The 261,245-nt window shown below is 42.0% G+C and overlaps 1 protein-coding gene and 1 pseudogene across 1 annotated transcript; one reads left to right on the top strand and one right to left on the bottom strand.

The window, feature by feature from the left end:
- Positions 1-28,649: 28,649 nt before the first annotated feature.
- Positions 28,650-216,433, top strand: LOC124802498 (5-oxoprolinase). Its single transcript, XM_047263316.1, has 20 exons — positions 28,650-28,873; positions 74,517-74,708; positions 79,363-79,607; positions 89,246-89,494; positions 91,778-91,979; positions 99,793-100,053; positions 102,507-102,638; positions 109,397-109,598; positions 110,592-110,814; positions 112,778-112,916; positions 116,807-117,084; positions 133,447-133,594; positions 133,728-133,840; positions 146,056-146,329; positions 146,566-146,810; positions 159,075-159,186; positions 163,421-163,645; positions 169,120-169,363; positions 180,878-180,975; positions 216,193-216,433. The coding sequence occupies exons 1-20, from the start codon at positions 28,706-28,708 to the stop codon at positions 216,343-216,345; spliced, it is 3,903 nt and encodes a 1,300-aa protein (XP_047119272.1). The 5' UTR covers positions 28,650-28,705; the 3' UTR covers positions 216,346-216,433.
- A 41,609-nt stretch (positions 216,434-258,042) lies between these two features.
- Positions 258,043-258,160, bottom strand: LOC124803999 (annotated as a pseudogene).
- Between the last annotated feature and the right edge of the window lie 3,085 nt (positions 258,161-261,245).

Here is a 261,245-nt window from a genome sequence, read left to right as displayed (position 1 = left end):
AGTTGGACGACATGCTCGTCTTTTCTTGTTCACCACCGAGCGAGGTGGCGCAGTGGTTAGCATATTGGACTCACATTCAGGAGGGCAACGGTTCAAACCTACGTCCAGGCATCCTGATTTAGGTTTTATGTGATTTCCCTAAATCGCTTCAGGCAAATGCCGGGATGGTTCCTTCAAAAGGGCAGTCCGATTTCCTTCCCCATCCTTCCCTAATCCGATGGGACTGATGACGTCGCTGTTTGGTCCCCTCCCCCAAACTATCCAGTCCTGTTCACCACAAGAACCTGAAAAACACCTATAACAGGTTTTTCACACCCTGGTTCGATTGGCCATGGTACTGAATAACGAGAAATGTCAATTGCAACAACAGAATGTAACATTTTTGAGTTATTCTGTATCGCCAGAAGATCAAATCAATAGAAGAGAGGACAGAATTAATTCATCTGATGCCTAAGCCTACAACTTACAAGGAACTAATGAGATTTATAAGCGTGGCTAACTTCAATTGGCGTCTTATTCCACGGGCTGCAGAAATGCATGCGCCTTCAACCAGCGTCCTAACAAAAACGAATCCTTAGGGGAGACGACCTGCAACATGGTTTTAGGAAATGTTATGAGTTTTTGAATTTATCAAATGGTCCTTACAGATCACTCACCTGTTGCCTATGGTCCATCTGTCTATCACTGCTGACGTCAGACATACTGCCACTGACATAGTTTTACAACAAACAGTGGATGGCATCCAACAGCCCCTTTCTTCCCAGAACTGAAGCTGTGAGGACTGGTTGTGAGTCACGCTTGGGTAGCTCAGTTGGTACAGTGCTTGCCCACGAAAGGCGAAGGTCTCGAGTTCGAGTCTCGGTCCAGCACACAGTTTTAATCTGCCAAGGAGTTTCACATCAGTCTACACTCTGCTGCAGAGTAAAAATTTCACTCTGGAAACATTCCCCAGGCTGTGGCTAAGCTATGTCACCGCAATAGCCTTTCTTCCAGGAGTGCTAGTTCTGCAAGGTTCACAGAAGAGCTTCTATGAAGTTTGGAAGGTAGGAGACGAGGTACTGGCAGAAGTAAAGCTGTGAGTACCGGGCGTGAGTCGTGCTTCGGTAGCTCAGTTGGAAGAGCACTTGCCCGCGAAAGGCAAAGGTCCCGAGTTCGAGTCTCGGTCGGGCACACAGTTTTAATCTGCCAGGAAGTTTCATAAGCTTCTCTTTGTTTTCCCAGCTATGGGAATCAACTTTTAGTCATTTTAAAGAAATATATTCATGTCTAAGTTAAAGAAATTTCATATTTTATTTGTGACTGGTAACAGCTAAACAGTGTTCTCGTGCTGTAGGCCAAATAAATAAAAAAGAAAAATTCTTCCAGCCTACCACTACACTGTAATATCATTGGAAGAACATATAAACACACTGAAATTAAATGCAACTGCAAAAAGGAAGACTATCACTTATTGTATTACATACTCAAAAATCTGACAATGTTGCAGTGTGCAGTACATTGGCAAAAAGTTTATAAGGTTCTCCTTTCAGAAATTTGATAACAAGTCCATGTTTATGGAGTATCTGAGACAATTTCCTCTGACATGATCATTTTGCAGTTTCCAAATCTTCTTAGTCACAATAAAAAACCTTCCTAGAACTGTTAAATACATTTGGATGTAACATATCATAAGATTGGACAATTATGTACTGTCTTACGTAACATACACAATGATTTTCATTGACTTCTTCTTTATTTTTCACTTGTTGTATCTATAATTGTGTAAAAGTCAGTCTCTATTGACTATCTTGTAACAGAGAAACAGTAAGGACTCATAATTTTTAAGAACAATTCTCATGGAAAAACAGAGGTCTGGGTAAAAGTACTTCAAAAATCGATTGAAAACAGTCTCAGTCACAACAAAACATTCATTCACAATGGCTATTAGTTTTGGTCAGAATGTGACCATCTCCAGACCATTTGTACCATGATGGGAGATGGTGGTGATGAACAGAGCAGGTATTATAACTCAATGAACATTAACTGCAATTAACATTTGTCAAGTCATAACAACTGTTCCATTAACTGCCACCGCTTACCATCATGGTAGAAATAGTCTGAAGATGGACACATTCTGACCAAACTGGTAATCACTGCAAACGGCCGGCCGAAGTGGCCGTGCGGTTAAAGGCGCTGCAGTCTGGAACCGCAAGACCGCTACGGTCGCAGGTTCGAATCCTGCCTCGAGCATGGATGTTTGTGATGTCCTTAGATTTGTTAGGTTTAACTAGTTCTAAGTTCTAGGGGACTAATGACCTCAGCAGTCGAGTCCCATAGTGCTCAGAGCCAGTCATTGCAAACAAATGTTTTATTGCTGTTTTTAATCCATTTCTAAAGTAATAACTTGTGCTTCAGCTGTGAATGGTTTCTTGAAGTGATTCTTCTATACTATTTTTCTCCTCTTTTTTGTAGAGAACAACCTTCTCTGAGGCTGTTTACTTCATTGCCTTCTTGATGCAGAAATACAGAGACCAGTCCATCGATGATCTGCGTTACAGTTAACAGCAGGTAATGTGGCTTTCAGACCTGCTTATTAGTGTTTTAAAACTTATAGTTTCCTTGGAGTAGATGTGTCAATCATATCAGGTAATTTTATTACATTTTCTCCTTCTTCTGCTTTGAATCTGAAGGCTCAATATTTTCCCTGCTAAGTTCAATCAATACGCTTTCTTTCTCACTTAATAATTTCCCTTATCTATACATGTGCAATGCAGCTTTGAAGATGTTGTCATTAACAGCATGAAAGTTATTGATGTTCATTGAACTATATAGCTGCCTTATTTTGTGGAGATTGACCAAACGAATATGCTTAATGTGCGTCCACATGGTGCTATTTTTGTGTTCAACTATGGATGTACACTTACGTTTCTAACAGTGTAAGCATAAAATCTTATCTGAGCATGCATAATTTCTTCAAACTGTAGGTTGTGCATCATAGTGCATTGCTTCCCGGGTTCAGAATGAACATAGACCCACATTTCTCAATCTTTTTTTTTCCTTTGGGACACACCAAGTACATTTCAAACTTCCACAATAACCCTACATGTAATTTTTTTCCTAAATGTAAAAACCAAACATATAAAGTACATACAATTTTTTTAATATGGACCAAGAGTGTGACACAAATGTTACAAATTGATTACATAACATGAATATAAACATAAGGCATGCAATTAAAGAAACTTATTACTCTTAACAGCAAAAACATAAAGCACATAGAATACATATTTTGTTCTTATGGGACTATTAAGAGACATAAATCTCAAAAAATTAAGTATGTAAGACTCTTGAATAAAAACATATGGACATAAAAGGAACTTACAATTCATAAGCAAGAACATAAAAAATAAACATTAACATAATAAATATAAGAAGATTTAAAACTGGTGAGATACTTCTCCCTGGCAGTTTTTGCAAAGCAGATCTGTGTGTGGACAAACTCTTGACAGGCACACCCTCATTTTGCTGTCCATATCAAGGAGGCAAGACACACAGTCACATTTTATGTTCTTCAATGTAGATAATCCAGACATGCTCCAGTAGAACAATGAGTAGGGCACTGAAAGAGACACTGATTTATTCACGATATCAAAATATTCACTTCTGACTGAGATCCAAATAACTTTGGGAGCTTTTACTTTCAATTTTTGACCTCAGTATTGTATAAGCTGATATTTCAATAAGTTGCCTGTTTCTGGAGCTGTTTAATTCTGCTTTGGATACATTTTCCTCATCAGGTGCAACCAACCACTCCCAGTTAGTAGTAGAGGTGGAGGGAAAGCATTTGGATATCCCTTCTTGCAACTCAAGACAGGCTCCTTACATGGGTTCCTTTATCCTATTTTTTTCTTTTCCTTTTTCATTCAGCTCTCCTGATGTTGCTGCTACACCTGGAAAAGCAGTTAGACAGTTCTCTCCCTAAGACAGAGATTCAAAGGATGAGTTTTTTCCCAACATGCGCTATTTTCTCTCTTGATGATATAATCATATCATGCCATTCACAAATACCTGAATTTTAAGCATTAAGTTCTGCAAATTGCTGCAGATTTCAATGCTGGCCCATCAGCAAGTGTCAATGTGCGAACCATTCAACTAAACATCATCGATATGGGCTTTTGGAGCCGAAGAACCACTTGTGTACCTTGATGACTGCATGACACAATGCTTTATACCTTAACTGAGCCCATCAACGCCAACATTGGACTGTTGATGACTGGAAACATTGTATCAAGTGGATGGACGTGTAGGAGTATGGAAACAACCTCATGAATCCATGGACCCAGTATGTCAGCAGGGGACTGTTACAGCTGTTGGAAGCTCTCTAATGGTGTGGAGCATGTGTAGTTGGAGTGATATGAGACCCCTGATACGTCGAGAAATGACTCTGACAGGTGACACACATGTAAGCATCCTGTCTGATCACCTGCATCTGTTAAAGGTCGTTGTGAATTCTGATGGACTTTGGCAATTCCAGCAGGACAATGCAACACCCCACATGTCCGTAATTGCTACAGAATGGCTCCAGGAACATTATTCTGAGTTTAAACATTTCTGCTGGCCGCCAAACTCCCCAGGCATAAACATTATTGAGCATATCTGGGATGCCTTGCAACGTCCTGTTCAGAAGAGATCTCCACCCCCCCACCCCCCCTCATACTCTTACGGATTTATGGACAGCCTTGTAGGATTCATGGTGTCTGTTCCCTCCAACACTACTTCAGACATTAGAGTTGAGTCCATGCCCCATCATGTTGTGGCACTTCTGCGTGCTCGCAGAGGGCCTACACGATATTAGGCAGGTGTACAAGTTTCTTTAACTCTTCAGTGTATGTGCTCTGGAAGGCAATGTCATACAAAAAACAGTTGGCTGGGTGGCAGATGCACAGAACCAGTTCCTCGGCTGTCATGAAATCATAGGAGCAATGGTAATAACAACATGTTTTATTCACCACGATTCACACAGCTGCCGTGGACAGCTCTGTGGGGGTGTTGTTGACCCCATGATGCAGTGCCAACCCTTACTAACTTATGGCAGCATGTGACCATGGCAGTACTATATGCGCTCAGCAAAGCACAACAGTGCAGTAGCCTCACATGGTAACCATAACCTACTCACACTGCGTCAGTTGCTGGTGTAATGTGCCCACCCCAGCACTGGATGAGCTGGCTGGCAGTAACGGACATGGCACTTAGGTGCAGGCTGTGAACCAGAAACACCTCAAAAATTCCCAGGAGTCACTCGATGTCAGCTTGCAGGAGGCCCCACCCTGACTCCGCCAGTTCAGACCTTGGCAGCATCCGTTCTAGGAGCATTTCGCAGTCCAGCAGCTAGTCGAGGCAGCAGCTGGTGTGGGGGCATTCTCGGTGTAGGCAGCAGTTGATGACAGACACTGTATCTGTACTGGCTTGCCCCAGTCCTATTCTGACAAGGCATCGTTTCCAGTCACATAGAAAGGTCCAGGCAATGTGCCATGAAATAACACAATGATCCACTGCACCAGGCCAGTCGCATTCATCATGTCATCTCAGCAGCACTGTGGCCCTGCCAGCAGAATTTTTGAGGACAATATGCTGGCCCGCCTGGCTACAGGCTGCAGGACCTTCTAAGGAGAGGTGCCAGTGGCACATATGAAACTAAGAAACACTACTAACAAGTTCAAAATTCAAAATGAGAGTTTAGAATGACAACCAAATAATTTATTTTACACAGATTACAGGCACTGTCATATCCTCCAGAATTTATTCTTGCAATAACACACTTCTCCAACATTAGAATTTATTGTTGCAATAACACACTTATCCAACATTAGAATTTATTGTTGCAATAACACACTTCTCCAACATAGGCTGGCAATTCACAGAGCTTCTACATCGCACTTGCACAGCTATTTCTTCTTCCAAAGTTATTGGGGGTACCATCCCACCTTGAAGAGAAGTGTCATCCCATGGCCTGGTTCTCCATATGCACAGAGGATAATTAATCCACACAATAGTTGTACTCTGTCAGATAATCATCTATTTTATTGTTCTTTCACTCATGAGCATCACTCACTGGTGGGGTATACATAGGTATACACATTGCTCTCTCAAAGTAATATGTGTCAACACACTTTCTATTCATTCACGTACAGAGCATGGGGAAAATATTTGAAAGATATAACCGTTATTTGACTAGATTTCAGCCTTAGGCCATTTTCAAGTGTTGTTAAGTACAAAAAATCACTAGACTTGAGTAGAATACTAGTCACAGGTTTTAACCTGTGATTCGTCATCTGTTTTATTCCACAAACATATCTAGTGAATAAGTCATGCTAACTGCCAGTAAATTAGCCTATTACACAAATGTTCTCACATTTAATTTTGACAAAATTGGTTTGTGTAAATGAAGATAAATATTTTGACAGTGACTTGTGTTCTACTCAAGTCTAATGATTTTTGACAGTTATAACACTTGAAAATATCCTTAAAGCAGAAATCTAGATTGTGGAATACAACCTGTTGTTAGGTCAAATGGCGGTTACACATTTCAAAAAGTTTTTTTATGACTGTGGCTCCACAGCAAAGTAAAATCATTCACGGGAATTCTGTAACTAGTCTAATCTTGTTTTCATGGTTGGTTGGTTTGTGGGGGTTGAAGGGACCAGACAACAAAGGCCATCAGTCCCTTTTTTCACAACCATGAAACACCCACAAGGAATAAAAACACGCAACGGAGATGACAAGAGATGACACAGAACAAGAAAGACACAAACAAATACTTCACCAAAGAAATTAAAAGCACACAGTATGTTACAGTGGTTGGCCGACCATAAAAAAAAAAAAGCCAACCACCTAGACATACACTAAAAATCCCAATCTAAAACAGTAGGCCAAGGGCCAGACACAACGCACGAAAGAGACAAACCCTCAGATCGAGTGATAAAAGGCCCCAGCTTGAATAAAACTCAAAACTAGGCCTGCCATTGCAGAGTCATCTGTTAAAAGTGCAGGGAGCGTATCAGGCAGCACAAACATCTGCCAGAGCACAGTTAAAAGCGGACAGTCCAACAAAATGTGGAGCACTGTCAACGCTTAACTACAGCGACAGAGAGGTGGGTCCTCACGGTGCAATAAATAACCATGCGTCAGCCAGGTGTGGCCAATGCATAGCCGGCACAGTACAATGGAGTCCTTGTGAGAGGCCCGCAAGGAGGAGCGCCACACACTGGTAGTCTCCTTGACGAACCCAAGTTTGTTGGGTGAAGGCAGGCTGCGCCATTCATCACTCCAGGTACCAATGACCTTCTGCTGCGCAACTGACTGGCGATCACACTCCGAAAGGCCAATCTCCAGGGCCGGTGCACCAACTGTATGTTTGGCCAGTATGTCAACACGTCCATTACCCAGGATTCCAACACAACCCGGGGTCCACACAAAGACCACGGAGCGGCCACAACGGGCAAGAGTATGCAGGGACACCTGGATAGCCACCGCCAAACGAGAGCAAGGAAAACACCGGCCAATAGCTCGTGAACCGCTCAGGAAGTCACTACAGGTAATGAAGGACTCACCTGAGCAGGAGCACATACTCTAGGGTGCAAGAGATGGCGGCGAGCTCTGCAGCGAAAACACTGCAGCCACCCAGTAACGAACATTGTTCAGACTGCTCCCCAAAGTAAAAACATACCCAGCTTGACCAGCAACCATCAAACCGTCGGTACAGACTACGGCAGACCATGGACACACGGCAAGGATGGAAAGAAAGCGTCGGCGGAGGGCCTCGGCCAGGCTCCCATAATTGAAATGGGACTGAATCAATGCCTGATACAGTGATAGAAAGGTAGATCGATCGGCACCCCATCTGGTGTGACTCAAGCAATGAAGAACATTAAGATGGTGCCAGCACGTTCATTTAACAGGGTGTATATGGGGACAAGGAAAAAAAATTTCTGGATTTGTCCCGGATATCCCATTTAAAAAATATGCTTTTTCCCGGGCGAAAATACACATTTTCTGTACTAAGTGACAGAAGGTTTTCCGTAGATTTTCCCTCGGAACTGGAAAAATTATCAATCCTTTGAATGGTTAACATTTTATACAATCGCGTAGAACTTCCCGAAAAAAAAAAGAAAAGACGGGGCAGAGAAGTTTTGGAGAGACTTTTAATAAAAAAGGAGAGAAGTTTTGGAAAGACCTTTGATTTGCAGCAACATATTTTCGTATTACGAAAGTATAAATTCGAATTGCACCAAACACAGGGCGTTAGTTTCCGGAGCGTTGAAACCGAGGTTGTGATGTCCTTTTGTAAGTGAGTCATATCTCAAGCCACGAGATCTTGCCAGCCGAAGACAGCAGCTATACAGAGCATAGGGCACGTGTTATAGTCAGCCAATAGCAAGATCTCTGGTTACATAGCGCGAACACGCAACAGGAAAAGTTAACGGTTTACATTAATGTACACAGTACCGTATATCTACAAGAAAAGCTAAGCTTTCACACATAATATTGGTCTCTAAGATTAACACGCTACAACAGACGCTAAGCTTTCACATGTAATATTGATCTTTCTTTGCATGTGTTATACTTTAAGATACATCAAACAAAAGTGCCAGTAAATTGAAAATTATGACATACATGTCTCGGCTCAAAATTCTTGTAAGTGGCTGGTCCTCAAACTGTTCAGTTTTGAACGCTCTGTGATTTAGATATCCATCCCACTTTCTCACACGTAACATAATTCATCTTGCGTAAAAAGAAATTTACTTTGAAAGTAACGCTTTTCTAACCGCCGTTCGCAATACTATCCGCAGTCTCTTAGCATTAGGTTCGATTTACCAGTTGCCAGAGAGCACCAGAAAACAGGCATTATTGCACGTGAGCAGCTGCAGTGGTGTAGGAAGCCCACATGTTCGTGTCTATAAAGCACTAACAGAGCTTACACTATACCATAAAAGAAACAGGGCATCAGAGGATACTCCAAAGAGCATCGGAATTTCGTAAACCATACTAAAATGCATAATTCGGCTTGAAGTGCAAACTGGCTTTTTCCAGATTCACAATAAAGTAGGTCCCATCTGATATTAAGCTTTTCAGTGTGGTTTTTGGGATGTAAATTTTCTTGGAGTACCAGTACTCTACAATCTCATTTTTGGTTCTTTATTATGGCATAATACTATATATGGCAGAAGATGATAACATGCACTTGAAATTCAGCGAACAGTTGGAACTAGCCAATACTGTAGAATGAAACACTTCGTTTCAAATAAAATGATTGCCTCAGCGGAAAGATTAATAAAGCCAAATTTCTTTAGGAAACTTGCAAAAATAACTTCACTGTTCTGCAAGGCGATTAATGCTTGACTGCTCCTGATTTAGAAATAAAATAATATCAGAAAACTGAAATTAATAATATATTTTTATCCTCCGTAATTATGTGAATGTATTTTAATTCACTTGATATCTCCTGGCCACAGAAATCCATTTTGTTTTCATTTGACGTGGGAGCTGTACACTAAGAGAAGCAGCGAAATCACTTAAAGTAAACACGGGTCACGAGGAGGTTAACCCCTTCCACACTACAACTCAGATAACTCTGTGCAAGCGTGAACTGGCAGCTAGGGCGCGCAGGAAAAATTTTTCTCGTTTGCAACTGGCTGCTTGCTGTTACTACCGATACAGCTAACAGCCAAACTTCAAGTAGCGGGAGAAGGTACTGCTTATACGCGAGTCAAATGCGCATGCGCAACAGACCGCTGGCAATTGGTCAAACGAACCTAATGTGAACAGTTGTGACGTCATGGTCATAGCAAGCATTTTATTGTTACGAAGAATTACATACAGTCTGCGCCCTACGGCCTTTGTCATATTTTTGCTATTTGCAGACGCTTGTGAGTGCACAATGTTTTGTTGCTGTAAATTGCACATTTCTTTTGCCACTAAAGTTTTATTTTTTTCCCTCTCGTTTATATTTTATTGCTGCAGTATCATTGTCCAGTAGCAGGATACAATAACATTCTTTGCTAGAGAATCAATTCTGCAGTCAAATTACAAAAATTTAACTGAAAGGTAAAACAATGAAAAATTCCCGAATTTCCGAAAAATTCCTGGGTTTTTCCCGGTTTTCTCCCGGATGAAAAAATTCCCGGGTTTTTCCCGGATTTCACGGTTGTCCCGGGTCATATACACCCTGTTTAAGCTACTGAATATGAGGGAGCCAAGCCAACTGGGTATCAAAAAGCAAGCCCAAAAACCGATGTGTCTCCACTGCGGCAATAGGTTCGCCATCAAGATAAAGCCACGGCTCAGGGTGAACAGTACGACGCAGGCAGAAATTCATGACACAAGTCTTGGTGGCCGAGAATTGGAAGCTGTGTGTGATGGCCCAAGACTGCACCCTGCAGATAGCGTCCTTTAGTTGCCATTCAGCAACCGCAATGCCAGTGGAGCTATAGTACAGCAAAAGTCATCAGCATACAAAGAAGCCGATACAGCCGTTCCCAGAGCTACAGCTAGCCCACTCATAGCAACTAAAAACAGGCATACACTCAAGACAGAGCCTTGCGGGACCCCACTCTAATGGACTCAAGAGGAACTATGGGAGGAATCAAATTGCATGCAGAGGGAATGAAGCAAGAGTCAATTTTGAATACAACTAGGGAGTGGGCCCCTAAGACCCCACCCATGAAGCGTGGTGAGGATGTGATGTCGTCATGTTGTATTGTATGCCTTCCACATGTCAAAAAAGACAGTAAACAGGTGCTAACGGCACACAAATGCATATGGATGGCAGACTCCAGGCAGACTGGATTATCGGTGGCAGAGCGGTCCTTACAGAACCCACCCTGAGATGGAGCCAGAAGGCCCAAAGACTCAAGTAACCAACTCAGCCTCTGGCTCACCATGCATTCGAGCAACTTGCAGATGAGGCTAAGGGGGCCATAGCTGTCCACGTCTAGTGGGTTCCTGCCAGGCTTCTACACTGGTATGATAATGCTATCCCACCATTGAGACGAGAACTCACACTCAACCCAAACACATTTGAAAAGTTCAAGGAGGTGTTACTGGCAGTCCATCAAGAGGTGTTTGAGCACTTGATGTGGATGTGATCCAGCCCGGGAGCCGTATCAGGGCATGTGGCTAGGGCAATTTGAAATTCTCACTCACTAATTGGAGCATTGTACGATTCGGATTGACATGTATGGAATGAAAGGCTCCGACATTCCAACTGCTCTTTCAGGGAGTCCAGCAGGTAATTCGTAGAAGCGGAACTCTGAGCAAAATGCTCTGCTAAGAGTTCTGCAATTGTGTCTGATTCAGTACAGACTGCTCCATTCAGAGAAAGCCCAGGGACGCTGATGGAGGTCTGATATCCATAGAGCTGCCTAATCTTGGTACAAACCTGCAATGGAGAAGTACGGATGCCAATGGTGGAGACATACCTTTCCCAGCACTCCTGCTTCCGATGGCAAATAAGGCAGTGGGGCCGGCCGAAGTGGCCGTGCGGTTAAAGGCGCTGTAGTCTGGAACCGCAAGACCGCTACGGTCGCAGGTTCGAATCCTGCCTCGGGCATGGATGTTTGTGATGTTCTTAGGTTAGTTAGGTTTAACTAGTTCTAAGTTCTAGGGGACTAATGACCTCAGCAGTTGAGTCCCATAGTGCTCAGAGCCATTTGAACCATTTTGAAGGCAGTGGGCTCGGGCATGGAGCCATTAAAAGGCAATGAGGTGTTCCATCGATGGGGGCTGCTTATGACGCTGGAGGGCACACCTGCAATCTCTAATCGCCTCAGCAATCTCGGGTGACCACCAAGGCACAGTCCTCAGCCAAGGAGACCCAGAGGAACAGGAAATTGCAGATTCTGTGGCAGAAACAATGCTGGTCATGATCATGTGAACCACCACATCAATGGCGTCATGAGAAAGAGGCTCAATAGTGGCAATGGGGGTGAACGAGTCTCAGTCAGCCTTATTCAGAGCCCATCAGGGGAGGTGCCCAGAAGATTGACACTGTGGCAGTGACAGAAAGATCGAAAAGTGGTCACTACCACACAAGTTGTCATGCACACTCCATTGGCCATATGGTAGAAGGCTAGGGCTGCAGACCGAAAGGTCGATGGCTGAGTACGTGCCATGCACCATTCTGAAATGTGTGGAGGCACCATTATTTAATAGGGAAAGGTCAAGCTGTGCCAACTCTTGCCCAACGACAGTGCCTCGGCCTGTTGCCACCAAGCCACCCCACAAAGGGTTATGGGCGTTAAGGTCGCCCCATAACAGAAAAGATGGTGGCAGTTGGGCTATCAGCACAGCCAATATATGCTGTGGGACATCTCCATCCAATGGAAGATAGAAACTGCAGACAGTAACAGCCTGAGGCACCCAAACAGCGACAGCCTCTAAAGGTGTTTGAAGAGGTACACACTCGCTGTAAAAAAGAGTTAAGGATGTAGATGCAGACTTCATCAGATATCCTTGCATAAGCTGCCCAATTCTTATAATAACCACGATAGCCATGGAGGGCGTGAAATCGCATCGCCGGAAACCAAGTTTCCTGGAGAGCAATGCCGAAGAAAGAGTGAAGGCTGAGAAGTTGTCAGAGCTCAGCAAGATGGTGGAAAAAACTGCTGCAATTCCACTGTAGAATGACATTTTTCGTGGCCGAAAAAGGCATGTGAGCCATGTGTGGCTCACGTTCCCGCTATCATGTATTTTACACCCCATTTTTAATGTACTTCCACCTCACTACATTAATTTAAATTACTACTGTCACTGAGTTGCTGCTTTGCCTGATCATGAGCGGCAATAGCAGCACATATCGATATATCCCCTCTCCTAGTATCTTTGCTCGACTGCTATTACTTCCCTGTCATTGTATGTCATAAGGAGTTCGGGTTGCAAGTTTAGGGCTGCCAGTCAGTTGGAATGCATCTGGAGCACAGTCCGGACCTGCCACTCGGGGAATTGCAATGCGGCACTAATGCAGTCGGGTTGGAGCTGTGAGGTCTGAGTCGACATGGCTCGCCCGACCATTGCCGCCACGTATCACTTGAGCCAGGCCACGGTATTGGTGGATCGACGGTCAGTCGTCCTAACAGACAATGCATTTCGGCTCGCCAATTGTTCACGAGCCAGCTCTGTGTGTGTGCGCATTGACTCCTGATTTGTCTTCGTGCGTTCTTAGTTACTGTTGGGTATCATTCAGGGCTTCGTGCGAGTGTTTGTAGTTGGCGTTATTTCCACTGCTGACTATTTTAGATGTTGTCAGCATTCTGAGGGGAGTCATTCGGTTGGTGCGGACCAGGCAGGATATGTCTGCGCGGTGCAGTCGTCTGTGTCCACTGGCGGTCCCTGCGCAGTGTCAGAGCGTGTGTGGAGCTGTCCAATTGCTACGAGCTTTGTGGCTCACCGACCCAGGATGTCTAGGTTGAGTGGTGTTTTAAGTGCCCAAGCCACATCCATTCATGTTGTGTGGTTCGTTTCGGTGGTTTTCTGTTGGGGAGGTTTTCCTGTGAACAACACCGAGTGTTTGTATTGCTGAAATTTAGCCTCCACGAGATGGAATTACCTGTATTGGTTGACTACAATTCAAGTGCACCAACGGAATTTTCTGCCTTGTGGCCGTTAGTGTTCCAGTTACCTGCCCTGGCCACTAACGTAATTTCAGGCAGTGTCCTTTCTCACCTGTTGTCACTGTCCAACACAGTGTGTAGTTTTGACAGCTTAATACATATACACATTTGATTCTGGATAATTACATCCGTAACATTTTGTGTTTGAGTTCTCGTGTACCAATTGGTCACAAGCAAGTCGTTTTGTCGGTCGGACTGTGGCTGTACCTTGGTTGGGTTCCGACAGATCAAGTGTACTTGGGCTCACCAACTGTCTCACCTAAATGAATGAGGGCAGACCGATCCCTGGAGGCTTCCGAGTGCCGTTGTCTTTACTGTCTTTCTCACCGGTGTTTAATTGTCTATTTATAATCTATCATAGCCAATGATTTAAAAAATTCTTGGTTTTACTGGTTTTATGTAAATTAAAGGTTTTCACCCGCATATAAGTAAGTTTGAATACTGGCAAGTGGATATTTGCTATAAGATTATTGATTATTGCTGTTGTGTTATCCTTTCTTTTAGTGTGGTTTCAGCTACTTAAAACTTAAGGCTTATGGTTATATTTTTTAAAATTTTGGAAAATTAATTGTGGGCCTTCAGCCGCTTGGAACCTTATTCTTAAAATTACCCCTTAAGCAAAAACAGTGCGGCCTTCTGCCTTTGAAAGGTTATGGTAATTTATTTTAAAATCTTGAAAATTTTATTGTGTGCCTACAGCCGTTTGTATTGCATCTTGTTTAAGTTTGTCTATCCACCCCCATTGGTATGTTGATAGAGACCCTAACAAACAAACAAACACACACACACACACACACACACACACACACACACACACACACACACACACACACACACACACACACAAAAAAATTCAACCTTTCGCAACCCACAGTTGCTTCATCGGGAAGAGGGAAGCAGAGGGAAAGACGAAAGGATGTGGGTTTTAAGGGAGAGGGTAAGGAGTCATTCCAATCCCGGGAGCGGAAAGACTTACCTTAGGGGAAAAAAGGGACAGGTATACACTCGCACACACACACATATATATCCATCCGCACATAAACAGACACAAGCAGACTGATGAAGCAACCGTGGGTTGCGAAAGCTTGAATTTTTTGTGTGTGTTTGTTAGGGTCTCTATCAACATACCAATGCTTTCGTTTGGTAAGTTACATCATCTTTGTTTTTAGATGTATTTTTCCCACGTGGAATGTTTCCCTCTATTATTTTATTTGTAATTGTAGCTGCGTGTCTTTCAGTCACTTGAAATTTACCTTGTTGATTTTTAAGATTTCTTGTTTGGAGGCCTTCAGCCATGAACGATTTGGAGCTTGAAACTCGTAATTGTAAAAGTTCGGCTATGTGCTGCTTTGGTTGTAAATGTGTTATTAAATTACAATAAATACCAATTTTAAGGTGAAACTGACCCCAACCTTATTTGGCCCTTTCCACAATCCTAATCACCTGTTCTTCCCAGTGGGTTTAGCAGGCATTTCAGTGTGAAGAAACTGAGGAGGCAGATTATGCCGATGGGTCACCTGCTGCCACTGATTGAGTACCTGTGCAATCGACATCCATTGTGTCTGAGGGTCCAGCGAGATCTGGGTCCTCAGCGGATGCTAGAATCTCCACCTCTTCCTCAGATGCAGACCTTGTAGGTAGCAATGGGGTGGGTGCCACAGCAAGTTCCTTGGTCTTAGAGGTCTTCTTCTTGGACTTTTCTCACTGCTCCTTGGGTTTCACTGGCTGGGAGGGCCTCACTGATTGTGTCTGGGTCTGAGGAGGAACGTGAAGCCCCACGACCAGCTGATTGTGGGCACTTCAGCCACTGGCAGGCATCACTTTTCCCACTGGTGGAAACCTGGGAAAGGAGGGACCCAAGGGACCCCTTCCGAGTGAGAGGAGCCGAAGAAGCTGGACACTTCTTCGGCTTAGAAGTGGGGATGGACGTCCCCAATGGGTGGGGAGAGGGGGGTGTTGATCCCAAAGTAGATGGTGCAGGAGCAACAGGGAGGGTGGTGGCCCCCCATGGTCAAGGGGGCAGATGTAGTTGTATGGCTCGGAGAGCCGACTGGAATTCGCTGAACTGATGGGGCTATCACTGTTGTCGTAGTGGCAGCATAAGAGGAAGTCATTCGCACAGGATGGAGTCGTTCATATTTCCTCTTAGCCTCAGTGTAGGTCAGTCGGTCCAAGGTCTTATATTCCATGATTTTCCACTCTTTCTGTAAAATCCTGCAGTCTGGCGAGTAAGGTGAATGAGGCTCTCCGCAGTTGACAGATGGGAGGTGGGGCACATGGGTATTGGGATGTGATGTGCGTCTGCAATCTTGACATGTGAGGCTGGAAGTACAGCAGGAAGACATATGGCCGAACTTCCAGCACTTAAAGCACTGCATCGGGGGGGATATAGGGCTTGACGTCACAGCGGTACACCATCACCTAGACCTTCTCAAGCAATGTATCACCCTCAAAGGCCAAGATGAAGACACCGGCGGCAAACTGATTATCCCTCAGACCCCAATGAACACGACAGACGAAATGAACACCTTGCCGCTCCAAATTGGCGCGCAGCTCATCATCAGACTGCAAAAGGTCCCTGTGGAATATAATGCCCTGGACCATATTTAAGCTCTTATGGGGCGTGATGGTAACAGAAACATCCCCCAACCTGTCACAAGTGAGTAATGTCTGTGACTGGGCAGAGGATGCTGTTTTTCTCAAAACTGACGCAAAGCGCGTTTGGAACAAGCCCTCCACCTTCCCAAACGTGTCCTCTAAATGCTCTACAAAGAACTGAGGCTGCATCGTCATGAAAGACTCCCCATCAGCTCTTGTACAAACTAGGAACCAGGACAAATAAGTATCGCTGCCATCATTAGCCTTTTGCTCCTCCCATGGTGTGGTCAGGAAGGGAAACAATTTCGGGTTATAATTCTGGGCACTGAAGAGAGCTCTCGAATGCTTAGAGACCACTGGCAGCTGGCCACCAGCAAGAGAAGATGTGCCACACTTCATTGCGTGTCATCCGCCCTGATGCCACCCACTCCGACCAAGGGCCCTCCTCAAGTGCATGCTGGAAACTGCACTCAGGAATGTATCCTTTCCCAAGAGATGGAGAATGAGCGGGACTGCAATGCGGCAATGAGAAAGGACACAATGCACCATGCAAGACAACCTTCTCCACTTGAAATATAGAGGTCAAACCCGAGAGGGGACCATCACAGAAAAGCCAAAACATTGGAGACTCCTTTTAGTCACCTCTTACGATGGGCAGGAATACTGCAGGCCAATTCTAACCCCCGAACCCGCAGGGGGGAATCTTGTTTTCATGATCCCCACAAAAACTATATGTAGGGAATTATTGTATATTGCTAGATTCATCACTTAAAGCGCGTTCCTGAAAAACTATAAGTATGCATTCTCAGGATAGATAGTGTTCATCACCAAGCATCTGGCAGTACAGATTTATCAGCATCTCTTTGACACTCTCACATGGACTAAACAAACCTTTAACAGTTCATGCTGTTCAATATCCACTATTCATCATATCTGGTAGGGTCCCACACACTTTAAAAATATTCTAGGAAGGCTCACATAAAGGTTTTGTACGTAATCTTCTTTGTAGATTGATTGTGTTTCTGTAGTATTCTAGCAATGAACCAAAGTCTGCCACTTACTTTACCAACTACTCAGACTATTCTATGCATTTCATATCTTTACATATTGTTACACTCTTGTATCTGTACAAGTCTACCAATGCCAATTTTTTACTCTAAGTCACAGAACACAATGTTTCTTTGCTTTGGGCTGGTGCATTGGGACGTACTCTCTGCCATGCACTTATCGTGCATCTTTCTTCAGACAGTATTTCATTATACATAACTGCATCATCTGTAAAAGAGCCTGGCGTTGATATTACTATTATCTGCAAGCCATTAAAACTACAATGAACATCAAATGGTCCCAGCACACTTCCCTGTGAACTGGTGTACACATTATGACTCTCCATGTAAGATATCATCCTGAATCCTCCCCACCAAGAAATTCTCAATGCAGTCACAATTTTCACTTGATACCACATACGATTTTACTTTTGATAAGTCTAGGTGTGGTACTGAGTCAAATGCTTTTCATAACATAACAGTAAAGGTCCTGATCACTTTTATCCGTGACTTACAGGATGTCACGTGAGAAAGGTGTGAGTTTGGTTTCACATGATCGACATTTACAAAATCCATGCTTGTTAGCATGGAGGACCTCATTTCGTTTGACATACCTCATATGTTGGAGATAAGAATGTGTTCAAAGATACTACAGTTAATGGTGGTCAAGGATAGTGGAGGATAGTTCTGTGGATTTAATTGTCCTTTCTTTCTGTTACTGGGCCTGCTTTTTTCTGAGGAATCTACAGTATATTGTAGGTAAGAGAGGGGCTAAATCAACTGCACACTTGGTAGAGAGTCTCACAGGGATTCCATCAGGACCTGGACCTTTGTTCAGTTTTAGGGATTTCAGCTGTTTATTAACAGCACTGACTAAACCCCTATCATTCACCTTTGCAGTGCATCTTTGAAATGCAAGAATTAAACTGGGGCAATATTCCTGGGCTTTACCTTGTAAACATTTGTGATAGGCTATAGAATGATTCTACTGCCTCCAATGTTCATCTCACATAAGGATCTCTCAGAGACATTTGCAAGTTATAGTGTGTGTCATTTATGTTGGCGGCCGAGTTTAGGTTCGTTCTGCGCATCTGACATCACAAAACACAGTCAGCCAATGACCAGAGAACGACGTTGCCAGATCTCGACTGCAGTGCAGAGCACGGATGAGTGTCTTCAGTTTTAGAAACGTTCAGTCAAAAATAAAGTAATAGAACAAAAGCAATGTCTTAATAGCAGACTTTCTTTTATAGAAAGTTTGGAAAAAGCATTCTTTATACCAATTGCTTCATATTCTATTAATTAATTAAACCAAACAAGCAATAAGACTCCTAATTCAGGCGATAGCAAGGAAAGGTGTTTGTATCAATCTCACGAACTGCTTTTTCGCAATAAACAACAGCGGTAATTGTTTATTTCCTATTGTACTTCAAGTAATTCATAATCATACCAGTGTTTGTCAGTATTTTCCGTGACGTGTTAAAGCCTCATGGAATTATGTTGTCAGACCAGCTGCGTTAGTGTAACGGTTAAGGTGTTGGGCTGCTAAGCGAAAGGTTAAGAGTTCAAACTTTGTGCAGTGCTTAATATTTCTTTATTTAAAAATAATATTGAAGTGCCTTACTTCACGAATTTTATTCGTTTGAATGCAATTTTTTGAATTTTCTAGTGCTTTGTCTCTTCATTAACCCTGCTGCAGACACGTGCTCCCCGCATTCCCCTCTGTGCGCGATTTTGTCATCACTGCACTGCTTGCCTGTGCAGACACATGGTGTCGTTGTGTTCCCACTGCTTTGACACACTTATCATTCGATTTCACAAAAACTATTTGGCCCAAAAATTTGATTTTTTTCACATCTTCTTGGCTGATACCTTCCCCCCATAAATTACATAATTTTTTTTTTATGTTCAACGCAGTTATTGTGCAGCATTAAATGCAGTAATCCATTGCACGAAATTTTGAAGAGTTTGCAGAGGTAAAAGTCCATAGCGTATACTTTCCGTATGGTCGATTTTAGTTGTCACAATGTTGAGAATGAAATGTGGACAAGATACCTAAATTTCATACAAAATGTACTGTACAACAATATAATTTAAGTACCACATATGTGTCGTATGTAATATTGAGAAATATTCTGTCTTTCGCTACTGTAATAAAAGTTTTATTTACACCGGGCGAATTTGGCTTTATTTTAAAGCACTTCAATCAATGAAAGGTATGGCAGATACACAATGGTACTCATGTTCTCTTTCTTGTTTTTGTTCCACAGTCGCAGTTTTACCAATGGTATTGAAATATATTCCTCTTCTGCAACTGTAATAAGCGACTTATTTAGACCAGATGCGTTTCTCTCTTTTGAAGCATCATCAGTGGAAAGTATTTTGTCTCCTCCATGGCCAAGTCAACTTTCGTAGTTTTGTGCTGCGGTAACACAATATTCAACGTTTGTGTCGACTGATCATTGTTTTAGCAAATAAATGCTGTTTGTGTGTGCCACACACAAAAATTATATTTGACATAGCTCAGAGCACTTCACTGATAGACGGTATATTCAAGTCCTAATGTTTTTGTAAGCCCACAGTTTTGTTTAATTTATTTTGTCTACTTCCTTTTGATTGAATGAAGTGCTTTAAAATAAAGCCAAACGTGCCCCGTGTAAATAAAACTTTTGTTACAGTCGCGAAAGAGGGAATATTTCTCGATATTACATACGACACCTATGTGGTACATAAATTAAATGAGATATTGTTATACAGTAACTTTTATATGAAATTTAGGTATCTTATCCACATTTGATTCTCAACACTGTGGCAACTAAAATAGACCATACGGAAAGTATACTCTATGGACTTTTACCTCTGCAAACTCTTCAAAATTTCGTGCAACGGTTTATTATATTTAATGCTGCATAATAACTGCGTTGAACAACGATACAAAATTAAGTCATTTGGGGGGGAAGGTATCAGTCAAGAAGATGTGTAAAAATCTAGTTTTTGGGCCAAATAGTTTTTGTGGAATCGAATGATAAGAGTGTCAAAGCAGTCGGAACACCACGTGTCTGCACAGGCGAGCAATGCAGTGACAAAATTGCGCACAGTGCGGAATGCAGGGAGCACGTCTTTGTAGCAGCGAAAGGGATAATGCGGCCGTGGTGGCTTTACTTCATGAACTGCGCGCTCCCCCCGAAGCGTAAGCTTGCGAACTATTCTATACTATGGTGCTGCTTCTCTTGGCGCGTGCATCGTGCGCAACTGGCAATGCAGCAATCTCCCGCGTCTGGGCGGGCATGCGCGAGCCGCCAAGATAAAAGAATTGAACTATAGTAACGTTACACACTACCCTCCATCATGTACAATACAGTGGCTTCTGGAGTATGTACGTGGATGTAGATATGCAGTAGGCAGTCATAGAGGCTGAAAATATTTTAACAGTAACAGATCTGAATACTTTCCATACAATAAAATACTTTCCATACAAAAAAATATATATGCAATTGTAACTGTTGTGTTCCTTACAAATATTGTTATAATAAGTCTGCTCACATCGGATCTTTTTTGAAACTATATATATCTATACTGCAACAACTGTCTGTTGCAATAAATAATATGTAGTAGTTTTAAATGTTGATAACTATTTAAGTTTTTATCATTTTAATAGTTAAAGAGTTTTTTGATTACATAATTTGTTTCTTGTCTGCCATAGCCCATTTAATTTCTCTTTTGTATATGCAGAATGTAGATAGCCGTACCATAGTTGCAATTACAATGGACGGGTAGCTGTTGAGAGGTCAGACAAACGTGGTTAATGAAGAGGGGGAACAGCATTTCAGCAATTAGTTGCAGGGGCAACAGACTGGATGATTGACTGATCTGGCCTTGTAACATCAATCAAAACAGCTTTGCTGTGCTGGTACTGAGAAAGGCTGAAAGCAAAGGGAAACTACAGCCATAATTTTCCCCGAGGGCATGCAGCTCTACTGTATCGTTAAATGATGATGGCATCCTCTTAGGTAAAATATTCTAGAAGTAAAACAGTCCCCCCATTTGGGTCTCCGAGTGGGGACTACCCAGGAGGGCATCATTGTCAGGAGAAGCAAAACTGGCATTCTATGGTTCGGAGCATGGAATGTCAGATTTAATGCAATGAAGAAATGCTACAGGTGCAGTCAGTGCCAAAATGCTGAAGCTGCAAAGGAAATGATATTCTGTCTCAAATTTTTATATTTGTCAAATTCTGGTATTAAAACCTAGAGCTTCAGCTTCTTATCAGCAATCATCACAACTGCATGACACATCACTCCCAAAATAATTACTATGTTCTTGAGATGATAATCTTCAAACTCAACTCTCCACTTAATTTATTTTCTGTCCTGTGGCTCTTTGCAAATTCCAAATATGTCAGTTTTCTGGACAATGATTTCAGTTAGTCCAACAGCTACAACAGTGAAACAAATCTGCACCTACTTATATACTTAGCAAACCAGTGTACAGTGCACAACAGGGGGTTCTTAACACACTATTACACGTCACTGTTTGTTCCCATTTCAGTCACACCCAAGTGTGGAAAGAATGACTGCATAAATCCCCAGATATGCTGAGCATAAATGCCCAGATTTGCTGAAATTGGTCGAGTCCTGTCTTTATGGTCACCAAGGGAGCAATACGTAGCAACCTGAAGTATATTCCTTGATTCTTCACTTAATACTGCCTCTCCAAGCTTGTAACTACAGTTTCTTCACAAAAAATCTACCAATTACAGTTTTTTCGCTTTCGTGGCACTCTTTGTATGCATTCAATACACCCCACTAGTTATAGAGATGCCACACAATAGAGCACTATTCTAACATAAGACACACAAGCAATTTTTAAAAGGTCTCCTTTATAGAATGATTATATTTTCCCAGTATCCTGCCACTGACCTAAATCCGGCCATTTCCTAAGTAAAGGAAATGAGCCAATGTACTCGTGCCATTTCATATCATCCTCTCCCTTCAACTTCTCAGTGTTTTCCATACTTTCCTTCTCTCACCAACTCTGTGGAGAACATCCTCATTCCTTACCATATTGGTCTACCTAATTTGCAACATTATTCTGCAGTACCACATCTCAAATGCTTTGATTCTCTTCTGTTGCAGTTTTCCTACTATTCATGATTCACAACCATACAATGCTGTGATCCAAATGTATATACTCAAAAATTTCTTCCTCAGCTCACCCAAGCATTTGTGTGAAGTGACTGATTCCAGTTGTGACATTGGTGTAGCCATAGAATACTAGATTTTTGTGTTTCGTGAAATGCACAGATTTACATTTCTGTACATGTAAATAAAGTTGCCAATCTTTACATCATTCTGAAATCACATGAAGATCTGACTGAATATATCTGGACATTTTAGACAATTCTTTTCTATAGGTAACTGAATTATATGTGAAAAATCTAAGGTTACTATACATATATTCTGCCATATCATTAACATACAAAAGTGATAGCAAACATCTGAAAGCTCTACCCTAGGGCATGTTTACAGTTACTTCAACTAATGTCAATGACTTTCCATCCAACCTCACAGACTACATCCTGCCAACAAAGAAAACCACAACTTGGTCACCAACTGCGTTTCACACTCCATACAATTATATTCTGGTTAATAAAAATTGGCATGGTAATGAGTCAAATGCTTATCCAAAGTCATGGAATATTAGCTACATCTGCTTGCCTTAATCCATCGTTTTCAATATGGCAAGTCTTTATAGCGCAAGAAGAATTTTGCACAATTGCTAATATTAGAATCTATGCTGGTTGGCTTGGACGAGCTCACACTGTTTGACATACATAATTATTTTTAAGCTCAGGATATATTCTAACATTCTTGAAAGGATGGGCATGAATGAAACTTGACTGTAGTTTTGTGGTCCATTATTCTTCTTGTAGAAGAGAGTGACCTGTGTATTTTTCTATTGGGCACTTTTTCTTTTCTTTTGAGTATTACTCTGAACAGCTCTTTCATTGCTGTATGTCAGTAACAGACTTAGAAACATAAAACAGCAATCCAGACGGTTTCCACTTATCTCACAGGAAACTACTTTTGTTCCATAAGGTAACTAGAGATTGTACCAATATGAAATACTAATAACTGGGAAGTCAATATATTTTGTGATTCAGTCTTTATTCCATCTTGGAAAGTACTGATCAAGAGCATGTAGAGTTATGTCCATATTGCAGTGTAAAAAGACCTTTATCAAAATATCTTTTATAAAAGACATTTTACAACATTTTTGGTCTGTGTACCTCTTTTATAAGATTATTGTCCTACCTATCATAAAAGATTTGTCGAAGAAATTCAACAGCGTACTATAGGACATCTTTATGTCCAACTTTACTTTGGACTGCCCTACTAGCATTCTCAGTAAGAAAGAAAGAAATAACAGCAGCTATTCACAATACATTTCAAAATTCAATTATTTTTCATGAAACTGATAAGAGTTCCATAATACATTGTTTGTCTGACCATGATGATCAAATAGCAGCAATAAAGCATCACCAGTCAAGTTTAGCTAAGAAATGAATAATTCAGTTCCAAAAAATGTTTACTCAGTTACAATATTCAGAGTGAATGTACTGGGTGATGAATGGGAAGAAGTTTACTAAGGATGCATAGTAGATGAGGGGACTGGCTGCAATCAAGACTTAAAGACACATTACAAGCAATAATATGATTTCTTCACTGTATCATCAGAAATGCAAAAACCACGCACTTTACACAAAACTACATTTCAAGAACAAATTGCGGGCATATTTGGAACTTTATTATGTAAGACACAAATAAATTAAGAAATGCAACATTTTCATCTCTCTTATGGTGACAGTAACCAAGACAAATGATACATTCCAATTACTGCTCAATAAAATAAATGAATTCTTCCTCCCAGAACTGAATTGTCACAAGCAAATGCATTAAATTTACTTAAACAGGTATTGAATACTCCGCCAGCAGACAGCGATTTTTCCATACCTAGCTGTTGTTTAAGATGACACAAACAAAATAAACAAAAATTTCAAATAAATGAAAAGCAGTGGGCTAATCCTTCTCCCTGCAGCGCCTTTACAAGAAAAATGTTATCTTGTGCTGAACTTATGTCATCCACTTAAATTACCTTTGCAATCAGTCTGTGTGTCATGACGTATGTGCTGAAAGACCGAAATATGCAGTAATGATATTTGAAAAAGTCCATGATACCAGAATGAGAGATCAATGAGCACGTACAGCATCCTGATGGACAAGAAATTTAGGTGGCACCAATATATGGATAAGTTACAAAAAAAAAATCAGTTCTGCACACTTCCCACGCAGAAATTTCTTGCACTCTGTAGACCTGCAGATAGTTTTGCTAGGGCTCTTAGCAAAATTTTATTTGTTTGTATTAGTGATGTAATAAAAGTTTCAACTTGCATCTAGTAAGCCATGCTGATGACAACTCCATCTCATTTCACGATAAAGACTTTCAGGAATTACAGTCAGCTGCAACTAAATGTGTAACAGAAGTAACCATATTTTCTGCACCAAGGCCTAAACACAAACACCTGTGAATATCAGCTGCTAACATTTAAAACTGGCTCTCTCGAGTTCGAAATACACAAAACATATGATATTACATCAGTAGAAACAAATAACATCAATTTCTTGTTGTCCATCTGGAAAAAAAAATTCTTCAGTGGGTAAACCACATTAATTTTTTATGCAAGGCAATCAGCAGTAGTTTGAATCTTGTAAGCCAAAAATAATTCCAAGTTAAACATTAAAACTCGTTTACAATGAAACACTATCAATTTCTGAATTATGGTATTGAACTGTGGGGCAGACTTGCTTCTGAATAGAAAACTGACATTACAGAAGAGAGCGATTACGTTAATGCATGAGAGTCCAGAGAGTCCTCTCATGGAACCTTTGCCCAACATAAATATTTAACAATATATTCCATCCATGCAAGATGTAATTAACTATATTTGTACAAACATATTTTTCTGAGTAGTACAAACAAAGTAAATAAGTGCAGTAATACATGTAATTATAAAATTTGGAGGAATAGAGAGAGATTTGATTTTACTTTGCTGTGGCACAAAATATAAAGTCTAATGAGTTACAAATAAGTCACTTCAAAATTCTGAAACATACATTTCATATTTTTTATTCTCAATTACATACAGTCACTGTATGCGGCGTAAAAACACATTATTTTGCTACGCGCCATCAGTTACTGAGTGTGTCTTCGTGGCATTGTGTATTTAGTGCAAATATCTCTTAATCTTCTCATTTGCTGATTCATCTACAACGAGATATGTATATACTGCATTGATTTTATTGTAACACTATCAACAGTCCATACCAAAAAAGTTAAATTTGGAAGAAAACCCATTACTGGAAATTACATTCCAGAATCAAAATATTATTATTAAGTCCAGTATGGATTAATGAGGTTTTCTTTTCTTTAGTGTTTAGGGATTTACAACTTATTGCTTGATATCTACCAGCAATCTTTCAGTCTCTTTCTTCAGAATATAAATGTAGGTTCTGATCTGTACACTTGAATGGACAATTTATATGGAACAGGCTTCTGCAAGATATTATTTATCATCTATAGGCTACATAATATTTAGTGAACCCTTCTGTAGACTAAATGCTATTTGATGCTAGGTCCATTGTCCCAAAAAGATTATGCCACAGGGAAGCATCTAATTTATTTATTTACGTGTTTGTATGTGGCCATCAGGCTGATGACTTGCAAAAGTCATAGATAGCTTGAGTAGTGAAGAGATATAAGTAATACCTACATGTAGTACTGGCACATATATTCATCTTGATATTCTAAATATGTTACATGTTGCAACAAAGCACCTGCAGCTTAGAATTCACTGAGTCAACACGGAAACAATTATTAACTAGAAAAGCTTTTAACTCCCTGTGGAACAGCTTAACTTCACAAGTATGTGGCAGCTTGTCGAGTCATATCTGACCATTAATACAAGAACTGTTGTCAGCCTTTCTTTTTCCACATTTTGTCTTCTTCTGTAGTTACCCTTGCTTCTGTTACCATAATTACATGTGAATGGTGGGCTCCATGTGGTTCCCAAGTTGTGCAGCGACTGTAAACCATAAAATTACCAAATAAGCAGCAACCTGTTGCAAAATCATGTTTTATTTATTCACTTTTGCAAATCAATTTAAGCTAATTAACAGCCATCATCGGTGCTACAAATATAAGAATAAAAATAATTAATAACGGTGACCAAATGAATAAATGAACATAAAGCAATGTAAACCCAATTAAATGAATATAGATGTATTAAACCATTTAAAATGCACATACAAATTTACCTTTCAACGAATATGTGCCCTGAGGAGTAAAACTGTCTTAAGCAGAGGTCAGACATAAAGTGATACATCAAGAATTTAGTAAGACAACGAGGAAACCATAAGGGGGTGCTGCAAAGCAAACCCGCCCTCTATGCAAAAAGATACAGCTAAAATAAAAATGAGAAGAAGAAATGACATACAAATGGAGGTAAAATATAATGATATAATACTAAAATATTTACATAAAATATTCATTTTATGGTTTACGGTCACTGCACAACTTGGGAACCACATGGAGCCCACCATTCACATGTAATTATGGTAACAGAAGCAAGGGTAACTACGGAAGAAGATAAAATTTAGAAAACGAAAGGCTGACAACAGTCCTTATATTAATGGTCAGACATGATTCAACAAGTTGCCATATACTTCTGAAGTTAAGCTGTTCCAGAGGGAGTTAAAAGCTTTTCTAGTTAATAAGTGTTTCCGTGTTCACTCAGTGAATTCTAAGCTGCAGGTGCTTTGTTGCAACATGTAACATACTTAGAATATCAAGATGAATATATGTACCAGTACTACATGTAGGTATTACTTATATCTCTTCACTACTCAAGCTATCTATGACTTTTGCAAGTCATCAGCCTAGTGGCCACATACAAACATGTACATAAATAAATAAGATGCTTTCCTGTGGCATAATCTTTTTGGGGCATTGGACCTAGCATCAAATAGCATTTAGTCTACAGAAGGGTTCAACAAATATTATGTAGCATGTAGATGATAAATGATATCTTGCAGAAGCCTCTTTCCAGCAGGGAGTCTTACACATGTCAACAGGCCTACACTTACTCTCTATTGCAATTTGTGGTTAATAGTCAGAATGAATTTTGGATTAAGTGTTAAATTCATAACCACACTACTGGAAGTACAAATGACTTCTAAATAAATTGTCCATTCAAGTGTACAGTTCAGAACTTACACTTATATTCTGAAGAAAAAGACTGACAGATTGCTGGGAGATATCAAGCAGTAAGTTGTAAATCCCTGAACACTAAAGAAAAGAAAACCTCATTAATCCATACTGGACTTACTAACGCGTTTGGTATAGACTATTGGTAGTGTTACAGTAAAATTAATGAAGTATATACATATCTCGTTGTAGATGAATTAGCAAATGAGAAGATTAAGAGATATTTGCACTAAATACACAAATGCCACGAAGACACACTCAGTAACTGATAGCGCGTAGCAAAATAACGTGTTTTTACGCCGCGTACGCTGACTGTCTGTAATTGAGAATAAAAAATATGAAATCTGTGCTTCAGAATTTTGAAGCGACTTACTTGTAACTCATTAGACTTTATATTTTGTGTCACAGCAATGTAAAATCAGATCTCTCTCTCTCTATTCCTGCAAACGCGCTGTAACCGAAAGACTCCAATAAAAACTGAATTATTACCCGCCATGGGTAACAGCAGCGATTTGTTGTGGATGACACTCTCTCAAGTAAAGCTGCGGAGAAAATTCTGCACTTAATTTCATCACTCTAGGTTTCGATTTCCAATACAAGTACGCAAACACTAAAGAAGAACCCTGTTGTTTGAAGCAACACCACAGTCTGGTACGATGCTAAAACGGTCAAAACAATTCAGCTTGCAGCGTTAGAACTAACGAATGACGGCAGTGACGCAGCAATAAAACTTTTGCTCCCATCCAGGCAGTGCTGAAGAAGGAATTCCGCTTGCGTCTTGGCTGAGTGCATGAAGTCACTGTCTAACCTTGACAGTGCTAGCTAGCGTTATCTGAATGTAATTCTCACTCACGACTGCGCAAAGAGGGCACGTGTGCTACGCGATTACTCAGCTTCTTCTTCTCGCGTTGTCATAACACTCTAGACTACTGGCAGTAACGAGTGATGCTCATTGGCTGGACCCCTACCTCCCACCGCAGCAACCTACCAGCAGCATGACACAAACCCCCACTATATAACAGCTGGCAAACAGCTGAGAAACAAGTTAGTCGCGGAAGCGCACTCTGTTCCCAGAAGCCTGCAGAAGACGCTATGGTTGTAAACAACAAGTTTAGATTCGCGATTGACAGAGGCGGCACATTCACAGACATCTATGCAAAATGTCCAGGCGGAAAGATTCGCGTTATGAAACTTTTATCTGTGGATCCTGCCAACTATCCTGATGCTCCTAGAGAAGGTATAAGAAGAATCTTGGAAGAGGTGAGTGAGGACTCATGAATGTTTGTTCTTGATTTCGACTGTATTGTATAACAGATACAATCAGTAGTGTTAGTGCTTTAATTATTCATAATACCCTCACAATAAACTTTGTTGAGAAGATCCGTTATATATGTGGTGTTAAGTTTGTTGTGTTTATATTTGCCTCCCGAGTGCGCCTATTTTATTCTTACTATTTACCTCAAGTGTAATTATTAGGTTCAGCTTCATACATATTAGGTCCGCAGCTGCTATGAAATGTTTAGGTGACTACTACATGCAGCTCTCATTTATTTTTCCTTGGTTGTACTATTGCACTGTTTTCGTCTCACCAGAGCATTTCCAAGTACATGTGCAAACTTGTTGTCATACGAGTATCATTACAACACAACGTCACAGTTTTAAAATTACATGTTTATCCACATACCATCGCACTCAACTTCCACGTTATGACCGCACAGTTATTACGGCATTTAGTGGCAGGCTAGGGCTAGAAAGCACGGGTGAGTTTTGTCATCGTGACTATAAAGCTGCAGTCACTGGCACGTCATCATCAAATAATAATATTTATGATGTTAATCGTTTGTATAACCATTTGTATAATAATGTGTGCACTAACAGTGCCTTATACAACACAAACTGTTTACAGGCAAATAAATCAATTTAAAAGTGAAGTGCGCTCTCGAAGGATGATTCACTAAACACATTTCGAAATTCAAGCGTCATTGGTCGATATGGATTTTGATGAGACGGTCATTATTGCGATTCATGATAAGCAAAAGAAAATATCATAAAAAAGAGCAGTGGGTACACCCCCTTTGGAGTGACAGGCTAATAAGTGAAAAGTTCTGCACAATATTTAATAAACTTCGACAAGATCCAAAAAAGTTTTTCAATATTTTCGAATAAATGTTGAAAGTTCTGATGAATTACTTATTATTTTACCCCCATTAACATACAAAAATACGATCATAAGATTGTCTGCCCCAGCTGAAGTTGTCCTGAGCACTTGAAAATAACTGTTTCACCGACTTCTTCTCATCCTTTAGCTTTCATATTTATGTCCGAGTAATCTAAGTTGTTGTTGAAAAGTGCTTGTATTTTTTTCCGTTTCTTCTTTAAGAATGCCATTGTCATAAATAGTCTTCACGGCTTTGCCACTGGATGACGATGTGTTGAACCACCTGAAGATGTCGGACAGATGCTCCGAGGTAATATTGTAGAATTTGCACGTCATCCGGCAGCAAACCCGTGAAGACTATTTATAACATATCCGCCGGGAAATCTTGAAGAGTCACAACAATGCCATTGTCGATATTAGCTCCGTGCACATTCACATTGTGCGAAGACGTTTATGCCATGTAGGTGTGTCACTTTGTGCTTTGGAAAGCAAATGGGAAGCTGAGAATGTGCGGAGAGATCGTTTTGTCATCTTTGCTCGCGCGGCAATCAAAATCTATCGGCGCAGTGACAGTTCTATCACGGGCTTGTTCGCGGGCCGGCACGCGTGTCATCCGGCTTTGACGTCTAAGCCTCTTCCAGTAGCAGTTAGACGCTCGTCGTACTTATAGCAGTGCGCCTGCGAAGTAACATTTTTCGACCCTCACGGGTACCGACGTTACAGCGGCGAGATCAGTACGCCTGCTTATCACAAACCTTCTTATATGTGTGCTATGTACACAACAGCTCCATTGTTTCCTTTCAGGGAATTATTACGCATACTAGCTTGGCGACAACAATACATTGTTTCATAGCTGTAAATCTATTTTATCGGTTGCTTTTCTCAAACGTAATGTATACTATGCATCTGTATCACGAAACTGCTAGAACGGTGCACGGTGCTATTGTCAGATTGCCTGTGTAACGGCAAGGGATAACAAAAATTGGGTATGAATTTCACAAACGCTGTAGAAAGAGAACTACTGCATAGAATGACGTCAAATTTGAAAAGCATAACTGGCGCAAGGGGAAAGGTTATGAACAAAACAGCAACCAGTAGATGGTGCTGCAAGCGTCGTAACTTAAATGGGGTCGGCTTCAAATGATAGATGAATGGCAATAAGACGGCTATAGTTTGAGATGCACTTTACACCATCCCTACCGTTCAATGTGCATGACTGTATAAGTTCGGCAGTCAACAGCTGTGGTCCTGTTAGGTAAGCCCATCCACAGCGACAACGTCGTGCAACATCGGATGGGAAAAATTGGTTTTTGGTTGTTATGAAATAAAAAAAAAACGCATAAAAAGCAAAATGATATCGGTTTCGGATTGTCTCGATATTGGCGCAAGGCATGTTCAGTATGCTGTCAACCGTCATCTGCCACAAGTTGAAACTGCAAAACTGCACGTTCTGCAATCGGAGTGTCTTCTCAGGGGCCACGTTCAGAATCTGTCTGCAGTTCAGTTCAGTTACGTTCGTATCTGGAGAACTGAACACAACGTCTTTCAGAAGTCGCGCGAATTCAAATCTGGTGATCTGGACGGCAAGGCTGTAAGGAAATGACTTCTGACAATTCTAGCATTTCCGAAATGCATCTGCAGCAGCCACTTCACTGGCGGAGGAGCGCCATCTTGCAAAAATATGATCCTCCCCACACATCCACGCTGTTGAAGGGTCGGAATGACGTTGGTGCGCAAAACACTCTTAATAGCGTTTACCTGCCTTTCCAGAATGAAATGGCACCGGTTGATGTGCGTGCTGGTTTTCCGTCGCCCGTATTATGCAATTCCGTGTTTTGCCAAGTCCATGGAGATGGAAACGGGTTCCGTCTGTCCACAGAACGTTCCATTGCCATTCATTGCCCACTTCCATTTGAGCAAAAAATTCCAGAGCGAACATTTGGCGTACTGGCAGGCCAGCAGGAAGCAACTCCTGAACATGGGCGATGGGACCGATGACCTCGCTGTTTGGTCGCCTCCTAATGCAGGACGTTTCGTAGAATTTTATGCGCCGTGCTCGCAGGTGTGTCCAACGTTCGGCTAGTACTCCGTGCACTGCATGTTTGCGCACCACCGCTCGACCCCGCCTACAGTGCTGTGTCCACATCTTCGACAGGCGCCACATCGCACTTCAAAAGAAACTGTCTTTTCGAATTTTGTAATCATTTGCTCGACATCCTTAGCAGACACCGGACGAATGCCTTTTTGCATACACCTGAGTGTTCGGAACATGCAGGGCTATTGGGGTAAAGGCAACGTTATTGCAAAAGCGCGCGATCCTTCGTGGAGGCAGTAGGTCGGATGTCTCGGATGAAAACTAAGGAACAGACGTGTGCTGCGCGTTTGTTGGTGTGCTTATTCTGACTCTTACAGCACCGTATGTTGTTCACCTTTTCGTTATGGTTCTCTTTTTATAGCGTTTTGAAACTGGAGCTTTAATTATGGACACCAGTACTTATCCACCGAAATTAGAAATTCAAAATGCTGTCATAATACTCATTAAGAGGTTTCAAGAACAAGGCAAGTATTAAAGTTAGAAACTGTGTATACACCTTGGATGTAGAGTTAACTCACGGCGCGGAGATGATGCAGATTTTATTCATACAGTATTTGAGAAAGAGAGCACTGTTTACATACACTTTCAAACGTTTTCTAAACTTTTTCGCTATGATACCCTCCATTAAATAATGAAAGGAAAAATGTTTATCGCTTACAACGTTTTTGGTGTTCGTGCATTTAAACTATTGAATCAGGCATGACGTTATTTCTTTAGCGCGAACTCTATTCCCAGTACATGTTGAAGACAGCATCCACATGTACCACTGAATTTACTTGTCAAAGTGTATCATTGTGCGACACTGTGTCTATGGGATATGGCGTCATAAACATTGAGATGCGTGACAAGCTGGCATTTGCTTAAATGGAGCGCAAATTAACCAGATCACAACTCATCCATGAAATAAGAGCATTTTAGCCACCACCAACACACTTTAAACATAATTTCAGACTTCTAATAAACTTTCTTCAGCTTATATGCTTAACGTCCAATATTTAACACATTTGCTCATTTGTTAAGTAATCAGAAAACTGAAGCTGTTTTATACTTGGGAGTTAGATTATTTAATGGATCGGGCGTTTACTGGTTAAAACCGTAGTCTAGAAACCCTGAAGAAGTTTTCCGTGGTTTCCCTCAATCCCTTAAGGGGATACGGAATCACCTATCCCCGCAATGTTAATATATGCCTACTATAGGGAACATTTTCTCACAAACTACTGGAGACAGAGAGGTAAAAATTTTACTGTATGTGCATTCATATGTTACAACAATACTGAAACAACAGTTTATTGTCAAAGTATTTTCTTACAGAGATATTGTACATTTATTTTTAAGTAAATTTTTTCCATCGCTTTTTACTAGACTATCGCCCCTAAGTCTTTTGTAAATCAAGTAATTAAAAAATCGTTGTTTCAGTATGTAATAGGGACCTATGTCACTACGTCATAAAAATTTCAGACTTCTAGGTTGACCAGTACCTGAGATAATGTTCCTAGATGAAGTAAAAAGTAAACTTACGGGAAACGGAGAAAGAAGATTAAAACATTCCTGATCCGTAGCTAATACCCCCTTCACAGTCTTCATAATCATCTTCAAGTCTTCTTTTGGCACCCCTCTGCACCTGTCTTGCTTTTTTCACTAATGTCTTGATTATATTATCAGCATGCCTTAGTCTGTGCTGATCTAAAAAGAACATAGCACGTACCGTACGGGAACCAACACACATACCCAACTTTTGAAGGACCTGGCATTTAGTTATATTTCCAAGATTGAAGGTTGCCACAGCATCATACACACCAAAATGTAGTGTATTAATTCCGACAAACACTGTTTTTGGGAGACGATGCCATATCACACTATTCAAGCACTCGTTGGGGTTCTGCGTTTTTCCGTGAAGACATTTCATCAAAAGACTTCTGTCAGCCAGATCTCTGAAAATGGGCTTTATTTCTGCCATGATGGCTGATGGTAGACTGTGGTGGTGAATGTATTTCTCTCCTGTTGTTAGTCCCCTATTGTATTTACACCAGCTGTTTTCACCTTTGGGGCACAAACCATGTTGTGGATGCTCATCCGTGGATGCGGTGTGGAAATATAAAGCCCATATAGCTCTCCTCATTTCTTCAAGATTGCCTGTATTTTGCCTGATTGCAAGGCCATAGCGGTTCTGAATGTGGTCTATTATGGAATCAGTCAATCTTCCTCTGCCATCCAAGGTTTTCCCATCATCTAGTTTTTTCCCTTTCATAACTGATTTTAACCTTCTCAGCCTGGCACCCATTCTCTTCTGCACATGTCCTATACATTCAAGTTTGCTTATATTTACACTGTTCCCATATGGTTTGCTTTCCAAAACTTCTTTGAATGCTTTAGAGTCACCATCTCCCAGATATTTGACATAGCGAACATTATACCACTGTGAAGAGCGATGAAAAATTTTCTTCACCCCAGCAACCTCCATGCCACCACTACTACCATAATAATTAGCAATACAGTCATCACTGTGTTCATTTTTCAGCCTGCCTGTGCACCTACAGTATTTAGACATTATTGCAACATCAATAACCTTGCCAGTATCAACACTAGTTGCTGTTACAACACCATTGTTGGAGGTGTGGCCCCTTTTCTGCCACGTGCCATCAAACGCCACTGTGAGGTCACGACTGCCGTCATTTTCTTCCACTGCTTCTTCCACAGCAACCTGCATTGACTTCTGTGCTACATCTTCAACTGCAGATCCTAGTACATAATTGTAAGCTTCAAACTTTGAAGGTGCACTTGGAAGATTTAGAACACCACATAGCATATCACCAGCTGCTTTGCCCTTACCAATTGCTCGCAATCCATAAACTAACCTAATATTTACACTATAAAGTTCAGTTTTCTTGTATCCATTATTTACAGTTACTGAAACCGAACTTGGAAACTTACAGCTGTATTTACAAACACTGCATATTAAATTAAACTGGGCAGCCAGGCCAACATGGGATTCTACTTTCAGAGAAACGTTTCCATGACATTTTTTGCAGCACAAACTGTTTTCAAGAGCTTCACACAATATATTCGTATCAATGAGTTCAAAAACTTCATTCCCTCTATCAAGTAAATTATATTTCTCTTCCAAATCTCTTAGTTTTTTATGAGAAGCACTGTTTTCATTTGGTGTAAGTTCGTTCGGCAAATCAGTAATAAGTGGATTCACATTTTCCAACAGTGATGATGATGAACTGCTTTGCTTTGCTAATGAATCATTATTTCTTTTCTTTTGCCAGTTCACACGCTTTTTAAATACTTTTGCTTTAGCTCTAGGCATTTTCACTGCGAAAAATGAAGCACTAAATACGAAATAACTCAACAACAACTACTTTCTTATATCACACTGTTTACAAAACAGTCCCGCCACAAAGTCAAAGAGTAACTTGAGGAAACCAGAGAGAAACATTTTCGGGCAACTAGTGTATAAATAGTCGCTGGAAACCGGGATATTTGAATTCATGTCACTTTAAAGGTACTGCCAAAAAGTTCATGGTCAGCCACGAGAGACGTGTATAACTAAAGCGCAATACCCGATCTCACAAATATATAAAAATAAAATAGTTATAATTGTAGTAGAGCTATGTATGATACGTCATTTTAAAGAGGAAACATGGCAGAATATAATACGCCAATAAAAAAAAATTCGATTTTTTAACCCAAAATCCGATTCCGTATCCCCTTAAAGCCAATTTCGTGATATTTGGTTCCAAAAACTAAAGGAACGGGTGGTCACCTACCCCTTCCTTGAGGAATCTGTATTACTGAAAATAACCTACAGGCGTGTGGAAGCACGTTAAAAAAGAGCAGTAGCTCTTACAAATAAAACCTGTACTCTGTGTTAACAGTAAACATAACCATTTGTACGACACTGGCTAAACTGACGTACATACTGCAATTAGTAGGAAGCCGCTGCTCCCCCCTCCCCCCAAACAAAGGAAAACTGTTGCTTTTTCAGTTATAATAAATGCTAAGCAGCTGATACTCATTTCCTATTGCTATATTAATACCCACATGATCACACCGATGCTGCTCAAAGAACTAATTACTCGTATGTTGCAAGGAGAGAGAGGTGAAATTTACGAGGGTAATCCCAAAAGTATGGTCTCGTATTTTTTTAAAAGTACAGAACTCTGTGTGGCAGTTGGTCACACTGTTACAAGGAATGCTTCACACGCTGTGTGTAAACACGCGCACGCCGCGCTGAGGCGCTGTCTTGGCATGGCAGCCATTGAGAATGGAGCTCCCGTTGGATGTTACCGCCAAGCGCGAATTGCGCGCAGTTACTCGGTTTTTGAGCGCAAAGCGCACTGCTGCGCCGATTGAAATCCATCACCAATTGACGAAAGTGTAAGCGCGAATTGCGCGCAGTTATTCGGTTTTTGAGCGCAAAGCGCACTGCTGCGCCGATTGAAATCCATCACCAATTGACGAAAGTGTATGGCGTGTCGTGCATGGATGTCAAAAATCCTTCTTCGCCAAAGCCGCGGAAATTCAAACAAACACAGTCTGCAAGTAAGGTCATGACAACCGTTTTTTGGGATCGGAAAGGGTTATTGTTGGTGGACTTTATGCCCACGATTAACGCTGAGACTCTGAAAAAATTCAAACGGGCAATTCGGAACCGGAGAAGAGGAATGTTGAGCAACGGTGTTCACACTCTCCGTGACAACGCTCGCCTACACATCGCTCGGCAAACCGTTGCCCTCCTGCAACAGTTTCAGTGAAACATAATCACCCACCCACACACCCTATAGTCCTGACTTGGCGCCCAGTGACTATCACCTTTCCGTAGGTTAAAAGAACAAATGGCTGGAAAGCGATTCAGCTCAGACGACGAGGTGAAAGAAGAAGTTCATAACTTTCTGAACAGCATAGCGGCGAGCTGGTATGACATGGGCATACAAAAACTGCCACAGCGTCTACAAAAATGCATAGACAGAAATGTTGATTATGTCGAAAAATAGCTAAATGTTCAAGCTGTAAACTGATGTAAACCATTGTAGAAATAAACAGGTCTATGTATGCAATTTTTATGGATCGTCTAAAACTGCCTTAAGTTATATTGGTGTGACTAGATGCCATGCCTCATAATAACCAAATAAGAGTGTAGTACTTCCAATGGACCACCATTTAGGATCTCTACCGCCGGCCGATAGATCCCATATGTCACTATGTGTACCAGAGCCGAGGGCCGTTTCTACTATTAAGGGACACTAGGCGACCGCCTAAGATGGCAAAGGACGGAAAATTTCATATCGAGCAACGAAAAAATTGAGCAAATGAGGAGGAAAAAATGAAAAAGAGGAAAAAATTAAAACACCAAATTGTTTTCAAAAGCATGTGCAACAGTTACATGACAAATCCTTACTTATTTTATGAAAGTGAACAGATTGCCTCTACCTGCTTCATAACTACACCAACCGCAGCTGAGTACGAAACGGAAACGAACGTAACCTTGATTCATCTCGGACGAGCGCTGGACCCGGCCAAGTGTGCTGGCCTGCCGAATATTAGCAAAGCATTCATGATCTGTATCATGATTTAAAAAACCCCTCCCATCACAAATTTTCATGTTTTATTAAATACACAATTAATTTCGGACGCTGTGGGTCCATCACCAGGTGTAAATCGTCTGAATAAATCATTTATTTTTGCTGTTGATAGAGGTGAGGTGCATGTTACTCTCATGAAAAGGTTTGCTGTTAGCATATGAATTTCGTTATGTCAAATGCGGAAAACATGTACCAAAGAGTGGGAGAATAAACAGTGTATACTTACCACACAATCCAAAAGAGCGTTTTCAACTTTAACACCATCATACAATGGTTTCTCTATCCTGTTCATGCAAATCACTTCACTCAAGAGGCACATTTGTACACACATTTTTGTAAACATTGTGTAGATGTTGTTAGACTTTGGTGTGACCAAAGATGAATTTATTCGTAGTACCAGAAATCTAATTATTAAACGATTAACATATGTAGGGAATAACTTTAGAATGGGTCTTTAGTATTACTGAAATAACTGTGGCTTACGAAATCTGTTTGTTCATTCAACATAGATTCTGGTTTTTTGATTTTGTGGAGGTATACCTCTAGCTGTTCTGACACATTAAGGGTCTTACCATTGGTTTCATTATGTAGTGCTACCAAATTGTTTTCCAGACTGTTGATGACATGATTTGTTTCCAAAAAATGTTGTGCAATGACTGACTTTTCGAAGTGGTTGAGCCTATAAAGCATTTACGTGTTCTGGGAAACGCGTTTTGAAGTTTCAGACTGTTTTCCCTACACAGTGGTCAGGACAACTGGGGCATGATACTTTCTACACTCCACTGCTGTTGAATTTTTGTATATTTAATTTAATGTTATGGACCATTAAATAAAGTCACGTTTGCAGCTGCAAAATGTGGATACAATTAAATCGTATCATGGTTGTCAACCTGAGCGATACTTTTCATGTGAAATAAATACAAAATAAGAATCAAGTACTATCATTCAGAGTACTACTTCTGACAAATTTTAAATCTTACTGTTAGTGGGCAGCATACAAAAACAAAGCTACATTTTGATTTGATACTGAAATTTCGTTGTGATTCTAAACAACAACAAAAAAACGCCAAAAATTTACTGTGCAGAAGAAGAAATGTTGCAAGTCCATTAACTTCGCTAGCAGAAACAGTTTAATATGGCCATACAAATGAAGAATTTAATTAGTAAATGTACTTAAAAAGTTTCATTCAACTTTTTTGTTTAGGGTTTAACGACCATAGTGACCAACTCAGTGGACTATAAGCAGTCGCCCGTCCCTAGTTTCGGGCCTCGTACTCCAGAGAAGAATAAGAGCCAATGCCTTCAGACAAACACAACGTCCATGCCTCATCGGGATTCGAACCCAGACCCTTCTCGGACGAATGATCAGAAGCCAATCGCTTAAACCACTGTGCCACCAGGGCAGCTAAAGACACCATCGGGGCAGCTAAAGACAGTAGTAGAGCTCTGAAACAGAAAAAGCGAACAAGGCATCATTTATTTGTTTACTTATTTAGTTAATAGCGAGAAAGTGGATGCTGAAAAAGATGAGATTTATTCCTCATTCTAAAAGTATTTCAGATAAAACAGAAACAAAATAACAGCATGATTATCCGGATGACCTAGTTTGACTCTTCGACATGTCTGCCATTAGTAGAGCACAATTTGTATATTCAAGAAAAAGTTCGTTCGCACCAGAAAATAATTCCACGCCTGTTATAGTTCATTTTCTTGCAATTAAATAAAATAAGTAATTTATGCCAAATTTGGCAACACTGATGTTTTCAGTTGAATTCTAGTTTAACTGTTCAGCGCATTCTTCCTATTTTAATTATTTTGGGAAATATCAACAATTGAGGACAAAAAAAAATAAGAAGGTGAGGACATTTGTTGCCGTCAATCGGTTTTAAAGAAACTGAGGACAAAGCACGGAAATTGAGCACTGTCCCCGGGAAATGAGTACGTCTGGTCACCTTAGTTTGATGATGGAAAGTATAACAGGAGATTTGCATTGCTGTGCCGTTGGATGGTGGTGGTGGAGGGAGAGGGGATATCGGGGAGTCCGAAGGTAGTTAAGAAAGAGTTTTCGCCTAAGGCGGCAAGACTGCTAGCAACGGCCATGCCGGAGTCACTGCTGGCACTGCTAGTTGCCTCCGACTAATTTCAACAGTCATGAGGTGATAACACACGAGAGAGAGAGAGAGAGAGAGAGAGAGAGAGAGAGAGACTGACTTACATGGCGAGATGACGCAGCAGCAGGCTCGGCCTCGGTCTCGTCTCGTCCTTGACTACGCCACAAAGTGACGCCGGGAGGGGGCCGGACGCCTGTCTAGCGGTATGACTGGCAAAGTGGGAAGCTGCAAGTCTGCTTGCCCGCCCGCCCAGCCGCTATCCCTTCCCGTCGTGATGTGTGCAGACTGTTGGGTGGGTGGGGGAAGGGGGGGGGGGGGAGCGGAGGAGAACGATGAGTGCAGCGAATCTTGAGTGTGTTTGCCTGCGCGGACTATAACAGCCACAGCGGTATACTTCGTTCATCGCAAGAATAAATCTGATGTGAACAAACGCGAACGCTATGGTTGGTCAGAAGCCTTAGCGCACGTACACCGGTGTTGTTAGACTTTTGGAAGTACGTCCTACTATGTATTCGATATCGTATTACTAAGTTACTTTAAATTAAACTTTAAGATATTCTGATGTATTATCAACCATCAACGTTTTTCTTGATCACTCTTTAGCTATGTCGTTTTTATCTCAAACATCGCGTACAGTTATAGTGTCTATACTGTTGTCAGTTGTGCTCTGATTGTTGTGCTGTTAATACGCAGTATGAAAATGGCTTCTGTCCTAAGACAGAAGCATCCTGCTTTCACCTCAATAACAGAGAAGCCGACAGAGCTCTGGAAGTATACTTATGACGAGATACGCCTCAACACCGGCAAGGAGCCAAGGTACCTAGGGGTCATGTTACACAGAACCTTGTCATTTAAATCACACATTACAAAAACAGCTGCCAAGGTGAGAACAAGAAACAACCTCATCCATAAACTCTGGGGATCAACGGCAACAACTCTTATGAGGACGTCTGCGCTGAGCTTGGTATATCTGCTGCGGAAATGGCTAAACATTAGCCACGTGAACAAAATAGATGTTGAACTTCACAGAACCATGCGCATTATTTCAGGAACCGTTTGGTCTACACCTAACATATGGCTACCTGTCCTGAGTCATAGACCACTTCCAAAAATGCGACGAGAATCAGCCTTGGTCAGCGAACACAACAAGATTGAAGCAAACCCTGAACCACCGGTACACATCGATATTCCTGATCTCAGTATCAAGATGCTTGGTTCATGACATCCTCCACTTGCTCTCCACAGCCTCACTGGAGCTAACCTCAACTCTTGGAGAAACTGCAAAATGCCCCATCAGTTTGCCACCTAATACATTGTATTACTAAGGCAGTTTCTGGGTTTGATCAGCCCTGCAGGATCTAGTCAACTCTGAACCGACTAAGAACTGGGCATGGAGGATGTGCTGACTCATTTTTCAAGTGAAGACTGCTGTCTTCGCCAGCATGTGACTGCGGCGTGCCTAAGTACACCATGCAACACGTCAGAGAAGAATGCAGTTAAAAAAAAGGCTCTGAGTACTATGAGACTTAACTTCTGAGGTCATCAGTCCCCTAGAACTTAGAACTACTTAAACCTAATTAACCTAAGGACATCACACATATCTATGCCCGAGGCAGGATTCGAACCTGCGATCGTAGCGGTCTCGCGGTTCCAGACTGAAGCGCCCAGAACCGCTCGGCCACACCGGCCGGCCCCGAGGCACGATTCGAACCTGCGACCGAACCCAGACTGTAGCGCCTAGAACCGCTCGGCCACCCCGGCGGGCCAAGAATGCAGTGCCAGAGCGTTCAGTGCGGATTTTGAAGAATTCCTCATGTTGTTGTTGTTGTTGTCTTCAGTCCTGAGACTGGTTTGATGCTGCTCTCCATGCTACTCTATCCTGTGCAAGCTTTTTCATCTCCCAGTACCTACTGCAACCTACATCCTTCTGAATCTGCTTAGTGTATTCATCTCTTGGTCTCCCTCTACGACTTTTACCCTCCACGCTGCCCTCCAATACTAAATTGGTGATCCCTTGATGCCTCAGAACATGTCCTACCAACCGATCCCTTCTTCTGGTCAAGTTGTGCCACAAACTTCTCTCCTCCCCAGTCCTATTCAGTACCTCCTCATTAGTTATGTGATCTACCCATCTAATCTTCAGCATTCTTCTGTAGCACCACATTTCGAAAGCTTCTATTCTCTTCTTGTCCAAACTATTTATCGTCCATGTTTCAATTCCTCATGGCATCCTAAAAATCCATTGAATATATACAAGGACTAGGTGTTTGTCTGTGAATATATGTAATGTTATGTAATGTAGGATAACGTGATCCAATACTGAAATGTACTTAAATGCAATACGCTAAATAAATAAATATGAAAATGGCTGAGGCTGCTTCCTGCTCCGTAGTGAAACACCCCCGTGGAGCGCGATTAATAAGAGCCGAGAAATAGGTTGTTTTTAATGTTTTTCATAAATTTACAGGAAAAATCGGCTATGAAGTTTTTCGAGGGACTGTATTTTATAGAGTTGAGATAAAAATGCACGCTCGATGTATAGCGGAATCGGCAGTAGTAGGCCTGATGCGACCAAGCCGTTCATTTCGGTATTCAACTTTTATTTGAACACATCAGACTTCTTCCAACCCCGCCAACGAAAATCCAATGGCGTAATGGCTGGCGATCTTGTTGGTGAGTTAGTTGCACTACCATGACCAGTCTAGTGATTAGGGTAAGAGCAGTTCAGATGTTCCCTCACACGTATGATATGAGTGGAGGGGCTCTGCCATACTGGAAGTACATCGCTGTCCATGTGGTCAAAGGAACGTCCTCAAGGTGTGCAACAAACGAATTTCCCAATACTGTCCCGTTATCTGCTCTTCTAAAATGACTGTGCTTACGAACACATCGCCGTTCACGCCGCAGCAAACTATAATCGAAAAACGAACATGGAAATACAGGGGATAGGCCAAGTAATGTGAACAGTCGTAGTAATGGGACGGTTGTGTTTGATGGTCAACAACGCAGGTAAGGCAGGTGTCGCGCTGGACTGTGCGTGATCAGTACGGACTAGACACCAGTGCAGGTTGTTTACGAGTATTGCACATTTCGTATTTGCGATCAGAGGCCGAGGTCGAAGTGCAACGAAAGACCTAACAGAGTTCCAAAGAGGGCAGATTGTGGGGGCCCGATTTGCTGGAGTATCAGTAACCAAGACAGCCAACTTATTGAATATTTCAATAGCGACTGTTTCAACAGTCATGACAGCCTACACAAAACATGGAGAGACACCATCGTTTAAGCGTAATAGCGGGCGCAAATCAAAATTAAATGACACAGATCGTCGTACGCTAACACGAATTGTGTCAAAACAACACAAAACTACGGTGGCTAAAGTGACCAGTATCTGTTGACACTGTCTGCAGAGAACTCCATAAAGTGAATTTTCATGGACGAGCTGCTGTACCGAAACCATTAGTGACGACAACCAACGCAAAGATGTGTAAAACATGGTGTCAGAAGCATAAACCCTGACGGCTGATCAGTGGAAAGACGTCATATGGTCCGACGAGTCAACGTTTCGGTTATTTCCAACATCGGGCCGGGTTTACGCCTGAAGAACGCCAAAAGAGGACTACAGTCCTGATTGCTTGATTCCAGCGGTGGAAGTGTGATAGTGTGGGCAGCCATATCATGATATTCTGCTGGTCCCATCATTACTCTCGAAGGCCGTGTTACAGCCCACGATTATATGAACATTTTAGTTGATCAGGTGCACCCCATGATTCAAATGTTGTTTCCCAGCAGCGATGACATATTTCACGGCGTAATACACACATCTACACAGACAGCCAGGTCAGTACAATCGTGGGATGAGGAGCATGCAACTGAACTGCAGCGTCTTCCCTGGCAAGCACAACATTACGAACCCTTGTGGGCGGTATTGGAATGTCACTATAGGAGTTAGAAGGGTGGCATTACATTCCACTGGAGACTATTCAATCATTATATGCCAGGATTCTAAGAAGAATCACACCAGTATTTCGTGCAAATGGGGGCCCATCCCCTTATTAATCATTCCCAAGTAAGTACAGGTATTCACATTCTTGCCTATCCCCTGTATGTTTCCACTGTAGCGTGTGGATTTTAGTGCGACTGTACATGATTGTTACGTCCATTGCCGATTCTGTTCTGCGTAAACGCTGCTTCATTATTGTATTAATGGAACAAATGTCGATCGTCTTTTAATCAGCGATAAAATTCAATTTTACAAAGGTTTCATAAATTATTTTCCGACGAATCTTCCATAATACATTAAGGTATTAATGTTTATACGAGATAAAATAGAGAAACAAAATATGTTAATTAGAGAGGCAGTTGGTGTCGACGGGAGATTAGGAGTAACTTTGAGATTTCTGGTGACAAGCAGCTCTGTCGAATGCTCGAAGAAAGTCGTTTAGTATCTGCATGCAAATACATGCAGTAAAATTGTATGGAAAGCTGTGAAGCTGTTATATCTGCCTGGCCAGAATGTATTCAGTCAACACAAAACATTTCTTTGATGATTTGTATGGTTATAATTTGGTGAAATTGACATGCATTTCTCGCACTTCTTACTAGTTTTTGCAGATGTGCAGGGTGACAATTATTGACCTACATGAAATAAAGTCGTCATAGCTTCGGAACGGTTTGCGTTAGGACGTTCAAGCTGCACGGTTGGCCGCGTAGCATGTTGGGGATTAGTATGCGTCAATAAGAAAAGTTGGCGCTTTTGGGGGACTGAGAATCCGCATTTCGCGATCGAGAAATCTCTTCACCCTTAACTGGTGACTGCGTGGTGTGCAACGTCCAGTCACGGAATAATCGGTGCGATATTCCTTGGTGGCACGGTGACTACCAAACAGTAAGTGAAGGTTTTGGAAGATGATTTCATCCTCATTAACTAAAGTGACACTGATTTCTAAAGATGTATTCGAAGAGCACATTGGGGATCGCATTCTGGCTCTGGGGTGTGTGTATTGAACCGGAGACCTAGAAACGACGGAGAGACGTCTTCCCGCCATAGCCCTCAGTGGTTTACAATCCCACAACAGACCACAGCAGTCCACCCACCCCACCGCCGCCCCACGTCGAACCCAGGGTTATTGTGCCGAGCGGATTCGTGAAGGGGGCCGGCATGCCTTCCCGCTTCGCGGCTAGCCGGGCGGGCTGACTCTGGGGTACACGGAGGCCACTGGCATGGGCCGCGATTGGTCGCCATATTCTCCTAATCTGAACATACGCGACTCTTTATTTTTTTAAGAAAAGTTGTATAGCAATAACACCAAAGCCATTCCTAGGATGAAAACAGTCATTCAGCATCAAGGCGTTCAATAAATTCGAAAGTAAAGTGCTATGTACTGACTTGGCAGAGAATCCTAAGAAATTTTGGTCTTATGTCAAAGCGGTAGGTGGATCAAAACAAAATGTCCAGACACTCTGTGACCAAAATGGTACTGAAACAGAGGATGACAGACTAAAGGCCGAAATACTAAATGTCTTTTACCAAAGCTGTTTCACAGAGGAAGACTGCACTGTAGTTCCTTCTCTAGATTGTCGCTCAGATGACAGAATGGTAGATATCGAAATAGACGACAGAGGGATAGAGAAACAATTAAAATCGCTCAAAAGAGGAAAGGCCGCTGGACCTCATGGGATACTAGTTCGATTTTACACAGAGTACGCGAAGGAACTTGTCCCCCTTATTGCAGCGGTGTACCGTAGGTCTCTAGAAGAGCGTAGCGTTCCAAAGGATTGGAAAAGGGCGCAGGTCATCCCCGTTTTCAAGAAGGGGCGTCGAACAGATGTGCAGAACTATATACCTATATCTCTAACGTCTATCAGTTGTAGAATTTTGGACCACGTATTATGCTCGAGTATAATGACTTTCTGGAGACTAGAAATCTTCTCTGTAGAAATCAGTGTGGATTTCGAAAAAGACGATTGTGTGAAACCCAGCTCGCGCTATTCGTCCACGAGGCTCAGAGGGCATAGACACGGGTTCACAGGTAGATGCCGTGTTTCTTGACTTCCGCAAGGCGTTCGATACAGTTCCCCACAGTCGTTTAATGAACAAAGTAAGAGCATATGAACTATCAGACCAATTGTGTGATTGGATTGAAGAGTTCCTAGACAACAGAACGCAGCATGTCATTCTCAATGGAGAGAAGTCTTCCGAAGTAAGAGTGATTTCAGGTGGGCCGCAGGGGAGTGTCGTAGGACCGTTGCTATTCACAATATACATAAATGACCTTGTGGATGACACCGTAAGTTCACTGAGGCTTTTTGCGGATGATGCTGTGGTGTATCGAGAGGTTGTAACAATGGAAAATTGTACTGAAATGCAGGAGGATCTGCAGCGAATTGACGCATGGTGCAGGGAATGGCAATTGAATCTCAATGTAGACAAGTGTAATGTGCTGCGAATACATAGAAAGATAGATCCCTTATCATTTAACTACAAAATAGCAGGTCAGCAACTGGAAGCAGTTAATTCCACAAATTATCTGGGAGTACGCATTAGGGGTGATTTAAAATGGAATGATCATATAAAGTTGATCGTCGGTAAAGCAGATGCCAGACTGAGATTCATTGGAAGAATCCTAAGGAAATGCAATCCGAAAACAAAGGAAGTAGGTTACAGTGCGCTTGTTCGCCTGCTGCTTGAATACTGCTCAGCAGTGTGGGATCCGTACCAGATAGGGTTGATAGACGAGATAAAGAAGATCCAACGGAGAGCAGCGCGCTTCGTTACAGGATCATTTAGTAATCGCGAAAGCGTTACGGAGATGATAGATGAACTCCAGTGGAAGACTCTGCAGGAGAGACGCTCAGTAGCTCGGTACGGGCTTTTGTTAAAGTTTTGTGAACATACCTTCACCGAAGAGTCAAGCAGTATATTGCTCCCTCCTACGTATCTCTCACGAAGAGACCATGAGGATAAAATCAGAGAGATTAGAGTCCACACAGAGGCATACCGACAATCCTTCTTTCCAGGAACAATATGAGACTGGAATAGAAGGGAGAACCGATAGAGGTACTCAAGGTACCCTCCGCCACACACCGTCAGGTGGCTTGCGGAGTATGGATGTAGATGTTCGGACACTTCAGCGGGTCATGCACAATTTCGCTATTCGTCTGCGCCACATCATCATCAATGATGGCAGGCATATCGAACATGTCATAACCTTAATCCGAATATCTGTACATGCTGAATAAAGTGTTTACACTCCGTAGTTTGTAACTAATTTGCTTTTTGTTTCATATAGTTCAATAATAGTCACCCTGTCACCCTGAATAAAGTGTTTACACTCCGTAGTTTGTAACTAATTTGCTTTTTGTTTCATATAGTTCAATAATAGTCACCCTGTATGAGGAATTTTTCGAAGTGGAAGCAGTTTTTCCAAACTGCTATGTAATTCACCAACCTATACTAATTTTCAAATTAATAAAATAAGCAGTGTCATAGAGAATCCTCCGTTGACCATCCTAAAATGGTACATACCATGATTACCCTAGCATTGCACTATTAAAATTGTTTTGTGTTAAAATGAGGTATGATACGCACAAAGGCGAATTGAAAACGTAAACTATGGACAGTAACGCCATGTGGCTGATTCATGAAGCTCTGTCAACACCTGAATGTAGAATATTGTCAGACTGTCAATACTTGGCTTCACATGTTCAGTATGTATTGACAGTATCGAGAATATTTTTAAGGCGGTCAATACTGCTCGTCAGTGTTTCTAGTATTGACAATACGTCAATATGCACCATCAGAAGGTCAATATATTTCCGATACGACAATATTATTGAACGTGTGAGGGGTCCCTTTACAGTAAAACGTCAAAGAGATTGTTTGGCTAAGACATATACGAGCACACCACTAGCCTAAAAACAAATGTAAGTTAACTGTGTTCTGTCTCGGAAATCGTTCGGAATAGGACTTATTTCCATATGAGATTTCTGCTTCAAATGAGCTCTCCTGCCGAACAGCTGAAAAATGGCTTCGAAGTTCAGAAATGGCTCTAAACCTAACTAACCTAAGGACATCACACACATCCATGCCCGAGGCAGGATTCGAACCTGCGACCGTTGCGTGATTTCTCGATTAGTGTTCCCAGATGTCTCGATTTTCACGAGATGTCCGAAATTTTTAGAGATGTCCTGACACCCCTCCCCCCCCCCCCCCCTCCTTCCAGTAAACCTTATGGGGATGCCAGGTGTCCCGACTGGTGTGCGGACGTTTGCCACGATTTTACCTGCTCCGAAGGGTTGGGTCCCTTGTCTCCCCCTCCTTCTCCTCGTCCTCCTCACCCGCCGCCCGACCAGCAGTAAAGGTGCTTACTGAGCCTTTCCCCTGGCTTACTTAACATAGGACCAGTATCTCTACGGATTTTCCGCCACATTTCTAGAGAGTGTTTCGTTGTGGGAACTATTAAATACATCTCGCATTGAAATCCGCATCAAATTTCGAGCCTCAGTAGTAAAACTTCGCCAATCTTGGAGATTTTGCGCTCGTCTAAATTATACGTCCCTTTTTCGGTGCTACTGCAGCAGCCTTCTGTCGTGTTTTGTGTACCATGGGGAATCAGTTCCGTCTGTTATTAATTTATTTGGTATGAATCTCTCGAGTGCTGTTGATACTATTTCTTTGAAATTAGCCACATATGGTCTTCACTTACATAGTTTGAAAGGATTGGAGATCGTCTCTTAGAAAGTAGTCAACCGAATTTTCAGTTGCTTTTATAAATAGATGTATTTCGCGTTTAGTTTTGGTGAAGTTCTCTTTACGGAATTGAGCCTCGCTACGACTGTGTGTTCACTAATCCCTGTATCCGTTGTGAGGTCAAGTGTGTTTCCTTAACCATTTACAATTCTAATGACCTCGTGAACTAATTGTTCAAAATAATTTTTAAAAAAGCATTTAGAACAATTACGGAAGTTGCTTTCTATCTACAATAGGGTCTGAAAATGTATTTTGTCAACATACGGAAGGTAGATTGAAGTCACTGCCAACTATAATTGTATGAGTAGGGTACCTATTTGCGATGAGACTCCAGTTTTCTTTGAAATGTTTAGCAACTGTTTCATCTGAGACCGGGGGTCGGTAAAAGGAGCCAGTTATTAATTTATTCCGGTTGTCTAATATAACCTCTGCCCATACTAAGTCACAGGAACTACCTCCTTCAATGTCGCTTGTGAGCTGGAACACACATTACATTATTTTTCCTTAAGTTGTGCTTCTTGTTTCTGTTGTTGTGGAGATCATTACAATTACGTCTTTTCCCTCCAAAACCTAGGATGCTTTCTCTGTGACCCTGTAAATACCAGAGCTAGACAATGTAGAACAACAACGTACGTTACAAGCATAGCATTCTGTATTACTTCATTTCCTTAATTCTAACATTTTAAAACTGTACGTCGAATTTAGATGACGTGTCAATCATAGATGTTCTTATCTCTGTTTATGAACGTACTTTCAGTCATGTTTTGAACATTGTCCCGCTACATTTATTAACTAATGTTTCGCCGCAAGGGATATCGGATTTTAGAGAGTAAATTAATATGGAGTATGTCGTTCTTCTTTTCGAACATTCACATACACATTTCTTCTTTCCTTATTGTCTTTTGGGCATGCAGTTGCAGTAATTAAAGTAGACACAAATGCATTGATCAAAAAGAAATAATTAGCGTACATTCGCATTCTCTTTACAGCGTTCCTTTCTTGTTGCTCCCATGGTGTTGGACTGTTTCTATCGCAATCAGTAAGCGCGAAAGGAAGCTACCGTACAAACAGAGGGATCTATATTTATACTTGGGAAAACTAATTACATACTGACATAATCGTCTGAATTGCTTTCGTTTCCCAAAAGTTATAAATATTTCGATTTCGGAAAAGAAGCTCTGTATTTCGCCAAGATGTCGAAGAAGGTCCCTTGCGTGCTGGTTGTATCGAGTAAGATGTGGAGATGGCGGTTTGAAAGCGGACAGAAGTAGTACGTCGAAGGATGTCCCTTACCTGAGGGATCGCTACCTGGCGAAGGGGCAAGTGTGGCAAATGTCCGGCATTCGTCCCGACTTCGACTGTTGTATTATTACCCCCACGCCGCTGTTTTTTAACTTCTCCCTCCTCTTGCCCTTCGACTGGCAACGACTTCTCTTGTACACTTCTGTGCAAAAAGAAGGACGAAAGCAACTTTCTCACTATGTGTTACTGCCACGTAATATAGCTCGATGAAACTTGGGCTGCACGTAGAAAGAGCTGCTAGAGTTAGTAAAGAAGGTAGCGAATAGGAGAAATACGCGGTGAGACGAACATAAATTACACTTTTATTCGAAGACAATAACTACACTGAAGTCCTCTGGATTCATTATCGTCCCCTGGACACTAGAAAGCGGAACGTTGTTCCTAATAGTGTGTGATCGCCACGAACGGCAATGGCCGCTTTGCAACGGGTGGTAGCGAATTCTTGTGATGGAGCGTCCATCCCTGCACCAGCGCGTTGGATAACTGCTGGATGCTCGGTCGTTGCTGCACATGCACGTGCGGCCAATACCGTCCCCCTAAGACTGCAGTGGGTCCGATATCGGTGGATTCCCCCGACGACCGACATCGGCCAGAGATGCTAGATCTTTCGAAATCATTACGCCACTACATGCGCGGCCACACTATAGCCGATCTTATCGCCCGAACGTACTGACCTAAGACGAGATTCGATGAAATTCAAATCAAATCGACCGACGTTCTTGCACACAAAATACGGAGCGTGATAAACTGATAAGTTTAGTCCAAGGAAGAGTGAGTTTGTGGCATCCTGAGGATGAAAATGTGGTATCGATAGCAACGATGCCACGGCGTAGGTCCAAGTTCGTAAGTTGGCACTACGAGACACCGCCGACAGCGCTCTACGAGCGTCGGCCCGTGTTCGCCCCATTTGATGCCGAGGAGAAGACCTAGTAACACAGTTTCTACTTCATAGGGGGCTATTTCTGGCTTTGTTACTTAAATGATAATTTGTCTCACTACTAGTAGTCCTTACCGTTGATACCTGTACCAGTCGCACCTACGGGTCTTCAGTGTAAAGTTACGTATGTCCTTGACTAATAATTAAATGTACTTTCACGTAAAAAGCTGTACCGAGAATCTTATCTCACCTGCTCCTACTCGCTTCCTTCATTCGGCCAACTTTTCAGTTTTCAGGAGCAAACCCACGCGCCGCCTTCCAGGCGGGATACAAAAGGAAATACGATAATCGGGACTTTTTCGGAATCTATGGACTGAAATCGCAGGTTTATTCGAAACCTCAAGTAGCCAAAATCTGTATTGGAAAATTTAGGTGTAGATTATAACATCTGAAAGTAAATTGTTCAAGTGAAAAGGGTGGCGTATCTTATATGCATATAGCTACTGTACTGGATCTTTTTTACGGTTAGGTTGTCATTACAAATTACTACTACTTACTGGCGTTGTATGCCAGTGGGGTATTGATTCTGTTAATATGAAGTGGTTTGCAAATGTGGTGTACGGTATGTACACTACTGGCAATTAAAATTGCTACACCACGAAGATGACGTGCTACAGACGCGAAATTTAACCGACAGGAAGAAGATGCTGTGATATGCAAATGATTAGCTTTTCAGAGCATTCACACACCGTTGGCGCCGGTGGCGATACCTACAACGTGCTGACATGAGGAAAATTTCCAACCGATTTCTCATACACAAACAGCAGTTGACCGGCGTTGCCTGGTGAAACGTTGTTGTGATGCCTCGTGTAAGGTGGAGAAATGCGGACCATCACGTTTCCGACTTTGATAAAGGTCGGATTGTAGCCTATCGCGATTGCGGTTTATCGTATCGCGACATTGCTGCTCGCGTTGGTGGAGATCCAGTGACTGTTAGCAGAATGTGGAATCGGTAAGTTCAGGAGGGTAATACGGAACGCCGTGCTGGATCCCAACGGCCTCGTATCACTGGCAGTCGAGATGACAGGCATATTATCCGCATGGCTGTAACGGATCGTGCAGCCACGCCTCGATCCCTGAGTCAACAGATGGGGACGTTTGCAAGACAACAACCATCTGCACGAACAGTTCGACGACGTTTGCAGCAGCACGGACTATCAGCTCGGAGGCCATGGCTGCGGTTACCCTTGACGCTGCATCACAGACAGGAGCGCCTGCGATGGTGTACTCAACGACGAACCTGGGTGCACGAATGACAAAACGTCATTTTTTCTGATGAATCCAGGTTCTGTTTACAGCATCATGATGGTCGCATCTTTGATTGGCGACGTCGCGGTGAACGCACATTCGAAGCGTGTATTCGTCATCGTCATACTGGCGTATCACTCGGCGTGATGGTATGGGGTGCCATTGGTTACACGTCTCGGTCACCTCTTGTTCGCATTGACGGCACTTTGAACAGTGGACGTTACATTTCAGATGTGTTAAGACCCGTGGCTCTACCCTTCATTCGATCCCAGCAAAACCCTGCATTTCAGCAGGATAATGCACGATTGGATGTTGCAGGTCTTGTGCGGGCCTTTCTGGATACAGAAAATGTTCGACTGCTGCCCTGGCCAGCACATTCTCCAGATCTCTCACCAATTGAAAACGTCTGGTCAATGGTGGCCGAGCAACTGGCTCGTCACAATACGCCAGTCCCTACTCTTTATGAACTGTGGTATCGTGTTGAAGCTGCATGGGCAGCTGTACCTGTACACGCCATCCAAGCTCTGTTTGACTAAATGCCCAGTCGTATCAAGGCCGTTATTGCGGCCAGAGGTGGTTGTTCTGGGTACTGATTTCTCAGGATCTATGCACCCGTATTACGTGAAAATGTAATCACATGTCAGTTCTAGTATAAAATATTTGTCCAATGAATACCCATTTATCATCTGCATTTCTTGTTGGCGTAGCAATTTTAATGGCCAGTAGTGTATTTCCACTTTAAAGTGCTTTAGGTTTGCAGAATACCTTGACGCTACTTTTTTGATTCTGTAAGTCGTGTGCTAAATGACAATAAATTGACGTACATCTGCACAACGTTAAATAAATATGTACGATACGATGTTGCAGCGGCTGTGTTATTCTGATTACGATGCATGCATGTGCAAAGAAACTTTACATCGGAATCAGAATAACACAGTCGCTGCAACGTCGTATTTACCTGGCAATACCGGGCAAGTGACTTGCCAGTACAACGTCTGACCTGTACGGGAATACAGATAACGGATGTACGAGTACAGGTCGTAGACGCATGGCTGATGACATATGGATGTTTGTGTCTGGCCGTGAGTCGTGCATGGATAGCCAGCTTGTAAGGCGACCACTCGCGATAAGCGGGAAATCTGCGTTCGGGTCCCAGTCCGGTACAAAGTTTCACTGTCGCCATTCCATTCTACGGCTGATGTAGTCCTCTTCGTAATTGCGATTTCATTTAATGCGTTAAAGAAATATAGGGAAACAGAGTGTTTATAACTTGCTTTTCAAGGTCACCACGAATTATCTCGAGTATGTAAGAGAATGTTTCTCCTGTCGTCCCACATATCTGTAAAACTGTTTCTGGTTATTCCGATAACCGAGGAGAGAGTGTGTAGTACTCGCCATGTTCTTCAGGAGACAGGAAAGTTCATTCACATGCATTCGGCGTCTCTTTATTAGCAGAAGTCACTATGCAGCACTCGTATCCAAGCACAGAGGCGTCGTGGTATTCACCCCACCCTAACAGGTTGAAATCGCGCGGTTTTTCGTATTAAGAATTTTTTACGGCGATCTTAGGACGCATACATGTTAGGAAGACAAATGAAAAATCAAATTTCATTTTTTGCGAAATATTTTTATAATAAACGTAAATAAAGTTGGCACTTTTGATGAACGGAATCGTACTTTTGAGCACAGTTGTACAAACGCACCAATTCTGTTCATAATACAGTATAAGAAAACCAATTATCCCACCACGGTAAATTCCTTAAGGAATCGAACATCAATTTATAAAATAGCTCTGTCTTAATAGAAAGCTAGTTTTTCACACATCTCAATGATTATGACGTCATATCTCCCGAACTATATGTCGTCCAATAATACAGTTTGGCAGGAACATTCAGTGGTAAATGTGCGTAAAGTCTACAAAATGAGCCGCGCGGGGTAGCCGTGCGGTCTAGGGCGCCTTCCCACGGTTCGCCCGGCTCCCCCCCCCCCCCCCTCCCTCCTCCCCCATCGTAGGTTCGAGTCCTCCCTGGTGTGTGTGTGTGTGTGTGTGTGTGTGTGTGTGTGTGTGTGTGTTTTGTCGTTAGTGTAAGAAAGATTAAGTAGTGTGTAAGCCTAGGGACCAATGACCTTACCAGTTTGGTCCCAAAGGAACTTACCACAAATTTTCTACAAAATGAGTTGCATCGTGCCTGATGCTGTTGTTTTCCTGCATGAACAGCGAAGTTGTTAGTGAACGATAAACTTTTTTTTCCTTTCATAATTTTTTAGGGTTGTCAGTGAGGAAGTTTGGAAAAGGTTTGAAATTATATGTAAGGTTCGTTGGAAGTTCTCTAATTCTCAAATAATGGATGAATAATGTCTGACTAATTAGCTTATGTGAGCTCCACTGCCTCAGGACAAACATTTATATTCGGTCTATAACTGAATGAGAAACTCAAAATGAATTTTTTTGCTGCCCCTGTAAGCCGTTAAATAGATAACCATCAAATGGAACAGGGTGTCTGTTTCTAGCCGTTTAGTAATAGATAATTGTCTAATGATTGATAATTTACTTCCCTTGTTTTGTTTCCTGACTTTCAGGTCCTTCTCCCGCCGATTTTTTTAAACCACCAGTCCCAAAGTCCCGGAAATTATACCTGTCAACCCTAGTGGGGCCCTAGCCGATATACAGGGTGTCCCAGTCAAACCTCCCTGATTTCAAAGACGCAGGGAAAAAAGCACAGTAGATACGACAGTGAAAAATTCACCACATTGTAGAGCATCTCAAAGAATTTATTTATTTATTTATCATCAATACACCTCTACATGTGAACCATTTGTAGCACGAAGAATATGGAGTCTATGTTCAATTTCTTGCCTAGTTCTTTGCAACATTTCCTCTGTTATTGTTGCAATTGCATTAGTGATACGATGTCGCAACATAGGAAAATCGTCCACTTTGGTAGCATACACGCAGTCCTTCACATCCCCACATTAAGAAATCAATCGGCATAATGTAGTGTGAACGTGGTGGCCAGGCAATGGGTCCACCGCGGCCTGTCCAACGATTGGGAAGTTTCCTATCCAGGAACTTGCGAAAAGCCGTTGACCAATTTAGCGGAGCTCCATCTAATCGAAAAATGATGTTGGGTTGCAAGTCTTGTATCTGAGGGTACACAAACTGCTCCAACATGTCCAGATACACTGACCCTGTTCTGCATTAGCCCACACCAGATATTTTGTTTAGGGCTATCACGAACATGTTCAATAACAACGTGCGGATTTTGCGAACTCCAAATCCAAACATTATGCCTATTAACCCTTCCTTATAGACGAAAGGTTCCCTCATCTGAGAATAAACATCTTTCCAGAAAGCTGGCATCCATATCAATACGCTGCAGCATAGTCACAGCAAATTGTTGTCGGCTTGGTTTCGTCAGATGTTGCAGAATTTGCACGTTTGTAAGCACACATACGAAGACGCTGGCGAACTACACGATGCAATGTTGATCGAGGTACATCAAGTTGCCTAGATGCTTCGCGAATTGACTTATGTAGGCTTCTGAGAAACGTTTGTCTGATGTAATCCGCTGTCTCTTCTGAAACTCCGTAACATGCACCGCCAGAATGTTTCAGAACACTTCCTGTTGGCACAAACTTCCTATACCACTCTTTGTTTTCACATCAAGTGGATCACATTCATACACACGACGATAATTTCTTTGTACAGTAATCGGCGATTTTGTTACGGCAAACCACACTGCTGCTTGCGCGCTGCTGTAGAGTCGCCATTTTCACTTCATGCGACATGCTGCACTCTGGCGACGATACTTCGCACTCCTGAGCCTGGAATATAAATTCTTTGAGATGCTCTACAACGTGGTGCATTTTTAATTGTCGTATCTACTGTGGTTTTTCTCACCTGGGTGCTTGAAATCAGGGAGGTTTGAGTAGGACATCCTGTAAATTCCACATTTCGTCGGGGCAGCATACTGGTTCGGGCCGGGCTTGGAAGTTTCCAGCACTGCTACAGGAGCTAGTTACACACGCCAGTCCGTATCAGCAGCCGTGCACTAGTGGCGTATGGCTACTTTAATCCTGCGGCTCTCGCCTGCCTGTTGCGTAATGTTATTTAGGACGCGTCTGGAACAGAGATAAGGGGGCGGTATCTGGACTGCAGTGATATGTGCTTAGCGCGGACTCTCGTCACCGTCCTCTTCTCCGATTTTTTGGGATCACGTTTGGACGCTCCTTCTGATGAACCACCGTAGTTGCGATTGAAGGATCGCCTTTAAGTTGTTATTAGCGACCTCCAGACAGCGCTATAAAGATGTGACATTACTATTGTTTCATAATTTTTCATTCCATTCATGTACGACCGAGCGCCGAAGTTGGCTACTTAAATACAGCATTGCTAATTCAGGAAACAGTGAGGTGCTGCGGTCTGCAGGGTTACTGTCCGCATTGAGGTTGACTCCCTTCATCCGTGGTCGAATGGGAGGTAGTTTCAAGGTGTGGCACGCAGCCATAGCGTAGAAATATCTCTGAGCATTGCGCTTCGCGCATGTCGTCAACATTAAGCTGAAACTGTCACTCGACGTTGTTTGCTGAAAGTCAGTTCACACTGGCTGTCGCGACACGTCAAATTACGTCGCCTCAAAATATTTCACCATGCATTTCAATCGCCAACATTCACACAGGTCGTCAACAGACTGTGACGTTACATCACGGCACGCTGATGTTTCACGGGGAAAAAGTTTTGACGGTATCGTCGTCTGCTAACAACGTTCAGTTAAACTATTTTCGCCGCGCTCACTCGAGTTGTGGTACTGGCTTTCATGCTCCTGTGTCGTCTTAATCTTCATTCTATTATTTACTTTGTTTCCGTGACAAATTGCAAACGTTCCATGAGAAGTAGGATATTTTTTTCCATTCAGTGTTCTTACACAAGAGAGATCAGATACCTGAAAGCGAAAAATTATTTGGATTTTACAATAACATAACAGAGCTGACGCCCACAATGTATATAAAGAAGAACATAAGTTTAAGTGAAAAGGTCAGCTTTAATGAAGGAGAAAAGGCAGTTGTTTTTGACGTCATTAGTTACATAAGGGGAAAAAACATAATAAATAAAGTAAATAGACTCCATTTATTCCATTACAGCTACAGTTTGAGATATTTGTATGTACACAGACGGGGAAAAAAATCGAAACACAAAGGAGGAGTTGTGCGACGTAAACGAAATTTGGTAGGCATGTTTGTACATTTGAAAGATGATGTCTATTCAAATTTCGTGTCAGTTGCATGAGTGGCGCAGGATGCAAATCACGTTTGCTTTAACGCTGTAACGGTCGTGAGCGTTATTTACCTTTGAGATTGGACGTGGTGAGTTCATGTTACTCAATAGTGCCTTTAGGGCAACAAAGACGACATTATGCGATTTTCACTCTGCAGCGGAGTGTGCGCTGATATGAAACTTCCTGGCAGATTAAAACTGTGTGCTGGACCGAGACTCGAACTCGGGACCTTTGCCTTTCGCGGGCAAGTGCTCTACCAACTGAGCTACCCAAGCACGACTCAACGCCCCGTCCTCACAGCTTTACTTTGCCAGGACCTCGTCTCCTACCTTCCGAACTTTACAGAAGCTCTCCTGCGACCCTTGCAGAACTAGCACTCCTGAAACAAAGGATATTGCGGAGATATGGCTTAGCCACAGCCTGGGGGATGTTTCCAGAATGATATTTTCACTCTGCAGCGGAGTGTGCGCTGATATGAAACTTCCTCGCAGATTAAAACTGTGTGCCGGACCGAGACTCGAACTCGGGGCCTTTCGCGGGCAAGTTTGGAAGGTAGGAGACGAGGTACTGGCAGAAGTAAAGCTGTGAGGACGGGGCGTGAGTCGTGCTTGGGTAGCTCAGTTGGTAGAGCACTTGCCCGCGAAAGGCAAAGGCCCGAGTTCGAGTCTCGGTCCGGCACGCAGTTTTAACCTGCCAGGAAGTTTCAAAGACGACATTATCAGCACCTAAATGAGTTTGAACGAGATCGTGAAATAGGGCTACCAGAAGCTGGATGTTCCTTCTGCGATACTGCAGAGAGGCTTGGCAGGAATGTAGCCACTATACAAGACTACTGGCAGCGGTCATCAGGAGAATGTACGGTCGCAAGAAGACCGCACTCCGGACGGCCACGTGGCACTACCGAGAGGGAAGACCTTCGTGTTCGGAGTATGGCTCCGGCGCATCGTAATGCATCTGCTGATGTAGTTTGAGCAACAGTTGACATCACAGTGACACAAGGAAATGTTACAAATCAATTACTTCAAGGACAGCTTCGAGAAAGACACGCTGTAGCGTGTATTCCACTGAACCCAAATCACGGCTGTCCGCGACTTCAGTGATGTCGAGCTAAATCTCATCGAGGGCAGGGTGGGGGGTCTATGGTGTTTTCTGATGAAAGGTGGTTCTGCCCCGCTGCCGCTGACGGCCGTGTTGATTAGGAGGAGGCGAGTTGAGGTCTGCAACCAACCTGTCTGCGTGTTAGACACACCCGACCTACTCCCGGAATATGATCTGGAGTGCCATTTCGTATGACAGCAGAGCACCCTCGTGGTTATCACACGTACCATCACTGCAAAACTGTACGTCAGTCTGGTGATTCGACCTTGTGCTACCACTCATGAAGCCGGCCGAAGTGGCCGTGCGGTTAAAGGCGCTGCAGTCTGGAACCGCAAGACCGCTACGGTCGCAGGTTCGAATCCTGCCTCGGGCATGGATGTTTCTGATGTCCTTAGGTTAGTTAGGTTTAACTAGTTCTAAGTTCTAGGGGACTAATGACCTCAGCAGTTGAGTCCCATAGTGCTCAGAGCCATTTGAACCATAAAAAAAACAAAAAAAACCACTCATGAACAACATTCGAAAGTGCGTTTCTCAGCAGGATAACACTCGGCCACATACCGCTGTTGTAACTCAACATGCTCTACAGAGGATCTACATGTTGTCTTGGGCTGCTCTATCACCAGATCTGTCTGCAATCGAGCACGTATGGGACATCATCGGCCAACAACTTCAGCATCATCCTCATACAGCCTTAACCTTTCCCGTAGTTACAGACCAAGTTTAACAGGCATGGAACTCCAGCCAACAAACTGACATCCGGTACCTGTGCAACACAATGCGTGCACGTTTATTGCTTGCTTTCAACATTCTAGCCGTTCCACTTGTTATTAATGTACGAGCGTTTCACATTTGTAATGGCATATCTCGCACTTATATAACCTGTGATGTTTCAGTTCAAAAATGGCTCTGAGCACTATGGGACTCAACTGCTGTGGTCATGAGTCCCCTAGAACTTAGAACTACTTAAACCTAACTAACCTAAGGACATCACACACATCCATGCCCGAGGCAGGATTCGAACCTGCGACCGTAGCGATCGTGCGGTTCCAGACTGTAGCGCCTTTAACCGCTCGGCCACTCCGGCCGGCTGTGATGTTTCAGTGTTGATCACTGAAATATGTTTCCTTTTGTAAGTCACCAGTTTCTGACTGGTTTGATGCGGCGCACCTCGAATTCCTCTCCTGTGCCAACCTTTTCATCTCTGAGCAGTGATTGAAACCTACCTCCTAAATTGATGGATCTATTCTAATCTCTGTCTTCCTCGCGGTTTTTAACCTCTACAGCTCCCTCTAGTACCATGGAAGTTATTCCCTGATGTGAAACTTCTTGGCAGATTAAAACTGTGTGCCGGACCGAGACTCTTAACTCGGGAGGTTCGCAGGAGAGCTTCTGTAAAGTTTTGAAGGTAGGAGACGAGGTACTGGCAAAGTAAAGCTGTGAGGACGGGGCGTGATTCGTGCTTGCGTAGCTCAGTTGGTAGAGCACTTGCTCGCAAAAGGCAAAGGTCCCGAGTTCGAGTCTCGTTCCGGCACACGGTTTTAATCTGCCAGGAAAGTTTCATATCAGCGCACACTCCGCTGCAGAGTGAATATCTCATTCTATTCCCTGATGTCTTAACAGATCTCCTATTATCGTGTCCCTTCTTCTTGTCAGTGTTTTCCATATGTTCCTTTCACCTCCGATTCTGCGGAGAACCTCCTTATCTTATCAGTCCACCTAATTTTCAACATTTTCCTGTAGCACCTCGTGCCAAAGGTTTCCATTGTGTTCTATTCCTGTTTTCCCCAGTCCGTGTCTCTCTACGATACAATAATGGTCTCCAGATGTACATTTTCAGAAATTTCTTCCTCAAATTAAGACCTATGTTTGATAATAGTAGACTCCTCTTGACCAGGATGCCCGTTTTGCCAATGATAGTCTGCTGTTTGTTCTCCTTGCTCGGTGGGTCGTGGGTTATTTTGCTGCCTAGATAACAGAATTCCTGAACTTCATCTACTTCGTAATCCCCAATTCTGACGTTTTTTCGCTGTTCTCATTTCTGTTCCTTCTCATCAGTTTCGTCTTTATTAAATGTGTTCTCAGTCCATCAAACTTGAAACTCCAGGTAGGAATATCAGCAATGTAGTAAAAGATGGATTGCTACTTCCATAAAGAAGAAACGCTAAGTTACAGACAGGCACAATTAAGACACTTACACAAAGCTTCTGGCCACAGCCTCCATCAGCAAAAAAAAAAAAAAAACACCATCATACATACAAGCAATCATACCTCCGCGAACTCCGGCAGACTCCTATTATACCTTTTTCTTCAGCTGTCGATTCTGCCATATACTCATCTAACGAGAAATCCTTATATTCTTTCCATTTCACTTCGCCGACCCCCACTACATCTAGACTGAGCCTCTGATTTCCGTTCTAAGATTTTATATTTTCCCTACCACGTTCAAACTTCTGACAGGTCACGCCCCAACTCGTAAATGTAATCCTTCTTTGGTTATTCAATATTTTTTTTTCGTGGTCGCCTTCTCGTTAGCAGTCCCCTCCCAGATATCCGAATAGGGGACTGGTCCGGAATATTTCGGCAGTGAATAGATTATCATCAGATTTTTTTTCCAATTACAGATCACATGTCCTATGGCTACACATAAGATTCTTCTGCCTTTTAGGGGCATTTTCCCACCCCAAGAGTGCCCTGAAGCTCTGTCTACTCCGCCGCCCTTATTGTCAAGGTCGTTGGCAGAAAGAGGGTGGCTTCTCATGCCGGAAGTCATCGGCCACCGTTGCTGATGCTTTTTATTCAAAATTTAAGCAGCAGCGTGGTTCGAATCTGGGAGTGAGGATGTTTTCACTACTAGTCAAAGACGCTACCCCTAGACCACAAATGGTTCAAAATGGCTGTAAGCACTGTGGGACTTAACATCTGAGGTCATCAGTCCCCTAGAATTAGAACTACTTAAACCTAACTAATCTAAGGACATCACACACATCCATGCGCGAGGCAGGATTCGAACCTGCGACCGTAGCAGCAGCGTGGTTCCGGACAGAAGCGCATAGAACCGCTCGACCCCAGCAGCCTGCCCCTAGACCACAAATGTTATCTAGACAAATATATTTCCGGGATTTCATTTCTCTACATTAATTATTTTTTGGTGTTGCGATTTTTTTTCCGTCAGTGGATATAACTTCCGTAGCAAATAAAGGTTGATATTTTGAAATGTTGCTTCACTTCTCAGCACTTTAACAAACGAAATTGATCAAGAACATACGTATTAATTTTGCTTCGGCCATTAATAAATATTGTTGTTAGTTCCTCAATTCCGATACTATACCCTGACATTTTGTATCACAGTTGGCGATTTACATTCGCCATTCGATAGTGGTGTAAGCGAACTGAGATAACGTGACGTGACGGATAGTAGTGTTAATGCAAGCCGACGTTACGGTGCCGTTACGTGATGCCTGTTCATTTTTCTCTTCAAAGTTGAGAGCCTAGTGTATTCCAAGTATCAAGTGCAAATTTTTATGGTGTCTATAAAACGCCTGAACCAAATCCACAGCAACCACGAAGGGTATCTGTATTTACTAGCGATACAATGACATTCAAAATTTATAGGACGCATTACGGACAAACGTGCGCTGTTTCGAGATCACGTGATCAGTGTATGTTGACAACATAAAATCAGTTCTGCGCATCTGAATGCTGACTCCAGAGATATTTCTACTCTCTGCACGCAGCGAAAGACTTTGCGGGAGACCGACAAACAGGTTTCAGGCGTTATCTGTAACTGATTAACATCCTGAGCTGCAGTCACCTGTCGCGTTTCAGAAGAAGCCTCTCTGCCTGAAAGATCCGGGCATTCACAAAGGGTGGGATTATTGGTGGCCAATGTCGTACTTTAGCGATATTCCTGTCAATGAGGGGAAGCAATTCAGTGGGAGTGTAACAGAAATGCAGATATTGCGAGAACCTGCTGAGAAAACTGGAATAAAAGCAGCTTCCGGAGCATAAACGGTGTACTGTGTTTAACCACGGCATATCTGTCATGTACAGATCGTGCACATGAATTAAACAAATAACAGCTTGCACGGAGACGTACAAGCAGTCATTTTTTCCATACGCCATTGTATATTATTGTATGGTACCATAAAGAAGTGCACTGGGGCACAAGTTCCGTAGTGAATACGGAGTGTAGGTATGGATGTAATAGGAAACCTGCAGTGGACAGTGTGTCAGTTCTCTAGTTTAAAAAAGTCAGATAAGACATCTTTTCTTTCTTTTCCACTTACATTATAGAATTTTGTTTGTGTGGATGTTATTCATGTGTTCAGTGAACTTTACCAATGCCTGCCTGCCATGGGGCCAAGTCAAGAATGTGTCTGCAACGTAACATATGGTGGACGTCCACATTTTCTAAGTCGTGTTTTCCAAAATTCTCTTAAGAAATTTCCTTAGTCATGGACATGACCTTATTCCCATTTTTTATTTTATGAGCTGCTATGTTGGGCAATATTAGGCTATAAATATGTTTTGTCGTGTTCGATCATCACTAATACTGGCATACGAAAGTTCTGACTGGGCTATAAACTGAATCGTGTGACATGTGACGAAGGCAGGGCTGGTTCCTGAAAAACATTCCACACAAGCGATAAATTCTTTGGTGTCCCTCGACCCGCCACTCCCTCAGACATTGTGGTTGCTTTCCTGGGGCTCTTAGTAAGACCTTAAAAAATCGTATTTGGAATCCTCCGGCGCGCCTCTGTTTGGGCCTTAAACCGGCCGCTGCCTCAGTCGACTGTTATAGCCATACGAGGAAACTCTAAGATACTTGAACCGTATGTAACTTGAATTTATAGTACAAAGGGTACTAGGAAAGTTTTCCAATACGACGCAACAATAAGTCGCACGAGGCTGATTGTTGTGTTCTGAGAATACTTCAGTAGCATTGTATCCGCTGTGCCAAGTCTGTGGGCGCAGTCTGACATCGTGATCGCGAAGTGAGATACGGGCAGCTTTACGGTACAACTTCGCTCGTGGTTTGAAGAAATGACTCTTGCACTCGGTGATCTGTGTCCACATCGTACAATTATATTCATGTGGTACAGAGAATTCCAAAGAGGAACTTTCACTCTGGAGGACGCTGAGAGGACGCGAAGGCCATTGATGCTGTTAGGAAAAGGCTAGACGAAGCAGGCGAGTTACCTATAAGCAGATAAAGGATACCTTAGGGCTAAATGCACCACCAATTCGTTCTATTCTGCGTGATCTTTTGCAAGTAAAGAAATTTTGTTGTCTCTGGGTGCCGCATAGACCGACGGAAGAGCAGATGATACGACCTGTGAATTGGTGCTGGGAGATATTAAAGAAGTTGTTAAGGGACAAACTCAGCAGGTGAATAACATCGTGACAGGTGACGAGACTTGGCTGTGCTATATGATGTGCCTACTAAGACTCAAAACAAATGTCTTTGAAGATGAAGACATACCCTTAGCTGTCAGAAAATCCCGATAAGTAAAGAAGAAAATGATAGCTGCTTTTTTCAAATCGAGTGGAATTGTGGAGCATGTTGTTTTGGACACACAGAAGACACTCACAATTAAGTGGTACACTGAGCAGTGCCTGTCCAAAGTCATCCAATCTTTGAAGAACCTGTGACCGAAGTTAAGAATGGACACTTGGTTCCTCCATCACGACAACGCTCCATCATACAGCGCCAAAGTATGCACCGAATATTCGCGGGGTACAGGAATGAAAGTTCTCGAGCACCCTCCTTACAGTCCAGACCTTGCTCCCTGTGACTTTGCACTGTTTCCGCATGTGAAACTTAAGCAAACGAGTGCAATTTTCAAGTGATGAGGACCTCCTGACGGCTTGGAACAACGAGTGTGCCTAAGTCCCTACAGAAAGTTGCGAGAACTGGTGTAGGGATTCGCTTCGGAGGATGAAGATGTGTATTGAATGTGACGGAAATTACTTCACAAAAATTAATAAATAAAGCTGTATTGCAAAACTTCCTCAGCAGCCTTTGTGTTTGCGACCTCGTCCCTTCCCGTAAACACTACATAAAACTTGTGTGATACTCGGGGCTGATTTAAGACACAAGCGGCGGCTCCCCTAGCGCAGAACTTGTGCACGGAGCGTGTTATAATTAGTAGCGAAAACAACCCAGTTCAACGCTCAGTTCATTTAGATTTATTTTTAACTGTCTTATCACAACCAAGGAGCGATAGCTAATACGTGAGGGAGAGACAGAAAAGGAGGTGGGGGTCACCAAGTGATATGTCTCTCCTGGGGAAAATTGGATCAAGAGGGGGAGGGGGGGTGGGGAGGGATGGCGGCGCCAAATGATATGTCGCTTGTGTGGAAAAGACGTTCTTGCGTCGGCCCTTATGATGCTTGATATGTTGCGTAAAATGTGATTCTTTTACAGAGCCGTAGATAATGTTCGCCGTCGACGATTCAAGTGAATGCCGAAGCAGATTAGACGTCGTACGAATTTCTGTCACACGTAGCAGATTTATTGCTTCCGGTGTTTCTCGTTGTGTGTTCTCAACTTTTCCTAACTATGCAGGTTCGGCGCATTCGAGCGTGCATATAGTTCTAGAAAAGCAGAAACTTTTGAATGTAACTGTCATAATTTCAACTGCTTGCCGGCGTCATTCTAACAACATCGATGATGCGTGAGCCAGACCATCAAAGTTATCAGCGAAGCGTTAATCTGTTTTAGTAACTTCACAAGAAATAGAATTTTTTGTCAAATATTTAGTCAGAATAGTTTGTATGTATAGAATACACGTTTTTCATCTGCTTAGAATGAATGGTAGTGTCTTTCTCCTCTGATAAAACTCATTCTACGTCTTATTTAATTTTAGTCGTAAAATTTTTGCATCAGGGATTATGTAACATTTTGATAACTTTCAATTAAATGAACTGGTCAGAACATTCAAACAAATAGAGGGTGACACAGAAAAACGGGAACATTTCCACAATGCAATAAAACAAGAAGTGATGAATGAAAGAAATTGCATTCGTAGTAAGTGAAACCTTACAACTTTGCCATATACGAAACATTGCTGACCTTTATCATTTTTTTAACAAGTACTTCCTTTAGATGGCGTCCTCCTGTATGAATACATTCGTGAAATCTGCTGTTGAGATTCCTCATTGACCGCTGCAACATCTCAGCTGGAACACTGTGAATTGCATCCCCAATTCTTTGTTTTAACTCATCCAGGGTTCTTGGTCGAGTCGTGTAGACTTTGCTCTTGAGGTAGCACCACAAGAAAAAATCACAAACGGATAAATCTGGCGATCTAGGGGGCCAGGGAATGTTACCGAATCGTGAGAATACACGATTGCCAAACAATTCTCGCACATATGCCATTGATTGCCGTGCAGTGTCTGATGTCGCTCCGTCATGTTGAAACCATTCTTCTTGAACGTTTGGAAAGTTGTTCAATGCAGGTGTAACGAAAGTTCGGAACATCTTCCCGTAACGATCGGCATTGACAGCTAGTGCGTTTCCCTGTTCATCTTGGAAAAAATACGGCCCGGTAATACCATATGATGAAACACGTCACCATAATGTCACTTTACTAGCGTGTAAGGGGCACTCATTAACGTCATTAGGATTTTGTGTTTGCCAGTAACGGTAGTTCTGTTTATTCACATAAGCTGTGAAATGAAAATGTGCCTCATCTGACATCCACAACTTGTTTAGAAATTCATCGTCATTGTTTATTTTTGTTATCATTTGTTGACAGAATCCTTATCTTTGTCCTTCAATTGTTGCACCATCTGTAGGTTGTTCGGATAAAATTTTAAATAAACATGAAGAATTCTGCGAACACTCTCTCGGGACATTCCAACCACTGCTGCTTGCTTACGAATTGAACGCCGTGGACTCCGTAAGACAGACTCGCGTACATCAGTGTTCGCCGGAGAACGCACACCTCTTGGCCGCCCTGTTGGTTTCTTCTTGAGAGCAGATCCTGGTTCTTCAAAGTTCTTAATCTAACATTTTATCGCGTGTTTCGACGGAACGGCATCATGACGTCCTACATTATAAAAACATCGAAACTCCCTCTGCGCCGCTACCAAACTATCATTGTTTTTATAAAACTTTCTTTGCGGCTAACGCACGCTGTTGTCTGTTCCACTGAACCATTAGTAATGAAACGGCGGACTGTTTACTCGCTAACTGTCACGAACCCACAGTGCTGCCACCTGCCCATGGCTGCCACTACTCATTTCAAACATTCCCATTATTCTGTCACCCTATATCATTCCTCCATTAATCAGAGCAAACAATACTTGTATTTTTTAGGACTGGAGAATGAAATGGCTCTGATAAACCAGTTGGTAACGTTTCAATAATACACTTGAACACTGTTTAGTGCAGTGGTTCCCAACCTAGCAGTAACTGCCCCCAGAGGGGTAAAATGAAGCTTACTGAGGGTAAAAACAAAAAGAGTTCGATTGTGTTCCGACCACGAGACTAAATTATTTTTGAAAGATCGTTATTAATATCACTGTTTCCCAAGACTGTAATACTGATTCTACAGGGTGGTCCACTGCTAGTGACCGGGCCAAATACCTCACGAAATAAGCGTCAAACGAAAAATCTACAAAGAACGAAACTTGGCTAGCTTGAAGGGGGAAACAAGATGGCGCTATGGTTGGCCCGCTAGATGGCGCTGCCATAGGTCAAACGGATATCAAATGCATTTTTTTGAATAGGAACCCCCATTTTTATCACATGTTCGTGTAGTATGTAAAGAAACATGAATGTTTCAGTTGGACCACTTTTTTATCTTTGTGATAGATGGCGCTGTAATAGTTACAAACATATGGCTGACAATTTTAGACGAACAGTTGGTAACAGGTAATTTTTTTAATTAAAATACAGAATGTAGGTACGTTTGAACATTTTATTTCGGTTGTTGCAATGTGATACATGTACCTTTGTGAACTTCTCATTTCTGAGAACACATGCTGTTAAAGCATGATTATCTGTAAATACCACATTAATGCAATAAATGCTCAAAATGATGTCCGTCAACCTCAATGCATTTGGCAATACTCTCAACAGCGAGTAGTTCGCCTTCCGTAATGTTCGCAAATTCATTGACAATGCGCTGACGCATGTTGTCAGGCGTTGTCGGTGGATCACGGTAGCAAATATCCTTCAACTTTCCCCACAGAAAGAAATCCGGGGACATCAGATCCGGTGAACGTGCGGGACATGGTATGGTGCTTCGACGACCAATCCACCTGTCATGGAATATGCTATTCAGTACCGCTTCAACCGCACGCGAGCTATGTGCCGGACATCCATCATGTTGGAAGTACATCGCCATTCTGTCATGCAGTGAAACATCTTGTAGTAACATCGGTAAAACATTACGTAAGAAATCAGCATACATTGCACCATTTAGATTGTCATCGATAAAATGGGGGCCAATTATCCTTCCTCCCATAATGCCGCACCATACATTAGCCCGCCAAGGTCGCTGATGTTCCACTTGTCGGCGCCATCGTCGATTTTCCGTTGCCCAATAGTGCATATTATGCCGGTTTACGTTACCGCTGTTGGTGAATGACGCTTCGTCGCTAAATAGAACGCGTGCAATAAACCTGTCATCGTCCCGTAATTTCTCTTGTGCCCAGTGGCAGAACTGTACGCGACGTTCAAAGTCGTCGCCATGCAATTCCTGGTGCACGGAAATATGGTACGGGTGCAATCGATGTTGATGTAGGATTCTCAACACCGACGTTTTTGAGATTCCCGTTTCTCGCGCAATTTGTCTGCTACTGATGTGCGGATTAGCCGCGACAGCAGCTAAAACACCTACTTGACAGCAGCTAAAACACCTACTTGGGCATCATCATTTGTTGCAGGTCGTGGTTGACGTTTCACATGTGGCTGAACACTTCCTGTTTCCATAAATAACGTAACTATCCGGCGAACGATCTGGACACTTGGATGATGTCGTCCAGGATACCGAGCAGCATACATAGCACACGCCCGTTGGGCATTTTGATCACAATAGCCATACGTCAACACGATATCGACCTTTTCCGCAATAGGTAAACGGTCCATTTTAACACGGGTACTGTATCACGAAGCAAATACCGTCCGCACTGGCGGAATGTTACGTGATACCACGTACTTATATGTTTGTGACTATTACAGCGCCATCTATCACAAAGCGAAAAAAGTGGTCCAACTGAAACATTCATATTTCTTTACGTACTACGTCAATATGTAATAAAAAATTGGGGTTCCTATTTAAAAAAAAAGCGCAGTTGATATCCGTTTGACATATGGCAGCGCCATCTAGCGGACCAACCATACCGCCATCTGGTTTCCCCCTTCAAGCTAGACGAGTTTCGTTCTTTGTAGTTTTTTCGTTAGATGCTTATTTCGTGATATATTTGGCCCGGTCACTATCAATGGACCACCCTGTATGTTACTAATCATTAAATATTTTCCAAGTACTAACATTTAACGTATGACACAATGTCGTGGAGACCACAGCTTGTGAAGTTAATGTATTAACGTCTTCCTCACATGGTCCACCCACTACACACATACTTTGTTCTTTGTACCATGCATATACACTCCCCAGTCAAATTGATGTGATCACCCGTCAAAAGCTTGTATAACCACCTTTTGCACCACGGACTGCTGGGAGGCGTGCAGAAAGTGTGTCGGTGAGATTCTCAAATGTACCGACAGGAATGTGGAGCCACGCCCACTCCAGTATTGTGGCCTGCTGTGCCATGTTTCTCGGTTGAGGGTCGTGGTGCGACCAGCCCGATAGAGGTGATCCTATATATTGTCGACTGAGCTTAAACCTGCGGAGTTCCCTGGTAAGGTAAGCTCGTCCTGGTGCTCTTTGAACCACACACGTACACTGCGAGCTGTGTGACGCGTTGTATTGTCCTGCTGGTAGATGCCATCGTGCCTAGGATAAACAAACTGCATGTAGGGATGGACGCGGACCCCGAAGATAGATGCATAATCTTGTTGCCCCACTGTGCCTTCCAGAATGACGAGATCACCCAGGGAGTGCCAAGAGAACGTTCTGCAGAACATAATCTCTCTCCTCTGGCCTGGACCCTTCCGACGATTGTTGCTGCGTGTATGTTTCCAGACATTTCACGCCGTAAACGCCAATGGCCATCTTTCCGATGGGGCATAAAACGAGATTCATCTGAAAAGGCCACCCATCGCCACTCAGTGGACACCCATTTGAGGTATCGGCGTGCCAATTCTATCCTTCGTCGCCGATGAACGGCAGTCAGCATGGGTGCATGAAATATGCGCCTGCTGCGAAGGCCCATAAGCAGCAACATTCGCTTAGCAGCTGTTGGGGAGACACTGTTGGTAGCCCCATAGTCCATCTGGGAGGTCAAGTGCTCAACAGTTGCACCTCTGTTCGCCCGTACTTACCGGGTGATCCAAAAGTCAGTATAAATTTGAAAACTGAATAAATCACGGAATAATGTAGATAGAGAGGTACAAATTGACACACATGCTTGGAATGACATGGGGTTTTATTAGAACCAAAAACATAACAAAGTTCAAAAAATGTCAGACAGATGGCGCTTCATCTGATCAGAATAGCAATAATTAGCATAACAAAGTAAGACAAAGCAAAGATGATGTTCTTTACAGGAAATGCTCAATATGTTCATCATCATTCCTCGACAATAGCTGTAGTCGAGGAATAATGTTGTAAACAGCACTGTAAAGCATGTCCGGAGTTATGGTGAGGCATTGGCGTCGGATGTTGTCTTTCAGCTTGCCTAGAGATGTCGGTCGATCACGATACACTTGCGACTTCAGGTAACCCCAAAGCCAATAATCACACGGACTGAGGTCTGGGGACCTGAGAGGCCAAGCATGACGGAAGTGGCGGCTGAGCACACGATCATCACCAAACGACGCGCGCAAGAGGTCTTTCACGCGTCTAGCAATATGGGGTGGAGTGCCATCCTGCATAAACATCGTACGTTCCAGCAGGCGTTTATCAGCCAGGCTGGGGATGATGCAGTTCTGTAACATACCGGCGTATCTCTCACACGTCACGGTAGCAGTTACAAAACTAGAATCACGCATTTCCTCGAAGAAAAAAGGCCCGATAACGGTAGATGTGGTGAATCCAACCCATACCGTGACTTTCTCGTCGTGCAGTGGAGTTTTCACGACAGTTCTACGATTTTCGGTAGCCCAAATTCTGCAGTTGTGGGCGTTGACAGACCCTCGGAGCGTGAAATGAGCTTCGTCGGTCCACAACACGTTACTCAACCAATCGTCATCTTCCGCCATCTTTTGAAACACCCACACCGCAAATGCCCTCCGCTTCACTAAATCGCCAGGTAACAGTTCATGATGCCGATGGATTTTGTACGTATAGCATCGGATGGTACGCCTAAGTGCCAACCAAACAGTAGCGTATTGAAAGCCGGTGCGACGTGCGACTACACGAGCGCTGACTTCCCTGTGCACAGACGAACCCGCTACAGTCTCCATTTCTTCCTGAACTGTCTCAGCAGCATTACGCCTTGTGCTCGGCGGCCACTACGGGGTCTATCGTCTAAACAACCCGTGGCTTCGAACTTCGAAATCATTCTCGCCACAGCTGCATTTGTCAACGGACCTTTACCCGTTCGAATCCCCTTCCTGTGGCGATAGGATCGTAACGCTGAACTAAAACATTCCCCATTCTGATAATACAGCTTCACTAAAAGCGCCTTTTCAGATAACGTCAACATGTTGCGACTGCAGCCGCATGTGATTCTCTCTCTCATTACATCTCCTTGTACACGATTGTCATGCGCAGTCGCTGACGTTTTGCTGTCCAGCGCCATCTGTCGGACATTTTGTGAACTTTGTTTTTTTGTTGTTGTAATAAAACCCCATCTCATTCCAAGCATGTGTGTCAATTTTTACCTCTCTATCTACATTATTCCGTGGTTTATTATTCAAATTTATACTGACTTTTTGATCACCGGGTATATCCGCAGCCGTCGTTCATCTGTCATCTATTCCCAGTGGTGTATCACAGTTTCTTCGGCGCCGGTTTTGTATAGGATCATTTTGCCATGTACGGTGTATTTTAATCATTGCGGCAAGCAAGCATTTTACAAACTTAGTGGTTTCGGAAATGGTTCCACCTTTGACCCGAAAACCAATTATGGTGCTCTTTCGGACGTCAGATAAACCGCTCTGTTTCCGTATTAAGACAACGAATGTCCTTTTTGCCCCAGCCCTTGACACACTTTTATGTACCCTCCACTGCTAGTGCTGCCAACTGTCGTCTCTGAGTGGCTATTGCACGTTGACGTCGAATGTAGGTGGTGATCACACTAATGTGACGGGACTGTGTATGGCAGTGAAACTGAGACGTATGCGTCACATATGCTTAAATATTTCATGAAAATGCGTTTGAGGTTGTAGCTAGTTCCTGCAGTAGACCAGAAAATGCTTAATTATTCACTTCACAACAACAGATGAACTAATTGACAGGACAACATGACAGAAACTATGTTCAAGCTATTGTGTTGCTGCAGGGTCTACATTGTCGTCAGAAACAAAGCATTCTCAACCTGAGTCATCCAGTTTCTGCCAGTTCAGACGTAAGGGGTCCAACAACCAAGTGATTTGTAAACCGTACTCCTAGTGCTCATATTTTAATATGGTTGGTTTTAACTGGGAGTGCAGGTTGTTGGTGAAGAAAGTGTTGCTAACGAGAAGAGTTGTGCAGACGAAGCTTTTTTAGTGGAAAGCGTCTTCCCTCAATTTGAATAGTCGCCTTTCTTTTCTGATAACGTAAGACTTGCGAAGTACTGAGAACCGCTTCATCATTATACAAAAAAAGTTTTTAGATTCATGCAGTACCAATTAATCATTCAAGGAGGTAGGCAGGATATTGTCAAAGAGGGGCTGGGGGGGGAGGGGGGTCCAATGTATTAAAGAGGACGTTCAAAAGCTCATGTTTTTCATTTATTCTGAAATACATTTATTTTTTAATTTTATGCACCTAAATTGCTTTGGTTCAAATGGCTCTGAGCACTACGGGACTTGACTGCTGTGGTCATCAGGCCCCTAGAACTACTTAAACCTAACTAATCTAAGGACATCACACACATACATGCCCGAAGCAGGATTCGAACCTGCGACCATAGCGGTCGCGCGTTCCAGACTGTAGCGCCTAGAACCGCTCGGCCACTCCGACCAGCAATTTGCTTTCATGGCGCATTTATACAAATAGTATTCTTCCTATAAATTTCAGTAGAAACATTTTCTTAAGTAAGGTGTAACATATATTCCCCATACATATGAGGAATACTCAAAAGCACAATTAAATATTTCTTTGACAGTGCGATAACCTCACTTTATCACCAAATTAATTAAAATTGTAGTATAATGTATTCCCTCTTCGCTGACAAAACACAGCTCAGTCTTATAACATAAGGTTCACCATTGCAGGGCACCAGATCTTAACTTTCGGTTGGGTAACTTACAAACTTAAAAGGGTTCAGACCTCTTTCGACACTAGCTATCTTTCTCCTTGAAACCAAGTCAAAATTCCTTCAGCGCATCAAAGCATCCCATGTTTCCCAATTCATACTCAAGCTGAAAAAAGCTTTTAGGATGAACGAACTATAGAATGTGCTGTCATCACATAAACCTCCCTCTCTCTAAAAGCCACTCTCCATAGTTCCGTACCGGTAATCGTTATCGTAACTGAGTACTGCACGGATGAGCAGATTAGGCGATATTTTGCAGTTTTGGCTACGAATAATAGAATTTTAAGCAGATTTTGTAAAGAAATGCAACCATCGCCGTTTGGGCGATATTTTTGTTGATCAACGCGACAGAGGTAAATCCAAGTGTGTTTTTATGCACTGACTTAGTTTAATGTTATTTGTAATGATGTTCACTGCTTCGCTGCCTTGTGAAACACTGAAGTATTACAACCCCAAAGTTCAGTCAGGCTTCAAATAACGACTCCAGTACTAAATTGATATAGATGGGTAATTAGGCTACATATTTTTCACGTACCATAAAGTTAGTGGACGAATGAAAAGTCGCTTTCCTCTTCTTTTTTTTTTACAAATTTATCCATAATTAGAAACTATCACACAACACAAAAGCAATAAAGCAATTAAGTTCAACTGCCAGTGAGAACGGAACTGATTAACAAAATAAGGCCAATAATATTAAGTAGTTGATGTTGGCAAGTTTAAATCTATCGATAGTGCGTAATGCTTTTTCGTCGATTGATTAAAAATCAAATCGTCTTTCAGTTTCACTACATAGCAGCTAGTCCGTGTGTAATTTCATTCAAATGATAGAGAGGGGAGGGGTCCAGATCCTCCGAAAGCGCCCCCGCCCCCACTTGGCTGCGTCCTTGATTCATTAGTTTGTGGTTCAGTAATTCGTTATTCAGTATGATACCCACAAATACTAGATACAACATCCCTTTAGGCATCTTAAAAATGGAAGTGTTCAAAGAAAATTCTTTTTCAAAATGGTTCAAATGGCTCTGAGCACTATGGGACTTAACTTCTGAGGTCATCAGTCCCCTAGAACTTAGAACTACTTAAACGTAACTAACCTAAGGACATCACACACATCCATGCGCGAGGCAGGATTCGAACCTGCGACCGTAGCGGTCGCGCGGTTCCAGACCGTACCGCCTAGAACCGCTCGGCCACCACGGCCGGCAATTCTTTTTCGTTCTAAAGTTTAGTTAGGCGTTCGTGTTGACGATGGTGCGGGAAAGATGAGGGGGCATGTGAAGGGGGTTAGGGAGGTGTTGCTAGATAATACCCAAATTGCACTCGGGGGTAACGCTTTCAAAATCGAGAACCACTGATTTAGTCACTTACTTAATACAAATTCTTGGCTTCGTAATGAAATGGAAGGAACTGTGATTTAATAAATGGTCAAGAGTAGATTTCACAAAATAAAAGGCGGTACAACATGACTCTCGAAACTAGTCTGATTACAAATTTGCAGTTTGTTTTCCCTATGATCGCTTCGCAACGGGCGCAGGAAATCTGGTGTCGGTTAAGCTTTTTTTGCGGTTGACGGCTTACACTTAACCATGACTTGTATCCAGTGACACGTGACGTTCAAGCTGCACCATGCTAGCCGTCCGCACTCCCCAGATCTCCGCCGGCATAAGCGAAACGAATATCACAAACACTATGCAATTCACACGAAATAGTTAACAGTATTATACAACAATCCTCAACCAATAATGTTAAAAACATACTGTACCATTCATTTTGATTCCATTACGCTGTGATGTCTGTGTACCTCAGGAAACCGGCGTTCCCATGCCGGCGGACCAGCCAGTGGACGGCAGCGCGATCGAATGGATCCGCATGGGCACAACGGTGGCCACCAACGCGTTGCTGGAGCGCAAGGGCGAGCGCATGGCGCTGCTCGTCAGCTCCGGTTTCCGCGACGTGCTCTTCATTGGCAACCAGGCCCGGCCGCGCATCTTCGACCTGGTAAGGAAATGCCCAAATAGTAGCAGAGATGTAGTTTTACAATGTATATTTATTGCAACTCCATGTGCCTCCCCACTCTCCCCTGGTGACGATGGTTAAGTTATTCCATATCTTATATAAGGAGGAAACAACGAGAATGAAGTTTGACTGGAATAATAGTAGTTAGTATTGCATAATATAATGCCAAGACGATAATTACGTGACTGATTTTATAATGTTAAAACTCAGATTTCTTGTACAGAGTTTAGGTAAGGCTTGTCAATCAGTTTCAAGACAACAATAATACAGTCGACTTTTGCTAATTCGAAACTCGATAAATCTAAAAATTCTGTGTGTTTTGATTCACTCAGTAAATATTAAAGATCGTCATACATACCGCACAATAAACAATGTATCAATCGAAGTTGATGGCTGTCTAGTACTAACAAGGGAACCTCCCCATCGCACCCCCCCTCAGAATTAGTTATAAGTTGGTACAGTGGATAGGCCTTGAAAAACTGAACACAGATCAATCGAGAAAACGGGAAGAAGTTGTGTGGAACTATGAAAAAAATAAACAAAATATACAAACTGAGTAGTCCATGTGCAAGATATGCAACATCAAGGATAGTGTGAGCCCAGGAGCGCCGTCGTCCCGTGGTTAGCGTGTGCAGCTGCGGAGCGGTAGGTCCTTCGTTCAAGTCTTCCGGTGGGAGAAAACTTTTTTATTTTCAGACAATTATCAAAGTTCAGGCACTCACTTATAATCGACTTCGCTCTCCAAAATTCCAGGACATGTTAAGATTTGCTTGGACATATGCAGGATTTGACGGTCTACACACGGAAAAATTTGAAAACGTTAAAAACATATGTTTTGACAGAGCACAGACAAAACTGTGCGACTGTGAAACTGTTGCATTAATTTGTTGCAGTTTATGTGACAAACTCTTATGTTTTCACACTTTTTTGGGAGTGATTATCACATCCACAAGAAAACTTAAATTGGGCAAGGTAGAAGAATCTTTTTACCCATTCACCAAGTGTACAAGTTAGGTGGGTCGACAACATATTCCTGTCATGTGACGCACATGCCGTGTCGTATAGAATATATCAGACGTGTTTTCCTGTGGAGGAATCGGTTGACTGACCTTGCAATCAAATGTTTTCGGTTTCCATTGGACAGGCACGTCCTTTCGGCTACTAATCGCGCGGTTTTGCGGTGCGGTCGCAAAACACAGACACTAAACTTATTACACTGAACAGAGACGTCAATGAACGAACGGACAGATCATAACTTAGCAAAAATAAAGGAAGTAAACTTTTCACTCTAGGGAAGATTTGTTGCACACGCTAACCACGGCGCTCCTAAACTCGGACTCTCCTAGATGTTGCCTATCTTGCACATGGACTACTCAGTTTGTATATCTTGCCTAGTTTTTTCATAGTTCCACACAACTTCTTCCTGTTTTCTCGATTGATCTGTGTTCAGTTTTTCAGGGCCTATCCACTGTGCCTACTTATAACTAAATCTGAGGGGGGTGCGATGGGGAGGTTCCCTTGTAAGTAATGCGAATGATTTCGCCAATTTTTCAGGTGGCTGTTTCGTCAATCAACTCTTTGTGACAGTCCTTTGTTTTTTCAACAATGTATGTATTATGTTAATCTATTGTTTGAATAACGTCGTGGTAGTAAAAGTGTTTGACTTTCGCAGAAAGGTATCGGACTATTGAGCCCGTGGAATGTAAAGTGGAAAAAGGGGATGTAACGAAATCCTGTAAAGTACGATAATGAAAAGGAATGAAAGGGAGGAAACGGACCTGGGGAGGTAAGTTTCCGTGAAATACTGAAGCGTCCGATCCCGCCTGTCTGCTTTGACCCATGACGGCACAAATATGGCGGAAACGACCATAAACCACGATTCCAATATGGCGCATATAAAGTCGGTACGTACAAATTGAGGACGAAAACACATCAAAAAACAAACACACACTTTCCACAAAAACCCTAATGACACTAACGGGACAAGCGCAGGAAATGGGGTGTTTTTGGGTGGGGGAAAACTATATATAAACAAATTTACACGCCCACCCGCATACAAAACCACACAAAACGACGAAAAAAACTGACGTCACCAAATACCACTAAACACAATATCATCTGGAATCGGACACTATATAGCTCAACAGCAGCTCCCGATCCCATAAATTAGGATCAAACACTTCCCTTGGCCTATATAGCTCAAAAACACCTCCCGATACCAATATCAACATGCACAGCCACACATTGGGATCGAACACTTTCTTGACCTGCGCACTGTTAATTTTATCCGTCACATCTATTCCTGAACAAAAACGACAACCAATTAATTTTACTAAAATTACCACACGATGTACAGCGAACAACACTAAATTAACGTTCACACAAAATCGTTAACTCACTGAAACGAATTCCACTACAAACACAGCTGACATTCGAAAATTCTGGATAATGAGCAAAAACAAAATGAGTCCATTACACCACACAAACGAAAACCCTGAACATACCACCAGAGAGCACAACACACCACAACATGACAACATCTACAAACACGCCACACTCACAAACCAAACTGTGTACCATCATGACCTCACACACAACACCCTTACGTCACGGGTCAAAGCCGATGCGTGGGATTGGACGCATCTGTAGACCCTGTTTCCGTTTCCGAGAGAATGCTTACCGAATCGGCTTGGGGAAATGTAGAGGACAAAACATATGTTCGAGGTTATATCCATAAGACAAAGCACAGTCATTTGCTGAGCATTGAAGGATTTGCCGTTAATGAGCAGTTGCTCACCAACCTTAAAGAAAAGGAGATGACATAACTTCGTATTTTAGATAGTTTGTGTGAAGAAACTTTGTGTGGGGGTTAATGAAACGGTTTATATGGAAAAATAAATGAAATGGAAATTTTCTTATGCTCTGGTAATAAGTTTCTTCTCCCTCTTTTTGGTATACAATGTGAAGTATCGGTAGTAATTCCTACCCACCACCTTTTCATGTTACAGTAGTAGAAATTCTTCTACGGAATAGGAGTAGTTGTCTAGGAGATATTTTCTCAGTTTGTTTTCAAATTTCGCTTTACTGTCCGGCAGACTTATATATATAAAATGCTAAATTATTTGTGCATACGTGTGTATGATCAGTAAGACCTGTAAATAGGCTACACGTTCTTGTAGTCAAGTAACTTGTGTGTATCACTCCTGTGCAATTTCCTATGCACAGTGATGATAAACACATACCCCTTAAATGTGAGCAGGTTTCGTACTGGTAATATAAAACTACATATATTAACAGAGTATTTATAATATACTTAACCTATATTTTTTTGCTTATGTTAGTAATTTTTATTGAGGAGATTGAGCAATGTGAAGATTGGGGGGTGGGGGAGGTTCTCTCTCTCTCTCTCTCTCTCTCTCTCTCTCTCTCTCTCTCTCTCTCTCTCTCCCCCTTGCTCTCCTTTATTGTTTAAAAAAACACTAAATGGAACAAACTAAATTGCAGTATGTAAGTCTTCTTATATAATCTTTATCACTTCAGGCAGTGGGATTATGTCCATAGTCTCAGATGTCATTGAATATAGCATATGTCAAAATTCAGGAGTAAGTAAGAAACATGTATTTTTTTGTTTTCTCCAAAAAAAAAAGAAATCTTGCCCTGAGATACAGGCCTCCAAAGATGACACTGCGAACACCATTTTTAAGATACAAATTTTGGAAATTTTTTTAAAATGCTTTATCTCTGTAACAGTTCTAGATATTTTGTTAGATTCTTTTTATATGAGAGATAATTGCTTTATGATTACAATGGTATCTTCCATTTGAACATATCTGTCAAAATTATTTTACTGTCACCTTTTGAATCTTTTTTTGTAATATACTGAAACAATTTTTTTTTTCAAAAATGCCACTCCAGAAAAGTTAGATTTTTTTCCCTGTTGTCGCAGAAACCATGGTGCAATGGTTATGAAACTAGACTGTTGCGTGGAGGGTCGTGAGTTCAAATCTCACCTGAACTGTAAAATTTTAATTTTTATATTCGGTTCGAGTGCATTCTAGAAGTATCCACAAATGTTAAGAATCATTGTACTGGAATGTTTGTAACTGTATATATACCATATGTGTTCTGGCTGGAGGCAGTTCGCTCTGTGCTCTTGTATGTGCAAGTGCTGAATAAACCTTCGTTAAGTGAAGTTAGTGTTCGTCATTCATCTAATTACAGCTTCTCCTACATGACACTATAGTAAAAGAACTTTGACAGATAAGTCCAAATGGAGGATTTCTTTGTAATCATAAAGCAATTGTCCTTCAACTAATAAAAAAAAATCTAGAACTGTTCCAGAGATGCAGCATTTTAAACTTTTTTCCAAAATTCGCATCTTCAAAATGGTATGCACAAAGTCATCTTTGGAGGACTGTATTTCGGAGCAGAATTTTTTTTTGAGAGAACAAAAAAATATGTGTTCCTTACTCCAGCCTTCCTTGTAACATATGCTAAATTCAATGACATTTGAGATTGTGAAGGTAAGATTTTTTCCCTAGCCTGCCTGAATTGAAATTAACTATGCCTTCTGTATCTGTCATGATCTGCGAGTATAGTAAGATTGACATACTGAAGTGTCCTATGTCATCTGCAGGAGATAGTCACACCCGAGGTACTGTATGAGGACGTCGTAGAGGTGGACTGCCGTATAATTCCTGCACTCCCCGGGCGTTGCCAGCTGCAGGAGATGGCTGCAGACTGGCGGAAAGTGCGAGGCACTACTGGAGAGGAGCTCCTGGTTGTCAAGGAACTGGACACTGAAAAACTGACCAGAGACTTGCAGGCACTCCGCGGCAAAGGCTATAACAGCCTTGCTGTAGTACTCGCCCATTCTTACATGTGAGTCTCTCTCTTTCTCTGTCTTCCTCTCTCTAACTTCAGTAGAATGGTTCAAAGTTAACAGGCATATTGTAACTTCTGTAAAAAACCAGCAGGCTCAGTCAATTTTCATACTACTAATACTACCACCACCACCCTCCTACTACTACTACTACTACTACACAGAAACTCCCCACTGCAGCACCACTTTTGAGCACTGACAGAAATATGTCTCACTGATAAAGGAGGCAAAAACTTTAGGTGTACACATTAAGTGAATCAAGAAATGACAAACCACCTGAATAATCCAAATGAAAAGCTAAATACAGTTATTACATGCTGTAAGAAAGCATAAGCAAAATGTGAACCACGCATATGAAGTAACAATTTACCATTCACTGTGGACTGATGTGTGTAATTATTTGTGGGGTAACTTCATAATGAACATAACAATATCTAGACTACAGTAAAAGACTCTCCTCGTTGACCCTGACCGGTGATGGCATCCACTCAGAATTCTAGTTGGTGCCTGGCAGTGCTGACAAAAGGCGTGTGGCAACTGGTAGCCTATTAGGCCACAGCTGTGACATCAGCGGTGCACTACTTCTCTTGGCAATGGTGGCATACCCCTGGATGACTACTGCTGGCCTGTGCACCTTCACTGTGATAAGGTGTGGAAACTGCCCTACTAAGGATTCGACCTTCCACCCTGGGCAGGCATTGGATGGTCGTTGGCACTGTGGCACTGAGTCCTCCTAGGAACTCAGTGCTGGTGGAAAAAGGCAACTGTGATGGGCTGGCAGCACTGGGATGCCAAGTCCCACCAGAAAATTAGTGCTGAAAGCACTGGACTTGAAACCATGGCTGCTGCTGCTGATGATGCTCCTCATGCTATGGATTGACATGACCACAGAAATGTGGCAATGTAGAGAAGACAACTGTATGATGAATCAATGAGAAATCTGCTGTGCTTCAAACTATAACACGATTTATACCTCTCTCTAGCACATTTGTTTCCCTAAAACTTGTGGCTAGTGATGTCATGTATAACAGAGATCAGCCCTGGTATGGCGACCTCACTTTGTATATTGCGGCGGCTGTTGCTGCGCTATGCTGTTTTCTGATGCAATTGTCTGCCTTCGCTGTGTAGCCCACTTGCTTGACTGTTTGTATTGTCCTACATGTCACCACATAGCCAGCTTCCAGCCTGTGATGGCTAATGCAGTCCTTCTTTTGGCTAAATTAGTATTTCTTAGACTGCGGTGTTACAGTACATTCTGTAATATTTGATGTTTGTATACAGAGTGGAGATGCTGTTCAGGACCCAATCACCAAATACAACAGGTAGGATAAAATCATGTGTTGGGAAAACATATGCATTTACGTGAATGACAGGCCAGCTGTGGATCAAGAACAATGAAGAGACTCAATAGTTGGGACAAACTCCAGGTCGAACTGAAGGACAGAAGCTGACAAGATCTTACATTTGATGAAAGTGTTTACAGAAGATGTATATCAAGCCCTTCTGACAAAAGATTTTCACAATAACAGAAGAATCCATCAAGTGGTGCCAGTGCATCAAGGAAGTACTATAGAAAAGAGTTGGATGAAAGAGGTTTGGTGAACGACTCCCGAATGTTGTCCCTACAGCAATTGTGGAAGAACACCCTGATCTTACTTTTCTCATGCTAGATTATAGGAGAAGAGATACAGCATTGTATAACAGCCAGAACTGATGAACCAAGTACACTAGAGATAATGACCATGCATGTTGACACCATTGTCAGGAGGTAGTAGAAAATGTTGCAGAGAGCTATATTGATCTTTGGCACCTGTCTCCACCACCAGTCGAATGCACCATGAAGAATAGACTCTGCCAACTTGAACCTGCATCATCACCATCAAATTTTGTTTGTTTTGTTTTGTTTTGCTTTAGGGTGCGTCTCCATCAAATCACAACCCAGTGTCTGACCATTGCAGGTACTACCAGCTCCTCCACCAAGTAAAATACTCTGCAGAAGAACAGACATTTGGAGGATGGAGGAGAACATGCCAGTCTGTTTTCACTGTTGACGCCTTGGACATGCAATGTGTTATTGCAGGGTAAAAAAAACAACAGGTGTTCAGTGACAGTCACGTTGAAATGCGTCAACTATCACAACATTTCTATGCATGCCAGTTAACTGCAGATGATTATAGTTGACCTGTGGGGCAGAGTGTGTACTGTACCCTGGACAGCGTTGATCCCCAGCATGCCTTAAACATTCCTCATCACTGTACAGAGCTATCAGTAGATCACCTAGCTGGTAAACTGAGGGAAACCAAGTGAGACAACAATCTGTGGAGATGAGACTGACACAGATGAAAACTCTCCATGGACGACAATTACCAGGATGATAGGAAATCTCATTGACTCCGTCATTAGTAGGCAACCAGACTGGGCGCTAGGCAGTTCAGGGGCTTTTTTCTGCAATGTGAAGTGCTTATTGTTGCAAGCTAATGAAGACTGTGTTCTGTGATACAAAAGTGATTGTGCTGGAGGTTGCAAATGGGAAATACCTCCAGAACATACTGCATAAATGGCAGCACACAGCTCTACAAATATGTTGTCTTAACAGCATGTTGTCATGATGTTATTCTCAGATGGAACTTCTTGCAGACATCAGAAACATTCATATGTCATGGAAAATCAGAGCTCCAGACTGACAAGCTATTCCAACATTCACACCAAAAAATAGAGTGATGCGCACAGTTGTTTGCTGTTAAAGAGAAGATGAGTTCATCATTAATTCAGATGCGCAGTTAAAATGTGAACCTTCTGTTAATTGGAAAAAGCTACTTGGGCTCATAAAAGAAATTTATACGCCAGTGTTGATAATAAGCATTCTGAGTGGTCAAGGAGAATCTAAGATCACTAATTTTTTTTGAGTGGCCACAACTTGTCCCCAAAGGCATGTGAGTAGAGCCATATCAGTCCAGCAAGGGCAGCATAGTGTCATTGATCTAGAATCATGCTCTGCTACTATTAAAGGCACCACAGAGATGGAAGCCACTATCGAACTGCCAATAGGATCTGGATTGATGGAGAAACAGAATTGACAAGTAATCACCATTCTGTTTCAAGTTTCCAGTGGTTTCAGATCCAAAGTGAAGAAAAGATGGATCAAGCAGCTCATGATAAAATGCTGTCTCAACACTGGGGATCATCCACCAATTAACCAGCACTTGTATAGAGCGTCACCAGCTGAACAAAGGACAATCAAAGAGGAAGTGGAGAAGATGCTGCAGGATAATATCGTTGAGTCTTCAGAGTGTTCTTGGTCCTCTTCAGTGGTCCTTTTGAAGGAGGAAAGCACATGGCTTTTCTTCATCGACTACTGATGACTGAACAAAGTCATATCTACTGCCACTCACTGATGATACCTGGACTGCTTGAAAGGAGCAAAGTATTTCTCAGGCCTGGAAATTTAGACAGGCTGTTGGCAAAAATACAGGGTGGAAGGCTGACAGGAGAAAAAAGACTGCCTTCGTGACTCCTGACAGCCTCTAAGAGTTCAAAGTTATACCGTTTGGACTATAAAACCACAGCCACCTTTGAATGATGGTGGACAACATGCTTCGACAATGTAAATGGGTGGCATGTCTTTGCTATACAGATGATTGGTTTTTTTTAAGACATTTGAAGATCATCTAAGATGACTGAAAACCTTGTTGAAATGTGTTCAGACTGCAGGTGTCTGTCTGAATTTGAAAAAGTGCCTCTTCATTGCCCAAGATATAAAAAATTGTGGGGCATCTAGTGAATGGAAGTTGAGCCTGTCCGGATCCAGAGAAAATGTGAACAGCCACAGTTTTTCCAACTCCTCAGCACATTCCTGATGTGAGAGGTTTTCTTGGAATGTTCTCATACTACAGCTGATTCATAAAAGACTATGGTACCAAGGCACATCTGTAGCAAAACTTACTGCAGGGAGATGCAAAATTTTCCTGGAACGTGGCACAAAAAAGATCATTCTTGTCATTAAGGAGGCATAACATCTTCTCCAGTTCTGAGACAGAACTTCACACCAATCATAGCAATTTTAGAATAGGGGAGTTCTGTTGTATCATCTGGTGAGATGGACATGGAGACTTCAGGAGTAAAGCATCAAAATGGTGTACAAAGCACAAACACAAGGATACTGACTGCCTGTCAAGGAATCCTATGGTGGAACACAGCAGTGTGGACAAAACCTCAGTCATTGCTGCATTAAATGACATTGCTGCTGAGCACAGGGAAGATCAAGCAGCCTTGACGAAGGAAAGCAATAATAAGTGACAAAAATTTCTAATTTCCAATTAATAAAAGGAATGTTGTATAAGAGCAACTATGATCTGATGGAGCAGAAATGGCTGCTCATCATTTCATCTCATCTCATCTGCAGTCAGCAATCCTCAAGTATTTTCATGATGGCTCAACATCTGGTCACCTGGGATTCATGAAAACTCTAGAATTGGATACAGGTATCACTGGCCATATCTCTACTGATCCATTAGACACAATGTGAGCCTCTGTAAGGGATGACAGTGATGGAAGCGTGTGCTGCAGTTACTTCTGGGGCATCTGGTATCAATCACATCTGCAGTAGTGCCATTCCATCGAACTGTAATCGACCTCTTTGGAGGTTCCTGAAGTTGACAAATGGGGAGTCAATGGACAATAGCCTACACTGACTACCTCACCCACTACGCTATCATCAGAGCTGTGTTGACCATCAAATCTACAGAAATTGCAAGATTCCTTGTAGAAGAAATCATTTTGAAGCACAGAGTACCCTGTGTGATAATCTCTGATTGTGGAAAAGTTTTTCAATCGAGACTAGTATCAGAGGTAATTTCACATTGCTGCATCACCCACAGGATGAAAACTGCCTGCCATCCACAGACAAGGCTTCACAGAACACATTAAGACATTGTCATATATGCTCCTGATGTACATTGATGTCAAACGGGAGGACAGATGTAGTACCGCTCATCTGACCTTCGCATAGGACACAGTGAAGCAAGACAGTACAGACTTCACACCATTCTTACACCACTCTTCAATCTCTACAGTTGAGAAAACAAAATGATGGATACATTGTTCCCTTTTAAACTACTACATGAAACACTCATCATCAGGATCAAAGAAGTAATAATAATAATAATAAAGATTTTATTGTCTTTAGGCCATTACAGCAATTGACAACGTCAAATGAAGTTACAATTTATAATACAGTGTGATAAGGTATTGACTACTTAAATATTTTAGCTTATATTACAATCAATGTACAGTGGGTCATCTGTTAGATTACTGCATTTTACAGTTGAAGAATTCATTGATATCATAGAATGGGTGGGCAATAAACCATTCATGCAGTCTTTCTTTGAATGTATGTTCAGGAAGATCCTGTATGGCATGTGGCAGCTTATTAAATAGCTTGTGCCCTGTGACTTCATAGCTATTTATTGATTTTGATAGTCTGTGGTAAGGCGTGTATATGTGTTTGATGCTTCTTGTGTTGTAACAATGTACATTTTCTCTACGTTTCACATCTTGTAGGTTCTTCTTCGTAAAGATTAAGACATTGTATATATAGAGGTTTATTACAGTCATAATTTTTTGTTTAGTAAATAAGGGTTTGCAGTGAGCCTTATGCGAAGAATTTTTAATTATCCTAATGGCTTTCTTCTGCAATAATAGGATGTCATGTATATGACTACAGTTACCCCACAAGATAATGCCATAGGATATTATACTCTGGAAAAATGCAAAATAAGATGATCTGATGTATGTTTCAGGTACACAATTTCTGAGTTGTCTCAATAAATAAATTACTCTAGATAGTTTACTACTAATATAGTTTACATGTTGGCCCCAGGATAACTTTTCGTCTAAATAAACTCCCAGGAATTTAACAGAACTAGGGTCATCAGATAGTGGCTTGTCTCTTAGAGTGAAGATTATCTGCTGAGTTTTATTTTCATTTAGCAGGAAACTATTTGCTCTGAACCAATATGCTGCATGAGTGAGTGTATTTTCAGCACAGGTTTTAAGATCATTAAGACTGTTACTGCTATGGAGAAAAGTCGTATCATCTGCATACAATACAGTGGTGGATCTAATAAACGAGGGGAGGTCATTGATCATTATCAGAAACAGGAAGGGCCCCAGTACAGATCCCTGAGGCACACCTACTCTAACATTTTCTATGTTTGACATTTCCTTACCAACACAAACTACCTGTTTACGGTTGTTGAGATAAGCTTTTAATAGTCTGAGACTGTTTTCTTTGATGCCGTAGAATTCTAGTTTCTCTAGTAGTGGCATGTGCTCAACACAGTCGAAGGCTTTGCTTAGGTCACAGAATGAGACCTGAGCAAAGCCTTTGTTTTCAAAAACTTTGAGGATGTAACTGACTACCGTGTTGATTGCATCAATGGTCGACAGATTCTTCCTAAACCCGTATTGTGTAGCATTAATTATTCCTAGATTCTCAAAGTGAGATGATAATTGTTGGTACATGATGCATTCTATTACCTTGGAGAATGTGGGTACTATTGAAATAGGCCTGTAGCTAGATGGAGAGTCTTTATCTCCCTTTTTGTATACTGGGACGATCCTAGACAGTTTTAACTCATCAGGAAAATATCCCTCAAGTAAGCACTTGTTTATACAATGGGTTAAGGGGTAGAGAATGCAGTCACACACTTCTTTTAGCAGGTTGGATGATATGCCATATATATCTAAGCTATCAGATGATTTCAGTTGTTTTATGACCCCTTGTACATATCTAGGCGATACTTCGGAGAAGGTTACCATGCTTGTATTTAGTGACTGTCTACCCCAATTTTGGGAGAGTAACTCTGATGGACTAATGTCTGGTTTGATAATTGTGTCTCCTATTTCTTTCACTGAATTAATAAAAAACTCATTGAGTGTTTGTGGTGGGATATTAATTTTGTCTTTTTTAGTATCTCTGGCAGCACTGTTAATTACTTTCCACGCAGTTTTGCATTTATTGGTGGAATTATGTATGCTGTTGGCATTGTAGGTTTTTTTGGCTTGCAGGATGGCTTTTTTGTATTCATTCCTGCATTCCACATAGGCTGATTTGGCACAGTCAGACTTCATACTATTGTATATATTGTACAGTAACAAAACTTGTTTCTTTAGATCTGTCAGCTGTTTAGTGTACCATATATTTTGTCTGTTTTGAGATCTGGATTTGTGGCTGCTGTCCATTATTTTTATTTTCTTTATGGGAATACTATGGTTAAATAGGGTCAAGAATGCATTAAAAAATCTATCAAATATTATTTTGGCTGGCAGATCATTACTTGATGTGTAATGTCCATCAACACTACAATGGCCAAACCAGTCTCTGTCAGCAAGGGAATTACGAAATGTTTTAATTTTATCCTCAGTTATGGGTCTGGTAATCACAACTGTTGGGACAGGTCTGTTTGTATTGCACCTATTGAGGGGAATTTTACTTGCATAATTTAGAGATACGGAGTCATGGTCAGAGAATGGGAACACTACAACTTCGCATGTGTTTTCAGTGGTCTTGAAGTTTACAAAGATGTTATCTAAACATGCTTTGTTTCTTGTGGGCCTGTTATTAACATGATGTAAATTGTATTGTCTTAGCAAGTTTTCCAGATCTGCAACACTACCCTTACATTTAGTAACATCAAAATCAGCATTCAAATCACCTCCTATTGCAATATCATAATGTAGCCATTTAATATTACTTAATTCACTCAATAGCATGTCCATTTTTTCTAAAAATATGTTAATGCTTCCCTTTGGTGATCTGTACATGGATACTACTATTAGCTTATGACTATTAATGATTATACCCGTAACTTCAAAGTGCTGTTCATCACACAAGGAATTTAGGTCTAGTTTGGTTATTGTACAATTGAGTGACTGGTTGGAATAAATTGCCACACCACCTCTAATGTGCTTTTTCCTACAGTAGCTATTTACTATACTAAAATTGTCAAATTTGGCAACTGCAAGTTCATTCTCATTAGCCCAGTGTTCACTCAGACAAAAAATATCAAACTGGTTATCAAGTCCAAACTCATTTATGATAAGTTCTTTATCTTTCAGTCCTTGAACGTTAAGGTAACATATTTTAAGATCCATGCTCTTATTGCTAACACACTGAACACTATGGTGATTGGTTTTCAAACGTTTTTCAGGGCTTATCTTTTGGATTTCTGCCTCTTGTTGCCTTTTACTAAAAAATTGTTCACTTGGAGTGGTAGCACATCTACTGTTGTATACCTACTCTTCCCTCCTTGTGATGATATTGTAGATGAAGCTGCTACTAGAGGAGTTGATGTAACTGCTGTTATGGTGTCTGGAGGCACTGTTGTGGCACCTGGTGACTGAGGAGATAAGGTGGTTGCTTCTTCTTCTCCTGCTGTTGAATCTTGCTGGTGAAGTGTGATAGGTACTGCTGCTGCTACTGCTGCTGTAGGCATTGTTGTGGCAACTGGTGACAGTGGAGATTTGGATGTTGCTTCATCTTCTGCTGCTGTTGAATCCTGTTGATGAAGTGTGGTAGGTATTGCTGCTGCAGCATTTGTTATGTGTGTAGGTACAATTGCTGCTTCCACCTCTACTTCTACTGCTGCAATAGAAGTAAACATTTCTTCAGGCTCTGCTTGCGTCAAGCAAGGAACTGGAAGAGCAGCAATTACTTCTTGGTTGTCAGATGCTTTCAGTATCATGCTGATGTTTTGGCACAGAATCTTCTTGCCTCTGTTATTAAGGTGCATGCCATGTCTCGTGTAACAGTCTCTTTGCAAGGAGTCCATACTTATAAAATATGCATTTTGGTAGGCCCTGCAAATCTTTGAGTATTGCCTGTTTGCTTTTATGATTTCCACGTTCACACATGACCATTCCGAAAGGTCATGCCTATGTGGAATTCCGACTACAAAAACTGATTTCTCTCCTGTTGAATTTAGTATTGCTTTAAGGTTTCGTGTTGCACTGTGGAGGTCGTTTTTATATACATTATTGGTTCCTGCTATGACGACAATATGACGATCATTTTCAGTTTCTATGTTTCTAACGAGTTCTTGGAGGCAGTTGGATGCCCAGGAGAAAGACTGTGATCACTACAATGCCTAGCACTGGTCAGTGAGACCAGAAGACTTGATATGGAGTTTTACACATGTGTGGAAAATGGGAATGTCAGAAAATTTGTTACTTTGGCCCAGTTGTATCCTTCATTGCTTGTTGGACATTACAAATGAAGTCGAGGATTATGACCCTTCGTCAATAAGACAAGAGCACAGAGACATGGTCCATGTCCTTTGTACAAAACCCTACAACAGTCCAGAGCAACTGTGCCAACTACAAATTCATGGGTCCAGTATTCTAACCCAGTTGGTTCTAGAAATTTTTGTCACTTGCTTTAACCTTTGGCTAGTTAAGTCAGTTCAAAGATTGGAGGAAAACAAGTATGTATCATCTCCAATAGGACCATTCCTAGTAAAGCACTGTGGTGTTAAAACAAACCTTTGTGTTGACGATAGCTTAACTTTATGTAAAGAACATTGCTGACAGAAGTTACTTGTGAAAAATTATCAAAATTTTCCTTCGTCTTATTTTTCAGGTTTCCTGACCATGAGCTGGCTGTGGGTGAGATAGCAAAGAAACTTGGTTTCGGGCATGTATCTCTGTCACACCAGGTTATGCCCATGGTCCGCATTGTGCCACGTGGCTTCACTGCCTGTGCAGATGCATACCTCACGCCACACATTCAGCGTTATGTACAGGGCTTTGCTTCTGGATTCAAAGATAATCTCAAAGGAGTCAATGTGCTATTTATGCAGAGTGATGGTGGTCTTACTCCCATGGATGTGTAAGTACTGTTGGTCACTAGCTTATGACTGATTAAATATTCTGTTACTATTATAGGCTGCACTTGAATACCAACTCAAGGATAGTGGAAGCGGCATTGTTTACCAACTCAAGGATAGTGGAAGTGGCATTATTAATAAGTCTTTTTACTCTTAGAGAAATGAATACACAAAAGTAAGATGTTGAAAGATGTGTACTGCAAACTTGCTACACTGCATTCTTGAAATTCCTGTTCATTCCACCTTGCACTCCTATCAAACATGATGATGCATAGGAAACCATCTTTTTATGTGTAAAATTTGTTCAAAAAGTAATTGGAATTTTTTTGGAAAGAATCTTATTTATTTGCCTTCATCAATTTTATCCCTTTAAAAATAGTCCCCATTAGATATTATACCCTTATGCCAGCACTTTTTCCAATCTCTGAAACGCTTCTGAAACTTTAACTTTGTCATAGCTTTTAGCATTCTCTGTGATGCATTTTTTAATCTCATCTATTTGTAAAATTAGTCCTTTACGGTTTTCTTTAGTTTTGGAAACAGAAAGTGTCACATGCCATGTGGTGAGTATGGAGATTAAAACATCATTACAGTTTTATTTTTGGTCAAAAATTCATGAATTAGCAATAAAGTTTAAGCAGTTGCAGTATTGTGTTGCAAAAGCCTGGAATTATGTTGTAATTGGATAGATAATAAGTCTACTCGGCAAGCGGCTGCAGAACACACACACATAAAAGAAGGTTATAATTAGGCACGCTTCAGGATCTAGTGGCTCCTCCTTCCAGTGGAAGAGCTGAAGAGGAAGGAAGAGGGCTGGAGGAAAAGGACTGGAGAGGTCTAGGAAAAGTCGCCCAGAACTGCGGGTCATGTTTTTCGTCACAACCTGTGGCAGTTTTTTTTCTGGTTGCTTTATGCATACGGTGTGTAATTTATAAGTAGTACTCCTTATTGATCATTTGACATTGTGGCAAAAACCCATGGTGTACTATGCTGTTGAAATTAAAGAATGCAATGAGCACAGCTTTCACATTTGACCACGCACTTATTGGTCTTGGCCTTGGTGACCCAGAATGCTTCAACTAGGATAGCTGAGACTTAATTTCATTGTCAGATCTGTAAATCTATGTTTCATCAGCCGTTATAATGTATTTCAGTAGTTTTACATTTTTATTGAGTTCATAAGCAACTCTTGAGCAACTTGCATTCAAAAATTTTTGCTCAAAATCCAACAATTTTGGAACAGATTTTGCTGTCACTTCTTTCATACCCAAGGCATGTGGGAAAAAAATTCATGAAATGAGCCAGTAGATAAGCCAACATCATCAGCAACTTCTCTGATTGTGATTTGGTGATCATTTTAATAATTTGATTCACTTTTACCTGATTTAATTCGTTGGTGATGTGCTGCAGTGTCGAGGGTGCTTGTTGTCATCAGTATCCTCACAGCCTTCTTTGAAATTCTTATACCACTCATAAGCCCATGTTCTACCGATAACAGACTCACCAAAAGCAATATTTACTATTTATAAAACTTCTCTGCAGTTCACATTGTTCTTGTAGCAGAATTGAATACAAATTCTCCAGTCCATTTTTACACAAAACAACCACTGATACAACCAAAACACATGTAACATTTTTGACAGCTTACAACAGACTAAAGATTTGATTTGACTTACACTATTCATGTACTTTTCAGACACATTTATCAAAGCAACAATTACATGATCACACAAACTGTACTAATAAAGCACACAAAATTATAAAATTTGTATAACTTTTTGAGCACACCTCATAAATGCCAGCAGAAGTAGAAACTGCCCTTGGTAAAAGAAATCAAGATTCAAATATATGGGACTTTCATTGGTGAAATCTTCTTGAATTATCATCCAATTTGTGGCGTAGTGTTGCTGCAACATTGTGACAAGTTTCCTACCCTTAGCTCCAAGACATGGAGGAAACTCATCGAAACATTGTGACAACATGACGTACGGCTTGGGTGATAACAGAGAAGATTTAATTATGGATTTAAATAGGTGCATCAGACATACTGTTAGTAAAAATGCTTGCTATCTAAAGTTCCAGAAGCACTGGTTGTTTGATGTAATCTAGGGCTGAACGTGATATTGCATAGGGGATGAGGAATCTAATGAAGAAGTGCTATAGTATTCACTGAGAAGAGGTGATGACTGCTTGCAAAGGAAATACAACTACACACCACTGTCTTCTTAAAATTGTGTAGAAGAGTACAATGAGAACTTCTGAAAGCATCATTCATAATGTTTCAGATTCAATGGCTCCCGAGCAATACTTTCTGGCCCAGCAGGTGGGGTGGTTGGATATGCTGTCACAACATATGGAAGAGAAACTAAGTTGCCAGTCATTGGGTTTGATATGGGTGGAACATCCACTGATGTTAGCAGATTTGATGGAGAATATGAGCATGTATTTGAATCAACTACAGCGGGAGTCACAATACAGGCACCTCAGGTATGCTGTCTGTAATACCCAAATAAAAACAAATGAAGTTATTTTGATGTATTAGGAATATATTTGCCAACTCCACTTTAAAGTCAATAATACAGGGATACTATAAATGATCGATTCAGTTTCAGAGCTCTATATTTTCCATAGTATTACATGTTCAAATAAGATTGATGCAAAAATAGGACTGTAAACTCACCAAATTTGCATTTTGCACTTGAAAAATGCTCTAAGAGTGCCGCTCGGGTTGTGCAACATGCACCCCAATGGTTGTCAAGTTCATTTCATAGCTTATGGAGCAACATCCTGTCAATGGTCATAACAGTGTCATTGATGCACTCTCTGAGCACCTCCAGTGTTCTTGGCAGTGGAGTAGATAAACAGTCCCTAATGTACTCCCAGGGGAAAAAGTCACAAGGCATTTAGTCAGGCGACCTGGGGGACCCAAGGGAACAGAACAATGTGCAACAATGCTCCACTGAGAATGCTCCATGGAGGGAGTGCCCTGTCTTGTCGGCTTATAAAATTCTTGGAATCGGCAGTTGTTTTCCATAATTCCTTCTAATGGACCCAAAAATATTGTAACAAATAAATGCCTTGCATGTTCCAACACCCACAAACTCTTTCCTTGCTGTCACCATTTTGTCAAGGCACTGCACTCACATTGCCAACTCGTGGCAGAATGAAAACTTGGTGAGTTTACAGCTCTATTCACACATCAGTCATATTTGTATATGGCAGCCAACAGCTCCGTGCATACTGACTTGGTATGTCATGACTCCAGCAACTGACTTGGATGCCCTCTTGCTTGTCCTTGCTCCAGAATAACAATCTATAATGACAGTTTCACTGTTAGTGTTAATACTTTTGTTAAGTTGTAATGAAAAATTACATTTCTTTTTTGCACGATTTCTTGAAGCCTGCAGCTGCCATTCTCTTTATCTCCTGTATGATTGTACAATTTTGGCCTTAGGCCATTTTCAAGTATCTAAAACGGAAGTTTCACACATTGGATACATTAGTGACACTTGTGATTTTGATGTAGGAACAAGTCGTATCTGTGAATATACTAGGCACATTATAACTTACTATGGATGATTTTTTAGTAACAGATTGTCATATACGTCACTGCTCCTATGACAACATGTTATGCTCGTAAATTAGTTAAAGATGTTTGCGCTATTTTAGGAGCATGTTACTTTCGAGCAGTTGTTGCAAAGCTCTTATGTATAACGTACTTAACACTAGGAAGATAATTATTTTACAGAAATTTGCTACCTAACCTGCTGCATATGCTTTTGTTCTCTGTTATATTTAATTATCATTCATAATTAGTGTAAATATGACTGTATGTAATTTCTTTAAAGTAACTTGTAAATATTTGTTCTGTTATTGTAGGATCATGTCATTTTTGAATAGTTGGTACAAATATCTTATACATCACATGTATCACAGTATTTTAATGAAATAGTACTGAGAACCATGAGAGTCTAGTAAAAACTGCTTTATGGCTGGGTAATGTTTTGCATTACAGTCATATCTATTAATGAGTGTAGCAATAATTTTACATTCTGTGTTTCTGTAACGCTTCATTATAGAACTGGTAGAAAGTTGTCTAGGAATTTTCCATTTAGCAGTTTTTTCTTTTTTTTGTTTTTTGTTTTTTTTTTCTTCTTATTTAAAACTCTGTCTGACTGATCTTTTGGATGTATGTAGATTTCAATTTCTTCCATTACATCCATGACTTTCCCTTTCTGTAACTTGCATAATATTTGAAGTGATAATCTACAAAGGGCGTTCAAAAAGTTTTGCACAGTCGTCTCCAATTTTTTTTTTTAATTTTTTGCAGGAGGAGAATGAAATTTTTTGTGAACATACTTGGAACATTGAGCTATACATTGAGCCTACTCAATGTAGCCTCCATCAGCTGTGACACATCTGGCCCAATGTTTTTTCCATGATGTAAATGCACTTTGGTAAAATTCTGAGGATTAACTTTTACACCATCACTTGACACAAGAAATAAGTTCTTTCTGACTATCAAATGTTTTACCATGCAGGATGACCGAAGAGGTAAAAACTAGATGGAGCCAAGTCTGGACTGTAGAGAGGATGAGGAAAAACTAGCCAACCCATTTTCCTGATTTTTCTCCTGTATCAGAAGGGCTGTATGGGATTTGGCATTGTCTTGGTGTAGTCTGATGTGCTGACCCTGAAACTGTGGTCTGTGGGTCTTGATGGCACGTTGCAGCTTGTCCAGTGACAAGCAGTAATAGTCCCGGTTAATTGTGGAGCCAGGTTCCAAAAAGTCAATGAAAATGGCACCACACTGATACCTGGAGAAGCCTGCTGTCTGTGCAGGTCTTGGTTTCTTCTTCTGAGGGGAACCCGGATGATGCCACTCCATGGATTGGGTTTTGCTCTCAGGTTCGGACAAAAACAACCATGTTTCATCCTGGGTAATGATGCCATCAAAACACTCTTTCCATTCTTCACTAAAGGTCTTCATGAGACACTCGCACAAATTCTTCCTCATCGTTGTCATTTCTCTTGTCAGTAATCTAGGCACCCAGTGTGCACAGATTTTTCATACCCTAGTGACTGTACCAGTGATACCACACTACCCAATGACAAATGAGTCATTTCAGCAAGCTATCATGTCGTCACACATCTGTCATTTTGGATGATTTGATCAATGGTCACCTTATTCACATCACTCATTGCCACCTAATATCTCCTGCATCATGGATTGTCCAGTAGAGAGAAATCACCTTCTTTAAACCTCTGCAACCACTGCTGGATACTGCTACGATCCACTGTGTCCTCCCCATAAACAGGGAACAACTTCCTGTGAATCGATGTGGCAGAGTCATCAGCGGTCTTGAAGAGGAACTACATCATTGACCACTGTGGCAACCTGACATCTAAGTCACAGTCCATTATAGCACACTTGTAAATAAAAGAAAATACTTTTATACTCCAACTTATAGCTAAATGTTCCAAGTATGCTCACAAAAAAATTTATTCTCCTCCTGCAAAAAATAAAAAAAAATTAGAGAAGACTGTGCAAAACTTTCTGAATGCTTTTTGTATGTTAGAGATTTTGAGATTGGTGTCTTTCAAGTGTGCAGCAATGTGGATGGGTTATTGTTACTTATTGTCATGTGTTCTTTGAAATGTGTACTAACTTTTCTTCCTGTTTGTCCAATATAAAATTTTGGCGTTCTTCACAGTTAATTTTGTAGATTCTTGATTGTGGAAATGGTTCTGATTTATGTGGTATGTGTCTCAACAATCGGTTTAGATTGTTAGGGGTTCTGTAACTGGTGTATAATTTTGTATCCTTGAAACATAGATCAAAATCACATGTGTCACTAATGTATCCAATGTATGACACTTTCATTTTAGATACTTGAAAATGGCCTAGGGCCAAAATTTTACTATTGTACAGGAAATAAAGAGAATGGCAGCTGAAGGCTTAAAGAAATCATGCAAAAAATTCATCGCAGCTACAGACCCTACCGCACTGAAAATTAGAAAAATTACCTATTAACAAGAACTTACATGTGACAATAAGTTGTAAAATAATGAAGCAAATTTTTGACACTGTTTGTTTTCTTATGCAATTTCTTTTTTATGCAACATCTGGCAAGGTATCATTTTGAACAACTGCTTTTAAAATATGCAGATTTATGCTAAAGTGCTTAATTATTTTTATTGCTAACATTTACTGAGGTTGCAGTGCTAAAGACACATTATTTGATACAGTCAGCTACTTGATAAACCATGTTAAAGATTATTATCTACTGAGCTATTTGCAATTTGAATAACTGATCATAACATTACACAGTATTTTTGTAGAGCTTTGATTTGATAATTTTGTATTTCATACAAAACCTGCACACTACTTGAGTAAATTATCATAGCCTTGGATTTTTGTTAGGAAATGTTAAATGTTTAGCAGTCTTTTCATTGTGTCTCTGTGCAACTCAGTGCCTTCTCTCTGTGGTGAGTAGCTGTCTATCCTATCCTGGACTTTCCCTTGTGTGGAAGGAAAAATTCTTAGCTCTGGAAAGAAAAACTGGAAGGAGCACTGCAGGAGTACTGAACCCAAAGCAGAAGTCTGGGAATCATAACATACCTCCATTAATAAAGTCTTTTGAATCAGTGAACAGATTTGCTACCACCATTTAGTGGCAAGTGTTTATCTTCAGAGAGGATGTTTCATATTCATGAGCTACCTCAATAACGTTAAATTCGTATTATGCATTGAAAATAAACAGATATATATCACACAATCATTGTCAAACATGATGTTCATTGTTTGTGACTATTTGCAGATGATGTGTATGGATACAGAGAACTGTCATGAAAAGTAGGAAATGCCTGGCACAAATACTGCTGAATGTCCATCAGCACAAATAAGTGTAATGTAACCTGCAAAACTAGATGGAAAAGACCCACCATTTTTTGACTACACTGTTGGTATTGGTTAGAAGAGTTGGTAAAAAATATAAAGTATCTAAGATAACACACACACACACACACACACACACACACACTCACACAAGGAGAACTCGGACACACATCGCTACTATTTACAATCCCTCAGGCTCGATTGTGGGGTGTGCCTGCATCTGATGTGAGCATCAGTTTGCAGTGAATGGTGGGGGCAAGGAGTTGGGATGGTGTGTGAAGGGGGAGGGATGTCATACTGCTGTGGGAGCTAGCGGGGGTGGTGGGGACTGGATAGGGCTACTAGGTGTGGAGTTAGGTGGCTGTGCTGGGAAATGGGGGAGGGGAGGGCAGGGCAGGGGAGGAGATGGGGAGGGGAGGGGAGAGAAAAAGACTAGTAGATGCATTGGTGGAATAGAAGAGGTGGGTAGTGCTAGAGTGGAAGCAGGGAAGGGAGAGGAGGAGAGTAACCAGCAAAGGTTGATGCCAGACAGTAGGCATAAGGAAGGAGGTGGCAGGTGACTGGAGAGACAATGCACGGGAGATCTGTTTCTGGATGATAATGGGGGGGGGGGGGGGGGGGGGGGGGTACTTTCAGTCTGTCAAGGCCTCAGTGAGAACTTTGGCATATTGGAGAGTGAGGTGATAACCACAGGTGGCTAGGCTGAGTGAAAGGGACTGCTTGCTGTGGAATGGGTGACAGCAGCAAAAGTAGAGGTATTGTTGTCGGTTGGTAGGTTTTATGTGGATGGAAGTATTAAACCAGCCAGCCTTGAGGTGGAGGTCAACAAGAGGAAGGCAGCTTGTTGGATCGAGGAGTATCAGGTAATGCAAATGGGGGAGATGATGTTGAGGTTCTAGAGAATGTGAATGGGTTATCCTCACGCTCGGTCCAGGTCATGAAAACATCATCAGCAATTCTGAACCAAGTGAGGATTTTGACTTGTAATATGGTGTTGAATTTTAAGACCAATATGTATGTATAGTAGACAAAGATCCATCGTCACCAAGAGGTTGCATGTACATGTTTGAATTTCTAAAATTCAGTCTAGAATTTAATTCTGTGTAGACTAAAGTACAAAAACTGATATGATAAATTCTCTAATGTTTCTTTTTGTTAACACTTAAGTAAAATTATCAAATGGATTCAGTCTTCCAGCAAAACAGTGCTGAGAGATTAATTTGTCTTAGTGTTTTTATGAAACTTAAATGTGAAGCATAAGATAACCATACAATATAATTGTTTATTAACCTATAATTCATGTCTTACTAACATGTATTTCCATTACAATATCATTGAAGCATGGATCCTTTTCTTACCTAATATTCTGATTATAACAGGCTGGATGTAGACTGTGGAGATGTTGAGTCACAGACAGGACAACAAAAGTGAGCTTTTTGTCAAAATGCCTTCTTCTGAATTAGACACCACACACACACACACACACACACACACACACACACACACACACACACACACACATTCAAATTTTTTTGTTGTGCTGGTCTGCGACTCGACGTCTTCACTATATGATGATTAGCAGTCTATCCTTTTCATAATATTGCCATTATTCCATACTAGATTTTCCATTGTTTGAAAATGTAACTGTAATTAATACATTATTCTTTAAAGCACAGTTAAACCTGTACTATGTCCCTGACTTCCACCAAATACCAATAATGATAGCTTGGTCAAGATATAGCTCTACCAACACAATGTGACAATAATCTAGTAATTCATGTACATTCGCTCTCTACATCATTATTTCACAAGATCTTCTCATATTAACAATGCTATCTAGTTGTCTTATCATCCCTGCAAGCTAGCTCTTGACTATGTCTGTACTCTGGGACATAGATGATTAGTACCTACTCTGACCTTGCAAGTACCCGAAGCATAACTGCAACTGCCCGTAAGACCCATGTTAATCCTTTTTGGAACTATTAAAACAAATGAATGGTTAGTGCTACTGTCATTTTTAACAATTAATATATTATTAAGGACAGCCACCAGTTCATCTTCTAGTGGTCAGCTGCCACATGCTGCAACTTCCTTACTGCTCAAGGTGCTCTTGGGCTGTAAGCAATTGATACATGATTTTGCTGCAGCACTCATTCATTTTGCTCTACAACATGTATTTCAACAATATCATGTATCATTATAACTGTTTGCTTATATGTTAAATGTCCTTTTTATGACAGTGTACACTCAGGTGCTGAGCCGACAATGTTACCGTGACATCAAATATTATCAAGTGTTTTGACCTGTCACACAATGTATTTTTTCTTTTTGTGTATTAGACCGTTAAATTAGAGAATGTTCTGCAAAAAGTACTGAGTGAATAGCCTTTCTGTAGTATGCTTACAAATTGATATTCAGTTAAACTAAAGAATTATTTACATATTTTGCCTTTCTGATAACCATTTCTGCACATTGGTTCAATAGGGGTGTGATGATCCAAGCAAAATGAAGTACAGGTACCTAATGTGATTTTGCATTACTTGTTTTCTTTTGTCACAGTGTGTTCAATAATGTAGAAATAACGAAATTTTAAAATAAGTAATTAATTAATTTTGATACTGTAACAGTATGCTGAGTCCTGGTTAGTTAGTTTGTGTTAATGTTTTACAGGAAAATATGTGTAGGTATCCGTTCATCACAGTTTCATGTCGTTAAGGATTGGACTACAGTGAACACATTTTGACTAATTGTAAAATGTCTCCCTTTACCTAACTTTGTGATCCACATGTTCATTTTCATGAAATCCAGACTATTGGTAGTAAAAATTTTGTCAAAACCTGTGCACTGGACAGATTATCTGATTCTTAGTGCCAGTACTTTCTTGAGTGTGTGTGGACACAGCATTGCACTTGCTACGAAACTGCGAGGGATGGGTTCTTTTTCCATGATAGGCAGTTTTAATTTGCAATTAATTAATATTTTGTCATGTTGTCATGATTTATAGCAATATTTAAATGAATCATTCTTTTGTATTTTTGATATATACTTATACTTCTATACTGCAAGTAATACATTTGGTTGTACTTTACATTGTGATGTAATGAATAAGTTTGGGCAACATACACTACACAAAAGAGGAAGGAAAGTTTTAACTATCTCTCACTTTGTGAATTATTACAGAGATTAGAAATTTGTGCCCATCTTAGTTTTAAGTGATAGAATGCAGCATAAGGTTTTTTGTAAGACTACTGGATTACTTCATGTAGCCTTGTGTAAAGGGGTGTGAGGTATCAGCTTAATGAAAGGGACAGTGAAAAAAGTTTTAATGTTTCTATATTGTTACAAGAGTACAGCACTGCCTCTTGACGTGGCCAACTTACAGGGACAATCTTAATGTTTCAGCTCGATGTAAACACTGTTGCTGCTGGCGGTGGCTCGATGCTCTTTTTCCGCTCAGGAATGTTTGTGGTGGGTCCTGAATCTGCTGGTGCACACCCAGGCCCTGTCTGCTACCGAAAGGGAGGACCACTGGCTGTCACTGATGCCAATCTGTGTCTTGGAAGGATCCTACCCGAGTACTTCCCAAAAATATTTGGGCCTACAGAGAATGAACCCCTGGATAAAAAAGCGACTATTTCTGAGTTTGAAAAACTCACAGCTGAGGTAATTACTTCATTTTACATTCTATAGTTCCAGATATTTCAGTTTTTGGAAATGAAATTCTGTTACACCACTATTTTGTATGTTTGAAAGCAATGTCCAATGTGAGAATCTATAAAAACCATTTGACTTTTGTTTCATACATTTTTCCAAGCCCAATATATTTTATCACCCAGTTCAACATTGCTAGATAAGCAGAGTCATTTTTTCATGGGCTGTAACAATACAGAAGGAAAGAAAAAAATCATAACAGGCCATTTACAACTCTTCTTTCCCCTCAAGAATCTCCCAGCTTTCTCTTGCTTCCAAATCAAAAAGAGGGCATTCACTCATCCATTGTCTTTCTTAAAAGTTGATTTTAATATTATGTAAGGTGGAAAGGAATGTTTATCAAATTGGTCCTCAAAACAGATTTATCTGCAAACTGGCACACTGTGAAAAAGCGTTGTAGAATTTGTAATATTATAGATCAAATTAATTGACATAATCCTAAACTGCATTGGAAAATTTAATAAGTAACAAGCAACTTAAAATATATGACGAGTGTAAGTGACACATGAATTAAACTTTGTACACCAGATAATATATGGGGCTGTTCAAATTTCTCTAGAATTAATCATTTGATTATAAAACTACAGTTGATGTAATTTTTACCCAACATTGTGTTTGAATCTAGTTTTTCTATAAGTAACAGTAGGTATGCTGCCTACCATTATTACTCATTGTATGCTACCATATTTCAGTGTCTTTTGAGATTTATGTGGTCATATTTAGTTAATAACTGTAATTTAGCCATTTGAAGCATTTAATTAATCAGTGTGTACAAGCTCTATTTATAAGGTGATTCACAGGCTCTCCTGTCAGACAGTTGATTGATGCCATGATTACTTGATTGTGTAAAACATTCAAATGTTGCCTTAATTTTGTTGTTGTATCTAGTGTAGTATCCAATATACCAACATAAAAAAGCAATCACAAGAAAACTGTCATGTGCATGGATTTGCAGCTGGGGAGGGAAGGCAGGGAACAGTACCTCTGAAACCAGCAGCTTAGTAACCCTGATAAGGGCTGCTTCAAAATTGGTCAAAATGTCTGTTTCAATTATGGGTGTATCTCCAAAATAATTTGGACTAATACCAAAAATATGTAGAAACGTACATCATGTGTTCACTTTGTGATTTTCTGTTCATGCCATCCCTAATATTGATCCATTTTTGTGGCATGTGTGTCCTGCTTTAGGTTCTTAAACACTGTTCGCGCAAGGCTGCCCCAGCCAGTTTTTCCCTTCAGTATTATTTGTAGGAGAGCTGCTTGTGGTGTTAATAAATTTAAAATGTGTAGTGTAACACCTGGTGTGAAATGTCTCTGGTTTTGTACATGAAACACATTATTGTTAAATGGGGTACTATTTCAAGCAACAAGGCATTTCAAAAACTACAATTCCTTAACTAAGCCTCATGTTCAGTATTGCAGTTGTGTGTTGGACCCTTATTAGTCTTATCTGAGTGCAGATCTAGAGTCTGTAGAAAAAAAAGAGAAATTTTTGTTCAAAGAAAATATGACTGGTGTATTAGTGTATCTGCCAAGATAAAGACCTGAAATAGGATTCATTTTCAAACTGAGGGGAGAGTTGTGGATTATGGAACTTGGACAAGACTCTTGCAGGTTGCAGTGTGTGGGAAATAAGTTAATATGCTAGTTACGGAAGAGTCGGGGGCGAGGAGAGGGGGAGGGGTCAGCTAGAGGTTAGACCATCATATAGAACATATGGGCTATAATGAAAAAAGTTGAGGCAGGGGGTGAATGTTGTCTTCATAGATAAAGAGAAGATGAAATGGAACTGATAATTCAAAGTGGCCTTATATATTTTGCATTCGATGTCCATCTCCTTAGCTGACAAGTCAGTGTGGCTGACTGCCATGCAGGAGGCCCAGATTAGAGTCCCAGCCAGGTCAGAGATTGTATCCTCTTGGGGAGTAGATGTTATGTTGTCCTCATCATCATCGATCTGCAAATTGCAGAAATTGCGTCAAATAAAAAGACTCGCATTAGATGGCCGAAGAACTCCACATGGGATCTCCCACCCAATAACACCCTATGATCATTTCTTTTAATTTCTGTTGAACAACAACACAACACTGCTTCAGAAAGTGATTGAAACTAAATGAAGTAACTGAGTAACAAATTTTAATTGTTCAGTGGTTATGCAGGAGTGCAAGCTGTGTATTTAGTTGTGCACATTGCAAAAGAAGCATTGGAAGCTATCTTGCATTTTAGGGCTTCGAAGAAGTAGAAGAAGAAGAAGAAGATGAAGAAGAAGATCTGGTAATTTGAATACTTCTTTCAACAAAAGGTTATCTGTAACATACCAATATTTTTTAAGGACTGAAGTATCATTCACCATGTATGCTAAATAAGTCATTTTAGGCTATCAGTATTTTATTTTTCATTTACAGATAAACAACTTCCTGACAAGTCAGGAGACTGAACTTTTGAAGAAAGATACAATGTCTGTTGAAGAAGTTGCTATGGGATTCATTAAGGTTGCAAATGAAACCATGTGTCGCCCAATCAGAGCCCTTACACAGGTAACACTATTCAGTCACTGTCAAATGTAGTTAATTGTTCTTCAAAAACAAGATGGATTTTGGCTTTTCAGGTAGTTTTTTTTTCTTTTTTCATAAAATTAGATTTGGTTGCTTGAGTCTACGTGAGTGTTGTAGAGAAGAGATTTAGTTGAAGGCTAACTTAATACTAATTAGATTTAGCAATATCTCTTCCTTCTTGTACTCTGATAAACATTAGAATCACAAGACAACATTAAGTTGTTTGTCATCAACCAGATCCATTAAAGGGAAGTAGAAATGATTAAATGTATGTCACAATGGCAATATTGCAATGTGAAATATTGACATACAATTGAAGTTATTTGGCGACCCTTTTGTGATGGTTCTGGAAGCTGTGTGACACCAGGTACCATCATATGTATGTTGGATTGTGTCCCATTGCATATGCCACCTATTTTCCTGTATCCATATATGTGTACCACCCCCTCCACTGGTGATGACCTACACTAGAGCAGATTTTAACATAACAGAATTAAATGCATGCAGTTGGTGACTTAATTAAAGAAGTAATGTATAAGCTGTGAGTTTGAGAAGCTGTATAAACATAGACATTGTTGTGCTGTGTAACAGTGTTTGGCAAGCCAAGCAGAATGGAAGAAACAGTTTTTACAGAAGCACCTTGATATACCACTATGCTGATCCTGCAAGACACATTAGAGGTGACTGAAACTGTAACTGCTGGCTTATGTGAGCTATAACACCTGTGTGTATTTCTAGACATCACAGCTGTGTTCATGAGGCTGATGTCATTAGAAACTGGTTATGTAGTGTTGGAAGACATGCAGATGATTGGTGCTTGGTGTAAAAACTGGCAGGCTGACCCTTGACTTACAGAAATTGGATGTAATGTATGTAAAATAGATAGAGGCCCAAAATTGAATGGCTGCATGATTGAAAATCAGTCCTCAAACTCAGTCTCAGCCATCAAGTATTTAAGAATATCCACCCAAAACAATTTTAGATAAAATCACCGTATTAGTCAAGCTGTGGGTTAGGAATACATCAGATTCCGATTTATCGAAACAATCCTAATGAAGTGTGATTCATCTGTCTAGGAGTTTGCTTTTGTAGAGCCATACTCAAAAAATTGTTGATGTATTTGGGATTGATACTAACTTTGATGAATAAAAGGAAGAGATGCACAATTTATTATGTGTTTCTTCAGCCAGTGGGAGAGCATCACAGAAATGCTCATTGTGGGATGGTACAGCACAAGGAATATGTCACGAATCTCAGTGGACCTTACCCTCAAAATTCCAAGGGCCACATCTGAGTACAAAGGAAGCACCATATTACAGGTACTTCACTCAAAATACGTATTGCACAATGACCCTGGCAGTAACATTAGAAAATTTGGGGTAGTATTAAGAATGTCAAAAATTATTCTTCCTGAATACTATCTGAAAATGAAATCAGATGGTGGGAAAAGTCTTGGGCACAATGTGCACTCTTTGGCACATGTTCTAGGGTACAAGTGTTTACTTTCACACTGATGGTGAGATACAACCATAATCTGGGGTTAGACTGAAACAAAATTATCTGTGTGATCCATCATTGTATCTGTATCCAATTGCAAATTTGCTGTATCTTAATTGTTCACTAATTATGATTCAATAAATTGCAACTGTCTTAAAATATGAAGAATATGCACAATAGATTTAGAGTAAAATTGGAAAAATTTAAATTATAACAAATGAGATGTCCATAGTTTTAAAAGAAAGCAAATGGGTATTTAATGTGTTACTCAATTAAAATTGTTAGTTACATAAGGGATTCGGACTTCAATATGATCAGGATAGGTGAATTGTGGACTATGGGGTTGTGTAAGGGTGAATGGGTGGTTAGTAGCAATAATAGTAGCTCCATTAATTCTCTAATGACTTTTATTACTTCTGAAAATGTGCACACATTCAGCCATTACCTGTAACAGCCAACTGGTACTGAGCATTGCTGTTTGAAGACATAACACAAATCTTCACCTTGCCTATCTGACCAACACTGTATCTGCTTACTAAGTTAGGCCACTTTAGATGCTTGCATGCAGGACAGCATAAGTGTCCCTTCCTTCATCCATTCATACATTATATTCCATAAATCCCAACTGGTTTGTGTCCATCACACTGTGGACAGAGTTTTTGCAGGTCATGCAGTTATCTGTAATGAACTATTACCTGAGGAGGAAAGTGGCTCAAATATCCAGTCCCTCATGATAATATTTTAAACTGGTGCAAAGGTTGGCAACTTGTTTTAAATGTTCAGAAATGTAAAATTTTGCACTTCATAAAATACTGGAAAGTAATATTGTGGCCCGTAAAATTACAGGAATTCATTCATCACCAGACTTCGTCTGCTGCTAGTATTTCAGCAGTAAAATGTTCAGCCATTTTCAAAGTGAGCCTGAGAGACTGACAGTAAAGTGTTCCTGTCCACCTTACCTCAGCTGAGAGAAGCAATGAGAGTACTATGTGGAACACTTAGACCTACATCTGTTAATTGGCTACCTGTATTAGGTAATACACTACATGATCAAAAGTATCCGTACACCCCCAAAAACATAAGTTATTTATATTAGGTGCATTGTACCTACTGCTAGGTACTCCATATCAGCAATCTAAGTAGTCATTAGACATTGTGAGAGAGCAGAATGGGGCACTCGGCGGAATTCATGGCTTCGAACATGGTCAGGTGATTGGGTGGCACTTATGTCATACATCTGTGCGTGAGATTTCCACACTCCTAAACGCCCCAGGTCTACTGTTTCCAATGTAATAGTGAGGTGGAAACATGAAGGGACATGGACAGCACAAAAGTGTACAGGCTGACCTCGTCTGTTGACTGATGACTGATAGAGACCGCAGACAGTTGAAGAGGGTCGTAATGTGCAATAGGCAGACATCTATCTAGACCATCACACAGGAATTCAAAACTGCATCAGGATCCATTGCAAGTATTGTGGCAGTTAGGTGGGAAAACTTTGATTTCATGGTCGAGTGGCTGCTCGTAAGCCACACATCACGCTAGTAAATTCCAAACGATGCCTTCCTTGGTGTAAGGTGCGTAAACATTGGGTGATTGAACAGTGGAAAAATGTTGTGTCGAGTGACAAATCATGGTACACAGTGTGGCAATCCGATGGTAAGGTGTGGGTATGATGATTGACCGGTGAACGTCATCTGTCAGTGTGCCTAGTGCCAACAGTAAAACTCAGATGTGGTGGTGTTACGGTGTGGTCATGTTATTCATGGAGGGGGCTTGCAGATCTTGTGTGTTCTGCATGGCACTATCGCAGCACAGGCCTACATTGATGTTTTAAGCATCTTCTTGCTTCCCACTGTTGAAGAGCAATTCGAGGATGGCGACTCCATCTTTCAACATGATCGAGCATCTGTTCATAATCAATGGCCTATGGCGAAGTGGTTACATGACAGTAACATCCCTGTTATGGACTGGCCTGCAGAGAGCCTCGACCTGAATCCTATAGGACACCTTCGGGACATTTTGGAATGCTGACTTCATGCCAGGCCTCGCCAACAGACATCGATACCTCTTCTCAGTGCAGCACTCTGTGAAGAATGGACTGCCATTCCCCAAGAAACCTTCCAGCACCTGACTGAACGTATGCCTGCGAGAGTGGAAGCTGTCATCAAGGCTAAGGGTGGGCCAACACCATATTGAATTCCAGCATTACTGATGGAGGGTGCCACTAACTTGTAAGTCATTTTCAGCTAGGTGTCCAGATACTTTTGATCACATAGTGCTTAGCACCATCTGAAATCAGTTGCTATTCAGGGTCTGTAGTAAAATATTTTTGGACCAAATCTTCCTGTACAATAGGACTGGGCACCAAAAAAATGCTTATAATAAAGGTATGGCAAAAAGCAAAATCTAGAATAGAAGCCTGTTTGACCCAAATAGAACAATGGTGACTTAGTCTGTCAAAGAAGAAGAGCCAATTAGTTTTTCCCTCTTACTCTGCCAGGTACACCTCTCTTGAACTGGGGTTGGGGCGGCTTTTCACCTATGCTAAAGCCTTAGAAATGTCTTGTACTCTGACTCATGCCTCCATTATGACAGAAGGGGCTATGGTTCAGAAAGATGACAGTTCCTTGTGTTTCTGTGTGCTGCCACTTCGAGAGTAGTTTGCTGTTTCTCTATTGTGGAAAGTATCTACATGTATACTCTGCAAACCACCATAGGTATATGGTAGATGGTATGTCCCATTGTCCAGTTATTAAGGTTTCCTCTCATTTCATTCACATATGGAGTGTGAGTAGAATGATTGTTTGAATGCCTCTGTACATGCAATAATTATTGTAATCTTATTCCCTGTTACCTATATGAGTGATATGTAGATGGTTGTAGTATATTCCTGGAGTCATCATTTAAAGCTGGTTCTTGAAACTTTAACAGACTTTCTCAGGATAGATGTAAACTATCTTAAAGATTCTTCCAGTTCAGTTCTTGCAGTATCTGTGTGACATTCTCGCACAGATCAAACAAGCCTGTGACCATTCATTCTGGGCATCTCTGTATACGTTCAGTATCCCGCATGTAGTCCTATTTGGTATGGGTCCCACAACATTTGAGCAATATTCTAGAATCAGTCACATGAGTGATTTGTAAGCAGTTTCCTGTGTAGATTGATTGCACTTCCCCAGTATTGTACCAATAAACTGGATCTACCACTTGCTTTGACCATGATGGAACCTATGTGACCATTACATTTCATGTCCCTACAAAGTGTTCCATCCAGCTATTTGTATGATTTGGCTGATTCCAAGAGTGACTCACTGATATTCTAGTCATAGACTACTACTTTTTTTTCATTTTGTGAAGTGCATAGCTTACATTTCTGCTCTGCACATTTAAAGCAAGTTGCCAATCTGTGCACCACTTCAAAATCGTATCAAGATCTGACTGAATATTTATGCAGCTTCTTTGCAACTGTACTAGGTCATAGATAACTGCATTACCTGCAAAAGGTCTGAGGTTACTATTAATATTTTCTGCAAGGTCATTGACATACAACATGAATGTAAAGGGTCGCACCACACTTCCCTGGGGCACACCTAAAGCTTCTTCCACATCTGATGATGACTCTTCATCCAAGATAACATGTTGCTTCCTCCCCACCAAAAAGTCCTCAGTCCAGTCACAAATTTCACTTGGTACCCAATATAATCATACTTTTGACAATAAGCTTAGGTGTGGCACTGAGTCAAATGCTTTTCAGAAATCAAGAAATACTGTATCTACCTGATTGCCTTGATCCATAGCTTTCAGTATGTCATATGAAAAAAGTGAGAGTTGGGTGTCACATGATCGATGTTTTTGGAGTCCGGGCTGGTTAGCATTGAGGAGATCATTGTGTTCAAAGTACCTTATTACATTCGAGCTCAGAATATTTTGTAAGATTCTACAACAAATTAATGTCAGGGATATTGGATGAGAGTTTTGTCAATCACTTCTTCTACCCTTCTTATAGATGGGTGTGACCTGTGCTTTTTTTCAAGAACAGGACATGATTTTTTGTTTGAGGGATATGCACTACATTATAGTCAGAAGAGGGGCTAATTCAGCCGCAAATTTAGTACAGAATCTGATGGGAATTCCATCGGGGCCTTGAAGCTTTTTTCAATTTTACTGACAGCAATACTTATTTCATTCATATGTAGTATGTCTGCTACATAAATTGCTTTGAGTACATTCCATGCACTACTCACAATTTGTCTTGTCATTGTTGATTGGTCAAGTGTTGTCAGCACAGAGGACATTGTGCAGCTGTGCCCAATTTCTGTTGAAGGCAGTGGGTGGCTCTAATGAAATGAACAGATGAAGTCCAGGTCTTGTAGCCTGCATATTTTCTTCATATGGAATTACCACTGTCCTCTTCTTCAAGTCATTGAATAAACTATATTTTGCTTATGGAAATTCTGCGATTGAAACAGCAAAGAGGATGGGCAACCACCTATTTGTGGATGAATGGTGACTGGCCCACCTGTGCACCACCTGTCCATTCACGTGCGAGTCCTATTCCATCAAAGGTGCGGCCGAATATTCTGTTCTGTTCTGTTTAGCTGTGAAAGTAAACATGTAATCTACCAGGTACGCTGCATCTATACTGCTGCACTTAGGACAAATAACCAGATGGCTACCAACAGGGTACATCACTGACAAAATGCAACTAATCACAAGCTCGAAGGCTGTTTTACAAAAGCTCAAAATTATGACTGTTCTTTTATTATTTATTCTTTGTTTCACTGGACCAAAAGAAAACCAGCAGAACTACAAACCAGCAGACCTTAAAAACAAAAGAAGGTTATAAACAAATGAATGATTGTCACAGTACAAAAATCAGCAAAATTTGTATTAGTTGTAAATATCTCAGTCTGTCATTAAAAACTTTCATGTATGCCAGGATGCCATAAAATGGAATTAAAAAGGTGGCATTTTATATGGTTAAGGACTTAATGAATTGTACAAAGTGAGGCCTTACATTTTTACATTCATTGTTCATAAATTTTTATGTTATGTTCTTATCTTTACAACAGTCTGCTGTTTACTTCTATTCATTTAGTGATAGCAGTGTATACAATGCTTTCTGTTGGATCAGTAAATTGATCTGAACTGTTAGAAATAGAAAATTATTTTATTTTCTCTGTTTCATATCAGTGTAAATTTAAGGGCTATCATTTGTAATGCACTTTTATTTTGGCTAGGCAAAGGGTTACGACACTTCCCGGCACGTACTGGCCTGCTTTGGAGGAGCAGGAGGGCAGCATGCATGTTCAATTGCTCGTGCACTTGGAATGGGAACTGTATTTGTTCACAAATATGCTGGAATTCTTTCAGCATTTGGTATGGCTCTTGCAGATGTTGTTCATGAGGCCCAAGAACCATGTGCAAAATTGTATGAGCAAGGTAATTTTAATCCATAATACTGTTAAGCTATTAATTCTTATTTTATTTTCAGGAATTGTCCAAGCATCAACCACATAAAAAAACATTGGATTTTAATCAGGCAAAGGAAGAAGCTGCCTTTGGTAGTGGGTAAAGCAGAATGTATCATTTGCAAGTTGTATATGAAATTGTAGAGTGGAACAAAGAATTTAAATTACTAGACAAAATGTTCTCAGTTTTCAAACTGCATCTATTGAAAGCCTTATCACAGCTAATGCTTAATGCAGTACAAAAACAAAGAGCATTTTATATTTGTGTCTTGAGTAACTGGTAAACACATTGCTATGGAAACAAAACATTGTCCCATGTGGAAAAGTATGCTGTGGGGTTCAGTTCATCTTAGATTGTGTGACAATAAAAGGGGGGGGGGGGGTTACAAAACACTGTACTTCATTGGTGCAAATGGAGTAGGATGCAGGTAGGGCACAGCCATGCTTTGCTTATATCACAAGAGTGCAAAGCAAACTGATACAATAACAATGAAACCAGCTACAAGTGAAGAGAATGGTGTCATCTAGAGACTGGTGGGCATACTTAGTCATACCACAACCCTAAAGACAATTAGACTCAAAATGGAAAGATTTATTGACTACTCCTTGTAAGTAAATACTCAGATAATGACCTAATTATAGATGACAAAAAATGCAAGAACAACATGATTGCATGGAATAGTCTGTGAGAGGTCTTTATCCAAGAGTGAATGTCATTTGTATGATGGTGGTGACATGACAAGAAATAAAGCTGAAAACATTACAACACAACTTCATGTGACAGCAAAATGTGTTTTGAGAGAGTCTATTATGATATAGCTTTGAAAGACGTCATTTATTTTTAGCATTGTATTTCATAATCTATTAGCCTTTCTGAGACAACAATTGCTTCACAACATTGTATGTTTCAGCTATGAACCATATTATGATATGTGTGAGGATGTTTCTTTTTTTTCTCCCACAGATTCATTTACTTATCTAGATGAACGTCTTGATGCACTAGAAGCAGAGTGCCGGCAGAAATTAATGGAACAGGGGTTTGCTACTGAGCAAATTGAGACTGAACCATTTCTGCATCTTCGATATGAAGGAACAGATTGTGCACTAATGTGTTGCCCTCGTAAAATGAGCAAGAATTCAGTGTCTGAATGTAAACATGGTGACTTTAAGGAGACTTTTCTCCAAAGGTTTGTTTCCACAAAAACTGATAGTTGTAACTTCATATATGTTTTAATATTATCTAACAAATATTTAACAGTTTTTGGGTTATATAAATATAAGTCTTGATGTGGTTTGCCCACGATTTGACAGGAGTGAGTGACATTATTGTACACTCCTGATCTCAACTGTGGTTTCTGCTGCTGCAGACATAGATAAACATGTAGCAGCTTAGAGATCTGTTTCCACATGTTCTACTGTTTTGATGACTGCCAAACTCAATATTCTGATGTGTTTTGATGTGATTATGTGCTACTTGATGAACATAATTGGTTTCAGCCATTTTCCTATGTCAAGAAATATATTTTGATGAATTCTTTGTGCAATCTGTTGCCAGTCCCTGAGCAGTCACTTACCAGTTGGTGCTGTGGTTACAGGTTTCACAGTACATACTGTGGCTGGATAGTGATGACAGCAATCTGTGATACTAGGAGAAACATATCTCGTATTTGGTTAAACATATATATACCGGATACATCTGAGGATGAGTGTTGGTAGTTCAAAAATTGATCATGACACTATAGAAAGAAATTGAAGACTAGTTATGCAGTCAGAAACAAATTTAGTCCTAATCTCAACTTATTGTATAATAGCGTTCCTATGTTCCATCACAAAGGGAAGGTTTTGTTAAGTGTCCATTAGCAGAATCAAGCAGTAAGAATCTTGTTTGAAGTAAATAAATGTGCAATTTGAAGAAGCCCTTTTTAAGAATCTTCCAAATACATTCACTCCATAATGGTTTTTGATGCTGGCAATAATAATCACTTTCACCTGAACTGTGATGTATGTAACCACAATACAAGACACAAAAATAAATTTTAAGTAGACTTTGCCAGCTTGTCTAGGGTTCAGAATAGATTTGTGCTCTGGTGGGAAGATATGCCACAAGCTTTTAATATAAAGCAAGAACTGGAAAGCCCAAATAATTCAAAATAAAATGTCTAGATTCAAGGGTTTAAAAGTTCTTTTACCCGCATGGCAAGTGGAAGTGTTCACCATAGAGCACTGTGACAAGCAGTAATGTACTGTATGTAAATGGGTTGTAGGCACATTTCAACTTATGTACGACTGATTTTCCTGAAACAGAGTTGAGGAAGTTCATTTCTGCAGACAGTTTGGCTTTGGCCACTCAGCAGAGAAGTCTTGAAGCTGGGGAAGAGATACTATCTGCAGATATAAGTACAGTGCATGAATACTTTAAAAAGTTGAGATTAACACCAAACCCAAAATATCTTAACACTAGAATAGTCAGTGCAAAACTAGATCACCTTTAATACTTTTAATGATCAAGTCCTCCACCACCAAGACTTCCAAAAATATCTAGAAATACTCTGGATAGAACCTTATCCTACAAGAAACACACAGAAAACACTGCAGCAAAGCTGAGATTGTACAATAACGTCATACAGAAGCAGAATGGTACCTCATGGGATGCAAGATCTATTACATATGATGTTCTTCCTTAGGACTCATCTACCCTGTTGCTGAATACTGTGGTCTAGTGTGGCTTAATAGTACAGTTGAGGAGGCAGCAACTTTTTTCCAAAGTAACACTTTTTTTTAACTGACTTACTAAAATTTGACTGGCACACATGTGAATAGCTTTAAGTAGTATAGTGACAGTTTATTGATAATGTGGTACACAGATTAAATTTTTGTGATCTCTTGTGTGACATATTTGATTCATTCCACATCTCTGAACATTTTCTTTCGTGGAATGGAGTGCAGAATGCTATAGGCAAAATGAATTGATGGATAAATAAATTGAATGTTAAGCAGTCTGTGGGATATTTAAACCAAAACTATATTTATACTGGTTTTATTTTTCTGTCCTTTCCATCTTTGTGTGAAAGAAGATGGTAACTAATCTGTAAATTATGATGAAGCATGTTACTGAAATATATGTGTAATATTTGCCAATTATTTCCACAGATACCAACGTGAGTTTGGATTTACAATTGCTGGTAGAGCTATTGTTGTGGATGACATAAGAGTGAGAGGTATTGGGAAGTCCATGATAGATATAGATCATAAAGTGGAAACAGCTACTGAGCCTCCAGTTCCAGACAAGGTAACATTACACAACATTATTTTGAGATGTAATTCAACTCAGTTTTATAGAAAGATACAAATAATATGATATTGTGTAACATATAAAAAGAAGTACAGGGTAATGGAAAGTAAGGGGAGAGTAATTCAGAGGTAGATAAAATTAAAGTGTGAGTGGTGGAAGACAGAGCAGACTTAACAGAAGTGTAAGGGTAGAATTTACACCATTGAAGAAGAAGAAAAAGAAGCTCATAAAAAGGGGAGGATGATCTGCAGATAAGTGTTACACATAATTTAATTTAATCACAGAGGAGTGTGTGTGTGTCAGTATTTTTTGACAAGTAAGTGCTCTGCAGTGGTGGCATGGTAGGGCCAACTAATGAAACCTATCCATACCTTTGGTTGTGCCTATGTACCTTCGCACTGTGGGCCACCCTGCAGACGAGTTCACAGGCTCTGCACCACCCGTACCTGCTTGGCTTTGCAGAAAGCACATTCTCTCTCCACTACACAAATAATTAAGGGATATTGAGTACATCCATCTGGAAAAGATTTGTTGTAGCAAAAAAATAAGGACAGAACTATGATTTAACAAAGAGCAGAATTTAATTGGAAGCACTGTGGCCTCCTAAAAGAGTGGCTCTGAGCACTATAGGGCTTAACATCTGTGATCATCAGTCACTTTGAACTACTTAAACCTAACTAACCTAAGGACATCACACACATCCATGCCCGAGGCAGGATTCGAACCTGCGACCGTAGCAGTCGCGCGGTTCCGGACTGAGCTCCTAAAAGAGTACATGACACAAAAAACACTCCAAAATAATGCCAAGTGTGTGCATTTCCACACACACTCCTAATACCTCTGATAAGACATTATAAAACAGTTTATTGTATTGCAGCAACTCGTAAACCAAAGGTACTGTTCACATTAAACTGCTTTCTACTGTATCACTCGTACACATTTACTACATCCAGAACAATTTTCCATTGGCTATAAACTACTGTCAACTGTTACTCACAAATCAATAGTGTGAACCAGAATACTTTCAGGGAGGCTGCACTGCTCAGAAGCATGTTATCATCAACAATTTAAAACTTTTGATAAGGCAGCACAGGTGTGAAGTGATAGCACATTGGAGAATAGCTTTAGAAGTATGCATCCATCTTTGATACCAGTGGAAGCTGGATTGTGGCAATTGTATGTGAGCTGCCTTTGGCAAATTAGATGACATCAAATTACAGTATATCAAGTTAATAATGCTGCTTCTGTGGAGCTACTGACAGCATAAGATCTATCGGCAACAATGGCTTCTGGTTAGATCTCACTCACTGACAATTCTGGAAGATACTCCAGTGCAACACCTTCTTCTTTGTAACACCTTCTTCCCTAAAAAGATGATGGCATCCCTATTTATCACTTCAGTTAAGTTGTATCGGATTGATTGCTAACACATGTCTTTGAAACTTAACACAGATGTTGCAATCGGATAGGCATTACTCTTATTGACCTGGTCAACAGCCATGCTCATTAGCATGCTGCTTCTGGAATTCGGGGAGTTGCCCCAGCCACAGATTGAATTTGTTGTACAGATTGATGATGAGGTCTAGTGTGCCGACCTGCCTGGATATGGTTCTAGACAGTTTCCCAAATCTAACTTCTGGGCTGGTACCTGTGTACTGCCCTTGTTACATGATTCGCGAACAGTTCAAAAACATTTTCACACTTTCACGTGGGATAACATTAGTTGCAGGCAGGTGGGGTGCACAGATCCATCCTGGGGAGGAAGACAGCAAGAGTGTCTGGCCATCCTCTATGATTAATATTGCCAAAATTAACTTGCTGACCCTTTGAAGATACAGGATAAGGCAGAGGAACATAACATTCATCTCATTCTCCATATCATAATAGCACACTCGAAATGTATAAATACTGTGTATCTTCCCCATGTTTGCCTAAGATGGGACCATTGAACGAGGCTGTTTGATGGTGGGGAGCCATATGAGATACACAGAATGACTGATGATAACAGTGGGAAGAGCGAGGGGCTACCTGGCCCATGGGTGTAGTGTGAGTTGGCAAACAAAGAGTGTGGTCAACTGGCTGTCTTCAATTTACAATGCTGCTATCTACATTTACATCTACATCTACACTCTGCTATTCACAATAAAGTGCCTGGCAGAGGCATGTTCTATCACTGATAGAATGAGCTTTGGTTTGCTGTGCAATGCGTAATACATTAGACAATGCTGCTGCAGGACACTACTTCTAGTGGTGAGTGCTCCTGCTCCCAGCGCTCATGACTCATAGAGTGAAAGCAAAATCTTGCTGCTTCATAGAGTACAAGTTGAATGGTCCTGGGCTTAATTGACAGTTCCATCCTTTTAACCAAGGACTGTGCTTACAGGTAAACTATGCCATTACGTAAGTTCACCAGATGCATAAATACACCAATGTTCTAGAAGCTTTGAGACTCAGAAGCTGAATTGTATCCAAATGTCAAATCAAACATTTTTCAGCCATCTAAATTTCCAAATTGTTATTTTATTTGGCTTTCAGTTTCGGCAATATGTTACGCCATCTTCAAGCACCCGAACCAACGTGTGGGAAGATTCCCATCTTTGGTCCAATTGAAATAGACTGGTATCCGTGGATTTTTGAGACAGTGATCCCTTCAAACATCATCTGAAGATGGCGTAATGTATTGCCAAAACTGGTAGCCCAATAAAATAACAATTTGGAAATTTAGACGGCTGAAAGGTGTTTGATTTGACATTCTGTACTGAACAACTGAGGTCCCACAACCAACTGTGAAAAGATGGACATGCAGAGACTTGAACTGTATCCAACACCATGCCATTCATGGCAAGCAGAGCTTTCCCTTGCTTCATCAGTTAGTTACCTTATCCTGCACAGCTCTCCGGCAAGTAATGCAGTAATGCCAGACATGTTGTGCATCAGTGCTTTGGTCCTTAGTGCATTCTTCAGTGCTTAATTTAATAGCAATGTAGTTAGTGACAACAATAAGATTCACATACATTATTCAACACAAATTATCAATACGTAACAGAACTGTTTAATAATGTAGCTGTATAAATCAGATGATCATAGAACAAGTTACATAAAGACGTAATGAATGAAATAGACCAGGGACTCTAACTCTATATCATGCTAATATATGATGAAAGTAAGTCACTTGTTACAATAATTCACTTGTTTAAATGTACACCTGTGTACCCATATGACTGTTAAAGGATTGTGCATATTGTCTGTGTAAATCAGTGGCCCATGCCTATTAATTTTTAAAGAGAGTTCTGTGTCACTTATGGTATAGATACTGCTTTGTGAAAGATGATGAACTACGTGATTCCTTTCAATCGTACTAATTTGGTTTTTAGTGGAAGGGCAGGGATATTTGAATTGCTTTTCATAGAGATGTGAATCGGAAGATTAGTGAGAGGTGTAGGGATAACTTAGGGCTTAAGCAGAATGCCACTGGCATTGTCTTAGGAAATACTATATGATTTACATAGCATTTGGATGGAATTCCATGAAGCAGATAGATTTGAAGGAGAAACTGGTTGATCATTTCCAAATCAGAATAGAATTTTGTAGTGAAGATGACATTTTGATGAGCTGTTTTTCATGGCCTCTGAAAAGGCGAAAATATTTGCTAGGAATATATTTCTATACAAAGTTGTCAATGTAATTTGCACACAAGAGGACACATATATATCCATGGAGCAAGCCATGTGAAATATTCAGAATTAAGCAAAGGAAACATGGAAGCCAGTGTTCATACAAATTTTATTCATTTCTGTACTGACTGGATTGAATACTGTCATAGTTTTTCTAGCACACAATAAAACAGTAACAGTTGTTCTTTTTTTATGCAGTTTTCTCTATTTTAGGTAACAAAAGTCTATTTTGAGGGTGGCTACAGAGAGACATCAGTGTATTTACTGAGTGATCTGAAAGCTGGACACACCATAGCAGGGCCTGCTATCATCATGGACAACCTCAGCACCATTCTGGTAGAACCTGACTGCACTGCTCTCATAACATCAGGTGGAGACGTTAAGATAACAATTGGCTCAGGAGAACTGAAGAAGATTGGCACTGAACTAGATTCAATCCAACTCAGCATATTCTCACACCGATTCATGAGTATTGCTGAACAAATGGGAAGGTTTGTAGAGAATATAAATTGGACAACTTTTTTCATCATGGTTTTATAGGAGTTAAAAGTTTTGATCGAAGCACTTACATTATTTAGCTTTCAACATGTATGAAATGAAACTTTGAGTATTGATTTGTAAGATGATACAGTTGTTACAATCCAATATGAAAACTGTTGGTAGCAGTAATTTTTAGTTTATTCATCACAGCTGGCATTTGATTTCATTCTGACATCTTGGGAAACGCACTAATTGGACAAAGATTTCTGCGACAAAGGCTGGATTGTTGTGAAAGATGTGCACAATATTTCGAAAACAGAGTTGAGTTGTTCATGTTAGGTGATCTTGTGAAATTGATGGCAGGAGGCCCGGGAGCACTCATGTTGCACATGTGTCCACCTCATATGTCTTCTATGGGCTGCAGTGGGAAGCCAGTTGTCTGGCACTGGGTTGGTAGTGCAACTGTTACCCCTCTGTCTGGTGCCACAGTTATTTTTATCTTCCCACCTTGTTTATACCAATGAAACTAATCAATGTTTAAAAATATAATAAAATTGGATGCATAAAAAATCTACTTGCCAGTTGGATATGGAAACATGCTAACTTTCTGAGCCATTGGCTCCTTCTTCTGGTAGATTGGTTGAAGGGAAAGAAAGAGGGGTGACGGAGAAGACTGGTGAAGTTTATGAAATGGGGAAGGTTATGGCAAAGTTACTCAGAACCCTGTCAGGGGAGACTTAGTGTCGGTATGAGAAGGAAGGATTGACTGTTGGTGCCTGCACTGGACTAGGTTTGTAAACCTGAGAACTTAATGTTGGAAAATAGGGTAATAAGCAAAACAGAGATTAAAAAAAAAAAAACATCATGCAAGAGTCAATAAGGGTGGCAAGCTAAGATCATTATACACGGTAGACAGGTGAAGGGGGCGGGAGGTTGAAAATATAGTGTTGAAAAATAAGATATAGAAAAATAAAAGGGGACTGTTGAAAAGGAATAGGCATTGGGAAAAAAAACTGCTGAGACCATAGAAATTAACATAAATTTATGCCAAGAGGGTGGTGAGAACCAAGCATTTGTTGTGATGCCAGTCCCACCAGCAGAGTTCTGAGAGACTGGTGTCAGGAGGGAGATCCCATATGGCACGTGTGATGAAATGGACACTGAGGCCTTGTCTGTCACGATACACTCTCTAAGCCCGTTCGTCCTACCTAATAACTTCTTGGTAGTCATACAAATATAGAAGGGTGAACAGTGTTCATATAACAGCTGGTACATGATGTGTCATTTCACAGGTAGTTCTCTCATTGGCAGTATATGTTTAACCTTTTACAGAGCTGGTGTAGGTTGTGGTGGGGGGGAGCATCAGACAAGTCTTAAGGCCTTCATAAACAGTCGGACTTGTTTGTCAAGTTAACTCTTATCAGGCCACGGATTTATTGCACAAGCTCGTACATGAACCAACAAAGTTTGTCAAATTAGCCTGACTTTTGAGGCAGATGCTGTTCACTTATGCTGTATACTGACAGCAGTGGGAATGGCTACAAATGCAAATAAAACATTTTTAATGTTGACCCCAGCAGTGTGTTTAAATATTGAGAAGAAAAGGAGATACTGCTCCAGGAAATGGTTTAAGATGAGAGAGAAATACAGTTATGAAACTTGTTAAAGGAAACATTATACTCAGAACCTGCTGGTTGCATCAGCTTTCTCCAAATGGACAGTGAAACTTTCATAACTCGTTTAGAGTTAGAGAGAGAGAGAGAGAGAGAGAGAGAGAGGGAGAGAGAGAGAGAGGAGCAGAAGTATGAGTTACTTTGTCCTTTGATAACAGTTCATTAAAATACCACACAGTGTGAACTACACCGTCCATGGAAGTACAAGAGAACTCTGATTTTTTTAAAATTCTTTTTAATTTTATTGCAGTCCTGCTTGTATGTCGTGCGCAGAATATTGATTTTCATCTTAACTTTTTTCTGTGTAATATATGGCCGGGAAAGATGCAATACCTCTACCATTTTGATAGTGGCCAGTGACATATTGTTTTTTGTCCTTGATTGTAGTTCCCATAGTCTTGGAAACTCATGATACAGTGAAGTAAATTGCAATAAAACTATTTTCTACTAAACAAATGTAGTGAAACATCGACGCAAACGACATCTGCCACCTTGTGAAATTTTCTGTCTAGCAGAATGACTTTTCCATAGCTCTTCCCATTTCCTAAACCTCACTAGTCTTTTTCCTCCGTCTCCATCTTCCTCTTCCTTTCTCTTCAATGCTTCTGCCACAAAAAGGAGCCACTGTCTCCAAAAGCTTGCAAGTGTCCGTATCCTTCATATGTTTTTTCTCCTGCTGCCACTTTTTTAGTAGATTATTTGTTTATCCATTGATCTTTTGAGCTTGACTGATGAAGTCTCAGCTTGACATCTACCATTCATTAAGTAGTGGGACATTATTATATTATTTGCATGAGCCAGGGTTAAATGGGTTTCATGTGATACTAATTTCTGTGAATTATCATATAGCCAAGTTCTGTAAGCTATATGTCAGTTTTAGCATCTTGATTTGGGAGCAGTCCATGGTGTGTTGAGTCATAAACAAAGTTCTGTAAACACTGACATGTCAGGTGTTTGGTGCTGTGCTCTTCCACTACTACCAAAAAATACTTTCAATTTTTGTATGTGGGTGGAATGTGAATCGCTGTCACTACTTCTGTGTAACACACCCAATATTGCGTGAGAGAGTACTAACAGAGACGATATTGCCAGTTTATGGAAAGAGGTGTGGATTCACAATATCTCTGCCTTCTTCTCATTTGTATCCTGATGATTCACTGGTACAGTTAAAGACTGGGTAAAATTTTGCTGGCTTGTGTATACCCATTACTGCTGAAGCCTGTTTTTCCTAGTGTGTTAATTATGTTCTCAGTATCAGATGAAATATGGGCTCAATGTACCAATGTGTGGAGAACACTGCTTTTTTAAACTGGATGGTGGTGACAGTGTACAAGTGGTTGTAAGTTTGTACCTAGTGGTAATTAATTTAGGAGAAAAGGTAACAACTCACTGAGTATGTGTTACCCCTACTTCTAAATTATTTATAGTCAGCCAGAACTTTACATACCGTATTTGTATCTGATGGTTTACAGTAAACTCTATACCTAGAGTACCATTTGATTTCCTCTTGATCAACACATCTGAAAATGGTAGTTTCTGTTCTGTGGTGAAAGCCATGTCAGAATATATTTAACTCTGAGGCTACAGGAAAGTTAGAGAATAACTAGTTGTTTAGGACGGACTATAATTTTTGAAATTTCGTATAAAGATGCTTTTACTATTTTTGACTGGCTTACAATTATATGGAAAGGGTTTGTTCTTAATAATAACACCGTGGAGTTTATAAATGTTATGGTTTTAAATGAAATGAATTTCAAAATAATTTGGCATGGTCAACTAGGCATATATTTATTTGGTTTTTAATTTTTTTGCGGAACACACACAGTCGTGTAACATAACATTTGTTAGTTTCAGTAAAACATGTTTTGATTCTGCTTGATCGTCTATATTTGTCACTCTGCTAAAACTGTAAGAAAATTTATTGTGAAGAGCATTTTTTTTCTTTCAATTTTGATCAGTTCCTATCATTATAAGAAAATCTTTCTTTAGTCTCAAAATGTTAACTTGTAGAAGAAATAATTTCTTCTCCATAAAAATATTTTTATGTGAAACACACACACACACACACACACACACACACACTGAATGATATTTGCTCATTTATAAGTCGAAAATTAGCTATGCAAATATTCAGTGCCCACAGAACACTTGCTTATTAAAAGAACAGATGCCATAAGGGGAAAAAATGTCCTGTCTCTCCAAGCCTGTTACAAATGTTTTGATTTGACACCACTTTTGTGGCTTGCATGCCAGTGTACTGGATTATTTATTTCAGAAGCTTCTCACTTGGCCTCACGAAGCTTTACTTTTATAGAAAATGTATGTGTATTAGCAAAGTCCACTGAAATTTAGTGTCCTGTTATTCTGTCACTGAACAATAAAGGTTTACTAAAATGAAAGTCTTTAGTTTAAACTGAAAACCTAAGACCTTTCATTCAGTGGTCTCATTTCAGTTAAAACGTTATGTAGAAGTTCATGTTGTAGCATAATGCTTAAATGTATATGTATTGGTTGAAGAAGAGCAAATTAGTTATCAGTCACACTTAATGAATTAAATCTTTTGCATCATTCACTCAACAAGAAAAAGGATTTGCACTTTATATCCAGTAGTCAGAGAATAATAATAATTATCTTACCACATCAGGAGCCAAGCCACCTGTGAAAGCACCCCTGTCATTTACCAGCTCTGCTGCAATCATTGCACAGCTTTTCATATTGGTACGACTACCAACCAGCTGTCCTCCAGGATGAATGACCACCAGTGTGTAACATGCAGTGTCTTTTAGTTACATATTATTCATATGTACACTAAATTCTTAGCTATGGCATTCTTTTTTGGGGAACAAATGCACAAAATATGAACACAATTTTCAAACTTCAGAAAAGAGCTATAAGAATAATAACCAAAAATACTAGTTGAGTTCATTGTAGAGATCTGTTCAAAACACTGGGGATTTTAACTGCTCCATGTGAATACATTTACCAGTCAGTTGTACACATCAAAAATAACATTGGTAATTACTACACAAACAGTTCTGTCCATGACCTTGCAACAAGAGATAGACTCAACTTACATTTACCAAGACAAAATAAACATAAAACTCAAAACAGCATTTTCTACCAAGGAATAAAACTGTACAATAAATAACCAAAAGAGATTATAGAAATTTCAAAAATACACTTATTTAAAAAGGCAGCTAAAAAGTACTTGTTATGCAGTACATTTTATACATTGAAGGATTACTTAGATAAAACAGAGTAGGTGTTTGTTCAAAAATGCTATACAAATAATAATAATAATAATAATAATAATAATAATAATAATAATAATAATAATAATAATGACGACAAGACAAAGACAAACTCCTGTGCGGAAAAAGGTAGGAACCCTCACTAGCAATAATAATCTCAGAAACAGGTATAGTACGGTAAGCTAGGATTTCACGAGTTTCAAAGGATTCCAAACCGGCTCTTCCTGCATTGTTACAAGCAACGAAAGCTACAGTTAGCCATCTGTTACCCAAACTGGAAGAAGAAGAAACTTTCATTAAAGAAAAATTTAACCTCACACCACAAAATAAAGGAGGTCAGTGAATAAGAACAAATTGAGTAGTTTTACCAATTCCTCTTATTTCATTCTTTTTACCCTTCGCAGAAGATGTCGAAGCACCAAGAGTGCCGTCCACATTGACAAGTGATTTGTAAACCAGCGTTCGCCGGTGACGAATGCTGGTTTACAAATCACTTGTCAATGTGGACGGCACTCTTGGTGCTTCGACATCTTCTGCGAAGGGTAAAAAGAATGAAATAAGAGGAATTGGTAAAACTACTCAATTTGTTCTGATTCATGGACCTACTTTATTATTATAAAACATCCAACATTAAGCGTAACACGTTCACTTTGTTTTTTCCCCTTCTTTTTTCCTTTCAGGAAATACTTACCCCCAAGCTATGCATAGCACAATACTAACACCTCTTCCTCTTTCTGAGCTCAACATCTCACTCATTATGGAGAGATGCTGACTCAGTTTTTCACTATAGCAAATGAGAAGTTGTGGTACGTGCGCGCGCTTTGTGTGTGTGTGTGTGTGTGTGTGTGTGTGTGTGTGTGTGTGTGGTGACTGATAGTGACATATGAGTGAACAGTGTGGCATTACATTATTTAATGAGTTATTTGTAAAAAAAGTATTGTATACCAGGAGTAAATCTAATGATTGTCTCTAACTAGAAGTCTGTAAATATATCTGTATCCGAATTAGCTTATTTTAAATTGATCTAAACTTGTAAATACTTTGACATGTCCTATATCCTTGTAAAAAGAAATCTACAGGTGAATAAAGCTACTACTACTACCACCACCACCACCACCACCACCACCACCTCTGCCAATGCATCCGCACATCTTTCCCTGCTCCTCTCCATTTCTGCTCCTTTTTTTCCCCACTTCCTAGCCCCACAACCTCCTGATGCTGCACTTGTTGGCCTTCTAGTATCTGCACACTCCACCAGACAGTGTTCATCTCTCTCCCCACCTGTACACTACTCTCTCTTCCCCTTCCCTGCTACCTCCAGATTGCTGCTTGCATTCCACAGGATAGTTGCATTCCAGCCGGAGATGCTGGAGTTTGCAGTTGCGTGCATGAGGTGTGCTTGCTTGTGTGTATGGATGGTGAGTGTTTCTTTTTTGCTGATGGAAGCTGTGACTAAGAGCTTTATGTAAGTGTCCTCTAATTTTGCCTGTCTGTAACTTAATTTGTCTTTTTACAATAAGTAGCTGTCTGCCTTTTGGGTCATTGCATGTCAAGGGGACAAGGGGTCCTCACCCGATCATCTCCAAATCTAATAACATTTGGTGTGAAGGTTCTATATGGTCTGTGATGGCTATAAACCAAATTTCAGTTTGGCACCTTCAGTGGTTGAATTTTTAGGGGCTTTTAAAGAGAGCCTACTTATCTTCGCATCACATATGAAGGTGCAAATGTGCCAAGTTTGCTAGGCCTTCTTAAAAGTTCTTGCAAACATTTGGTCGTCTGCTTTAATATGCATAGACAACTCTGTATGCTGAATGACACCATGGCAAAAATTTGGGATTTAGCCACACCTAAATGTAGATACAAGCCTGTAAAGTGACTAAAAAAATCGTTGCACTATTCTGAGAGCCAAGGTTTGACCGACCACTGCTACTTTTCATATGAACCAATCGCTCCAAAAACTTTAGAGGGTTATTCCTGCCTAAGATGTATGTATGTACCAAATTTAATTAACATTGGATGCCTAAATGAAAAGATATGCATCTGAAATTTTGGCCAAAATTTTTATGTGCTAATTTTAGGGTATTTTTTGGGGGCAATATTTCAACTCTGTCTTGTTCAATCATTTTTTTTTCTTGCCTCATCTGGAAAGAGCATGCTTTAAGTTTTCAAAGCCATATTGTTTACTTTCTGGATCTTGCATATTGATGAGTAGTAATATGTTTCAAAAATTATTATCTTAGCACTTCGAGAAGACTGAAAAGTGAAATATTTGGCTCATTAAGTCCCACAATTAATTTTTTTATTTGAGTATATAAATCAATTGCAAACATTAATTGAAGATATGCCATAAAACAAGTATAATACACAACATGGCAAATTTGCAGAACAAAAACACAAAAAAATCTGTTCCATTTTGTTTATTAAATCGTTCTAAAATTTTGTCAAGGACATATTGAGGAAGACTGTATTGCCTTCCTGATGATGATGATGATGATGCTGCTAAACTTATGGCAATATTTTGCTCAGGAATCCAGCAGGTGTCTTTAGCATTTGACCAGTGGAAGGAACGAATAGAACCATGTGGGTGCATAAAGCTGATAAGGACATCTTGTTGTTCATGAGAAGCTTCACACACATTTCCAACCCACCAAAAATCGTCATATATGCATTACTATCCTGGTTGTAAACTTGCAATTGAGATTGCTGGAATTTCTTCATCTGCTTTGGAGGCATTAACTGTGAATGCTGTAGCATCATTGGAAAATCTGCTTAATCTGAGCTGATTACAGTCAATTGTCTTAAATTGATGTTTTTCTCTTGTTCGAAATATTGTATGTCCAGTGGCAAACCTTGTTTCTTGATCAGGCTGGATTTTTTTTTTTTTTTTTTTTTTTTTTTTTTTTTTTTTTTTTTTTTTTTTTTTTTTTTTTTTTAAAAATCACCTTTTAATATCTAAAAAATCTTTATGCTTGGAATACCGTCATCACAAAATTTGAACAAATCATATTGAGTCAGTATTTGGTTACCTAAGGGTCTCTGCAGACTAACAAGGGCTGCTAGTCTGTTTACTGTTCCCCCCATGCCATCACAAGGCAATTTACCGTGGCTTGTTCCAAAAAAATTCCATTCGACAGTGACGCCAAAACCCTTTTCGTGCAGACATAAATTGATGAAATTTTTGAAATTCTTATATTGAGCTGCTGAACATCACTAAAGAAATAAATGTTCTTAATGTTTTCAATCTTTGTCTTTCTACATCTACATCTACATCTACGTCCATACTCCGCAAGCCACCTGACGGTGTGTGGCGGAGGGTACCTTCAGTACCTCTATCGGTTCTCCCTTCTATTCCAGTCTCGTATTGTTCGTGGAAAGAAGGACTGTCGGTATGCCTCTGTGTGGGCTCTAATCTCTCTGGTTTTATCCTCATGGTCTCTTCGCGAGATATACGTAGGAGGGAGCAATATACTGCTTGACTCTTCGGTGAAGGTATGTTCTCGAAACTTCAATAAAAGCCCGTACCGAGCTACTGAGCGTCTCTCCTGCAGAGTCTTCCACTGGAGTTTATCTATCATCTCCGTAACGCTTTCGCGATTACTAAATGATCCTGTAACGAAGCGCGCTGCTCTCCGTTGGATCTTCTCTATCTCTTCTATCAACCCTATCTGGTACGGATCCCACACTGCTGAGCAGTATTCAAGCAGTGGGCGAACAAGCGTACTGTAACCTACTTCCTTTGTTTTCGGATTGCATTTCCTTAGGATTCTTCCAATGAATCTCAGTCTGGCATCTGCTTTACCGACGATCAACATTATATGATCATTCCATTTTAAATCACTCCTAATGCGTACTCCCAGATAATTTATGGTATTAACTGCTTCCAGTTGCTGACCTGCTATTTTGTAGCTAAATGATAAAGGATCTATCTTTCTGTATATTCGCAGCACATTACACTTGTCTACATTGAGATTCAATTGCCATTCCCTGCACCATGCGTCAATTCGCTGCAGATCCTCCTGCATTTCAATACAATTTTCCATTGTTACAACCTCTCGGTACACCACAGCATCATCTGCAAAAAGCCTCAGTGAACTTCCGATGTCATCCACCAGGTCATTTATGTATATTGTGAATAGCAACGGTCCTATGACACTCCCCTGCGGCACACCTGAAATCACTCTTACTTCGGAAGACTTCTCTCCATTGAGAATAACATGCTGCGTCCTGTTATCTAGGAACTCCTCAATCCAATCACACAATTGGTCTGATAGTCCATATGCTCTTACTTTGTTCATTAAACGACTGTGGGGAACTGTATCGAACGCCTTGCGGAAGTCAAGAAACACGGCATCTACCTGTGAACCCGTGTCTATGGCCCTCTGAGTCTCGTGGACGAATAGCGCGAGCTGGGTTTCACATGACCGTCTTTTTCGAAACCCATGCTGATTCCTACAGAGTAGATTTCTAGTCTCCAGAAAAGTCATTATACTCGAACACAATACGTGTTCCAAAATTCTGCAACTGATCGACGTTAGAGATATAGGTCTATAGTTCTGCACATCTGTTCGACGTCCCTTCTTGAAAACGGGGATGACCTGTGCCCTTTTCCAATCCTTTGGAACGCTACGCTCTTCTAGAGACCTACGGTACACCGCTGCAAGAAGGGGGGCAAGTTCCTTCGCGTACTCTGTGTAAAATTGAACTGGTATCCCATCAGGTCCAGAGGCCTTTCCTCTTTTGAGCGATTTTAATTGTTTCTCTATCCCTCTGTCGTCTATTTCGATATCTACCATTTTGTCATCCGTGCGACAATCTAGAGAAGGAACTACAGTGCAATCTTCCTCTGTGAAACAACTTTGGAAAAAGACATTTAGTATTTCGGCCTTTAGTCTGTCATCCTCTGTTTCAGTATCATTTTGGTCACAGAGTGTCTGGACATTTTGTTTTGATCCACCTACCGCTTTGACATAAGACCAAAATTTCTTAGGATTTTCTGCCAAGTCAGTACATAGAACTTTACTTTCGAATTCATTGAACGCCTCTCGCATAGCCCTCCTCACACTACATTTCGCTTCGCGTAATTTTTGTTTGTCTGCAAGGCTTTGGCTATGTTTATGTTTGCTGTGAAGTTCCCTTTGCTTCCGCAGCAGTTTTCTAACTCGGTTGTTGTACCACGGTGGCTCTTTCCCATCTCTTACGATCTTGCTTGGCACATACTCATCTAACGCATAATGTACGACGGTTTTGAACTTCGTCCACTGATCCTCAACACTATCTGTACTTGAGACAAAACTTTTGTGTTGAGCCAACAGGTACTCTGAAATCTGCTTTTTGTCACTTTTTCTAAACAGAAAAATCTTCCTACCCTTTTTAATATTCCTATTTACGGCTGACATCATCGATGCCGTAACCGCTTTATGATCGCTGATTCCCTGTTCTGCGTTAACTTTTTCAAATAGTTCGGGTCTGTTTGTCACCAGAAGGTCTAATATGTTATCCCCACGAGTCGGTTCTCTGTTTAACTGCTCAAGGTAGTTTTCAGATAAAGCACTTAAAAAAAAAATTTCACAGGATTCTTTGTCCCTGCCACCCGTTATGAACGTTTGAGTCTCCCAGTCTATATCTGGCAAATTAAAATCTCCACCCAGAACTATAACATGGTGGGGAAATCTACTCGAAATATTTTCCAAATTATCCTTCAGGTGCTCAGCCACAACAGCTGTTGAGCCAGGGGGCCTATAGAGACATCCAATTACCATGTCTGAGCCTGCTTTAACCGTGACCTTCACCCAAATCATTTCACATTTCGGATCTCCGTCAATTTCCTTCGATACTATTGCACTTCTTATCGCTATAAACACGCCTCCCCCTTCACTATTCAGCCTGTCTCTACGGTATACATTCCAATCTGAGTTTAGGATTTCATTACTGTTTACGTCAGGTTTCAGCCAACTTTCTGTCCCTAGTACTATATGGGCATTGTGACCGTTTATTAATGAGAGCAGTTCTGGGACCTTTCTATAGACGCTCCTGCAGTTTACTATTAGCACATTAATATTGTTATTCCCTGTTGCATTTTGCCTACTCCTACCTTGCCGCGTCTCAGGAGGCGTCTTGTCGTGCCTAGGGAGGGGATTCTCTAACCTAAAAAACCCCCATGTGCACTCCACACGTACTCCGCTACCCTTGTAGCCGCTTCCGGCGTGTAGTGCACGCCTGACCTATTCAGGGGGACCCTACATTTCTCCACCCGATAGCGGAGGTCGAGAAATTTGCACGCCAGATCTCCGCAGAATCGTCTGAGCCTCTGGTTTAAGCCTTCCACTCGGCTCCAAACCAGAGGACCGCGATCGGTTCTGGGAACGATACTACAAATTGTTAGCTCTGATTCCACCCCGCGAGCGAGGCTTTCCGCCTTCACCAATTCCGCCAACCGCCTGTACGAACTGAGGATGACCTCTGAACCCAGACGGCAGGAGTCATTGGTGCCGACATGAGCAACAATTTGCAGTCGGGTGCACCCAGTGCTCTCTATCGCCGCCGGTAGGGCCTCCTCCACATCTCGGATGAGGCCCCCCGGCAAGCAGACAGAGTGAACACTGGCCTTCTTCCCCGACCTTCCCGCTATTTCCCTAAGGGGCTCCATCACCCGCCTAACGTTGGAGCTCCCAATAACTAATAAACCCCTCCCCCCGTGTGCCTGCTCGGACCTTGCTGAAGGAGCAGCCACATGTCCACTCACAGGCAGAGCGGGTGATGCCACACGGCCAGCCTCCACATTGACCCTCCGCCTCGTGCGCCGCGAACGCCGCTGAACCCGCCACTCCCCTTGGGGAGAGGGTGGCCCAACCGCGCCCGGTACCGGCGAAGATGTCTCGACAGCAGGGACAGTGTGTGAAGCATGTAACACCTGGGGTGTACCCTGCGACGCACCAGACTCTCCACTGCCGCTACACTCCGAGGCAGCAGCCTGAAGACGGCTGACCGCGGCCATCAACACGCTCAGCTGTTCGCGAACAGTGGCCAGCTCCTCCTGCGTCCGTACACAGCAGTCACACATCCTATCCATCCTAAGGAATCAATTTACTGAAGAGAGTTGTTCAAACTTTAACTAGACTGCTAATTCACTAAAGGCGGCTGTTTATTCACTAAACTGGGGTTGCTAGCCACTTCTTGTAGAAAACAATGAAAATTGCACTACCTGTCTCTGGACTGTATTGAAAACAAACACTAGCACTACTGGCACTATGGTTGACTAAAGGGACTCTCTCTGACTGTATTCAAAACAAACACGAAATCTATGGAACACTATTAATAGCACCAGACAATTAAAGCTTCCTAAAAGCAAATACACACGGAAGAAGAAGTGACAAGTAAGAAAAATGCAGTTAATACTTAAATTAAGGTAGCTCGCTGCACAGCAGACGTGAAGCAGACGGCAGTTACGGCGACACTGACTCTACTGGCACTAAGGCTGACTAAAGGGACTCTCTGACTGTATTCAAAACAAACACGAAATCTATGGAACACTATTACTAGCACTCGACAATTAAAGCTTCCTAAAAGCAAATACACACGGAAGAAGAAGTGACAAGTAAGAAAAATACAGTTAATACTTAAATTAAGGTAGCTCGCTGCACAGCAGACGTGAAGCGGACGGCAGTTACGACGACACTGGCTCTACTGGCACTATGGCTGACTAAAGGGACTCACTCTGACTGTATTCAAAACAATCACGAAATCTATGGAACACTATTACTAGCACTCGACAATTAAAGCTTCCTAAAAGCAAAAACACACGGAAGAAGAAGTGACAAGTAAGAAAAATACAGTTAATACTTAAATTAAGGTAGCTCGCTGCACAGCAGACGTGAAGCAGACGGCAGTTACGGCGACACTGACTCTACTGGCACTAAGGCTGACTAAAGGGACTCTCTGACTGTATTCAAAACAAACACGAAATCTATGGAACACTATTAATAGCATCAGACAATTTAAGCTTCCTAAAAGCAAATACACACGGAAGAAGAAGTGACAAGTAAGAAAAATACAGTTAATACTTAAATTAAGGTAGCTCGCTGCACAGCAGACGTGAAGCATACGGCAGTTACGACGAGTCTTTAAGTACACCATTAACTTTATTTGAAAAGCATAGACAGCAGACCGAGCGAGGTGGCGCAGTGGTTAGCACACTGGACTGGCATTCGGGAGGACAACGGTTCAATCCCGTCTCCAGCCATCCTGATTTAGGTTTTCCGTGATTTCCCTAAATCGTTTCAGGCAAATGCCGGGATGGTTCCTTTGAAAGGGCACGGCCAATTTCCTTCTCAATCCTTCCCTAACCCGTGCTTGTGCTCCGTCTCTAGTGACCTCGTTGTCGACAGGACGTTAAACACTAACCACCACCACCACCATAGACAGCAATGGTACCATGACTGAGACAGTTGATGATCATGCAGATGCTAATACTCTGACATTCCTTGCCAGCAAAATAGATAACAAATGGATGTAATGTGGCCTGGCTATTCTCCCAGTGAAATCCTTGCACAGCACCTTGAACAACAAATGAATAATTCTCAGCAAAATCTGTCAGTATAATTAACTCATTTTCTGCAAGACTTCTTTTAATCAGCTTAAGGTATTTTGTCACAAAGTGATGGCTTTTTAAACAGGTAATTTTCAAATTCAGTGCCTCCACGAAATCTTCAGCAGTTCTCTGACATGTCTCCAATGTGTGTCTGTTGGTATGGTCCCACTGCTTATATTACATTGTTTCTTCAGGGTCATAGTCTTTAAAAGTGTCTTCGAGAAAAGCCTCTAGTTGTATTTTTCCTTGATATTCCTCAGAATGTTGCAGCATACACTCTTTTGATTCCAATTGCATACAATTTTTTTCCCTCTCAGAACGTTGTAGTCATCTTGGATGGATGTTTCTGAAGCCAACATTATTTCGACATTTTGATGAAATGCACATAAACAAACTGAATGTGATCCAGAAGTACCAACTGTAGTACACCTTTTCAGCTTGAGCTCACAAAATTTTGAGAAGCTCAGTTGATTTCCACATTGCTTACAAGAAGCAATGAACATTTTTTTCAGGTTTTAAAGGAGCAGGTGTTTCTGCTTGTGAATCTTTTCCCCATTTATTTTTACTGCAACACAGTCATTGTAGCCTGGGCACAAACAAGGAAACCACCATCTCAAAAAAAAAAAGAAGTGAGGACATTTTGTTTTACTTCATCATTGCGCTTTTCCCTTTTTGGTTTGCAGGTGTTGTCAAAATACCACCTTGCATCTTTAGTTTCCTAGACAACTTCTCCATTTTAGTCAAAACAGCAAATTCATTAGCCGTTTTTCCTATAGTCCAGCTATTTGGGGCCAGGATCAAATTTTGAACTTTCTTGAAGCCCGAAGCTTAATCTTAAGTTCGTCAATTAAGATGTCCGTATCTTTACATTTTTGGCGCTCTTCTTTTTGTATTTGAGCAGTATCTACTTGGCTCACCTCAGTAATGCTGCCTTGGGCTTTCAGAACTGTGCACTTTATGTATCCCTTTTGCTGATCCATTGAAGCTTTAATGCTGACTCTCCAAGTGATGATAATGAAGTATTAACAGTATATCAAGCATCACCATCATCAATGTCTTCAGTGGATGGTGATTCTTGCTTGTCCTGGTGGGATGATTCTTTTTGGGCGACTTCATGTCTGTATTTGGTACAAATATGATGACCAGGTTTAAAAACTTCATTAGCCAGTAATTTAACCTATCAGACACTGCAATGGTTACAGCCCTTAAAGACTTCTTGGTTACATGTTGGGCTGCAGCTAGTCTTCTGCAGGAATTGAAATTTTATCATCGACAAGACGTTATGGTATGAACAAATTTGAGCATCTTCAGTAAAATCAAGCCAAGACCTACATCACAGAAGCTCCTTGTCCATTGGTGACGTTTCCTTAACTGATTGTAATTGACTTTTGTCATAATAGAATGGTGATGACATACGACAATCAGCTTCATCTGATCTACCAAAGTAGCTGGGTGAAGGGATCTCTTGGTTTATTTTATTCAATAGTTTATTAAACTGTAACAAGCAATTTTGAAAGATCATGAACCATAGAACCATCAGTCTTTTGTATATAAAATGTACAAATTAGGCCATCAAAACATATTCTTTTAATACTTAGCTTGAACTACAACAATTATTATTGATTGTTCAAACACTCAATACTCAACACTAAGAGTGTACAATGTCAACACCAAAGACTACACAATACAGAATACTGACACAGTGAAAATTGCCAATAATGAAAGCACAATTGAAAGTAGTGATTCAGCAATGTATCATGGCAGTGAGGATAGAGCCTTAACAAACTATTGCTGCTTTATAATGTCGGTGGAAACTGAGTTACAATGCATATATGCTCCAATATGCATTGTAGGATTAAAACGTTGTAAAGCAACATAGCATTCCATTATGATCTTCTAGATTTTATAATCCTAAGAGCATTTTCTGTGTTTTTTTTATATTGATAGTCTATGCTGTAAAATAATGTAAAAACACTTCTTGTAAGCATAGTTACATTCCCTCAACTACAGGCAAATCTTATACTATTAAGACACTACAATTACACATTTTTTGATTTACAGCTTCAAACTGTATTAAATTTTTGTATTTATTGATAATCCATTTACCCTACTTTTGATAGGTATTCTTACCAATCAGTATGGAAGTTCCAGAAATTAAACAATATAGCTTTGAAAGCTGAAAGCATGCTCTCTCCAGATGTGACAAGAAAAAAAGGATTTCACAAGACACAGTTGAGATATTACCTCCCCAAAAATTTGCACATAGAAAATTTTGGAAAACTTTGCAAATGCATATCTTTCATTTAGGCATCCAATGTAAATTAAATCTGATTCATATACTGACATCATAGGTAGGAGTAACCATATGAAGTTTTGATGTGATTGGTTCATATGAAAAGTAACAGTTGTCGGTCAATCCTTGGCTCACAAATGAACAAATGTGTGCTAAAACTTTTAAAAAATGCCTTGCAAACTTGATACATTTGCGCCTTCCTACGTGATGTGGAGGTGAGTAGCCTCTCTTTAAAAGCCCCTAAAAATTCAACCACTGAAGATATTCTACTGAAATTTGGTATACAACCATCAAAGACCATATAGAACCTTAACACCAAATTTCATTTGAGTTGGTAGAGTGGGGACACTTTTTAATATTGGGCCCTTTGATGTGGAATGACCCTTTTCCTACATTGCTGATATTCTTACCTGGAGTTTCCATTGTTTGATAATTATTCTCCTTTATTGTGGCCACAAGCTTTGAGATCTTAGATAAATAAAGTCAAATTAGTATGCTGCTTATTACATTATGTGTAACTATGAATTTGTTGTCAATCCTAACACCATTTGTTCGGCAATTTTCAGAATCTTACAGAGAACCTCTATCTCTACCAACATTAAGGAGAGGCTGGACTTCTCCTGTGCTCTTTTTGGACCAGATGGTGGCCTTGTATCAAATGCGCCTCACATCCCTGTCCATTTGGGGGCCATGCAAGAGACTGTGCAGTATCAGGTACAATTTTCTCACATTACGTAAATGGATATTCAGCTGGAAGATGGAAGAAAGTTATAACAATTGTTAAATTAAATCTATTTTCATTGTAAATTTATCTCACTTAAAATGTATATCTGTTAAAATATTTCAGATGCGTGTACTAGGAGATAATATCCATGAAGGTGATGTCATACTCTCAAATCATCCGTCAGCTGGTGGATCTCATCTTCCAGACTTAACTGTCATCACACCTGTATTCTACAGGTAACTAATGTTATTGTATTTCATACTGTGGTTGTTGTTAATCTTTTTGCTATCTACCAGTTGTGTGAGAATTGTGTGATTGTCATGTTTGTATTCACATGAGACAAAGATAAAATTACGGGACAGAATTTCTGCCCAGTACTTACCTCCAGGAGGCAAAATACTTAATGCTGCCAACCGACACTTGCAAAAGTAAAGAAACTACCTGAACTTTCAGCACTATTAGTTTCTTCCTTAGGGAGGAAAGAGGAAGTAATTGGGCTGGGTTAAAAAGCAAGGGAAATTCATTCAAATCCCAGGATGAGAGGCACCCAACTATTGTGAGGATGAGGCAAGACTGATGAAGGGAGCCAAAAGCTCAAATACTTTTATACGTGTCTATTCGCAGTACTAATTGCTTCTGTTTGTCTGTTAAGAATTCTTCATAATACCACTGTTAAGTTGTATCCTTCAGAGATGAATTTCTAGTTTTTCACCTTATTTCTTTTATTCTTATCATGTCTGTATAGTTATAACAATTTGTTGTTGTTGTGTTGCTTGTATTCTTCAGTAACAATATTTCCTGTGTGATGTGAAGTAAATTTGAAACCTCGTGGCAGATTAAAACTTTGTGATGGATCAGTATTCGAATGTTGAACCCTTGCCTTTTGCAGTCACATGCTCCACCAACTGATCAGGTCAGTCTACTTTAAGGCAAGGGTCTCAGGATCAGGTCCTGTTCCAGTACATAATTTTAATCTGACAGGAAGTTTCAGACTAGTGCACACTCCGCTGCAGAGTTAAAATTCATTCTTAAGAAAATTTGTTTTTGAAAACCTTAAAAATAAATCCAGCTGTTTCTTCATTTCAAGGAGATGGAATGGTAGGCCAGTACTTATCTTCAGGGTGTGAAATCAAAATAGCCCTTACCAATAGACATGTACTTGGACCTCTTGGTAAAAGGGATCGATGTGTTGTGAGGACAAGTGGAGATGAAATGAATAGGGAGGCATCAGGGAGAATAGGAAGTTCAAAATAGTGCATTAGTAAGCACTGTGCCAGTTTGTCAAGAGATAATAGAAGAGATCAAACAGTGGAAACTACGGGTAGGAATACCAACAATGTAGGAAAAGACACGTTGCTACCGTAAAGAAGATAGGAACAGTAAATGATACTTACACATACCTTTCGGCCACAACCTCCATCAGTAAAAGAGAAACACACATCATTCACACACAGAAGCAAGCACACCTCACACACACATGACTGACATCTACAGATCTCGGGCCGGAATGTGGTAGTTGCATTCTGGCCTGAGATGCTGGAGTTGTCAGTCTCGTGTGTGTGAGATGTGCCTCCTTGTGTGTGTGAAGGGTGTGTGTCACTAAATGATGAAGGCTGTGGCCAAAAGTTTTATGTAAGTGTCTTTTAATAGTGCCTCTCTGCAGCTCGATGTCTTCTTTATGGTAAGTAGCAATTTGTCTTTTCCTGCAATGTTGATAACAGAAGAGAGGGAGAAGTAAGGAGAAGAGTAATGAGAAGTGGAACATGCAGTACCATAGCAGTGTTAAGAATTGGAAAGAAAGAATGGGAAGGAACCAGAGAGAGAGAGAGAGAGAGAGAGAGAGAGAGAGAGAGAGAGAGAGAGAGAATATAATTGAATAAATAGTAAAAATAAATAAATTGTGGGAGGAGGTAGTTTTATGTTAATGGAAGTAAGAGTGTCAAGATGTGAGGATGTTGGAGGGGGCATGTTCCTCTCCCGTCTTTGGAGCTCATGGAAATTATTGCTGGGTGGGAGGACCCAAAAAGTTTACATAATGCAGCAGGTAGCAAGCCAACTCACACACGCATGATCACTGTCTCTGACCATTGTGACCAGACTGCAGTCCACAGTACAGTGACAGTGCTCAGAGACAGTGGTCATGTATGTGTAAGTTGTGACTCAGCATCTCCTCTATATGATATTACTTTTGATGTAGAAACCATGCTAACACAGTTTGTTTAGCTGATATATTCAGAACATGTAATGGCCCCATACTCAGATCAGTTAAATCAGAATGACTGTGTCATCATAAACCTAATAGTTCAGAAATAAAACAGTTGGGTTTGAAAGACAGCCAAAATCAGATGATAAAATATCCAACTATTGCCAAAAATGACACCTACTTTCCTATTAAAATGTATCGACTTTTTGATAATTGTAATGCAGATCTTTAGGAGCCTAAAATGGTAGAAGTGCGGACTGTTCTCTAGAATTATCTCAGCAGTGGTTCTTGTAATTTAGACAAACAAGTGCATTAACTGTCATGTAAAGGTGTTGCTATTACAATAAGTAAATTTTGTGTAGTTGAAAATTGACAATATGGATAGGATAGAGTGCTACACACCACAGAGAGGGGGCATTGAGTTGCAAGCAGGCACAGTGAAAACAGACACTAGAAATGCTTCCTCTGTGTGGTGAGTAGCAACCTACCCTTCCCATATTATTGTTACTTCTTCCTGGACTTTCCACCATTCAGTTAAAAACTGAGTTGCTCTGATATAATGAAACACACTTCTTGTCACAGTTTGAAAAAACCTAGTGCTATAATTTTTAGTGTAATTACTGATTCAAATAACATGTACACAACAATGCAACATGTGTTCAGACACAGTGATGCTTACTAGTGCAGGACAGCACTGTCTCATCTGACCAAAACTATTAAAATAACTTTTCTAAATAACACATGAAATAATATTGCACTCAGAATGGCTATTCAGTGCAGAAATACTGCAATAAAAGTTACAACAAGCTCAATTCAGTTAAATTTCAGAAAATTTCATGCCAGATTAGTTTCAAGAAAATAATGTGATTTACTTTTATGGCACTGATTACTTTTTGAATTAAAGACTGAAAGTCTTAAGTAAACACTTCAATAGTTGAGCCAGTGGAATATGCAGGAAAGCTAGTATTGTTAACAAATATGTAAATTGCAGAATATATAATGTTAGCCATAAACACAACTTTCCTGTTTCCAGTTAGAAATGACTGCAAAAAGGAAAACAAAACCACACATTTTCACAGCACAGTTTAATGTGTTCTTTCTCACAGCTGGTTTAACAGAAAGTGTTTACTGTGTAACATGTCTCTGTCTCCAGTGGTTTAGGCTGTGTGTTGTCAGTCAGTTGAGAAGGGATTCATCCAACCAGATCTTTCCTCGAATTTGTATGAATCAAAACAAGAACAGGTTCAGTAAGGTCATGAATTTATCGTAATGAAAAAAATCAGACTTCATTGTTTTGGAGTCATAATGGTTCATGCTTGAGAAGTTTTTTTCAATTTGTCTGCAAACTCTGTCTACACTCTTCGTCAGTCTCATTGACTTGGCAGTCTTGTAGCTTGGCTTGCATTGTGCATATGGTGACTGATGTTTCAACACCTCATTGCTGGCATTTTGTCCAAAGAAATAAACCACAAACTGAAATCAATTGAATATTTGCAACACAGGAAATTGTAATGAACTGAGATCAATTTAATCTTTGCAACACATCAAAGACATGATCACCACTGATAACACACTTCAATGCAGAATTTGTTGTTCTTATTAAAACATGTGACAGCAGACCTGTCAGACAGAATGTTACAAATTTTTGTTGTCATGAAAATGTGACAGCAGAACTGTCAAACCCATCATCACATTTCCTTGATTGATTTTTTTGTACAAAAATACCAACCAAATTTCCAACTTTTCTAATGGATTTCCCAAAAATTTTGTTTCACGCGAAGATTGTCATGACAGTTGTGAACATAACAACTTTCAAAAATCTTGGCAGTAATCCAAATCTAAACTGAAGAGTTTTCTCATGGTCACTCCTTCTATTCTGTCGAGGAGTTCCTTAAAAAATTGAGTTAATTCCTGTGTTATATTGTTGTTTGCATCTATATAAACTTATAGCTAGTCATCATTCTAGGATTCATAAACATTTTATTTTATCTATTATTACTTTTCTGTTGTGATTTTATGACTATGAAGATTTGGTCCTCAATTTGGCCCTACGAAACTAGATGTGTAAAATAAAAAATAAATAACAAAAATAAATTGACCAAATTGGTCCAGCTCTTCTCAAGTGATGATCTTTCATATATGCGGCAACTGACTTTTATTTGTATAGATTTTAATTATATTTTATGAACACTGTATAAATACATTTAAATTGACATTGCTTGTATTGTTTTAATATCAGGATCTGTTAAGTACAATGCTTGTATGTTCTTTTTCAAGTTCTGAAGCTGCAACACCAAAGAAAGTGATTATGTGTAAATAATGAGAGGAAGGGCCTGGGATAAAATTTTCAGGTTCCTTGAGGGTAACTTTGTGTCTCAAACTTTCATGATGGTAATAATCACAAACATGCTAGTGGAACAGGGTTGAAAACAGTGCTAATGGACAACAAATGTAAGCAGTATAGAGTAATGTTGAAAGGGGAAACTATAAGGAATACGATATGACAGTTATAGTGTGCACAAAACACAATATTGCACCTCAGTAGTTGAATTCGTGATAGTAAAATATCCAACACTGATATGAAGAAACAAGTCACCGAGTGGAAAAAAGTGGAAATATTGCACAAGTCGCATAAACAATTGCCCTGCAATAAGGGGGAAATAATTTTCTGCAAAGCTGTTGCTACCAAAGTTTACAGAATACACAACTGTAGGTCACAATTAATTATAAAAAATGTCACACACACTATTCACATGCATTTCAAAGTTCTAAAACATATAGCTCTTATTACATAAACTAGCAACTTGCCCGAGCTTCGTACAGGTAGCCCAAGTATCTACAGTCAGACAGCTTGTCTGGCTTGGCGGTAAATTTGGTTAAGGGGCATTGCATAGTGTTATAATTAAAATTCTGAGAATAATGTTAGGTACCTGAATTTCATCAGTTTCATGTACCTGAAATGATTTAAGCAGGGCACACGAGGGAACTTCTTAAGAGACATGAATGTTATCTGTTCCATATATAAGTGGCATTTGGAGTGATATCTCATGGCAGTAATGGTAGCACATCATAATTTAATCAATATGTGTACAACCAATGTAAATATTCTATGCAAATCCTGAGAGAGAGAGAGAGAGAGAGAGAGAGAGAGAGAGAGAGAGAGAGAGACTAGATGTGTCTTTGAATTTGTAGTGTATCATGGATCAGAGGCTGTCTAAGTGGATCATATCCAAAGGTCACAAATAAAAGAAAATGAACAAAAGAAACATGCTTGATGTAGATGTTTAGATGTAGATGTTTAGTCCTTGAAAGCACTCCTCTTGTGAATCTTAGTACTCACTGATTCAGTGTTCAGATTGATGGCTGCAATTCTTTGTCACAAACTCCTTGTGGCAGACTTATTCACCCTGCCATGCAAAGAATTGTGTTCACATTTAGGTTTGATTGAAGCAAAGCAGAAAGCTGAAAATTGTATCATCTGTTTCACTGCTGAAACAACTTTCCTTGTGTAAATGAGTCAGAGCTGCATACCTCGCTGAAGTAGTATTTCAGAAAGTGTTTTACTTTTTGCATAAAAAATTAAAAACCATAGATTTGGATTATCATACTTTTTGCTAAGCAGTTGCTCTCAAACAATTTCTTAATACAGTTAGAAGTCTTTCCAAATTTTCTGTAGTCATCCATCAAGAATTGGTTAATTACATTCCATCCTCTATTTTTAAGGTGTCGAAGAGATTATGCCCATGTTGTTCCTTCTTTAACAAGCTCGTGAATCGACCAAAATTTATGAGCAGTGCTGCTACTTTATGGTTGGTTCACTTAGGTTATAGAGTGCTGCATACAAGATGTAGCTTCATTTCAAATTGTCCAAACAAATAATACCACATCCACATCAACTGTGACATGCCAGACAGATTTCTTCTGTTGTTGGTACACCCAGTTTGACTGTGGCTACGGTGTGCTGTGCAGAGCTGTGGACCCAAGGAGTTCTGCTGGTCATCACTAGGTGGCAATGGCATTGTTTTCACAGTGGTGGTTGACAAATTCATCATAGTTCACCCAGTTTGCTTGAAATATTTGTAAGTTATATGCACAAACATTCTTCATAAATGAGTCTACCTATTAGTGAAAACTGTATTAATATCCTCACAGTAGTTCATGAATTAGCCCAAATATACAGAAAGAAGCGAACAGAGGACCAGAATTTGTGTTTGGAGAGATAATACACAATAAAATTAAGGGGAAAGATTGTTTCTGGATTAGGATATTGCTGCGAAATACTTCTAAGAAGCATAAATGTAGTTTAAAATTGACAGTATAGGATAAATTTTACCCACCACTCACAAATGTTTGAAAATACACAATATATCTCGCACACATAAGTCTTGTCACTGTTAATGAAAGATTGTGTGAAAACGACATGAACAGTAAATTATTGCTGTACAGAAGATCTGCACACAGAGTCTCACACAAAGGAAATTTGGATGTTGGCTTGCACGTGGAAAGAAAGGTGTGATGGAGCAGAGTTTTTACTTAGTTGAATCTGTGACACTTTCTACACTACACGTGCCAAAGATAAAGATGAGAACTGCAGTGTTAGAGAGCGTATATAGAGATGGAGAGCTATCTGTATATTGTCAGTGTATCTCTCAGTATAACGAAAATACTGGGCACCAACAAAGCATGTCTTTTGCATGTGGCAGCCAACATCGCTCATTGTGAATGAAACAGCACTTATTATAAATCTTGCACAGAAACTTTCTATAAATTTGACACATACTGTGAAAAGTATAAGAATTTTATTCAATAGAAAGAAAGATAACACCAGACTGGTGTGCATAATAAAATGTTAATGTAAGAGCATTCTGTTCATTGTGAAAACGAAATAGGCAGTGTCAAATATTAAGTTTTCTATGCTTGCGCGTTATTGTAAGTTAGTTGTCTGAGTAGGACTGTGGTGCTGTCTTCACTACAAAATATGTTCATATTCAGTAGCCTACTCATTAAAATTATGAAGGAAATGTAATTGTACCAGGGAAAAAACTAGAGCAGAGGATCTAAGTTGCAACTGAAATGGATGTTCTGGTGTCCGAAGGTGCAGAAGTTGAATGCGCGCCGGAGGTAAGGACATGGATACCAACTAGGGATCTCTCTGCTCCTGCACTGCAAGCCTTGCTGTGCGAGTGCACTACTCTCTGTACCACATTAAGTGCAGGGCCAATAGTGTTTCCCACAGTCATGTATTTAGGGCGGCCATGCAGTGCTACCCTGGCAGTCTAGTACTCACCGTAATTGGTGTTTGCATCTCAGCCGTACTGCGTTCCAGTTCCATGGGTTGAGATACCTACTGTCATTGTTTTGAGTGTTCCTGCATTGTTGTTGTCTCGCTGTATTTATCACCTCAGTTCTTGCTTGCCTGCCTCAAGTTGCATCCTGGTTGGTCATAGTGTCTGTTGTCCCCTACTTGTTCGTCTGTCCTGTCTGTTTGTTGTTAACAATACTTCCAGTGGCTCCCGCGCCTTGTGTCTTTGCAGCTCCATTCTCTGCTGTGCGCTGCTCGCCGGTCATTTGCAGGTATAACATTGGCAATGAGGTAAAAAGTTTAGTAGCATGAAGGCTAAGTTGGCCTGTCTCCTGGAGCAACAGCAGCAGCTCATGCAGCAGCAGCAGCAGCAGCAGCAGTGCCAGTTAAATGTCTTACAGCAATCCTTGCAGTTGTTGATGGTCAAAGTGACGGCATGGGATGCCATACTGCACCAGCTCCTGGGTGCCCTGGTTTTGATGCTTCCCCATGTCTGCCATTGGCAACGGCCTTGCTGCAGTGGATACACCGGTTCCCGTGAGATCACCAAAGTTAAGCACTGTTGGGCGTGGCCGGCGCTTGGATGGGTGACCATCCAGCCGCCATGCCCTGTTGCCATTTTTCGGGGTACACTCAGCCTCGTGACGCCAATTGAGTAGCTACTCGAACGAATAGTAGCGGCTCCGGTCGGGAGAGCGGTGTGCTGACCACACGCCCCTCCTATCCACATCCTCACCTGAGGATGACACGGCGGTCAGATGGTCCCGATGGGCCATTGTGGCCTAAAGACGGAGTGCATGTCTGCCATTGTTTCCGCTCTTTAACGACACTAAGGAAGACTGGGAAACATATTTGCATCATCTGAAACAACATTTCACAGCATTTTAGGTCACGGATGGTTGTTATTCTTAACCTGGGACCCTCATCGGTCGTCACTTAGGTCTTTTCCTGCCCACTCTTGTGCAGACTGTCTCCATTGCTGGAAGACATGCATGCTCTGTCAGAAGACGGCAGTCCCCTATATGCCTGTTGCAACTGCCCAACCCACTCCCACCCTCACCCATGCTGCAGTCAGTCATCCCACTGGATGCCCCATTTGTGCAGAAGTTGTTCCTCAGCCTCTGCATTTTTAACGTGGATATTCGTTTCCAGGTTGATATGGGGGCTACCATCTCCTTGATCAATTTGGCGATGTATACACGCCTGGGTTCCATGGAGCTGTCTCCTAACTCTCGGCAATTGCTCGCATATGTTGATGCTTGTATCACCCTCTGTGGGCAGTTTCTGGTCCAAGGCACCTGTACATACATTCTCCGTTCCTGACCCTACTGGTGGTTGACTATCCCTTGGCTTCCAATTTTTGGACTTGATGCTTTCACACTGTTTGGCTTTTCGATTTCTGATGAAGTTAAGATCATTTCCACTGCCGTCCCATTCCAGTACCTCAACGATCTGTGCTTGGACAATGCCCCTCTGTTTCAGTCAGACTTAGGTTGTGCTTCGGACTTCCAGGTGCATATTGTTCTCTGGCCAGATGCTGAGCTGTAGTTCTTCCGGGCTCAACCCATTCTGGTGGCCTTAAGTCTGGCAGTCGAGCAAGAACGCAGACTGCAGGCTGCTGGAATCATTGAGCCCGTGAAAGCGATTGCTTGGGCGACCCTGTTAGTGATGATCAGGAAACCCCAAGGCTCCCTTCGCCTATGTGGGGATTTTCGCATTACAATCAATGCACAGTCCCTGGTTGAAACTTATCCCATTTCCCAACAGGAAGACCTTCTCACCAAACTTGTGCATAGCGAGTACTTCTCTAAGATCGACCTGGCAGAGGCTTACCACCAATTACCCTTAGATGAGGCATTCCAGAACATTGTGTTCATCAACAGGCCTTTCAGATTATATAAATGCAATTGGTGCTGGCCATTTTCCAGAGGTACCTGGAGCGGCTCACTCAGCCTGTCCTGGCTCATGTCAATTATCTCGATGACATCTTGGTCATCTATGGTATTCTTTCAACTGGAAGTTGAATATCTGGGGCACTGGCTCAGTAAAGATGGCATTCGCCCATCGAATTGCAATGTCATGGTCATCAACTCCCTTCCCCATGCCAATGATTTATCTCACCTGCAGGTTTTTTGGGTAAGGTTAACTACTACTTGAAGTTTTTGCCACAGGCTGCTGATGTAGCACAGCCCCTCAATCGTTTGCATAGCAAAGGGGAGCCTTTCAACTGGACTCCTGCCTGTGATCAAGCTTTCCTCCACTTGAAAACTATGCTCAGGTCCCCCCCTTGCCTTTACTGCCTTCTCTCCAGACTAGTCCTGGCTCACAGGAATGAGGATGACTCAGAACAGCCCATTGCGTATGCATCCACGATGCTATCCCCAGCACAGATGAACTATTCTCAGATGGAGAAAGAGGCTCTGGCAATTGTTTGCCATTCAAAAGTTTTGCATCTATCTGTTTGGGACGAAGTCCACTCTCCTCAGTGATTACAAGCCTTTGGTTACCCTATCCGGCTTGTGTGTGCACACACACACACACACACACACACACACACACACACACACACAAACAAACCTCCCAGAGCGAACTGTTCGGGTGCTGTTGTTACACAATTACATGTACGTTATCCAATATAATCCCACCTCTCAACACTCCAATGCAGATACCGTGTCACGTCTCCCCTCAGGCCCTGATCCAGAGTTTGATCAACAGGAAGTCCTCTGCTTTCATATTGATACCACCCGCCAAAGTACACTGGATGGATTTTCCATCATGGCTGCACAGGTCGCATCAGCCAACCAGTGGGTTCTCTACTACTAGTTGGCCCACCTATCTGACCCGCTGGCTGAAAACTGAATTTAGCCCCTGGCGGCACCTCTCACACAGGCTCTCGGTTGTGGCGGGTGTACTTTTGTCAGCTGCGGTGGCTGACGCCCATTGGGTGATCATCCCACCTGATTTGCGCCACTGCATCCTACACTTGCTAAACCACGGACACTGGGGGATGTCCTGTATGAAGGCATTGGCCCACAGGTATGTGAATTGACCCAGCATCAATGGTGACATCGAATGCTTGGTCTGTGGGTGCATGGTGTGTGCATGTCACCAGCCCTTTGCAATCATTTGCACCCTGACCTGCACTTCGCTGGCCCTGGGACAGCATCCATCTCAATTTTGAGGGCCCGTTCTTGGGATCGATGTTGTTACTCATTGTGGATGCATACTCCAGATACCTGTATGTGGTGTGTATGTCATCCATCACGACTGACGGCATACACATGGCCTTGGCTCAGGTTCTCGCCATCGAAGGCCTAACTCGTACCTTGGTCTTTGATAATGGCTCTCAATTCATGACAGCTTCCTTCCACACATTCTGTGATGCCAACAATATCAAACACATACACACCTCTCCATTCCATCCGTCCTCCAATGTCACAGCAGAATGACTGGTCAGAACATTTAAACAACAGCTGACAAAAGCAGTCGAATCCTCTGCAATCGTGTCAGCCTTTGCCTTATTCCTGACCACTTATCACACCATGCTAATTGATGGTCAAAGTCCGGCCAGACTCTTCCATGGGCAGCAATCATGGACCCTGCACCATCTGCTGAAACTGTCGCCTTCTGAGCCCCACTTCTGACCCTGCTCGTATGGGGCAAGGCTGCTTGGACTCCCGCCACAGTAGTCACGACCCGTGGGCGGTGTGTGACGTCGGTACAGACAAAGAAGGGTCTTGAGTGCCGCCACCATAGCCAACTCCGGCCTCGTACCCCTTCATGGTACCTCAAGTCCTCTGACCCCTCACCTCCTTCTTGTGTGCACAAGGCCGTCGAGTCAGCTCCCCACAGGCATGCTGGCACTCCTTCCCATATCCACAAGGATCGGAGGTGCTGCGCGATGCCCTGCCCTCCTGTGACATTTTGATGGGTTCCACAGACTTCCCTCCCAACCCACCACTGGTGGTCGATGACACAGGGTCTCCCTCCATTTCCTCTTTCCGCCCACCACGGCACCGTCTAGGGCATTTCTGCCCTAATTTACAGGTTTTCGGGGAGATGTATCTGGAGTCGGATGGCATGGAAGTTGAATGCGCACTAGAGGATATGGACCTGGGTACCCACAAGGGGTCGCTGTGCTCTGGCGCACACCTGCTCCATGAGCCTCACTGTGTGAGTGCATCACTCGTACATGTGAAGTCCACGACTGATCGTGTTTCTCACAGTCATGTATTTAGGCGGCCACCTGGCAGTCTGGTACTCACCATAGTTCGTATGTGCATCTTGGCCGTACTGTTTTCCACTTCCGTGTGTTGAGATGCCTACTGTCATTGTTTGGAGTGTTCCTACATTGTTGTTGTCTCGCTGTGTTTATCACCTCAGTTCTTGCTGCTTGCTTTGTGTTGTGTCCTGGTCGGTCATAGTGTCTATCGTACCCTACTTGTTTGACTGTCCTGTCAGTTCATTGTTAGTGATACCTTCAGCAGCTCCCCTGACTGGCGGCTTCGCATCTCCATTCTCTGCCATGCACTGCTTGCCGGTCACTCATGGTTATAACAGATGTTATGTTAAAACACCTGTGATATTTCATTTCCGGAGAATGAATGTAAAGTAGCCAATATGGTGTGAGGAGACAAGGAATTATAAGAAACAAAAAATATACTCATATAAGAAAACAGTAAAAATCCAAAAGATAACCAAATACATGAATTTACCATTTTATAAGGTTTGAATACACCCGAATTTACCATTTTATGAGGTTTGAATACAGCAAATGCTTTCCATTTGTTGTGTATTGTTCTGTCAAGGGGGAAAATGAAATGGTTTTAACATATTGCGTTAAGTCAGTTGCATATATACAGTTGTAAGTATTTTGGGCAGAAAGGTCTGAAATAATGGAATGTCGGTATTTGCATATATGTAACTGAAGATTATCTATTGTGCAGGGACCAGAAGAAACCTGTATTCTTCGTTGCCAGTAGAGGACACCATGCAGACATTGGTGGCATTACACCAGGATCCATGCCTCCACACTCTAAAAGCCTAATAGAAGAGGGAGCTAGTTTCAAGAGCTTTTTCCTTGTGAAGAAAGGAGTATTTAATGAACAAGAGTTAATTGATGCTCTCATGGCACCAGGGAAAATTCCCGGGTCTTCAGGAACCAGGAATCTTCAGGACAATTTGTCTGATCTAAGAGCACAGATCGCAGCTAACCAGAAGGTATGCACTTATTTTGCATCTGCAAAGTTATCAAACAAATATTGTCACTACAAATCATTGAACTTTCCACTTACTTTTTTGCATTCTGATAACATATGAAGCATTAGATTAATAACAGCATCATTTATTGGCTCTTATTACTATGAACATTTACAAAAATAATAATTATCTTTAAAATAGTTATGAAAGAAAGAACGTAATTCTCACTTCTTATTTCTTGCTGTAAATCTTTGTAGGGCATCAGTTTGGTGCGAGAGCTTATTGATGCATATGGTCTGGATGTTGTCCAAGCATACATGGGCCATATTCAGTCCAATGCAGAAATAGCTGTAAGGGACATGCTGAGAGAAATCGGAAAAAGAGCAAAGGAGAGAACTGGACAAAGTGTCTTAGAGGCTGAAGAGTACATGGATGATGGGTCTCCTATAAAACTAAGAGTAACAATTGATGTTGAAGAAGGAACTGCAATCTGTGATTTCAGGTATGCTAATGCATTTATTTCAAATATTATAAAATTGAGCCTTTTTTAAATAAGACAATTCAACTCAATAAATGGGAGAGGGAACAATTTTTCCAAAAAAGCATTTGATGTAAACCAGATTTACTAAAAATGTGTACCCCTGTTTCTGATTGGTCAGGGAATCTTATTGCCTCTCAGAGATCAAAGGTTTGATTCTCAGCACCATAGATACTTAATGCCACCTGTGCAAAACTGGGGTGGGTTGCTAGTAGCTTGTATACGGTGCTGGACTGAGTTAAAAATTTATTTTGTAGACTCATCTGTTTATCTACCATTATTTATTTCTTTGAAATTATGAGACTGAATTGCTCACCAGTTTATACCTTTAGGAAGTGAACTACAGTTACTGCTGATTGCCACACATAAAAATACACAACACTAAAACAGCTTTGGGAACTATCAGTTCCTTCTACATGGAGGAGAAAGGGATAGGTTGAGAAACATTAAAAATGAAACGCAGGAACTGGAGGTACAGAAAGAGGAAGACCCAACTGTTTTGAGGAGCAGGGGAGACAGACCTGAAACTGCTGAACTGGTGAAGCATTGCCAAATGTTGAAGCCAAATTTTTGTCTCTAACATCACTAATATCTATGCCACGTCATTTAGGAGGTGGTTATTCATAGAAGTCGCAAATTTCCATTCATTTCACATTTCTCTGCATATCATTCACACAAAGTAGCCTCCACAGTTTTGTGAGGGACTACTATATCTTCAGTGAGAAACAAATTTTGAATATTAAATGGTTTTCTACAATGTTACAATGAAAAAAGTTGATCATTCATAAAATAGCAAACACTCTTTAAATGAATATAAAAAAAATTCCCTCTCATCCTGGGGTTTGAGTGACATGCCCTTCCTTTTTAACCTTCTCTAACACTCTCTCTCTCTCTCTCTCTCTCTCTCTCTCTCTCTCTCTCTCATATCTGTGAGGAAGGAAATATTGCGTCTGAAAGTGTGGCAATGTTACTTATTTTTATATGCGCCTATCAGTGTCATTGATATTTCATCTCCTGAAGATAAGTATTGTCCAGTAACTCTACTTATAATTTTATAGTATGCTTGAGTGAATTTTCCTTCTGATACAACTTGTGTATGTCTTCTTTGCATTTCAGCCATCTAAGGACCACATTAATTTTGTCCAACTTCATTTCTTCTGGGCTTTAGGATTCTTAAACCTCATACTTTGCAATCTTATTCACTCTTTATGTCTGCATGCTTTCATGGCCATTGTCATTGAATCAGTTTGAAGAGGAATACGATTCAGCTTAATGACTTACAAAGTTTTGCTCTCCACTTTTCCCATTTTTTCTGGAACCCATTTTACCTCTTGGATCCAGCTTACTTTGTTTCCCTTGTCAATGTGTCAACTTCACATGAGCCATTCTAAGGATGTGTCCAAAGAACAAGATCCTACTTTACCTGACAGTGGCAGTGATGCTATCTAACTGTGTGTACAGGTTCTGGTTGGCTTATCTTCTGTTTTGGCTGTCTCCTGTTCTTTGAGGTCCCAATACCCTCATAAGAATACTTTGTTCTATAAATTCTAGCCTCTGAGGTAATCATGTTCTTACAAGTGTCATACGTTCTGCTGCATACAAAGCTTTAGGGAGAGTTATCGTGATGATTGCCATTTACTGTGTATTCACAATAGAGGAATGTAAGCCTCATTTAGCCACTTTACTTTTGAGCTTTGTGGTTTGATTAGTTGTCTCTTTTAATAATTCTGGCACTATCACTGTACCGTCTGTGAATGCCAGGAAGTGCATCTGTATTTCTTTTTTTGTTGCATGCAAATCACATTTCACCTCACTCCTTTCATTCCTTGTCACCATTCCCTAATCCCCACATCAGGGATTAAAGTCTGTCTGCTTGTCTGACTATAGTTTTGGTCCTGAACGGCTCTTGCTTCTGAAGGACTCTGAGAATTCCTTAGAACTTGAAAGTGGATAGTACATTGTTTGCAGTTTGTTTAATCAATTTGCAGAATTTTCCATTCAAACTGATGTCCTCCAAAGTTTGATCAGGTTCACATTCAAGATCTGTTCTGTGCATGATTTGCCCTTTCCAACTCCCGTCTGGTACTCATCAGTTTGTGAATTTAGTCAATTTTCCTCTTTTCAAAAATGATTTTGAGAATATCTTGTAGGTCATTGTTACTAATTATATTCCTGTGTAGTTACCAGCCCCTGACTTCTCCTTTTTTGTGTAATGGTTGACATCCACCTCTGGAAACTGCTCAGATGCCAAGATTTTTGTTTATAATATGTATTAGTTTGATCTCTTTTTCATTAGTACATACATGTACAGCATAAATGAGACACCATTAGTACTTAAGATCATGAATGATGAAATGGAGTATACAAGTCAGGCAGTTGTTGGATTAACTGAGTAATGAGGGAAGGATTTTCGGAATCATATCTCTCAATTTGGTGCTCGATGATGGTTAGTCTAAACCTTTGTGAATAATAGTTTTGTGTTTTTCAAGTTCTGATGTTACTGGATGATAAAGAGAGTACTAGATGATAGCTAGTACACAGTAGTGATGGGTCTGTTGTTGTCATAGGACAGAATGGCATTGCAAATCTGTTTCTTGACTCGTCGCGCACACTGTTATGTCTATGGAGGCTCATATTTGGACAATTCCGGATAATTCCAAGGCTATATAGAAGAGGCCTATTGACATGGGATCAATGACAGCTCTCAAAATAGAAATATTGTTTATGATTGGTACATTTCATATGGACATGGGGATTGTTGAGTCAGTTGACAGATTGGCATGGACATCAGGGACTGCGGCTCACGTAATTGAATGATCAAGGGAAGATGATTTGGATCTGGACATTTAGGTAGGGAGAAGCAGACACAGAGACACAGGCCTTCCCATGAATCTAGATAATAAAATGTCCTCAGTGAATCTGAGCAACATGGGAAGGATAGAGCACTACACACTATAGAGAAGAGGTGTTGACTTGCAGACAAGGAAAAGAACAGTAGAAATTTTTCAGCTTTCAGACAGAACCCTTCTTCAAAAGCAGAACAAAACACACACACACACACACACTCACACACACACACACACACACACTATTCCTGGGCCCTAAGGCCCTACTGTTGCTGTGTTTGACTTGAGCAGCAGTCTAACTGGGGCAGCCCCCAGGGGGTCCACAACTCTTTTGTGGACACGTGCGTAGCGAGCACGGGACCCCGAGCTAATGTGGCCCTCCTTCCTTTCCGGGCTGCATACCTTCCCTTCCCTTTCCGCATCCTTCCCCGTCCCCCATCTTCGCCCCCCCCCCCCCCCCCCCCACCACTGGCTCTTTCCTTTCCTTTCTCCCCCTCTGGGAGTATGGTTTGTGCCTACGTCCGGAGACGGACGCTCGAAACTGTTCCAAATTCCTTGCTTTCTACACTTGCAAGTCCTCGTCCTTCCTCTGTCCTTCTCTTTTCCTTCCCTCTTCTCCTTGCCCTTTTCTCCACTGCGGCGTTTGAGACCCCCTCTTCTTTCCTTTCCCTTTCTCTTTTTTCCTCCCTGTGCGTGTCTGAAGGCCGACCCACGCACTTCCATGCGTAGCCGGTGACGGGGTAACGCGTAATTCCCCGCCCCGGGTAGACAGGTAGGACACGTACGTACCCCCTGGTAACGGCCAGGCCCAGGGAGGGGTGATTACCCGAGCTGATACCTTCCGAAAGTGCTGATTGGTCCCTCCGTCCGTTTGTCGGGAGGTGTGACCTGAGGTGTGAACAATCACCTAAGGCGGGTGTGCCCTCGGTGAGGGCCCCCACAAGGGAGGAGCGTGCCATCGGAGACGCTGGTAATCATGGGGGATTCTTCCGCAATGGTTTCCTCACCTTCCACTATGTCTGCTCACAAGCGTAAGTTCACTGAGTCTCAGCCACAGACGGTTCTTCCATCGTTGCCACAGTTCCTTGTTGTTTTTCGGTCTGACGAAGGTCACGACTTCTCCACGGTCAACCCTTTCATTATTCAGAAAGGTGTTGACGCAATTGCAGGTCCTCCAGGCTCAAAAATTGCTGCGTACTTCTCTGCTCCACACCTTCCCTGTCCGGGTGGAACCGCACCGTACCTTAAATTCCTCGCGTGGAGTCGTTTATACACGCTCCCTTGATGGATTGTCTGACGAAGAAATTCAGCACTACCTGTCTGACAAGGGCGTAACGGCTGTTCATAGGGTTATGAAAAGGGTTGACACGAACATCATTCCAACCCGCACTGTCTTCTTGACATTTGACAAAGTTCAACTCCCATCGAAAATCAAAGCAGGCTATGAGATAATTTCCGTTCGCCCTTACGTCCCAAACCCTACGCGTTGCTATCGATGTCAGCGGTTCAATCACACCAGCCAGTCCTGTTCCAATCCGGCCAAATGTGTTAGGTGTGGCAAGGATGCCCATGAGGGTGCTTGTCCACCTCCATCCCCTCGCTGCATCAACTGTATGGGTGACCACGCTGCTTCCTCTTGAGATTGCCCCGTTTTTAAGGACGAAAAGCTCATCCAGGAAATAAGAGTGAAGGAAAAGGTGTCGACCTTTGCTGCTCGAAAATTATTCGCCAGTCGACAGCCCACTGTGCCTCAGACAGAAAATACAGCACTGTCCTTGCTTCTCCTCGGCCAACAAAGGAGGCGGCCACGCAGACTTGCGACCTCACCTTTAGTACCACGGTCGTCAGATCGGCCAGCGCAAAGATCGCCCGTTCAACCTCACCATTTTCGCCTGACCACTCTATGGCTCACCCTTCGTCGGGTTCTGCTAAATCTCGAGCCCAAAAGTCAGACGTCTTCCACCAAGCGGATCTAGTTTGCCTCAACACTGGGGTCCCCACATTTTTGTCTGCCTCCACGACAAATTTATCTCATTTGGACCTTGCGGTCGGTACTGTTCCGCTAGCTCGGCGCTTCGAATGGTTCGCCCTTGATGATACACACTCGAGTGACCACTTTCCATGTGTCCTTAGACTGCAGCCTCAACTGCCATATATGCGCTCGCGACGCTGGAAGTTTGCCCAAGCCGATTGGACACTTTTTTTGTCTCTAGCGACATTCGATGACCGTCGCTTTCCCAGCGTCGACGATGAGGTCACACATATTACCGACGTTATTCTTACAGCTGCGGAATGTTCAATACCACGCACCTCCGAATTGCCCCGGCGCCCCCCAGTTCCTTGGTGGAACGAGGCATGCCGAGCCGCAATACGTGAGCGGCGACGTGCTCTTCGCATTTTCCGTCACCATCCAACTTTGGCCAACTGTATCCGATATAAGCAGCTCCGTGCGCGATGCCGTCGCATCATCCGCGATAGCAAGAAGGCAAGCTGGAAGTTCTTTATTAGCTCATTTAACACCTTCACTCCCTCCTCGGAAGTTTGGAGTCGGCTACGATGGTTCTCAGGCGCGCCTAGTTTCTCCCCGGTCTCTGGGCTCACTGTCGCGCATGATATCTTAGTGGACCCCGTCGCAATTTCTAACTCATTGGGTCAGCACTTTGCTGAGATTTCGAGCTCTTCAAATTACCCGCCAGCATTTCTTCCGAAGAAACGTGCAGCGGAAGTGCGACATCTTGTTTTCTGCTCTCAAAATCACGAAAGCTACAATACTGTTTTCTCCATGCGGGAACTCCAACATGCCCTCTCTTCTTCTCGCTCCTCTGCCCCAGGACCGGATGGTATCCATGTCCAAATGTTGCTGCATTTATCAACCCATAGTCTGCGTTACCTCCTTCGCCTTTATAATCGAATTTGGACCGACAGTACCTTTCCCAGACGATGGCGGGAAGCTATTGTCGTTCCCATTCCGAAACCTGGAAAGGACAAACATCTCCCCTCTAGCTATCGCCCCATTTCTCTCACGAGTAGTGTCTGTAAGGTTTTGGAGCGTATGGTGAATTACCGTTTAGCTTGGTGGCTGGAATCCTGCAGTCTTTTAACACCAGCCCAATGCGGATTCCGAAAGCATCGTTCTGCAGTTGACCATCTTGTTGCTCTCTCCACTTATATCATGAACAATTTTCTCCGGAAACGCCAAATGGTAGCAATATTTTTTGATCTGGAGAGAGCGTACGATACCTGTTGGAGGACAGGCATCCTCCGCACATTATTCTCTTGGGGCTTTCGAGGCCGGCTGCCCCTTTTTCTTCGCGAATTTATAGCAGAGCGCACATTTAGGGTGTGGGTGAACACTACTATCTCCCGTACTTTCTCCCAAGAAAACGTGGTACCCCAGGGCTCCGTGCTGAGTGTTGTACTGTTTGCCATCGCCATAAATCCAATTATGGATTGTCTCCTTCCTGATGTCTCGGGCTCCCTCTTTGTGGATGATTTTGCGATCTACTACAGCTCTCAACGGACCAGCCTTCTTGAAAGACGTCTTCAAGGATGTCTCGATCGCCTCCACTCGTGGAGCATCGAAACCGGCTTCCGTTTCTCACCCAGTAAGACCGTTTGTGTTAATTTTTGGTGGCGTAAGGAGTTTCTTCCGCCCTCCTTACATCTCGGTCCTGTCAACCTTCCGTTTTCCGACGTCGCTAAATTCTTGGGTCTTATGTTTGACAGAAAACTGTGCTGGTCCTCCCACGTTTCCTATCTTTCGGCTCACTGTCTGCGTTCCCTTAACACCCTCCGTGTCCTGAATGGTACCTCCTGGGGAGCGGACCGAGTGGTCCTTCTCCACCTCTATCGCGCCTTAGTGCGCTCGAAATTGGATTATGGAAGCATAGTCTACTCCTCTGCTCGGCCGTCTATTCTTCGGCGTCTCGACTCTATCCACCACCGTGGATTACGTTTAGTGTCTGGAGCTTTTTACACCAGCCCTGTGGAAAGCCTTTATGCTGAGACTGCTGAACCTCCGCTGTCCAATCGGCGGGCAGTCCTTCTGAGTCGTTATGCTAGCCATCTGTCTTCTATGCCTGCTAATCCAGCCCATGACCTTTTTTTCGACGCCTCCTTTGATGTAGGATATGCAGGCCGCTCCTCCTCCCTACTACCCCCGGGAGTCCGCTTCCGTCAACTGCTCCATTCTCTTTCCTTCCACTTTCCTAAAACCTTCTTGACAACATGGGGTACAGCACCGCCTTGGCTCCGTCCCCAGATCTACTTGCTCCGTGACCTATGTCAGTTTCCCAAGGATGGTACCCCTACACTTGTTTACCGTCGGGCAATTGCTGCTCTATGTGCACAAATGACGGACGCCACATTTATTTACACCGACGGCTCGAAAACATCGTTAGGTGTAGGGAGTGCCTATATTGTTGGCGACACCCCAAATCACTTTCGGCTTCCCGACCAGTGTTCGGTTTATACTGCGGAGCTTTACGCTGTTCTCCAGGCTGTCCACTACATCCGCTGCCATCAGCGGATACAGTACGTAATCTGCTCAGATTCTCTCAGCTCTCTCCTCAGTCTCCAAGCTCTTTACCCTGTGCACCCTCTGGTCCACCGGATTCAGGACTGTCTGCGCTTGCTCCACCTGGGGGGCGTCTCGGTGGCGTTCCTCTGGCTCCCGGGACACGCTGGTATCTGTGGGAATGAGGCGGCCGATATAGCGGCCAAGGCTGCAGTCTCTCTTCCTCGGCCAGCTATTCAGTCGCTTCCCTTCACCGATCTATGGAGCGGTTTATGTCGCCAAGTTGCTCATTTATGGCATGCACATTGGTCAACACTTCCCCATAATAAATTGCGGGAAGTGAAAGCCCTTCCTTGCGCTTTGACCTCTTCCTCCCGAATGCATCGTCGGGAGGAGGTAATTTTAGCTAGACTCCGGATAGGGCACTGTCTTTTTAGCCATCGACATCTTTTAAACGGCGATCCTCCCCCACTCTGTCCCCACTGCTCTCAGCTGTGGACGGTCAGACACCTTTTAATTGAATGCCCCTATTTTAATCCGTTACGCTCCCGTCTACAGCTATCGCCTGATTTATCATCGATTTTAGCAGATGACACGCGCTCAGCCGACCGCGTTCTCCAGTTTGTTAGTGACAGTGAAATGACGTCAGTCATTTGAAGCTTTTTTGGGGACAACCAACCCCTTTCTGTAGTGGATTTTTAAGCATTCCTTCTGATTTTAGTTTCTCAAATTTTATGACTTTGTTCCCATTGCTGCTGGTTTTAAATTTCGGTTTTTTCCTGTTTCCTAAGTCACGGGCTGGGCGCTAATGACCATAGAAGTTTTGCGCCCTAAAACCACAAAAAAAAAAAGAAAATATATATATAAAAAAAAACTGCGGCAGGTAGTGGTGGTAAAGGAGAGGTGTGGTGTTGGAGGGGGAGGCAGATTTCTACCATGCTGTCCCTCCCCTACCCACCCAAGTGCAGCCTCCCAGTGCTGTCCCTGCATCCTGCCACAGGCAGCACAAACATCTTCCCCTGCCCCTACCCTGCTTCTCCTCCCCCTTCCTGCTTCATGTCTCTTCCTTGCCTCCCTACCCATGTCAGATAGATTGTCACTGACATCAGTCACAGCCGCTTTGGGCCTTAGTGCCCGGGGACAGGGCTGCGATCTGTGTGTGAGGTGTCATCGTCGTCATCGTTGTTGTTGTTGTGTGAATGTATGTATGTTTTCTACCTCTGAAGAAGAACTTTGTCCAAAATCTGAAATATTTCTAGCTTTATTTTTCATTGTGCCTGTTGTGACTCGATGCCATTTGTATATACCAAGTATCAATCTGTCCTTTCCATATTGTTTTTATTCCATCCTGGACTTCCTGGTTTTCAGTGAATCTGAACTAGACAAGTGGTGTGAATTGTTGAGTGAGGCTCTGTTGAGTGACCCATAAGCAGGTTGGCAGAGGAAGTTTCCATGCCCAAAACCAGAAAATAACTTTTATAAAAAAGAATCCATTATTGCTTTATTGTTTTATTTTTGATTCCGCTTTTAGCACATTCAGCTTCCTAGCTGTTCCACAGTGAACAATTTCTCATTCTGTCTCCACCAATTCAGAAAATAAGTTTTTGCTGTAACAAAAATCTAACTTCACATTTTTCATGTATCCTGCTTGGCCTTGGCATGAAAACAATCTTCCCATAACAATCAGTCTCTGTGACTGCTACACATCACTTAAAAATACTTCTGTCTTTTCATTTTCCTTCAATCCCTGCTCTGTTCCTCCATAATCACATCTTTTAAGCACAGCTCCTGTAATAATAGCACTATTATTCTGTGACAGTAATTTCTTGCATCCCATCTCTAAGATTGAGATCCTTTACCTCCAACACTTGGAACATGAAATGCTGTACATAAAATTCCTTGGTGACTCAATTGGCTAGAAACTGAATTGATGTAAACATCCTACCAAGCTACTCAAATTTCCTTCAGATTGTTTTGCATATAGCACCTTCTTCTGCAGGTCAGTGCAAAGAGAATTATTTCCAACAGATTGACATGCTTTGACTTTACCAACTGCTTGATGTGTTTTCAGTCGGTTATTTTAGTGGATAATTTTCTCCACTATGATGGCAAGAATGATTTGAAGCATTAATCCCGGAAAAAAAAGAAAAAAAGTGTAAAAAAAAAGTATACCTCCATTCTTCATGAACCTTCCAAATTGTGACTGCAGAAACAATATTAAGAGAAGGATAGGTTGCTACTCAGCATAAAGATGATACACTGAGCAGCAGATAGGCATAATAAAAAGGAAGTTACAACACACTGATATTTGGCCAACGCCTTCTTCAGAAAAGAAAGGAAAACACACACATTCACACAAGCATGCACACCTCGCACACAAATGACCACTATCTCCAGCTGCATTTGCCAGACTGCCGCCTGTAATGTGGAATGAAAGCAGCAGTCCAGAATGGGACACGGAAGGGGGACGGATAGCAGGGTACAGATGGGGGAAGAGAGGAGTGGTGTCTCAGAGAGATTGCAAGGCTATAAGGTGGTAGGACAACGTGGCCAGGCACAGCTTTGTAGGCTGTTGTGGAGGGGAGGTGGAACAGAGAGTAGAAAAGGAGAGGAGCAGAGAGGGCAGATAAACAGAGGGTGCATTGCAGAGAGTAGTGCACATTGAGGTAAAAGGATGTGAATCGGAAGGATGTGATACGACAGAGGGGACAGAAACTGTTGGGTAGAGAGTATGGGGACAATAGGCTGTCCTAGGTTGAGGCCCCATGTCCTCCACCCATTAATTTCTGCCCCCCTCTGTCCTGTCACATCCTCCCAATTTATGTCCTCTTACCCTTATTGGGCACTGCTCTCTGCCAATGCACTCATTGGTCTTTTGCCGTCTCTGCTCCTCTCCTGTTCTGCTCCCCATTTCCCCATCCGCTCCTTCACAGCCTCCCAACACTGCGCCTGGCAGCTTTGTCCTGCTTCCTTTTAGCCCCCCCCCCCCACCCCGTGCTCTGTCAGACACTGTCTTCTCTTCCACTATACGTATCCTGCTATCCCTTTTTGTTAAAATATTAATTAATTATGTCATTTGGAAAGTATTAAATAATAATGTAGTTGGCTAAATAGCTGGGTTGTTAGAGGCTGTTTAAAAATAAAAATTTGTTAAAAAATGCCAAAAATTGGACAGCTTAGTTACACACACCAACTATGTGCAACTCCAGGATGGCACCTACATCAGTACACCAATCAGATCACAAACTGCCACTGAATATGCTTCACAATTAAAAAGAAGTGAAATGCTTATGGCACAATATAGACTGCCTTCATTTAGTTGCAATAGTAGGAAAAGGATAAATTGCTACTCACAGTAAAGATGGCTTATTGAGTTGCAGAGAGGCACAATAAAAATATTGTTGCACATTACAGCACTAGGCCAAAGCCTTCTTCAGCAAAGGAAACACACACACACACACACACACACACACACACACACACACACACACACACAGAGACCACTGGTAGCTCCGACTGAAATGTGGCTGTCGTGTGAACAGCAATTCGGAGTGGGGAGGGGAAGGGGGAGGAATAGTAGAAGACAGGTGGGGGAGAGAAGAATGCTGTCTGGCAGGGTGTGTGGTGACTAGAGATTGCCAGGTGCAGGTTTGGGGGTTGGAGTGTGGGGGAAAATATAGGGAGTGGAAAAGGAGAGAAGCAGGGAAGGGGAAAGAGCAGGTGGGTACATTGACAGAGGGGCACACAATGAAGGCAAGGGAATATGGAAAGGGAGGAGATGGTAGGATGAGGGGGCAGAAAACTGTTGGGTGGAGGGTGTGGGGACAGTAGGTTACTGTAGGTTGAAGTAAGGATAATTTCTGGAGTAGAGAATTTGTTGTGAGGATAACTCCCATATGCAAAGTTCTGAAATCTTGTGGTTGAGGGGAGGATCAAGACGGCATGGGTTGTGAAGTAGCCATTGAAATTTAGCGTGTTATGTTCAGCTTCATGTTGTGCCACAGGATGGTCTACTTTGTTTTGGCCACAGTTGGTCTGTGGCCATTCATCCTTTTGGGCAGCTGGTTGGTAGCCATACCAATATAAAAAGCTGTGTAATTGTTGCAACAGAACTGGTATATAACATGGCTGATTTCAAAAGTGGCCCAGCCTGTGATGGGCAGTCTGTAGTTCCTGCATGTCCTGCCAGACTTCTCTCCCCCCACCCATACCCTGCTATCCCTCCTGCTTCCCCACCCCACCCCACCCCACTCCAGATTGCTATTCACGTGACAAGTCGCATTCTGGTCAGTGCTGCTGGTGGTAAAAGTCATGTGAGCATGAAGTGTGCATGCTTGTTTGAATGTGTTCACGTTTTCTTTTCTGAAGAAGGGTCTGGCCAAAAGCTCAGTGTGTAACCGTCTTTATTCTGTGCTTGTCTGCAACTCCATGTGCCATCTTTACGGTGAGTAGCCACCTATCTTTTTCATAATATTGTTGATATTCCAGCCTGGATTTTTCCGTTTTTTGAAGAATTGCACAAATATTCATAAATGTGAACAGTGTACTGATTGACAAAGGGAAGTTGAACAGTACAACATTTTGAGAGTCACAATGTGAGAAACATCTTGGTAAAAACAAGACTGTATGGATGCATACAATTAATACCCCTTAATAACAAAATAAACACTCTTATTGATAGTCTCTGTGTTGAACTTAATAAAGTTTGTAATAATTGCCTCTTACTGCCCCTGTACTTGTTGCTTTCCTTGCACTCTTGAGTGCTCACTTTGAGTGAGGTTACATTTATAGTGAGAGTGGATGTATGAACATTTCTCTTCCTTGTTAAGTTCTTAAGCTAGTATGAATGGAATGTTACTTTTGCAGTGGTACCGGCCCTGAAGTATGGGGGAACTGCAATGCCCCCAGGGCGATAACTCTGTCTGCTCTCATCTATTGCCTACGCTGTATGGTTGGGCATGATGTCCCTCTTAATCAGGTATGAGATTTATGAGTGCAATTTGACTCACAATAAAACTTCATATAATTTTGCTTTTTTGTTATTCTAAGTACCAGTTTTTGTTGTCAACATTCTGAATCTGCTTGGTGACTAGGTAAATAATTATTATTTAAAATTTTCTCTTCTGGAACTACAATGAGAATCAGATGAACATAGGATGTCATCCCAGTCTCTCTGATGGCCACTCCCCCTCCCCCTCGCTTTTTCACCATTGTCTCCTGCCATCTTTGTAGGTAATGACCTTCGTTCTTAACCTATCCCTCTTTTCGCTCTAAGGAAAGAACAGATAGTACTGATAACCAGGAGAATTTAGTGTACTTTTATGTGGATCAACTGGCAATGCTAAAGTACTGGTAGGTAATTCTGTCTTATAATTGTATAGTTTTTGAAGAAAAACTGTGTGTGGTATTGTTAAAATTTCATTATGATGAGAATTTTTCCTATTGATGGGCAGTCTTTGACTGTTTTGGAGGCTGCCATCTTGAATGCAACTTGTAATTTTGAAATGGAAATGGGTCCATAGAGAACTACAAGAGGAAAAACAATGGTGCCTTTCCTTAGAGCATAGCTTTATTCATTCTCTAGTAATGACCAGTATGCCATTCTTATGGGTTGCATGAAACCTGATCTACAGCCTGCAGACCACTTTATAGTATGTGACAAGTCTTACTTTGTGTACCACTGTCACTTCATCCCTTCCCTGTTCTAGTTGCAATGGTTCATGGGGGCAGGAAGATTGTTTGTAAGCCCCTGTGTGAACTCGGATCTCAATAATTTCACTTCATGGGCTTCTCACAAGCTACACAGAGGGGCAAGCAATGTACTGATTTATTCTTCTAGAACTGTATGCAGTTGGAACATTAGTAGTAAACCATATTCTGATGCAGAGCACCTCTCTTGCAGCATCTGTCACTGGAACTGGTTGAGCACCTCTGTGACAACTTTTGAGCTAGCTAAATGAACTTGTAATAAAATGTACTGGCTTCCTTTGATGTTCTCCTTTTTTTTCTGTCAATCCTCTATGGTACCGATTCCAGGCTGATCAGCAATATTCAGGTGTTGGTCAAATAAGGGTTTTGTAAACTACCTCCTGTGTGGATGGACCTCACTTCCTGTGGATTCTTCCAATGAATCTGTTTGGCGGGTGCCTTACCTGTGATCTGTTTTATATAGTTGTTCCACTTTAAATCACTCTGTGTGCCTACTTCTAGATATTTTATAGATGTGACTGCACCCAGTAAGTGTCTTCAATCATGTAGTCATTCAATAATCATTTTTTCTGCCTTTTTATGTTTAACATGTTACCTTTGTGTATGTTGAGGATAAGCTGCTAGCCCCTGCACCAACCATCAGTCCTCTGTAGGCCTTTCTGTATTTTACTACAGTTTTCTAGTGTCACAACTTCTCTGTATACAAAAGCATCATCATCTCCGAAAAGCATTGTGGAACTTCAGACGTTATCCATTAGGTCATTTCTGTATGTTGTGAAAAGTAAAGATACTATAACATTCCCTTGGGGCATGGCTGAACCTACTTTTACAATTGAATATTTCTTTCATGCTGTGAAGAGGTGAGGGGGGGGGGGGGTCTTAATATTATCCAACTGATAGTGGAGATCAAGAAATCTGCATCCAAAATCATCACAGAATCATCTGAGCCTCTGGTTCAAACCTTCCACTTGGATCCAAATCAAAAGCCTGTGATAGATTCTGGGAACAGTGCTGCAAAACACTTAGCTTTGCCTCCACCTGGCAAGTAAGGTGAGGTGTCTTTACCTAAGAAGCCAGATGCCTGCAGGAACTGAGTAGGGCCTTTGAATCCATGTACTAGATGTCATTCATGCCAGTGGGAGGCACAATTTGCAGCTGTGTGCACTCAGTGCAATTGCTGACAGCAGGACTCCCTCCACCCCCTATCAGGCAAACAGAGCAGACATTGACCTTCTTTCTTTACCTGCCTGCTATTTCCCTAAGGGCACCATCACCAACCTAATGTTAGAGCTCCCAATAACAAACAATCTCACACTCTGCACTTGCTCCTATCTTTCAGGAAGATTGGCCTCTGTCCTAACAGACAAAGTGTCTCTTGCTTGGTCAGACATACTTTCAGCAGTGAGCAATCTCACAGACCTGGTTTTGATGTGCAGAGGGGGGAGGGGGGGGGGGGGGGGGGGTTGACGACGACACAGCTCAGCAGCTGCATCCCATTTATCCTTCCACCCAGAAATTTATGACTCTGCCAGTGTTCTGAATTCACTGCAAGTAAGTGTCAGCCAGACAGGACAGGTGAATCAGGAGGTACTGTAACATGTCCAGATGACACTATAGGCTCTAGAGGTACCAGAGGATTTGTCTCATGGTGCCCCAGTGCCACCACAGCCCAGGGCTGCAGCATAAAGCTTGTAGGTCATGTCCAACACAGATTCCAGCTATTTTTGGATAGTAACCAATTCCTCCTGCACTCATAAACAGTGTCCCTGTCCATCTTCAGACAATTTTTGTCTATCTCATGATTAATATAACACTAGCCAAAGCAGTCACTTAGTACAGTCTTAAGTTCTGCTGCTACAGTACTTCTGATTTTTGCTACATTACAAAATCAGCTAATGCAGTGCAATGCACTAAAATTTAATGGTCTTAACACAAGCCAAACACTGTGAGATTGTCCTGACTTCAGAAGAGAGAATCACTCATACTACCACCAAGAATTTCAATCAATGCCACTCAGAGAAACCACCCATCATTATCTGTTGTGTTGCAGTGAAACTTCTCTCAAAATTCTGTGAAACTGGCTCTCTTGCAAACAAACTGAAAGCCAGATAATTTAAAATAGCTAAAGTTGAATCAACATCAAATGCTATTCTAACATTGTTCAGTAAGACTTTGGAGTGCAATACTCATCACAAGTTGGGTCAGCTGTACACCAGTGATGCGAATTTCGGCCACATGAAAATCACACTCTTACAAAATGAAAATGTGACATCCCATTATGGATTATTCAGATTGTCTTTCTCAGTTGGTGGGCTTGGTGACTCAGAAGCTAGATGAAAAACTGCCATTTCTCCTATAATGTACTGTTTGTGGATAGAGAGGTAAATAAACAGAACCACAGATACTGGTCAGATGTCAACCCTCACTCGATGGATCCTTTGAACGTAGTTGGCGCATCAAAAGTGACGGTTTAGTGTGCGATATGCTGTTCTTGTGTTGTTGGGCCCCTAATTGTTCAGCATAGACTGACAGCAGACCAGTCCCCTGCAATTGTTAGAAAAGATGTGCTGCCATCGCTGCTGTCTGAAGACTGGACATTTTCAACTTTGTTACAGCATAGTGATGGCCCACGTGATTATGGGCTAGCTGTCCAGGCATTCCTGGATATGCAGGTTTTGCAGAGATGGATAGGTTGTAGACATCTGGTAGATTGGCTGTCATATTCCTTGCATTTAAATTAATTATATTTCTACTCTGGGGCAACACAAAGAGGGGGAAAGGGGGGGGGGGGCAGAATGTGATGGCAGTTGTGTGTGCAGTATTTGGAAAGCTTATAAACCTTAGGGACTGGATTGTTGAAGCATGTGCTTGCATACTGGTGCATGTGCATGTATGAGGAATGGATGTTGTGGATGACAGCCAACTTAAGACATGCTGAGTGTGTCCTGTAGCCTTTGTGTGTTACCACCAGCATTTGCCTTGTTCTGGACAAAATATGACAAAACTTGAGAATGGACAAAGCTATGTTAAATGGAAAGGCACCATTGTTTTTCTCATGTAATTCTGTATCTGTCTGATTTGGCACACAACCCTCTAATGATCTTAAAAATTAAGAGTTGCAGCCACGATGGAGGCTTCCAAAATGGCCGCCATGTTGGTTTTACCCCTCTTCCATCCCATACTGCTTGGCTTTAAATTTCTGTTTATCGACATATTTTTGTTTTAAAAGGGTGATTCCATACCTATTATATGAAAAACTGTATTAAGAAAAACTTTGATATTGGGCTGAAGAAGCAATTCAGTGATGTAATAATTCCACAAAATTTACTTCTTTTCTTACCCATTATTTTATTTAGAATGCATTTAATAACACATGGAAGAAAATTAAGGCTGAAATTACCCTTTATTTATGATGACACATGTGTTTTTGACATTTTACTCTTATTTTGCATAATAAATAAGTAATGCATATATTTTCATACCCACATATTTGTTCTCAATAGGGGTGCTTGAATCCAGTGAAAACTGTTATACCTTCTGGCTCCATGCTCGACCCTTCAGACACAGCTGCTGTTGTTGGTGGAAATGTGTTAACATCGCAGCGAATTGTAGATGTTGTTCTAAAAGCATTCCAGGTGTGTGCAGCATCTCAAGGCTGCATGAACAATGTTACATTTGGTGAAGAGGGCTGGGGATATTACGAGACAGTTGCTGGAGGTGCTGGGGCTGTAAGTATAGTTTAATTCTCTGCACCACTAGTGACCAACTAAAATCACTGTCATTTAATTGTTTTCTTTTATATGTTAATTTTTTTGTCTCTGGTTATAGCGTAGGGGAAAAATTGTTTAGAAACATTCATCATATATTAAATTTTTACAGTGAGAGTACTGCACTGAAATAACATTTTACTGAGTAATATTCATTTATACAAAAAAAGTTTCCAGATTGTGGGATACAGAACAAACACAAAAGGAAAACAGTAACCAAAGAGCTATGAGTACTTTTTCATCTTCACTACTTTGAAACATAACTCTTCTAATGAACAAATGCTCATAACTTTTAAGGTATGCATTTTAGAGCACATGTTTACTGGACATTTTTTCTTGTTTTGGTCCATACTGCCACTTGCCAAAATATGGAAAGCAAAGAGCTTGCAGTAGAAGAGATTTGTTTCACAGTAACAAAGATCAAGAATTGCTAATAGCTCTTAAGGTATGTGTTTTAGACCCCATGTTTACTTGCCTTTTTTGTTTCAAATGGTCATTCCTGTCATATCCCTGAATATTGACTATCAATTCTACATCCTGTATGCAGGAGCAAGAGGATTGGCCCAAGAATGGATCCCTGAGAGTCACCCTTTTTTTTCTTTTTTTTTTTTCTATCTTAGAAATATATCTTAGTATTTTCCTTTAGTTCATGTTTTATTTGCATTTTCTGTTTCCTGTTTGTCAAGTACGGTGTGAACCATTTTAATGCAGTTCCTGTAATGCCATATACTTGGAGCTTGTCCAACAGTGTGTTGTGGTCCAGTATGTCAAAGGCTTTACTTAAGTCTAAAAGAATGCCAGTGGCACTTTATTTTTTGTCCAGTGTTTCCAGGGCATTTTGTATAAAATCATAGATGGCACAAGATGTGGATTTATTTTTCCTGAATCCCTGCTTAGTATCAGTGAGCATTTTGTTTTTCTCTGAAACTTCCACTAACCTATTAAATTATTTTTTCTGTGATTTTGCTAAAGCCGAATAACAAAGCAATTGGTCTATAGTTTTTTGTATTTGATTTGTCTCCTTTCTTATGAATAGGGACCACTTTAGCAATTTTTAAACTGTCTGGAAATGTGGTGTCAGAAAAGATGAATTGGCTATGTTTGTAAGAGACACAGAAATGTTTTTGATACATTGCTTTATGATGCAGTCTGGTTACCATCAATTCCTGATGACATTATCTTAAGAGTTCATGTAACATGGATGATTCCATCTGGAGTTGCTTCACAAACATAGATTGAAGAGGAACATGACTGCACTTTGTTTTTCTGTTTCATTCTAGTATCTGTTTTGTCTTTGACTGTCAAATTATTTGGGATATCTGTATAGTAACAGCTGAAAAGATTTTTGATGTGTTGGGGATCATTTAAACTCTTGTTCAGAATGATATTTTCCATTTTAGGGGCACTATATTAGTTTCCTTCATTATTGCTGTCCATGCTGCTTGGCTGACTCTATTATGAACTTATCATTGTTTTTTTCTTCTTTGGCATATCAGTCTTTTGTAGATTTGAATGTATTTCTGAATGTAGCTGTTCAGAAGTAGGGCATACATTATTGTTTTTCCTTTATCTGAGTAGTTCTCTTTCCCTCGCACTTGAGATTTTGACACATGATATTCTCCCCTCTTTTCTTTTGATAATAGGAAATTGAATGTTTCTATATTATGTGTATTGAATTTCCATGCTGTTACAGTTCTTTTGTAGTTTTGCGTTGGCTTCAAGTAGCTTTGTAGGGTAACAACTTGAGCTTTGTGATCTGTAAGGCTTGCACTTGTACATTTTGCAGTACAGTTTATATTCACTAATATCTGATTCAGGGTATTGGCAGTTGTTCTTTAGAGTCTTGTTGGTGTTGTCATAGTCCATTTTAAGTTAAAAGTATCTGTGAGGTTGAGCAGTAGATCTTTTATTGTACTGGTTCTTGTCTAGATGGAGCCTGTTTAGTACATATTCAAGCTTATTTAGGATTGACTCAAAATCTCTGTTTGGGCAGCGATAAATACGTGCTATAACTGTATTTGCCTCACTGACTTCAATGAGTGCCAGCTCAATGTGCCTTTCTGCACTGAGATGATGAAACCTAATAATAGATTTATCTTTTAGACCCAGATAGATGAAAGTTACTGTACCTCAGTTTTTATAACTGTTTCTACAGAAATAATTTTCTAGTATGTACCCTGGTGTAGAAAAAGAGACAATTTGGTCCATATTTAGCCAGTGATCTGTAATGCACAGAACTCTGAGAAAGTGGAGTTCTGAATTTTGTGAAATCTCTAGTTGCCTAAGGGCATTTTTGTCACACCACTAACCTCATTCTCGCATGATAAGGATTTGTTCATAAAAAAATCATCTGTAGGGGGAGCTAAAGTCGTCTTCTGAGTTGCTGGAGTTTGAATCTTTTCTTCCAGTGAGCTGTGGACTGCTTGTGCATAAGAGGTTTAGTGTAGTGTAGTTTAGTTTAGTTCTGTTCTGTAGATCATTTTCACAATTATTTTATCAATACGATGTGGAATAAGTCAGATTTCAAGATTATATATACACACATGAATAGTACTGAAATTTTTAGTTCTACACATGCAACTACCTTTAGAGGTACAGTTTTTTTATTTATTTTTTATTACCAGTTTTGAAACAGAAACACATCCATGGAATAGAAGGAGTTGTCCAAAAGAAATGATTTTAAGCTAGATTTAAAACTTGGTCTGCTACCCAACAGGGTAGCCTGTTGGGCAAATGATAAAAGATTTTTGTTGCTGAATAATGTACTCCTTTTTGAGCAACTGACAGCTTCAATAATGGATAGTAAAGGTCATTTTTCCCTCTAGTATTGTACATATGAACATCACTGTTCTTCGTGGATTGAAGTGGATTATTTATAACGAATTTCATTAGCGAATATATGTACTCTTATGGTGCAGTTAAAATACCTAACTCCTTTAATAGGTGCCTACGTGACATTCTTGGTTGAGCACCACTAATTATTCTCGCTGCTCTGTTTTGTGCAATCAATACTTTATGTCTAAGTGGTGAGTTACCCCAGAAAACTATTCCATAAGACATTATTGAGTGGAAACATGCAAAGTATGTTAGGAGGCTGATCTGTTTATTACCAAGACTAGCAATTATACGAAGAGTAAAAGAAGCTGAACTTAATTGTTTGAGAAGTTCAGTAATATGCTTCTTCCAGTTCAAGTTGTCATCAATGTGAACACCCAAAAATTTGGAGAAATCTACCCTGTTAACCGAACCCTGTTCAGATGCTACATAAATTATCAGTACGACTCTATTCGATGTACAGAACTGGATATAGTGAGTTTTTTTTTTTTTTTCAAAATTAAGGGAGAGTCCATTTCCTGGAACCACTTAATAACTCTTTGAAAGACATCCTTAACAATTTCTTCAGCTGCTCTTTCTGGAATGTGATTTATTATAACACTCGTGTCATCTGCAAATAGTACTAGTTCTGCTTGCTGAATGTTAAGTGAGGTCATTCACATGAATAAGGAACAGCAGAGGACCCAAAATTGAACCTGGCGGGACTCCCTTTGTGGTAACTCCCCATTCACTAGACTTAACCACCCTCCCAACATTATTTGTGTTATTCAGCACTTCTTGCTTTCTGTTCATTAAGTAATATTCAAACCAGCTGTGTGTATAGCCTTCAATTCCATAAAACCTGAGTTTTTCTAAGAGTGTAACATGATCCACATAGTCAAATGCCTTGGAAACATCACAAAAAATACCAACTGGCAATAATTTGTTATTTAGGGCTTGTACTAATTGATTGGTAGAATTCTCAGTCGAGTAACCCTTCCGGAATCTGAACTGTGACATGCTGAGTAAATTATTTTCACTTAAATGTAAAACTACTCTTGAATACACAACTTTCTGAATATTTTAGAAAATGAAGTCAGCAATGAGATTGGTCTATAATTATTTAAGTCATTCTTGTCCCCTTTCTTATGAAGAGGTTTGACAATTACGTATTTCAATCTGTCTGCAAAAATTCTCTGTGCCAGTGAAGCATTACATGTATCACTAAGGACTCCACTTATTAAATTAGAACAACACTTCAAAATTCTGTTAGAGACTCCATAAACACCATGTGAGCTCTTGTTTTACAGTATATTTATAATTCTCTTAATTTCAGTGGGGTATGTTGGTGCTATTTATAAAGGCCTGAAGTCCCGGGGAATGACATTTTTAAAATATTTTGTTGCTTCTTCAACTGAACCCTTTAATCCTATTTTTGCTGCTACATTCAGAAAGTGATTGTTAAAAATACTTACAACTTGTGAATTATCACTCACAACATCATCATTTCGCTTTATTGCTATGGTATGCTGTGCACTGTCAGGCTGCCTCGTCTCGCGTTTGACAATATTCCATATAGTTTTAATCTTATTATCTGCATTATTAATTTCTGTCAGAACACTTAAGCTTATCAACTTCTTAATGACTTTCCTTAAAATATTTGAATATCTTTTGTAGTAAGCAAGTAACATTGGATCCTGACTTATTCTGGCCTGTACATATATTTCCCTCTTCCTCTTACACGATATCTTAATTCTCTTAGTAATCCTTGGCTTACTTGACTTTGTAAAGGCTTTTTTTTGATAACGTTTCAGGAAAACAACTCTCAAATATTGAGACAAATTTACAGTGGAATAAATTGAATTTGGCATCAGCATCATTTTCTGCATATACTTCATCCCATTCAACCTCCTCTAGGCTGTATCCTGTTCGCATCAATAAGCCTCCCTGCCCTGTATGAAACTGCCTCAAGCCTGTAAGGTGCTATATGTGTTATTTCCATTGATCTTTTTATAAGCATAGAAGATGTGAAGATGGGACTGATTTCTTGATGATGCATCTTCTTATTTCACATAATTGGTTTTGTTTGTTATTCAGACTGGCAACAAAGTACGAGTCAATTAATGGGTGCTCTGTATGGTCTTAGGTTGTTGGTATATATCAGCTGTACTAGATTATTATCCCATGTGTGTGAAACTAAAAGTACAAAAGTAATTAAATGTTTAACACTAGAGTAACTAGTGCTAGATCACTTGGTAAAAGCTTGGATATTTTGCTAATAAAAGGCACAAAAACTTGTTTGTTAATGTGTTAGGTTCAATGGAGGTGACAAATACCTTTCCTGATCAGGCAGAATAACCTGAACAGACATACAATGAGAACTAAAGTTATTTGGAAATAATGAGTAAAATTCAAGCTTTCAAAACTGGGAGTCCCTCTCTTGTAGATGTATTAGAATATATGAATCTAAGTCTATGGATGAAACGTCTTTCATTCTGTGATTGGTTTTCAAATGCAAAATATTCAAAATTTGTTCATATCAATCAGATGGTGCATCGTGGCTGTTTACTTTTATTGACAGACATTGCTAGAATATTTCAGAGAATAATCTTCAATTTCAGGGACCCACTTGGGACGGCCGAGGTGGTGTACACTCGCACATGACCAACACACGAATTACAGATGCCGAAATCTTGGAACGACGCTATCCTGTGGTGCTGCAGAAATTCTGCCTTCGCGAAGGTTCCGGAGGTGCAGGCCTGCACAGGGGAGGTGATGGTGTTGTGAGGGAGCTGCTCTTCAGGAGGCCAATGACACTCTCCGTCCTCACTGAGCGCAGGGTTTTCGCACCCTATGGCATGGCTGGTACGTTACAGCACACAATATATCCTGGAGGTATACATTGTTGTATGTAGGAACCATATGACTGATTTTTTTATGACAATATGTGGATGTGGGCACCTCCTTATTTCAATTCTCTTATTCAGTATAGTAAAAGTTTACAGTTTTGTTGTTATCAAAACCTGTTGACTCTTAAAAATAAATAAACAGTTTCAGGAGGTTCATAATGTGCATAACACGATGTTACTTCTGCTGTTCTATCTTGAACAGTGTGTGTCAGTTCCACTGTTTATGCATGTGAATTGGGTTTAATTTACGTAGTTCCAGCTTCCAAATTACAAGTTCTAACTTTAGGTGGATCAGTTCTGATAATTTAGGTCAGGTGAACCATTCATAATACAGGGTGTATACGACCAGGGACAACCGGGAAATCCAGGAAAAACTCAGGGAATTTTTTCATCCAAGAGAAAACTGGGAAAAACCCGGGAACTTTTTGGAATTCTGTGAATTTTTCATTGTTTTAGCTTTCAGTTAAATTTCTGTAATTTTGACTGGTAAGAATTGGTTCTCTAGTAAAGAATGTTACTGTATCCTGCTGCTGGAGAATGATGCTGCAGCAATAAAATATAAACATGAGGGGGGGGGGGGGGGGGGAATAAGTGGCAAAGAAAATGTGCAATTTACAACAACAAAACACCATGCATGCACAAGCGTCTGCAAATAGCAAAAAAATGTCAAAGGCCACAGGGCGAAGACTATGTAATTCTTCGTAACAATAAACTGCTTGCTATGTGCATGACATCATAACTGTTCACATTAGGTTGGTTTGACCAGTTCCAGTGGGCTGATGCACATGTGCTGTTGACTCTCGTATGAGCAGTACCTTCTCTTGCTTCCCGCTACTTGAAGTGTGGCTGTTAGCCGTATTGGCAGTAGCAGCAAGCAGCCAGATGCAAACGAGAAAAATTTTTCTCGTGAGCCCTAGCTGCCAGATACACACATGCACACAGTTGTGCAAGTTGTAGTAGGGAGGGGGTTAGTCTCCACTTGACCCATGTTTGCATTAAGTGATTTCGCTGCTTCTCTTCGTTTACAGCTCCCACGTCAAATGAAAACAAAACAGATTTCTGTGGGTGGGAGCTATCAAGTGAATTAAAATACATTCATATAATTACGGAGGGCAAAAATATATTATTAGTTTCAGTTTTCTGATTTTATTTTATTTCCAAATTGTTAGCAGTCAAGCATTAATCATCTTGTAGAACAGTGAAGCTGCTTTTGCAAGTTTGCTAAAGAAATTTGGCTTTATTAATCTTTCCACTGGGGCAGTCATTTTATTTGAAACGAAGTGTTTCATTCCATAGTATTGGCTAGTTCATACTGTTCACTGAATTTCAAGTGCACGTTATCATCCTCTGCCATTTATGGCATTATGCCATAATGAAGAACCGAAAATGATATCGTAGAGTACTGGTACTCTGAGAAAATTTACATCCAAAAAACCACACTGAAAAGCTTTAGAGTACTGGTACTCTGAGAAAATTTACATCCAAAAAACCACACTGAAAAGCTTAATATCAGATGGGACCTACTTCATTGTGAATCTGGAAAAAAACCAATGTGCACTTCAAGCCGAATTATGCATTTTAGTATGGTTTACGAAATTCCGAAGCTTTTGGGAGTATCCTCTGATGCCCTGTTTCTTTTATGGCGTAATGTAAGCTCTCTTAGTGCTTTATCACATACGAACATGCGGGCTTCCTACACCACTGCAGCTGCACACACGCAATAATGCCTGTTTTCTGGTGCTCTCTGGCAACTGGTAAATCGAACCTATTTCTAACAGTCTCTGGATAGTATTGCAAACGGTGGTTTGAAATGCGTTACTACCAAGTAAATTTCTTTTTACGCAAGATGAATTATGTTACATGTCAGAAAGTGGGATGAATTTCTAAATCACAGAGCGTTTAAAACTGAACACTTTGAGGACCAGCCATTTGCAAGAATTTCGAGCCCAGACATTTATGTCATAATTTTAAATTTACTGGCACATTTGTGTGATGTATCTTAAAGTACAACACATGCAAAAAAAGATCAGTATTACATGTGAAAGCAGCTTCTGTTGTAGCTTGTTAATCTCAGAGACCAATATTACATGTGAAAGCTTAGCTTTTCTTGTAGCTATACTGTGTACATTAATGTAAACTGTTAACTTTTCCTCTTTGTGTTTTCGTGCTACGTAACTGGTGATCGTGCTATTGGCTGACTATAACATGTGTCCTTTGCTCTGAATATCTGCTGTCATTAGCTGGCGAGATCATGTGGCATGAGATATGATTGGCTTACAAAAGGACATCGCAACCTCGGTTTCAACGCTCTGGAAACTAACGCGCTGTGTTTGGTGCAATTCAAATTTATACTTTCATAATATGATAATATGCAGTGTATATGTTGCTGCAAATCAAAGGTCTTTTCAAAACTTCTGTCCTTTTTTTTTCATTAAAAGTCTTTCCAAAATTCTCTCCCCAGTATTATCTTTTATTTTTTTCTGGGAAGTTCTATGCGAGTGTATAAAATGTTAACCATTCAAAGGACTGATAAGTTTTACAGTTTCGAGGGAAAATCTGCAGAAAACCTACTGTCACTTAGCACGGAAAAAGTGTGTTTTCACCCAGGAAAAAGCATATTTTTTAAACGGGATATCCAGGAAAAATCCGGGAATTTTTTTCCCTTGTCGCCGTATACACCCTGTAATAGGGGGCTAACATAAAAACCCCCAGCCATAGCAAAATATCCCATACATAAAGTCTTATTGGACCCCTAAATTTGTGATCTGACTGTGTATTCTAACCACTTCCTGTGATAATAAAAGTTCCTCCACTTGTAGCCTAGCAGATTTACCTGCACCCCCCCCCCCCCCCCTGCGGGTCTGGGGGTAAGAATAGGCCTGAGGTATTCCTGCATGTTGTAAGAGGCAACTAAAAGGAGTTTCACATATTTTGGCCTTTCTGTGATGGTCATCTGTAGGGTTTGATGTCCATTCTTCAAAATTTTCCTGAAGAGCGAGCCAATTGGGGAAGGGCGCCTTACATGGTGCATCATGTCCATCGTGCATTGAGATCTTTAGCCCACTTTCTCGTCTTGGCATTGCAGTCCTGTACATTCTCCATCTCTTGGGTGAGGACACCTTCCTGGGTGCGTTTTCCACCATGCACTATGCAGTGTCGCTTTCTACATCAACAAGGACTATGGACTTCTTTGCACCTGATATCCAGCACGGTAGCGAGTCTGTTGTGGTGGGGCTGCCATGTACCCTGTTGGTTGTAGCCCCCTGACCACACAGGGATCGCTCTGCTGATGCCTGCACTGTTAACTCCCCACATATGCCAAGGGGTAGATGCCCATCCCCCTGGGGCATTGGGACTCAAGGCAATGGCCATCCTGCCAGGTGGCCTTTGCTGCGGCTGGGTGGCACTCGTGGGGATGGCCCCTAGTTGGAGGGGGTGACATCAGGGTGGTTGACACACAATGAAGTGTAGTCCATTATATCTTGCTGGCGGTGAAACACTAGCAGTCTCTAAGCATTATAAGCTCAATTCAGTGCACAGAAATATGACCCCAAATTGTTTCCCTCCCTGGCCACAACATGGGAGGAACATCAGGCTAAGGATAGCAGCGGATCTTATTTGCCCCAGTACCTTGTTTTTTAGAGAGCTGATAGGGAATCTTTCATGATGATGAAGCCTCAGTTTTTTTGTTGAGCATTTAGAGGACAAGTTTGGAGAGGTGGGTGGATTATCCAAAGTGAGATCTGGGTCAGCCTTGATCAAAACAGCATCCTCTGCCCAGTCACAGACGTCACTCGCTTGTGACAAGCTGGGGGATGTTTCTGTAACCATCACGCCCCATAAGAGCTTAAATATGGTCCAGGGCATCACATTTCACAGGAACCTTCTTTTGCAGTCTGAGGATGAGCTGTGCACCAATTTAGAGTGGCAAGGTGTAAATTTTGTGCAGCGTGCCCACAGGGGTCTGAGGTATAAATAGTTTGCCACCGGTACCTTCATCTTGGCATTTGAGGGTCGTACATTGCCCGAGAAGGTCAAGGTGATGGTCTACTGCTGTGATGTAAAGCCCTATATCCCTCCACCAATGTGGTGCTTTAAGTGCTGGAAGTTCTGCCATATGTCTTCCCACTGTACTTCCTGCATCACATGTCGAGATTGGGGACACCCATCACATCCCAATACTCCATGTGCCCCGCCTTCCATCTGTGTCAATTGCAGAGAGCACCATTCACCTTGCTCACCATACTGCAGGATTCTTCAGAAAGAAAGGAAAATCAAGGAGTACAAGACCCTGGACCGACTGACCTACACTGAGGCTGAGAGAAAATTTGAACGCCTGCATCCTGTATGTAAGACAGCGTCTTACACTGCTGCTACGACAGTTCTGGCACCATCAGCTCCGCCAACCCTAGTCACCTCTCAAAGCCGGAAGACTACACCTGCCTCCTTGATGGTGGGGGGGGGGGGGCATTTCCCTCCCTGTTGCTCCTGCACCACCTAATTCGGGAGCAACCCCCCCCCCCCCCCCCCCCCCCAACCATCAGGGACGTCCATCCCCACTTCTAAGCTGGAGAAGCGTAATCCTTCTTTATCTTCTCTCGCTAAGAAGGGGTCCCTTTGGGTCACTCCCTTCCCAGGTTTCTGCTAGTGGGAAAGATGACACCTGCCAGTGGCTGAAGAGCTCAAAAGCAGCTGGTTGTAGGGCTTTACGCTCATCCTCAGTCCTGGAGACCAAGTCAGTGAAGTCCTCCCAGACAGGGAAACCCAAGGAGCAACAAGAGAAATCCAAAAAGAAGACCCCCAAGACCAAGGAAATTGAGGTGGCACCCACACCACCACTACCTACAAGCTCTGTGGCTGAGGATGGGGGTGGAGATTCTGGCGTCTGCTGAGGATCTCACCAGACCTTCGGACACAATGGATATAGACTGCTCAGGCAACAAATCAGTGGCAGCAGGTGGCTCTGAGGCATGAACAGCCTCATTGAATGTTCCATGCTTCCCCAGTCTCACGATGAAGTTGTCCTACAGTGGAATTGCGGCGGTTTTTTCCACCACCTGGTTGAGCTACGGTAACTGTTAAGCTTTACACCTGCTATCTGCATTGCCCTCCAGGAAACCTGGTTCCCATCAATATGGACCCCTGCACTCCACGGCTATAAGGGATATTACAGGAACTGTAGCGACTATAATTGAGTGTCAGGTGGAGTTCGCGTTTATGTCCTAAACTCAGTCTGTAGTAACATTGTGCCCCTTCAAACCCCTCTTTGAAGCTGTGGCTGTCAGAATAAGGACAACACAGGAAATAACTGTCTGTAATGTATATCTTCCTCCAGATGGTGCAGTACCCCTGAGTGTATTAGCAGCACTGATTGATCAATTCCCTAAACCTTTCCTACTTTTGGGAGATTTTAATGCCCACAATCCCTTGTGCGGTGGCACCGTGCTTACTAGCTGAGGCAGAGATGTTGAAACTTTACTGTCTCAGTTCGACCTCTGCCTCTTAAATACTGGGGCTGCCACACATTTAATCGTGGCTCATGGTAGTTACTCAGCCATTGATTTATAAATTCTGGGGCCGCCACACATTTCATTGTGGCTCATGGTAGTTACTCTGCCATTGATTTATCAAATTGCAGCCCAGGACTTCTCCAATCCATCCACTGAAGAGTACATGACGACCTGTGTGGTAGTGACCAATTCCCCATCTCCCTGTCACTGCCCCGGTGTCAGCTCAAATGGAAGTGTTGGCAGCACCTCAATGCCCTCCATTGACTGAGCAACACCTACAGGGGTGCAGATCGCTCTACGCTGCTGCAGCTCTACAGAGCCCTCGTTCAATCCCGCCTTGACTATGGGAGTGTGATTTATGGTTCGGCGGCACCCTCAGCATTGCATTTGCCTGACCCATTGCACCGTTGTGGAGTTAGACTAGCGACAGGAGCTTTTAGAATGAGTCCGGTGACAAGCATACTGGTGGAGGCTGTAGTCCCTGCATTGAAGATCAGATATGCACAATTGCTCACCAGTTATGTTGCACACATTCATAGCTCTCCTGGACATCCTAATTACCGTCTTCATTTCCCAACCTTGGTGGTTCACCTTCCAAATAGGTGAGCCAGGTCAGGGCTAACGATTGTGGTTCACATGCGATCGCTTGTGTCTGAACTGGAGTCCTTCCCTTCACCACCTCTACTCGAGGTCCATTCACGTACATCTCCATGGTGTAGCTGTAGGCCAAATATTCACCGGGACCTTTTGCGTGGCCATAAGGACTCTACGATGGCTCGATCACTGATCCACAGAGGCCATATTGAACAGCCTTCCTTGCCCAGTGGTTGCATTTATTCACTGCAGAGCTGGTGGCCATATCTCATGCACTTCAGTATATCCATTCATGCTCCAAGGAATCTTTTCTTCTGTGTACTGACTCCTTGAGCAGCCTACAAACTATTGACCAGTGCTACCCTCGCCATACTTTGGTGGCATCCGTCCAGGAGTCCATCTATGCCCCGGGACCGGTTCCATCTGTGTGGACCCCAGGACACTTCGACATCCCAGGCAATGAACTTGCCGACAGGCTGGCCAAACAGGCTACACAGAAACCCCTTCTGGAGATGGGTATCTCTGAACCTGACCTGCATTCTGACATATGCTGCAGGGTTTTACGGCTTTGGGAGACGGAATGGCATAACAGTACGCACAACAAACTGCATGTCATTAAGGAGACGATGAATGTGTGGAAGTCTTCCATGTGGGCTTCTCGCAGGGAATCAGTTGTCCTCTGCCGGCTCCGCATTGGCCATGCTTGGCGACCCACGGTTACATCTTGTGCCATGAAGATCCGCCTCAGTGTCGGTGCGGCGCCCTGTTCACAGTGGCCCATATTCTGGTGCACTGGCCCACTTAGACTGCCCAACGACGAAATCTTGGGTTACCGGACTCACTGCCGCTCATTTTATCTGACAACACCTCATTGGCTGATTTAGTTTTACGTTTTATTTGGGAGGGTGGGTTTTATCATTTGATCTGAGTTTTAGTGCATGTTCTCCACCCTAGTGTGTTGGGGTGGAGTTTTTAATGTGTTGCAAAGTGGCTGGCCTTTCCTTTTTATTCTTGTGGTCGGCCAGCCACTATAATCTGCTTTCTTGTTTTACTCTCTTCTGTTTCTAGCATCTCTCTGTTGTTTTCTTGCCCTCTTTTGTTCTTTTTAATGTTTGTTGCTGATACACCCTGCTAAACCCGCAGGACAGGACAGGTAGTTGGAATTGTGGAAAGGGGCCAAAATGAGCGGCTGTCAGTTACACTCGAACACAAAACTTTATTTATTTGACCAAACATTACAGGACAAATTCTTGAACTTAGTTATTGGCTGAATACACCACTCTGCCTTATGCTTTAAGGGCACAACCACTTTAATTAATCTAAGGCTTGAAAAGCAACAACCTTAATTTAAAGATAGCTGAAGGCCCATGATTTAAGACTCAAGGTAAAAAGAAAACCGCAAGGCAGAAAGCTGTATCTTCAATTAGGCTGAAGGCCCCAAACAGTCTGATGCTCGAAAGACAAAGATCCTTAATTTAAAAATGGCTGAAGGCCACATGACACAAAACTCAATGTAAAATAAATTTAAACAAAAAAGCCTTATCTTAAATTAGGCTGAAGGCCCCAAACAATCTAACACTTGACAAGCAAGGAACCTTAAATTTAAAACAGATGAAGGCCCATGACTTAAAACACCAAGAAAAATGATTCAACTTTAATTCAAAACCATTGGCTATGAGCCATACAAATACACACAACAGAAAATAAGAAAAGGAAGTGCAGCTAACAGCGCTCATAAGTTTCGGGGGTCAGCCAGCACTTGAAATACTAACGTTCATTTAGGTGAGACAGGCAGTCGGCCCAACCATTCTCGATCTGATGACAACCCAACCAACAGACTGTCAGTGGACCCACTGACAGGGTAGCTTGTGCTCCACTCGACCAGCACACAACTGGGAGTTCAGTGCAAAACGTAAAAGGCATGGACACCCACAACCAAGCATACATTAAGCTGTCAAACTACACACCGTGCTGGATAGTGACAACCCAGTGAGGAAAGGACACTGCCTGAATTTACGTCAGCAGCCAGGGCAGATAACTGGAACGTTAACGGCCACAAGGCAGAAAATTCCGTTGGTGCACTTCAATTGCAAATAACCAAATACAGTTAGACTTCACCGGACGGTGGCTAAACCTTCGCCAACTCAATCACACATGTTGTTGCTCACTGGAATGTCCCAACAGCCAACAATGAGAACCTAGCAGCACAATGTGAATGGTCTTGACTTGCTGGTAAATTAAATGCAAACTCAACTTTCGTGTCCAGGGTTGGTCAGCCACGGACCTCGTAGCAATGGGAACAGCCCCACACACTCTGACACTGCATAGAGACCGCCAGTGGGCCCAGCCAAACTACTCCCCGCGGAGATTTCCTCGCTGCTCCACACCAACTGACCGACTCCCACACATCAGCATGGAGACAGCACTAAAATAACTGAGCAGTTGACATCACAAGCTACTCACAGTTTCACGAACACTTGCACGAAGGACTAGACGATACTACTAGCAGTGACTGGGAAATAACAAGGACGAATCATGAGTCAGTCCACGCAGGCAACCCGTAAGTGATCGCCAACCAACATACGTGTTGTCCGAAAAGACGACCGACCGACGACCAACCGAGGTAGTCTACACTCAAGTGATATGTATTGGCAACTGTGGGGTGAGTCATGGCTGTCGGGACCTCGCTGCAGCTGCGCCCTGACTGAACTTCTGCTGCATCCTAAGTCAAACACTGCCAGGTCAGAACTGCACTGCTAGCGCCTCCCAACTTACTGGCAGATCCGAACTAACTCCAAACACACGACAACTGGGAAATAATAGCAGTCAGCAAAGATAATACGCCAGGGCTTATATCGATAAGCGCTGCTGTTGCCGCTCACGTGCAGGCTAGGTGGCAACTCAGTGACACCAGTAATTGAAATTAACAAAATGAGGTGGTGGCAGTACAGTAAAAACAGGATGTCAAATGAGATATGGCACGAACATGAGCCACGCATGCCACAGTTGCCTTTCCTTTGTTCTTGTGGCTTTTCCTTTCTTTCTGTTTTGTGTTATAGGTCTCGTCTGTTTTATTTTCGCACTTGTGGCGTTGTTTTGTTAGGAACAAGGGACAGATGACCTTGTAGTTTGGTCCCTTCCCCCCCCCTCCCCCCACCTCTGTTTTAAACAACCAACCAGCTTGCACACAGGCTATTGTCAGTAATGTAGTCCTCACCCAAAGTTGAAGTTAAGACATTTTAACAACACCTTTATGTGCTCTGAACTACTGTTAATGGCCAGTTCTGGTCTCTTAAATAATCCAACATAGTACAGAGAAAGATGTAGTTACATATTGTAGTACATTTGTCTTACAATACAGTAAGAGTGCAGTAAGCTAACATCAATTTAATTAATCACAAATGTCTTCATGCTGCAAATTAGCAGTCAAAATAGTCACTTATTAGATCACTCGGTACACTCTCCTTTTGAGCTAATGAACAAAATGTGCATTGTTGTTCGTGGCCTAACCTCATTGTCCAAGTTGATTATTAAAGCTTCATACATTGTATCAGAGTCATTACCATTTCACAGGCAAATTAATTATTGATAATTATTCACTGAATTGTGGAATAATAAGTGACAGGATATGTAACACATTGTGAAGGCAGTACACTTTTTTGGTTTGATGAACTGAACTGAACTGACAGTGGTATATTTTTCGTATAGGCAAACATAGGTGTTACTCCATTACAAACTCACTGCAGACTTATGGAGAACTAACCCTTTCATGGTAGTTGTTGGTCTTATAAAGAGGGGCATGAAAATAGACTGTTATTTTGAAAATGACATAATGTTTTAAAATTTGGCTGGGTCAGGATTTACTGTCTTAAATGAAGTAAAAGAACTAATGTGATCTTAAAAATACATGGACAGTGTTTTTCTACTGGTATGTGAATCTGCTCATTTACATGAATGAACACCATATTGCAAATAAGATTGAATTACATGACATTATTGATTAATTAGTGATGTAATCAGTCAGTGTTCTGTCATTTTGTACACAAAAAGGGGGGGGGGGGGGACAAAAGTATGTAGTCAAAGTTTGGAATCTCATAATAGTTACACCAGAATTTACATTGAAAAGTGGCAGCCTCTCTGAATGTCAAATTTGTTTAACGTGGGAAGTTACTAATTTCAAGAAAAATACTGTGTTACTGTGAAGCTGGAATATTGCACTTAAGAATGGTATAGGTCCTTATACTGCAATAGGTCTCCTAGATCACCCCAAATTTGCAATTGTACTGCATGATAATTTTCAGTTAGTGATTTTTATAATTAATATGCTCTGTAGCCAAACTAATTATACCATTCTATTCAGAATAATCATATGAAAGATATTAGTAATAAAGTTACATTGAACTAAGCCTGACTATGAATTTGAATTTTTCATGTGTCTGCTGCATGTTACAAAATGTCTATCTTAGAAATAAAATGAATTTTGGAAAAAAATGCTAATTATTGAAGGGAGAAAATGTGAGATATGGTCACGTGGGTGCCCAACTGGCTATGTCTCCAACTCTAGACATACAATGATTTGAAGATGGGAATCTACCACAGTCACAGAATAAATATCTTTCTCATCTTCGCGTAATATTGATTAAATAAAAAGGTAACTTATGCCGCACTCAGTTGGAAACAAATGTTCAGAGTTTGATTCATACCTTCTCTATAGGCAAAGGAAATTAATGAGTTATTTGAAATTTCAGCAAATGTTCTGAAAACACAGTTAAATTGAATATGACTCATAGTATGTGACTATCATTCTTCAAGAGAATCCGTCAGACCAATTGTTTAGATCATCTCCATTATCGGAAGCTGAGGAATATTAGGAGCTGAAATTTAGTTAGTATTAAAATTACTTAGCATTAACAAAGATATTTTAATCATACTTTAGTGTAGCACGATTTTTCTCAAGGTGATGCATCTTTTATGTTAAATGTGTTGATCAGTGTAGTACAAATATTAGCATTTTTATTCATCTGTGGACCACTTTTACGAGGATATTGGATTAAAAAAATTTACATACTTACAGATGTAGTTTGCCAATTTGCACAGATAGTCAGCCCTGACCTTCTAGTAGGAACAACCTGGTACTTGCCCAGAGCAATTTGGATAAACCACACAAAAACCTGACTCAAAATGATAAAAGTTCAGTATGCAAACAATTGATTCAGAATTTTGAAATCAGTGCCAATACTCATAATACTAAGAGCTTTTTGTTATTCTAAAAATTGTGGCATTTTTATCTATGCAGTATTTTATCTCAAGGGTGCATAGAAAGTATGTGATCTTAAATTTGTCTATTTGTTTGGGATTTCTCTCAGGTGGCAGTGCAGGTGAAAAAGGTCTCAACTTAATGTTGAAGAGGGATGGCCGTGTAATAAACCTTGGGCCGAAGACTGCTATTGATGTTAAACCTGGAGTAAGTACAGCTAATGCACCCCAACCAATAAGCTTAAAGGAAGGTGTCTTGTTGATATGTTTCCTTGAGCAACAATCTCGTAACTTTTAGTTACTTAGTTGTAATGTCTTTCCTTTGATGGTATCCTGCTGAACAGCAAATTAAACTACTTAGCAAAAAAGTACTCTTAATTTGAGTGGTATTGGAGGGTTGAGTTGGACCATATTTTACAGATATTGTATACATCTATATCAACATCTACAATGACATCATTTCCTTTTTCATTGCCTCCTCAATTGCTTCACTACTGCCCCTATGTACAACACGTGCTGATTGCACAAACTATCGTTTTAAATATCTCTTTTTGCATAAAAACAATTCAGATAGTTGGTAAATAACATTTGTTTTTAATATTGCAACATAACCTACAATGATGCAGTAAGGGAAGACTGCTATGAAAACCTGTCGGACTTGTGGAACAAAACATTAGAATATGATGTCAAGATAGTAATAGAACAATGAAAATAATCAATTTTTGACAATATAATCTAATCAGATGGATAAAAATCTACTCACCAAGTGGTGGCAGGAAAGTGTACTTATAAAAGAAGGTTATATTATTGCAAGCTTTTGGAACCAGTGGCTCCTTCGTCTGGAAGACGGGTTGAAGGGGAAGGAAGAGGAGTGAAGGAAAAGGACTGGAGAGGTTTGTAAAAAGGGGTAGATTTTGGAAAAGACGTTCAGAACTGCAGGTCAGGGGAGACATACTGGACAGGATGAGAGGGAAAGGCTGGTTATTGGGGACTGTGCCAGGCAAGATTTGAAAACCTGAGATTTTAAAGGTGGAAGAAAGGGTAATATGGAAGGCAGAGATTATTCCAAAAACTACATGTATAAATTAATGAGAGCGAAAAGCTAAGTGCATTTTATGAAATGCAGGTGGAAGGGGAACAGCAAAAAATAGACAGATCAGAAAATAAAAGATGTAGAAAACTAAAACAGAGTGAAGAAAGGAGTAGTTACTGTGAAGAAATGCCGAGACAGAAGAAATTAAGGTAAATGAAGGGCAGGTGGGTGGCGAGAACCAAGGACATGTTGTAGTGCCAGTTCCCACCTGCAGAGTTCTGAGAAACTGGTGTCTGGGGGGGAGAATCCAGGTAGTGTGTGTGGTGAAACAGGCACTACATCTACATCTACATTCATACTTCGCAAGCCACCCAACAGTTTGTGGTGGAGGGCACTTAACGTGCCACTGTCATTAGCTCCCTTTCCTGTTCCAGTCGTGTATGGTTCACTGGAAGAACGACTGCCGGAAAGCCTCCGTGGATGCTCGAATCTATCTAATTTGACATTTGTGATCTCCTCGGGAGGTAAAAGTAGGGGGAAGCAATATATTTGATACCTCATCCAGAAACACACCCTCTTGAAACCTGGACAGCAAGCTACACCATGATGCAGAGCGCCTCTCCTGCAGAGTCTGCCACTTGAGTTTGCTAAACATCTCCGTAACGCTATCACGCTTACCAAATAACCCTGTGACGAAATGTGCCGCTCTTCTTTGGATCTTCTCTATCTCCTCTCTCAACCCAGCCTGGTACGGATCCCACACTGATGAGCAGCACTCAAGTATAGGTCGAACGAGTGTTTTGTAAGCCACCTCCTTTGTTGATGGACTAAATTTTCTAAGGACTCTCCCAATGAATCTCAACCTGGCACCCGCCTTACCAACAATTAATTTTATATGATTATTCCACTTCAAATCGTTCCGCACGCATACTACCAGATATTTTACAGAAGTAACTGCTACCAGTGTTTGTTCCGCTATCATATAATCATACACTAAAGGGTCCTTCTTTCTATGTATTCACAATACATTACATTTGTCTATTTTAAGGGTCAGTTGCCACTCCCTGCACCAAGTGCCTATCCGCTGCAGATCTTCCTGCATTTCGCTACAATTTTCTAATGCTGCAACTTCTCTGTATACTACAGCATCATCCGCGAAAAGCCGCATGGAACTTCCGACACTATCTACTAGGTCATTTATATATATTGTGAAAAGCAATGGTCCCATAACACTCCCCTCTGGCACACCAGAGGTTACTTAAACGTCTGTAGATGTCTCTCCATTGAGAACAACATGCTATGTTCTGTTTGCTAAAAACTCTAAAATCCAGCCACACAGCTGGTCTGATATTCCGTAGGCTCTTACTTTGTTTATCAGGCGGCAGTGCGGAACTGTATCGAACGCCTTCCGGAAGTCAAGGAAAATGCCATCTGCCTGGGAGCCTGTATCTAATATTTCCTGGGTCTCATGAACACATAAAGCGAGTTGGGTCTCACACGATCGCTGTTTCCATAATCCATGTTGATTCCTACAGAGTAGATTCTGGGTTTCCAGAAATGACATGATACGCGAGCAAAAAACATGTTCTAAAATTCTACAATAGATCGATGTCAGAGATATAGGTCTACAGTTTTGTGCATCTGCTCGATGACCCTTCTTGAAGACTGGGACTACCTGTGCTCTTTTCCAGTCATTTGGAACCTTCCGTTCCCGTAGAGACTTGCGGTACATGGCTGTTAGAAGGGGGGCAAGTTCTTTTGTGTACTCTGTAGAATTGAATTGGTATCTCGTCAGGTCCAATGGACTTTCCTCTGTTGAGTGATTTCAGTTGCTTTTCTATTCCTTGGATACTTATTTTGATGTCAGCCATTTTTTCGTTTGTGTGAGGATTTAGAGAAGGAACTGCAATGCAGTCTTCCTCTGTGAAACAGCTTTGGAAAAAGGTGTTTAGTATTTCAGCTTTATGCGTGTCATGCTCTGTTTCAATGCAATCATCATCTCGGAGTGTCTGGATATGCTGTTTTGAGCCACTTACTGATTTAATGTAAGACCAGAACTTCCTAGGATTTTCTGTCAAGTCGATACATAGAATTTTACTTTTGAATTCACTGAACGCTTCACGCATAGCCCTCCTTATGCTAACTGTGACATCGTTTAGCTTCTGTTTGTCTGAGAGGTTTGCAGTGAAGCTCTCTTTGCTTTCACAGTAGTTTCCTAACTTTGTTGTTGAACCACGGTGGGTTTTTCCCGTCCCTCACAGTTTACTCAGCACGTACCTGTCTAAAACACATTTTACGATTGCCTTGAACTTTTTCCATAAACAGTCAACATTGTCAGTGTCAGAACAGAAATTTTCGTTTTGATCTGTTAGGTAGTCTGAAATCTGCCTTCTATTACTCTTGCTAAACAGATAAACCTTCCTCCCTTTTTTTATATTCCTATTTACTTCCATATTCAGGGATGCTGCAACAGCTTTATGATCACTGATTCCCTGTTCTGTGCTTACAGAGTCGAAAAGTTCGGGTCTGTTTGTTATCAGTAGGTCCAAGATGTTATCTCCACGAGTCGGTTCTCTGTTTAATTGCTCGAAGTAATTTTCGGATAGTGCACTCAGTATAATGTCATTTGATGCTCTGTCCCTACCACCCATCTTAAACATCTGAGTGTCCCAGTATATATCTGGTAAATTGAAATCTCCACCTAAGACTATAACATGCTGAGAAAATTTATGTGAAATGTATTCCAGATTTATTCTCAGTTGTTCTACCACTAATGCTGCCGAGTTGGGAGGTCGGTAAAAGGAGCCAATTGTTAACCTAGCTCGATTGTTGAGTATAACCTCCACCCATAATAATTCACAGGAACTATCCACTTCTACTTCACTACAGGATAAACTACTACTAACAGCGACAAACACGCCACCACCGGTTGCATGCGATGTAACCTTTCTAAACACTGTCTGTGCCTTTGTAAAAATTTCAGCAGAATTTATCTCTGGATTCAGCCAGGTTCCGTACCTATAATGATTTCAGCTTTGGTGCTTTCTATCAGCACTTGAAATTCTGGTACTTTACCAATGCAGCTTCGACAGTTTACAATTACAATACCGATTGCTGCTTGGTCCCCGCGTGTCCTGACTTTGCCCCGCACCCTTTGAGGCTGTTGCCCTTTCTGTACTTGCCCAAGGCCATCTAACCTAAAAACTGCCCAGTCCACACCACACAACCCCTGCTACCTGTGTAGCCACCTGCTGTGTGTAGTGGACTCCTGACCTATCCAGCGGAACCTGAAAGCCCACCACCCTATGACACAAGTCGAGGAATCTGCAGCCCACACGGTCGCAGAACCATCTCAGCCTCTGATTCAGACTCTCCACTCAGCTCTGTACCAAAGGTCCGCAGTCAGTCCTGTCGATGATGCTGCAGATGGTGCGCTCTGCTTTCATCCCAATAGCGAGACTGGCAGTCTTCACCAAATCAGATAGCTGCTGGAAGCCAGAGAGGATTTCCTCCGATCCATAGCGACACATATCATTGGTGCCAACATGGGCGACCACCTGCAGATGGGTGCACCCTGTACCCTTCATGGCACCTGGAAGGACCCTTTCCACATCTGGAATGACTCCTCCCCCCCCCCCCCCCCCCCCCCCGGTATGCACACGGAATGCACATTGGTTTTCTTCCCCTCTCTTGCTGCCATACCCCTAAGGTGTCCCATTACGCACCTGACGTTGGAGCTCCCAACTACCAGTAAGCCCACCCTCTGTGACCACCTGGCTCTTGCAGACTGAGGGGCAACCTCTGGAACAGGACAAGCAGCCATGTCCGGCTGAAGATCAGTATCAGCTGGAGACAGAGCCTGAAACCGGTTCGTCAGACAAACTGGAGAGGCCTTCCGTTCAGCCCTCCAGAATGTCTTTCGCCCCTGCCACACCTCGAGATGACCTCCCACTCTACCACAGGTGAGGGGTCAGCCTCAATGTGGGCAGTATCCCGGACAACTAAAGCCGTAGTCCGATTGGGGGAATGCGTGAGACGAGCTGGCCGTCCCCGACAAACCCCCATCCGGACCCTCACAGTGATGCCCATTGGCAACAGCCTCAAGCTGTGTGACCGAAGCCAACACTGCTTGAAGCTGGGAGTGAAGGGATGCCAACTCAGCCCGCATCCGAACACAGCAGTCGCAGCACTGAGGTCATGACTGTCATGTTGTAGAGCATGATCTGAAATAGGATATTGTGTGTTGTCAGTATACATGCTTATGCTCATTCATTCTAACTGATAACTTAGTGGTAGTCATGCTGATGTAAAAGGTTGAACAGTGTTCACTTAGCTGCTGGTATATGACGTGTCATTTCACAGATGGCTCTTCCTTTGATAGTATATTTTGCCAATTGCAGGGCTGGTATAAAGTGGCAGTAGAAAGGTGCATAGGGCAAGTCTTGCAGTGTGGATGGTCACAGGGGTAAGAACCATGGGGTAGGGAGATGGATGTAGAAGGATCATAGGATCTGACAAGGATATTGCAGAGACTGGGAGGGTGACGAAAAGCTATTCTAGGTGTGCCAGGGGGCAAAATCTCAGACAGAATGGTTCTCATTTCAGGTCCTGATTTCAGCAAACCATGGCCTTGTCAAAGTAGCTGATTAATGCATTCAAGACCAGGATAATACTGACTGACAAGATCAGCAGTACCAGGGTTGGATGGATGGCCTGGGAAATGTGCTTTGGACTAGGCTGGTGGGGCAGTTATGTTCATTGAAGGGTGAGGCAAGAATGGTGGTGTATTGCTGTAAAGACTACAAGAGTCTGCATCTGAGCAAATTTGTTTGCCTTGAATGCCAAGGCTGGATGATGTGCAGTCCCCAACAATCAGTCTTTCCCCCTCATCCTCTCCAGTAAGTCTTCCCTAACCTGCAGTTCTGAATGACTTTTCCAAAACTTAGCCCTTTTCCTAAATCTCTTGTGTCCTTTTCCTTCACTCTGCTTCCTTCCCCTTCAACCCTCCTACTGGAAGGTTCCAAATGCTTGAAATGCTATAACATTCGTTTATGTGTGTGTTTTCCTGCTGCTGCTTGTGAGTAGATTTTTATACATCCAGTTACAGTATATTGTCAAGATAGTAATAGGTGATTTTAATGCAAAAGTGGAAAAGCGGATGTTTCCAAACCAGCTTTTCGAAATGAAAGTTTTTATGAGAAAAGTAAAGATGAAGCCATCTGGCTGATAAATTTTGCTACATCATCTGACGTGATTATTAGCAGCACTGCCTTCCCTCATAAACATGTGCATAAAGAAGCCTGGAACAGTAGATCAGATTGACCATGTTCTCATAGATAACAGACATAGAGGAGTGGAAATTGGGTAACTTTATGATCTAATAATATGAAAATGAGAATCACGTTGAAGGAAACATCTAAAACAAAATACAGGCCTGGAAATGTGACCAGAGATGATTGGGAAAACAAAATAGCGACAGAAGAAATACTGATATACAAAGTTGAAATTTCATACTGATTTGAGATTTTAAGTAGCATGGGAGAACATTATGAAATGTTTGTTTCAGTGCTGGAATAGAATAAAAGAAGTCACTCTCACAGCTCCAGTAAAGAAAGGCAGGAAGATGTGGTTTGATGAAGAATATGAGGAAGTTGAATACAAGGTTATGACACTATGCAGAAAATGGCTACAAGCAAATAGATAGGTATTAGCAGGTACAAAAGCAGGCTAATAAAATACATCATAAGAAAAACAAACATACCTAAAACAACAGACTGAATCTGTTCATGCATATCATCAAAATAACAACATTAGGAAAATGTTGGGGCATTCAACAAAATTAAGAGGTTTTAATTACAATTGTAAGGTGATGAAAGATAAGGATGGCAATGTGCTAATTGAACCGTGCAAAATGTTACCAACAAACAAGGAACATTTTGACATTCTACTGAGCTGTTCTGATATAGAATCACCAATTACAAATTACAGCAGCAGCGCTAATAATGACCAAATTCCAGAACTGACACAAAAAGAGGTACTGGAAAGTATAAAACACCTAGAAAATGTGAAGGCAACTGGGAGTGATGAAATTCCAGCTGAGATGCTAAAATTTGGAAGGGAAGCACTGCATAGATGTTTCTATCACTCGATACAGGTAATCTGGAAAACTGAGACAAAACCAACAGAATGGCAAGAATTATCAGTAGTCCGGACACATAAAAAAGAAAACCAGTGATGATTTCAGAAACTGTAAGGGAATGTCACTAATTAATGTAGCCCATAAAATTTTATCTTATTAATGCTAAACCACTTGAAACTATGCACAGAAAATATAGGCAGGTATTATCAAAATGGCTTTCAAAGAAATTCGCTACTGACAAGTACACTCATCAGCCGGAACACAGACCACGTACCTAATAGCCGGTATGACCATCTTTGACATGGTTGTGTCATGGAAGCAATGGGGCCTTGGTAGATCGCTGGAGAGAGTTGGCATTAAATCTTCATCTGTTAGAAAGCATGCATCATAATCTGAAATGCTTTGAAAATTAAAATATTAGAGCCCACACTACAAACAATAGGTCTAGATTAAGTTGTAAGGTAATAATTTGGTGGGCTCTACTTAAAGAAAAGAGCTACTGTAAATGTGATGTGATGAGGCAGACTACAAGCTGAAGTGTCTTCGCCGTAAATTCCAGGGAGGGGGTGATGAGTTCTTGACACCATGTTCAGTCACACTCCAGATGTGTTCAATTCGGTTGAGATCTGGTGATGTGGGGTCAGCACATCACATCCGGGTAATCCACATGCTGTCACAATAAGCAACAATAATGAGCATAATAATTTCCAGAATGCTTCAATGGGAAGAGAGAATAAAAGAGGATCAGACAGTTTCAAGAACGTTCATGGAGAAATAATTTGGCATCAGACCAAGGGGGTGACCCAGGAGTTCATGGGTAAATGAAATTAAAACAGTATGCAACAGGATGGGTGTAAATAATTGGTAGGATGTAACACAATACAAAAGCATTTGGAGGCAACATGACAAATTTGCACTGGAGCTTCAATTTCCTTAGAAGCCAAGAAGAACAACAACTTATGGGATATTCGCTTTAAATACAAGATAAAATATAGGCTTCTTTGTGGCTCTGTGATAAGAGTTGTTGTGGATCACTGTATCTGTAATTGTTGGTTTTCGGAAAAAAATCAATGGCATGTGCTGATCTTTATTTTCCAATTTCCAACTGTTGTTGTTGTTGTTGTTGTGATCTTCAGTCCTGAGACTGGTTTGATGCAGCTGCCCATGCTACCCTACCCTGTGCAAGCTTCATCTCCCAGTACTTAATGCAACCTACATCCTTCTGAATCTGCTTAGTGTATTCATCTCTTGGTCTCCCTCTATGATTTTTACCCTCCAATGCTAAATTTGTGATCCCTTGATGCCTCAGAACATGTCCTACTAACTGGTCCCTTCTTTTTGTCAAATTGTGCCACAAACTCCTCTTCTCCCCAATTCTGTTCAATACTTCATCATTAGTTATGTGATCTACCCATCTAATCTTCAGCATTCTTCTGTAGCACCACATTTCGAAAGCTTCTATTCTCTTCTTGTCCAAACTATTTATCGTCCATGTTTCACTTCCATAAGGCTACACTCCATACAAATACTTTCAGAAACGACTTCCTTACACTTAAATCTATACTCGATGTTAACAAATTTCTCTTGCCAGAAACGCTTTTCTTGCCATTGCCAGTCTACATTTTATATCTTCTCTACTTCGACCATCATCAGTTATTTTGCTCCCCAAATAGCAAAACTCCTTTACTACTTTAAGTGTCTCATTTCCTAATCTAATTCCCTCAGCATCACCCGACTTTATTCGACTACATTCCATTATCCTCGTTTTGCTTTTGTTGATGTTCATCTTATATCCTCCTTTCAAGACACTGTCCATTCCGTTCAACTGCTCTTCCAAGTCCTTTGCTGTCTCTGATAGAATTACAATGTCATCGGCGAACCTCAAAGTTTTTATTTCTTCTCCATGGATTTTAATACCTACTCCGAATTTTTCTTTTGTTTCCTTTACTGCTTGCTCAATATACAGATTGAATAACATTGGGGAGAGGCTACAACCCTGTCTCACTCCCTTCCCAACCACTGCTTCCCTTTAATGCCCCTCGACTCTTATAACTGCCATCTGGTTTCTGTACAAATTGTAAATAGCCTTTTGCTCCCTGTATTTCACCCCTGCCACCTTTAGAATTTGAAAGACAGTATTCCAGTCAACATTGTCAAAAGCTTTCTCTAAGTCTACAAATGCTAGAAATGTAGGTTTGCCTTTCCTTAATCTTTCTTCTAAGATAAGTCGTAAGGTCAGTATTGCCCCACGTGTTCCAACATTTGTACGGAATCCAAACGGATCTTCCCCGAGGTCGGCTTCTACCAGTTTTTCCATTCGTCTGTAAAGAATTTGCGTTAGTATTTTGCAGCTGTGACTTATTAAACTGATAGTTCTATAATTTTCACATCTGTCAACACCTGCTTTCTTTGGGATTGGAATTATTATATTCTTCTTGAAGTCTGAGGGTATTTAGCCTGTCTCATACATCTTGCTCACCAGATGGTAGAGTTTTATCAGGACTGGCTCTCCCAAGGCTGTAAGTAGTTCTAATGGAATGTTGTGGAGACAGAAGATTGTTAACAACTTACACAGAAACCAGACAGCATATGACATGAAAGGGGGCAGTAAGTGGGAAAGGAGTAAGACAGGGTTATAGCCTATCCCCATTATTGTAAATTGAGCATGTAGTAATGGGAGCAAAGGAGAATTTTTTAATTTTCTATTATTAGTTTGCATTTTATATCCCTAGTACATCACCCGTCATCGTTTCTTTTGCTGCCGGAACAGCAAAACACATTTACTGATTTTAGTATGTCATTTCCTTATCTACCTCCCTCAGCAGCGTATGATATAGTTTGACTACATTTTATTAAACTTGTTTTACTTTCTTGATGTTCATCTAATGGCCTCTTTTTTTTCAAGACTCTATCCATTCTGTTTTACTAATGTCGGATGTCATAACAGTCTCTCTGAACTTTGATTCCCTTTCCAAATTTCTGCTTGGTTCCTTTACTGCTTGCTTCATGTGCAGATTGAATAACATTGGGGTGAGCCTTCAACCAACTACTGCTTCCCCTTCATGTCATTCAGTTGTTATAACTGCAGTCTGGTTTCTGTAAAAGCTAGGTAATTTTTCACTCTCTGTATTTTATCCCTACAACCTTCATAATTTCAAAGAGTGCATTTGAGTCAACATTGTCACAAACTTTCTCTAAATCTGCAAATGCTTTTTTAACCTATCTTCTAAGATAAGTTGTAAGACCAGTATTGCTTTGTGTTTTCCTGCATTTCTCCAAACCCCAAATGGATCTCACCTGATTCCAGTTTTCCCCAGTTTTACCACTCTTCTGTACATAATTTGCGTCAGTATTTTGCAACCATGGGTTATTACACAGATAGTTGGTAATATTTACACCTGGTAGCACCTGCATTCTTAGGAATTCGAATTATTATATTCTTATCGAAGTCTGAGTGTATTTCATATGTCACATATATCTTGCACATCAGGTGGAATAGTTGTGTAATGGCTGAATCCCCTGAGGATCTCATTAATTCTGAGAGAATGTTGTCTACTCCAGGGACTTATTTTGGCTTAGGTCTTTCAGAGTTCTGTCAAATTTTTTGCCACAGTATAATATCTCTCATTTTGTCATCTGCTTTCTCTTAATTTTTTATAGTATTGTCTTGAACTTCATTCCATTTGTAAACCCTTATATGTATTATGTCCACCTTTCACCTTTCCATTCTTTCCTTAATACTGGCTCGCCATCCAAACCCTTGATATTCACACAGCTGCTTTTTGTTTCTCCAAATGCCTCTTTTTAATTTTCCTGTAGGCATCGTCTATATTTTCCCTAGTCATGCATACTTCTAAAGCCTTGCATTTGTCCTCTAGTCATTCCTGTTCAGCCATTTTGCACTTTGTTAATTTCTTTTTAGACTTTGTGTTCAATTTCACATGCTCCATTTGGTGCATTTTCACATTTTCTACTCTCATCACTTAAATTCAGCATTGGTTTCTTCATTTTATCCAGATATCATCTCCTTAATTTCCTATGTTTCTGCATTTCCTTATGTTATGATACGCAATTTATAACCAAGAATGGCCAGTGATCACATCTCCAGTTGGTAATGTTTTGTAGTTTAAAATCTAGTTTTGAAATCTGTGTCTTACAATTCTGTAATCAATCTGTTACTTTCTGGTGTCTCCAGGTCTCTTCCATATGTATAACCTTCTTTCACATTTTCTAAACAAAGTGTTGGCATTATTAAATTACGATCTCTGAAATTCTGCCAGGCAACTCCTCTTATCATTCGTATCTCCCAGTCCATGTATTCCCACTATTTTTCTGTCTCTTTTTTTTTTCTCAATTTCTGTTGAATTCCAGTCTCCTGTCGCAATCAAATTTTCATCTCCTTTAATGACTTGGGTAGTTTCTTTTATCCCATCCTGCATTCTTTCATTCACTGCATCATCTGTGGAGTTAGCAGGCCCTCTGCTATGCACCTCATGGTGGTTTGCATAGTATAGAGGTAGATAAACTTGTACAGTTGTGGTGGGCATTGGCTTTGGATCTGTACTGACTATGCCCTCACTGTGCTATCCATAGTAGCTTATGTGCATTGCTATTTTCTTACTTATTATTAAACCTACTCCCATACTTGATACTGTGTTGCTAATACTATATGTATGTGACCAGAAGCCCTGTTCTTTCTGCCACTGCACTTCACTGATTGCCACTGTATCTTAGTTGACCTTATCCATTTCCTTTTAAAATCTGTAATCTATGTACTTGGTTAAGAGATCTAAGATTCCATAACCAAACTGTGTAATGCCAGTTTTGTTTTTCTTGATGACAATATTCTTCTGACATTACTTTCAATAAATGCGTTAAAGTATCTTTTATGCTTTTCATTGCTGTTAACTCTTTTCTAAACTTAAAGAAATGAATGTATCATTGTTTAAAGCTGCCCTAATGTGATGTGTAGCTTAGTTCTTGGAGTTTGCTGGCTGTGAGGAAAGGAAAGCTGTGGGAGTGATTCACTAGAAAACCTTAACTGTACCACTTCATTGGAGTAGAAATTGTTCCTTTTGCCACAGTTTTAAGTGTTAAAAAGCTGTGAACCACGGGGGAGGAATAGATACATGAGTGAGGAGTGAAAAACACTGTGTGGTTCAATAGATACTTGTCTTCCACATTGTCATCTCTAAGCGTGCTCTATAGAGATGATCTCTGGAAAAAAAAGAAAAGAAAAGGGAATTCAAAGTGTTCAGTTGTGATTACAAGGGTAATGCAGTTCTTGGGTGACTTTCTCACTTAACAACTTGCCACTTTATCTCCTTTTTTACTTACAATTTGAAAATTACTGCACTTTCAACACTGGCCTCACTACTATGTACATTTGGCCTGGGTTTCTCTCATGTAAGTATTCTTAAACTTTCTCTGCCAATTGTAAAAAGTGAGGAAAATTAGGGTTCAATGTCCTGTCAGAATTGAGATCATTAGAGAGGGAGCACATGCTCAGATTGTTTCAAGGACAGAGGAGAAAATTATCTGTGTTCTTTCGAAGGAACCTTCTCTGCATTTGTTTGCAGCAATTTAGGGAAATCACAGAAAAACTAAACTGGGATGACTGGACATAGACTTCAACATCAAAAAAATGTTCAAATGTGTGTGAAATCTTATGGGACTGAACTGCTAAGGTCATCAGTCCCTAAGCTGATACACTACTTAACCTAAATTATCCTAAGGACAAACACACACACCCATGCCTGAGGGAGGACTCGAACCTCCGCCGGGACCAGCCGCACTTCAACATCATTCTCCCAAAAGCAATTCTACATATACATCTACTTCTACATTTGTACTACTCCACAAGCCACCATACAGTGCATAACAGAGGGTACCCTGCACCATTACCTATTGTTTCCCTTACTGTTACACTCACAGGTAGCATGAGGGAGAAACGACTGTCGATATTCATCCGTATTATGAGCCCTTTTTTCTCATATCTTATCTTCATGGTCATTACATGAAATATATGTTGGTGGCAGTAGGATCATTCTGCAGTCAGCTTCAAATGCCAGTTCTCAAAATTTGCTCAATAATGTTCCTCACAAAGAATGATTCTTCCCTCCAGATATTCTCGTTTGGATTCCTGAAGCAATACTGTAACACCTGCATTTTGTTTGAACATACCAGTAACATCTAGCAGTCCATGTTTGAATGGCTTAAATGTCTTCCTTTATTGTTACCTGGTGCAGATCCCAGACACCTTAACAGCACTCCAGGATAGGTTGCACTAGTGTCCTAGATGTGGTCTCCCTTCCAGGTGAACCATAATTTCCTAAAATTAGCCCAGTAAACCAAAGTTGACCATTTGATTTCCATACCACAATTCTCACATGCTCGTTCCACATTATGTGGAAATATTTAAATGACATGACAGCATCAAGCAGGACACTACTAATGTTGTATCCAAACATTAAGAGTTGGTTTTTCGTACTCATCTACATTAACTTACATTTTTCTAGATTTAGAGGCAGCTATCATTCATCACACCAACTAGAAATTTTGTCTTTCATCTTGTATGTTTATACAGTCACTTGTCTTTGGCACCTTCCTGTACACCACAGAATTGTCGACAAACAACAGCAGATTGCTACCCACCTTATCTGTCAGATCATTTATGTGTATAGAAAATAATAGTGGTTCGATCACACTTCCTTGGGGCACTCCTTATGATAGCCTTGTGTCTAATGAACACTCGCAGTAGAGGATAACACACTGGGTTCTATTACTTAAGAAGCCTTTGAGCCAATTGTATATCTGGGAACCTATTTCATCTGCTCTTATCTTCATTAACAGACTGCAGTGGGGTACTGTGTCAAATGCTTTTCGGAAATCTTAGAAATATCACCAGCTGCAACATAGTCACAGAAATATGGAATCTGCCTGTTGCCCTCCATCCGTAGTTCATAGTGTATCATATGAGGAAGGCGCAGGCTGAGTTTCACATGAATGATGCTTTCTAAAATTGTACTGGACATAAGCTTTTCAGTTCCTAGGAAATTTATTACATTTGAACTCAGAATATGTTCTAGAATCCTGCAGCAAACCAATGTTAAGAATATTGGTCTGTAATTTTGATGGTCCGTTCTTCTACCCTTCTTGTATACTGGAGTCATCTATGTTTTTTTTTCCAGTCACTTGGGTCTTTGCGCTGGGTGGGAGATTCACAATAAACAAGCTATGTAAGGGGCCAGTACGATGGAGTACTCTTTGCAAAACCAAACTGAGATTCCAATGGGGCCTGGCGACTTACTTGTTTTCTAATCTTCCAGTTGTTTCTCTGTGCCGAGGATGCTTATTACTATGTCATTCCTGCAGCACTCTGTGTAATGGTCGAATGATATGTTTGTCAATCTACCTGCATGAACATTTCTTAAACTTGGAATTTAAAACTTCAGCTTGTTTTTTTCTGTCTTCAATTGCCACACCAGACTGGTCAGTGAGTGACTGGATGGAAGCCTTAGACCTGCTTAGCGATTTTACGTAGGACCAGAATTTTCTTGAGTTCTCATCAGCCAGACCTTTTGCTAAGGTATGATGGTGATAGTTGTTGAACGCTTCGTGCAGAGATCTTTTCACAGATGCACAAATCTCTACTAAGTTTTGTCTGTCATCATTTGTGCATTCTCTCTTGAACTGAGAGTGCAACAGCCTTTGCTTCCTCAGCATTTTCTGAATTTTGTGTGTGCTAGCCACTGTGCAACCTCGCTTGGTTTCTGCCATTTGTTCACTCTGTGTGAAAAGGGGTGTGAGTGACTACAGTATATATTGAAGTACCAGGACTAATAGTTTTAGAATCCAATTATACTCATAATGTAACTTTTTATTATTATTGGATTTTAATTTCAAATATGCTCTAATATTTGTAAATTGCAGCACCTGCGTATGTGACTAAACTGAATTTTATACTACAGATTTAGTATATGTCAACATTCAAAGAGGTACGATTACAAGGCTGTACAAGATCTGTAATCCTAAAAAGTCTGTGCTATGTGAAGTGTCTGTATGTTGCAAACAGAGTCCATAACCTCTTCACAGGGATGAAGAGCTACCTTGATATGCTTCTCAGGAATTTCCGCCTGTGCAGTTTACTTGTTACTTGCAAAGCATTAGCTTTAATTTCCAGAGGATAATGATGAACAAGCGGGCAGTCAATAAATTGCGTTTAGTGTGCAACGCAACGTTTAGTGTGCGACAGTCTGGAAAATGTGCAATATAGAGAAACAGTGGCACATGATATTCTTCAATGGAGATTATCATATTCCTTGTAGTGTGGTCCATACATAATAAGATCAGTTATCCCCTCAAGTCTCCTATTAGATGTTTAGTCTTCCAGCAGGAGACCTGAGGAGATAAAAGATCACACTACTTACTGATGCAGGCACTAGCTGTTGAGAATGACACAAATGTCAAAACTGAACTAACCAACAAATAATATGTGAGTGTTGACTGTTAAACTGTGTCGTCTGCCTTTAAATGTTCCTTCGCAAAGGAAAATCCAGAGATACTGCCCCCATTGCATTCTTGTGTAAAACTGGACAAAGCCCAAGGGCCTCATGGAATTCCTATCAGACTGTATATAGAATTTCGGGCTGAGTTAGCAACGTATCTCCTGCTTACCCTTTTTAACATTAATATGCTGTAGATCCCTCAAACAAAAAATTTTACCCAGTATTTTTAAGTTAGCACAGATAACACTCTTCTACAAGTAAATCAGCAAAAGTGATTCACAAAACTTCCATCCAGTATCATTGATATACAACTGTTGTAGAATCTTTGGACATATTCTGAACTGAAACATATCGAGGTATCTCAAACAGAATGATACCCTACAGGTAGCTCAGCATGATTCTGAAAGGATCAGGCATAGAAAACCCAACTCGCACTATCTCAAATGACATCCTGAAAGTGGTGGAACGAGGTAATCACATACCTGCAGTGTTTCTTGACTAGCAGAAAACATTAGACTCAGTAGCACACCTTTAATTAAAATAACAATATGATTATATGGGATATCAAACAAAATTTGTGGTTGGGTTGAGAGTTTTGTGGTAGAGAGGAGAGCAGGATATTATCTTGGATGAAGAGTCTCTGACAAAGTAGATGTAACTTCAGTCATGCATCATGGAAGTATGGTGAGGTCCTTGTTGCTCATGTTGTGTATTAATCACCTGGTAGACAATATTAATATGAGGTTGAATCAGAAAGTCTTTGCCCCAATTTCTTAATACAGGTACATACAGATAATTTCAAATACATACAGTTCAGATACATACCTTACACTACTTTTCCACTTGTTCACACGCCAATTCAAACATTTGTCCCATCACAGTGCTAAATTTGATATGTCCCTGTAGTAGAATTCATTCGGCTGACTGTGGAACCACTGTTCGACTGCTATCTCGGTTTCATTGCTGCACTTGAATCACTGTCCTACCAGGAACTTCTTCAACAGACTGAAAACATGGAAATCACTGGGGACGAGTTCATGACTGAGTGGTGGTTGGGCCCAAACTCTTCCAGTGAAATGACCGGAACTTGGCGGTGGTTCTGAATGGTATATGTGGCTTTGCATTGTCCTGGAGGATAACTATGTTCTCCACATCAAAGATCCCTCGGGAGCTTATTCCTGACGGCAGCCCACAGGCATGACAGTGTGGATCAATAACAGTTGGCATCAACAGTTGAACTTAGTGGCATCAAGTCCACCAAGAAGGACCGTGGCAATCCCAGAAGATTTAACATAACTTTCCTAACAGATGCCACTGAACAGAATTTTTTTGTAACAGGTGAACCAACCTGTTTCTGCACCGTGCTCTGCTGCTTTGACTCCAGTGTGAAATGCAGTATTTTACTAGTAACAGTGTGGTCCAGGAAACTATCACCCCCTCGCAATCATCCACTTGCCTTTCATCATGTCATCCAGTTGCTTACACACACACACACACACACACACACACACACACACACACACACATTCTCTCTCTCTCTCTCTCTCTCTCTCTCTCTCTCTCTGACATGAGACCTTCCTGTAACCTAAGGACCTGTGAACACTATTGTAAACATTCCCATATAAAATACTGAGCTCAGGGAAATATCCTTGATATGCACACACAGATCCACTTTCACCCTTGCATCCACATGGGAATTGTTGTCACCAGTCAGTGATGAATGTGGCGTCCTGGAATGCTATTTTTATGCAAGTCTTCATGGTTCATGGCCTTTTGTGAAATCATACCACCACCACCACCACCACCACCATCCAAATTTTGCAAAGTGAGACATTTTTCTCCATGCATTGGATACATTGGCCTGTGGATTTCTTTGGGTGTTGGTCATTAGCTCCATAGAAAATTAACTGTACTTTGTTGCTCGTGTGCTGTGGACATGTGAAGTACAGCCATGATCTTCAATTACTGACAGCAATGGTGTGTCTTGGAGCTGTCGGCAGGTAAGGCCAGGCTTGTCCAGGAAAGGTCCACTGCTGGGGCTGGATTTGTTGACTTTGGATTTAGGGCAGTAATTTGGCTGAAAAAGGGGGGGGGGGAGGTTGGGCAAAGACTGATTTGCCCTCATAGTATCCTGAGACTTTCTGCAGGTGATGCGGTTACTGTATAATGAAGTTACATTTGAAGAAAGCTGTACCAATATTAAATTAGGTCTTGATAAGATTTTGAAGCATTGCAGATGTTTGCAACTGGCTTTCAAACTTAATACATGCATTTCAAGAAAACAAAAATCATAGTATCCAAAGGCAGTGATACCAATGAGTCACAATTGGAATCGGGCAGCTTATACAAATACTGTGTGTAAAAAATATGTAAGGATATAAAATGGAATGGCCAAATTTGCTCAACCAATGAGTCACAATTGGAATCGGGCAGCTTATACAAATACTGTGTGTAAAAAATATGTAAGGATATAAAATGGAATGGCCAAATTTGCTCAGTCAATACATGCATTTCAAGAAAACAAAAATCATAGTATCCAAAGGCAGTGATACCAATGAGTCACAATTGGAATCGGGCAGCTTATACAAATACTGTGTGTAAAAAAATATGTAAGGATATAAAATGGAATGGCCAAATTTGCTCAGTCAAGAGTAAAGCAGATGGCAACTTCGATTCATTGTTAGAATACTGGCAAAATGCAATAGGTCTACAAAGGAAATTGCTTACAAAACTCTAATGCAACCAATCCTAGCATATGGTTCAAGTGAATGAGACGTGTACCAAGCAGGGCTAATTGGGAGATGGAAGCTGTACAAAGAAGGGCAATTCAGATGGTCACAGATAAGTTTTACACCTGGGATATGTCACAGAGAAGGTGTAAAATGTGAATTGGCAGATGCTTGATAATAGATGGTGCTACAGTAGTATTAATGCCTGTGGGTAGCTCTAATAAACAACAATATCAACTATCTGATGAAAGCCAATTTAAGTGTTTCAAGAACGAGTATTACTTGGAGAATCTAGGAATAATCTATAGCGACCTAAGCATTGCTCCCATAGGGATTACAAAGACAATATTGGAATAAATATAATCTGCTCTTAGGCCTGTAATCAATTGATCCCATGCAAGTGTGGAATGAAAAGAAGTCTTAATACTTGATGCAATGAAAGGCTCTCTCTGCGGTGCACTCCAGTGATTTGGAGAGAAGAGATGCAGATGCAGATGGAGATTAAAACTGTTTATTGTACCAGGACTCAAACCTGGAACCTTGCATTTTATTGGCAGTGTTCTTGGTGACTGAGCTATCCAAGCATGATCCGTGACCCCTGTTCCCTGTCCTACTTTCCAACTTTGGCAGAAGTATTCTAGCATACCATCCTGAACAGTGTTCCTGGAAGAAAAGATATTTGCGGAGAAATGGCTTATCTACATCCTACTGATTTGTTTCCAGAATGAATCTTCATTTTCTCATAGGACCACAGGCCAATTTGAAACATTCCGGCAGATTAAAACTCTGCAGCTGGCTGGGACTTGGACTCGAAACCCCGCTGACCGATCTATTTGGACACGGATAGCCTGGACAGGTCAGTCAGTCAGAGGTTTATCCACAAAAGGCAAAGTTCAGGTTAGAGTCTCAGTCCAGCACAGATTTTTAATCTTGTAGAAAGTTTCAGAGTGCCACACAGTCCAGTGCAGGGTGAAATGATCATTCTGAAATACTGTTGCTGATTGACTTCATTGGCATCTACACCTACATCTTCAAACATACTTTGCGAACTACTACAAAGTGCATGGCAGAGGGTACTTTGCTTGGAGCCACATTTCCAGGTCCAGTCACAGATGGAGTGTGGAGTGCTTAAATGCATCTGTGTATGCTGTATCTAGTGTAATTTAATGTTCTGGGTCCCCAATGGGAGTGATATATGGGCGAATGAAAGATACCTCTAGATTCTTCACTGAATACTTGTTCTTGAAATTTTGTAAGCAGGCTTTTGCAGCATAATTTGCATCTACCTTCAAGAGTCTGCTAGTTCAGATTTTTCAACATTTCCATGATGCTCTTGTGAGAGTTAAACAAATCACTGACAGTTTGTGTGCTAGCCTTCATGGTATACATTCAATATCTGCTGTTATTCCTATTTGTTATGGATCCCACTTAGACCGAAAGCATTTTCACAGTATCCTGCTAATGAATCAAAGTCTCACATACCTAAAGGGGGTGGACAACAAGATGGAAAGAGCTAAAACACAATGTATTACCACGCCTAAAACAATCTAGGAATCCCATTGGTATTCAAAACAGCTTTCACTCGCCTCAGAATGGATAAATACAGGTCCTGCGTGGTTTTCAAGCAAATATTACTCCATTCTTCCTGCAAAATATTGGCAACTTCGGGTAACGATGGTGATGATGGTGATGGTGATGGTGATGGTGATGGTGGTGATGATCACGCTCATTTCTCTCCACAGTAGACCACAGAGGCTCTGTGGCGGTCAACAGAGTTATGACAATCCATCATTGTGCTCAAAAAAATCACCCCTGGACGTTGCACGCTATGTAAACAGAGCCCTTGGTATGACCTGATCAACCAAAATGGTGACATAATAGTTGGCAGTAGCGCGAACTTTTGGGGCACATGGAGTACCACGATACAGCTACCCAAATCGTCACTCTTAGGACGTAAACCTGGCTAGAAGTTGGAAACAGTGTGAAACAACACTAATCCGAGTAAATGACTTTCTTCTGATGCTCCATAGTCGAGGTTTAATGGCTTCGGCACCACGTTTTCCTTGGACGAGCATTTGCATCACTCGTCAGTGTATTTGGAATTCCAGCTGGCTCTGCAATTTCCAGCTTGTGAAGCTCCGTCTGTGTTGCTTTGCTGCTGACATGGTCCATGAGCGCGATATTCAGTTCTGCAGTGACTTTTGCAGCCGTTGCCCTCGTATTTTTCGTCATAATCCTCTTCGATGACCGTCTGCCACGATCACTAAACACACATTTTCGTCCGCGTTGTGACTTAGCGGATGATGCTTTTCCACTTTCCGTGTATGCGGTATAGATCTCCTATATGTTGCCTCTTCAAACACAACACACTTCGGCTCCCTTAGTTACGGACGAAGCACGCACCATTCAGGCACCAACGATTTGCTTAGTTCAAATGGCTCTGAGCACTATGCGACTTAACTTCTAAGGTCATCAGTCGCCTAGAACTTAGAACTAATTAAACCTAACTAACCTATGAACATCACACACATCCATGCCCGAGGCAGGATTCGAACCTGCGACCGTAGCGGTCTCGCGGTTCCAAACTATAGCGCCTAGAGCCGCACGGCCACTCCGGCCGGCGATTTGCTTAGTTTCGACATAACTACACTACTGGCCATTAAAATTGCTACACCAGGAAGAAATGCAGATGATAAACGGGTATTCATTGGACAAATATACACTCCTGGAAATGGAAAAAAGAACACATTGACACCGGTGTGTCAGACCCACCATACTTGCTCCGGACACTGCGAGAGGGCTGTACAAGCAATGATCACATGCACGGCACAGCGGACACACCAGGAACCGCGGTGTTGGCCGTCGAATGGCGCTAGCTGCGCAGCATTTGTGCACCGCCGCCGTCAGTGTCAGCCAGTTTGCCGTGGCATACGGAGCTCCATCGCAGTCTTTAACACTGGTAGCATGCCACGACAGCGTGGACGTGAACCGTATGTGCAGTTGACGGACTTTGAGCGAGGGCGTATAGTGGGCATGCGGGAGGCCGGGTGGACGTACCGCCGAATTGCTCAACACGTGGGGCGTGAGGTCTCCACAGTACATCGATGTTGTCGCCAGTGGTCGGCGGAAGGTGCACGTGCCCGTCGACCTGGGACCGGACCGCAGCGACGCACGGATGCACGCCAAGACCGTAGGATCCTACGCAGTGCCGTAGGGGACCGCACCGCCACTTCCCAGCAAATTAGGGACACTGTTGCTCCTGGGGTATCGGCGAGGACCATTCGCAACCGTCTCCATGAAGCTGGGCTACGGTCCCGCACACCGTTAGGCCGTCTTCCGCTCACGTCCCGACATCGTGCAGCCCGCCTCCAGTGGTGTCGCGACAGGCGTGAATGGAGGGACGAATGGAGACGTGTCGTCTTCAGCGTTGAGAGTCGCTTCTGCCTTGGTGCCAATGATGGTCGTATGCGTGTTTGGCGCCGTGCAGGTGAGCGCCACAATCAGGACTGCATACGACCGAGGCACACAGGGCCAACACCCGGCATCATGGTGTGGGGAGCAATCTCCTACACTGGCCGGACACCACTGGTGATCGTCGAGGGGACACTGAATAGTGCACGGTACATCCAAACCGTCATCGAACCCATCGTTCTACCATTCCTAGACCGGCAAGGGAACTTGCTGTTCCAACAGGACAATGCACGTCCGCATGTATCCCGTGCCACCCAACGTGCTCTAGAAGGTGTAAGTCAACTACCCTGGCCAGCAAGATCTCCGGATCTGTCCCCCATTGAGCATGTTTGGGACTGGATGAAGCGTCGTCTCACGCGGTCTGCACGTCCAGCACGAACGCTGGTCCAACTGAGGCGCCAGGTGGAAATGGCATGGCAAGCCGTTCCACAGGACTACATCCAGCATCTCTACGATCGTCTCCATGGGAGAATAGCAGCCTGCATTGCTGCGAAAGGTGGATATACACTGTACTAGTGCCGACATTGTGCATGCTCTGTTGCCTGTGTCTATGTGCCTGTGGTTCTGTCAGTGTGATCATGTGATGTATCTGACCCCAGGAATGTGTCAATAAAGTTTCCCCTTCCTGGGACAATGAATTCACGGTGTTCTTATTTCAATTTCCAGGAGTGTATTATACTAGAACTGACATGTGATACATTTTCACGCAATTTGGGCGCACAGATCCTGAGAAATCAGTACCCAGAACAACCACCTCTGGCCGTAATAACGGCCTTGATAGGCCTGGGCATTGAGTCAAACAGAGCTTGGATGGCGTGTACAGGTACAGCTGCCCATGCAGCTTCAACTCGATACCACAGTTCATCAAGAGTAGTGACTGGCGTATTGTGACGACCCAGTTGCTCCGCCACCATTGACCAGGCGTTTTCAATTAGTGAGAGATCTGGAGAATGTGCTGGCCAGGGCAGCAGTCGAACATTTTCTGTATGCAGAAAGGCCCGTACAGGACCTGCAACATGCGGTCGTGCATTATCCTGCTTGTCTTGTGTCGTGTGACGACGGGCTCCCGTCGGATAGACCGTTAGCCTGGTGCAAGTCTTCCGATTTGACGCCACTTCGGCGACTTGCGCGTCGATGGGGATGAAATGATGATGATTAGGACAACACAACACCCAGTCCCTGAGCGGAGAAAATCTCCGACCCAGCCGGGAATCGAACCCGGGCCCTTAGGATTGATATTCTGTCGCGCTGACCACTCAGCTACCGGGGGCGGACATTATCCTGCTGAAATGTAGGATTTCGCAGGGATCGAATGAGGGGTAGAGCGACGGGTCGTAACACATCTGAAATGTAACGTCCACTGTTCAAAGTGCCGTCAATGCGAACAAGAGGTGGCCGAGACGTGTAACCAATGGCACACCATACCATCACGCCGGGTGATCCGCCAGTACGGCGATGACGAATACACGCTTCCAATGTGCGTTCACCGCGATGTCGCCAAACACGGATGCGACCATCATGATGCTGTAAACAGAACCTGGATTCATCCGAAAAAATGACGTTTTGCCATTCGTGCATTCTAGTACGTCGTTGAGTACACCATAGCAGGCGCTCCTGTCTGTGATGCAGCGTCAAGGGTAACCGCAGCCATGGTCTCAGAGCTGATGGTCCATGCTGCTGCAAACGTCGTCGAACTGTTCGTGAAGATGGTTGTTGTCTTGCAAACGTCCCCATCTGTTGACTCAGGGATCGAGACGTGGCTGCACGTTACAGCCATGCGGATAAGATGCCTGTCATCTCGACTGCTAGTGATACGAGGCCGTTGGGATCCAGCACGGCGTTCCGTATTGCCCTCCTGAACCCACCGATTCCATATTCTGCTAAAAGTCATTGGATCTCGACGAACGCGAGCAGCAATGTCGCGATACGATAAACCGCAATCACGATAGGCTACAGTCTGACCTTTATGAAAGTCGGAAACGTGATGGTACGCATTTCTGCTCCTTATACGAGGCATCACAACAACGTTTCACCAGGCAACGCCGGTCAACTGCTGTTTGTGTATGAGAAATCGGTTGGAAACTTTCCTCGTGTCAGCTCGTTGTAGGTGTCGCCACTGGCGCCAACCTTGTGTGAATGGTCTGAAAAGCTTATCATTTGCGTATCGCAGCACCTTCTTCCTGTCCGTTAAATTTCGCGTCAGTAGCACGTCATCTTCGTGGTGTAGCAATTTTAATGGCCAGTAGTGTAACTAAAATCCGTCCTAAAAGGCCGCGGAAGGCCCAATGGTGCTGATGACTGCCGCGTCATTCTCAGGCAATGCGCGTCACTGGATGAGGATATGGAGGGGCATGTTGTGAGCACACCGCTCTCCCAGCCGTTGTCATTTTACGAGACCGGAATCTCTGCTTCTCAGTCAAGCAGCTCCTTAATTGGCGTCACAAGGGCTGAGTGCACCCTGCTTGCCAACGGCGCTTGGCAGCTCGAGACTGTCGCCCATCTGAGTGACAGCCAAGCCCGACAGCGCTTAACTTCGTTGATCTGACGAGACCTGGTGTTACCGCCGCGGCAAGGCCGGTGGCGTAGCTCCGACATAGTGCACTCAACGATCACACAGAACCCTGGTGTGACTACGACTGACACTTGAGAAGTATTGAGAACTTTCGCAATTACCGATCGTTAATCAAATACGACGACGCAACCTGCAGGCTTGGATATCATCTGGATTTATGTTCAAGAATGCAATTCTCGCAGTGTTTCCACATTTTTGTCCATCTTCTGTACGACTAGGCCTATGTGATTGTTCCATTTCATATCCCTCTGATTTGTCATACCCGGGTGTTTGTACCAGCTGATTTTTCTCGCGTTGTGAAGTGCACAATTTTACATATCTGTACGTTTAAAGCAAACTTGCAATCTTTGCACCACTTTGAAATCTTATCAACATCTGACTGGATGTTTGCGCAGCTTCTTTCAGACAGTACTTCCGTTTGGGTAGATAACTGCATCGTTTTCGACTAGTTGGTTACTGTAGATGGGTTTTTCAACACATTTGTATGATTAGTTTGTTCTCTAGAGCCAAAGAAACTGGTACGCCTGCCTAACATAGTATACGGCCCCCGCGAGTATGCAGAAGTGCCGGAACACAACATGGCATGGACTCGACTAGTATCTGAAATAGGCTGGAAGGGATTGACACCATGAATCCTGTAAGGCTGTCCATAAATCCGTGAGAGTACGAGGGGGCGGAGGTCTCTTCTGAATAGCACGTTGCAAGGCATCCATGATATCCTCAATATGTTCATGTCTAGGGAGTTCCGTGGCCAGCGGAAGGGTTCAGACTCAGAAGAGTGTTTCTGGCGCCATTCTGTAGCAATTCAGGACGTTTGGGGTGTCTCATTGTCCTGCTGGAATTGTCCAAGTCCGTCGGAATGCACAGTGGGCATGAATGGATGCAGTTGATCAGACAGAGGTAGTCTCCATACCCGTACACATTCATCCGCTCGATACAGTTTCAAACGAGACTCGTCCGACCAGGCACCATGTTTCCAGTCATCAGAGGTGTTGATGGGCCCAGGCGAGGCGTAAAGCTTTGCGTCGTGCAGTCATCAAGGGTACAAGAGTCGGCCCATATCGATGACGTTTCGCTGAATGGTTCGCCCGCTGACACTTGTTCATGGCCCAGCATTAAAATTTGCAGCAATTTGCGGAAGGGTTGCGCTTCTGTCACGTTGAACGATTCTATTTAGTCGTCGTTGGTTCCATTCTTGCAGGACATTTTTCTGGCCGCAACGAGTCTACTGCGCTCCTGATATTCACGGTACACTCGTGAAATGGTTGTACGGGAAAATCTCCACTTCATCGCTACCTCGTAGATGTTGTGTGCAATCGCTCGTGCGCCGACTATGACACCACGTTCTAATTCACTGAAATCTTGATAACCTGCCATTGTAGCAGCAGTAACTCATCTAACAACTGCGCCAGACCCATGTTATCGTGTATAGACTTCGCCGACTGCAGCGCCGTATTCTGCCTCTTTACATATCTCTGTATTTGAACACGCATGCCTGTACCAGTTTCTGTGGCGCTTAAGTGAGTAATTACTTTCTGTTTTCTCGCTGAATGCCAGGGCACATTTCTGGCGTCAAGTGTACGTGATACCCTGTTGGATAACAGAAGCGCCAGCGAAGTTGCTTCGCCAGAGCGCCGAAAATTCCAAACTTGTGTTAATAATCCGATAAACCGAGCACCAGTGTGAGGCGGCAAGCGGAATCTCTCGGCCTGGCAGCGACCCCGACTCTGCGCGAACAAGCCGAAAGGGGTCGCATACGTAATGCGCACCGGGACGCCATATGTATGCATGGCTTGTTCTGCCCTCACCGACGCACAAGAACCAGTGCCGGTCTGCCAAAGGCTTGTCCGCGTTCTCCGCAGATCCTTTCCTTTCCTGTGCTTCCCGCACTGCGTCTATTTGCTGCCGAACGGCGAACAGCCTCGCGCGAAGGAACTGCGAAACAAAGAACTGCGGGCAGTAGGGTGGGTCGGGGTGGGGGGGGGGGGGGGGGAGGGGTAGAGGAGGGGGGGGGGGGAATGAAATAGTGTCGGCGGGGCTTCCGCGCAGTCAAAGTCGAGAGGCGGAATTAGGGCCTCGCAGTGCCGCAGCCGGGGCATAAAGAGGCATACGCCGAGAGGGAATGGAAAGCGAAATACGATCGCCCGCCGGCGTACTCTACTCTTCGGAAAAGGCGCGGTGGGGGATGCGGCGGGGTTCCTCACTATTACTTTCACGCCTCTTCCGTGTCGCCGCCGTTCTTTACGGTCTGGCGTGTGAGATGTGGCGCGGGGAATACCCCGCCTGTGTGGCTCGTAAAACAAAAAAAAACAGGCGCGCGCCGCGTAGGATGCGGCGAGTGTCGACGCCGGCTGCGGCGGTGGGCCGACTCCGCGGCGTAATCTCTGGCCCCGCCGGAGGATCAGAGCCTCCTAGCCGGTCTTACGGCGGGAAGCTCGAGTTATGCCTCGCCACCGCACTGTGTCCCCAGTAGCGACGACACGCGAGACTGCTCTTTGAACTTTTTCGATGGCCTCTGTCAATCCTGTCTTGTAAAGATCCTAACAATACTTCAGAAGAGGATGAACAGGCGTACTGTAGGCAGTCTAGTAGAGTTGTTACGTCGTCTACGACTTCTGCCAGTAAAACGCACTCTTTACTTCGCCTTCTCCACGCAGTTTTCTGTGCGATGGTTCCAATTTAAGTTTGTTCGTGACTGTAACACCTAGGTATTTATACGCACGGAAGCGCCAAAGAAATTGGTATAGGCATGCGTATTCAAATACAGAGATATACAGGGTGTTTCAAAAATGACCGGTATATTTGAAACGGCAATAAAAACTAAACGAGCAGCGATAGAAATACACCGTTTGTTGCAATATGCTTGGGACAACAGTACATTTTCAGGCAGACAAACTTTCAAAATTACAGTAGTTACAATTTTCAACAACAGATGGCGTTGCGGTCTGGGAAACTCTATAGTACGATATTTTCCACATATCCACCATGCGTAGCAATAATATGGCGTAGTCTCTGAATGAAATTACCCGAAACCTTTGACAACGTGTCTGGAGGAATGGCTTCACAAGCAGATGAGATGTACTGCTTCAGCTGTTCAATTGTTTCTGGATTCTGGCGGTACACCTGGTCTTTCAAGTGTCCCCACAGAAAGAAGTCACAGGGGTTCATGTCTGGCGAATAGGGAGGCCAATCCACGCCGCCTCCTGTATGTTTCGGATAGCCCAAAGCAATCACACGATCATCGAAATATTCATTCAGGAAATTAAAGACGTCGGCCGTGCGATGTGGCCGGGCACCATCTTGCACAAACCACGAGGTGTTCGCAGTGTCGTCTAAGGCAGTTTGTACCGCCACAAATTCACGAAGAATGTCCAGATAGCGTGATGCAGTAATCGTTTCGGATCTGAAAAATGGGCCAATGATTCCTTTGGAAGAAATGGCGGCCCAGACCAGTACTTTTTGAGGATGCAGGGACGATGGGACTCCAACATGGGGCTTTTCGGTTCCCCATATGCGCCAGTTCTGTTTATTGACGAAGCCGTCCAGGTAAAAATAAGCTTCGTCAGTAAACCAAATGCTGCCCACATGCTTATTGCCGTCATCAATCCTGTGCACTATATCGTTAGCGAATGTCTCTTGTGCAGCAATGGTAGCGGCGCTGAGGGGTTGCTGCGTTTGAGTTTTGTATGGATAGAGGTGTGAACTCTGGCGCATGAGACGATACATCGACGTTGGCGTCATTTGGACCGCAGCTGCAACACGGCGAACGGAAACCCGAGGCCGCTGTTGGATCACCTGCTGCACTAGCTGCGCGTTGCCCTCTGTGGTTGCCGTACGCGGTCGCCCTACCTTTCCAGCACGTTCATCCGTCACGTTCCCAGTCCGTTGAAATTTTTCAAACAGATCCTTTATTGTATCGCTTTTCGGTCCTTTGGTTACATTAAACCTCCGTTGAAAACTTCGTCTTGTTGCAACAACACTGTGTTCTAGGCGGTGGAATTCCAACACCAGAAAAATCCCCTGTTCTAAGGAATAAACCATGTTGTCTACAGCACACTTGCACATTGTGAACAGCACACGCTTACAGCAGAAAGACGACGTACAGAATGGCGCACCCACAGACTGCGTTGTCTTCTATATCATTCACATCACTTGCAGCGCCATCTGTTGTTGAAAATTGTAACTACTGTAATTTCGAAAGTTTGTCCGCCTGAAAATTTACTGTTGTCCCAAGCATATTGCAACAAACGGTGTATTTCTATCGCTGCTCGTTTAGTTTTTATTGCCGTTTCAAATATACCGGTCATTTTTGAAACACCCTGTATAAACAGGCAGAATGTGGCGCTGCGGCCAGCAACGCCTATATAAGACAAGTGTCTGGCGCGGTTGTTAGATCGGTTACAGCTGCTGCAATGGCAGGTTATGAAGATTTAGGTGAATTTCAACGGGGTGCCATAATCGGCGCACGAGTTACGGTACACAGCATCTCCGAGGTAGCAATGAAGTGAGGATTTTCCCATAGGACCATTTCACGGGTATATGGTTCAAATGGCTCTGAGCACTATGGGACTTAACATCTATGGTCATCAGTCCCCTAGAACTTAGAACTACTTAAACCTAACTAACCTAAGGACATCACACAACACCCAGCCATCACGAGGCAGAGAAAATCCCTGACCCCGCCGGGAATCGAACCCGGGAACCCGGGCGTGGGAAGCGAGAACGCTACCGCATTTCACGGGTATACCATCAATATCAACAATCTGGTATAACATGAAATCTCCGACTCGCTGCGGCCGGAAAAAGATCCTGCAAGAACCGGAGCAAGGACGACTGAAGAGAATCGTTCAACGTGAGAGAAGCGCAACCCTTCCGCAGATTGCTGCAGATTCCAGTGCTGGGCCATCAACAAGTGTCAGCGTGTGAACCGTTCAATGAGACATCATCGATATGAGTTTTCGGAGCTGAAGGCCCACTCGTGCACCCTCGATGACTGCACGACACGAAGCTTTACGGCTCACCTGGGCACATCAACATTGACATTGGATCGTTGATGACTGGAAACATGTTGCCTGGTCGGACGAGTCTCGTTTCAAACTGTATCGAGCGGATGGATGTGCACGGGTACGGAGACAACCTCATGAATCCACGGACCCTGCATGTCAGCAGGTGACTGTTCAAGTTGGTGGAGGCCCTGTAATGGTGTGCGGCGTGTGCAGTTGCAGTGATATGGCACCTCTGATACGTCTAGATATCGACTCTGATTGGTGGCTTTTACATAAGCATCCTGTCTGACCACCTGCATCCATTCATGTTCATTGTGCATGCCGACGGACTTTGGCAATTCCAGCGGGACAATGCGGCAACCCACACGTTCAGAATTGCTACAGAGTGGCTTGAGGAACAATCGTCTGAGTTTAAACACTTCCTCTGGCCATCAAAATCTGCAGACATTATTGAGCATTCTGGGATACCTTGCAACATGCTATTCAGAAGAGGTCTCCGCCCCAGCGTTCTATTACGGATTTGTGGACAGCCCTGCAGGATTCATGGTGTCAATTTCCTCTAGCACTACTTCAAACATTAGTCGAGTCCATGCCACGTCGTGTTGCGGCACTTCTGGGTTCTCGCGAGGGCTCTACACGATATTAGGCAGGTGTACCAGTTTCTTCGGCTCTTCGATGTACACAACTGGCCATTAAAACTGCTACACCATGAAGAGGACGTGCTACAGACGCGAAATTTAACCGACAGGAAGAAGATGCTGTGATATGCAAATGATTAGCTTTTTAGAGCATTCAAACAAGGTTGTCGCGGGTGCCGACACCTACAACGTGCTGTCATGAGGAAAGTTTCCAACCGATTTCTCATACACAAACAGCAGTTGACCGGCGTTGCCTGGCGAAATGCAGTTGTGATGCCTCGTGTAAGAAGAACTCCGTACCATCACGTTTCCGACTTTGATAAAGGTCGGATTGTAGCCTCTCGCGATTGCGGTATATCGTATCGCGGCATTGCTGCTCTCGTTGGTCGAGATCCAATGACTTTTAGCAGAATATGGAATCGGTGGATTTAGGAGGGTAATACGTAAAGCCGTGCTGGATCCCAACGACCTCGTATCACTAACAGTCGCGATGACAGGCATCTTATCCGCATGGCTGTAACGGATCGTGCAGCCACGTCTCGATCCCAGAGTCACCACATGGGGACGTTTGCAAGACAACAACCATCTGCACGAACAGTTCGACAACGTTTGCAGCAGCATGGACTATCAGCTCGGAGACCATGGCTGTGGTTACCCTTGACGCTACATCACAGACAGGAGCGCCTGCGACGGTGTACTCAGCGACGAACCTGGGTGCACGAATGTAAAAACGTCATTTTTTCGGATGAACCCAGGTTCTGTTTACAGCATCATGATGGTTGCATCCGTGTTTGGCGACATCGCGGTGAACGCACATTGGAAGCGTGTATTCGTCATCGCCATACTGGCGTATCACCCGGCGTGACGGTATGGGGTGCCATTGGTTACACGTCTCGGTCACCTCTTGTTCGCATTAACACTTTGAACAGTGGACGTTACATTTCAGATGTGTTACGACCCGTGGCTCTACCGTTCATTCGATCCCTGCGGAACCCTACATTTCAGCAGGATAATGCACGACCGCATGTTGCAGGTCCTGTACGGGCCTATCTGGATACAGAAAATGTTCGACTGCTGCCCTGGCCAGCACATTCTCCAGATTTCTCACCAATTGAAAACGTCTGGTCAATGGTGGCCGAGCAACTGGCTCGTCTCAATACGCCAGTCACTACTCTTGATGAACTGTGGTATCGTGTTGAAGCTGCATGGGCAGCTGTACCTGTACACGCCATCCAAGCTCTGTTTGTCTCAAGGCCCAGGCGTATCAGGGCCGTTATTACGGCCAAAGGTGGTTGTTCTGGGTACTGATTTCTCAGGATCTATGCACCTAAATTGCGTGAAAATGTAATCACATGTCTAGTATAATATATTTGTCGAATGAATACCCGTTTATCATCTGCATTTCTTCTTGGTGTAGCAATGTATATACCTGTCTCTGGCCTTACGGACTGTCTCCTGTTTACATAACCCCTGTAAATATCGTTTTCTATTATGGTGAGCAGCTTCGAAACTATCTCCTCTTCCATTCGAGTGAAATTACGAAACGAATATCGAGCTTTATACTCGTATGTATGTGATAAAATACGTTATTTTAGCGTTCAATGCAACATCGAGAGTATGAATATTATGCATGGCCTAACTGACATGAGACACTATACCTTAACCATGTCCAATTTAAAACCGCAAATGGGCAGAAAATTGAATTGTCTTAACGGGTAACTTCTACAGATTGCTGAAGAGCATTATGCAGTGATCTTGTATCAGTATTTCGCTGTTTAAGCCATCGAAGAGTCCTGAATCTTCTTCGCTATTTTCTCCACCCTTCTTCGACAATCGGTAAAGGAGTTAACACTGCTATTTTACCTGCGTCCATTTTCATAAAGAAAATGTGTGGTTCGAGAGCCAAATAAATCCGACAACTGCCGCTGGAGAGGGGGAAATCACGTTAAGCAGCTCGTCCCGTGTGTAGGCAGCGCCCTTCTCTCGTGGGGTCGGACGTCCCATCCGCATCCACGTCAACACTAGCTGCCTCGTCCCGTGTGAGGACAGCTTTCTCTCTCCAAGGCTACCCACGCATTCTCCTCTTGGTACTGAGATCCTGCTCACATACCAATCTACTCCTTCCTTTCCCACTATCCGCCCCAATATCTACCTTTATCTCCGTAGATATTATCCAAAAGACCCCAAAAACCTTTTCTCCCCTGTGCAGCTCGTTTAACGTTTTAGTGAAAGTATAGTGCTGCTTTTTAAAGAAATTCGCCGTTTTTGCAACGTGTTTTAAATATATATTTTTGGTTTTATATTAAAAAATAATGTCAACAGGTTAATATCATAAGATGCTATCACAAAATCCATTTTTTATAGATTTTAAAAACTTCAAATTTTTTCACCTTTTAGCCCTTTCATGGTTTAAGCTCATTTTCTACTTTCTGTTTGCAGTGCTACTTTATCAGTATGGTACATATAGAAAAAGTCTAACAAATATATACCAAAACGCTCACGTCAATGGAAAAACTTGAAATACCATAGACATGTTTTCATAAACGAGATGGAAGAATGTCGTATCATATATCAATGATTTCTTCTAAGTGGTTTGTTGGGACGTATAATGATGCACAAAGTAGTAGAATCACTAACAAGTCCAGTAAGAGTTTAAAAATAGTGTTAGCTGCGTTGGGAACCGCGCGGTCAAAGGACGCCTTGCCACGGTTCGCGCGGCTCTCCCCGTCGGAGGTTCGAATCCTCCCTCGGGCATGGGTGTGTGTGTGTGTGTGTGTGTGTGTGTGTGTGTGTGTGTGTGTGTGTGTGTGTGTGTGTGTGTGTGTGTGTGTGTGTGTGTTGTCCTTAGGGTAAGTTAGTTTAAGTTAGATTAGGTAGTGTGTAAGCCTAGGGACCGATGACTTCAGCAGTTTGGTTCCATAGGAACTGACCATAAATTTCCAAAACAATAGTTTTAAACACTGTTACTGACTCCAGAAATTCTTTGAGTGGAGAAGGTTATGATCTGATCTGACTTGATTTTCGTCGGAGAATGCACTGTGGCAGTACAAAAACACGCCGCGCATTTGATGATTGACAATCTACTATACAGAGTGGTCCATTGATCGTGACCGGGCCAAATATCTCACGAAATAAGCGTCAAACGAAAAAACTACAAAGAACGGAAGTTGTCTAGTTTGAAGGGGGAAACCAGATGGCGCTATGGTTGGCCCGCTAGATAACGCTGCCTTAGGTCAAACCGGTATCAACTGCATTTTTTAAAATAGGAACCCCCATTTTTAATTACATATTCGTGTAGTACGTAAAGAAATATGAATGTTTTAGTTGGACCACATTTTTCGCTTTGTGATAGATGATGCTGTAAAAGTCACAAACATATGGCTCACAATTTTAGACGAACAGTTGGTAACAGGTAGGTTTTTTAAATTAAAATACAGAACCTAGGTACGTTTGAACATTTTATTTCGGTTGTTCCAATGTGATACATGTACCTTTGTGAACGTATCGTTTCTGAGAACGCATGCTGTTACAACGTGATTACCTGTAAATACCACATGAATCCAATAAATGCTCAAAATGATGTCCGTCAACCTCAATGCATTTGGCAATACGTGTAACGACATTCCTCTCAACAGCGAGTAGTTCGCCTTCCTTAATGTTCGCACATGCATTGACAATCCGCTGACGCATGTTGTCAGGCGTTGTCGGTGGATCACGATAGCAAATATCCTTCAACTTTCCCCACAGAAAGAACTCCGGGGACGTCAGGTCCGGTGAACGTGCGGGCCATGGTAAGGTGCTTCGACGACCAATCTACCTGTCACGAAATATGCTATTCAATACCGCTTCAACCGCACGCGAGCTATGTGCCGGACATACATCATGTTGGTAGTACATCGCCATTCTGTCATGCAGTGAAACATCTTGTAGTAACATCAGTAGAACATTATGTAGGAAATCAGCATACATTGCACCATTTAGATTGCCATCGATAAAATGGGGGCCAATTATCCTTCCTCCCATAATGCCGCACCATACATTAACCCGCCAAGGTCGCTGATGGTCCACTTGTCGCAGCCATCGTGGATTTTCCGTTGCCCAGTAGTGCATATTATACCGGTTTACGTTACCGCTGTTGGTGAATGACGCTTCGTCGCCAAATAGAACGCGTGCAAAAAATCTGTCATCGTCCCGTAATTTCTGTTGTGCCCAGTGGCAGAACTGTACACGACGTTCAAAGTCGTCGCCATGCAATTGATGGTGCATAGAAATATGGTACGGGTGCAATCGATGTTGATGTAGCATTCTCAACACCGACGTTTTTGAGATTTCCGATTGTCGCGCATTTTGTGTGCTACTGATGTGCGGATTAGCCGCGACAGCAGCTAAAACACCTACTTGAACATCACCATTTGTTGCAGGTCGTGGTTGACGTTTCACATGTGGCTTAACGCTTCCTATTTCCTTAAATAACGTAACTATTCGGCGAACGGTCCGGACACTTACTTATACTTTTGTGACTATTACAGCCCCATCTGTCACAAAGCGAAAAAAGTGGTCCAAGTAAAACATTCATATTTCTTTACGTACTATACGAATGTGTAATAAAAAATGGGGGATCGTATATAAAAAAACGCAGTTGATATCCGTTTGAACCGGCCGAGCGATTCTAGGCGCTACAGTCTGGAACCGCGCGACCGCTACGGTCGCAGGTTCGAATCCTGCCTCGGGCATTGATGTTTGTGTTGTCCTTAGATTAGTTAGGTTTAAGTTGTTTTAAGTTCTAGGGGACTGATGACCTCAGAAGTTAAGTCCCATAGCGCTCAGAACCATTTGAACCATTTTATCCGTTTGACCTAGGGCAGCGCCATCTAGCGGGCCAACCATAGCGCCATCTGGTTTCCCCCTTCAAGCTACAAGAGTTTCGTTCTTTGTAGTTTTTTCGTTGGATGCATATTTCGTGAGATATTTGTCCCGGTCACGATCATTGGACTACCCTGTATATACAGCACGTGTTCCGTAATATTTTTCTCTAAGTTCCGAAAGTATCGTGCTAAATGATAGCCTAAACAGATACGGAATACAAACGGCCCAGCGCTCCAAACTGCATATTACTTTGCTATGACTTACATGTTCCATGAACCACGAAAACGTTAATCGTATTTCTTTCACCTTTGTGTACATTTTAAAGCGTAGGATGGAGAGCGGAATGTGGTACTACTGATAGCCCCCCTCCCCCATCGCTTCCTCCCCGATATGGGGCGATGGGCTTGAAGTAACAATAAAGAAAAAAAAAAGTCTGTGCTGAGCAAGTGTCGGTTGTGTTGCAGGACGTGTTCCGGCTGCTGACTCCGGGCGGAGGCGGCTACGGCGCCCCCGACGGCGCAGCCCCTGCCGCAGCCGCCGCCCCCAGGAGCTGCCGCCAGCCCGCCCTCGAGAGGGGCAGCGTCTTCGAATACCGGCGCGCCCAGGAGTCCGTCTGAAGCCGCCGCTTCCACGTCTGCCCGGCGCCACTCCCGATTGTACATAACACAGTGTAACCCAAAATAAAGTACGCAAGTGCTGCTCAAACTTGGTTCTGTTTCTGTCTACTATTCTTGTTCCTACCTGGCCGACCTAGTGCAGCAACTGCCTGCTGCACTCCTGGCTTCTCCTCGGGATTTGCCAAGCAGTGGGTCCACAGGGTACTGAGGAGCGTCCGGGAAGCTCGTCTCGTATCGGACGCGCAAGCTTTTCCGAGATTACGATGTTTCTGAAGGTTTTATTGGAACATTCTTCACCCCACGCAATGCTGTGGTATTATAAATCATACACCTTCTGACAATACCACCACTTGCAAAATAGGTTAGAAGTCAGATTAATAATGTTGCTCACACAGCATATGTTCGCTTTATCGGGCAACAACAAAGTTATTGACTGTAGATGGTATCGTCAGAATGGACTGTAAAAAAAGTCATTAATTTCGGCACTTATCTTGAATGGATTCCCACGTAGATTTCGTCGAAGCTGTTATGGCTCGTCTTGTTGATTCTAGGGTGATTCCACTTTGACTGCTAGAAGGTCCAGAACAGATGTGCAGAACTGTAGACCTATATATCTAACGTCGATCAGTTGTAGAATTTTGGAACACATATTATGTTCGAGTATAATGACTTTTTTTGAGACTAGAAATCTACTCTGTAGGAATCAGCATGGGTTTCGAAAAAGACGATCGTGTGAAACTCAGCTCGCGCTATTCGTCCACGAGACTCAGAGGGCCATAGACACGGGTTCCCAGGTAGATGCCGTGTTTCTTGACTTCCGCAAGGCGTTCGATACAGGTCCCCACAGTCGTTTAATGAACAAAGTAAGGGCATATTGACTATCAGACCAATTGTGTGATTGGATTGAAAAGTTGCTAGATAACACAACGCAACATGTCATTCTCAATGGAGAGAAGTCTTCCGAAGTAAGAGTGATTTCAGGTGTGCCGTAGGGGAGTGTCGTAGGACCGTTGCTATTCACAATATACATAAATGACCTTGTGGATGACATCGGAAGTTCACTGAGGCTTTTTGCGGATGATGCTGTGGTATATCGAGAAGTTGTAACAATGGAAAATTGTACTGAAATGCTGGAGGATCTGCAGCGAATTGACGCCTGGTGCAGGGAATGGCAATTGAATCTCAATGTAGACAAGTGTAATGTGCTGCGAATACAAAGAAAGATAGATCCCTTATAATTTAACTACAATATAGCAGGTCAGCAACTGGAAGCAGTTAATTCCATAAATTATCTGGGAGTAGGCATTAGGAGTGATTTAAAATGGAATGATCATATAAAGTTGATCGTCGGTAAAGCAGATGCAAGATTGAGATTCATTGGAAGAATCCTAAGGAAATGCAATCCGAAAACAAAGGAAGTAGGTTACAGTACGCTTGTTCGCCCACTGCTTGAATACTGCTCAGCAGTGTGGGTTGATAGAAGAGATAGAGAAGATCCAACGGAGAGCAGCGCGCTTCGTTACAGGATCATTTAGTAATCGCGAAAGCGTTACGGAGATGATAGATAAACTCCAGTGGAAGACTCTGCAGGAGAGACGCTCAATAGCTCGGTACGGGCTTTTGTTGAAGTTTCGAGAACATACCTTCACCGAGGAGTCAAGCAGTATATTGCTCCCTCCTACGTATATCTCTCGAAGAGACCATGAGAATAAAATCAGAGAGATTAGAGCCCACACAGACGCATACCGACAATCCTTCTTTCCACGAACAATATGAGACTGGAATAGAAGGGAGAACCGATAAAGGTACTCGAGGTACCCTCCGCCACACACCATCAGGTGGCTTGCGGAGTATGGATGTAGATGTAGATCTGTATTTTAGCAATATTTGAAGACATAACAAATGCGTTTTTCAGGAAATTCTTGATGATCAGACAATCCTAGATCGGAACAATGGTATGGTAGAAATAATTTTTCACTTGGTGTTCACGATCCACAGTTTCATTAAACGTCTTGTAAATTCACATATACTACTTCTTAATTGTCACATCACCAAGAAAACAGTTTTGTATCAATCTTCATATATTTAATTTCCACTTTAACCAAACACAAGACTTGACTGGTCTTTTACAAAGCGAATTAACAACTTAAGTTCTGCAAAGTGAAACAAAGACTGCTCTGTGCTCATTCGCGCCAAAACGGTTACAAGTAAGTCAAAGATTATGACAGTCTCACAGAAATGAATACACACAAGAAACATATCACTGTAATATATCGATACATCGGAGTACCTATACATTAATATAACAAAATGTGAATATTGTCACAAAAATATGTCTGTTATTTCGCAGAAAAGTAGTACGATATTACTGGTATCGAGAACTGGGGTTGGAGTGCCGTAATGGTCACGTAAATAGAGAACCATTACAACCTTCACATTTTTTTTGTGTGTGTATGTGGAGGCTAATGTCAGGAACTACTTTAGCGATTTTGATACGGTTTTCACCCATACATGGATTCATTCACAACGAAGGCATGTGTGTATTACCGCTACACCATACACGTCGTCTGGCCGTATATACGAGGGTTATTCGGAAAGTAAGGAACGATTGGTCGCGAAATGGAAACCACTGTGAAAATCCGATGGAGTTTTGCACAGGTGTGTTGGGCAGTTTCTCTAGTATGCCCGTCGATTGCGTTACGTCGTTCTTATTAGTTCTGAGCACACAGGAAACACACAAAGATGCCTAGAACAATAGCGTCTCCCTCCAAGTGCGAGGGCCTGGTGAGAAATTTCGCCTGAAGCTATGCAGCCAACATTACATAACTGGCATGCGGTTTCTTGTTCAGGACAATTCTCCGCCGCATTCTGCAGGGGGAATGAAGATGCTACTGCGTCGTTTTCAATTGGAAATGTTTGATTACCCACAATACAGCCCGTAATTGTCTCCCTCTGAGTTTCATCTCTGCTCACATGAACCGCTGGCTATGAAGACAATATTTTGGCACAGACAATGAGCTTTGATACAACGCTACGACAAACGTCTGATTCGGATTGTCGTCTATGGAGAAAAGTAGCTGGAAACTGTAGCTAACTGTTGCAAATAAAACAGTTTTTATTTTCAGTGTGGGTTCCATTTCGCGACCTATCGTTCCTTACTTTCCAAATAGCTCTCGTACAAGGGGAAGGTCTCAGACACGACCAATAGATTCGGCTCGTATTCGGTAAATCACTTGCGTACAACATAAAATGGGAGTACCTGAGATATTTTGGCTCAAACCCATCCCCTCCCTCCATTTTTTTAACTGCCTCTAAAGTTCATAACGTGCAGTCGACTCAAAATTAAGGGGATCGATAGAAAATTGAAAACTGAGCATGGTTTTGTCGTTGTGCTCTTCAGTCCAAGGACTGGATCGACGCAGCTCCCAATGATACTCTATCCTGTGCAAGCATCTTGATCTCCAAGTACCTACTGTAACCTACATCATTCTGAATCTGCTTACTGCATTCATCTCTTGGTCTCCCTCTACACAATTTTTACCTCCCCCCCCCTCCCGCATTCCTCCAGTACTAAACTGGTGATCCCTTGATGTCTCAGAATGTGTCCTGCCAACCAGACCGCTTGTTCTTGTCAGATTGTGCCACAAATTTCTCTTCTCGCCAGTTCTGTTCAGTACATCCCCATTATTTGCGTGATCTACCAATCTAATCTTCAGCATATGTTTAACTTCCATACATGGCTACACTCCATACATATACTTTCAGAAGAGGCTTTCTAACACTTGAATCTTTACTCGATTTTAACAAATTTCTCTGCTTCAGAAACGCTTTTTCTGCCATTGACAGTCTACATTTTATATCCTCTCTACTTCAACCATCATCAGTTACTTTGCTTCCGAAATAGCGAAACTTATGTACTACCTTAAGAGTCTCATTTCCTAATCTGATTCCCTCAATATCACCTGATTTAATTCGACTATATTCCACTATCCTCGTTTCACTTTTGTTGTTGCTTATCTTATGTCCTCTTTTCAAGACACAGTCCATTCCATTCAAGTGCTCTTCCAAGTCCTTCGCTGTCTCTGACAGAATTACAATGTCATCGGGAAACCTCAAAGGTTTTATTTCTGCTCTCTGGACTTTAATTCCTACTCAAAATTTTTCTTTTGTCTTCTTTACTGCTTGCTCAATATATAGATTGAATAATATCGGGGACAGGCTACAACCCTGTCTCACAATCTTGTCAACCACTGCTTCCCTTTCGTGTGTCTCGACTCTTATAACTGCCTTCTACTTTCTGTAAAAATTCGCTCCCCGTATTTTACCCCTGCCACCCTTATAATTCGAAAGAGAGTATTCCATTGTCAGAATGTTATAAATGTAGATTTGCCTTTCCTTAACCTATCTTCTGTGAGAATTCGTGGGCTTAGTATTGGCTCGTGTGTTCCTACATTTCTCTGGAACCCAAACTGATTTTCTCTGAGGTGGGATTCTAGCAGTTTTTCCATTCTTCTGTAAAGAATTCGTGTTAGTATTGTGACTTATTAAACTGACAGTTCGGTAATATTCACACCTGCAGCACCTGCTTTCTTTGGGATTGGAATTATTCTAGTCTTCTTGAAGTCTGAGGGTATTTCGCTTGTCTGATACATCTTGCTTATCAGATGGAAGAGTTTGTCATGGTTGACTCTCCCAAGGCTGTCAGTAGTTCTAACGGAATGTTTTCCTAGAAATCGAGGAAATGTATTTTTTTCTACTGTCGCTTATGTATCCCATAAAGTAAGCGCCGTTAAACGAAAGCATTTTTGGCCCAGCGGCCAAGGTGTCTGGTTGGGAAGCAGAGAACCTGTGCTGTTGTCAGTGGCATTCTGCAGTTTTTTGTTACTTGTATCTTTTCTCGCATCGAAACTGGCGGGAATGAGAGGATTAATAAGGTAAGTAAATCATGGGGAATAATAGCAACGTAGGGAAAACAATTCACAGACGACTTGGGTTAGTAAAGAATTAAAATTTTAAGCCTCGTTGTATGAAAACAATTCCGAACGAGACTGCTGCGAAAACTTGCATTCGACACACGTTATCGCGTAAGACAGAAAAACTAGCCCTTGTTGCTGTTGGTAGTGTGCATGAAATAGCGGATTTTTACACGGCTCAGTATTTCGTTACATCGTCTGGAAAACTGTTGCGTAAAGTTTTCCCGTGCTTATAAGAAACTAATGATTAATTTGGTCCTCGAGGTAGAGGAGAGATCAATCGATTAATGCACACATTAAAAAGATGTTACATCACTAGCTCCAAATCTGAGAAATTGACAAATTCAGTTTATAAAAATATCTTGAACATTTTAAAACCCTACGTTTTGTCTGATATTGGATTTCTGGAGTGGGCAAATTAACACCGTCATTTGTGATAGCATGTATATAGATCGAGGGTCAACCGACTTGCACTACAGAAGTAACATCGCCAAACTGCGCAACTGTGTGCCAACAACGTGATGTTCATTCGTATCAGGAAGTCAAAATCTTCAATTCGAGATTTAAAATTGCAGTCGGCTCATGGAAACACAGCGGGAATTGCACAATCGAACGGATACATTAACTATTCACAACACAATCGATTATCAGGTTTCAGCATCGATTTTTCAGACAGCGTTACCTTATACGTGATATGCATCAAAATTAATTTCCGAAAAAGAAATAATTTTAACTGTGAGCAAAGTTTGCTTTCCTCTGAATCTTCGGAAGGATGTACTTGCGCGACGACTGCATTCATTAGATGTTCTTGGTGCCGCGAGTGTACTTGCTTCCAATGTTTATACGGCAAGTACCATCTGTCTAGTTGTTCGAAGGAAATTGAGGACTGACAGAAGACACTGTAAATCGACCAGAATTAATGTTTTAATTCCTTACTAATGAAAATCGTTTGAGAAATTTATTTGCCTACCTTGTCGTTATTCCCTTTTTCATTTACTTATCTTGTTAACCCTCCCATGTCTATAAATTTCGAAACTGAAAAAATATAAATAAAATAAAACATGCGAATGCAGCTGAGAATCTAACACAGGTTATCTGCTCCCCAGCCAGATGCCTTGATCGCTACACCAGCGGTCCTTGCCTTTTGGATACATAAGTGACAGTCGAAGAAATTTCTTTCCTCGATTTCTATGGAAGTGTGCGTTAGCGGCCCTTGCGTGTTGAAGAAAAATGCTCAGTTTTTAATTATCTATCGATCCCGTCAATCCTGAGTCGATTGCCCTTCATTAACTTTATGGGTAGTATTCACAGAAACGGGGTGTTGTCGAATCAAAACATATTAATCTTTCATTTTAGGTTGAGCACAAGCGACCAGTTAAATATGAACCGAATCGGTCGTCCGCCTCCTAGTTAGTGCTACCCTTGCAAAGCCAGGACGGGTCGCTAGTAGCATAATTATAAAAATCGTTGTCTAAGAGTATACGAGCGTCGATTTTTTATATTTTCCCACTTTTTGCATTTCAGTCGTTTAAATTGTTGTAGGGCTGTATCGGGCACGATATTGTAGCGGGTAACAATATCATTTTTGTTACAAAATATTTTAATTAGACCATAAATGGTTATTACCATTAAGATAAATAACTGTAAGTTACACATCTTAGAGCAAATTTACACAATGGGAGAAAGTTGACTCATATAAGCAAAAATAATCACGAGGCCTCAGTTCTTATGAGACCAACCCTCATAAATATGGTACTGAACAGATCCAGTCTTCTTCGAAGGTTTCACTGGTTGGAGAATATTGTTTCCTGTTCATTACTGAATGTTCTCGGAAAAACTTATTTCCTAAAATAGGTTTCGTACACACTTCTTTGTTTTCCGCCAAAGCTATGTCTGTCTAACTTAATTTAGTTCTGGAACAGAATATTTCTCACTCGCTTCTCTGACTATCTTGCGTGCTACGGTTTCCTTCGCGTTGTTTGCATCCCATTCATGCTGTGACTTCTCAGTATTTGCCAATTAAAGAAAGATGAGGCGTAAAAATTTTAAGTTTTTACGGCATAGGCTTTTTTCAATACCGCCTGGAATTGCTTTGTCCGATAGTATACTCGAATGTATCGCTGCCTGGTGCTTTAACATTCCCACTGTTATTACGTGAGCTAAAACATTGTCACCACCTACGATATAGAGTGTAATATCAGTTGTATCTAAATATACAACAAAACTTGCAAACAAAACAGAACACACCGTTCGTGCACCGGAAAACTCACTGCAAACAAATATCTCGCTGCCACTCTGAAAAGCACAGTTCTTTTTGAGTCAAACTCGCGTGAGATTTCCTGTTCCTCCATAGTTCACACACTAGCGGTGCTTTAGGTGCTTCCGCTAGCGGTAGAGTTTAGAAACAGCTGTTGTCCGATACAATCCGCTGACAGATGCTAACCGACCTTTCCCTGCTCGGCGCAAACACACGCCGTCCCTGTCGCTGCAGGTGCTAAACTGACAGCGAATCGTCTCACAAGATTGGACGGCTGTCAGAGTGCTGCGTGACCCCGTTTCGTTGTAGAAGGTAAGGAAAGGTAAGGTAACTGAGTGAAACTGCTTGGACGGCTAGGCGCTATGGAACGATCTTCAGGGGAAAAATTGAGGCACAAATGACAGAACTTGAAGATCAGAGCGATTTTAGGGTTGGGTAACACTATGGGGATTATTTATTTCTTTTTACCCAACTAACAAAAAAAGTTAAATGTGAAAAATAAAGCTACATTCAGTTTTTATACGACGCGTCGAAGAAGAACCTACGCTTATAGAATTTGCATGGAGGAAGACTTTTAGGCATTGTTGACTGGACTACACTCTTTGAAATTTTGAAAGTACCAGGGTTAAAAGACAGAGAGCGAGAAGTTATCTAAAAGTGCGTATTACTTCAGTGGGACATAACGTGTCTCATCAACCGTTAAATGGTGAATTATATTTGTTTCGCCTTTATGTATATTTTCAAGCGTTTGGGTGAAGAGCGGAATGCTGTACCGCTGGCAGACCCAGACACCTCCCCCCCCCCCACCCCACATTCTCCCGCAATATGGCGCGACGGGGATCAGACTGTCGCTAGAAGAGCCGAAGGACATGAAAGAGAAGCAGTAGTTGAGAATGGAGTGAGACAGCGTTGTACCTATTTGCAGTTTTACTCAATCTATACACTGAAGAAGCAGTAAAAGAAACAATGCAGCAGCTGGGAGAAGGGATTAAAGTTCAGGGAGAAGAAACAAAACATTTGAGGTTTATCGGTGACATTGTAATTCTGTCAGAGGTGCCACAGAACTGGAAGAGCCTTTTATCGGAATGGACACTGTCTTGAAAAGAGATTAAAAGATGAACATGAAACAATGATATGGAATACAGTGAAATTAAATTGGTTAGTGCTGAGGGAATTACATTCGAAAATGAGGCACTAAAATGGTAGACGTAGTTTGCTGTTTGTGCAGAAAAATAATTGATGATGGCCGAGGTAGAGAGTATATAAAATGCAGTCAGGCAATAACAGAAAAAGCGTTTCTTAAAAAAAAAAAAAAAAAAAAAAAAAAGAGGGCTGAATTAAAGTGTTCTCTGAAGGGTATTTTACTGGGCCGTAGCTTTGGGCGGAAGTGAAACTTGGACTGTAAGCAGTTCAGACAAGAAGAGAATGCAGTCGAATTGGGGGAAAAAGTCATTTACGGTACAACTTGACAAAAAGAAGGCATCAGTTGATAGGACACATTTTGAGACACCTAGGAATAGACCGTTTGGTAATGTAGTGAATTGGGTGGGGTGGCGGCGGGGGGGGGGGGGGGGGGGGATTAAAAGCGTAGAGATAGACGTAGTAATGAATACAGTGAGCAGGTACGGTTGAATATAGGTTGCAGCAGTTATTCTGAGATGAAGAGGTTTACTCAGTATAGACTGGCGTAGGGACCTGCATCAAACCAGTCTCCGGACTGAAGACCGTAGCAAAAGCAGACCTAAAAACTGTATGGAGGTGTACCAGCAGCTGTATGCGGACGGTGCTTGTGATAAGCGATGTAAATTGAAATTACAAGAATGCCGTTGTGAGGTGATGTAAAAATGACTACAATTAAGACATGAATAGGGTTTTCACATCACTTCAGTAACAATAAGGACGTCAGGCAATGTCGTTGTGTGTCACCAATATTATTGCTATAAGGCGTAAATGGTTTATTCAAAACAAGTACTCATTTGCATCCATTAGGTACTCGTGACAAAATACAACCACCTTTACAGTTTTAAGCCTCAAGCTTTGGGGCAGTCTGTGTGTTAAACGTGTGCATGCATACATTACACTTCTGTATAACTTGCGCGTTTACATTATACACGTCTGACGATGAGACGGTACGTACTGCCAGACAACAGAGCTAGTCCAAGTGTAATTGTTGCGCTTTCTCCTGAGTGTTGAGTAGTGGAAAAGTCAACCATCTCCGGCATTCCCTTCGTTATCCAGATTGAAACCCGGAAGAAGTTATTTAGAATCATGGAAACAATGCAGCTAATTTTGCTGTTCGAGGACTTACAAATTACTTTTTGTTTTTCCGCCGTCGTAACGTGAGATGAAAAGCGAAACAGAAAAGAATGTTCTGTTTACAGCGCCGAGAAGTGTCTTGACGGCCGATGAAACTTAATGAGGTGGTACGTGCCGAAACCGTGAGTCGTCGTTACCACTTGTGCTCCGTTCGCTAGAAGAGGGCTCCACGGCAGATTGATTGACAGATAATGTTGTCGTGAGCAGCAGAGGAAAGAGGAAGGCGTGTTGATTTGCTTTTCTTTTTTATCTTTTTTGTTAGTAACTAGGCAGTGACAAGAATAACCAGCTACAGAGGTGCAGGGAGGAACAACGGCATGCCTTGTCTTGTGGAACGCGGCAGTGTGTATTTATTGTTGTGGTGCTGCGTTACATATTCCTACACCACACTCGTCATTGTGTAACATTCTCATATTCTGTGACCTCTCCAAATAGGAAGCTATCCGTGCGTTGTACCTAACTAGAGTTCCACCCATTTCTGTAATTCCTGTCATTAATCCTGAAATTAATAACTTTTTTCCACGCAAAATAGCGCGAACTATGCACGCGATGCGTGATGTTTGCGCCACTCACGACGGATTCTGATGTAAAGATCCGGCTGGAGCTCCTGCTTTCCTGGCACCAAAAAAAAAAAACCATATTTGCGTCAAAAGTTGTCTCTGTATCTCGGGGATTAATTGTACTTCGGAAACTTCTTGGTCTTAGTTTCATGAGTCCCTTGTCATTATTCGTGCAGATGAACAGAGATAACGTAACGAGGCAAAAGTTATTTAAAATGAAAACGCTAGACGTACCACAAACTAAAGACAACAGGAGTATACAGGGCAGAAAATGGCAATACTCCGGTAAGTAAATACTCATTTAAAAATATACTAATGAAACGTTAAGTGCATGCTGTGAAATGTGCACGTAGAAGTTCACAGCAGGACTGTACTGAAAAAAAAACTACAGTTCCACCAGAGCACAGATGTGAAGATTGTACCATGCAGTATCGTAAGTGCCGCCAATAAGTAATAAATATGTGACAAAAAATTTGTAAATATTTGTCACAGAAGTTTTTAACATACATAGTTACTCATTCTTGGGGGGTTCATACAAAATTACTGTGTGTGTGGACAGAAAGTAATACCCATCTGTCTTCGTGAATTGTGACTCCATAAAGCGTACTTTTGAAATACGTAGGGCTTTCAGAAAACAAGCTGCACATATTGTCCCACGTTAAGACCATTACCCAAAGGAGTGACGCATTGTCAGAAGAAAGTAAAAATTTCTGGTTTCGTCAGAATTTCATGATGAGTCTGAATGCAATGTCCACCCAGTAGTGGTGAAATGGTGCCAACAATTTGACAAGGGCCGCACAGGCTGGGGTGATGCTTCGAGATGAAGAGGTTGGTACAAGAGAGGAAGTCGCGGCAGGCCGCACCAAACCAGCCAGAAGACTGATGACTCAAAAAAATCGTCACTATGAGGCTAGCGTGTTTTCCAGTGCTACATTACTTTTATTTCTTCGTTGTACGTCAGATGTGACAAGACTTCTGCAGACATAATTGTGGTGCATTTTCTACTTCTGTTGGATCAACAGCTGATGTGAAAATAGTAAATTTTCCAACGGAAATAAATCGCTAGAAAGAAATGAAGATGAGATAGAAGAGGAGTAAGGTGACAAGAAGACAGCTTATAAATGCCAAACAAACCGTCCAACGAGGCTGAAAATCTCCAGTAGAGTCGTATGAGCATTTCAGACGAAGTAACTAAAAAGTACACTTAATCTCAACGGTAAGACAAGTTATTCAAAGTGCCTGAAGGCATGGCGCACTTACTTTGAAGACATAACCGAGAAGAAAGCAACTCGCGGTACTTTACATCGTCCAAAGAAAAAAAAAAGAAAGGAGTGTACGAACCATGAAACTCTGCCGGTGAATTACCTCTGATATTTGCAGTTCATTAGCGACGGTTAAAAACATTTACTTTCCATCAATAACGTAAATTTTCAGAGTAACCCTCCCTCGTAATATTCCTCTTGAGGCCCGGTGTGATTCTCCCTTTCTCTCTCTCTCTCATACTGTTTTTCAAAAAACAAAGTCTGGACAAAGTTTTGGAAACCATTTTAGTCATAAACCTAAACATACATCAGTGATCAAAATTATGTTAAACGAAACATGTAATGAAGAATTGAAGGTTCAGAAGAATGAAAAGGTGCTAGAAAACGTGCTTTTGCTAATTGAGTGCGCAAAAGGTGCTGACGCCGGTTGTTTTTACTGCATCATGTCTTTGCATAAGTTATCTACAGCCATTCAAATAAGGAACAAATTGTAGATACAGCATCTAAAAATCCTAGGTCTATCGATGACCTTTGTTTGATGAGATTACTTTCAAATCCTGTATCGTTTAGTCCTTGCTGAAGGAGTCTACTACATTCTGATATGCTCGGCGCGGTTTTTGCTAAAATTTCATTCACCCGCTATGCGACGAACTTTACTTTGACTGCAAGATAATTGTAGTCATACAATGCTGCTGAAAATCATGGCATACCTCCTGATATCGTGTCGGACCTCCTCTTGCTGCACAAGTCGCTGGATGTCCGCACTAGTAAAACTGAACCATGCCGTCTCCACAGCCGTCAACAACTGTGAAAGTGTTGCCAATGCAATGCTTTGTGCATGAACAGACCTCTCGGTTACATCCCATAAATATTTGATCGGATTCACGTCGGCGATCTGGATGGGCAAATCGTTCGCTCGAATTGTCCAGAACGTTCTTCAAACCAATCGCGAACATTTGTGGCCGAGTGACATGGCGCATTGGCATCCATAAAAATTCCATCTTTGTTCGAGAAAATGAGGTCGAATGGCTGCAGATGGTCTGCAAATAGCCGAACGCAACCATTTCCAGTCAGTGATAGGTTCAGTTGGACAAGAGTACCCAGTGGATTCCATGTAAACACAGCCCACGCCAGTATGGAGACACGACCAGCTTGCAGAGTGTCTTGTTGACAACGTGGATCCATGGCTTCATGGGGTCTGCACCACTCTCGAACTCTACAATCAGCTCTTAACAACTGAAGTCGGAAGTCATCTAACCAGGCCACGGTTTTCCAGTCGTCTAGGGTCTAACAGAAATGGGTATGAGTCGAGGAGAGGCGGTGCAGGCGAAGTCGGGCTGTTAGCTAAGGCACTCGCGTCGGTCGTCTGCTGCCATAGCCCATTAAGGCCAAATTTCGCTGCACTGTCCTAACGGATACGTCTGTCGTACGTCCCACATTGATTTCTGCGGCTATTTCTCGCAGTGTAGCTTGTCTGCCTCTACTCTCGGTCGTTAGGCTGGTAATACACTATCAAACTTCTTTGTCAAAGATTTGATCAAAGACGTGATCAAATATTCCGTCAAATATATTTGACAAAGATCTTTGACGTAGCGCTAGAAGGAGTATTACTCTGTCAGATTTTTCGTCAAAGTTCAAGATGGCTGACAACAACAACTTGATATTAACCGCAGCAATTGCATGTACCACAATTGCACTGTGTGCACATGCGGAAGAGAAGCGTGGGGAAAAAAGGAAACGTACCTGGGTGGAGCTGTGGGGTTTACGACAACACGATAAAAGCATTCAACAAAACTTGGTACGTGAGATTATAGTGGAGGACGTCAAGTTGTACATCAATTACTTAAGAATGAATGAGCGTACATTTCTGTATGTGCTCAGTGAAGTGTATCCTCATATCACAAAGCACAATATTTACTTAAGAACTGCTACATCTGCAGAAGACAGACTCACTGTAACAGTCCGATTCCTTGCTACAGGAGGTTAGGTTAGGTCTCCAATCTTCTTAATCTATTTTTGTATTAAGGTTGCCTCACGTTGTAAAGGGCCTCGTCAGCTTTATACATCTCTATTAATTTTGTAGTTGTGAATACACACCAATTGTATTTACCGGCAATGTTTATAAAAACACTACAGATGACAGAACACTGCAGCGATGCTAGCGCTCCACGTGGTAACATGTCACATTGCAGTGAACAGAAGACCAGCGGCATCTTTGGTCAAATCTACAGCGAGGCACTAGATTTGATCAAATATTTGGCGACATTTGACAAAGTTCCCTATTACACCATCAAATTTCTTTAACAAAGATATTTGATAGTGTAATACCGGCCTTGAGTGAGGGCAGTCGGCCACTGCGTTGTCTGTGGTGAGAGGTAATGAGTGAAATTTTCGTATTCGTGGCACTCTCTTGACACTTTGGATCTCTGAATATTGAAGTTCCTAACGATTTCCGAAATGGATCGTCTCAAGCGTGTAATTCCAACTACCATTCTGCGTTCAAAGTCTATTAATTCCCATCACGTGGTCACAATCACATCCAAAAGCATATCACGTGAGTACAAATGACAGCTACGCCAGTACACTGCCTCTTTATGCCTTGTGTACGCGATACTAGCGCCATCTGTAAGTGTGCATATCCCTATCCCATGACTTCTGTCACCTCATTGTACGTGGGACGTAATGTTGTTGTTGCAGCCTTCAGTCCCGAGACTGGTTTGATGCAGCTCTACATGCTACCCTATCCTGTGCTAGCTTCTTCATCTCCCAGTACTTACTGCAACCCACATCCTTCTGAATCTGCTTAGTGTATTCATCTCTTGGTCTCCCTCTATGATTTTTATCCTCCACGCTGCCCTCCAATGCTAAATTTGTGATCCCCTGATGCCTCAGAACATGTCCTACTAACCGGTCCCTTCTTTTTGTCAAGTTGTGCCACATACTCCTCCCCAGTTCTATTCAATACCTCCTCATTAGATATGTGATCTACCCATCTAATCTTCAGCATTCTTCTGTAGCACCACATTTCGAAAGTTTCTATTCTCTTATCGTCCATGTTTCACTTCCATACATGGCTACACTCCATACAAATACTATCAGAAACGACTTCCTGACACTTAAATCTATACTCGATGTTAACAAATTTCTCTTCTTCAGAAACGCTTTCCTTGCCATTGCCAGTCTACATTTTATATCCTCTCTACTTCGACCATCATCAGTTATTTTCCTCCCCAAATAGCAAAACTCCTTTACTACTTTAAGTGTCTCATTTCCTAATCTAATTCCCTCAGCATCACCCGGCTTAATTCGACTACATTCCATTATCCTCGTTTTGCTTTTGTTGATGTTCATCTTATATCCTCCTTTCAAGACACTGTCCATTCCGTTCAACTGCTCTTCCAAGTCCTTTGCTGTCTCTGATAGAATTACAATGTCATCGGAGAACCTCAAAGTTTTTATTTCTTCTCCATGGATTTTAATACCTACTCCGAATTTTTCTTTTGTTTCCTTTACTGCTTACTCAGTATACAGATTGAATAACATCGGGGAGAGGCTACACGTCTCACTCCCTTCCCAACCACTGCCTCCCTTTCATGCCCCTCGACTATTATAACTGCCATCTGGTTTCTGTACAAATTGTAAATAGCCTTTCGCTCCCTGTATTTTACGCCTGCCACCTTTAGAATTTGAAAGAGAGTATTCCAGTCAACATTGTCAAAAGCTATCTCTAAGTCTACAAATGCTAGAAACGTAGGTTTGCCTTTCCTTAATCTTTCTTCTAAGATAAATCGTTAGGTCAGTATTGCCTCACGTGTTCCAACATTTCTACGGAATCAAAACTGATCTTCCCTGAGGTCGGCTTCTACCAGTTTTTCCATGTGTCTGTAAAGAATTCGCGTTAGTATTTTGCAGCTCTGACTTATTAAACTGATAGTTCGGTAATTTTCACATCTGTTAACACATGCTTTCTTTGGGATTGGATTCTTCATGAAGTCCGAGGGTATTTCGCCTGTCTCATACATCTTGCTCACCAGATGGTAGAGTTTTGTCAGGACTGGCTCTCCCAAGGCCGTCAGTAGTTCTAATGGAATGTTGTCTACTCCCGGGGTCTTGTTACGACTCAGGTCTTTCAGTGCTCTGTCAAACTTTTCACGCAGTATCATATCTCCCATTTCATCTTCATCTACATCCTCTTCCATTTCCATAATATTGTCCTCAAGTACATCGCCCTTGTATACACCCTCTATATACTCCTTCCACCTTTCTGCTTTCCCTTCTTTGCTTAGAACTGGGTTGCCATCTGAGCTCTTGATATTCATACACGTGGTTCTCTTTTCTCCAAAGGTCTCTTTAATTTTGCTGTAGGCAGTATATATCTTACCCCTAGTGTGATAAGCCTCTACATCCTTACATTTGTCCTCTAGCCATCCCTGCTTAGCCATTTTGCACTTCCTGTCGATCTCATTTTTGAGACGTCTGTATTCCTTTTTGCCTGCTTCATTTACTGCATTTTTATATTTTCTCCTTGCATCAATTAAGTTCAATATTTCTTCTGTTACCCAAGGAGTTCTACTAGCCTACGTCTTTTTACCTACTTGATCCTCTGCTGCCTTCACTACTTCATCCCTCAGAGCTACCCATTCATCTTCTACTGTACTTCTTTCCCCCATTCCTGTCAATTGTTCCCTTATGGTCTCCCTGAAACTCTGTACAACCTCTGGTTCTTTCAGTTTATCCAGGTCCCATCTCCTTAAATTGCCACCTTTTTGCAGTTCTTCAGTTTTAGTCTACAGTTCATAACCAATAGATTGTGGTCAGAGTCCACATCTGCCCCTGGAAATGTCTTACAATTTAAAACCTGGTTCCTAAATCTCTGTCTTACCATTATATAGTCTATCTGATACCTTCTAGTATCTCTAGGATTCTTTCATGTGTACAACCTTCTTTCATGATTCTTGAATCAAGTGTTAGCTATGATTAAGTTATGCTCTGTGCAAAATTTTGCCAGGCGGCTTCCTCTTTCGTTTCTTAGGCCCAATCCATATTCACCTACTATGTTTCCTTCTCTCCCTTTTCCTACTCTCGAATTCCAGTCACCCATGACTATAAAATTTTCGTCTCCCTTCACTACCTGAATAATTTCTTTTATCTCATCATACATTTCTTCAATTTCTTCACCATTTGCAGAGCTAGTTGGCATATAAACTTCTACTACTGCAGTCGTGGGCTTCGTGTCTATCTTGGCCACAATAATACGTTCACTATGCTGTTTGTAGTAGCTTACCCGCAAACCTATTTTTTTATTCACTATTGAACCTTCTCCTGCATTACTCCTATTTAATTTTGTGTTTATAACCCTGTATTCACCTGACCAAATGTCTTGTTCCTCCTGCCACCGAACGTCGCTAATTCTCATTATATCTAACTTTAACCTAACCATTTCCCGTTTTAAATTTTCTAATCTACCTGCCCCGTTAAGGGATCTGACGTTGCACACTCCGATCCGTAGAACGCCAGTTTTCTTTTTCCTGATAACGATGGGGGACTATTTTACCTCCGGAATATTTTTCCCAAGAGGACGCCATCATCATTTATCCATACAGTAAAGCTGCATGTCCTCGCAGTACCAGCACAGCAAGGCCGTTTTGGTTAATGTTGCAAGGCCAGGTCAGTCAATCATCCAGACTGTTGCCCCTGCAACTACTGAAAAGACTGCTGCCCCTCTTCAGGAACCACACGGTTGTCTGGCCTCTCAACAGATACCCCTCCGTTGTGGTTGCACCTACGGTACAGCTACCTGTATCGCTGAGGCACGCAAGCCTCCCCACCACCGGCAAGGTCCATGGTTCATGGGGAAGATGGGACGTAAACATGTACATAAATACTCCGCAAGTTGTCACCCCGTGTATAGTGAAAAGCACTGTGTACCGCTACTGGTACTCCAGTATGCTGTTTCACTTGCACCAGTGATCTCCGTATGAGCCATAACCACCCTTATTTTATCCTTACGCTACTTGTGAGAGACACTGGGGGCATTGGAAGCGATCTGCAGCCTGTCGCAAATGCTGTTTCTCTTTAATGCTTTAGTAGTATTTCCCGAAAAAATGTATTCTTCCATGCAAGGATTCCTCTAGGCTGACAGGGCTATTTCGACGAAGAATGTTGATGGAAATGAGGCGCGCCGTGCGTAGTTCTCCTTATAGACAGATGATATCCTAGTCACTTTGTCTGTCCGCATTTCTGTCCCTGTTTTGAACCGAAAGTGCAACAATCTTCGTTTTCTCTGGTATTATTATTAAATCAGAGAGGGCCTTCACCGTCTGTGTCCAACCCGATAGCTGAGTGGTCTGCGCGGTGGTCTGTCATGCCAAAGGGTCCGGGTTCGAATCCCGGCTGGGTCGGAGATTTTCTCCGCTCAGGGACTGCGCGTTGTGTTGTCATTTCATCATCATCGGTGGAAGACAACGGGAAACCACCACTGGAATCACTTCCCTAGACGCTCATGAGGTGGACCTCTCTGACGCGGCTTCCCCCATGACTTCTTCGGTACATAATTATCCAAAGCGTGATGGACGACAAGTTCTAACTTTGCCCAATAGTACCTCAACGTAAAAGACATTCAAATTAAATGATGTCGTATTGTCGGGTGGTACTAACGACTGTTTATCAGTTCTACCAAGGATTAAAGCTCTGCTGAGCTTCCTGATGAATTTATTTACTCCAGTAAGCAATGTGGCTGTAACGACATTGTGGTCGCTGGTCCCTGTCTCAACTGATACTGACGACCGATCAGAAAAAAAAATCTAGCTGCACGCCTCTAAGTTGCTTCAACTTCTTTCTTTGATCCGAGTTGTTTGCTATCCGGAACACTCGAGAAGTACTCGAGACTGGGCCGCACAAGTGCTTTGCATGCGGCCTCTTTTCCAGAACTATCCCAAATAGCACTACTCGTCCTTTCGCCTTCGCTACAACTGGCCTTATGTGCTCATTTAATTTCGTGTCGTCTTTTTTGCGGCCACGAAGTATAAAATATTTCTGTTATGTGGGGAATGTCGAACCAGTTGCTGAAAACAGCCTTATGAGAACAGGTTCGGAAGTAGTTGACAACACTGCTTATTCGTTCCTCCAGCAGTGAATGCATCGCCACCCCAGTGTGTAATGGGTATAGTCTCCCTCCATCCGGCTAAATGTTTGGTGGTCTCAGCCGTGCTGTTTTTGAAACCGGTTTCGGCTGGTGTTTCCAGAAACCTTTTTGGCGATGAAACAGGTGAAAGTGTTGGCAGCACCTTAAAGCAAGTACTATGAGTTATAGAAGGAAATGGCCAATCGAAGACCCTACATACTGCTGTGGAGGTTGATTGGCCAAAAGGCCTGCATATTGAAATGATTTCGTCAAGTGGGTTTGGCAGCTCGAAAAATTGCAGGTTGCCGGCAGCCCTTGCGAAGACAGTGAGTCATGAGCCCTGTGTGCGGAGCTATGGATTTAAAGGTATTGTGTGAAAAAGGGATGCAAGGCTGAATGCTCGTCAGCGTGTAGTTACAGCGTGTAGTTACAGGGGCGCTTAGCAGGTGGGACGTGACGTCAGGTGCGTGACTTTGGTACGCTGAGTGGATCACTGTGCCTTGTAACTCCTCTGCGTTGCTGTGTCCTGTCTACACCACGACAGAAATTACGAAACTGTCTGGTACGTATGAGAGCACTTGACTTTGGTGGCAGCAAAATTGTTCGTTAATTATTCAACGTAGGCTACTGCACGCAGTTGAGTGAATACTTTACATACCTCTGTCGCACATGCAGCTGAAGAACTGCGTCGCGCCATGAAGAGCCAGAGTTCCTTGTCGGCCACTGTGGGGACAGACGGCTGCTGTGCTGCGCTGCAGCAGAAAGCATCGGATGCTGGAATGTGGTTGCAGAGATGTCATGGACGAGGTGCTCACATCTCCAAGTGCTGTGCATTCGCTGAGCACAGCAGCTATTCTCCTGGCAATCGGGTCATGGCCGATCTATAGCGAGCGACACCAGAATGATAACAATCCTATGTCTTCTGTGTGCAGCCGTTTTTAAACGGGATAGGACGTCAAACGGGCCGACTTGGAGCAGGAGAGGCACCACAGGACATTTTAATTTCCAGTGTCTATACTTTTACAAATAAATTGATAAAACTTTGTCGGCATGACCAGGAAGGCTGGCGTGTGCCCCTCAATAGTTGAGAGTGCACAGCAATGGGAAGTGGACGTGCTGGAACAGACATCTATGTTATTAATGTGGTTTTGCACCAACACCGCTGACAGACAATATTTAAAATCATGAAATAAAAACATCTGACCGAACGAATTAATGCGAACAAAAGCACAGAGTCATTTTACCAAAGCTTCAAGGTTTCCAGCCTCACAAAATGTAAAATAGCATATGCACTACTATTACGAAGCAACATTGAGCATAGCACAAATAGACGCCTGATGCACAGAGACGGTACCAATACTGACCACTCATTAATAGATGGCAAGCCAAACCCAAGCTACTTCACGAGAGCGTTCACTGGCAACCTAGCGTGACTTGCGTTTTGCCAGTTAACAACTATTACAAAATAATAGAAAACTATAGTGTGGTAACCTTTCCCATATACTAATCGACACTAGCTATACCTTAATCTAACTTCCAGATTATAGGAGGGAATAAACCACCTTCTCACTAAACAGGCAGTTGCCCAGTCATTGTCATTATACCACAAGCATAGCGCACTGCCTTTAATAATCAGCTTCCTATGCTAATTTGTCACTATATGAATTGAAACCTGTCACACCGTATGATTTAGGTACGAGAGCTCAAAATCGCTACTGACAACACCACCTAACCTCGACAATGAGCGCACGTCCACTATTCCATGCATACCACAAGAGAAGTAAGTTATTAAGGGGGGACGTTGATGAAAAACACACACTATTTCAAAACTGCACCAAGTCCACAGTTTTGGAGATATAGCAATGAAATTTTTTACCACGCTTTACATGAAAGTAACACATTTACATATAAAATCCTTTGATTATATATATTCAACTTTTATTTTGAATGAAATTTGAAGTTTTATTTTCAAAAAATAATGTATGTTCCTTTTTCTCAGAAAGTATTCAAGAGATTTCTACAAACATTTCTCTGTTTTATCTCTTTATATGTTCTAAGCTTCTCTCATGAGGTTTTTGGAATAGGTCAAATTGGAGAATTTTCATAATTTTTTATTATAATTCCTCAAGTACAATTTTAAATTCATGCAAAATTCCAAGCACTTTGCCTCATATCTCAGCTTGCAATCAGACTGTCAAAATTTGTTCTTGCAACAACGTTTATTAGGTTTACAGAAACATGTGTACAAAATTTCATAATTCTAGCATTTATAGAATCCGAGGAAAAGGTACATAAACTTTAAAAAACAAACTTTTCAGGAAACGCAATTTAAAGTTCAAGTTAAATTTTTTCCTTATGTCACTTCTTCAGAAGGCAACACTTTTGTACTCTGGGTCGTTTTTCCCTTCAAGGCTTCTCTTCTTTTCCTTTACCAGGTCTTCAACTGACTTTTCAGCTGCAGAGACGCGCTGTAAATCTATTTTTCTCAGGATGTCTTGAGTAAAATTTCCTATCTTGAAGCCCATTCTTTCTAATACCTTCATCCTCCCGACATTCCCATCATTAAATACAATAACTGCATCACAAGTTGCAATTCTGACAACTGTAGCAGATGCAAATGTGTTTTTAGGGCATCGTTTCCATATGAGTGAATTTAGAGACTCATTTGGATTTTGGGTTTTGCCATGAGAAGTTCAGGATCGGCCAGAAACCTGTAAGTGGGCTTGACAAGATCCAGGATACAATTTGGAAGCCTCTCCTTGTGAATGAACGGGTTGTTATCCCTCTGAGCTTGAAGTGCTGCTTCAAAATGCGGGCGTGGCTGGGAGGCCGCGTCACACTTTTAATTAATTTTCAGGCACTTTGGATGCGATTTCAACATTGAAACTTTGAGAACTTATTGTCCATGAGTTGTACTAACAAATAAAAAATAAATCGAAAATTGACATTTTTGGTCAATTTCATGAACGCCCCCCCCCCCCCCCCCCTTTTAACCCCAGCGACAACCGAGAAAACAATTCAAAATTCTCGCACGTTTGCTTCCTGGAGCCTACAGCATGACAGCTAACTCAGTGCAGATCTCATTGCGCATCACTAAGCTGGCTAAAACAACGCACAATCACCGCTACAGACAGCGGTACGCCATTATACTAATATTTCACAACCAAACAAATCTGTAAGTACAGCTGGGTCGGGTGAAACATCGGCAAATGACGATGGATGATCAAACCTCCAGCCTTTCGCACACCCCGCAAAAGCCACTGATCCGTTAGCAACCACAGGTCAGAATGGAAACATCGCAGAACGAGCCAACAACAAGTTCGCTAAACGTGATTCCTAAACCAACCAGAAACACAAACGTTTACTGGAGCGCAATGTCTAACCGACAAATAGCACTGCCCCTGAAACCCTGCGCGCGGTTCGCATCGAAATAGACATCTCTGTTCTAGTGCACAATTACACGACTTTAAGGAAACACTCAAGAGGAGCCAACACAAAATTACACACGCGTGATACATAACTAACTAAGAACAGATACACAACAACTAAATCCGCTGCGTAACCACGCAGCATGCTGGGGATTACAGCACGAAGCAGTATAGCTGGTGGGATTCAGCGACCGACGGTCAGTCAACTCGCCACTTACAAGGGAAGCTCCCCATCGCGCCTTCCTCGGAATTAGTGGTAAGAGGTCCCAGTGGACAGCCAGTCAAAAACTGAACACAAATCAAGCATGAAAACAGGAAGAAGATGTACTGGATTGTGGAAAAACAAATGGAAAGCAAAATAGAAACATTGAACGGTCCAATGAGAAGAAATGCAATATAGGGCAATATCCACAAGCAGTGGTTAAGCGGCACCGGCACGGTAGGTCAGCGTGTTCGATCAGAGGGTTAGCTGTCCTCCGTAATAAAATGGATCAACGATGAGGTTGAACAAGCGCCATGGGACGTCCGCCCCGAACAACTAGAACGAGCCGGCCGGTGTGGCCGTGCGGTTAACGGCGCTGCAGTCTGGAACCGCAAGACCGCTACGGTCGCAGGTTCGAATCCTGCCTCGGGCATGGATGTTTGTGATGTCCTTAGGTTAGTTAGGTTTAACTAGTTCTAAGTTCTAGAAGACTAATGACCTCAGCAGTTGAGTCCCATAGTGCTCAGAGCCATTTGAACCATGTGAACCAACTAGAACGAACAATATCGAACAAAATGTGATTACAAAACACAAAATAATAGGTTCGCAGTGTCCGTTTGCAACAGCGATGTGTAAGGTAGGGACCTATAATGACAGTTGATTTTGCGCAACTGTTCTAGTGGCACCCGAAATGAAATGGGCTTCGAATGGGAACCGCAAACATTTAACGACAAGTCGACTAGTTGGGGGGTTGGCTTGTTTGGGGAAGGAGACCAGACAGCGAGGTCATCGGTCTCGTCGGATTAGGTAAGGATGGGGAAGGAAGTCACCGTGCCCTTTCAAAGGAACCATCCCGGCATTTGCCTGGAGCGATTTAGGGAAATCACGGAAAACCTAAATCAGGATGGCCGGACACGGAATTGAACCGTCGTCCTCCCGAATGCGAGTCCAGTAAGTCGACTAGTCAACCGAATCCTATACCGGAAAACACGTCTGGTACTGTAAGTCACACACTGCATTAGTAACAGTACGTGTGTCGTATGATATGAATCATTTATCGACGCACCTAATTTGTACACCTGGTGACTGAGTGAGATATGGCTCCTTGCCCGATATAGACGTTCGTATGAATGTGAATGTGATCATTCCCAAGGAAATGATGAAAACGCAATATTTTGTGACAAGAGCTGCAACAAATGAACGAAGCAGTTTCACAATCACCCAGTTTCTCTGTGCTCTGTCAAAACATATGTTTTTAACGTTTTTGAAGTTGCTTTCAGTTTTGGAAGTCATGACTCTTCAATTTCTTTGTTGTGACATAGTTCACGCCCGCTGATTTCTGTGAGACGTCTATGTGATACCTCGCCTGCTCCCACTATTCATCACTTTTACTTGCGACGGTAACGTATTCTTATAACGTGGTCCATACTCTCTAACCTATGTATAGTATGTATAGTATGCCAAGACTACAGAAAGAGAACACACGTTTCAATGACCGGACGGACACTACATGTTTGTTGTTGTGGTCTTCAGTCCTGAGACTGGTTTGATGCAGCTCTCCATGCTTCTTCATCTCCCTGTACCTACTGCAGCCTACATCCTTCTGAATTGCTTTGTGTATTCATCTATTGGTCTCCCTCTACGATTTTTACCGTCCATGCTGCCCTCCAATGCTAAATTTGTGATCCCTTGATGGTTCAGAACATGTCCTACCAACCGATCCCTTCTTCTAGTCAAGTTGTGCCACAGTACATAAAGTTGTGAAATAGAAAGGTGAATGGCGCGAGGGGTTTTGGACACGGCTCCCCCGCTTGGCCGGCAAACACCACGACCACGAACTGACAACGCCGTTGGTATCCACGGGGGTTCAGGGACGGGCAAACGTTGCACGCGGCCCATGAGCGCACTGCGCTGCACGTGTGCTGCTCGCGTGCAGGCGTCGACCGGGGCTGTGTCGACAGTCGGCAGGTTGCCGCAGTGTAGTACCAGGCTAAGCTGCGGACTTTGAAGCGAAGCGAGCACTATGTAGTGAACGTTGTATTTCAATAACCGGAAAATGCAGAGTGAATCAAGGAAACGGAGAATTGGAGATTTGCTATCTTTTAAAAAGGAATGGGAGAATCATTTTTTTCTCTGTGCAAAAACGTGAAAATTGGAAATGTATAATATGTGACAGTATTCTGGCTGGTCAGCGGAAGTTTAATATTGAACGCCATTATAATACATTTCAGTATGTTGCAGTTCTTGATGCAATAAAAGAGGAATTTCTCAAGCGATTTGGGGATATATCTTACTTATCCCAAGGTTTTGATTAGCTCTCGAGACAATCTGCTGTTTCTGTAGATGATATTCATCCCAGTTTGCAAATGGAATTAATAGATCTACAGCGTAATTCTCGTCTGAGAGACAAGTTCCTTTTGGCAAGACGTGTAATAGATTTTGATCACGACTTTCCACAGCAAGAGTTTCCTCGTCTCCATCGTGAAGCCATGAAGATAATGTCAATGTTTCGCTCGACATACGTTTGTGAGAGATTTTTTTCTGTTATGAAAGTCTCGGTTAAGAGCAAACATCAGTAATGAAAATTTACGTAACTGTTTGCGTTTGTCTGTATGTAGAAATTTTGTTGCAGACATTAAACGTATTGTAAACTCCACCTGTGATAATTAAATAAAACGTATCGTAGGTAATAGGTACTCTTTCAAATCACGATTACTTTCAAGCACTCCTACTACCCTTATTCCTTCATTCAATAAAGCAGGCCAGGAAACAAAACGCATTACAGAGGAAGAAGCGGTGAGACGGTATGGTGGGGAGGGGAGAGAAGCGGGTGGCCAGCTTGCCCCTGTGTGCACGCAGAACACCTGTTAACTGCACACGTGCATGTGCACCGCACACGTGCAGAATTCCTGCCCGCCCCTGTATTAGACGGAGGGGGTCCGACAGCCGATCCCTTCCAGTCACTCCACCAGGAAGGAGATACACGGCTCGCGTTGTCTGTAGTTCAACCATGCCCAGACTATCAATATCACGGTTCGATCGCGTCCGCATTGTTACTTAGCGTCAGGAAGGACTCTCAACAAGGGAAGTATCCTGGAGTCTCGGTATGAACCAAAGTGATGTTGTTCGGACATGGACGAGATATAGAGAGACAGGAACTGTCGATGACATGCCTCGCTCAGGCCGCCCAAGGTCTACTACTACATTAGATGATTGCTACCTACGGATTATGGCTCGAAGGAATCCTGACAGCAACACCACCATGTCGAATAATGCTTTTCGTGCAGCCACAGAACGTCGTGTTACGACTCAAACTGTGCGCAATAGGCTGCATGATGAGTAACTTTACTCCCGACATCCATGGCGAGGTACTTTTTGCAACCACGACACCATGCAGCGTGGTACAGATGGGCCCAAAAACATGCCGAATGAACAGCTCAGGATTGGCATCACGTTCTCTTCACCGATGAGTTTCGCATATGCCTTCAACCAGACAATCGTCAGAGACTTGTTTGGAGGCAACCCTGCCAGGCTGAACGCCTTAGACACACTGTCCAGCGAGTGCAGCGAGTAGGAGGCTCCTTGCTGGTTGATGGTGGCACATTATGTGGGGAGGGGGGGGGGCGATGGGGAACTTCCAAGCTTCCCTTGTTAGTAACCAAACAACCAAAACACAAAGAAAAATACTCAAGGCGTTTCCCCTCCTGCAACAACACTAACCAGTGCGCAACTGGACTCTTCTGTCTCCAGCGGCGCGACCGAAAACGTGTCACAACTACATTTACATCCCCGACTACACGCGTCTGCGACGAATGAGGAAAAGCATCACGCAACGGCTAGAGGCCGCCCATACTGTCTGCTACTTCCATACAGCACTGCTCGCTGTTACGAGAGGGATGACCTCGTGTCAGCCTGCCAGGCTGAACGCCTTAGACACACTGTCCAGCGAGTGCAGCGAGTAGGAGGCTCCTTGCTGGTTGATGGTGGCACATTATGTGGGGAGGGGGGGGGGGCGATGGGGAACTTCCAAGCTTCCCTTGTTAGTAACCAAACAACCAAAACACAAAGAAAAATACTCAAGGCGTTTCCCCTCCTGCAACAACACTAACCAGTGCGCAACTGGACTCTTCTGTCTCCAGCGGCGCGACCGAAAACGTGTCACAACTACATTTACATCCCCGACTACACGCGTCTGCGACGAATGAGGAAAAGCATCACGCAACGGCTAGAGGCCGCCCATACTGTCTGCTACTTCCATACAGCACTGCTCGCTGTTACGAGAGGGATGACCTCGTGTCTGGCCGCTACACGCTTCATGTCGCGGAAACAGCCACCAGAGAGCTTTGAAATTACACTTTACACAATGGACGATGTTAAGCCCAATAAGTAATTGAGCTAGACAATATTACACAATATTACAGGTTAAATGGTTGTAATTTTTTCTGAGGTCTTGACAGTGGCTGAGAAACTGTTAAACTGAGCACTCTCTATTTATGTTGTGCAACAAACATGGTTTTGGCATTGTTAGCTAAACATTAGGCAATGGGCAGCATTATACAAAATACAAAGTCTTAGAGTATTACCGGTTATATGGTTATGATACCATTGTCTGTGAGGTCGTGACGTTGGTTGAGAACTATCTAAATGAGCACTAGTAACTTATGTTGAGCAACAAACATTTTTACATTGTAAACAACATTATTTACAAGTTAAAACATGCTTATATATATATATATATATATATATATATATATACTTTAATTGTTTATTGTCCTTACCGTTGTCCACTGTATAAAGTTTAATATGAACGTTAGAAACAAGTTTGATGCACAACACTCTTTACCGACATTTTTGCTTACCTAAGAACCATTGTCCTTTTCAGACGCCAGTCAGTTATTCAATGAAGATGGCCTAATAAGTCGAAAACTGGTTTGAAACAAACAAAAATCAGTATAACAAAAACAGTGTACTTGTTATTCAACCTTAAAGAAGTTGTGAATATCGTTTTCCGTCCACTCGTTGCGTTCTATTACAAGAGCCTTAATTTAATTCCGTATTCTTTGCTACAAACACGTACCGCATTTGAAGATCACCGTCTCTGTAATGCACATTCACGAAACCATATTACTTCTGCATCAAATGTATGCTGTAGCAGCTGATCGGTACGAGTCGCCCACGGCCGTGAGTTTTCAGGACAGGTAGACAAACAATAAAACTTTCACCTCCCTCACATCCTCCAACCCCGCAGTGGCGGCACTGTTTACGCTTCTGTCCCTGAGCTAAGCAGCCAGCTTCATTTATCACACAGCCGAATTCACCAACGTAAGTTGCAATTAAACACAACTTAAAACAGTACTGTCTCTAAAAGTATTTTTGTTTGTTACTGCCGGCCGCGGTGGTCTAGCGGTCCTAGGCGCTCAGTCCGGAACCGCGCGACTGCTACGGTCGAAGTTTCGAATCCTGCCTCGGGCATGGATGTGTGTGATGTCCTCAGGTTAGTTAGGTTTAAGTAGTTCTAAGTTCTAGGGGACTGATGACCACAGATGTTAAGTCCCATAGTGCTCAGAGCCATTTGAACCATTTTTTTTTTTTTTTTTGTTTGTTACTGGGCAGGAAAACTGCACTCTTAGGAAGGTCATAACGTTAGCTGACGATTCGGGATTCGGCTGCAAGTTGTTAGATGTATATTATTATAAAATAGGTTTAGAGTCGCGGGCCGCACGAATACTTCAATCGGACTGGCCGCTGTTTGACGACCACTGTTCTGGTGTATCTACGAAACGTAGGTGACTGCAGCGGGCTTGTGTAGCGTAGTATTTGTGCTGCACGACGACAGGAGAAGGGAGAGGGCGAAACCCGATACCGACACATAGCCTGCTTCTCTCGAAGAGCACCAAGGGGGCCACCGAACTTAACATCCGTATTCGATGGTGGGGTCACACTGTTCAACAGTGTCACGTGTCCTCACCTCATGAGACGCCGGCCGGTGTGGCCGAGGGGTTCTAGGCGCGTCAGTCTGGAACGCGACCGGTACGGTCGCAGGTTCGAATCCTGCCTCGGGCACGGATGTGTGTGATGTCCTTAGGTTAGTTAGGTTTAAGTAGTTCTAAGTTCTAGGGGACTGATGACCTCAGATGTTAAGTCCCATAGTGCTCAGAGCCATTTTTGAACTTCATGAGACACTGCAGAGAGGTTTGGAATCTAACACAGGAGACTGGCCCAAAGACTGGTAATCAAGGTCTTTACGCCGCCAGCCGTCCTTTCCTTGCCATAAAGACAAAGGGAAAACAACCAGCATGGTGTATCAAGTACTGGCTACACCTGACGTTAAGGGGAGGCAGTTGGCAAAAATATTCACTGGCCGTATGGAAAAATATTACCTGACTGTATGGAATGGCTTCATAGACTTCCGTGACACATCAGGGAAGAGTTTCTGTATCCGGGTTGTCAGCTCCATAAAAAAGTCGTTTAAGGTGCTCCCATCAAAAAAATCCGAAGGACTGAGGTCGGGAGAACTTGTAGGCGTGGAACTGGCCCTCCTCTACGTATCCGTCTGAGATGGTACATACCAGCCAGCGCTTCTTCCACAGTGATACCAAAATGTACTGGAGCTTCTAACAATACCACCACTTGCAAAGTAGATTAAAAATCAGATTAATAATGTTGCTCACGCAGCATATGTTCGCTTTATCGGGCAACAACAAAGTTATTGACTGTGGATGGTATCGTCAGAACAGAAATAATGAGGTCATTGTAGAAAAGTCATTAATTTTGGCACTTATCTTGAATGGATTCCCACGTATATTTCGTCGAAGTTGTTATGGCTCATCTTGTTGATTCTAGGGTGATTCCACTTTGACTGCTAGAAGGTCCAGATCTGTATTTTAGCAATATTTGAAGACCTAACAAATGCATTTTTCAGGAAATTCTTAATGATCAAACAATCCCAGATCAGAACAATGGCATGGTAGAAATAATTTTTGACTTGGTGTTCACGATCCACATTTTTAATAAACTTCTTGTAAATTCACATATTCTTCTTCTTAACTGTCACATCATCAAGAAAACAGTTTTGTATCAATCTTCACATGTTTAATTTCCACTTTAAAACATAAGATTTGACTGTTCTTTTACTAAGCGAAATAACAACTTCTGCGAAGTGAAACAAAGACTGCTCTGTGCGCATTCGCGCCAGAACGGTTACAAGTAAGTCACAGATTATGACAGTCTCACAGAAATGCATACAGACAAGAACCATATCACTGTCATATATCGATACATCGGAGTACCTATACATTAATAAAACCAAATGTGAATATTGTCACAAAAATGTGTCTGTTACTTCGCAGAAAAGTAGTACGATATTACTGGTATCGAGAACTGGGGTTGGAGTGCCGTAATGGTCACGTGAATAAAGAACCATTACAAGCTCATAATGTATAAACCACATGTTTGTTCTCACAGAGGGTGAACAAAAATATGCAAAAACCAGAAACGCAGCACATTACCATGCCAAGTACGGTGAAGGAAAACCGTGGCAATCAAAACAGCTTTCAGTCCACTCGGAATGGATAAATACAGCTTCTTTACAGTTTTCAAGGGAATCTTACACCGTTCTTCCTGAAAGATAGTGGCAAGTCGAAGTAACAACTGACGGAGGTGGATAGTAATTTCACACCCGCCTTTCCAAAGTAGACCACATAGCCTCAACAACATTGAGGTCTGTTAGCTTTGGATGTCAGCGGAAATGCGACAGTTCGTCCTCGTGCACAAAAAACCAGTCCTGAACGATGCATGCAATAGGGCATGACCGCTGGGGTACAAACATTACCATGTAATGGACCTGATCAGCCAAATGGTCACATAGTCCTTGGCAGTAATGCGAACTTGCAGATTAACCATGGAGCCCATGAAACACCACGATACGGCTGCCCAAATCATCACCAAATTCCCGCTATATTTCACTCTTTGGACGTATACTCGGCCTGAAGTTGGAAACATAGTGGAACAAGTCGCATCCGACCAAATGACTTTTTTCCAATGCCGCATAGTCCAGATTAATACCGCTTCAGTACGAGATCTTCCTGTTGTGGGCATTTGCATCACTCGTGCAATGAAGGCTTTCAGCACCGGATGTTTCAGCTGCTGAGAATTTTTCCGAATTGTATGGCCGTGGTCCATGGAACTCTTCACTCCCTGACGTTTCGCCCAAGGCTACGTTGGACATCTTCGGAGGCGCCCTTGGTTGTGCTGAGCCTTGCCGACTCAGCACAACCAGGAGCACCTCCGAAGATGTCCAACGCAGACTTGGACGAAACATTAGAGATTGAAGAGTTCCATGGACCACGGCCATACGACCCGGAAAAATTCTCAGCAGCTGATTTGCAACACTGATGTGTAGGTTTAGAAATCCTGCAATTCCCGCTATTTTGATGCTGACAGGATTCGCGAGTTCATCAGTTCTGCAGTGACCTTTGTCGTCCTCTTATTTTTTGTCACAGCCCTGTTCAGTGTCCGTCGCGATCACTCAACACGCACTTTCGCCCGCGTTATGGCCTATAATGGGATATTCCCAAGCGTTATGGAACTTGGCGGATGTGCAGAGGGGGCAAAACAGTGCAGTAAGTATTTTTTTGTTTCTGCCCACTTTCACTTTCACTTCGAAAGGTAATTTGGCATTTTAGATTTAGAGGGTATTCATCGAAACAATGGCATGCAAAAAGTGGTTTTCATTTAAAAGTTGAAATGTGATTAATGTTCTTAAAAACTTGTTCAAAAATGGCTCTAAGCACTATCGGACTTTATATCTGAGGTCATCAGTCCCCTAGACTTAGAACTACTTAAACCTAACTAACCCAAGGACGTCACACACATCCATGCCCGAGGCAGGATTCAAACCTGCGACCGTAGCAGCAGCGCGGTTCCAGACTGAAGCACGTAGAACCGCTCGGCCACAACGACCGGATCTTAAAAACTTGTAATCAACTTTTGTAATAATTTGAAATTTTGCAGAATATCACATAAGCATTAATTAATTTTGAAAAAGAATACTTTTATTACAACATAAAGAAGCCTTCAATCCACTTACGCCTCTGTGTAATAAAGCTGGTTTTTGAAATACCTTTTTTGGAAAAAGAGCCGCACGCAATATGCTGTCGCCATCTAATTATTTATTGTACTTGTATATGTTTCATGCTTCAAATTGTTATTGTACCTTTTACACTTGTAGGTTCTGTTGTTTTTTAGTTTACCGTTAAATTAATTACAGTAATGATAATCTGTAAGGAAATACTTAAAACATAACGTTTTTTTGCTCCCTGTACATAAAATGAGCGAAATTTTCTCACGTAATATAGACGACGAAGAAGCCAATAAAAAACAAAAATCAACAGGATTTCGAATTGTCACGGGTGCTCCACTAAATATCCTGGTTTGTATCAGGCGTATTTCAGTAATTGGTAAGCCTTGGCGAAGAGAATTGATTATGTGACCAGCGCTTGATTGTATAGTTTCGCAAGTGGAGACTGACATAATGACCATTCAACAGAAGTAGATCTGAAAGTCTTCTCAAGAAGTTCTTCCAAGACCGAAAACTGTATACGTTCCTCGGCTGTACCTGTGCCATCGGCATTTTGGGATCACCATAAGTTTCTTGTCCTCGGGTACGACGCTCGAAAGTTATTTTTTTTTCTTTCGAGCGGACAACCAGACTTTTGATAGTTTTAAAAGAGACTAATTGTGAGTTTGGGCAGAGAAATCGAGAATCTCTTTCTGAAGCCCCAAATGCGTTTGTGACAGCATCGAAATCTGCCAAACAAACCAACGTGTGAGCGGGTCAAAAGATATATGAAAGATGTATTCTTTTGCAGTGAGGGGAAAATATCTGTACTATTGTTAGATTCTTGTGGTGATCAGTGTGTGAAGGAACCGACTGGGGCATCGCACCTGTGGACAAGGAATTTGTTCATCTGGTGATCCTAAACTGCTGGACGGCAAAGGTACGGCCGTGGAACGTACACAGCTGTCGATGTTGGAAGAACTTCGTGAGAAGACGCTCAGATTTGTCAGTGTCAATGAAATTCTCCAACAGCCATGTGTACAGCTGTTGGCGAATTTCATTGACACTGACGGTTGCTTAACCAGTCGATGTCCCGGGTCCATGATGGAACAACAGAGACTCTCAGATATAGTTCTGCTGAATGATTATGATGTCAAACTTCACTTGAGGAACAGTAAAATCAAACGGCTGTCACTAGTACATAATCAATCTCTTCGTCATGGCTTATCAGTGTACTGAAATATAACTGATACGAACTAGGATATTTGGAGGATTACTGTAACAATTTGAAATACTCTTGAATTTTGTTTTATATTGGCTTCTCCGTCGCCTATATTACGTGAAGAAAGTTCAATCATTTTATCTGGACGGGGTAAAAAAACGTTACCTTTTAAGCATCTCCTTACAAATTATCATAAGAATGAGTTACTTAGTATCTTTAGTTAACAAAATACACGTATGTGAGGCGGTAAGCTAAAAATAAAAAAAAGCCGTGAATGTAAAACGTAAAATAAGGATCTAAAACATAAAACAAATATACGTAAAGTAGGTAATTAGAATAGTAAAGCATATTTAGATATTTTAATTAGGCTTGTTTAAAATACTCCGACAGCACATTGTGTAGAGTTTATTTTCAAAAAACGTATTCCTGAAACCAGCTTTATTAGATTGAAATGTTTGTTGCTTGAAGGCCTATGTTTTCAATTATGTTGCAACAAAAGTTTTCATTTTGCAGAATTACTTAATGCTAGTGCGGCATCTTGCAAAATTTCGAATCATTACAAAAGTTAATTACACCGTTTTTAAGAATATTAATTTCATACAAACTTCTACATGAAAAACATTTCTTATATTTCACCATTTCGAAGACATTCCCTCTAAATCTGAAATACCAGACTACCTTTCGGGGTATGTCTTATCCCTTAAAATTGAAAGTGGGCAGAAACAAAAAAATACTTACTGCACTGTTCTGTCCCTTCTACACACCTGCTGGGTTTCATCAGGATCGTTTGTTTACACTTGGTAATGTCCCCTTGTTAGCGGTTGATGTTTTTCCGCTTTCCCTGTACGCATTATAAATCTTCGATACGGTGCTTCTTGAAACATCGAACACTGCGGCTCCCTTGGTTACCGAAGTACCCACCATACGATCACCAACAATCTGCCCATGTTTGAATTCTCTTAGTTGCAACATAATGCACTCACAACTACACGGAACACTGTTCTGATCACAACTGACACTTGCAACCCACTGAGGGCATTGCACAAGTGGCTTTCGAGGTCAAGTACAACAGTGCAACCCGCAGGCTTGTACTGTACTCACGCGAATCTTCAAGCGTGCATTTCTCGCGGTGTTCCCATATTTCTGTCGAATCCCCGTATCTGTGGGTCCCCATCTCGGTAATTTCCAAGAATGATTGCCTATCGAAGTTGGCGGGCTCCAAACGATATATATCGAACGTGCGATAGTAAATCTATTATGGAAGTCTCGTGGCGCGCGTTATGATCAATTATTTGTGATCGTCAATTTTATCAGTTTTTCGTTGTTTCTTCAGTTCGTGTACATTACATTCACGCGGTAATTGTTTACGATTCCATTCGGAAATCGACACGGTTTCTCTTAACAGCGAGTGTTATGTCTGCTGCTTCTCACGTTTCTTCTGCGGAATGCCTGACAAGGAAAACTCTAATTCCATGCATATCCAGCATAAACAATTTTTCCCGGAAATGTGGACTTCTGCCGGACGAGGAAAGGAGGGACTGTCTTGACTGTCGTGCTGCGAAGTCTTTAAAACTTCGTAAGAGGAGTGTGGACACCGAGATTCGGTTACAATTCCATTGCGGACTTTGCGGAAAGCGAACCAGCATCAGGAAAAATACGTGGATCGAGTCCTCCAAATTATCAATTCAGACGAGCGTGATTCTTGTGTCGTGCTGGATTCGAGATTACACGTTGCAAGCCACAGCATCAGAAACTGAGTTATCGCCAAATACCGTTTGTGACTACTTCGGGTTTTGCCGAGAAGTGTGCTACGTGATAACGACAAATGACAGTGTGCCAATTGGTGGACCGAATAAAACAGTAGAAGTAGACGAATCTCATATTGCTAGACGAGAGAATCAGAGAGGACGACCTTCTAAAAGTGAAGTAGATCATATTTGGATTTTCGGTGGGATGGAAGGAGAGTCCCGGAAGTGTTTCGTTGTGAGGGTACTGTCCCGAGACAACGTGATTTTAGTGGGTCTCCTAAAACATTTCATACTGCCTGGAACAAAAGTCATCACAGACGGGTTTCAGTCGTACCAGACTCTGAAAGCTGAAGGGTTCGACCACGAATTCGTGAATCACTCCGTGGCGTTCGTCTCATCAGATGACGCCGGTGTTCATACCCAGAATATAGATCGGCTGTGGAAGTCTGTCAAGTCCACCATAAAAAGAGAAGGGCGTCCAGGACAGAGGGACGAACTGTATTTTTTCCAGGACATATACTTCCACAACTTGGCGTTTGCAGGGGAAAGTCGACGCATGCGACACACTGCCGATATTCCTGCGCGATGTTGCCAGAGTTTACCCCGGGTCGACAAAAAAGGAATTGCCCCTGTAACTTACACATCACGCGGACTGTCACAAGACGAACACACCGACGACGAGTAATGTAAGTCGTCTCCTTTAAACTTACAAGTGCTTCTCTAACGCTTGTCTTTTGTCGCTGCTGTAGTGACAACTTGAAACGTACTCGTAAAGCGCGCCACGAGACTTCCATAATCGATTTACTATCCCACGTTCGATACGTATCGTTTGGAGCCCTCCAACTTCGATAGGCAATCATTCTTGGAAATTACCCGCATATCCTAGTAAGTCTGGGAGAGTTTTATGACTAAACTGCCGGTAGACAGCACGTGTAAGACATGCTGAGATAACGTATGAATTTAACAGACATCTACAGTTTCAACTTTATCTCAATGAATGCAAAATTTATTAATTATTTGCTATTTTATTTTAGTCTGTTACCTAGATACAGGAACAGACAAAATGTTGCAAATGAATTGGCATAAAAACAGCACATAACATTTTAACATAATACAAAATTGTTAAGGCTTTCGTGGCCACTTGTTGACAAACTGCCTATTGACTCTTGTCTCGGGTTCTTCGGCCGACGTTCATCTAATGAATTTTCTGACGTTTCGCCAGCACGAGTGGCTGGCATTGTCAAAGCTTCACCCTCCATTGCCGGTAGTGAACTGGAGCCGAGCTCGCGGGCGCAGACTATATGTACCTGGCGCGCCAACGTCCGAGGGCTTCTCCGCGGTCATTTCCGGTGCGGTTCTCCTCTTGCTACCTGCGACGGTCGTTCGCTGCAGTACGGGAAGCCAGGATCCGTTGACCTTAAGGCTTTCCTCTTTCTTGTTCAAACTGTTCGCGTGTTTTTGTATTTCTACAGCTTCTCTGAACAAGCGCGTGTGATAGTGCTTCTCTACAGCCAGAACTTCCGTGTCGGCGAATTTTATTACGTGGTCGGTCTCATTGAGTGCGTGCTCTGCCACGGCCGATTTCTCCACCTGCCCCAACCTACAATGTCGCTTATGCTCGTTGATCCTGGTGTTGATGGATCGTCCAGTCATTCCGACATAAACTTTTCCGCATGTGCATGGTATACGGTATATTCCCGACATTGCAAGTGGGTCTCTTTTCTCCTTCGACGATCTAAGACACTCTTTGATCTTCCTTGTCGGTTTGAAAATCGTCTTTGCGCCATGTTTGCGCAATATACGGCCGATTCTGTCTGTCACTCTGGGAATGTATGGCAGAAAGGCCGTACCCGAAATTTCTTTTTCTGGTTCCTTACTTCGCCGAGTGTTTGGCTCTGTTACACTTCTAATATAATTTTTGGAGTACCCATTGCTCCTCAGGACAGTTTCCAGGTGTTGCATTTCTCGTTTGAGGTGTTGCGGCTCACATATTCGTCCTGTTCTCGTTACGAGCGTGCTAATCATGCCTCTTTTCTGGCTCGGGTGGTGGTTAGACAGTTTGTGCAGGTATCGGTCCGTGTGTCGGTTTTCGGTACACGCTGTGTCCCAGGTTTTCGCCGTCCCTTGTGACCAGCACATCTAGAAATGGCAGTTTCTTGTCCTTTTCTACTTCCATGGTAAATGTTATGTTGGCATGGAGGCTGTTCAAGTGTCTTAGGAAGTCACCGAACTGTTCTTCACCATGGCTCCACACCACGAAAGTATCATCGACGTACCTGTACCACACCTTAGGTTTGCAAGTCGGTAAATGACACAACCTTACTAGTAGATGGGATAAATTGATAGTACATTTCTGGTAACATAGTATAGGAGGGAAACGTAGGGGATAAAAATTATAGAGAGAGACAAAGGCCAGATAATAGTGAGCATTCTGAAATGGGTATTGGTTGCAGCAGTTAAAAGGAGTGCACAGTATGGACTGGTGTGGTGAGTTGCGTCAGACCAGTCTTCGAATTGAAGACCTCAACTACATTTCAAAGCAGAGACTGTGTATAAGATGGATTCCTCAAAGAAACATAATTAAAATCAGAAGATAATTATTGGTAAAGGCACGTACAGTATATACAGGGTGTTTCAAAAAGGGCTTTACGAATTTAAAAATTCATATAAATTTATTGGAAGAAGATATAGAGCTGGGTTTGGTGTTATATTGTAGGGTACGGCATCAAGTTTTTTACCTTAACTTAAACATGTTGCATGTGGCTTCCGTTGGTTATCCAGCAAACAACTCATCGGAAGTCAATTTCTTTCCAAACTCGCTGTAGAATTGCAGGTGTAACTTGCTCCGTGGCGGCTTAAATTCTTGCTCTAAGTTCAGGTAGAGAAGCTGGCACAGGAAGTACAAACACGATATCCTCGATGAATCACCATAAAAAAAATCGAGTGTCGTCAGGTCTGGGGAACGTGGGGTTCATGCAATTGGCGCACCACAGCCAATCCGTAGAGTTGGAAAACGGTCACTGAGAAAATACTGGACGTCGGCCAGGCAGTAGGGTGGCGCACCATCCTGAATGAAGCAAACATTTCGTTCTTGATCATCCTCATCGATCTGTGGTATCAAAAATTGTTGTAACATATCTTGTTGATGGTTCTCTCACGGAAGAGAAGGGGCCGTACACTTTGTTCTGGCTCAATGCACAAAAAACGTTCAGTTTAGGGCTATCACGAACAGGATTTTTAGCGTACTTGGAACGGAAATTACGTTGAAATGTTGTGGTCGACTTCGATTCTTCAAACCAAAACACGCAGCTAGGACGCTCGGGTCCAGTAAAGGCAGCCATCTTTAACGTAACTGCCCCTAGCGCTCCTTACGGTGAGATTCGGCACTAGCGAACTATGTGAGACAAAACTTGATGAATTTACCTCCAAATTGGCACTAAAATGCACCTCTGTAGGTGCTATGAATTAATTTATATGAATTGTCACAGTTGTAGAGTCCTTTTTGAAACGCCCTGTAAGGTAGTTATGTTTCATGTAATGCCGATTCGTAGCTTTCAGCTTTTGATCTACCGTCGTATCGTGGTGCCCTATCATTGTGTCACATATTCTGCCCCTTGACGTTCTACATTTGATTAAGACGATCTAGTAACCCTAATCAGTATCTGCATGCGCGTTGTTTGCAGCGACACAGACCGCCATTACTTTGGCTCCCTCGGATCGACTTCTGCGTTCCAGGCTCGCGAGGCAACGTTACCTTTCCCCTTACCCTTACCCCCTTACCCGTAGAGTGGAGCACCGTCAGGACGCGCTCATTGGAGCCACGTCCCCAGATGGGCACCCGCGCACTTCGGCCTAATTATCCTTCCGGCAGTTTCCTTTTAGTGTCTCGTAAAATTTTCATCCCGCCCTCAAAAGTTTCCCTATAAACACACAATGCCCCGGCTGTGGGAGCGGAGCTCTGGCGGCCGCTTAACTGTTTCGCGATTGCCTGTCTACGTGCTGCGGGGGAGCTGCCGCCGACGGGTTACAGGCCCTCCCCCCCCCTCCCCCCCCCCCCCCTACGCTAGGCCTCCAGCACTCCGCACCGCCTCGACGGTCCGGAAACGTGCCGAAAGCCTCAGCTCGAGAACCCGGGTCCGTACGTGACAGTGAGCTTCAGTTTTGTCAAGTGATTAATGAGACACTGTAAGAGGTCCATGACTAAGGAATTTTTTGCTAGCGCACTCGAGCAGATGTAATTTCGATGGATTGCTCACGCGCTGCCTGCGATATGTAAGCTATAAGAGAATCTCAGACCAGAGAGCAGTGTTGTATGCAGTAGGAACTGTGTAGCAGTAGGAGTAAGTAGTAGCGTGCAGTCGTGTGTATGGAGTTGGCTGGGCCGGTCGTGGGGAGCGGTGGCGGTGCCTGAGCGATGTAGTATAATGTAAAAGCAGCCTCGCGCATATGTGCTATTGTTATATAGCCCCGGTAGCTGAGTGGTCAGCGTGACAACCTGTCAATCCTAAGGGCCCGGATTCGATTCCCGGCTGGGTCGGATATTTTCCCCGCTCAGGGACTGGGTGTTGTGTTGTCCTAATCATCATCATTTCATCCCCATCGACGCGCAGAGCGCCGAAGTGGCGTCAAATCGAAAGACCTGCACCAGGCGAACGGTCTACCCGAGGTGAGGCCCTAGCCACACGACATTTCCATTTCCATTGTTATATCAAGTCGCATGTAAATGTTTTTTAAAAAAATCTCTTAATAATAACCTTCTTATAAAATTTAACTTTTGACAATCATTCATCTCAGTGTAAAGAATTTACTAATTTCTCCAATCCATAGTGATCCCGATTATTGAAAGAAAAATCAGTTGTTTCTTTTTATACATGACAAATCTATCGGTCAGCATTGCACTGGGCTGTGCCAGAAAAAATTCGTATAGGAGCAGATATATACGCGTTATCCGGCGACTTTATTGAGGTAAGAAATTTCAATTTATTCAGAATGAATTTTGAGGGCCATGATGCAGCAGTGCTGACGTCCAAAATTTACCAGTTTAAATTCACAGTCAATTATTGAAAGGTTATAAGTGAGTCACCATTTTATTGAGAGATTAGCCACGTTATTATTGTGAGGTTGCGCAATAATAAATTATTGTGAGGTTACGGAATAATAAACAATTGCGAGGTTACAGAATGTTATAAATACCTTTTCTGTTGCCAGGTTACACTGAATGTGAATGATATAATTATATTTATTTTTACTATTGGGAGGTTACAACACTTATTTATGAACACCCTCATCTACTGTACAATCTTTATTGAAATGTGCTACTGGTCTCGATCTGCACTGAAGAGACAAAGAAAGTGGAACAGCTGCATAATATAGTGTGGGGCCCCCGCGTGCACGCACAAGTACCGCACACAACGTGGCATGTACTCTACTAATGTATGGAGTAGTGCTGGAGGGAACTGACACCATGAATCGTACGAGGGGGCGGGGATCTCTTCTCAACAGCATGTTGCAAGGCATCCCAGATATGCTCAATAATGTCTGGGGATTTTGGTGGCCAGCGGAAGTGTTTAAAGTCAGAAGAGTGTTCCTCGAGTCACTCTGCAGCAATTCTGGACGGGGGAGGTGGGGGCGGGGGGGGGGGTTTCGCATTGTTCTGCAGGAGTATTGCCTAAGTCCGTCGGCCTACACAATGGACGTGAATGGATGCAGGTGATCAGACAGGATGCTTACGTACATGTCACATGTCAGAGTCGCAGCTAAACGTTTCAGAGGTCCCATATAACTCCAGCTGCACGCGCCACACACCATTACAGAGCCTCCGCCAGCTTGAACAGTCCCCTGCTACCATGCAGGGTCCATGAATTCATGAGGTTGCACGTCCATCCGCTCGATACAATTTGAAACGAGACTCATCCGACCAGGCAACATGTTTCCAGTCATCACCAGTCCATTGTCAGTGTTGATGGACCAGGCGAGGCGTAAAGCTTTTGTGTCGTGCAGAAACGCCTTAACAAATCTGTATTTGCAATTCGAGTGTTAGCTGACATAGGCGACATAAAAATGAAAAATCTTGCATACTTTGCCTACTTTCAAGGGCGCTGATGACCTCGATGTTGAGCGCCCATAAACCCCAACACACACACACACACACACGCCTACTTTCAATCCATAATGTCATATGGTATAATATTTTGGGGTAACTCTTGAAGTCAAACAAAAGTTTTCAGATTCCAAAAGCGTGTATTTGTGGACGTCCTGTAGAAACCTCTTCAAAGAACTGGGTATACTAACTACTGCCGCTCAGTATATTAACTCCTTAATGAAATTTGTCCTAAATAATATATCTCTTTTTCTAACAAACAGTTCAGTTCATACATACAATACCAGGAACAAAAATGATCTGCACAAGGACTTAAAAGCACTTACTTTAGTTCAAAAAGGGGTCCACTACGCAGGAACACTCATCTTCAATAATTTGCCAGCAAACATAAAAAATTTAGTTACAAATAAAGATCAGTTTAAAAGGAGCCTCAAAGACTTACTAGTGGCCAACTCCTACTCCATTGACGAATTTTTTAATAGAAATAAATGATGTATTGTTTATATTCATACTATTAGTATTGTTATTTCAGCTTAAAAAATAAAGTGACATGCTCCACATCCACGAGGATCTCCTCAGCACGGATCTATGGAACGAAAAACTAATCTAATCTAATCTAATCAAGGGTACACGAGTGGGCCTTCGGCTCCGAAACCCCATATCGATGATGTTTCTTTGAATGTTTCACACGGTGACACTTGTTGATTGCCCATCATTGAAATCGGCAGCAATTTGCAGAAGGGTTTTTCTTTCTCACGTTGAACGATTCTCTTCAGTCGTCGTTGGTCTCGTTCTTGCAGGATCTTTCTTCGGCCGCGCCGATGTCGGAGATTTGATCTATACCGGATTCTTGATATTCACGGTACACCCGCGAAATGGTCGTACGGGAAAATCTCCACTTCATCGCTACCTCGGAGATGCTGTGTACCATCGCTCGTACGCCGACCATAACACGACCCTCAAACTCACTTAAATCCTCATAACCTGCCATTGCAGCAGAAGTAACCGATCTAACAACTGCGCCATACACTTGTTGTCTTATTCCGATCGCAGCGCCATATTCTACCTGTTTACATATCTCTCTATTTGAATACGCATACCTATACCAGTTTCTTTGGTGCTTCAGTGTATATGGACCATCTGCTGGCACTTGATAATTATAAACAAGACATCACGAAGTCAAAATCAAACTGTAGAAAAATTATAAGAAAATATTATATTTCGTTATGCCAATAGGTATTTCACTAGCACTCCGTCGTCAGGCCACAAGTGGCCCATCGGGACCATCCGACCGCCGTGTCATCCTCACTGAGGATGCGGATAGGAGGGGCGTGTGGTCAGGACACCGCACTCCCGATCGTTACGATGGTTTTCTTTGACCGGAGCCGCTAGTGTTCGGTCGAGTAGCTCCTCAGTTGGCATCACGAGGCTGAGTGCACCCCGAAAAATGGCAACAGCGGTTGGCGGCCCGGATGGTCACCCATCCAAGTGCCGGCCACGCCCGACAGCGCTTAACTTCGGTAATCTGACGGGAACCGGTGTATCCACTGCGGCAAGGCCGTTGCCTCAATAGGTATTTACTGGACAAAAAAAGTTTCTTGTAGCGTCTTGCGTTCTAACGTATTAAATATAGTTACCTTAATATAAAAATGTATGTGAAATCTTGTGGGACTTAACTGCCAAGGCCTACACACTACTTAACCTAAATCATCCTAAGGACAAACACACACACCCATGCCCGCGGAAGGACTCGAGCCTCCGCCTTAATATAGAGATAAATAGGCAACCGTCAGTATAGCAGAACTTCAGCTTGTGGTTCAGCAGGAAAAATAAGTTTGTACTCCATGGCTAAAATTCTTGATTTTGTTGCACAGTCATACAGTACACTGTACGTTTCTTCATCATTCTAAAGTCAATCCGCAACCAATGTCGCCAGCTTTTCAAAACGAAATAAGCTAAATGTGTTACAATAAAAAGCGAGAAAAAGCTGAAATTAAACTAGGTGTATTACTGTGCACATTTATTTTTCCAGTAATTTTATTTCTACAACTTGCATATAAAATATCAGACCATTAAAAAAAAATAAAGAAACAGGATATTTTGAAGTAAAGGTCTGTTCAAATAAACATCTTCATGTGAGTATCCTTTGCACAACATTCTTTCTGTTACAACAAAAATATAAATAATGTATATTCACAGGATAAGATCTACACAATATCTGCCGGCCGCGGTGGTCTAGCGGTTCTAGGCGCTCAGTCCGGAACCGCGCGACTGCTACGGTCGCAGGTTCGAATCCTGCCTCGGGCATGGATGTGTGTGACGTCCTTAGGTTAGTTAGGTTTAAGTAGTTCTAAGTTCTAGGGAACTGATGACCACAGATGTTAAGTCCCATAGTGCTCAGAGCCATTTGAACCATTTGAGCACAATATCTGCACTCTGATGTTAGATTACTTCTTACAATGTAATATTACGTTATTAGCGAACTACTACACTTCAGTTCAGTCGCTGGAATATTGTCCATTGCAACTGTGAAATGCATGATTTCTGATTGAAATGAAATGATCGTGTGGCAGTGATGGCCGGGAGACCCCATCCGGGGAAGTTCGGCCGCCGGGTTGCAAGTCTTGATTCAGTAGACGCCGCATTGGGCGACTTGTGTGTCGGTGATGATGAAATGATGATGAGGACAACAGAACAGCCCAACCACGAGCGGAGAAAGTCTCCAGCACAGTTGGGAATCGAACCAGGGCCCACTGCATGGTAGGCAAACACATTACCTCTCAGCTAAGCAGACAGACGATTTCTGATTCATCCTGCGTAAATGAAAATTTGCTTTGCTTACAACAGCTCTCTTCATTATAGCGATGTTGTGATTCTTTGCTGATATCAGCTATGCTGCACTGCATTTCCAGTAATGCTCTCAACTGTTTGTGTTTCGTGGTTACGGTTTTGGTGTTGTGTATGTGATTGCTGATGAGTGCTTTTTAACTCAATCTAATAATAAATTTTCATAAAATATTTAAGTATTTCTTCAAATCTTAGTACAGTACAAAAAATTTTCCATTAATCCGCATGTATTTTGATGCTTTTCTGTGGTTAAAAAAGAAAAAAAGGCCGAATGACTGAGAAAAAAATCCATGCTTCCGGACCCCAGCTATATCTGCAATTCCTCATCTAAATGCCATTAAAGGTAAGCTAGAATTAGTTCTAAAAATTGTGGTTTGGCAACACTATCCGCAGCGAATGTATTGGAAGACAAAATCTTCCAGTGAGTACAGTACGCGCATTGTTGTGAACGCGGCAGCGGCATTGTTGTGTTTGTGGTGCCCGAAATTCAGTGCGGCCTGCATCAATGTATGTCGTGACCTAACGTATACACTGATTGGTCGGTATACGTTTCGTCTTCCCTGCCTTTGATTTTGTTCGTGTGTTTTAACTTACTGTGTGTGCATATGTCTTCTAAGAGGAAACGCGTTGTCTTGTTGGTAGACAAAATATAAGTTTTTGAACAACTAGCAAAGGCGTGAATGGTAAGCAGTTAGCTGAGATGTTTAGCGTGGGAACATCAACCAATTCAGACATAAGTTTGAAAAGGCGTCAATTTTAAACTTTGTGTCTGTCCTTGAGAATGAAGATGGGAGTCTCTTGACACTACCCCAACATGGATGGAGCGGCAGGCTTAGTGTGACTGTATAGGCCTACAGCTGCTCTCCGTCAAGTGGATGCGAGACCTGACTCTACGAAAATGATTGAAGACAGTTCAAAACAACTGACTCTGACCAATATGTCCGATCGTTAGTTCGTTGATTCGGGGGAGGGAACCAAACAGCGAGGTCATGGATCCCTTCGGATTGGGGATCAGTGGGGAAGGAAATCGGCCGTGCCCTTTCAAAGGAACCATCCCGTAATTTGCCTGAAGTGATTTGGGGAAATTACGGAAAACCTAAATGAGGATGGTCGAACGCGAGTCTGAACCGTCGTCCTCCCGAATGCGAGTCCAGTGTGCTAACCACTGCGCCACGTCGCTCTGTACCAACGCGTTCGAGAATTAACATTGTATGTGAGTACAGTACTATACAAAATCTGAACAATACTGTTTTATAGTCAATAAAGTAATAGTTCAGTAGTATGTATACACAAATTTAACTCTTTTTTTTTTAAAGAAATGGCCTATGGTCATTATTTATCCAGTCATCCAGATTGGGTCCGGTCTCTCGTCATCCTGATGACTGGAGTTCTGCTGTATTTGTATAATCTATATTATTAACTAGGGGAAGGCGTCAGACACAGGCAACCGATCTGGCTCATATTTGGCAGATCGCTTGGGCACAAACTAAAATGCCCCGTCCCCGTTTTGGGAAAACACTCCCTAAAGTTCATGACGCGCAGTCGACTCAAAATTGATAGGATCGATAGACAACTGAAAATTGAGCATTTCTCATCATCCGAAACCGCGTATTTTCCTGGAATTGGAGGAAAGAATATTTTTTGGACTGCCGCTCATGAATGCATTAAGTAACAGCTATTGTACGAAAGCGTCGCTGGAGCAGTGATTAAGGTGTCTGGCTGCGGGGCGAAAAATCACTGCCCGATTCCCCGTTGCATTCTGTAGGTTCTATATATGTACACTCCTGGAAATGGAAAAAAGAAC

This window comes from Schistocerca piceifrons, chromosome 6 (genome assembly GCF_021461385.2).
Source record: "Schistocerca piceifrons isolate TAMUIC-IGC-003096 chromosome 6, iqSchPice1.1, whole genome shotgun sequence".
NCBI classification, from domain to species: domain Eukaryota; kingdom Metazoa; phylum Arthropoda; class Insecta; order Orthoptera; family Acrididae; genus Schistocerca; species Schistocerca piceifrons.
Note: the sequence above shows the minus strand (reverse complement) of the source record. Positions and strands in the feature narration are given on the sequence as shown.

What these genes read in the sequence shown, in the direction of transcription:
- LOC124802498 (XM_047263316.1), top strand. Translation starts at nt 28,706, where the DNA reads ATGGTTGTAAACAACAAGTTTAGATTCGCGATTGACAGAGGCGGCACA. An exon ending in AGCCTCCAGTTCCAGACAAG is followed by an intron (nt 112,917 to 116,806) that starts GTAACATTACAC and finishes TCTCTATTTTAG; the next exon opens with GTAACAAAAGTCTATTTTGA. An exon ending in AGATCGCAGCTAACCAGAAG is followed by an intron (nt 146,330 to 146,565) that starts GTATGCACTTAT and finishes AAATCTTTGTAG; the next exon opens with GGCATCAGTTTGGTGCGAGA.